Here is a 248,253-nt window from a genome sequence, read left to right as displayed (position 1 = left end):
GGATGTTTGACCTGCGTGATTAGAAAGAAGGGGGGCATATTTTTGTCTTCCCAGAAAAGACACCCAGCATGTGTCTGGCATTCATGGAAATTTCCCAGTTAGATGCTACATCTCCTAAAAGATCATTCCTAGTTAGGAAGCAAAATGCTGAAGGATTAGGTGTGGGGACTAGAAGCGGATGCAGAGCTAAATCTAGTTCAGATCACCATACACCGCATACTCGTAACAGCAAGTCAGTAACCCTTCCAAACATGTCGTCAGCTTCAGTTTGGTTCCCACTAACTCCCAAGTACCTCAGGTAATGGGTAACGAACAGGCTTCTCAGTGGCAGCTAACAGGTCACCCTGAAGACTTGCCTGTAGTCAAAATCCTTCTGATCTAGTCTTGATTAGGTTCTGTTGACATTTATCTAAAGAGCAATGATTAGGAAAATACCTTTTGATAAGATAATTACCAACGTCAACTATATCAACCATATAAAAAATGTTTCCTGGCTTTTGCCAGCAATGAGAAATTTGACTAAACAAGAAAATTATTGAGCATGTTTCCCGTACACTGGGATTACTGGAAAGTGAAAAAATCTCTACCTATTTTTCTCATGGATAGAAGTTCACAACAACTTTTTCAATAAAGTTTTGCTAATATTTTCATGAAAAAAATTACCTAAACCCCCAAATCAGAATAATTCCACTCCAGATCCAGACAGAAATAAGAACAACATTTCCTCAGACTACTTCAAAATAAAACCTGATCGATTCTAGGTTTGATATATTGTTCAACAGCAGAATGGTCTAACTGGCAGCTTGGTTAATACCATGCAAACTATATGGGACCATATGGCCTTTGAAGAGACAGGGAAGATGGCTGGACAAACATTGATGAAGACCAATAGCTAAATGCTCCCCGCCTAAAACTGATAACAATCATGATCACTTGGACAGTGTAAGACTACAGACATCTTGAAACAGTTTCAAGGCAGCACACTGAACTTCAAGTTAAAATACCTCCTACTCCATTTGCATGGAGTTAATCCCTTGTTTCCATGAGTCACTTTGACACATACATCAAGTACGAAATTAATTCAAAACCCAGAATCCAAGCAACAATTAAATTGGACCAGAATGTGTGCGCTGATATTGAAGAACAAATCTTAACTAAACACAGTCCAATATTATTTCATTACTAATTAATCGCTGTTTTGAGTAAAGAACTCACCATAAGACTTAGTAAACTACTTCAATAACTTTTTTGTTAAAAGTTATCTTTGTCTCGTTTCTGCTCTGGTCCTAACCTCATCTCTGGCTCAGGATCCATTTAAATGCTGGTGCTTAAGAGTTTGATAGCTGGTGTGAAAACGCCTGTAATTTAGTTTTTACAAAAGAAATCTCTGGTCAAATGGACGATTCCTTCCTTTGATCCGGAACTGATGTGAAGCAGATGATGCTGAAGTGCCTGGCATGTTCTGTTAAACCTAAATGATCTTGACTTTTAGGTTAGCTTCTGTCATCTCCAATCTCTATCCTTGAGGCTTTACAACGCTGTTCCTAAAGCTCCTTCCTGTGCAGGGATTTGAACACCTTCATGTATTCTTATGGGACTGGCTGAAGAGATGAAACTAAAATACACATGAAGCAAGTCTTCCTGTGATTCCGTCTAATGAATTAAGTATTCAAATTTTCCATTATAGGTAGGTTTCTAATACTTCATTCTTCCCTGTAATAAAAAGCTAAAACATTGCAGGCTAAAAATTAATACCCAGAATACCTGCTTAAAATCCCTTGCTTTGTGACTTGTGACTGTGAGCTAGGAATCAAAGCTGACATCAATTAGTTACTTATCTTTTATCCGTTTTGATGAATTTGGGGGTTGTATTTTTGAAATTTCTTAATGATTCATGCAGTACAAATCTAATGGTAGAAGGAAACAAAATGCATTCTATCAGTGAAATTACTTTTATAAGGGTGGCTGGTAATATTGACAGTTTTAAAGAACAGTATCAAATTAGGCCAGATAGACTTTCCTGTCTAAACTACACTGATTAGCATGTATCACCTTTCCTTAACTCTTTAAGAACAAGAAGTCCAATATTGGCTACTCCCTCCTTTTCTCCTCTTCCCGCACCTCTTGGGATCAATGTAAGATTGAGCTGCCTGAAATTATCTGGGTCAGCCTGGTGGTTTTTTTTTCTTTAAGCTATTGCATCACATCGTCTCCTCTAGGCTTTGGGAAGTTCCACAGTGTTCGGAAAATCATTATTAGTAATCCAAAGACCTTGCTCCCTTCCACCTTACCATTAATTTCTAGTATCTGCAATTATAACCTCTATCCTCTGTGAAAGTCTAATATATACATGTAATTGTTCTAGTTAGCATTGGTTACTTGCAAGCTATTACTATTAGTCATATGACAAATGACTACAGAATACATTTTTCAGGCTGAAGTCTTCCAAGACAACACAACTTTATTATCTATTCATATATATAGCCATGATGTTAGCTTCTTCTACTTCACAACACTGCACATGCTGCAGACTTCATATTTTATCCTCATTGCTTACCCACATGTTCAAATATAATTTGCATTTGGTCACCAGCAACATCAAAACATCTTGTGGGCAAAAGCCATGCACGGAGGAGCACAGGTCTAGTCCGTACTGGCAAAACAGCCTCTGCAGCACAATGACCAATGCTATTCCCAAAAAGAAGCAGTACCTTTGGGATGTCCTGACACTGAAATGCCAAATTAAAACAAAGCATGGAAAGAGAAGCACAAGCAATACACTTTAACACTAAAAGCAGGTCTGCATCTTTTAACTGGCGAAGATTACTGTCTCTTCTGACACCCAGTAATTATGGCCCTGATTCTTATGTTACATATGAAAACATACTGAAATAGTGTACTCACAGTACTGCTCTAAGGCTGACATTTATAACTAACTGGCATCACCAGTTTTTTTACCCAGAATAGCCTAGGCTGAGTCTGAGCAATCAAGAACAGATAACTCTTCAAGAGCTGTAAAATGGTGATTTGCAACTTTCTGTGAATTAAAGATTAGGACCCACAACAAGCTTGTATCTACTTCATCACAAATGTTATCCTAGACATGACTAAAAGGGAGCTAGTATAGAGAAGAAAATGTTGTAAAACAATTATTGAATTTGCTGCTAATAATTGCCTTAACATAGGCCCTCTCTCTCAAACACACAAATCGATGCACAATGGTCCAGCAAGCGTACTTTGTTTAGGTGAAAGGATTTCATAGGCAAACAAGGAGTTAATTATTGATCAGCAGTGAACACATGGTTCTGAAGTAGGTGAAAAACAGATAGGGCACTTACCAAACCTTATAGCCACTACCCGGAACAGAAGCCATCAGCTAAACATCTTCACTTCCGCAAGGCACCGAAGCCAAGAGAGGTTAATCTGTGAAATGGCTCATTTTAGAAGTTTAAAGTAAAGGTACTATGTTGAAAACTACACAAGCAGGCAAAAAGAACAGATGGCAGAGAAACTTAGGCTTTCTTTCAGACAACTTATTCAAAAGGAATACGTATACATGTTTTGTATTTGATGGCAGCTCATATAAAACCCCATTCTGCATAACTGTTAAAAGGCGGCAGGCTGTGTAACTCGTGTGTGTACACTACAAGGCAGTAAGAAGACAGAGCAGCATTTCAGATTGCTCTGGTGCTAAAGACTTCAGAAGATACAAAATCATGTTGATTTAAACCTAAATACATCCACATCTTTAAAACCTGTATTTTTCCTTAGGAGAAAAGCAAGTGTCCTTGATTACAATTGGGTGTTTCTCCAGCCAATATGTTTGCCAAACCCAGTTATTTAGCAGGACCAAAAACTTTGCACGGCAATGCTGAATCCAATAAACAGTTTCAGATAAAAAGAAATATCTGATTCTTGTAAATATTGTGAAGTCTAATTTAAGTGGTTTAACAAATTTGTTCAAGACCACTGGCTTTTGGTCGGAAAAAAAATCATTTCAAGGAACAAAAAGAGAGGATACACTAGCTTCCTCTCTTCAAATATCACGTCTGGCTCAAAATTTTTGACTGATCCCAAAGAAGCCTTTTTCCCCCCCTCTATTTAATTTTTGCCAGAAAAATTTCAGTTTGGCCGCACAAAGAATTTTGCTCCTGCTGTAATCCATGTTTGTGTTCTCTGTGTTCCAGTTTGTCTTCTTTACCAAGAGATTTCTTTATTTGCCCACGCTTACAACTGGTATGCTAAATCAGACCAGCTGCCCTCAGGCTAAGTCAGTCTAGCCGTTTATTCAATCAGCTTTCTTTCTGTAGAGAATAACGGTAAGAGTATCAGTGCCCACAACACAATGTTAACCAGCTGGTACATGATCGCAAGAGTTTGCATCTTTTTATCATAAATCCTTGTTGGAACCAAGACAGTCTCTTACCAAGTTGTATACATACCTACTTCAAACAATCGGTATGAGACTTCATATGTGTTAACTTTTTCTTCTTCCATATGGTTGCATTTTCTACATCAAGGTATGATTTTTTTTAAAAAAGTAGACTTGGAACAATTCTTACAAGTTATTAACAGAGAAGGTTATTTTCCAATAGGAAAACAGATAGGTATGTTTCAGGAAGAAACATGAAATCAGTAAGCTTATAGCATAATAAAACACTAAATTACATCTGTCCCTACAGACTTTACAACACCCAGACAAATTCAAGGCACTCTAGTTCTCTAGCAGAGGAGCGGGCTGTTTGATAGCAAGCTGGTTTAAAAGCTCCACTTTTCCACACCTAAAAATGCAGCCACAGAACGACAAAGTGGAAATTACCCTAATTCTTTAAACACTATTTCCACCCTTCATTATAGTTTAGACTTGGATTAGACTTTTAGAAGACTAAATACAGAAGTGTGCTTCCCATGTATTGCTTGGTTTTTCTTCTATATTTTTTATTGGAAACTTTTTTTTTTTGTATTTTAAAAGTATTTCATGTAAATTAAGGACTAGGTATATTAAGTTTGATGACAGAACTTGTGATGGTCATTATTTTAAATTTCTGTAAGGTTATTCCCTTTGCATCATAACCTGTTCCCTGTGCATAACTTTGATTCAGATTCAGTGGAATCAAAATTTCACCCATATCTTCACTGCATGCAGCACCTGTAAACTAGAACGTACTTAAAGTCCAAGAACAAGAGAGAGAGATCTAGAAGGCAAGTAAAGAGCCACAAGGACTCTAAGATGTGCAGTAGGAAAGGGACTCCCGAAAAGCAGAACTTCTCAGGAGCTATTTTGATGTAGAGGCAAAATTCAGGCAGTCAATGACCACGCTGGATTTGCCAGAAGCTGTAACTGAGGTTACTATCCTTGCCTATGTTTAGAGCAGTTCCTACAGCAGCAATCTTTACTTCTAACATGAATTTTTAATACCAGTCACAAAAGAAGAAAAGGATTAACACATACAGTATAACTGCTGCAAGCGTACCCAGGTCAAATTTGCTTGCTCAGGTACAACCACTTTGATATCCAGCCAAGCAAAGCACCACATTAGTTGCCAAGCATTGGGGTTTGTGATACTAGATATTTCTGTGCTACAAATGCCGTAAGACATTAAATATCAACGGTGCTGATGGAGCGAACTTGCCAATAGCTTCCAGTTCTGCTGCTCCTCTGTTTTCCTGCTAGGGTCAGAGCAAAAGGCCTTCATCAGTTTATACTTCTAAAAAAAATTAAATAAATAAAGTCATGCCACTTACTTCCATCAACAGCCTGACAAAGAAGAATGTGATATTAACTCAGCATACTGGAGAGCAGTGAAAGACTAATTCAATTTCCTAAAGGAGAAGAACAGACACCTTTTAGGGAGAGGGATGTTTCAAAAGATTCCGACAGAGCAAAGGAAAAAAAATATACATCCCTGCTGGTTATTTTAAGACATACTCCCTCTCTGCTCCCCCCCAAATCCCCTTATTTGTTGGGTGGAGGACAGCTACTTCCTTTGTTACCCAAAAGCTCAAAACATTTTTGAGATTGGTCTGATAGGGAAAATCCTATGGCATGACTCAGTGGGTGTGGTTAAAATTTAACAGGTTTCAGCTTGCAATACTCACTTATATAGACATTGCTTAAGATATTGTTCAAGAAAGAGGAAGTGAAGATAGATATCAAAAGAGGAAAGCCAATTTAAGAATAGTACACAGAACTTCATTACAGGCTGTCATGTACAAGCATGGTACTGAGGACAGCCAAGACAGAGACTAGTTGTGCCAGGAAAGGGACCAACCTTCCTACTCAACAGAAAATTCAGTCAGTTGCAGACATCCAACTTCAGATTACCTTGCAGAATGCAAGTGGGACATTTGGGAGACAAGGATGCTACCCTGAAAGCTGAACAGAGGTTAAACGAACCTAGTAAATATAAATATATCTATATGTATATACACACACACAAATACGATAGTCCTTTCCTCTCATTTTCATTAATAAAAATCTTAGTTTCTACAGGGCAGAAAGTGGATGCTAAAGCCTGGATGTGCCTACAATATTTGAATTCATAAACAACTCCATGTATGTTTACCCCGAAAAGGAAACCTTGCTATTAGACTACCAGCTAGTGTAGTTGAGGCAGACAAGTAGCCAAGATTGAACCTTGCTCTAGCATAGCAATCTTCTCCCTTTATGCTCAAGCTCTAATTCTGTCAATATAAGACTGTTCTTGCCTTCATTACAAGATGAACAGACTACATACTAATATTCCTCCTTTGTCTCCCAAAAAATTCCATCAAAACACTAGGCTTTCTCAAATATAAATCTAAATCACCTGGTTAGTTACAGCTATTTTAGTTTAAGATGGAGTCAAACTTCCCTAGTAAGATGATCAGTTATTTCCTTTCAGCTTTCAAAATCTTCCTCCAGCTAGAGGAAACAATCATTCATAAGTAGGGAAATACCCACATAACTCTCAAGTGAGTTTAAATGGGAGGAAAAAAATAGCCAAAAATTGACATTTTCAGGAATCAATAATGAAGCCAAAAGCATTAGGCTTCTACTAGAAAAGTAGATTATTGCTTCCAATATAGAAAAAAAAAAAAAAGTCTTCTGTTGAAAGGAAATCGAAGCAATTATGGAGAAAGAAATCCCACCTCTTAGTGCAGTGTCTGTATCAGAATGAAAGTGATTTATTTATATTACACAGAAAGATTTTTATTAAAAAGGCTGGTAATGGAACATTTTATTTTAATGCATCAACTTGATACAAGGTTAATTACAGAAATTGTGTATAATGTTGTATAAGTCACATGGATGGGTTATTTAAAAAAAGATTTGATAATTAGAGAAGGACATCTCTTATTTTAGTTACATTGTAAAGTGCCTCGTATAGTCATATTCTATCGTTGGAATGACCGCCTGTACAAATTTCAAGAAAATAAGAAGGTACCTGAGTTTTTCGTTAAGGAAAATGTCGAATAGCTAGAAATCCTGTAAAACTAATCAGAAGTCACATTCAACGGTCCACTCAATAGTATATCTTGCTAACAGGAAAATAACACCTAGCAATTATGCAATTGAGAGACTGGGAAATTAATACAGCAGAACTCTGGTAATGACAGCTGATGCTTGCCCAAACATACAGACCGTTCTGGTTTAAGTTCATGCAGGGAACCAGGGAATTTATTTTTCAATAAATCTTACAACTCCCTCTCTGCTTCCCCCGCCCTGCCCCCCGCCTCACTTTACAATCCCATTTACATACTTAATATTTGTTACTAACAAATGCCAAGTTAAATTGCACCTAGCAAGGCTAATCCCTAGCTACCTTCCTGTGGCTGCAGGGAAAGCAGGCTCCTCCTCAGTGTTTCAGTGGCTCAGAAGAAGAAACAGGTTCCTGTTCTGAACCATCCTTTGGAAGAGCTCCTTCCTGTTGGTGAGGGAAGTAGAGAGATTAGCTTTGCTAATGGGCCTGAATCTGCAGGCTGGAGTATATTGGACAATTATAAACTAAAGCGTCTGTCCACCTGGGACTGAGGCAGACAGCAAACTGAAAAATTAAAATAAATCACTGTTTTCAACTGACAATTAAGTTACATCGGTACTGGATATAAGTAAACCCAACTATTTTGACACGTCAGTCTCATGGATCATTTCTTGACAAACACAAACTACATAATGATAAGGGAAGAAAATGCCTGTTAAAAAAAAAATCTCAATTTGTTAAGTAATAGCAAAAAAAGTAACCAAAATCTTGAAAATAAGCTTCTTCTAACTATTGAAGAGTAGAAGACTTGAACTACCTTGCCAGAAAAGTTATTCTCCACTTTGGTTTCAGTTGCTTGCTGTACAAATTGAGCAATTCCCAACTCATACAGTGAATGAGAATTTTACTGATTCAGGGCCTACAGCTGCTCAGTAATCCCCCCTTGCTCGCCTTACAGCAGCAAAAGAACACCATTTTCAAAGGACGCACTTGCTTCTAAGATGGAGGTTACTTCAGTCAGAAAGCATACCATCAATTACTACAAAGCATAACTAAGATCAGTCACCTTGCAAAAAGAAAATTCTAATCGTGAGGCATTTGATATTGATGTTCAGAATAAGTTCAGTCACTTTCATTGCTTTTTTTGTTAGTTGCTCACATGCAGAGTAGAGAATAATGGGACCTCTATACCTTTCAAAATTAATCTCAGATTCAAATCTAATACAGAAACTGCTGTACCTAAAGGAGGGATTACACTCTGGAGAATCTACGAACCTCCAGCCTCATTCTCCTGCACTGGGATCTGTTTCACACAGTTACCTCCTTCACAGCCCTACAAACAAGGGCTCAAATCCTGTCCCTTCAATCCTGCTTCCCCCCCACCCCGCCCCCCCGTTGCTCTTGTCAGCCTCCCTCCTCTGCCCCTAACAACTGATTAACAAAGTTTGTTTGCACAAAGGAGCTCATCCTGGAACTGTAGTAAGTGCCACCACAAGCAGTTGTTTACTGCCTTCACACACAACTGCACTCCAGTTCAGGAACCTTGAGGTAACGGCTTCTTACACTGAAAGACATTTCTAATAATACCGTGTAGTAACAAAAAAGGATACATGTGAACTCCAAGTTCTCCACCACCTTCTGCAACAGTCTCAATTATTTTCTTCATGACTTCTGCATGCCTGAAAAATAGAGCAGAAACAGTGGAACTATTTTAAGCAAGAAGTAACTAAGTAACTCCCTGTCTATTAAATAGTTTTGGACAGTTCTCTTCAGAAATAAGAGGAAACTATCAGTTTATTGAGGAAAAATATCTCAACAATAACTGACGGCTTAATACTAACTTGATGAACGCAACATTATTTGCCAGCTCCTTACATTCACAAGGAAAGCAAAAACTGTTCTCGGCTACAACGTAGACTGAGTGCCCGAATGACAGTCAATACATGTTGCTTGTCACTAGTGCAATTTTTAATTGCTAAATGTCAAAGAAGCTACCAGGTAAGTCCCCAAAAGGTTATCCTCACCAGCAAGCCACCAGAAGTTCCCAGATGACCCCTGAAGAAGATGCCCAGAAACTGCTGCAACTTTTTTAGCTACCTCTGCTGCACTCTTCAATTTGCAGAACTTAAGAGGTATCTAACACTTAAAACAACTCATAGTTTCCTAGGAAAGGCAGGCCAAATCATCCCTGCATGAATTCAGAACTGTTGCTCTGGGACTGACTTAAGGTATGGAAACTTTTTCTGGCAATAACTTAGGTTCTATGGTAGATCAACAGCTTCTAAGCCAGTTTCTTCTCTCTCATGACTCTGTTATTGTAAAGCCCTACGGGGAGGACAAACATATCCTCAGGTCACTGTTTTTCGATATTAAGTCATCAGTGACATACCAGACCTACTACGAACCACAGAAACATTTATGTACAGAGCTGACTGTGGGAATAAAACATAGAATCACAGAATAACTAAGTCTGGAAGAGACTGGTTAACTTCAGTCCAACTCTGAGCAGTAAATTAGAACAGACTGCCCAGGACCTTGTCTGCTCTGGTTTTGAGTATCTCCAATGACGAAGACTTCAAATCTTGTGATGACCAGTTACAATTCAGAAGTAATGGTCTTGCGTTCAGGATAGTTCTTGTACCACATAAACCAGGGGATGAACTACATACTAAATCAGAGTGGATATCTACAGTGTGATCAATTGATGTTTTAGTTATATATTTTTAACACAAACTCATCTGTATAACTCAGCTTACTTTTATCTAGACTTTAGCTTTGTTTTAAAATCATGATTCTGTAGGCAATCAGTGACATCATACAGGGCAATGGACGTTCACCTACACAACACTGCAAGCTATTTAACAGCAGCACTTGAAAATACCTGCCCTGAAACAACCTATGTGCTACTGAGAACAAGGGAGAGTGGTAAGCAGAGTTTGCATGACTTTCTGACCATGCTTTGATACTATTATGCAAATCTAAATAGCTGACCAGTAACTGGCATTTAGTAGTTACCTCCGAAGTTAATCATGCTGCCAGTCACCGCAAAGGCAAGGAAGGAAGATGTTGCAAAGTTACCAAGACATACTGTAAACAGGAACACGCAAGTCTGGGGAAATACTAAAGGTCAGCATTTGTCATTTGCTGTGCTGTTGGTCTTTGCAAATCAGCTAACCCTCACAGATGATTCCAATTCTGGATCCTCACGATGCCCCTGCGGAACACATGCTGCATCGGCTGCCAAGGCCTGTTGCTTCTATATAGGAACCTGGCCACTGTTGAAACTTAAGCTTTGACCACATCCATAATGGTGGACTATTTTTTGTACGGGCACAGAGTACAGGTCACTCCTACAGCTACTAGAAGTCTTTTAACAGGATACTGGCTGAACTTCATACACCTTAGTGACATTTACTCTTTTCTGTTTTCTAAGGACTAGTTAGGTATCTGGAATTCACACAATGGCCATAGTAACGGTCATTCTTACTGTCATACAGTTACTCATGAAAAGCTTTGCAGGTGCTTTATAAACTTTCAAAAGTTTGTTTCCTGTTCTCAGTTTTCATGTGTAAGTAAATTTTGAGGAATTAATATGAAGTATGTATACCAAACAATGGAAAGAAAAAAGATAACTGGAAGAAATGTCATCTAAAATACCCTGCTATCTAGAAATCTCTTTTGTTTGTTTGGTTTTTTGTTTTTGTTTTGTTTTGTTTTTCTAATTTTACTTCTGAATAAAAGTCCTGCAGAAGTAACTCTCTAACTCCAGATGACTAAATACACTACATACTCACCAATGCTTTTTCCAGGAACTGTTTGTAGATCACTTGAGCTACCGAACAGATCAGACATTTAAAACATCTACTAAAGTCACCTAATTTACTTTTTGGTATATCAACTGACTCTTGAGGTGGTTCAAGTAATATAAATGAGTTATTCACATTCCAAACCAGAAATACTGCTTTTCCTATTGAAAATAAATTGAAATATACAGAGTTAAAACCATCCATTAAGGTATTTAAAATAAGTTGAAAGAAGTAGATTGCTTAGATGACCCTTTAAGCTCTCATTAGGAATGTTCACTTTCAAACTGAAGAACGCCTCTCCTGTTTTGCAATTAACCAAAGCAAGCTGTCAGTCAAAATATTTGTCATTAACTTCACATTGGAATTCAGCTGACATACTGACATTGTCTGAATTATCAGTGGGAAGGGAGGTATTATATAATCAGAAAGTAAAAGGAAAACATAAAAGCCTTCCTGACATATGGGGAAAAAAAAAATCCAACACCAGAAATTATTCATTCCCCGCCCCCTTGCAGTTACTAGACATAAAAGGCCTTCCACAGGACTTTCAGTGTAGCAGACAACAACTATAAGCTTCCATGAAAGACTGTAAAGTCCAAGACTTTTTGGAACAATGTACTTTAAAAAAAAACACAACCCAACCAACCAACAAAAACTTTGAATATGATTCAGTGTCTGTAAGTGCTCACACACAATGAAACAGGTGGGGAAAACCCCACAAATGTCATCAGTACAAGAAACGTTCAGAATCTGCAATAGTCAAGTTAACCTGAAGACCTACAATTCCCTGATCCTTGTAGTTGCCTCTAGTCAATTCCCTACAGACATTTAGAGTAGATAAGAAGAAAAAAAAGTACAGAAGGCCATCACCATTTCTTCTGAAACAGAGAAAAACAAGCCCTTGGAATTAGTGCAAGTAATTCAGATCTCACTGTAAATTTGTTTAGCATTAATTTGATAGTTCTTTCATAACACGCACATAAAAATGTTGAGAACTGCAATTAAATCAGTTTGCAGCAACTCATGAGGAAGTTGACTATGTTCCTCCCAGTAATATAAAAATGCTGACAAGAGATACAACTTACAGCACAGCTGCAAGATGAACAGTTTCAACTAAATACTAAAAATAGAAGCAATCTCCAGCAGCTGACAGAGGCACCCAACTGCCATTTCTTTCCTTTCTCTTGACGCATGACGTAAGGATATACACATCACAAGAAACAGCCAACTAAGTTCAGGACCATCCAAATACCTTATGTTACCCAATTTTTCTAACGTGTACAGAAGCAACAGCAGCAGAGCTAGCTGAACATTGGTACTGCCTAGCTAAAATACGAACAAACCAACATTTTTAGCTATTATCTTTCCCCTCAGAAGCCCAGACCTTCTTAACTGTTAGCCTCAACAATTCAAGAAAATAGAATAGCTCACCTTGTGGAGTAAGAGAACATACTTAAAACATCCATTTTTATGCTGTTAGCCTCTTTCCTCACAGTCTCAAGATGACCTTTTCAAACCTTCCTGTCGTTAAGCAGTTGCCAGTCAACTAGACTGCTTTTTAAGGAGGACCAGACGGTTTTCTCCACATTTAAGACTACTGACAAATCTGTCTCACTGCAGTATCAATCATCTCTTTCAAGCTTAAAAGACTAATTAGAACAAGTCTCATGATGCCCACAATTTCTTCAAGTGTAGATGTGGATTACATAATCCACATTCACTGGCTTCAGATGAAGAAGTGAAAACATGCAGAATTTGTTTTCATAAACTCTTGACTTTTCAGTTAAGAGCTGTTGCCCATGAAAACTCTCGATTCAAATTCACTGACTAGCACTAAATTGGTTCTTACTCTGCAAAGGTGTCTGCAAAATTAAGTAGATTACATTGCAGCCACAGCCCAGTATAAAACCCTGTGGTGGTGTGCCACCCCTCCTCCCCCACGCCACCCCTGCCTAAGCCATAACCACCAGTGGGGGTTGTAATGGCTGCACCCAACTTACTCTGGAGCTTGGGGGATGGATGGCAACATGGTAGCCACGGGCTGTCTGGAACAGTGACCCAGATGTCTTGCTGGTATGCAAATATAACTGTAAGACAATCATCTAACTTCATAAAAAGTGGACATCCCTGGGCCCATTGAACTCTCCGGCAGGGCAGTGAGCTGCCTGCCAGGCGAGATCTCCCCTTGAGTAGGGACAGCTCTCAGGGTTGCTCTTCCAGGTTGGGAGATTCCTTGCTGCAACAGATTCTCAGTAAGTGAATAATAGCATGCTAAACTTTGAAATCTTAACTAAGTGACGTAAAGGATAGATTGTGCATATATAATCCTTTAGACATAAACCATTGACCAAGTCTGGGACTAGGAATGGATCCAGCTGCACCTAGACTCCTCTCTGTAAAGGAGTTTAGAAAGTAAGCAATGTCTAGCTATGCATTCAATCCCCATTATCTCATTGTAGTCAACATAAAATGATTCACTTCTAGTGAAGTTAGGTTAGTGATGCATCTGTAACTGTATTAGTGACTGTGCCCTTGAAGGACAACTGCAAGCCTGATAAGGGGAACATTCTACTCCAGGAGGGGCCAAGAGCCAGTTAATTGTTACAAAGACAAGAAATCATCATAACAAGACTGTAGCTAGAGGAGATCACAACCACTGAACTCAGTTCAGGACTAAAAGACTCACTCCCCACCTCCCTCAGACATGTGCAGTAAATTAAAAATACACTGTAACTTTAAACCAAAATGAGAGATATATAGACCGATAGAAAGCTACTATGCATAACTAATTACTAGTACTATCTTTTAGGTAGAGTTTGGAAAATACATATGTATAACTAGAATGTATAAATATTATTCTTGTTCTTCTGAGTTTTGGGCTTGTTTTGTGGAATACTACCTAGCCCCCAGCTTTGCACAAATCTGTCATAAAGAAATACCTTGACTATGTGTGTCAATTGGCTCTTGCAGACTGGATGAACAATCCCACTTTTTGGATTACACAAGGAGGTCCTTTCTGAAGCTCATGACTTGACAGAAGGGTGTCCCTCACAGTTTTGGCTGACATTGTCCTCTATGCAGTAAATAATCCAGCGTACCTTGCCACTGACTCTTGTTAAACCAGTCACATTTACCATTTGTTATATCAATACAGTATATTGTTGCTTCTCTCAGAGTGAAGTGCATGATTCCATCCACAACACACCCACAGGACCACCTAGTCAACGAAGGCTGTCATGCCCAAATATCTGGTCATCATTGTTTCTCTTGAGAGTGCCCTCCCAGCCTGCATTCATCAACAGGAGCTTTTTCCCAAACAATTTATTAACAGAGCTAATAATAATCACTAAATTAAGCCTTGGCTTTAAGCTTTTTCCCCTCCTTTTCTTCTATTAATAATCTTCCTAGTCAGTCTGTTAAGCCTTTCTACATTAATTCCACCTGACACTCCTTCAAAAACACTAGTTGCAAAAAAAGGTACATCCACTTTTTTGTCCAAATCCCTGCAGACAGCAAAAAATAAGGCAGTCAAAGTCACTAACAGGTTGACCTATTAAGACTGATATGTTCATATAAAGGTACAAGAATACCTTATGGGATCAAACCAAAGGTCTGCCTCATCCTGTTTATTATCTTATAGTAGTACACGCTTAAGAAAGAGGCCAGAGCAAGCACCTAGTAATGCTTCCTCCAAAGTGCAACTAGTTTCCAGCAGTATGCAACCCAAGGACTTTCTAATTCTGAAGCATTCTAATAACTTCACTTTTGACAACTCTCTGACAATTTTTTTTTAACATCATATTGCTTAAATATTTAATTAGGTGCTGTGTGCAGAGTTTAATCCTTTTTCTTGCTTTGGACACACCAGCAGTGAGTAGCATTCAATGTCACCAGTTTTTCTATCAGAAAAAATGGAACACCTGTTACTTCACCTTTTGTGGCATTCATAATGAAGGTCACTGACATCATAAGTCCCTCCTCAGCTGCCTTTTCCAGACCTGAAGGGTCCCAGGTTATTCAATCATCTCTTATGGGAAAAAGCTTCATAACCTCAGTTATCCTGGCCATCTCCTCTGTATCTTTTCCAGTTTTAGTCATCTTTCATCTCACGGACTACAGAACAGATGACCAGAGCTGTACTGCAGTATTCGACATGTGTGTGGTCCCACAGATTAATAGAGGCCTTACGCTGTTTTCTGTTCTATTTTTTATTCTTTTCTTAAGTTGTAAGTTCTGCTTCCTGTACTAGTTGAGCACTGAGACTGACATTTCTATTGTGTTAGTGTAGACTTAAACCCAAGGATTTAAATACCAACAATCAAATTTAGCACTTTAAACTTTTCTACAAGACAGCTAAATTTGGGAAAACGCTATTTCCTGGTTCTACAGTGGGCTTCTCTGCTAAATATTGTCTAGATATAAGCCTGACTGCTTGGTGAAAGCAAAGACCCTTGTAAAGCAGTGGTTAAAGAACTATGAACTGGAAGAAGTGTGAGAGACAGATTTACAAAGCCCATGAATATACATCCTCATAGTAAGATCAAAAGTTGCCACAAACTACTTTGTGCAAAGCTTCCTTTCACCCTTCCCAAGATTATGATCTTATGATGAAATAATTCCTAAACCAGAAATGAAGAATGTTTTGAATAGGCAAAAACAAACTTACGGTAGTCAACAGCAAGCTGATTATCTGACACCTCAGCTAGTGACACAGATCCCAGAAGCGTTTCTTTAAGTCAAAAGAAATTGTAATATTTAAAGGGGCAATGTGGACTTTTGGTTTGTTTTTTTTTTTAAACATATGCAAGACTACAAAGGATGTCCCATTTTTAAAATGAGATAAAAGCCCAAATTCATATTTATGAACTTCATACTATCAAGAAGCTGAGGAATTACACTGTTTAAGATACTGGCTCTGTATCACTAAGACACCCTAAAGGATGTTAGGGTTTACATCTAAGATGAAAGGCACCTTTCAAAGGCTTAGAAAAAATATCTGTGCAGCTAGCCAAACTACAGACTCCCTATGTCTTGGGTGAACAACGTGGAAAATGCAACAGAAAAGACCCTTAAACCCACAAGTGTGTTTTGTACTTGTTTTCAACAAGTGGCTGTGGTTCATCCCGCAGTGCCAGTTCTGCTTACCGAAAGTGGCCCACTGAGCACTCACATTCCATGTCGAGGCTCCACACCAGCGAGCCGGCCCCCTTAACAACTGAAAGTTTGAGAACAGATTGAGATCGTTTCCGCCCCAATATTTCAGTGTGGCAATTAAAGGACCACTATTTATCAGTGGAAAGTTTCAAGGACTTCTGGAGGAGCAGAAGGGAGTAGTTATTACAAAATAGGAAAGAGTTATTTCATGTTCAAATGGTGCTTTCTGCTCTCAAAGTGTTTCTTTTATAAAGTTCTAGTAGTCTGCCATCTTCTGGAGTCCTTAGGAAAGTGGAGGAAAAGTAAACTAGAGCTAAGGCAGCTCTAACTGCAGAATACACTTGCGGCAGTAAGCACTGGAATGACTTCAGAGAATCACCAATGCCTTCCTTTCATTCTGCCTCAGAAGCTTACAGACCGTTACGGCAGTCAAGTGTGGAAATATGTCCAGAAAACCCAAACTAAATGCTTAACAAGACCAGTGAAGTGCCTTGTATCTGCATGCTGAGTCAGACCAGGAACACTTACCTGCATGGATGAACTGAGCACATAGGAGGTGGAGGAAGATGAGGATGGTTTTCAATGGTCACTGTTTTCTTGACGTGATCTTGACTAATATCTTCATACATATGCTCTACTGTTAAAGGCTGCCGTTGCTATATAGGAAAAAGGAACATGAGAACAAAAACATTACTGAAAGAATTTTTTGCTCCTTCTCAGCGATTTTAATACCATTAACAGATGAAACACCATAAATTACAAGCATCTCATTTACAACAGTTCTGAAGGCACACTGAAAGAACCAAGTGTGTTAAAATCCATATGGTGTATAAATTGTACTGCACAAATTTTTGTTTGTAATATACTGAAGGTGAATGCTAAAGTCAATATATTTGAGAACCATCTAGGTTCCCATCTAGGTATTTGAGCTGTAAGCCCTAACCAACTTTAGATCAAGAAATTTATTCGTTAAAGGAAAGAGTGATTTATCTAATCCTCTCCCTCTGATGATGATAAAACCACATACCTGCTTACTTGACTGAGTTTACTGGGGTTATTACTAGCTCTACAGAGCTAACAGAAAGTGAAATGACAGAGCATGATTCGCTTCCTTCTACATGTGCTCAGTTACCAAGTATCATTTTCAGTGAAATTGTTCCTATTTCCTGCAAGTACCTTAAGTCCTAGCTGCAACCCTGACTCTGTAACGGTTTTCTCACCATTTTTTCCTTTAAATTTCTACTGCAAATAAACAACAAAATAGCCTTGCTGTTTGACATGGTGAGTCTAATTTCAGAGAAGTGGGGGAAAAAAACCAACATAGCTATACCTCATCATATCCAAATAACCAGAGCCTTGGAGTTTGGTAGTATTTGTCGTAAGTGATGTAGAGGTCATAAGTTCTAGTCTGTAGAATAGCATCTTCCCCTCCAACATCAACTTTAGCTTTGTTAGCTTCTACAATCTGTCTTGTGTCAATCGTTGCCTGGTTCAAGGTAAGAATGACAATATTAGTATCTTGTTTGGGTTCCCTCCTTTCCCATTGTAAGTAGTTACATAAAGCTGTAAAACTTAACGTTCTTAAGTGCGCATTAAAAAAACATAGGCTTTTGTTTATATCTTTAAATTAGGAGTATCAGTTTCTCTCCCAACAAGTGGGCTTGGGTTTTATTTTTGGCGTTTTATTTTTCAAAAAAAGCTCTGGCTTCTTAAGGAAGCATGCAACTAAATTGTCACATCCCCCTCCCTTCTTTCACCAATAACTTTTGAACCCAACAGACAATTCAGAAGGCAGAGTCCTTAGTTTATGCAGGTTCATGAAGACCTTAGACAAAGAGGTCTTTGTCCAAAAAATCTAAAAAAAAAAGACAAATCACTTTTTCTCTCATGACAGTCTGGTGCATCAGTATAATCTATTGAACCTATAAGCCAGTCATCCTCCTCATGTAAGCCTCAAGAACAACCACTGCATTTTTTACCTCTTATGAATACAGCATTGTGTGTAAGCAGAGCAAAAAGGATCAGCAAAAACTAGGAAAATTACTGTGATCAAAATCTTTGAGGACCTAAGGTTACTGCAGTAGGTTGGCAGGACACAAATCCATAGGATACCAGGCTCAGTAATCCCACTGCTTATAATAAGCTTGTTATGTCATCCATTTGTTACCATTATTTTTACTTTGCATGTGCTCATATTGGTGATAAGCATTGTAACAGACAAGACAGAGAACTCTTCACTCACATCATCTGTCTCCAATAGCCCACTTTCTTCATACTCTGAAAAGAAGACCCATAAAATTCTATGTTCAGCTTGTAGCTAGTCATCATATTCCTCATCCATAAACAACTCCTTTAAAACAATCTAGATGTATCTAAAAATGTTTTATTCAAGTAGACTTCCCAATCCCCAAACCAGACTAAATGTTTTTAATACAGATTTGACCAAGACTCCAGTAACTACATGGTAAGCAATCCTTAAGTGGTTTTAAGCAGGCAGATTGAGTTTAAGCGTAGGTATAAAGCCGGAAGGAAGCTGTGCTAAATCCCTGATTTATACTTGCTCGGATCTGTTCTGCTACTCAAATTAATTTCCCAGTCACTAACATTCACACAAGTTTTGGCACAAAAGTTAGAGTAAACATGCATAAATAAGACCATACAAACGATGATAAAGAACATGTGCCTGCTGAATTTTTCAGCATCCATCCCATGAAACGAAAGAGTAGTGTTTTCTTAGGGTGTACTGCTTTAGTTAAAGACCTGAAATAAAGCACGTCCCACCCAATTTAAGGAAATACCTTCCATGTCTGCAGCCTCTCCTTCATCTTCCTCATCATCATCTTCACAAGATGCTGAGCATTCTGGTATTTTTATATTATCCTTTAGAAGTTAAATTGAAAACACTGCTTTAAAGACTGCTGCATCTACACAGCCTAACGGTCCAGTCAATACATACAGTGAACCAGAAAAGTAATTTCTGCAGTATTAAGAAGGACTATACTGAATTCAAATATTTGCTTATTAACCTGTTTCAATTAGTTTCAAAGTCCTAGTATGACAGTAAAAATTCTCCCTTGACTTTGTAATCTGGAATGATTTAATTCCTAAGCAAAGAAGAATAAACATGGTGTTAAACTTAAGCCTATAGCTTTTCTTCAGAAAGCCCACCTATCTCAAATGAAAGGCTATGACTAAACATGGAGGTCAAGATTTTGTATGTCCTAAGCCACAGCTAACTATGCAGCAGTTATTATAGAATCACAGAATATCTCAAGTTGGAAGGGACCCACAAGGACAATCGAATCCAGCTCCCTGCTTCTTGCGGGACTCCCTGAAACTAAATTGTATGACTGAAAGCATCATCCAGTTCCATGATTGTTTTTAAAATACAAGAGAGTCCCAAAAGTTTATCATATTTTGATATCGTTGTCTGAGGAAGCACAGTCCAACAGAAATGAATATGGCACAAGCCCTCAGCCAATTTTTTCTTTTGGGTGTTGTGGGCCCATGCGTAGCATCTGAAGCCAACAGACAACCCCAGTGAAATTCAGAAGGGGGAGGTCTCAATTTACACAGGTTTCATGAAAACTTTAGGGGAATACACCAAATAACGATTACAATTAGAAACTGCTCTAATTGTAAGCATCAGGTGGCTGATTTCCTCATTTGAAAAAAAAAGGAAAAAAAAAAAAAAGAAGACCAAAACCAGTAAGAAACTAATTTGTGAAGTGCTTTGGGAAACGGAATGTTAGCAGAGAAGGACTTGACCTTCTAGATTGGACTTGTTGTCCAAGAAATGAAGTACTGCAAAACTAGCAAATTTTTCTACATCTAATATATTAGAAGTGAAATCAAATTCATAACACACAACAGCAGTTACAAATCACATAACATTCTACAAGTATTGTGTTTTGCAGAAATAGTGATCACCTTTAGGTACTCCTCAGAGTGTTTCTTTCACCGTTATGTTACTGACCTGTACTGACTTGTGAAAAAGTAGTATTTTTACTACGTTCAGCACAGTCTGACTTGAAATACACGTACTCCACAGTTCGTCGTATCAACAGCATTTTGAGCTGTTTACAACTGTGCGGTACCATGTGGCAGCCCATTCTTTCCCCAAAATTTTTAGAATCCAAAGCTTTCTGCTTTGATGGTTTAAGAAACTCTTGTAGCATACAGACAGAACTCCACTTTAACAACCAACTCATCTTTAAAAGTATTCTGTGTCTCTGACTTTCTCTGCATTTCTTAAACATGTTAGCTAACATGATTCCAGTTCAAGTACTTCCAAATGTTCTGTTTCCTGAAGGCATAAGTTTCGGATTTGGCTCCTGCTGCAGAGTGACTTTTTGGAAATCTGCAGAAACTGATGACTCTGTAAGACAGATACACTTTTAGGACTTCTAAACTTGAGGGCACAAGCCAGTCATACAGGACCAAATGTGTTTAAACCCTGCCTGCAGTAGTTAAAGATTACAAAGAAATACTTTACATCCCTACATTATTTTTCCATATACAAATTTATTTACACTGGATCTCCGAACATTAGCTTCTTAAGACACAAAGGTGCAGTATCACTGTAAATAGAATTTCATTTTCAGTTTGTATGAGTTTGGCACAAGAGCACACTGGCTAAAACATTCTGAAGAGAACACTGCCTCAGTAAACACACAGTAATAAGGGGGGGCGGACTCTGAAGGTCGAGGTGTATATGCAACACACCTAGTGGTAAAGTATACTTTAATCTTTCACAGGCAGTACTAGATTACTGCAGGTAGGACTTCTGCTACCTTTAGGTCCTGTAATAAAGCAAAAGGAAAATTCAGGAACAAATACCTTATTATCTAGTGTGATCTCCTTAACTGCTTCTGTTGCACCCACTATACCTGTCAATCAAACAAGAAGTTTGCATTTAAAAAGATTTTCTTTGTTACAGAATAGTACAGAAAGAGGTTGCAAAGATTTCAGAAAGCAGCATGTGACCTTTCCAAGTTACATCTCACAATAATTTTGATATTTGAAGAACTGTTTATTTGCTATTGGTAGCATGCTTGGTGCTGGACATCCATAAATAAATCATACTAGTAACATGGAACAACAGCACAGCTCTTGCACGTCATTCAAATTTTGTTGATGGAACACCACAAAGTAATTTGGATTTTTATTTTCAGGAATTTTTGCATAAAAGTGAGTTCAGGATAGGCATTCACATCACAATAATGGAACCCCACTTCATAGGCAAGGCATGCATTTATGAATATTTCTGAGCATCTTGAAAGCAAGGTGTTCATGACAAAACATAATATAGCAGAACACTCAATGCTTTTAGTTGAGAGAAAGTGGGGGTAAAAACCATCCCTGTTAGCTTTCTAGTTTTACTGCAGCTCTCACCCAGTACTCTTTCCGATACATGACAAGATCCTGCTTTGACACAGTTCAGCTGAAAAGAAGTTAGATTATTATGGAGAATGAACCTGGAATCAAGTAACTGCTCATCTGAAATAACTATTCAAAGAAAAGGAATGCCAGTTGAATGCTGCTTGAAAACAACGCACTTCTAGTGGCTGTGATCATTTACATACATTTTTTCCTACCAGAAAAAGTGGTGTTATAAAGGACATCTATACAGATGGGGGGGAAACAGATGGGTTTTTAATCTCCTTTGACAGTGTTTGGGGAGCTGGCTAAGGTCTAGTCAGCGTTGCAGTTGTGCTACCACAGCCCAAACTAGTCAACCCTAAAAAGAAAAACTTGGCAGAGGAACCTGTCCACAGCAGGGAGGGAGAATGCATCCTTAACCTTAATTCAGGGATTAAGACAAAGCTATGTCAAATTATTTCTTTGGTGTGTGGTGTTCGATTATGAACTCTGATACACTGAAGAATTGTCAGTGATGAAAAACGTACATCTAAAGAAACCAAAGGCATCTTTTCCCACCCTTTTTCTCCCCAGCTTGGCTGAACTATTTAGGCAACTTCTTCCACATTACAGCAAAAAACTTACTGCACAGGAAGTAAAAACTGCACGGAGTACCTTCTAGGTTTGAAAATGTTGGAGAAAACATGATTGAAAGACAGAATTATATCAATTCATGATAGAACATCCAGAAACAGACTAGAACTAATAAAATTATTTTTTTGAAAAGAACAAAAAGATGTATAAGAGGTTGTGCTAGAAAAGCTAGAGACAGATTCATGTTAGCAGCAATTTTTAGACTTCTTTATAAACGCAAGCTCATCTGAGGACTTAGGGTAAAAAAGAATCATCACCCACACTCACCTCTGCATTTAACAGTATTTTCTTTCTTTGTTGTGCCTTTCTGCTTCCCCCAGTGATCTCAGATTCTAAGGTAATAGCTATTTTCTAATGATTCCCACACTTTTAGCTCAATCTAACAATCCAACAGAATGGGAAATACTAAAATAGAAGTCAGCTGAGGTCATCACTAAGAGAAAGATCTCAACCTGCTTCATAAGCAATCTACTAAAAAACCCAGAATTTTGCATAATCTTCAAACAAATAATGTAAACCCGCATTCTCTTCACAGGATCTCCCTACTAAGGAATGAGCCACTACACAGCTCATTTTTGAAATAGCTTCCTAGAACTTCAATACAAGAATACTGAAATAATTTATTGTCAACACCTCTAAAAAGTAGCTTGTTTCAGGCATATACAGCCATACAGTGAAACATCTGAGCAGTTATGCACCAATCAAGTGGTTAAGTGGCAACATAACCTATTTCTTTCATATCAGATACCAGTACACAGCCATATACAAGAAAGATTTTACCTTCTAAGAGTGGAAACCGAAAATCTTTCAGATTACCAAATGCAAAGACTGAAGCAAGACTTTGAATACCTGCATTGTGAAAAGTGTCTACCCATCCCCCATCACCATCATCTTCTTCTATAATTGCTTCCTGCTCATCTGAGTACTCCATCTGCTTACACCTTTTGTAGCACGGCACTGCAAAAAATTGCAAAACAAAATGAATGCAGTCATTCCTATACAAAACCAGACTGGAGCAAGAAATTATCCTACAAGACCTTCTGAAACGTGGTAGTCTCACTTCCTTATTTAAGGAATCCTAAAGCTGACAAGTGCAAAGGCATGAACTTAAAAAAAAACATTGATGTGATGTACCAGACTGTTTATTTCATATACAGTACACTACTCGCAGTGGCCTTAAAAACTCATTCTTCCATTATCCATTAAAGCACGCTCATCCAAACTCTTAAGGATTAGAAAAGAATTAACTTCTCATTTGCTAACAACTGGAGACAACCTATCAGTTTTCTTCACATTGCTCAACAACTTTTAGTTTAAGTCCAACTTTGCCTGGATTAGCATCTGTTTACTGAACTGATTTGTCTTTAGAATTCTGCTAAAAGTTTGCATCAGCCATTTATGCGATATATTAGGTATTTTGAATTATAAATTAACATCTAGAGGTTCAGAACAGGTTAGAATTAATATCCTATTCAGAATTATTTCAGTCATGTGCATTACAGAGCCGTTCAAGCAAAGATTTATACAAAGTTTTCAGAAAATAGTCAAAGAAAGAATGCAGATCTGATTAAGACAAAACAAACATTTTCCAACATTGTAAACAATGATTATGTAAAAAATGCTCCTTTTCTACTAGCGTGGAGGAAAGAAAACCTGCTGCATGAAGTGCAGAATTTTTAAATTGCTCTTAGACCTTTCACAAAGGGAGGAGAGTGGTGTGAAAGTGACGTTCTCCAAAGACTTCCACAATGAGGTTTGTAGGATGCTTCCTGGCCTCACCTGTAGCCCACAACTTTTTACTCAGGCGGTAGTGCCAATGCATGACTATCAGCAGAAAACACATTATTTTGAAACGTGATCTAGAAGGATCAGAGAAATGAGGGACCCTGGAAGTAGGGGGACAAGAGAAACAACATAGAACACTTGGCCATCCAGCCATCAGGACCATCTTAGGAAAGTCTGTCCAACACTACTGTAAGCATTTTCACATGATAGTGCACTGCATGACTCCAACAGCCAGCAAGTTAAATCCAAGTATAAAGTACAACCCACTGCAGCTAAAAATCTCCCCAGGCTGTTCTTAGTACTAAAGCTTCATCCGATGGCATTATCTTTGACACATTTTGATACAAGATCTTTTCAGAAAATTATTTCTCCATGGTTGTGTCAAGATGTTAGCCTTCTCATCCATTAAAAAGGTAGTCACCACAAGTATTATATATACACAACCATAAAGCTGATCAAAATTTTATTTAAAAATTTATTTCATATTATTGTTATTGACAGGGATAGTAACATTAATTACATATCTGAACTAGAAGTATCAGTGTCACCTTGCAAGACATTTCTGAAACACTTCAATAGCCTAGGTTTTCCAAAAGAAAGAGCAAAATAAATATATTTTCCTTTTTGACACTGAATATGAGTTGAAGGACAGGAGAAAGGCAAGACAGACAAGGAGGTTTATAATGTTTAAACTTCATTTCTACTTCATCAAGGCAAACTGTATTATGAGTATAAAGCCCTGCTAACAACTGGTCTAAGGAAAAGATTTTAGATATGCATGAAAAACTTTTTTAATATTGCAAAGCCAAAGCAACCAAAGTACAAGATATTTATTTCCCCTGTCACTACAGACAATCAGTAGAGTTAGCAGCACAGCCAACCATGCTATCAACACTAAGAACACGTATTTAAACTTCAGCCTTACCATTTTTAGTTACCAAAAACTGTTTGTCTGTTGGCAGATAAGCCTTGACTTTTAGTTCTTCTCCTGAAGCCCTGTAAAATGAAGAGAACCAATAAAGGGTTGAGAATTTGATGATCTGCAAACAAAAGAAACCTTCTATTTTCAGTGTATATCAGGAACATTTTATATACTTGACCTGTTCTCAGAATCCATTCGCTATGACTTTACTCCTCCCTATACAAAGACTTCGATATAGGTATGGGGTCAGAAAGGTGGGTCATCCCTAAACCATGGAGTCTGGGGTCAAAACTATTCCCTGCTTCAAAAACTACTTTCACTTTGAAATGGCCAAGCAAAGATGGGTTGACAGAAAAATCTAGTCTATATGAAACTTTGTAGGATCAGCAACAACATAGTCCCAAATGTCTGAAGAAAACAACTTCAGAAAAAGCAAGAAATAGACCTCTATAGATATAAAACCTGCCCATAGTCACTAGAACTCAAGTAATCTTTGACTCACATTACTCAAGCATTTGCTTTCACCTTCAGCAGTTTTTGGTTTGAAAAGAGAGTAACATTCTAAATAGCCTGTTCCAAACTGCTGGCACATAGACCAGACTCAACATGTTTTCTCTGAAGGAGACAGTAAAAGGGCAAGAAACAATGATTCAAGCATAATAACTCCTCCTTCAGCAATTCATGGCCCAGTATAGAGCCAAGAACCTTGATGACACCAGCTGCACAGGCAATGCCCATCTAGGCACTGATTAGTTTTATAATGCAAGACACCAGTAAAACATGAGGAAGCACCTTATTTGCATCCTTATTGTACATGAAAGATAAGGGATTTCCAAGGGCCAGCACTGCACAAAGTGATCTGATGTGGGCTAACTTGAACGTACTTAACAAATGCTTGTCTAAAATACACCAATTACAACTACTTCCTATCAATTCCAGCTGCACACAGCCTTTGGCCTTTGCTTTTTCAATCATCAGTCACCAAGGCAAGTGTAGGTACACATGCTGCTACTGCAGGTAAGCAATGAAAGCATTCACAGTATGCACCAGCTTATTTCCTTTAAAACCCTAGGAAAATGAACAAACAAAAAATCCCCAAACAAATTCTCATCTCAACTACTGCTACACAGAGTAATATATAAGTCCTGCCTGACTTAAAGATAGCTTCATCAGAAAAACAGCAGAAGTTCTACTGGAAGAGTCCATGGATTATTCTGAACACGACAACTGTACAGCTGCATCCAACAGAAACACATAAAAGCATAGCTAGGGATGCTAGCTTTCTACAGTTCTTTTGTTTTTACTTACCATTGCCAAGTAGGACAGTGGTGAACTAAGTGATCTCCAGCGGCAACAAACTGTTAAGACAGGAAAAAACCTACAGTTAAATATGGTATAAGGAAATAATTTCCATTTTTTATCAATATTAGTATTTCAGTTGCACATCCCTTTGAGAGATTAACTATGTAACTAACAACTGTTTATATGACTGATGCTTTAACTCCATTTCTCAGCTAACCATGAAAACCCAAAGACTAAATCAACTTCACCTGAAGGAAATGCATACTAAGCACAACAGCCAATTCAGATAAAAGTTTAAAAAGCTGTGGTGTTACTATCAGTCTTGTAACAAGCAAAAAAGTTTCTAGACCCAGTAACATTGTTTACTTTGTGATGAAGAAACTCTTTTTATTTGCCATCTTCAAAGTTTAAGAAAGTCAATGAAGATCTTAATGTAAAAAAATATGTCATTCTCTTTCAGTGTTCAAAACAATCTTGCAGCAAGAAGAAAAGTGTGACTGACACCAATTCATTGAATCGGAGAGAGAACTGCAACAGAGGAATAAACAGTATACCTTTTAAGTGATAACCAGTACTATAATAGTTCACCACTGATGTTAACTTAATATGGATAACCATGTACTTAGTACATTTAAAAACCCTATGTATAACTTTGTTCTGAAGAAATAGCTTTAAAAAATCTTCACTGTACTTGTTCTAAGTATGAGAGATAAAGGCTTTTATAAAATTACATCACTATTTCAAAGTGATATTGGAAAACGCATGCTAGACTTGTGTACAAACTCAAAACTCCACCCAGCAAAGTCTAACCCACTGAGCTTATTTTTTGTCCACATAAATTGAGGAAGGCAAGCCTGCACTTAAGAGAAGTGATCTGTGTGGTCTTTGCACCAGTTACTTTTGTAAATGAGGTGCACATCAATTGCTACAGCTGTTTTCTTGCCTTAAAATGCCAGTTTATAACAACATACCCCCAAGCTGACCAAAAGCTCCTGTAATGTGACACAACAGGCTTGCAGCGTGTCAGCCATTTTCTCACCATGTCCTCCAAAGCGAGGCGTATCAGCGTAGTGGAAAACTCCACAACATGCACTGCACATGGATTAACAGGTTTAATCTCTGCAAAGTGCTTGCTTTCACCCGTTTTCCAACAGAAGTCTCTAGCAAAAGTGAAGTCTTCACTTTAAGGAAAACAGTAATCCCTTCCAATACGTATGGAAATTTTAAAACTCATTAGCCTTTATGTAATAATAAATAACACATGAAACTCCAGAATTATTTAAAGTTTTCTGTTCAAGGAACTGGAACACTGTGGCACCACTGCTAAAATATATTATTAAAGATGAAAAAAATCTTTGTGTTTACTTTGTAGGTCTAACAGATGCAAAAATGTAAAACAATACTTGAAATTTTATTTGCATTTTCTTCCACCTAGGTAGCAAAATTATCTAGCTGGTTTCATTTTCTGTTTCACAAGCACTAATGCTATCTCACACCTGAATCAATATTGCAGAAGTGGCAAGAGAACAACTTCTATTTCTGGGAAGAATTATTTTCAATATATTACGCCTATGCTTTATATACATAAAATTAAACCCGTTGTTATCTTTCTGAGGTATTAACTATTAAGAACTCATGACAGGTGAGAATTTGTTGCAATTAAATCAAGTACACATATATGAAAAGAGGGAGTAGGTGTTGAGTTTGATTAATGAGTCATCTTTAGCCTTATTGCTAATTGATTCATCTTCGTAGGCACGCCACAGGAGCCCCACAATGTCTGTAAAACAGTCAGCGTCTCAGACTAAAATACAGTTGAATTGAGATTCATTACCCTAGAAATCCAAACTCATTCGAAGATAACATCCTAAAATCATTATCGATGACTTTCAACTCTTCTTTAGCAATCATGACTCTATAAAGATGAAAATCATCAGGAAAGAGGAAAGACTGTCAAAGGGACAATCAGCAGATCCACATTCCAGTCTCACCTAAACTTAACAAAAAACAAATCTTGCTGTTTTTCTAACTTTTCTAAGTTAGGAAACACTTTTCTAAGTGTTTCCCTTGACTACTGCTTTGAAGGATCCAATTTCTTCATCCTATCAGCATCTAACTTTATACAGAGAACACAGGCCATTCACATTCTTAACAGTGTTTAAATGGTGCAGACTTTAACACAACATACTGTGGTTCTTGCCATGTTCAACAGAAAGTACCTTTTCTTCCAGTACTACTGCAAAATTTTCTCCCATAGGTCAAGAAGGGATTAAGCATTAGTAGAACATTTGTCTAGACTTTCACTGTTATACGTGTTTTATATACAATATAATTACAAACATATTATATAATATATAAGCATTTCTATACACACACACATCTGTATGGTTATCAGAACAGCAGAACACACGTTGCTAAGCCTGTTTTTCTAGGCACTACTCTTCTGGATCATAGAAAGCACGAGTTCTTGCTTGCCATGCAACATAACAAAAAAATGCTAGGTACCAACGTTAGGAAAAAGTGCTTCTGTCCACCTTATCTACCTGCATCAGTCATCATTTGTTCCATCTTTTTCCATCTCATCTTCACATTTGTGCATTCAGTCTCATTTTTCTTTCATTCTACCTAACAGTCTTAATATTGTTTTCTCATACCTCTGTAAAGACAATGTATTTTCAGAACAGCAGCACTTTAATAAGAGAAAAAGCAGAACAGGGAAGTCAAAACAGCACTGCACAATCAGTGTTTTTACTATTCTAGAAAAAACATCTGTTTATTTCTCTTCCCATCAGACTCCTTAAAAAACTACAACTGCTTGGCTGCAATCCAAAATACAACCAGCCTGAAGCAGCCTATAGAGAAGAGGAGGGAAAAAATAATAATTACTAGATATGTGGTGTGGACAAGCACATGTAATAATTTAGCCAGAGCCTTGGAAGGGACCAAAAGAGAAGTAAGCAAAGACTATTCCCAAGATACAAGTTCCCCTTTGAGTTGGTTATGGAAGAGACTTCTGAAATTGATATATTCCTGTTCTAGTCCTGAACTTCCAAGACACAAAACAGAGCTATTGACCCAGCACGAGCTTCCTCACAAGCTTCTCACAGCATAATACAGGAAAAAAGCATCCCACATTCAGATGTCAAGTATCATCTCAAGAGGAATTCTGTTTATCTACTTCATCTATAGAGTAAAAAGGCCATTTAGAACTTCCACTTTGTGGAAACTGTGCCAAGAAGCAATAATTAGCTGGCAAAGACATGAACTGCTTGAGATTAACACAGTCATTTTGAGTAAATTTTATCATTACTTTCAAAATATATTTCAACGTTTCTAAATACTTACTTCTTCTGGTGTAATTACTCCAGTTTCTTTAAACTTGGACTCCTGCAATAAAGAAAGTTTAGAAATTTTGACAACTGCTGACAAATCAAAGTACCCCACTTTACTGGTAAGACAAACATCTGCTCTGGTTTTGACTTGAAACTAGCTCTGTCCACAGTGATCTGTGAATCTGCTTGGAGGCAACCACTAGCAGGGCTGAGAGGCAGCTTACTTCCATAACCTATAATGCAAGGCTCAGCAAAATTACTTGTAGCAGAATGTGGGATATGATGAAAAAAGATCACAAAGTATTTTATTTTTTTTTTTCTAGTCAATTATATCAGTAATGAAGAAAAGATCCCTGGCACTGAATATTACATTTGCCAGTAAGAGACAAATTGGAATTAGTGTTTCTCACAGTCAGGACTTTGGGACTAGTTTAGGCACTGAACAGCACTGCAATGCATCGGTATGATGCTTTGCAGTTAAGAAAGGCCATGAAATGAATGACCAAACTGACTTTTGTCTGTGGTAGGAAAAGTTATGTAGAAAGTCTTTAGTTTTAGCTTTTTTTTATATAGTAATTTCTGTGCTTTTATTATGCATCCCATGGAAACAGTTCTGATTGTCTTATATTGTCATGTTTTTTAATGGACGACAGAATTGATGGCAAGCAGCAACATGACTTATTTCTGCACGGAGAGATTAAGTACTTCTGCATTAAAGACAACAGTTATGAAGTTTAAGGATACAATATCTTTTAGCATATTTAAATACAGAATAAGTGTATTGTGTTTCAGACTTCTGTTTCTGTTTGGTTTTTCATTTCAGAAAAATCTCAAGCACCAAGGAAACCTACTGTTCCTCAGCATTAGAGCTACCTAAGAAGGGCTTTTGAAAAAGGATAAAATTTCAACCATGGCATAGCTGACTTTTCAAGTTTATGCATCATCAATTACTGAATAACTTCTTTCCCTAAAGAACTCATGATTTTTTTTCTATCAAGACTAAAAGCAGGAACTGTAAAGTACCTCACTTTTAGCTACAACTTCACCTTATTCAACCATTAAGAAACCATTAAAGAAAACCAGCCACTGCTTGACTTGGTTATTGATGCTTTGCCCTGGTGTATGCTATCACTCGTGCTATGTACAAGGAAATAAGCACACCTGTTTCATACTGATTACTTCCTTTCTCCCTCATTTCTAAAGATGACATTTAAGAACAAGATCAAGAAAAGCAAACCAGCAGTTGTATAAATACCATAACATCACTATACGCTATTTAACAGAAACCAAAGAAACTCAAACAACCCTAATTTTGCAATTTGAATTGCTGTAAAACTGAGAATTCTCAATAACACACTATGCAACACTACAGTGGAGACAACTTACTATTTAACTGCAAAATTAACTACAAGCTGTAGGCAACATGAACAAACTTGTGTTTCTGGAATTACACAAAGAAAAACATACAAAATATCCACTCTCTGTTCCCTGAGGGTAAATAATGCACTTTTTCATCTCTGTATATTCTGTAGTAGGTAAATCAGCGAGACACAGGTCTAGTTTCTTTCCTAAGTTACCAAATTGGAGAATTTATTTCAATCCCTTTAAAGGGAACACATACACATAATATTACCACCTCCCATTTGTGGAAGTTCTACTCTGCCTTCTCCCAGTAGAACACCTGGGCACAAGAATTCCTCCACTATTACACCAGCTGTGCAACAGCAACTGTACTATGGTAAACAGGTCACTTCACCTTTCCACCCCACAGCTTCACTGCATCCCATATATGTCACATTGGTGGGCAACTCTAGAAAGGTCACTATCCAGGTAAGGGCGTACTATATACCACAGAGGGACAAGTTCAATTAATAATTAAGTATCCCTGTCTTCTGCCCAAAGATCTAAAGCTGCAGAGTACAAGGTATATAGAAAGTCACACCATAAAACCACAGGCAGAGAGGCTACTGTTATAAACGATTACAGTAGAAGTATTTTTTCAAAAACATGGAAAAATGTGAAAATCAGTAGTGAAAGAACTGCTGACAAGTTAAGCATTCACACACAAAGGTGGGTTTTACATAAAAAAGCATTTGTAAATAGGAGGCGTAAGATGGGATGTAGTCTAACAACTGCAGGAAAACACTTAAGATTTGTTTCCACCTAAATAAGCAACAACAGGAATCATAACAGATATGCTGTCCACCTTTACAAGGAGGCTATTACAATTCACTCTCAAGAACTAAACAGCCCATTTCTACTATTCGCAATTACTTTAACGCAGAGGCTTGTATTAATATAGTAACACCGATACAGAAATAAGCTATGCTACATAATTTTAGACCTGCTCACATAATGAAAATTATCCCCTCAAGGGGAATCGATTTTGGGTGAAAACAGTCAATAAATCAAATTGTGTGATGCTAATTGCTATACAACACTGTACATTGTCACTTCTGTATGCACGCAGTGCCCGTCTGCCATTCCGGATTTGCAAACCTGAACCTGACTTCCTCCCAATTGCCACATTAACGAAGAATGAACTCTGATGAAACCAGACCAAGTGCAGCAGTGATAGAATCAGAACTGGTTTCAACATACAAGGCAACACCTAGCACCATCTTTCCTGCCTTGACAGACTGTTACGGAGCCCAACATTGGACTAAACGAACTCAATGGGACTTTTAGAGAGATAGTCCATAGCCTAAGGGAATAATAACCGTACGTTTCTATCAAAAGACTGGGAAAGTGATGGTGTGTTGGAAAGCGTAGCCTGACATAAATGGTATGGAATAAGGGGTGGATATCGTCCTGGTTTCAGATGGGATGGAGTTAATTTTCAGTTACTGGTACAATGTTGTGATTTGGATTTAGTATGAGAACGATGCTGATAACACACTGATGTTTTTAGTCGTTGTTAAGTAATGTTTATACTAAGTCAAGGACTTTTCAGTTTCTCAGGCCCTGGGTCTTATGTCAGCTGAAGAAGTTGCACTCTTACCCAAAATAACCATTGCAACGCATTCCTGAAACCAGGCTTAAGCCTATCAGTACACGAGCACCTTTGGATTTCCATTCCTGGTCACACAACCAGTTAAAGTTTAGCCCCTTTAACAGAAAACAGCAACAAATAAGTTATTCCTGGAGCAGCAGGACCAGCAACACCTGGTGTCCGAAGGCCTGCACGTCCCAGGTGAGTGCTCCCACCTCCGCTGGGCGGTGAGCTCCGAGTCACCCTCCCTCCACCCCGCACGCCCCGGCGCAGGACGAGGGCCGATGGCTCCGCCGCCACAGCCTCCCCCGGGGCCGGGAGTAAGCGCCGCACTCCCGGAGACCCCCCGCCGGCTGCGTAAAGCCGCCGCAACGGGAGCTCCTAGGGCCCAGACGAGGAACTAAGCCTCCGCCACCGGCCGCCTTCCGGCGAGGCGGAGCGAGCCCCGGGGAGGCCGGGCGCCCCTCACAGCCCACCGGTGCGGCAGGGCAATGCCGGCGCAGGCGGGAGCAGCCATAACAAGCCAGCGGCCGCACTGCGGGCGACACCCGGCGGGGGGTGGGGGGGTGGGGAACGGGACGCCGGGGCCGCTTCAACGTTACCCGCGACGCCGGCGGCTCAGTGCTTCGCGGCCGCCCCTCCGCAAGAGCGGGCGCGTCCTCCCCGTCCCTGTCGCCCCCCCGCCCTTAACAACTCCAGCGCCTCAGGGGGCGCGCGCCTCCCCTCACTTCACGCCGCCCCCCGCCAGGCACCTTGAGCACGGGGGTGAGGTACTCGGCCACCTCCAGGGCCTTCCCCTTCACCGTGTTGATGACGTTCTGCATGCTGCCGGCAGGCCCCACCAAGAGGACAGCCGCCTCCCCCGCCCCTCGGATAACGATCTCCGCGGCGGCGGCCGCCCCGGCAGCACAGCACCGCCCCCCTCCCCTCCCCTCCCCTCCCCAGCGGGTCACATGACAGCGCCCCCCCCCGCCCTTCCCTGGGCTTTTTCCGTCTCCGCCCACCCCATGTCGCGCACCGGTGACGGCGGCGATGCGCCTGCGCGGGGGCGGGCCCGGGCCAGCGGCGGCCCTAACGCCCCGGGGCGCGTGCGCGCGACGAGGCGGGAAGGTGCTGGGGGGGCTCTTCGTCCGCATGCGCGCCGCGCCGGCCGTGGGGAGCGGGGGGGTGGGTGGAGCCGTGGTCACGTGGGCGGGGCGGTGGCGGCGGCCGGTTGTCAAAGAGAATGAGGGGGCGCGCGGGGCCGCGCTGGGCGGCCAGCCAGGGGGCGCGCGCTGCCGGGCGGGAGGGCCCCGCCCCGCCAGGTGAGGCCGGTGGGGAGGAGGGGGCGCGGCCGCGGCGCCGGTTGCGGTGCGGCGGGGGAAGCGGAGGGGCTGGCGGAGGGGCCTGGTGGTGGGCGCTGGGGGCGTGCAGCGGCGGTGAGGGGGGAGCGCGGTGCCGCGGCCTCCCGGGACCCCCCTTGTGCCCGCTGTGCTTGGCCGTGGCGCTTGAGCCCCGGGCCGCTGCCGCCCGGCTCACCGTGCGCGGCCCCGCCTCCGCTCTCCGCCGCAACCTGAGGTAGCGACGTGGCAGCCGGCGCTCGGCAGCGCCGGGCGGGTGTTCCTGCAGCGCGGGGGGCGCTCGGTGGCGCTTACCGGCCGCGCTGCCGCCGCCAGGTGGGTGCTGGGCCTGTGGCCCCTCGGGGCCCGCGGAGCCGCCGCTCGGGGCCTGGCTCGAAGGGGGAACCGGGGGAACGGCGCGAGCTGCGGCAGCCGTTAACGCACGCCCCGCCGGCAGCCGCCCCAAGGGGCTCCCCAGCCCCCCCCGGCGCTGGCCGGCTGGTAGCTGGCTCTTCAGGCCTGGGAGCCCGTTAACGGGTCGGTGAGGCGTAACGGCAGCGCTGGAGGTAGCTCTGCCCCCGGCCATCCCTGCTCCTCCCCTGCCTCCTGGGCACGGGCCCGTGCTGAGTAACCGCCAGGTGACCTCCGAGATGCTGCGCTCGCTCTACAGCTGCAAAACTTTTCCTTGCTGCAATTGGGAACAAAGCCACTTATAAAACTATTACAGAAAAATAATATTGTATCTTGATTAATCCTTTAAACTAATCAGTGTTCCATAGGTGCAGTCTTCTGACAAACTGGCCTCTGTGCCGTCTTTTGGGTTGCTGTGTGTACGTTGTTTATCCCCCTTTACTGGTTCTCATAGTGTCCTTCTCTTTCTCTCCTAATTTTATTTAAACAGAAGCAACCCACGCACCCCCCAACCACTGCAGAATGAGATTATGGCTTGTAATCTAAGCATCTTTGTATAAAATAACACAAAGCAGGGAAATACACACATTTCACCTTGTTTAATCAGTTTTTGGAAGCACTGCTTACAATGTATTTTTTGATTTTGTCATCCAAAGGGCATTGACAGTAAGACAGCAGAATGAAGACCAAGTGCTGTAATCGATTTGTGTTTTGCTCCAAGACAACCATCTATACCTTTCTGCTCGGAGGGGTGTTTATTGTGTTGGGGTCAAGTCGAATCCTCCTGATGAAGTATTCCGCCAATGAAGGTGCTGTTGGGCAATAAACGTCATGTACCTTGAATAAGAAGGAGTTTGTGTGGAGTGAAATGGATACTCAAGAGCCTAGTTCTCCACCTGTGGAGCTCCCGGCATAAATATTCTATTATGTAAACAGCGATGTGTATTTTTATATTGGAAAAATTTCTGTATAGTCACTGGTCTAACATAAAGCTATGATCTGGGTTGCAAGGTGTATGATCCCTGTGGAGATTCACCCTTAAAAGATGTAGTGAATTATTTTATAGCTGATTTTCAAAAACTAAATTGTTGTGTAAGTACTATTGATGGTACATGTCTTGACCGAAATATTTGTCTTGCAACAGGCTTAGGAGGAAAGTGGTATCATAGTGGGTGTGCTGTAACTGGCTGGTATTACTGCTTCTCCTTTTGCCAAGTTTTAGCAAAGTATGCTAACAAAGATACAGTCCTGGAAGAAGGCTGCGTCATCTGGAAGCTGGTTTTTGTGAGGGGAAAAAATGGCATATTGCTGTTTGGGGAAAACATTCCCATTTTTTTAAATTTCTTTAAAACATAGATGTTCTTGAGTTATTCCAAAAAGTTCTGCGGTAAGCCAATGGTTTGGGACTGTGAAAGAGACCAAATAAGGAAAGACTTCAACCCGGAAAGGAGGCTGTTCAGGAAGCTGTATATCATAAAAATTGGAATATTTATAATGAAAGTGCTGGCATAACCTTTTGCATTTATGGAAAATGGCTAAAATTGGGACTGGGGGTGTGTGTTAAAATAATTTATTGCTCTAATTATGGATGCAGGAGACAGGATCTGATTGTGTGCTTTCTATGATTTGCTGAATCCCACAGATAATAAATACGATTACCTTCCTACAACAGTGAACATATGTTCTGAAGTAGTAAAACTGGTCCTGTGTGTGGTATTGGCACTATGGGTTAAGAAAAAGGGTGAGTACCTATGTTTAAAATAACTAAAATGTGTTGGCTTAAGATTTTCTTTACTTCAGATCTCTTTTTTTGGTGGGTTTTTTTTGGTGGGTAGGCGGGTGGGGGCATTTTGGGTTTTTTTAATGATGGATTTACATACATGTAGTAGTATGGAGTAGGTCCTGATAGTAAGTTTCACTGGAATTGTCCTCCATGCAGAGTTATAACTATACTTTTATAACTCTACTTTGCACTGTAAATTCAGGTGTTCTTGAGTTGCGTGTGTGCAGTAGCTGAAGTGGAGACAGGTAAGTTGAATTAGAAAGTGTAACAAAGTTTAACATTTTCAGAATTTTAATATGGTATCATGCAAGGATAATAGGAATCACCTTGCTGAAGTCATGACCGAACATAAGCTTATAAATTGCTCTAACTCAAGGATTGGCCGTTATTGGCCTCTGTTCTGACTGCTTTTATTTAAAAACACTGCCACCTTCTACTGAAGAGGCTTTGTGTGTGTTTAGTGGTATTTGAGTCAGAAGCAACAATGTTAGAATTCAATGTTAGAATTCAAGTTAGCTTTGTTGTGAAGACAAATCTTGGGGCTGTTGTTCAGAGAAAGCAGTGCCAGGCTTCACTAGCTACTGGTTTTGCATTGCAGGCCGTTTTTTCTTTCTTGGACTTTCTGTCCTGATGTAGAAAGGATGAGAGGTTTACTTCATAGTATTTTAAAATGGTAGAGAACAGACGCTGACATTGGAAGAGGGTGTAAGGCACTGGAGACTCATGTTAAATTGAACTGCTGGTTTTGTTGGCTTCTCCACATTGATGGCTGCAGCTCTGGCTAGCTGATGAAATTTTCACCTCTACCATTTAGTACAGACATACCTAAGACAGTAAATGTATTCAGTCAGTGTGTGCCATCCTTGGCTACTGCTGAGTACGTTTTCTGGTTTTCTTCTCTGCCCCCTCCCCAACTTTTTTCTTCCAGATGTCTGAGTTTCGCTGAACTCAGTGTGTCGGTGGTTCAGAAGACTATTAGATAACATTGTGTAGTCTTAAACCTGTGCTAACAAAGTACTTCTGTCACCAGCTGTAGAGTAGTCTAAGGTTTATCACAGCCTTCCTCGTCATGCGTGTGGCCTCAATACCTAAGTAAATATCGTTCTTTGTGCTTGTCCTTTCTTTCATCCTTCTTCCAATATGTTTTAGTTTTACCCAGGTTATGTGCTGTGTGCTGCAGATACTGAGTTCTGGATTATTTTGCGTTTCTGACATTACTGGCTGTCTTTGGGGTGCTATATACACAGATCTGCTTCTGTGTCGTTTTTTCAGTTTGAGATTTGACTGATAATCATCAGAAGATAATAGTAATGATGTTGCTATTGTGTGGGGACTTCAGGGTGCTTTTTGGTCCTCAAAGAATGGTTGGTAATTGATTGGTTTTTTGCTCCCAGCGGACGAATATTCTGATGGGGGTAATATGATGTTTTCTCTGCTGAAGCAAGGAGGTAAATGCCTGTACATGCAGGATTGCTGCTCTAGTTGTGTTTTCTGCCCTAGGTTTGTCCTCTATGGTGTCAGAGGACTGTGGTACCTTAGTTTTTTCAGTCCAGCGGTGTTCCTAAAAACAGAACAGTGGTACCTATTCTGTTACAAGGGAATGGGCTTTTGATACGACAAAAAATATCTTTCTTATTGATTTCTTTTCCTTGTAGAGGGTTGTTTGGATCATCCCTTTGAATGTCTTTCCTGGAAGAATTTTTGTAATTCCATGAAATGGTCAATTCCTGCCTTTCTTTACTTTTTGGATAACTTGATTGTCTTCTACGTACTGTCCTACCTCCAGCCAGTAAGTATACATACACTGAGTAAAGTATCTTCCGATATCTTAGTGGTTGGTAACATTGCCCTTAGACTATCTGCAGTTGTAACGCTGGCAAGGCAAGATTTACAGGTAAAAGAATGATCTGTTAACTGACCAGCCAGACTTTTCCATACTCTTGCCCACTAGTCAGTATTGTACAGCTCTCAGTAGAGGACATTGTCTGTGTATTTTCTCCATCTGAATTGACTTAGAAATAGGCTGAATTGCTTAAGTACTAGGCAGGTTTTTAGTGCTTTTCCCTCCTTTGGTTTCTTCAACTCTGTATTTGTCTTTTAATGCATTTGCTTATCTCGCTAGTATTTGACATGCACTTTTCTGTGCAGCTTCTACCACTCTGTGTGGCTTCACATAATGACTTGTTTTCCTCTCACACTGACTCCAAAGAAAAGTGAATAAATGTTACCCCACAAATGGAGGAAGTGTAACAGGAACTGTGGAGAGGAGGAAGAAAACTCTGACTCTTAATTTTTACATTTGTTTGTAGTTATGTTTAAGCACAAAATTTAATTGGTACTTTCTTCTAGGTACTTTCATCCTTTTGGATGAATCTGCATATGCTCAGTAAATAGTACAGTTCTTGTGCTTTCTTTTATTTTCATGCTAGGATAATTTTTGGTTCAGAATCTGTGTTTGAAGTTACATGGAAACAGATGGTTAGTGCTTGCTATAAAATACTGTGGCTGCCCCTGTTTGACATTAAAATTAAATATAAATGTTTCCGTTACTTCTCTTTTTTTAATTTGTCTTTGAAATATTGTCCTTTTAGGTGTACATTTCTGTCAGGGACAGATGAGTGTCTGGAATAGGACCTGTCTGGAAAAAATCTAATTAAATCAAGAGTCAGATATCTTAAAATAACATGCATGGGAGCTTGGTTCCGTGGTTTGCCATGTGTGGGTTTTTTGTTTGATTGGGTTTTTTTACTTCAGGAAGGAAATTCAGCTTAAACAATATTGCTTTCTTAAGCAACTTGATTTGGCTCAGTTAAAGTAATCTTTTGTAATATGCATAGGTTTTATATTTTACACACACACCCTGTCTCTCTCCCCTCAGGACCTATGTGCTCTGAGATTCTTCTTTTTTAGAACTCTTAGCACCTTACACCTTTTAACTGGATATATTTTATAAGGATTAGCTGAAATTCTAACATTATGGTAAACAAGTGCTAAAAGAGATAACTAAAATACCTGTAAGACAGAATACCTGGACAGTGTAGGAGACCATGTAAGTGTAAAGGCAGAGGGGCAAGATGCTTGAAAGAAGGCAGCCACACCTGACTGAACTGGCTTCATGTGACTTAAAAAACTAAGCTTGGGACTAAGTAGTACCTGGGTGAGCAGTTGCTTGAAGTGTGGAATTGCTTTGGTGAGACTTTTCTCTTGAAGCTTCAGCTATAACTATGGATACTTTTCAGTGGCTAACATTTTGTAGTGGTAAGATTTGACTTTGTAGAGACTTTGTGACATGTGAAATAGTGGCACAATGATCTTTGGTAAATTTTTGTCTTACTCCTCCTCATCTAAGGCAGAAGTCCCTTGAGGCTTTGGAGAACAAAACAGACTCAAAATTAGTTCCTTGTAACTGTCCTGCTATATATTTTGATTGTGTTATGTTACCAGAGATGTTGGATGGGGGGCTTTGACTGTAAAGCAAAACCAGAGTATACACAGAACACTTGTACATTTTGCACCAAGCCTCTTTTTTCTAGAGTGGTGTCTGCCAGATTCACTTGTTTGTTCAGTATTTTTCTCCTTCCACAGTGTTCACCTAACACAGATATTTATTGAGTTGTAAACTTGCAAGTTAGAAAATTAAGCTGTGTTTTCTTAGGCAGATGTCTCGTGTCAATTTTCAGCTTACCTGAGGCCTTGTGTTGTGTTTCATGAGATATATTAATCATGAGATAGTATGTTGGAATAGAGTGGAACTAAGATAATGGAAAAGAAAGAGCCTGTGCTTTTCCTCTGGTAAATGAAAACGGCTCTGCTGTGCAGAATTGGGAATGTGGAAGTACAGATGAAAAAGCTCAAGATAAAGTCTGTGTTTTACATTTCTGAGTCCATATGTGGTTTTGTGTAAAATTGTCTAAAAAAGTGACCTCACTCTAAGGCTGAGTTGGAGAAAAGACTAAAGATGCTTAGATTTTTTTGTATGTGTACCGACTACACAAGGCATCCCTGAATGACACACATTTTCAGAAACACCCCCACCTCCTCCCCAAAAGAACCTTTTTTCCCCAATGGTCCTGGTAGATTCTGATCTTTAATGGTAACTGCAGTGCCTAAAAGAGCCTTTTCTTGGTTCAGTGTCCCAGTATGGAGCGTCTAAAACAGAGACCAAAAGGACAGTCCTTGCCACAAGGAGTTTGCAGCTTGGCCGTGGCCATGGATTAGGGCACTGTCATTATTATACAGCTATTCCCAAATTAGACAGGAACTTCAGGGTTGTGTTCAGTTATACTTTAAAATAGTTTAATTTTTTTTGTATAGTTGCAGTCTTGAAAATTCAAGCTGAGTACCTGCTTACCTTTGATAAATGATGCAGAAAATGCATTTGGCATACAAGAAGTTTTATTATCTGCAAGTACCTTGTGCAAATCTGGAATTTCATGAATGCTGCAAGCTGGCACTGCAGCGAGAAGCAGCCTTGCCTTCTCCTATTCTTTTCTTTTTTCATTTTGAAGCAGCTTCCTCCTTTGTGCTGATGCAGCTCTTTTTGCAGCTGACTGGTCAACCTGGCTGGGGAACTGATCTGACAGAAAACTACACCGTTTTCTTTTTTGTTAAGTAAGTTTTCCGCTGGGTTGGTTTCTTCACATCTTTGTTTCAGTGCAGCTTTCCCCACTACAGTGGAACTTCGGCTCTGTGGTTTACCTGACATTCTGAAATGGACTTGAATGTTGTTTTAGGGGCGTGTTGTTCTACCGCTTGGGTAAGGAAGAAAGTTCAATATCAGGATGATGCTTTTCACTCTGGCACCTTGCTGAACGGTGAACTCTTCAAGTTGGTGGGCTTTTGACAGCCATACTATGTCTGGAGTATAACTTTGTTCCCCTCCTCCTCTTTCTAGGCAATGGCTGTACTCTTCTCAAATTTTGTCATTATAACAACGGCTCTTCTCTTCAGAATAGTGCTAAAGTAAGTAGTGTTTACTAAAGTAAATGAAATTTTATATCTTCCTAGCATTGATGAAGAAGTTAAGCTACATTCTTTCTCTTTGTTTGATGGGAACAGTAATTCTCTTTTCTTGTGGCTATACCAACTTGGAGAGACGGCTTTGTTTTCTACATCTGAAGATGCAGGAAATAATAGTTTATTGGGATTCCTTACGTATCTCCACATGTTTGGTCAGCTGTAATAGAACAACTGAAATCATGATTATATAGTTGTTGGATGGTCAGAATTAAGGTTTGGGTACTTTCCTTTGAACATTAAATCTCACATGTCATGATTAGCAGTATTTCTTTACAGTCTGCTGTAATTCTTAATTGAATGTGAATGTCATCTAACAAGAGGGGGTATTTAAGAGGGAAAGATAGTGGTGTCTTTGGTAATGTTGTGCTAGCCCTGATGTGTTTCTGGTCAACTGCACAGTAAGTTTTAAAAAGTGATTGTATGTCTGTTACTCATGTGACAAAAGCCAGACGCTCTGTCATATATGTTCAGCTTCACCTGATTTGTGCTCTGTGTGGTATGATTTAGATTCAGAAAAGACTGACAGGGGAATGATATGACTCAAAAAGTCACTTGTGTTGAACATGGAGCAAAGATGCCTTTCCTACAGGTGTTAATATACCAAAACAGTGTCTGATAGTCTGACTTGAAATGCTTTTTCTCATTTGTTTAGTTTTATGTTTCCTGTGATGTCACAGTTTACTTAATCATCCAAATTTTTGATTTTCCCCAAGTTAAAGAGGCTTGGATTGAGTGAAAAAATAGTATAAATCATTCTAACGGTCTTATAAATTATGTTCGTAGATTTATATAATTTACCATCATAAAATACTAGAAAAGGGCACGAAATCATGGGGGAAAAGTGAAATGTAGTGAGAGTTTACCCAAGACAGAGAGTACTTATTTGAATGTCTGTGATTTCTTTTTATCCATCAGACCTGTGTTCAGATGGAGACAACGCTTGCTTTTAAGTTGTTAGTATCTAGAATTAACACAATCTTGAAAGACTTCCCTTAAATTGTCTCTACAGATTACTCCATTTTGTATTTCTGTGATTTCTAGCCTGGCCCCCCTTTGCCATAGCAAAGCATGCTGCATTTTGGCATTTTAGTCTTGATTCTAAAAACACAAGATTTTTCTTTGCATCTGTTTCTTTACCCTGTGGCATGATGTCTTTCATGTGTTTTATAGAGCTTGTTCTCCTGTAATTTAATTTGTGCCACTGTGTTTCTGAAGTTGGTGGCTTTTTTTGTCTACTCCTAGGCGAAAACTCTCTTGGGTACAGTGGGCATCTCTGGTGATTTTATTCCTGTCCATCGTTGCCCTGACTCTAGGAACTGGAGGCCATCAGCAAAGCTTGGCTGTACACGGATTCCATCACAGTATGTTTTTTAGTCCATCTAACCACTGCCTTCTCTATACCGGACCCGAGGAAGCATGCTTGGAAAAGGGCAACTGTGTAGCACCAAGTTTCCTTCACAGCTTCCAGTGGAATGTCACCAGTACCATGGCAGGAGCATTGAAGCCTCTCCGCCTCAGCCTGGGCCATCTGCTTATTCTAGTGCAGTGCTTCATTTCTGCACTGGCTAACATCTACAATGAAAAGATCTTGAAAGATGGGGATCAGCATGCTGAAAGCATCTTCATGCAGAACAGCAAGCTCTATGCGTTTGGGGTGCTGTTCAATGGGCTTATGCTGGGGTTGCGGGACAAGGACCGGAGGCAGATAGGGAACTGCGGCTTCTTTTATGGGCACAACATCTTCTCGGTGGCTCTCATATTTGTCACAGCTTTCCTGGGGCTGTCTGTAGCCTTCATCTTGAAGTTCCGAGACAATATGTTCCATGTTATGACTGCTCAGATCACCACTGTTATCATCACCACCGTCTCTTTCATCATCTTTGACTTCAGGCCTTCTCTAGAGTTCTTTTTGGAAGCTCCTGTGGTGCTTCTCTCCATATTCATCTATAATGCCAGTAAACCAAGAGGCCTGGAATATGCCACTCTGCGGGAAAGGGGCAAACTCGTCAAAGGAGATGCATGGGAGAGGTCAAGTGGGGTAAGGCTTTTCAGTTCTTGCCACCTCTGGTTTCTCGTTTGTTTCACCTCCATTTACACCATGGAATGTTTGGAAGATTCATTTTACATGACCGGATTCATCCCTGAAACACAAAACCCCCTGGGTATTTCTCAAAATCTTTTACATTGATTGGGTGTTGCTTTGCATATTCCACTTTTTCAGCTCATGAAGCTTAAGTAAGCATTGCTTTCCTGCTGTGACTATAGACAGTTCCACAAGTGATGTTACGTTTGTACAAATCCTTCCTTGAAACCTTTATAACCAAAATACGCCACTGGGTATCCAGAAATTGAAGCCTGGGAAGTAATTGTACTTAAGTAGAATGGATAAATCTGTGTAGCCGAGCCTATATCATGAAGGAGTTGGTAGATTTGATGTTAAGTTCTTTCAGCCTTAACAGTCAAAGATACCTGAAGACCAAAAGGTAGTGTTTAAACATAGAGTTTTAACACGTTTTTTTCTTACAAAACGTTGCCCCCAGGCCTGTTAGTGTGTTTTGTTTTAATCTGAATAGTAATCTAGTTAACCAGAGCATGGCAGGCTTGCTCTTTGATATGTCATTCAGCTGAGCCCAGCAGTCAGTCTGTCGGGGAAGGGTTCATGTCTGTATTTTTAATATGCGTGTACAGCTGTTTTCTGTAATACGTGTCGCAACCAGAAGAGAGTGCTGTCTCCATGTATTGCCAAGAAACGTTAAACTTGGAAGAGATGTTTTCCAGAAATTGCACCTGGTGCCTTTTCAGGTTGTGTTTAATAAGAAGTAAATAACACAAAGTCATATATTTTTGGTGTACCAGGCGTTATCTATTTTAGCGCTTACATTGAGCAGCTGTAGTAAAAACAAATAACACTATGTGGGCAAGCTTCCTGATGAAGGAATAGGCTAGGGAGCGAGTCACTGGAAAATGGTAAAGATACAGGGGATGTTTTTTATAAGCATATATATCCTAGAGCAAGATTACAACACATTGATAAGAGATTTAAAATAAAATGTCTTGTTTTATGTAAATGATGCCTTCAACATTTTTTTTTTATTTTTTTGGTATTAATAACAATGCTCACATTGTTCTCTTTTGCTTCTGGTTCCTGTAGGATGGAGAAGAATTTGAGAGATTGAACAAACCAAGCAGTGACATCGATACAGATGAAGAGTCCCTCTAGCACAAGGCTGGCTCAGGGGAGTGCTTATTACTCTTAGTAAGAGAACGTTCATATTTTATTAACATAGAGAAGGGTTATTTTTCCCCACTTGTGGAGCAATTGAGACTATTTTGGTGCTGGATGTTAGAGGTGGATGAGGAAAACATTCAAGCTATATGTATGGAGAGTTGTATTCCCTCTTCCTATCCATGTAAATCAGGAGTTCAAAATCTGCTGAAAGAGATAATATTTGTAACTGATGAAAACAAGAACAGGCTTGGACCCTGGACTCGGTAGTCTGGATGATGTTCTACGTTGTGGAAGGCAGCCCTGGACTATAACCATATGTCTTTCACCACTTCGGTTGACTGTCTGATGTCACTGCAACTTTGTGTATGAATTCCTTGGTTAGCAAAGCAGAGATAATACAGTTCTCCACCTTGCAGAAGTGGTATGAGTGTTGATTAATGTTTCTGTTGCATCTTCCAATGTACAAATGGTCCAGTAAGTTTTCTTTTCAGGACTTATGATGTTACTAATAACCTCATAAATAATGGGGCATATTGACTGGTTTATTGTATTTTGGCAATTCAGATTGACATATCTGTGGCTGAGTAGAAGAGTCCTTCTGAACCAACCTCATCAAATTTTCACTTAAGAATGTATAAAAAATCAATAATTTGTGTTAAGGGTATGTTGATCTGTCGAGCAGATTTGAGTTTGAATGGTCTTAATTCTGTCTTCATTTGTGTTTGTACATCCGTGTAACTCTGTACTGACTCCTATGGAGTCCTTTCTTTCTGATTTTCTCTGATGTGACTGAGAGCAGAACAGATTTTACTGGCTTCAGCCACTAGATCTCCTCACATTTTCAGTGTGAGACTGTTGTGTGCCTGTCTTCCAGTGTGTGGGGAAATGGAAATTTGGCATGCCTTTGTAGCAAATAGTGAATTTTACATGCAATTTATGTGGCCTAAATTTGAAAGAGCTTGAATAAAACAAAAGTGTGTTACACAGCATGAATACATCATGGGGTCTTTTTTTGTGTTTAGAAAGGCAGTGTGTGAAGCCTTAGTTTGCACTGAGGCTGCTGTCTGAAAGCAAGTGTATTATGCAGCTACAGTGATGCCCTTCAACATCTGGAGGACTGAGTTTACAGGTGTTGCTCCACCCTGTCAGACTGGTAAGGTCTTGCATTCGTTTTGTAGAGAAATTGTTCTGCAGAGTGCCAGGCATAGTGATCTCAGAATCACTGCTGAGGCGTCTGCTGGATTGCATTTTGAGTGAGATGAAAAATAGGTTCCAAATAATTCAGAGAATTTTAAAAGGGGGAAGGGAAAGGGGATGCAGATAAGAGATTCTTGGTATGTGCCTAAAGCCTCTTCTCTCAGAACAGTGGAAAATATTTTGGTTTATAATTTCCTCCCTTCAAAAATGCATCTTTTATAGTTGAGAGATACTGTGAAGAGAATTCTTAAGAAGATAAGCAATGAGCTCAGTGTCAAAGCCTCATACCACAGTGTATAGTAATTGGTTAGTGATGCATTTCTTTGTGGACTGAAGACAGTCCTGCCTTTGTTCCCCTCTGCCATCCTGCTTCCAGGCACTGTGTATAACAGCTTACTTATGCATACTGTATTGATGACTCATTGCTATATTAATTAACATACCTCCTGTCATTGATCCATCAAGAGGAGCAGCCTGTTTCCATATGCAGTCAATGACTGTCAAGTTATAAACTATGAATCTAAAGTATCTCATTTCTTCCGTTTTCCAGGAGTATTAACTTTTTCTAGCATATATTAAGAATAACTGTACAACGTGAAATTACTGTTGGAATATGTTTTACAGCTAAACTCACTGTGCTTGTATAGTAGGCCATATTTCAACAAAAGGAATCCTAGTTTGCATCTATACAGAATGAATAAGAAAGCATATTTCAATGTAAATTCCAGAAACATGGTTTTCATTTGTTTATGGTGTCCCATTTTGGGAAATGAAACTTCAACACAAAAAAAAAAAAAAAAAAAAAAAAAAGAGCCCAAACTGTTAAAGACTTAGTTGCAGTAAGACATTTTCATTTCTTTTCCATTACATACAGCTTTGCAATAGATACCTGCCTGAGTTCATTGCCTTTTTCAATCACAGCTACCAACTTTAGCAGGTATTTCCAAGAAGAGGGAAAGTATTGTTAGCTTTAGATTGCTTTGCATTTACATGAGCAGTAGCTTTTTACATGAAATTTTCCAGAGAACTTTGCCTTGTGTGAAGTCAAAACATAGAAATCAGCCTCATACCTCTAACCACAGAGCAGCAAACTAAAGATTATTGTCTTAAAACCCATATGTTTCCCTTCCTGGCTGCAATATCTGCATTAAGACAAATGAAATATGGAAATGACTGCTCTGCAGTTCTATAAAGTGCACTTAGTTCTTGCTTTCAACTCTTGTCCTGCTTAATGGTTTTTCCTTCTATAAATTTCACCGATGCCATCATGCTTGACGTATTTGTCAAAGTCTTAGATTTCACAAAGATATCAGGTATATAATTTTTGATCCAATGTTAACTTGCACTGTGGAGTTGGTCCTGTCTAACATGTAGAAATCTTTCTGTTGTCGTCAGGTTGGAGGTCTCAGAGATTCTGTTGAATTGGCCAGGCAGGTTTCTTTTAATAATGGAAGAGAACTGTATATCCCCCTTTGCAGCAACAAGCATGTTAACTGCTGTCTAAAAGTACGGAAGGATTTGCATTGATGTGGCAATAAAAATAGTGTATAAAGTAACCTGAAAGTATAAACATGCAATTCTGTGTAGCTGTACTGTCTGTGGCGATAGTCAAATTTGGTGTGTATAAGAAATTTGTTAAAGGAAGTGACTGTAAACGATAGTTGGCTGGAGAGCAGCCCTGGTTAGCAAGGGGGAGCTATTCTATAGAGCTACACATTTCAAATAGATCATGTGAATCCCACTTGATTAAGTATTTCCACTGTATGTTTTTTGACCTACTCCATGTTGGAAGGCTTACTATTTTTCCTCTCAGATGACAATAGGGAAATTTATGGGGAGATTTGTGGAGAGCGGCATTCATTTGGCACATAGTCTTTAATGAATGCATTGGGCAGAGACCTTTCCTAAGCTGTAGTTTAGAGCCCAGATTCACAAACGTTTGAACTTAATTGCTGCTGGGGATGTTATGTTCCTCCCTCCAGGTTTCAGGAAATAGTTCACAAAACCTCCCAGTCAGAGAGAGGTGTTCCCTTGTTTATAACATGCCAATTAAAGCGCGCTTTTTTTTTTTTTTTTTTTTTTTTGTAATTTCAGCTACATTGTGAATGTAGCAACTGAGCCATGGTGCTTGAGGGACAGGCTGTGGGATGAAAACAGCCTTCTTGAAGCTGAATCAAATCACATAAATATAAGAATATTTTTTTTCTTTGTCATGTGGAATCTTCCCATTAAGGGCTGTAGAAATAAGACAATAATCTCAGTAAGTTTATCCTCAGAGTGATGCTGCAGGGATAGATCTAGTGCTTTAGATTTGATTTGTGTTTTGTAAAATGAAGTCTTTGGAGTATTGTAGCTCCCAAATGCTTATAGTCTTTAAGATGACTATATGTTGGTTTTGAAAGGATTTTTTGGCTTGATGTTCCTTCAGGCTTTACTTTTAGTTTTTAATAAGGAGAGGTAGGTTGCAAAATCAGGATTTTAAATCACTGCTGTAAATCAGTTTCTGGTAATTTTGAGCCAGTTTGTAATGAAGGCAGGAATCAGCACCACAAGGCAGAATAACGGAGTCTTCCTAAAATTCTGTGAACATTTGAATGTGTAGTTTAGGTTAAGAGCCCATCCCAACCTCTCTTATAAGTTGACAACTTCTCTGGAGTTGTCTTCTTAGTGCAACTTCCACTGAATGCCTAGGCTGGGTTTGGTACTTGCACAACTTAACTTTGAATTCCGTGGGGGGAAGCAATGTGGGTCGGGTGTTGCACTCTCTTTTGTAAGCTGTCTCCTCCTGCTCAGCACAGGACATTTAGTTCCCAGGGTTCGTAATGTGATTTAAAAAGGGCTTTCATTTAAAGACATTACATGAAAACAAGATTACAGAAAAGTTAAAATGAGTACCTGAAAGAGAACATCCCAGAGGTGTTTCTCTTTTTGTGTACAGGAGGTGGCTGTTGGACGTCTGGTACACTTTGCTTTTGCTTTAGGCAAAGAAAGTTAGGCAGCTGACCTTACTACTGATGCAATAAGCACTTGTTTTCTAAAACTGAGCTACGGGACCTCCCATTTCCTTCTAGAAACCTTTCAGTTCTGTGATCTTTTTTCAGAGCTCCTATTCATTTTTTAAATTTCTCTGCTGCTTTCAGCTGTGGAAGTGCTGTAGTTAATGAGAGCTTGGAAGCTCTCTGCAGACAGCAGGTCCTTTCAGAATGGTTCTGTCAAATGCCTGCCTGCCTTCACTTAGCTCCAGTCACCTGAGACAGGTAAGTCAGGAGCTGTACCCTGTGCTGACTAGACCTTGTGATATGGAGGGCAGCCTGCTCCAGGGGCTGACCAGGGTTGGAAAGCTAAGGAAGAACTGACCCTGCGACCTCTCCACGTTGGTCTGCCTTTCTGACACTCAGAAGGGTAAGCAAGGTCTGACTTTTGTGACTAGCTTTCTGACGAAAGCATCTGGTTTTGAGTGAACTTGTTTTGCCCGGTTCTGTTTTCATCTGGGCAAAAAAAAAAAAACCCAAAAGAAAATCAGGAAAATGCTAAGACTCAAACTGTGGGATGTGCTCTGGTGGTCTGTAGCTTCTCTCTATTCCTGTGCTACTGCTGTGACGGCAAAACCTAGTAAGAGTGCCCTGTCACATGTATCTATACATGTGCACCCCTGTCATGGATTATAAAAAGAAATGTGACTGGTCAGGCATGCCTTCATCATTAGAAGTGGCCACTGTGCCACTAAGAATACTTGCACGATACCTTCCCTTCCGGATATTCCTGAATCTTTCTGCTGGGTCTTTAGTGTTCAGAAATCTAATCCAAATGGTGTTGAAAGCATGGCTGTGCATGCAGTTCCTGGCGCTGGTTTCAGAGGAGTAGGGTGGTGCAACAGATCCAAAGCCCAAAGACACCGATGAGAAGGGAGAAGAAAACCATTTCAGAAAGTGTGGCAGAAATAGAGCTGGTTTAGTAGCAGATCAAATTATTCCCAAACAATTTTACAGACATTTAGTCTAGATTATTTTTTTCATGGGGAGGGTATGAGAAGAAGAGGTAGAAGGAAATTTGAAATTTAGAGCAATAGTTTAATTAAAGACATTATTATAGAGAGCTAGTTACAACTCATTTAAAATATATGCGAATGAGATTTTTTTCCTCGTTTTTTTTCTGATGAAAATAACGCTTTTCAGTTTTCTGTGTTTCAGACAGTGCTAACTATGATTGGTGTTTCCACTTAGCTCTCATTAACTTGGCTTTAACTGTTAGGTGGGCAGGATGTAAGAGAACATGGACCCCATTAAGAGAATAAATGGCTATGCAGCAGCTTTGTAGTTAAGAACTTTACGTCGTATTGTATAGGAGCAAATCTTGCCATAGCCATAAATTCGTATTTTCATTAATGAAGTCAGCTAATTACAATGTTAATGCACTGTAGAAGGGATGCTATCTTTTTAGACAAGGTACTTCAAAAGGATTTTATTATTATTGTTATAATTATTAAAGAGCCTGCCCCACGCTTCTTTAATTTTCCTTTTCTGGGAAAGTCCTGAAGTGTGATTCTTTGCTTCTCTTCATGAGCACAATGCAATCTCACTTTCCAATAAATATACTTATTTTTTCCTCCTTAGAAAACAATAGTAAAAAGAGCATTGCAATATTTGTTGGACAGTTCATGTCCTGCCCTACAGTAGTGTCCATGGACTTGGGGCTGTGGGTTTTTTTGTTTGGTTTTAATACAAACAGCACCTGCTGATGCCCTTTGTTTATAAAGGTTTAAAAATATAAAGGAGTCTTTATTGTTTAAAGCTTCAATACTACTGGTTTGAATTGCTTCACTGTAAAGGCTTCTGTGTTTTTGAGAAGGTAAATGAGCGAAGTCCTTTGATTGAACAGTGGAAGAACAAGGCATGGATACCTAGGTGGCCTGGGAAGACTTTCTGCAAGCGGCCACCTATTGCTTGGATAGCTATTAGAAGACAGACACGAGGCAGCTGGAGGCTAAGTTGCTCTTTTCAGTATGGATATCCATGGTGGTAACTTCCGTGGTGACGGTAGTCATCTTGGTAACCTTCCTGGTATCCCTGGTGATAGCTATGGTAACCATACCCACCATACTCATCATCTGGGCACTGCATGCCGAGGGATTGTTGAATTGTCATTTCCTGTCGCCGAAGCTGCATGGAATCAATCAGATCATACACGATCGCCATAGACCACATTGGAGAAGGATACCAGGATTTGACGTTTCCGTCTTTCCCAACTAGAAGCATGGAGAAATATTCTGGGCTAATTTGGAAATAATTTCGAATGTCTTTCACCAAATTAGCTGGGATATCTTCTCGGTCTACAGTAGAGCTTCCTAGAAAGTGATCACATGAAAACAGCATTGGTATTTTGTTTAGGCAATGATCATGGTTTGTAGGTAAGCGAGTTAGCAACGTGACATAGGATACAACCCAACAGTTGGCAACATTAAGATTCTTGCCATTTACAAGTTCAGGATTTCCTGGTTCCGAAATGAAACTGCTCCACTGTGAACTAAAGATGTATTTTCAACAGTTTGATTAGGTTTGGTAAACGTGTCTTAGGCTGAAGCTACTAGGGTGGCACACCTTTTTGTCACCCAACACACATGCACTTCTTTGGCTTGTATGCAGCTTGGCTCACTGGTTCACGTAATGCAGAAGGCATATGTGAGAAACAGTCACAGTGAAAGAAATCACAAGAATTGAAGTGTGATAGTGTGAAGAACTGCAGGATGAATTTGCTGGGTCATTTATGGCAGTACAGAGCCTCACTCTTGAACTGTCATGTGAGACATGGGATGTGGTAGGTAGTATGTCTACTATAAAAATACATGTTCTAGCACACATCTGGTGAACTGCAGGCTTATAAATGAGAAGTCAGTGCTGGGTAAATGAGTGGAAACTGTAAGGCAGCTAGGATCAGTGGACACCTATACACGCACACACAGGTATACACACATGCATATGCACAGTCGGCTTGGCAGCTGGACTCTTACAAAGTGGCGTCCTGCCTTGCAAACTTGTTGAGGTTCTCTGAAGGAGGTCAGCAAGCAGGTGGCCAAGGGTGGTTTGGCTGGTACAAGCTGCGCGGATTTCCAGAAGGCTTCAAAAGGACCTTTGATAGCTTGGTTGAAAGGTGGGAGTGAATGATGGGTTCCTTGAGTGGAGGGAGGTCGCCAGTGAAGTTTGTGATTGGTAGTGCTGCGACTGGTGCTGTTCAGTGTATTTGTAAATGACGGACATAAGGAATGAGCAGGGAGATGAGGAAGTGTTCTGAGAGTGTGGGGATACTCAGACTAGTAAGGGCAGGGGATGATTGTGAAGCATTGCAGAAAGCCCTTGTAAGACTGTGTGACTGGTTAATAAAATGATGGAAGAAATTATCTTCAGATTGAAGTAAAATGATGCACATGGTGAAAATTTTGCTAACTCCACATAAGAAAGATGGAGTCTGACCGTTATCACTTGGCAGTAAGATCTTAGGGCTATGAAAGAGAGTTTCATGAAAGGCTAGTTCAGTGCTCACTAATGGTCAAAAGCCAAAACAGATGTTATAAACCATGAGGAAAATAATAAAACCCAAAGCAGAGTATTATTACGCCACTATGGAAACCTATTGTTTGTGTGCATCTTGACCACTGCATGGAAGTCTGGTTCTCTCATCTCAAAAGAATATGGCAGCACTGGGGGAAAGAGTCAGAAAGGCAACAAGGTTGGTCACAGGTTTGGAATAAACTCTGTGAGAAATGACCAAGTGAGCAGAGGCTGCAGTCTGTAAAATAAATGGGTTGGGGGGAGGTCTGCAGGATTGTGACTGTCACTGCAGGGATGGATAGGGATTAAGACTTTACCTTTTTCCCCACACAAGAGATAAGTGGAATCAAACAAAGCTATAGGGGCCATGTTTGGGACAAATCAAAGGTACCTTGCGGATCTGTAGAGGTTCTCACAGGAGGACACATGCTAGAAGTTTACTTGTCTGATCTCCCATATTGAATTCACATTAATTGAAAAGAGGTCTGTTGATCGTAACAAATAGGAACTGTAGCCAAGGTCGTGAAGTCCTTCAGTGAAAAGTAAGCAGAGGCTGTAAGAGTTTTGATGGAAGAAGTACGATACCTGTTTCCTCTGTTGTTATTCTTCCTTAGGCATGGACTTAATGTTTATCTGCGGTAGAAGGATAGGATACTTTCACGTACAGAGCAGTCAGAGTGGCGATGGGACAGATAAGCTCCTTCCTGCCTTTGTGCCTCCACTGATGGAGGCGGTTGTTGGGATTAGGTAGCCGAGGAACTTGTAGCATTTGAAATGTACCCTGACAGGGAGATCTCACAAGAGTAGCTACCTGAAAGTAGCCTGCTGGGATGCAAGTGGAATACTTAAAGGGGGCTTATAAGAAAGATGGAGAAAGCCTTTTTACCAGGGCCCATAGAGACAGGCCAAGGGGTAATGATTTTAAATTGAAAGAGGGTGAATTTAGATTAGATATAAGGATGAGTTTTTTTAGGATGAGGGTGATGCGACACAGGAACAGGTCATGCAGAGAAGTTGTGGATGCCCCATCCCTGGAAGTGTTCAAGTCCAGGCTGCACTGAGCAGCCTGATCAAGTGAAAGATGTCTCTGGCCCATGGAAGGGGAGCTGGACTTGATGAACTTCAAAAGGTCCTTTCCAGCTCAAACCATTCCATGAACATGAATCAGGGACCCATATAAGAGAACCTGCTGAGTCTGTGTTCCGTTAGCCCTGCAGATGCAGACTCCTGAGCGTGTAAAAGGCTCAGACATCCCTTTGTCCTTGACAGCATGGCAGGCAGAGGAGTGTACCTGGGACTGTGGGAGATAAAGACACGAGATGACTTCCAGATGATATTCGGGCTTTTCTGTCCGGAAGAAGCTATATAATATTTAGCATAGGAACATCAAGAAAGCTTTTTGCATCCTGTTTCTTAAAAGAAACAGAACCAAAGAGAAAAACACAGTTATACTCAGCCCTCTAAAGAAATTACAGCAAAGAAACAGCACTATGTAATGCCCTTCATGCGAAGTACTGAAGAAACTGGGAACAGTCACTCACCATTAATTGGATACAACTCTAAGACGCCTCCAATATCTTCTCCAAGTCCTAGCAATTTGAGGATAGTTATATGTCGCAGACCTGTGGAGGAAATGAAGGAGAGTTTGAGTCAGACCAGACCTTTCTGCTTGTTCTTGGGCAGATTTTAATCAGCCAGGTCTATGCATGCTAAATTAGGGCCCAGTCTCAGCCAGCCCTCTAGGAGGAAGAGTCACTGGTTTCTGTGGAGGCTTACATCACCTGTCCCAAACATGGGGATAAGCTAGTGTGTCAAGTAAACGTGGCATCAGTTGCATAAAAGCTGTTGCTAGTGTCCCAGGGATGACAGCACTTGGTGTGGTTCTGTAGCACAGGGATACAAGCGTCAGACACAGCAGTAAATTGCAGAGGCCATTCCCCAAATGCAGAATGTTTCTGCACTGCTTTGTTCACCAGTAAAGTTTTTACTTGTCATACACAGAGCAAAGAAGTATTTAGAGGTCATATAACCTATCACAGTTAAACTCCAAATGACTGTGGGGAATAGCTTGTGACAGGTGTTTGCTTCTTTCATTCGTTCTGGGCAGGGGCTTGAACTGTTGCCTCTGCTTTGGAGGCTGTCAAACCTTAGGGGCTGTCAAAACTGTTTGTGTAACATGAGTTCATGTTATCTACAAAATCTTTGATGTAACTCTTTTTACAACTTGGGGGTAAGATGCCTGGAAACATATCACTTAGTTAAAACACTCATTGAGGACAGATGCTTTAGGAACTCACTGGATCTCCTTCAAGCTGTCCCTAACCAAGGGTGGAGACAATGAACTGTTTTGGTTACATTCAGTTCTTCAGAAAGCAATTTACAGTGGTCCGTGTCAGCTTACTTTGGTAGTTACCAAAGGAGATGACGCTGATGCTTGGAATGAAAGTCAAGTGATTATGAATAAACAGTGATACTGTGCAAATCTCCCTTCAGGCATAACTGAAATGTATTGAAATAGCAGCTTTCGAATGGGACCTGTTTCATTCTGTTGCAGGAGTCTAGTCCCTGTATGGTATTTGCATTGCTCAGAAGCTAAGTTAAGGAGTAAGTCTCTCTGGGCTTTGTAATGGAAAGAGCAAAGTGTTTCTGGATCTTGCTCTTAATTGCCTCCTGGACGAGCCCATCTCTCTCCACTGACTATGTAGCTGGATCTTAAGTACCTAGTGAGGGGGATGGGAGGGCCCTTATTGGATTAAAGCAGCTTCCATTAATATTTTTACAGGTATTGGCAATGAAGCAAGAAGGAAAAGAAAAAAATACCAATGCCCCATGCATCTCCTTGATACCTGGCCCATTTCTGAGCTGGGTCTTAGAGGACCTGCCCTTCCCAAAGCACTGTACTGGTGTCATTAATTTGTGCAGTAAGAAAAAAAACCCCGATTTATATCCTGAAGTACAAGCCCGAAGAGAAGCTTTAGAGGCTTCTCTGCCTTACAGAAATGATTGCAGGGAACACATTGTTTAGCTGTCTTAGCTGTCAGGGTGTGCTGTACTACCTGCTTAGCACAATCTTTTCCATTTGGGTTTGGAGTAGCTACAGCAAACTTTTCAGTTGTCAGACTTCTCAGACTGTCTGGGTTCAGACTTGAGCAAAGGAATCTATCGCATCACCAGGAAGGATGTGGGTTTGAGGAGCAAGAGTATAATTTCTTTTGGCTCACCAAAATTGCAGGCTTGTCCACTGAGAGCAGCAAGCTGCTGGGAATAAGCCCAGTCCTCATCACTGGGAGCAGATATCACCACCAGCCGCCTTCTCCATCGGAACCTGAAAAGAGAAGAGAGTGCGACAGGGCATGGTCGTGACACATAACTCGAGCCGTCTCAGCGCTTTTGTTTTCTGTAGGCTGAGATATGTCATACCTCTCACAACCTCTAAGTAACAGCTTGATGGGAGATCTTCCCAGTTCTATCCATCACTGGGAGAGGATAAAGCTTGTTTTGAATTTTACGACTCCAAAATGCTCAAAGAAACGTCTGCAGTTTTGCTGCTTCACCTAACCAACACTGCAAAGCTTGTGATCTTTGCTGAAAGCCTCCTTCAGTAGTTACAGCAACACTGAGAAGTGTATGTTCAAGAGAAGAAAGATTCCTGTAGAATTCCTCACTAGACATTTAGCTTTTACGTCATTCACCGCTGTTGGAACTACACAGTTATTTTGCAGTCCAAGGGCTGTCTGAGAATTAGGGTGTATCTTCATTTCAGACATAACTCATATTTCTGTGTAAATACTCACTGACCTCTTTTTCTTCTGTACCACACTTGCTCGAAATACCTTTAACACGGTTTTAAATCTGAGCTTGTTTGTTAAGTACGTGGCTGTGTGAGCCTGTGCCTATTTAAGGCACGCGTGGGGCAATAAGATAAACCGTGGATATTTCTTTAATATGGGATGCCCCATCTAACCAGACTTTTGCACAAGGAGCACCTTCCATTGTTCTTTCAAGGAAAGGCAATGCCATAAACTTTTAAAAACTCTGACTATAGAGGGGTTTAATACTCTCCAAACAACCTCTTTTTTTGAATAGATACTTCTTCACTAAACCTAAATAAATCAGATTTATAGGAATTTGCAAAGCTGCAGGGATATTTTTATAGCAGGAAATGATCTTTTAAATGGATGCAGATGTTACTCCGTTATAATAATAGCCTTCCTTTCTGCAGCACCATGTGAAGATCTCAAAATAAAGGCTAATGCAATGGGTCAGTTCTGTTCCACGTGAGGGAAGCAGAAAATATGGCGGGACTTGCTCAAAGTCATAGAAGAAGTTGCTGGAAGAGCAGGGGATGCTGATGTCTTTGTCTTGTTGACTGACTGATACTGTGTGGGTTTTTATCATTCAAAAAGTGAATCCTTGAAAAGCAAGGATTTGGAGGACTCTAATTTTAATCTGGGCCAGGAGAAACAGCAAAGAGTCCTGGGCATGTATATACAGTTATGTGAATAGGAATGCGAAGCGTTAAGCATCACATACATGATGTGAAGAAAAAGAGGGAAATCTTGTGGTGTTATACTGCAAAATGGGGAAAAAATAATCTTTGTGATATTTTGCACAGCAAAAGCCCCTGGCTACCTGTAAACAGTGACTGAAAATGTCATTTGGGTGAATTGGATCATACTTTGTCTAGGGCATAAATCAGGATGGAATCTTATCTGTGAGCTGCTTTAAGCTACTTTTAATTGCTTTCTGGGTTGTTTTTTTTTTTTTTAGCATCTCCTTTAGAGATGCACAGAGCTGAAAAGGGTTGAAAGCCACTCAAGCTGTTTATCCCCCTGCCCCAGGCAATCCCTGTACTTGGTGTCCTTGTCTGGGGCTATGTCTTACTGAGAAATTAATTCACTCTTTCACAGCTGTTCGTTCACCATCACTAATGTACAGATTTATGCCTTATTTCTGACACCAGAAGCCACAGGCCAATACTTCTGTCCTGGCAAACCTGCCAGACCCTTCCCCCTGTGTGCATCCTTTCTTCCTCTTCTACCTATTTTGCATCCCATTTTTGTTTGTGAGCCCAGGGAGCAGCACAGCCAGTGTCTTAGTGTTACAGGGAGACTCCCCACCCCACCCCCCGCCCCCCCCGCCCCAAAACTCAAGGATACTCCCGATACATACGGCTTTTAAGCATCACCCAAGCCAGCTCTGGCTCTCATGGTCCTCTTTCATTCAGCCATGCTTGTTAAGAACAATATTTGCCTTATTATTATTGACCTCCCCAATGAGCAAAACACCAGGAAGATGATGCCAGGACTCTTGTTCAGCTGGGAAGGTAATCTTGGACAAAGCTGGAATGAATTTTGCTGGGAATCTGCTCTGTTAATGTGGCTAGTGTAGCCCACCCAACATTTAAAGCCTGATGCTTCTTTCACAGACAGCAAATGCGTTCTGTGCAGTGGCAGTTCTGTTTATAGATGCAACATTCTGCATTTTTCCTGCCTGTTTTTCTAAAGTATGTTTGTTACTAGGGCTGTTCTTAAGCAAAGAAGGATCTGGGGCCTGTCATTTCCCAGCATACAAGCTCTTTCTTGTGTTGGTCAGCAGTTTCCAAACTGTGGTTGTTCTTGGTGGTCTTGAGGATGAATCAGTGAGACCTAAACAGGAGGTGCTGGGGTGGGTGGGGTGGATCTTGTTAAAGGTTCTCTTTCTGTTGAAGTGGCCATCGAATTTTAAAATGTTTATGAATCAACAACCTATTCATTCACCTGTTGCTCCTTTCCTCCTCAAGTCATAATCCATCATGCCACCTCCATTATTTTTATAGCCATCAGGCATTAACAATGTGTTCCCATGGATTCTGGCAGTAGGTGAGGAGGATGCGGTAGTAACAGGTAAAGCCTAGAGTAATGGGGTAGCCTTAATTTCATGTAGATTATCCTGTGACAGAGAGGGCTCTAGCTGCACAGCTCTTCTTTGGATCTGAATTCCCACAATCCAGACATGTTTATTGCCTGGAATTTAGGTCTTGCAGGTAAAGCAGTAATGTGGCATATAGAGACTGTATAAACAGACCTGTGTTTCTGCGGAAGGTCTCCCAAACATTTTGCAAGAGACATCTGCAAGACCTTTAATAATATGCATGACTAATACTGGCAAAGATCAACTGTTATCTCAAGCAGGATAAGAAGGAAGTTACAGAGAATTAATTACTGATTCGATCTATGTGGAAGGGATTAGAATGGGATTAATGAGATTGTGATGGTTGATGATTGAAACACATAAACACTGTGCTTCGTGCATTCAAAACACTGAGCTAACATCTGTGAATTAATCCTTATTTGTTCTTCTAATGCAAATTAGCATTATTATCTCCATGGTCATGGGGGGGGGGAACTGAGGTACAGAAAGTCAGTGTCCAAAGAATGTGCAGTCAGGAAACACAACATGCGTCCTGACTTCCAGTGCTCTGTACAAGGGTGCATTCAGCTAGGGCTACATCTCTGTATTTGCTTAACACTGTAAATAAAAAAATCACAGAAATAGTAGGATGGGTATTTTTCCAGTAAGAATAATTATTAGAACTAGCAGCAGAGAGGAACAGAAGGTAATACCTGGATAAGAAGCTCTCAAGGGATTGCTTCTTATCTTCTTTGCAGACAATGCCCTCTTTTTTCTGCCTTTCCATGTCTTTAATTCGTGACTGGAAGGTGTCAATCAAATCAAACACAGACTTCATTGCTATGGGTACTTCATAGTATTGCTGTTAAGAAAAAAGAACAGATGGATAAAAGGTTGCACGTGCTAGCAGTCTTCCTGCATGTATCACAGCACTGTAGGTTATACAGAGATTCAAGTATTCCTGTTTTCACACAGGTTACAAGGTCTAGAACAGATTAGAAAGCGTGGGAAATATAACTGTTTTTGCAGTCAAACTGCTTTTTGGAAGTGGCATGTTTTCATTATTTGCCTAATGTGACAAGGCCAGGCCATTGCAGGCAACAAATTGTCATTATATTCTTTTGTAAGGCCATTCAGGTTGAGTATTGTCCATAGCAATGTGCTCCCATCCCACTGAGCAGCCAAACTGTGTGTTTTAGAATGCCAGGCACTACAATAAACCCCCAACAAGTGGGGAGTCCTGTTCCTATGGTGTCAGCTCACCATTCCAGCAGAAACCACAATTCCTGAAATCTCCTAACTGCAGAAAATTAAGGTAGCTACCTAATTCCTGAAAATTGCCCTTACTATCCTTTTCTTGTCCTCCAGCAATGACCAAGTCCTGCATCAGTCTCTTACGTGCTTCACATGCAAGCCTGTAGTGTAATTTCCTAAAGTTTTTCTCTTTTTTCATATTTTCCCAATGCCTTTTCTTTCAGAGAGTCGAAACCCTCACCTTGACTTTCATGTCAGTGTCCGTCAGCACCATGAAGAAGTCATTGTAGGTCATTCCGTACTCTTTCCTCAACTCACTGATGAGCTGCTGGTCCACAAGATCTTCATCCTCTATCACTTTCATGGGCTTTTCGTTATCTTAATGTGAGACAAAGGAATAGTCATGGAATCACACAGCACTCTGCCTTTAATTTCACCTTGAAAGAAAGGGGGAAATTAATTTCCCAGAAGCCCTTTTCCTGCTGCATAGGCAAGATATTAAAAAGCATCAGTATGGCACTATGGCTTCTAACTGTCCAGTTTTCAATCCCAGTATTTTCTGAAAATCAGCCTATCCTAGGGCACGCGTCCTTTAGTATTCAACATTTCTACTTGCTTTTGAAAAATCTTGGTTGCCTTGCTCTTTCCTGGAAAGATCTGTTAGATTTTTCCAATATGCTTATACATGTACATGCATGTACTAATCATTTCACCAGCTCCTGAAATGCAGCCACTTCAGGAATAGAAAATAGAAACTGTTAAACAATTTAGGACAGGAGCTGGAAAGCACCATATCCAAATAAAACAGCATGGAGAATTTGGGTCAGTACAGCATAGCTAGAACAGCTTGAGGTTGGCCAGGACACTACCGTTAACATTGCCAGTCTTAAAAAATTACATGGGAGGTTTAGTGACTACAAGAAACCAGGAACTGTGTCATGAGTACTGCAGTCCTAGCTCTTCAGCTCTCTCTGTAGCCTGCTGTGGCACTTCTCTTCCATCTGCTTGTTGATGCTCTTTTCCCATTCTAGCACACTGACAGGAAAATAATTAATTTTGAGAAGGATTTGTACCTGCTCTCTGCTGTACCCTAAGAAAACATTCAGAAACAGTTGAGGAGAAAAAGACCTCTAAAGACAGAGATTTGAAGCATGTACAAGCCAAGCCTGTGGAGATGCTGAGGTTCCTTACTTCCCCTGGATCCAGGGTGTGTTAGGGCCAAATCCTGAAAGCATCCATGTCATCAGCTCAGCCTCAGCTGTAGCATCCAGCACTGCGCTCTACAGCTGCAACGATGCTGGAACAGGCATCCGTATGCATGCGAGCCTGGAAAGCTAAAGACAGGCTGAATCACACAGAAAGTGAAATGTCACCTGGGCACCAAAGAGCTCTCTGCAAATGTTACTTGCTTATGCCCTATGACACCACTATAAATATTTATATCCTCACTTAGAAATCCCAGCCACGGCCCAAGTGACCTGCCTGCAATCAAACAGACACGGCAGCTGATCAAGAGCTAGAATCCAGAGGTACAGCTTTCCAGTCCCCTGCTCCACCGTTATTCCTCAGCAAATAGAGATGAGTTTAATTGATCCAAGTTGAGCACACAGCAACAGAAAAGATTTGATTCATTATGCTATAAGACATTTTAAATAATTTTCTAAATATCCATACTATTTAAGGACCAGACTGATCTGATTCAAATTTTGCAGTAGATCCAATCTGTATAATAGATTGTATGAAACTTCTGAGTTAAAACTTTGGGAAGATGTCTGAATCAGAAGCTGAGCGTTACGTTTCAAACCCTGGATCCACTTCTTACAGAAAACAACCAACCAACCAACCAACCAGAAAATGTTATAATTTAGTCAAGCTATAGAGGTAATTTACATGATTTTACATGGTTATGTGTACCACAGTTGAAAGTCTTGTAAAGAATTATAGGCAATGTTATAAATTCTCCGTTGGTTGGGTTGCTGGAGGGGCTAATTGGTTATTCACTTCATAAAACATATGTAAATCATGTATCAGTGCTTCATAAGTGAGATTTCTATGTCACTAATGGCAAGCGTGACCATTAAAACACAGACCAAAAATTCATACTTCTGCCTGCAAACAATACCCTACAAAAGGAAAGACTATCTCATTGGCCTATACGGAGGTAGAATAATGCAAAAGATGCTACTGTGAAATGTGATGGAAAACAGCTGTATGGTGCGGTACCTCAGACCAACCGACCCATGGCTCTCCTGCTTTCAAAACATGTAAAGAAGAAAGTTAAATTACAAGAATGATACAGAAAAATGTTTCAGGGGAGGAAAAAAAAAAAAAAAGCCACAAAGGCCAACCTGCCTTTCAAACTTGGAAGTGATTTCTAGGGAGAAAAAAAAAAAGAAGCTAATCTAATCACCTCTTTCCAATTCAGTACTCATCCCTGACCTCCACCTCATAAAGGACATCTGGGATCAGCACGAAGAACGATGGGAGCTGAGACTGTCTGCTGCTACCTGCAAAGTCCTCGCTCTCTTTGCTCTTTCTAAAAAGGTCACTGAAAGAGTGTGGAAGCTTTTCTCCATGCATCTTTAGCAGCTAGACAGGCTGGGGAGGTGAGTTACTCTTTAGAAATAATTCAAATCAGGTTGCAAAGAAGTTCAGCATCTTCTTGTAGCAGTCCAGTGGCCTACTAGCCTAGGTGTTGGCTGTGATTGTAAGGCAGGCGGCGTGGGGCTGGTGTTCCGCTGACTAAAGCCCTGTTCCCATGAGCTGGGGAAAACGGACCCCATGGCTAACTCAGGGTGAAGAGAAGACCTCTGCAGTGACACTTGGCTTTTGTGTCGTTTCACTGGGAAACTGGGAAATGCTTCTTGGTTTCGGTATGATCTTGACCAAACGGTGTTAATGAGCTCTCTTTCACTCCCTACTTCTAAATGTGTGAAATTTCAAGAGAAAAGTCTTTTCTGTGGACTTTTCTGTTGTTGTCATTTGTATTTCAGTCCCGGGATGCAGCACTACAAGGGGACCTCATCATGCTGAGTGCTAAGGCTTCTTGGTACAGCATAAATAATGTGAACAAAATGTTTCTTAGGAGCTTTTGCTGCCTCTGCTGCTGAGTGAGAATGAGCCGTGAAGAGGCCCTGCGAGCAGGAAGGGTTGGAGAGAAGGGGAGGTAGAATAGAAGGATGTCTGTATTATTCAAAGTTTTTAAAAAAGCTCAGGATTTGGTGTTTTTGGCAAAAATGTAAGGTGAACTTAATGTAAAGCTTAACTAACACCCTTCAAAGTCTCCTGCTTTTCTTCAACAAGTTAATTCCTGCTGTGAGAATTCAGCTGTTACATACACTTGTGTGGTTTGGGGAAAGTTTGGGTGTAAATTAAGTTTGGAACAGGCTGAAAGAGTATGGTCTATGTCAGAGTCAATGCCTGTTTATTAGCCAGACCGGAGCTAAATATAGTCCTAAACTGTCCACTGACAGGCAGATAGATCTAGGTACACAAAAAGTGACCTTGAGTAACCTTGGCATGATGTGGAAAATCCTGCACCACTCCAGATTTGTCAGGGAGGTGCACAAATGGACAGTCTGGCAGGGTTTGTGACTCACTGTCATTCGGGGACACGAGGCTCCTGGTCCCCCCTAGGTGCTGTCCCTCTGAGCGTAGCACAACTGGAAGCCAGACAGAAAGCTGTGATGTTCTGGCCTGTTGTATGCCAGACCTGAAATACCCTGGAGGTGGTGGGATCCTCAGCTTTCTGTTCCATCACACATCTCTTCTCAAGGTCTGGTAAAGCCAGATAAACTTCCAGAGGAAAGATGCCGTGGACTTACAAGCAAAACTAGCAGCTTTTATACTATTTCTTTGCCTTTGTCCAGCACAGCGTTGGCTGTGCTGTTCACCTGTAGACACAGCCAGCAGTGAGTTTGTTTACGTGATTCAAAAGTGCTTTGCTGGACTGGGACCTGAAGTCTTTGTCCAAACCCTACCGTGACAAAAGGAAAGCTTCTCACTGGCTTTGCTGGGTGCTTCCCCAGGACCTGAACAGTGATACCAGTTGTTTCAAAGCTGCCTAAGAGAGATGGATGCCCAGTGTCACCCGTCTACATGGGAACGCTGTATGTAAAGAAGGTGGTACTAAATATGGGTGAACGCGCTACTTTGCAAGTCCTGCGTAATCTGCTTTATAGTGCCTCCAAAATCTCTGTCTTCAATAAGATAAACCTCTTTACAGGAGTCAGCAATAAGCAGTCGCACTGACGGGCATCTTGCTTTACAAGTACTGAGAGGGGATAAGACTTCAAATGGTAAACCTCTTAATATATCGGGTACGCTGGTGTAAATTTGTAAGGTTGTCTGTAGCTAGAGGCTATTGTTGAAATCTTCTGAATTAATATGTTTACCATTACGGAGGGAAAAATAGGTCTGGACCTCCCCTTACTAGTGGAGGAGAATATTCACTACGTGAACATACCAAAATCAGCTCTTAAAGCTTAGGAAAGTAGATCCTGGGAAGGAAAGGAACTCACAGCAAGGGGCCTAACTAGCATGCTTCTCTCTGTCCTGGGTTTAGCCATTGAATCCCCTGAAAGATGAAGATTTTTCCATGACCTTATGAGGAGTGCGAAGGCTTGAGGAAATGTTATATGGCAGAGTGGGGAGATAATGGTGTTGAACTTCAAAGTAGGATTAACTTGGGCCAAGTTTTGAATATAATCTCATACAGTTCCCTTCAGAGTTTCCAGCCCCCTGTCTCCTCCCCTCCATGACAACAGCCGGTTTCTTTAAACAGTGTTTAAATTGTGCTAGCCAATATCTAGCCATCCATGGCTGATGCCTTGCAAAAACCAAGGGGGGGGGGGGGGCACTGTGTTAGGGCAGCCATTTAGTTAGACAGCCAAGTTGGTATTCAAAATATTGGTAGAGCTGAGCCTAATTTCCTTTTTCTGCCCCATGCCCTCATCGCATTTTTTCTGCCTTTTCACTGTTTCACTGTTTTGCTGGATTTAAGAATTCCCACAAAGAAAGCTGAAGGTGCTCAAGTTACAGCACTGGAAACCTAAACATGGAAAATAACAGAGACACTTCTGTAAATACAAAAGTTAGTAGCATGGAAGGAGGAGGAATGGGTTCAAAAGTGCAACTGGACCACTACAAATAATCTCGCTTAGATCTTGACCCAAGTTGGGGAGATTTCTCCCTTTGCTGTTTGTATTGTGCCCATGAGATGGAAAAAGATTATTAAAAAAAAAAAAAAAAAAAAAAGAACCTAGCTGGAAGTGGTCAATTTTCATGCTGCTGTTGTTCATGGTGCCAAAAATTGTAATGACTGATATCTTCCTCGTTGCCATCTTGCAGAAGCTCTCCAGATATTCGTCTCGCTGCTGTACATACATGGTGTTGTCCGCCTTGGGGGTTGTGATCAGCTGGTTGGTGGCAGAGACAAAAGAGCTTGTTTAGTGTAAAGAATGAAGCAGATGAGTATTTTACTGAAGGAGAACTAGTCACTGCCTGCGAACTGGGCTTTCTTTTCCATAGAGCTGTTGACAGCTCTGTAGCCTTATTCTATTAATCTGTGTTTGGAGTGTACCTTTAGGCCCAGGTCTGACCCAAAGGTATCCAACCAGCCACAGGAAAACCTTTGGAAGCACAGCCAGCTGGTGGCACCGGCTCCTCCGCTGCCTCTCCATAGTGCTGGTAGAAGAAATGGCACTAGGTTTTACGGAAAACCATGTACTTTCCTATTATCCCTTGCCCTGCCAGTCCCACCAGATCTCCCTCACAGCCTCCAGCGGTGCTATGAATCTAGGAATCCCCCTACTCACTCATGGTGGAAGCACTGGGAACATAGCAGCAGCTCTGGCCTCATCCCATGGTCCAGGCAGGGCTCCCGGTGGCTTTTTAACTGTCATGGGGTGAGTACAGCCGGGGCTACCTGAATACTTATGTAACTGATGGGCATATTGCTATGAATTGCTAAGGCCACTGTGACCCCATCTGAAAGCTGCTGATTTAGCTTCTCTTTGTTCTAAGCCCCTTTGATGTCTTATGGGACTTCTGTTTGCTGGGAAGGCACGGCTATGGGGGAAGAGCAGGAGGAGGAACAATTACATCAACAAAAGTATAAAAACCTCTACAGAGTACTTATTTCAAAGCCTCCTAACAATTGTTAAAAAGTTTAAGGCACACAGCTTAGGTCCTCCATTTGCAAATATTCCAGGCAAGGTGTGTGTGTAACCACATGCAGTGGTCCCATGCAGCAGTTCCCAGCAGAAGGTGGAGAAGAATGCCGCAGCTCTAGTGATGTAATCATTCTAACTGGCAGCACTGAACTGCAATCAAGCAGCTGCCACCGATCCCCCAAACACAAAAGATTTGTAAACTGGATCCAAATTTTATGGCTTAAGGTCATAAACAATCACCGGAATCCTTTAGTTGCAAACTTATGCTTTATTCTGGAACAAGTGTGATCATCTAGCTGCCGCCTTATGTTTGTATGACCCGGAGGCTAATTTTTATGATATACCCCTTATAAATCCCGTTCATCAATGTACTGAAATGTAAGAGGCATTTCTGGGCTTGTGAGATCTGACTCTCATTTATGCAGAGGCCCCCTGGCATGACTACAGTGGTGGGACATGCAGGTGAATGAGAGTCGGACACAAAGAGGATTTGATTTCTGGGCCGTAACATGTAACACATTGCTTTTAAATTGCATAGAAATGCTTCAAATGAAAAAAGGATCATGACAAGGATTTGAGGACTGAGATCAAAACCAGACCATTGGTTTGTATTGTCCTCCTAGTTTCGGAGGCCATAAACAGGAACGCACAGTCGAGTCTGAATTTGATCCACTTCATCAAACCTTATAGAACATTTAAGAGGCAAAGCAAGCTTCAGAGCTCTGTGCCAGGACTGTTTTAATCCAGGCAGTATAGACATTGTATCTGTCTGTATTCGCATGCACGTGTGTGTATGTACACGTGCATATATGTGCACGTGGGTTATATATGAACTGTCAATCAGCATTTCATCACCACGGAGAAATGAACAAAAAACTCAGACTCACTAAACTAAGATTCCTCACCATTAGTGAGACAGCAATAAAATCCCCCTATACAGAGGTGAGGCTGAAAGCCCATGCATATTTTTTTTTGGTTTCTGGAGTTAGTTCCTCCATTTCTCATTAATTGAATTTAACCCAGAACAGCCTTCAGAATTCTGGATGATTCACACTGAAATCAGCAATCTGAAATCCTGAATGATATGTAGGACTTAGAAACCCCATGTCCCTCTCAAAAGACTTTTGGGAGAGGACTGGAACCATGTCCTTGGGAACCAGTCTATTAAAGCGGCTGAAGGACGAAGAATAGCAAAGCTGTGTGGAGTAACTAGGGTCGCGCCGCTTCTGCAGCAGCGTGGGCTAATTCTCTAGGGTGGGAGTTTGAAGACTCATGGATGACCGAGTTCGTCTAGCTGGAAGGACTGACCCTAAGGGAACTGAACAGTTTGATAGGAAGGGATGCAAATAGGCACATGTGTGGATATAAAGAAGCTTGAGAAGTTCTTTGTTTTCCACATGTACCATGCGGGGCAAAGAGTAGAGTTCAGCCACCACTTTTACTGATGAGCAAATCAAATCTATTCTCCAAGAAACTTCAGAGCAAGCAGGCTGATGATAGTATTAGATACTGGAAAAGCGCAGCATGGCATAATCATTTGCCTTCAGTGAGTTTTGGCCTGAAAACCTGGGATTGTGTAACTCTTTTTTTTCTTGGAGATCCAGCTGAGAAGTGGCCTAGTATCAGAAGGTTCAAATTTCAGGCCATCCTTAAAGTTGCCACGACTGTGTTGGTGTAACGAATTAGCAGCCTGACATCTGTGAGCTTTGCTTTGGACACTTTTTGTAGCTTTATTTTTATTTGTCCTGATGCTACACATATGCTTGGAAGCCACAACGTTGAGATGTATGACCGAATTTCAAAGATCCCAAATTTCTGTACAGTTTCTCTCTCAGACCTTTGATTTGTCTAAGTATTAGTTAACAAGTAACTAATAGGTGTTATTTGCAAAATTCAGTCAAGTTCAGATTTTTCAAATATCTGGCTTTTCTCCACTTCAACATGTTGGCGAACACAAGTCTGCTAGCTCTGCAAAGCCCCTACAGCTGGAAGAATGGGGAGGGGGAGAAGAAAGGTGCCTTCTGCTCAGGTCTGTGAATCGTCAGCAGAGTGATTAATTAAATTCTAATGATTAAAATCTTAGCTTGGCATCTTAGCTATCCGATTTGGAATATGGGGCATGAAAGTCAAAGCTATGTTTGTGACACTGACTGTTGGACAATAACTGTGAAACAAGCCAGCTTGCAGTGGAATAATTGCAAGAAACCAGCTCCCACAATTATATTTTTAAAGAACTGTTTTTCAAAGTGTACCTTTCAGGGTATGTGCCATCTGCCAGAAAAAACATTTGTACTACAGCTAAAACTGTTTCCTGTCCCAGGTGAAGTGGTTTTTTTAGATAAGTAGTTGGAAAAACATACAACGCTATTAAACCCTGAGACAAGTAACTCCAGACCATGCTGAGTTTCTCAGGCTTGAAAACTTACCATAGTGTAATAGTTTAATAAAAACAGCAGGAGAAAAAAACAAACCAAAATAAAAGTTTGCACAGGATCTCTGAAGATGCCTAGGAGATTTGAATGCCAAATTCCCATCAGAAAGGATAGCAAATGTAACAACCCTACCTCAGGGCATCTGGTCTTATGCGCCTTTGTGCACATCCTCAGTCGGACATGCCCTCGTACTGCCAAGCCACCTGGCTTGCTCCCAGTTTGAGGACACCAGCACCAATATAAAACAGGTGTGCCAGCTGGCAGGACGTGCTGGGCATCGACATGTGGTAACATTGGCAAGTACCCCAAAGCGATGAATGGATGTAAGCCACATTGGAACCTCATTTTGCCAATCATTACTATACAGATCCTGGCATCTACATATCCCCTGGCAAAAAAAAAATAATCTGACGGCTATATGGTGGCTCGTGGAAGTGACTGGGAAGAGGTTGTAGCCTAATTTCTGGCTGATTGATGTGCATACTGAATGTAAGATTTCCAACACAAGGCTGCAAAACCTTCCCTGTTGTAAGTGATTGTTTGGGTCTAGAATTTTTACCTCTTAAACAGAAGCACCAAAAAAGAATAACACAAAGCCACCGTAAACTTTCTGTTCCGCATATTCCTACTAGGAGGGAGATATGACTTCATTTAGGTAATAAGATTCAGATGAATGAGTTACTTACGATGAGCCGCCTTTTGCCTTCAAAATATTCCAGGAGGTCAGTCACCAATTTCCTCGGAGGCTGTAGGAAAGGCTTCTTGTTGGGCTTGGGGAAATCCTCATTCTCAGTCCTACTCCCCTTCTTGTTCTTCTTGCTACGGTCTTTGTCCTGCTTGCCCTTTTTCTCAGCTTTGTCCTTCTTGGACTGCTTCTCACTCTTCTGAAGCTTTTCAGGTCTGTCCTTCTTCTTCTTCTTCTCAGGTTTATCCATTCGCTCATGCTTCTTTGATTCTTTTCCTTTCTTTGGGGGAATATTTACTGCTGCAAACTCTTCCTCTAAATGGGAGCTAGCAGGCTTGCTTGGGTCGTATTTATCTTCATATTCATTGCTCAGTATCTTTTCTTGGGCCTTCTTTTTTGGTGGTTTATTCTTAGTTGGTTTGTGTTGCCCTGGTGTGACATTCAGGTCCCTATGGTTATAGTCCTTCCTGTCTGTTCGGTTATCTTTAAATCTACCCACATTTGCCTTTGTGTAGTGCACTGAGGGAGCTGTCGGGACTTCTGTGAAGCTGTCATAGCGGGCAGCTTTGCTTGGTTTCCGTGTGGCCGCCGGGTGTTTCTCTGAGTGGCTGCGCTGCCGGTCCCTGCGGTTTGCCTTCCACACAGGAGAATAGAAGTCCTCAGAGGCTGTGACTCGTGGCGTGGTGGCATCGGGGGCTACTGGCAGCCTGTGGTACTCTGTGGTGGAATGTGACTTGGTGGTCCAGGTCCTCTGCGTGGTGGGGAGGGGTGTAGTTGTCGTCATAGAACGGCTTGCTGTGGTCACCGCGCGGGTTGTGGCACGCGTGGTTGTGGTGGTGGGAGGGAGGGTAGTGGTCCTTACTGTAGGCAGGGGAGTAGCCACGGTGGTTGTCATTGGTTTTCTCACTGTTTTGGTCCTCGTTGGCTGATTATTGTTCTTCCTTGGCTCATCTTTCCTTGCTGACACCTGGACGTGGCCACCACCACCAGGGGTAGGCTGGATGCTGCCCCCGTTGTTGCCTTCCTCAACCACTTGTCCCTCCACCCCAGCTGCTTTGCAAGTCTGGATGAAGCCCTTCTGCCTCATCTTCTCAATTTTTCTGATGGGGCTCTGATCAATGACTTCATACATGGCTTCTAGCCTGACTGGGTAAGGGTACCTTTCCTCCACCTGCAGAGTTTTCTTCAACAGCACCATGCCAAATTTCCCCTTCTCCAGTTTCAGAAAGCTCATGAGCTTAGGGATGAGAGCAGGATCTAATGGCTGCTCCAGGATTTTTCCTTCATTGGTTATCCTTCTGACTTTTCCCCCTTCCTCCCCTTCTTCATGGAACAACACGATCTGCTGGATGTGCCTCTCAGCCAGTTCGCAGTAAACATCATTTTTCAGCAGGCTCATCATGAGCCGGTAGTAGCCCTCAGAGGCGTGGGGTGCAGAAATGACCCACACCCGATTTTTCCCAGCAAAGCTGGCCAGGACATTGGGGGAACTTGACCCTGAAGGGAAACGTACCGCTCGTGACTGCGAGGCAGAGGATATCCCTTCATCCTTAATCATCTCGGACTTGGTGTATTTGGCTGCAGCTGTGAGTCTCTGTACCCATCTCGTTCTGGTCCCCATGCCCCTGGCCTGGGAACGCGCTTCCCCTTGCAGGAGATTGGCAGGTGTCTTTGGAGGTGCTGAAGAATACCTCTTGGTGACAGGGTGTTGGGGATTTGGGCTCGAACTCCTCAGGGATGCTCCCGACCTTCTCAGGAGGCTGCTTGGAGTCCTGTAAGCCGGGGGCACTTTCCTAACTCCGTGGCTCCCTCTCCCTGCTAGCCTCCCTGTCGTCTCAGAGCCACACACTAGCCACGCTGCCCACAGCAGGGCTAAGCTGAGAGCTGGCCTCCAGTTCATTGTGCAATCCGCTTGAGGGAAAGAGGAGGAAAAGTAGGATGTTAACAGTATAATAATACCTTGCACAAGCGATAATAAAAGGCAAAGCACAGGCTGGCTAGTGTTTGTGATTTAAAAGTGCTGATTACACCTGATTCCTGCCCTGGTGGCTTGGTATGGTTTACAGTTATTTTTGGAAAGGCACAAAATGGATCATTTAATGCAAAAATGAGATCATCCATCTGTAACATGGCTCTGTCTATCCAAAAGGACACAGTGATCTGCATCCTTCTCTCTCTGTCTCTCTCACGCTCTCACATACACACATGCAAACATGCACAGGGAAAGGGTCCAGTATGCAGAACAGAAAGCCAAGAACTGGACTTGAGACTTACACTCTCAGGGAAGTTCTCCTTCCAGAGATGAGGTTTCACGTCTTTTTCCTTTAAAAGGAGACCAATGCCATACAGCTTTGCTGCTGCCCGGTGATTTATCTTTACGCAGCCCAACAGGTCCCAGAGCCTGTCCGTCTGCCCGTGTAACTTTTAACTTTCTTTTTTCTTCACCTTCTTGACAAGCGTGATGAGGTTAGCGGAAATTTCCTTTGGGATCTCTGCTTCTCCATTTACCTGCAGGTCTGGCTTTTTACTGTACTGGTTACCCACACAGGCACGGATTTCATTTAAGAAAAGGGAACTCCCAGCTGCTCCAAGTCTCTCTTTTTTAAACTTCCCAAGCCTCCTTTTCACTCCTTGCTTCCTCCGTCCCGTTTAGCTCCTTTGTTTCCAGGGACGAAAGCATTAATATATTTTCCAGGCTGAAGAAAAACACAGGAATGTGATGCTGGGGGAGAAAAAAAAAAAAAAAAAAGAAGGACGTTTCCCTTTCCCCTTTCACCACACTTCAACAAAAGCAAATTGTAGAAGATTCGTCTTTTCTTCTTTCCTTTCGTGGCTGGCCACGGCCCCAGAAGTGTCAGGGTAACCCCAGCCCTGCTCCGAACCAGCCTCAGACAACGGTGGCCACTGGAAATGGGGGAAACTTCGCTCAGGATTTAACAGCTCAGCAGAACCCGCCTCCTCCCCACTCAACAGGACAGGGGAGGGAGGAGGAGGAGGAAGGCTCTGGGGGCTGAAACGCTGCACAGCATCACAGAGCACTTCAGAGAGGGTGACTCCAGCCTTAACTCTTTCCTTCACACGTCCCAGCTCCCTGGCGCTCCCCAAGCTCCTCGTTCTCTTTCCTCCCGTTGAACAGACGCCGCCTGGCTGAAAAGCAGTCCTGTGCAAAGTGGGTTTCCCCATCGGTGTCAGTAACAGCTCCAGTATTTCAGAGTTATTGGGTTTTAACCCCATTATTTCTGCCTCCCGTTTGCCCTTTCCTTGTTTGTTTTTCTTTCTGGGAGTTCTCCAGAGAAATCCAATTTCTCTTCACTTTCCAACCAATTTCTTTGGCAGGTCTTCATGTATGTCGGTATAGTGTTTTCTGCAAACATCATATGGGCATGGCTGTTTGTTAATTTGCACTTTTTAAAGAGATCACAATGTTTACATTGTTATTGTACTAAAATTAGAGTCGTATGTATTTCCCTTGAATGTGCACTAGCAGTGAAAAAAAAAAGAAAAAAGGTGCAAAAATCCCTACGGAGACATAGGTAAGGACAAGGTCACGTCCTTTGCTCTCCCTTCATGGTGTAAATGACACCATTCTATTGAGCTGATGTAAACGGGCACAGCTATGCTGCCAGCACCTGGTCTTTAGCCAATTCACACCGCCTTCAGTGTGTCATGCGCCTTCAGTGTAAAACACCACTTCATTGTAGGTGATGGATAACACTCATAAACATCCAAGACCTTAATATTACTCTTACTATTTTCCAATATTTCACTTATTTACAAAGATGCTGTTACGTTTCTGTGATAACACACTGGATTTGACCTCAGTTGTCTTGGGGGGGAGGGGAGGTTTACTTTCTATTTCCCTTGAAGTTAATGTTTCAAGGATAAAAAGCTTTCTTTTCTTTCTCTCTTTCCTCATTTGCTTCATTTTTACTTTAAGTTGTCCAATGCACTGATAAACATTAATAGTGGTTTTGTTAATATGTGTCCGCAGTTTGCAATTCTGTGGCTGGTGGTTTGCCCTGGAGGTAGGGGAGGATGCTGAATGCCTGTGCTCACATGAACGTGAGTGCAAAAATGCTCAGCTTCTCCCAGAATATCACATCCTGCATCCGCTGGGAGGTAGGAGGACTGTACCTCACAAGGATCACAAAACTGGAGTTCTGCGGAGCAAGGGTGGGTAACATTTTCCACTTAAATTAGTGGCCGGTCTGCTAGTTTATTAATCTTGAGAAGAAAAAAAAAGTCTCTAAACATTACACTGTTTCACTGTGACATTTTAAAGAAACTATAATTCAAATTGAGGTTTTCATTTCAATGTTTCCTCCAGCTTTATTACAAAGTTCAAAAAAGAAGTGAGCCTACAAAGCTGAAGCCAAGTATTTAATTTGGGGTAAATTACTTAAAAAAAACCCAAAACCCCAAAAAACCCACAACCAACAAACAACCAACAAAAAGCTAAATTACCTCCATTTTCTTGGGTTTTGTGATAATTTGAAACCACAGAGGCAAAACATCACTTATCTGCATGAATGAAGCCAAGGAAAACACACTCAGCACATGACAGCAAAGGAACAGATTTCCGTATTTGTTCTCCTGCCTATCCCATCCAATTACAGATAAGCTAAAGAATTTCTGTGAGGACTTTGCTTTGCTCTCCCAACCTGATTAAAAAACTAGCATGCTACAGAATCCGTCTTAAACATATCAAAGGGTGGCAGATCAGTGAAGATGATGGATTGTAAGGCAGCTGTACGGAGGGTCTAGCGTGCAAGGGAGCCGCAGGGGTTATTCTCAAGGCTGATGTTTGTTAGTATCTTTATTTGAGGTGAGGAATAAGCTTGAAATGAGTGCTGGAAATATTTGGCATCAGAATTTCTTGGAAAGTAAATAATTTATACGGGCCAACATGGGACTCCTGGTAAAGTGAACATATATTTTAAAGGGCCATACAGCAAGAAGCAAAAAAAAAATAATAAATGCATGAAACATGCATAAGGGAAAGACCAATATCCTAGGAGGCAGCTGTTCTATAGGGAACTTACTGGTCACAGTATATAAATCACTAGAAATAAGTTTTTAATGTGATATTGCAGCAAGGAGAAGGTCTGACAGCATCCCAGTAAGAAGTTGGGAAACCATGTGTAATGTCAGTAAGGTGGTTACTGCCATGCACACGAAGCTTTTCAAAAGGACTGCAAAGGGTTCAAAAAGTGACCAGGTGTCTGGATGGGATCCTGTTGAAACGGAGGTGAGGAAAGAACTATGTGGAAGGCACAGCCACATGTTGGCCATGATCTTCTCATGCATACACAGGAAACACTTCCGAAAATAAATTGCTTTTTAATCCGGTAGAGGAAGGCAGAAGGATAACGAATGATTAGGAATTAAAACTTGACAAATGGAGACTTGAAGTAATTGCAATTGCTTGAAATTTTTAATAGTGGTCTCAGTCAACCCCTGGGATAATTTCCTCAAGAATGTGGTGGTTTTCTGTTGCTTAGTCTTCAAATCAAGGCTCTAAGAGACCTTCTTGGCTGGACTGGAAGTCATGGCAAAAGGATGGAATGAGATCCCTATGGACACATCTACATGGGAAATTTGAGACCAAAACAGCACCCACCCCTGAGGAGTGCCTCTGTGGAGGCTTATGGAAATGAATTCTTTAGCCCACTGAACTGACATGAGCGATTTGAGGAAGGTGGAATGCAATGTACAAACCCTGTAGCCCTCAGAACGCTTTTAATAAGGAACTGAAAGTTAATGCTATGCCCACAAAGGGAAAATATATAACTGTTTCAGGATGACAGTACTCTTAAGTCTTTCTATATTCTGCTTTAGGTATCAGACTTAAATGTATACATACACCAAGCGTGTCCAGGGGTGAGCATACAACTACACTATTTCAGCTGCTAAGGAATTAGTGGGAAAGCCAACTACCTCCTGAACTGGGATCCTTTCTCAGTCCTGCAAAGCCTGTAGAAATAAGATAGCAGGAAGGAGGCAGCCAGAGAAGTGAGTGGGAAGAGCTTTCCTTTTACACAGACTTCCAGGCAATCCTCCAGAGAATGTGGGAGAAACGGCTTACAAGGAAGGTGAAAGGAGTCAAGGGGCTTGGGAAAACTGGCATCAGCTGCTTTGTCCAGTGCTGGGGAGCTGGGAGCCAGATAAGCAGGTGTAGGTTCCCCTGCTGATGCTGGTGGGGGGTTATTAGAGCCGAGAGCATCAGAGCCTGAATCCTGTGAAGCCAGACATGGTTGATGCTCTAAGAAGGGACAGGTTCCTTGAACCCCGCTGGCTCCTGGCTTTCCTGAGAGGGGAGGAGGCTATTATTAGTGATCTGACTGGGGTCACAACCCAGCCAGCAGCTGGAGAAATAACAACTAATAGTGTAAACAGGGGAACTGCGCTGCAGCCCCCTGTATGTAAGCAGGAAAAGGAGTCAGTACAGGGAGGCTTGCAAAAGCAGTGACCCGTAATAAAAAGAGCAGTGCCTGGTTAGTCAGATCAAGCTCCCAAAATAGAAAAGCGCTTTTGATAAATAGGTTGGCCTCATTTGGGTCTTCACTTTTTAAAAATCCATTTTTCTGTAGAGTCCCCAGCAACGTTGCTTAGAAACTGGTGACGCAAAGTGACACTTCAGGCTTTAAAAATAAAGATTAAAAATGTTAAAATTAAATGTTTTAACCTGAGGCTAAGCTTGCTAGGTACTGACAGGGTTGCAGCCCCAAAGGTTCAGGCTATATTTGAGATGCAGTGGAATTCTGATGTCTGGGTGCTATCATTGGCCCGTGCTTGCGCTGACCTTGAGTTTAGCACCTCACCTTGTCTGGTTTACAGAGCTTCCTGGTGAGAAGAAGGCTTTCGCATCGACCCATTCCGTGTTCAACATCTGGTTGACATCTGGGATGGAAACATCGGCCAGAGAGAACAAAACATCATCTGGCCAGGACTGACACAAGTTCTACCCCAAACTGACTGATGCAACCGATGTTATGTACACTAAGGCGAAAGTGTTATCCCTGAGAGCGAGTGAATACAGGGATGGCCATCTGCCGGCCTTGCAAACGCTGCTCCCGAGTCACAAGCTGGTGGGAGTGAGAAAGCCATTGCCATGCACTGCAAATGGTTTCTCGATGATACAGCTGCTGAGGTGTAGCATGCAGAAAACTACAGAAATAATCTTGGGGTAGTTACAGGCAGGCAGCCACAGAAATAGTTCTTGAGATGATTAGGAAAAGGAGACTTCGTTAGCTCCAGTCATCAATGAGTGGGGCCAACATCCCTCTCCTCACATCAGCATAACCCCAGAGGGAAGCTGTACTCCTGGCATCTCACGATGCTAATGTTCAAGATGTCCCATGAAGCGCTGTCAGTTACCCCTCCCAAATCACATGCCTGCACGGCTAAATGAGTTTGGCCACGGCAATGAACTCACCAGCTGCAAGGGCTTGGATTCTCATCTCGCTTTTGCACCTCTGCACCAGAAGGCTTTATGCTGGCATGGGTCTGAACAGTGATCCACACCACCTCCTTTCTCCGATGCACTTTCCTTGTCCTTCTCCCTTCCTTTGTCTGGGGCACTGCCAGCCCACGTTGAGCCCTTCTGAACACAGTGGGAATTCTCTCCTGGCCCTGGTGGCCCCAGTCTGTGGTACAAAGCAGATTTAAGCAGGATGGAAGCTGGTGCTTATGCAATTTTGCTCTTTGCACAAATACTAGGACTTGGATTCTTAGTGTTCTCTGATCTCAGACCCAGGTCTGATCTCTTCGACAACTGTTTTGTCCAAATGCAACCACTTACGGCTCTGCACACTTGGAAGAAGATCAAGTAGAAATTGTCCTGCAGTACAATCACCTCATTCACTTACCGGGAAAGACTCATTTCTCCTCTGCACCGGTAGAGGAACTTCAATGAGATTCTGCCAGAAAATAGAGCCCACTGATTCAGAGGGGGTTGTTCCTTACATATTTGTGGGTCTCATTATCTGTCCTAAAATATTCTGGCTTACAAATCCTTTTCTTGCACCCTGTAATATAAATGAAAGAATTGTTTGGTTTGGTTTTGGTTTGTGTTTGTTGTTGTTTTTTTTTATTTGTTCTTTTTTGTTTTTAAAGACTTGTTTTGATTATGAAATTGGAGGGGTAGGCATGGAGGAGGGTCATCTTTAAAAAACATACTGTGCTACAGTTCAGCAATAGAAAAGCCTTCCAAAACAGGGCTGTGCTCAGTGATTACTCTCAGTGGTTACGTGTCAGAATGCTTTGGAGTTTGATATAGTTACACGGCTGCGCACATTCTTGTCCTAATGTTCATTACTCGTCAATGGAGGAGGTTCAAATCCTCTGATGGTTCGAAGTCAGAAAAGCACTTCAGTGTATATTGAAGTTCCACCTCCCTTTGTGCTTGTACGGCTCTAGGGAGGCAAGGCAAGGCAAGGTGGGCACGGGAGAAGACTGAAGTAGAATGAGAATGTCATGTTTATGTCCCTTTGCTTCAGGTCAGGCTGAAGACTGTTTGAGCCTGAAAGTGACAGCTGGGAATATTATCATGTGCAGATAACTTACCGCTCCTTGTCAGGCTGTTTGTGCTCACTTGCAGACATTCCTGGCTCTGGTCTTTATTTATATGCTATCAAATGCATTACGGTGTTTAATGTTCAGTGGAGCCACACTCTTCTCTTTCCTTCATGTGAATCAGCACTCCCGTGTCTCGCTCAGTGGCAGCCTGTGGCTCTCCCTCATCTCCTTTGGGCTGAACTAGATCTTCTCTGCAGGCGTTTTTGGAATCTTTCCTTGGTGGGTGGCAGAGGAGGGGGCACCCATTGCGGTGGGTGTTCTGGCTGTCAAGTGCTCCACAGGCCAGGGGTCTGCAGGTGGGGTCATAAAAATAGGGGAAAGGAGTACAAGTATTTGGAAGTCCAGGGCTCCGAAGTTCTTTCCGTGAACTAGTTTTCAGCACCAGCATCTATTACCCAAACCTTGCAGAAGCACACTGGGAGACAGGGGGGAAATGGGCAAGTATCTCTTTAAACTTGAGTATTTAGAAAATCGAGTCAGAAGCTATGGAATCATTTAGAGTGGGGTGAAGATCCACAGCCTCCTTTAAGGGGTTTCTTTTGCTTTGCTGACCTTCTGAATATGCTGTTTGGCTGGCAAATACGCTTCTTCCTATTGCCTTGCAGGATTCTGTTTCCCTTCTGTGGCTGTGTTGGGGCAGAACCTGCTGAGCTGCTTCTGGAAGCAGAAGTATGCACAGAACCATGTAGGCAGCTACTTCTCAAACCATAATTCATGAGATGATGGCGAGGGGTCAGCAGCTGCCAATGGAACGATGCTGACTACTCTGGTGATTTCAACTAAAAGCATATGAAGAGGGTGCAGAATGGTATGAGAAGTCTTGAGCCATGACGTTGGTCCAAAAGGTTTGGGAACTGGGTGGGGTTTTTTTGTTTTGTTTATTTTTTAAGGGCTGTGATCTAATCTCAGCTCAGGTTGGAACCAAACCCCAAGTATCCCCCCAGGTGGATAGGTTTCCACCAGGCCAAAAACTAACAATGCAGTTGCATCCTAATAGTTTCCCTAGCAGAAAAAGCAAAGAATAAAAAAAGATCCTGGTCCCTGATACAGTGTCTCGGGTTGAGGAAATGTATGTATGCGTTTCTTTCCTGTTCAGTAATACTGGTACTAATTTTAATCAAACAGAAATAGAAAATCTGGGGGTTTGAGGTTGCTAAGGTAGTCTACTTCACAGGCAATAAATTCACATAAACAAAATTGGTGCAGAAGGGATTAGGATATACAGCAGAGGTAGGGAGTGGTCTCTGCCATGCACAATCAGTGTCAGTATTTTCATTCAGGATAAAAAATACTTTTTAAGGACGGAAGAACTTATGCACATAAATTCCACTGCTCAGTTTTGCACTGCAGGGTGAGAGACATTTTTCACAGTTATTGACAAAGGACATTCCAGCAACTAGCGAGATCTGGATTTCATTATATATTTTGGGCTACAGTGCAAAAATACTATCTGCCAGAAAAAATGTGGTCGAAGCATGTTTTATTAATATATTGCTGCTGTTCTTGGATTATACCCCTGTAGAGGCTCACATCTGAAATGACACATCTGATATTATATATTAGATAGCATTTCAAGGTTTATTTTTTTGGATGTGCTTCCCTTACAATATACAGAGACCATGTATATTCCTGTTTTTAAGCATTCAGAGACAGTCACTGCCCTTTTCTAATAGATCATTGCTGCAGGCTACTTATGGAGCACTTCAGTGCCCATGTACTAGAAGCACTAGTATTACTATAGTGCAGTAAGTTCTTGCCATTGAGTTTGGTACTTCTCTACATACTGTACGACTAGAGAACGACTTCCCAGTCCAGGCAGCTTCTGTCTAAATACATGGGATAAAGCGGTCCAATGTCCTCAACATTTCTGTCCAATAAATGGACTGAGTCACAAGAGAAGCAGTGGCAGGAGGTGTGCACTGAGCAGACCTGGAAGACCAAAATAAGTGCATTTATTTCTCTGTCACCTCACCTTAGAGAATTATATCAGTGATAAATTCTCCCTGACAATTCATGATCTCCAAAACCAACAAAAAATGGAGGGAAATCTGTGTAACAGATTGCTTCAGAGAAATACACAGTAAGGACTGATGTTTCCATTGCTGGTTTTGCTTTCTTATTTTCATGTTAAAGGCGGCCTTGTACGTAAATCCACATGTGTTCCTGATATATGAACCCAGCTGCCTTGAAATCAATGGCAAAGTTCCTGACTTCAGTGAAGACTCCTGCATTTTACTCATATTTATAGGATACAATTAAGCTGAAAACTTAAGGGAGATCACAGCCTTCCAAAACTTAAAGAGGAGAGAGAAAGAAATGAGAAAGCAAATATGTTGTGAAAGAGATCCCAGGTGAAATAATTGGTCCAAGTTTTCATGTCTGGATGTTGTTATTTTTTCCATAATTACTATAGCAAGCTCCTGCTTCCACTGAGGGGAGATGGCCTGGGATTTTTTCCAGTAGCAATGGAAATTTAACACACAAATGACCAGAAATGTTATTAAAGCCGCTTTACTCATATGTGTCAGTGCTGGGAGAATCAAGATACAGAAGACATCATCTAGTCAAATACAAAATTTTGTGGGTGTATATGTGTGTCCATGCACTCAAAACAGAGAGCAAGGAACTGAAATCTGCTATCTACCAAGAAGAGATTGTCGTCTTAAGTACTATGTACAGTGACGTAGGCATGGGTAAAACAGGATTTAAATATCTTATTTCTTGCAGATATCTTAAAAATCCGCATTTTTGGAGTAAAGAAGTCTAATTTATGCTGATGCCACCTCCAGCTGTGACAGTATAGGGCACAACACATCTTCTGCTGCTGGAAATGACACCGTATTTGGATCTCTAGTTCTCTTTAGTGACCTTTCTACAGAGGCAGCTGATGTTAAATGGCCATGTGACACAGATGCTTACAAAGCAGCCATTCACTTCACCTCCTATAGCGAGTGGTTTTCTAATCTCTAGAAGCAGGAGGCCACATATCCATGTGCTCTGAAGCCATTTGGGATCCATTACATCTGTGCAGGATACAAAGATGATCAGATACCCATTCCATTTCGTTCTTTTTCCACAGACTCTATTCTCTGATTTTCATTTGTGTTACTAGTATTATAGCTGCTACCCCTTCCAGAGGGAAAAAAAAACCCAAAAACAAACAGAGAAAGCAACCCAGTTCTGTTATTGACTAACAACACCATTTCTCAAAAACTCTCTACGGAAACATACTGGTTTCACACCTCCAGTAATGCCCCCCCCCCCCCCCCCCCCCTTGAAAACTACCCGCAAATATCTATTGGTAATAGTTGTTTGGTGCTAAAACTGTGACCAACACTCTGAGACTATTTGTCCTTAATCTCAGCCTTGGAAATACACTATTACATCTGATAAAACCTTCTTCTTATTAACTGCTAAGAATTCATTTAAGGGGTAGGGGTTTATGATTTCATCCATGGTGGCCGTTAGTAGTGTGGCTGTGGCCAGGATGCTATTGTACCTGCAATTGAAAATCTGGGACGGCAAGAAAATCTCTTCTTCAGGGGGGTTGTAATCTCTGTGGGAGACAATAGGTGCGCGGATGGATGCAAGAGCTGAAGGGACAACAAAAGAATGGAGGCAAGAGCACCAGGCCATTGTGGTAGCCCACCAGTGGTGGCCAAAGTTCTGTCATTTAAATCAGTGGCAGCGGTATGGGGCACATTAGCAAAGAGGTGGTTTTAGGGATTTATAAGGAACATTGTGAAGGAGGAGAATGAGCATTTCCCCCCTGAATGTGAGTGGCAAAATGTGATTTTATTCATCAACAGCAAGAAGCAAAGGGGACTCAGTACAGAACTAACCTTTCATTACTTAGTTCATTTAAGGCAAGATCTCAAGTTTTTGTGTTAGAGAAATATTTCTTTAGTGCTGTACTGGTAGCCAAAAATGTCTGACATCTGTATGACTAACATCTGCATGCCATCATGCACAGCAGACGGTGGGCTATAAAATTTCAAGAAGTTTTGGTAATGGAAAGATCAGCAGCAGACTGGAACACCAACCAGAACTATTTATAGAGGGAGAGATTTAATTCTCTTTGAGAAGAACAACACAAGTGATTGAGGGACTGAGAGACTGACTGATGAGGGGACAGTGAAAGGAGTAGATATGTTAAGCTTGGGAAAATGACAAGCCACTGGGCTGTGATATAGAGAATCAGAAAGAAGGCGATTTTTTACCGAGAAGTCTAGGGTGATGGGATCACTGGACAAAGGCAACTTTAGGGTGAGGCTTTTGAGGCTGAGGAGGAGATGTATTAAAACTTTGCAAGTAACTTCCCAAGGGAGATAGCAAGAGCTCATGGTGCATGAGTCACTTAAGTCTGAGCTGGGCAGAGCACTGGAGGATATCTCGTTGGCAGGGGAATAAGTCCTAAAGGACTGTATTAGCCTTTTGCATCGGCTCCGTCTCGTTCTGCTATTCCAGTCCTGGATACACACACACATCCCGCGCAGAAAGAAGAAGGAAAACAGGCGGTGCCCACTCAAGCTTCAGGTGTGACTTACCCTGTGTAAACATGAGCCTGCTGGCCCGGCAGAACAGGTGCAGCGCTTGCAGGGGAGCTGGGCTCTTCTGGGCTCACACATCATCAGCAAACTTGTTAGTTAAACTGTAAAGGCACGGCCGATCACTCTCGCCTCTCGTATCCACCAGCTGTAGCCACACAACCATCAGTGAGGGCAGACTGGGGGGGCAAGCCGAGCGGAGCTGAGATTCAGAGCGAAACTCAGCTGACAGCCCTGGTCCAGGTGAAGTGGGTGACAGGAGACCAGCTTGATTCCCAGAGCTCCCAGCAGCACGGCAAGCTAGCTCCTAGCTTTTATTTTTTAAACTGTTAAGGTTAAATATTAATAGACATAGCACCTCCCTGTATCATTTTTAGAAAATCAGCTCCATCCCAGGCTTTAAGGGAAGGCAGCAAACGAGACGTCTGCTTGACATGAGAAACGTGCCTGACAGATTTTCCAAGTTAGGGCCGTATCCAGTATGGAAACAGCTCGTCCCCGGTTTCAGTGGATTAGCTACGCTCGCAGGAGCAGCGTGGAGGGCTGTTGTAGGGAAAGCAAGCTGACGATTTCCACGAGTTGATTCTTTCAGCCTATTCACACGTGAGTTAAGCAAGCTTGAAAGGGCTGGGAGCTGGTACCCAAGGCGGCTTTACTGACCGCTCTCGGGGGCATCCCACGGTAACACAGCAGCCTATTGTCCAACCTGCGCAGCCTGGTGGCTTGCCCCCAGTCTATACCATAACTGTTTCGCAACGCCATCTAGTGACATGTATGGATGCCTCAAACGCACTCAAACCTCCTGCTTTTGCCTGATTTTATTCCACTGAATTGAACATCCCATGGTTTTGCAAGGAAAAGAGACGTTTGCATTTCTCAGCAGTGACGATCAGACCAACAGCTAAGAGAGGAGCATTGACCCATAGGATCTGAGCTGTTGGTTTATTCTACATGAAAAATAAAATTGTCCACTGAAGCAGTAACCTGTTCCCAGTCAGTACTGAAGTTGGATGGTCACTCGCAGCCCTACCTCAGCTTCAGGTCTTGGTGTGATCCTTCATGATATACAAACATCCCTCTGCTTTTCATATCGACAAAAAACTACTTCCATTTACGTTTCATGGGAAAATAGCCCGCAAATAAACATAGTATGTAAATGATACTGGTGGTGTTATTTTAGAGCACATTAAATTATCCTTCCCTTAATCAGAGGCCTATTAAAATGGAAGACTTACTGAGAAGTTACTGATGACTTCCCCATTTGATGAGCCTGCTATATAGCAAGCTTCCAAGATTTATAAATCTGTGAGGAATGAGAGGGGAAGAGAGTGATACAGAGTCATAGAAAAGCCAGTAACCTCCTTCCTTAATCTTTAGCTGTCTAGAAAGCCACAAATCATATTTTCCTCATACTTTTTCAGAGTTTAATATTTTGGAAAGTGTTGAATTATGCGGGATTTTTTTACTTTGGAACTGATACTTTTTTTCTCTACTTAAAAAAAGATTAATGAAAACCTTATGTTTGAAAAATGTAATAATTCTGAGGAATGGTGAAGCCTTTATTATCCTGTGGCAAGCTTGTAACTTAATTCTCACCCTCTCTAATGGCCATTCATAGGTTCTCCATTTGCCATCCTTGAACAGGTCATAGCAAGAAGTTCCTTTCATCTGCTCTATTCTTCCCATCCTGTCCCTTTTGAAAGGTTCTGGCCATTTCACGGTGCAAACATTTGGTGTTTTGTTTTTTGCATCGAACAGAAAGTTTTGGAACAATCCCTTAATCCGAAACAGACCTCTCTTCCCTCATCCCCCTCTCTAGCTGACTCTACAGCCGGAGGATTGTGTGATTAAGGGATACGCAGCACCCAGCACATGCTAAACTCACTTGTAGGGGGGGAAATGGTAATTAAAACCTTCCCATTCCATGTGTATGTGGGGAAAAAATGAATGCATTCAGACCCGGGGAATTCTCCATCACCTGTGCTAAATACTGGGTGCCTCTAGAAGGCAGCCTGTGGTTTGAACAGAAGCTGTGAGGTGTGATGCAGCGATAACTAGAAGCCCTGTTTATGTGATAAGCCTACTTTAATCATAATATCTCTGGCCACAGATTCATTTCTGTAGAAGGTAAGTTCCCTTTCTGTTATTCCAGGAAGCAAGTGCAATAACACACTACCTAGCAGGTCAGAAATACATGTGGCTAGGCATTGCTAAGTGTTTTTATTAGAATCAAGTGGGACAATGCAGGACAATGCCATGGTGCCTTCATTTAGTACATTCACTGACCCATCCCAGCCCAGTGTTTATACGTGGATCTGTACAGACTCATATAAACACAAGCCTCAGTCCCTGTCGCGCCATTCACAAAGGAGCTGTTATGGCAATGCTGGTTTTTTTTCCTGTTTCACACATTGTGGCCTATCTTAGAGGATAATGTTGTCTATATCTATTATTTCCTATTTGAGATCCTAGAACTGAAAGCTGACATTTAGCAATACACAGGCATCTGCAAGGCACTTCTGAAATGGTGCCTATGCCTCGTGACAGTCTTTATCTTAGGCACAGTTTGCAAATAGGGAAACAAAGGTGTAGGAAGCTTCAGTGGCTTAATCTGTGACTATTGGGAATAGGCTTCAAGAATGTCAGCTCCCCTTCCCCTTCTGTCTGCCCAGGGCATGGAGTCAGACCTGCTGTTCTTGAAAGTGGGGTTATCTCTTATCAGCTCTTCTAGTCAATGAAGCAACAGATTATGCAGAAGAGGGGGAAAGTACATAAACATTTGGATGATCCTGCATTCCTGTGTATTACCTTGGAAAACTTCATAAGGATACCACACAAGTTCTATCATTGTAATTCTAAAATGCATGGCCTATAAATGTCTCTAATGCCCTGTTAAAAGCAACCAGTCTTAAGACACTGCATATTTTGAACCCTGGAATGTATGATTCATTTTTAAAAATGCATTTTTTTTCTGTTGCTGCTACTAGCGGGCCTCTCATCACCTCATCTGTGTATTTCTGCCTTTCCTGTCCTTAGCCACAAAAGATAGGATTCCCGTTCATGCAGTTTTTCCATTCCATAGAATGCTACGGCATTGGCTGTGGGTTTGTCTGTTGAAAAATCCAAAAGCTTATGCAACATGCTCCCATTTACTGAGCACGTTGCATGGGTAGCAGTGACTATGCACCCTGATGTCAGGGGAAGTTTTGAGTTTAGCAAGCCTGGCGGGCAGCTGTGCATAGAAAAGGAAAACCCAAAAGAATGAAGATCCAAGATCACACTAGGAAAGCAGTGGGGAGAGCAGAGGCCCGGCTTCAAAGCCAGGCGGCAACTTCTAGGCTCACCCAGGCAAAGTGGACAGGGAGAGCACGGCCCTGCCGACCACAGCACCGACACGCGGCCGACGGACTGGCAGTTGATGGCAAGATAAAGGATACAAAGTGCAAGTCACTGCTAAACCTTCCCTTCTCAGCACCTTCCCTTCTACCCTGGCCATAGCTGGGAAGCTTTTCCTCTTCCTCCGGTTTTAAAAGTAGCTTTATATGCACTACTGTTCTAACTCTCCATGCACACCACTGTTTCTGAATGCGTTTCATTTCTCCCTTTCTTCCATTGGATATGACCCCCTTCTCCCCACCCCCCACCCCCCACCCCCACCCCCCACCCCAGGAGATTGGAGTTTAAACTTGCTTGTGAATGACTGCATTGCTGCTTCTTGCCCATTTCAGTTCCACTTCTGCTATGGCCACATCGTAAATCACTGCCTGCAGCACCCACTGTCAGCATGACACGTCTGAGATGGCGATGACAGTCCCGGTTGTGAGAAGCCTGACCCTCCCAGTCCAGAGTTTGAGTCCCAGCTCTTCGGAGATTAGAAGTTCTGATGAGGGAGAGGAGAAGCAGCATGCTGGAGTGCTGACCTAAGCAATTGACTTCAGAAAGAGCTCACATTTGTTTGGACCAGGTCTGCAAACCGCAGAAATGCCTTGGGTATGTTTGCTTCATTCATTTACTGTACAGGAAATGTTGTCAAAGATGTTTGACTGGTAAAACTGGGAATCTAGTACATTTTGGAAAGCCAGGTCCCTTGTGATGGCATCTCTAGTCAGGTACCCAAAGCTGCTAGTAATTCACGGTATTCTTCATTACGTAAAACTCATTCCTGCTTCTTCAGTCAAATGCAGACTCTCAAAAATCACACTGGGAACACAGAATCACATTTAGGGGTAAAAGCATCCACACTGAATCACACCTTGGACTCTGCATTGATGCTTATGGAGATTATATCGGTCAAGAGAAGGATTAGAGGCAGGGTGAGGACAAGGACTGTGTACTACACTATGTGAATTCCAGATATAAGCAGAGACCCAGTGCCCACAGCCTTCCTCTTGAGCTCAAACATGCCAGGTGTCTCCCTACAGAGCAGGCATAGCATGCTGCGTTGCTGATGTCCTCTGTACAGCAACAGCTCGTTATATTTCTCCTAGTTTCTGAACTGTGCAGACAGCTGTGCAAGGGGACTCTCCCCCAGGGAATGTTGTGATATAGGTAAGATACTGGGATGGATGCTGGCAATGTCTGTGGAGCTCTGTGGTCTCAGATGATTTGAGAGAGGAGACAGTTTTGGTTTGTACCCAAAACCAGAACAGGAGGAAGGAATTTGTAGGTGCATTGTATTAGAATATGCAGCCGTGGTGGCCACCGATAGCATTTCAGACATCATGATTCTCTAATTAAAGGCAGGGTGGTTTGAGGAACGTGTGATTCCAGCTTATTTGAAAGACTGTGAGAGAAAAAAGCTAACCATAAAAGAAAACCCCCAAAATATCAGCGTAAGCAGAACTGTTCAGGGGAGGGAGCAAAAATGTAGTAGCTACTTGTGATCAGCCACTGCACACGTTCAAGCTGAAGGACGCAGGTGTTGAAGGAGATGGAAAGCCTGCAGGCGATAGCCCTGCACCTCTTGGAACTGCCAGAGTTCAACAGCGGACTGCAGGCAGTGAGGTAAACTGAGGATCAACACTGAATCTGTGGCATAATCCATTGCTGATGACAGAAGACACGGCTACTTGATTGACCAGGAGCAGAAAAGTGAACCGCCCCCGTGGTGTTTTCCCTGGGCTCAGACTGCCTTCAGCAGACTATTTGCAGATGCCAGTGAAAGCAAATGCCTACAGACATCACGCTCTTCCTGCATCAATCGAGCCAGGTGCTAGAGGGATTGATTCCCAAGCATTCGTAAGGTTTAGTTTACAAAGAGGTTGCAAACGAGAGAGCAAACGGGAAGACTGCAGAATGCCTGTAACTAATAATCCAATAAGATTCTGTGGCTCCTTTTTGGATGAACATTTTAAGAGCTTCTCCTCTTTGGAGCAGCCACTGAAGGTACATATTCAAAGCCCGAATCTCCTCATGTGGGATGCCAGTATCAATTAACATCTTGAGCGATGCAAGGAAGAGAGTAGCTTCCCATTTGCTTTGTGCACCGTCCAATTGAACTGGCTAGTTGAAATAACTCAGATGTATCTGAGAACCTCTGACATTTTACTTGTTCTTTTTCAGGACAAGGGTGAGTAGCGGAGGAAATGGAACCATCTGTTAAACCATGATATCTGATAGAAAATCCAGCCTTTCCCTTGGTTTACTACCTGGGTAAAAGGTTTATTTATATGAGATGCTGGATTGCTTTGTGAACTACTTCAGCAGGCCAAGCCAAGCTGGTCTTCCAGCACCACGAATTTATGTCCTTGCTGTGGCTTTCTGCCAGCATCCTCTCCATTGAACTGTATTTACATTAGCACTGTAAAACATTACTTCATTCAAGTGTCTGAAGTGAAGCACTCACTCACTCCATGCACTTAGTTCTTGATTGCTGCCAGCTGGTGAGAAGTTAGCTGATTACCTTTCCCAGCTGGGCCCCACCGTTCTGAATATAATGAGAATTAAAGGCACTAATTCACTGGGGCTGCTTGGGTTCCAGTGTGGGTTTTAGTTGTCTGTAGCTGGTATAAATGCAAAATGTTGAACGGCTAATTTCTTTGACTAAGATTGAGTGATGCTGGGAAGAGATGTGCCTTCAGCAGGCGTTGCTCTTGGCATCGGATCTCGGCATCTTTGCACCTCTGTACTGGTAAGTGATCTGAATGATGGTTCACCGCATTTCAGTTTGTTTGGTCACCTGTAACTTTCAAAGCTGTTTACAAAGAAGTATTTCATTTTATGGAAGGCAGAGGGGAAAAGGAAGTGGATCATATTGTCTAACCTGGCGTAGATCCTCTTGTGAAGCTTCTCTAGTCTGTTGAATATGTGGGATGGTCCCAAGGACTCTCACTGACAGATCTATGAAAACTTCTACAGGAATGAAAGGTAAAGGATGTTTGATTCTCCTTAGTGTGCTCAGGCTGTGTTACCTCTGACTAAAGACTTCAGATGGAGTCAAAGTTATATATTCTTCTACGTGTTCTAAAAGGGCTCACTGAAGTGCAGGCTTTGCTCTCTTTATTTCAAGAGGAGGTTTGCATAAAGATTTTTCATTCTTGATTTTTGTTGAATACATTTAAATTACCGTTACTTCCCTGTGTCACACCATATTCCCAAAAGGCACAGGGACTTTGCTAGCTCACAAGAACCAGAAAGCAAAACCATCTGGTTTTATGACCAAAAACGGATGAATGATAACAGCTGACAAATGGAATGTGTGTTTTAACTCGTATTTAAGAATAAAGTACCTCGCCCTACCTGGAAGTTAAAAAAAAATCCAAACAAACAACTTTATTCTTTTAACAGTAAGAAATACATAAGAACTGATTTAAGGAGAGTAACTGTTAAATAGTTTGGAAATAATTAAGAGTTCATGAGAAATCTTATTTCAGATGTGCAGACTGTGGTATGGCGAAACTTTTCCCACAACAATCTGTTTCTGGTTTAAAACACAGATCTGGGTGTCAGGAGTTTGCATTTCACTTTCTGGCTTAGTGGCCCTGGCTCTGGAAAGGGCAATGGCACTTACTGTACGACACTGGGGCTGTGTGAAGTGCCTTAAGATGCTTGAAGACAAGGTTTGAAGGAGCTAATAAGTACTGCTGTCTTTCTTAGTATTCTTGTTTCAATTTTATTCTTTCTGTATTCTTGATTTGCTCAGATTTTATCTTCAGTCTGTGGAAAACACAAGCAGAGAATAAGGAAATATTTTCAGGGCTTGGTGGTGGGCAAGCAAAGGAGATGTGTTGAGGGGCTGCAAAAATGGCCAGTCGTGACAGTGACTGGCACTACCTTCTTCCCTAGGAACAACAAAAAAAACCAACCAAAAACCCCAAACATAAAAGTTTCTCCTTTACAGCTGTGATCCCTACCAGCGGAGCAGTGGCATTCATCAGGGTTTCTGCGCAACACCTCTAGGGTTTGAAAGAACAATTAAGAGACGTTAATGGTAACTTGCTATTTTAAATTTGCTATATGGGTGTTTGCACCTTCATGGAAAGATACTGTTTCCACAAACCAAACCCACCGGACAACCGCAGCTTCTCCTGGAGGTACCTCAGCAGAGATGAAGCTGTGCTCTCTCCTGTTCAAGCAGCTTCCCAGTGCTGTAAGCCTGGCTGAAGGTGACGCTGCCTCATGGAAGCAGGGCGCTCTCTCTGAATTTTGAATGTACCAGCTCTGACTCCTTCCTACACCTTGGCAGAAAATAAATCCTGCCTTCTACATTACCTGATGCAGCAGTAGAGCAATTCTCCTGGAGAAAGTGCAGGTGAAACCAGTGGACACGCATTTCAATTTGCTTGGGAACTTGGCCTTGTTTCTAATGGAGAACATATTGACTTCTTTTGTCTGCTGGGTCATGGCTGGTCAGCAATGAAGGAACATTAAAGCCCCTGGAAGTCCATTTTGGATCTATTAAAGAATGTGAGCAGTTCTATTTATTTATTCTCCCCTCCTTGGTGTAGATTAGAGGTAAAAAAAAATCTCCAGCGAGCAGATTCTTCATTAAGATTTCTGATACCTCCTGGTATGTGGAGGCTGGGATTACCACATAAAGGGCATCCTGCTATTTTTGCCTCTGGTCCAGTCCCTTTGAAGGGACCCTGGAACACTTTACAATCATGCAGATTTATGAGCACTCCGAAGCCCGCCAGAGCCTTTCTGACATACTCCTGTAAACTAATTATGGGAAACTGCCCCAGGCCTCTGTCATTAAGAGTACATTCTTCGCATTTCATGAACAAAGCTTAGTTTCCTCCTTCTGTTCCTATAGGATATGATCTGCTTCCTGACAGATGTTTATCCTAAAACATCAGGTGATTGTTTCTGAGGAAAGTGAAGAAAAGCATAGCATGTTGTCACAGCACTCTCCAAACTAGCCGGCTACAACAAGGTCTTTTACTATCTCATACCAGCATACTCTTCATGCTAGTCCCTCCTCATCCAGGACACACATGCTTTCTCTCTGCTTCTTCATCCTCTCTCTTCTTCGGCTGCCCAGCCCCTTAACAGAACCAGCCACAGCTGCACCTTGTCTACATCAGCCCACAGCTGTATATATCAATGATAATTAACTGCCTTCTTTCCTCCACCGCGTGTCAGCTAGGGTGCTTCACGGTGTGAAGCCTGAACTCCCAGCGTGATCTGAACTTCTCTGATGCCCAAGGAAATTGCTTTTTAAAGACTTTTTAGTTAGTTTAAATTTGTGATTAGTGACTGGGCACTTTAAGTTCTGTAGTTTGTCTTCAAGCCTTCCTTTTCAATGCTGTCTTAGCATGGCTTTTGACCAAAAGCTGTTACCCACCCACTGGCTCCTTGGGCACCTGAACAAAATGAGTTGATCCATCCAACTGCTTGTGCCTCGCTGGCTCTCAGATGCTACAACACAGGGTGCCAGGAAAGACAGACAGATATAAAATAAACAAGAATGGCTGTTGGCAGGAGCAGAGCGCTGGCTCACGTAGGCAGATAAACACAACACATTTTGGCTGATTGAGCTGCCTGTGTGACCCCAGGCCCCCGGGGAGCAGGGGGGGCTGTGCATGTGTGAGGCTGGCTTGGAGGTTGTGAACGCAGAACGTCAAGAACATCTACGTTGTAAACAATGCCCTTGGAAACACTTGTTCCCTGCTAGGCAAGGAGTATAGGGACTAGGTGGAATAGGGAGGCCAGATTCAAAGCATGGTATGATCCGTCCCTGTGGAGTGAGACTGAGGCACCTTCTGGCTCAGACAGGTGGTGAGGTTATTGCCATTTACCTCATTATCCGAGGGCAGCTGAGCTGCCAGTGGGTGCTTCAGGCTGCCTAACCTGTTCGTTACTGTGTTGTAGGTCCAGCATCAGTGAAAGGCCTGACATACGTCAAGTCATTAACCTGAGCTGCAACTCAGACTTGTTTGGTCAGTGACCAGGATGCACGTAGGAGCTGCAGCTTCTCACTGCTGTGGTATGTGGATGGTATCAACTGGGATCCTAATTCCTGTTGGGATCTCAACTCCTGTGTGCATTTTACGTGCACAGTGCTCACACAAATCTTGATTTTTTTTTTAAAGGATCTTAAAATCCTAGAGTGGTGCTCTTCCCAAGGCTTTTGGTTTGTGTGCAGGTCAAACACCAGATGATCTGCTACAGCACAAGGCTTTGAACTGATCCCTGAAATTCTACAGCCACCTTCCTGCTATAAGGTTTTGAGCTGCCAAGTGAAATGCACTGGGAAAAATAATATGCAGAAGGAGGTCCATATTTTCCATCTGTAAATGCTTAAGACCAAAGATTCCAGAAGAATAGACATATCTATTTTGTGATAGTATTATTACTTAAGTTCTGATTTAAATTAATTCCCACACACACACCCCGTGTGGGTGTGGCTTTTTTTTTTTTTTTTGTTTGAGCTTATTTTCTGTTTTCTATGTTTTGTTGGTGGTGGTTTGGTTTTTTTTAATCTCTTACAAGGGATCTAGGTTAGCAGTGGAGACTGGGCCGCAACAGGGTGCTTATTAAGCTATCTTCTGCTGCACAGAGATTGCTTTTTTTCTTTTTTTTTTTAGTTAATTTTTATTTCTTCTGGAAATGATAGGTCTGATCCTCTTACAGAGTGAGATCAAAGCAGGGGGAGAACCTGCAGAACACCTTCTTCCCCCTGCCACACATAGAGAGAAGAGGAAACATTGAGAAGGAGCCTTCTGTGGGGTGAAGATGTGAGGGGGCAGAAGGCCCTTACAAATGTTGCTGGAGATGGCAGGAGCTGCAGAGAGGAGCCCATGAGAAAAAAGGGTATTGAGGGATAAAGTGAAGGGACACTTGGGAAAGTGCTGGTACATGTCTAGTCAAACTGAGGTGTGTTTGAAGAAGAATTGCAGGGCGCTCTTCCCTGTAGCTCCCCCCATGAAGTGCTGCACAGTAGGGGAGAGCCCCTAGCTGACATGGATGGTGGGTATCTGAGTTCCATTAGCAGAAGCTCTAGCACTTGACCTGATAGTTTTCTACTCACGCTCGGCATTGGTGTAAATGATTAAAGAAACGGGAGCAGAAAATCAGGCTGTGAGCCCATGGGAGTGGCAGAGAAGCAGCACAGCATAATCCCTAATTTGAAGTGGGTGAGGCAGTAATTGAGGTGTACAGGGTGGGGAGTGATGTGGTCAAGTAAAGAATTGGCGGAATTAGCTGTCTGTTTGTGCATGTGGCTATTCTGGCTATTTTTTTCTTTTCCTAGCAGCATAGTTTGGATCTGAGCCTATTCCAGACAATCCTAGCTTTCCCCTTCCTTATTTCCCATAGCAAAGGTTGAATAAAGTCAAAAGATAAACAAATTGTAGGCTGAGACTTTCCTTTAGGACTGAGAAGAAAAACACCCTCCTCCTCCCTGCTCTCCCCCGCCTGCCACTTCCCCAATTTCTCACACTTTCCCCAGCTTGTTCTGTGAAAGATTTTCAGGCTTTGTTCCTGAAAGCTGATGCTGATGGATGGGTCCCAGCAAGCTACCCAGTGAACTCCCTCTGCAGAACGGGGCAGAGCTGGGTGCCTCCCTGTGAGTTTTCTGGAAGGGGAAAACGAAGGAGAGGAGTAGACTGCTTCTGCAGCAGGGGTCCACCACTCTGAGACAGTGCCAAACAAAAAACTCTGCTCCAAGACCGGGGCGGGGGGGGGAGGGGGGGGAAGGGATTTTGATGGGTTTTGGATTACCACAGGGGCTCAATTCTGCAAGAAGCCTTTCTGATTCACCCTACCTTCTGAACCCATTACCTGCAAACAATATAAACCAGGCTTACACTAGATGAGGCTGAAAAGCTGCACAAGGAGCATCCTCTGTGGACCTGAAAGATGGCATGACAGAGGAGGGGGGTTTGTTTGGGGTTGGCTGTGGGGGTTTTTTGGCACAAAATTGTGTGATACAACAGTACTGCCTCCTGTTCCAGAGCCAGCACAGCAGAAACCAGCTTGGAGAGCTTCACCATGTTCCTTTGCACAGGATGAGCCTGCTTTTTTGCTGTACCCTTGCTTTGCAGGGTTTGCATGTGCCTGTGATCTGATATCATCATGCTGCTGCTTCATCAGCATCAGACAAAAGCATTTTAGTGCCACTAAAGCTTGAGCCACAGGCTCCTTCACTCCAGCTTTTCCACTGATAGGGCACTGACTGCTTTCCAGAGAGAAGAGCAGAGCTGTCTTATTAATGACTTCTTTGTGAAAGCATGAGTTGATGGAAACAGTCAGGGCTACAGCCTCTTCTATCTCTACTTCCACTCCAGAAGAAACCAATATATTTGGTCTCACCTAATCAGTCCCTGGCAACATGGAATAACTCCTACTGCTCTACTGCTGATAATTAATTTGTTGTATTTCTTACAGTACAAATGCTCTCCCTTCTTTCGAAGTCCATTCCACACCCTAAGAGACCCCTCTATTGGAGAGGGTAAGATGTGGATGAACATGTAGGAGTGGCTATTGGAGCAACAAGAGTGATAAGAGGTTTAGCAAACATGAACTGTGAGTAATGGCTGAGAGAATCGGTTTTGTTTAGTCTAGGAAAGAGAACATGGCAGGAGTAGAAGTGGGAAATATGATAGTCTTCAGACATTTCTAAGGGTGTTACAGATAGCGCAATAATCAAATCTACAGGTCAAGATGGGATAAGGGAAGAAGAAATTGGCCTAAGTTCAGTAAAGAATGCTTGCGTTATATCTTTAAGAAAGGAAGAAAAATAAACCCAAACCCAACGCTCCTTCTAGCTGTAAGGATAGTTAAGCAGTGGTGGTCTAGGAACTTGTAGAATTATTGCTCTTGGGAGGTTTGTGAGGAGGCTGGATAGGTTAAAAACAGGAGAAAGGGGATCCCAAACTTTCACTGCATTTCCACAGTCGCTTTTGTGTATTGCTGCCAATACAAATTCTATCTAATCTTGACTAGTTTCAGCTGCTTGTCGTCATCTGTCTTGCCAGCTTCTCCCCCTGGACACCCCCTGGCATTTAGGTGTTTTCCTGTATCATCTTCTTGAGCTGTTTCATATTGCCATATCAAAATGCTAGGTGGCTGTAGACTCAAAAGGTCCTGTTTCTAAAACTGTACTACACTAAATTCAAATGTGGGTGTGGTGGTTTTTTGTTTGTGCTTTGCTCCTTTTAAAAAAAAAAACAAAAAACAAACAACCAGTGTTTAGCTCTGGTTTTGCATGGCATCTAGCATAGCAAGGTTCTTTTCTGTCACTGGAACCCCAAAGGATGCTACAGGAGAAAATGTACATCTAATAATAGTTACACTCAGTCTTCCACAGATGACTCTGTTCTATCTGTGGCTGTAGTTAAGTGTTAAAGCAAGACTGGGATGTTTGGTGTGTTGAGCTGGATGAAATATTACCTCTAATCTATTGCAGGATGACTGTAATAGGGAAGGTACGGTGTGTTTCAGCTGAAGGGGTCATGGCTGATTGTCTAATGCTGCATGAGGAGCATACCTGATGTCAGCAGTAGGATCCCATACTTTGGAAGAATACAGTGTGCTACATACTAATTTTTCCATCTTTGAACTAGTGTAACTGTTTTGAAAGGAACTGACAGAAGACACATGATGCAACCAGACCATGTCAGCTAACCTATGTTAGCAGCCCCGTGAGGCAGGACCATCAGCCCTCGACCCCGAATGAAGCAGATTGGAGGCAAAAGGGAGCAGAAGTGAGGGTTGTATCATGTGTCCTGCTTAACTACTCAGTGTCTTTGAGCAAGCTACAATCGTCCTGTGCTTGACTTTCCAGAGGCTATTACTGTCCCTAATGAAGAGGAAAAGTTCAAGTCCCCCCTCGGTCTGTATAGGAGCACATGCTCCTCCTGCATTAACAGCCAGATTTACAGCCCACATATCATCATGTAGCACAGCAGAAAACGCAGCCAAGGTTTCCTGTGGGGAAGCTGGCAGCCTTCAGGAGCCCCTTCCAGCACCTCCTTGCTCCCTGCCTGCAGCCAGGCAGCCAGCCCATGGCCACGCTGGCAGCCCCTTAGCCTGGGGCTGTGACGGTGCTGGTGTCCTGGGCGCTGAGTGTCCTGGGGCTGCAGCCCAGCAGGCACTGGGACCATCCCTTCAGGGGAGGGCTGGCTGGCTGGGGGTGGTGGGTGCGCTGAGCTCTTGAAACTCCTCCTGTGTCCAAAAGCCAATATCCTCCAGCTGAGGCAATTCAGAAGTCAAGGGTTGTTTCTGAAGGTTGAACTGTAACATTTTAAAGACCACTGAGCCTCAGCCAGTGCATGCTCTGGTGGTGTGTCCAGCCTGTTACAACCATGTTGTGCCATCCCCGGGAGGCTGTGGGCAACCACAGCAGCTCAGCTCTGCTCCAGACTCTGCCAGCCACCACCCAGCCCTCCCTGCTGTGTAAGGGGCGGTGGAGAGGACCTCCAGGCATCACCTGGGCTTCATCCCTAGCATAGGCTACAGTTAGTATAAGCCTTAATCTCACTCAACTTCTGGCAGAGCTAGCGGCAGAAGATGTAAAGAAGACGAAGAAAACATCAGGCCCCCTATCTCAACATGCGTAGGCAGTTTTTGGAGGTATAGGAGAGCTGGGAGCAGTGACCTACATGGAGGTTTCCATGGCAGAGTATCTGGCACCTAGTGATGGCTGCTCCACTTGGCTTGAACCGCCTCTGCCCGAGTTTGGTTTGGTAAGAACAATGGGCAAGATCTGGCGTAGTTTTTGGTTTTGAGGCTGATGTGTAAAGAAATGTGGGGAACGTGCTTTCTAGTAATTAAGCCTTTTTAAAACATTTCAACCTGAATTTATGGCCTCTCTGCCCTTTCTGTTTTCCGGAGTCCCCTGGGGGTATAAGCCCTTCTACAGTGCTTCCTCCTCCACTTGCAGTTTCCCCCACCACTGTGGTACTTACCAGCTGCCATGCAAGTATGCTGGTTGTCAGGCTTTTCAGTTGGTGAGGCAATAAGAAGAAACTGGGATTTAAATTAGCCCATAAGAAGTTGATGACATTTTCCCCTACTGTGTTTTAGACCATGCTGGTTCAAGCCACCTTGCATCTATCCAAAGTTATTGCAGACAGGGCAAGCTTTGATCTTTCTGAAAGGGCAGAAACATACATCTGCCATAATGCGATGTCTCTCCTATATATTGCTGACCCTGGAACACAATAACATCTTATAGAGGGCTTTGGAGTTTAAACTACAGCCCATTTATTTCTTTTGCTAGAGCACTGTCCCATAAGGAAAATCCTAGTCTGGGTTTAAAAAGCCAGACAACGGAGCAGCCGTCACATTTAGATGTTGCTTTTGAAACAATACCCTAATGCTACATCACTTTGCTCTGCTGGGTTCTGCTTCTACTTGTCAATGGCAGAAATCACAAGATCAGAATTAGTGAAAGGGCTTTGGTGATGTTTAGTGCAAAGCATGTTGAAAATGAAAACACCGACTCAACTCTGCTGAAAAAGCAGCTCTCTGGTTCCTAGGTTTCTTCTTGACCAGTGGATAGAGGCATTACGTCACGCTCAGTATGGAGGTGGGCAATGGATTGTGTGTCTCAGAGTAAATATCAGTAGTGCCAAACGTATGTCAAAAATTTAGACCATCTATTACCACTGAATTGGGGCTTGAGACTTCCAGCATTTACAGAAAAGAGAGAGATGCGTCTAGTCTTACTGTCTGTGAAAGTAGCCTTAAAATATTTTTGGAGTCTGCAGATAGTCCAAAATAACAGCTTCAGAATGCATGACTTGCTGTATTTACACCTGATAGATTTTCAATGATAAAATGAAAAGAATGGTGTTTTTTACAAATATATTTTGTTGAAAAAGTTGTTTTTGAAAAACAGGGCTTACTGAAAAACTTTGATACTGTTTTTCTTGATCTATTTGCCAAGATCCTCCCTCCTCCTCTTGCTCCCAGTTTTTAAAAATGCAAAAATTGTAAATATAAACAGGTAAATCCAGCTGTGCATTGAAAAGGGGTTGCACAAATAACCTTTTCATTTATTAAAAAAACATGGAAATCATGATTGAAATTGGCAAAAAACCCACCCCAGCTAACCCAATAAAAAAAAAAACAAACAGTGAAAAAGCAGGCACTTGAAATTTATTCTCTAAAGTGACTTTTCATTTCTTATTAGCCTGATTAAAGCAATTTAGGTAACAGTTTTATTGATCATTTCCCTATGATGTCATGCACCTCTTAGGGATTGCTTAAGATCTGAGACATCTTAAAGGACTTAGATGGCACTTAAGTATCTCTGTTAAAATTCTCAAAGCTCACTTGCTCTCTGAAAATCAGTGACTTTCGTAATGCAATTATGTGCAAGGATTTTGAAAACTGGAGTTGTGTGTGCATATATCTGTATATCTATTCAAGATAACGTGCTAAGATACTACAGCAAAGGGGATTCTGCATTATTTATTAATTTCCTGATGAATCCATTGACAAGGTTAGTACTTTTTGGTATTTGCAAGCTACTCGAGATCTCTCTGTCACATCAGATCGCTGCAAAACCTGGGAATCTTGCCATGAAAATTAGGGCTAGTTTGACATGGATTACATGCGTTTTTGCTAGTAATTACAGGAACAGCACATTTGGTGAGCTGGCATTTGACGTGCATACAAGTATGACAGGTCAAGCAGGGTAACGGGAAGTACTGGGAGCAGCTCTTTCAGCCAAGTTTGCTTTTTAAAGGACCAAGTCAGCACTAACAGACCAAACTAGAAGTTTGTTCTAAGTTTAAACCAGAACAGCCAAGACTGCATGTAATACCCCCGTCTAATTGCTTAGATCTTTCCTACTGATCATCATTTAAGTCCTGTGTTTTTTATGAGTGTATGTGAAGCACTACTTAGTGCAGCTGCTAAGATCCTTTTAAAATTTAGAATTTTCCTGCGCGCAAGGTTTTGGATAAACTGAGACATATCAGGTAATGGCAACTAAAAACTTAACACATGTGCTTAGAGAAAAACCAAAGGCTGGGGATCCAGCTGAAGGGCTGAAATGACTCACTTCTGGATGATTAACTGTGTGGCCTTTGAAGAGCCCATACTGCAGGAACCTCATATCTCCAAGATTTCTGTGAGATACCAAGAGCGGAGGTCTATGTGGTCTTTTTATAGAATAATTCAAAGCGTGGAAACCTTACCTTGCGGGGAAAAATATAAGAGACTTAATCTATTAATTTTAGCAAAGAGAAGGTGAAGAGGTGGCTTGGTCAGAGCCCACAAGACTTTAGTGTGGTAGAAGGTTTCTGGGAACAAAGAACTCTTTTATGCAGCAGAGAGAGGCATAACAAACCCTGTGTCTGGAAGCTGCAACTCGGTTTATACAGATGGGAACTGAGGTGCAAAATCATGGGCTTGAGGCAGGGATCACTGGCAGAAATTCTATGCCTGGTCTTACACTGCAGATCAGACTAGGTCATCACAACCAGCACTTTTGGCTTCCAAATCTGTGTGCCTATGATTAACGTGATTCCCACATTATATGCACACATCAGCATTACATTTAGTCACTGAAGAAGAGAGAGAATGCATCCAATTAGCTCCGGGCTTTCTGCCTAAAAGGAGAAAATGAAGTGAGAATTTTTTTGTTGAAGGACAACCCGATAACTCTGAAAAACGCCATGGGATTGTTAGCATTTGAGCAGAGTGGACAGGATTTCAAGGTCCAGCACAAAAGACCCTGCAGAAAGAACTCCGTTCAGCCAGTTGCACAGAAGGAAGGCCTGTGCCCGCCCTGCTGGCGCTTAGTTGTGGTCCTAGAAAGCATGGGACGTGCTTAGATAAGCAAATCCGAGGTAGGTAGGGCTGGACTGCTTTAGAAACAGCTGGGAATAGAACCTAGTTTGATAGGATCTTGCATAAACAGAAAGAAGAATATCCTCTTCTCGGAGGATGGTGGTGTTAAAAGAGGTGGTATGGATGATGGTTGTGGAAGAGAACAGCATCCTCTCCAGAGCAGGCCTGGTCTGAATATTTTGGTTTGCCAGAAAACCCCCAAGCTCTTGTAAGAACGTGGAAAGAATCACTTTCAAGTGGTCCTGACTCACATTGCAGGAAAAACTGCATCAAAATGCAATTTTCAAAGCTAAAAAAAAATATATGATTTTCAAATGCAAAATTACTTGTCTTTGAAAAAGTAAGCAGATACTGGTTTTTGTGAAACTGCACTCTCAAGATTGCATTAAAGTCCTTAAAGGGTATAAAAATGTTTTGGTGATCCAGATAGAAAATGTTTTAATAGTAATTATGATGCATGAATAGTGTTTGGTCCTTTGACAGTTTATTCAGATTGGAAATCCTTCAAGAATTTTTATGGGACAAGAAAATAACTTCCTATACAGTCTTAATTCCTGCTGTCACGGGGTGCTAAGGCACCTGCGGTTGTCACCCGTGTGTATAGATAAGTCCTTTCAATACAGCTGTTTTGTTTTGCTCTTCCATTCTTTCCAGCAGAGTGCTCGGTTATCCCAGCCCAACACTTGTAGCTGTTGAATGTTTCTTGCCACCTGCCTCCAGGGTCCTCAATTTAAGCAGAGCGCTGAAGGCATGGATAATTGGACTTGCTCATTTAAGAGTTCAGGTTGTTGTTGACTTCCCTTTCTCTTCTCTTGCATCCAAACTGCGTGACAAAATGGGCTGTTTCAGGTTGTCATTTTAAAAGATCACACTTGTCCTTGTCAAGTTGTGTAACTCGGTCTTGGCTTTTCTCATTCTGGTTTCCAGCCACCTTGAGGAGGAAGTATCGTGTGGAGTCATGCTTTTGATCTCATCTAGGGTGGTGGGTCCGCACTATGCAAATCCAAAATAACTGTTTTAAAGAGCCCTTGCGTTTTCATCTTGTTGCTACTGGCAGGAAAAAAAGTTTTCAAAAGTAAGAGAATTTGTTCCCGGATGATTTGAAAACTGAATGGCTCCTTGTTTTTTTGGGGGGTGGTTTTTGTTTTGCTTTTCTAAAGACCTTTACGTGGGACTGGTTTTTGAGGGCTTGTGATCATGTATGTAGTTTGCTTTCTGTCTAGCCACAGCAGTTTACCTCATTTACAAAAGAGTCTTTCAGCACCTGACCCTATATTCAGGGCAAATTCTGCAACCTTTAATTGTTTAATTATCTGGTGCTAGCTTAAAAACATTTAACAGTGCTCTTTTAGGTAAATAAGTTATTTCAGGAAGCATCCCCACCAAATATTTTCATTCCAGATTAACTTCCTTTTTCTTTGCTGCTTTATCCAGCAGAAGGAAGCAAAGGCAATGGTCTTTGAGGGTGATCAGCCCATCTTCAAATATTTGCAAGTAGCCCTCATCTTCACAACTAATGAAATAAACACCTCTACCTGAACACTCTTATACTGAGGCTGTTTGTGCCTGATGTGCTTTCTGCTGGGGAGGGGTATGTGTGGTGGTGGCAAAAAGAAAAAAAAACGCCTTGTAGCTTTTCATTGCTGCTTAGTTTGTTTAGTGGTGAGCGGGCAATCCTTTCATCTGAAAAAGCCTTGTGTGTTCTCTTTTTCTTCAGAAAACTGTGGAGTCAAATAAAACTCTGCTGTGGGTATGATGGTGCTTTATATACAGTAACAAACAGCACACAGAATGAAGGCTGTTTTTCCTGACTGCCTCTGTTGTTTTGTGGTTTTTTTTTTTTAAAAAAAGGAGTATAAGGGAAAGGCAGTACTTCTAAAGCAGATTAAAAGATATCCTTTTAGTTAACTGGTGAGGGTGGCACTGACAGAATTTGAGGGTTTGTGTGTTTGCAGATTTTGATATGATGAGGAGAAAATTCAGCCACTGAGACATTTTTCTTCTTTTAGTGACATCCAGCCACTCCTGCTGCAAGAAGATGAGTTAGTCCTTGTTTGCTGCCTCCCTCAGGCTGTCAACTGATCTCTCCTAGTTTATTTCTGGTAGAATTTCCAATATTTTTAATACCAGAACACTGGCAGCTAAAAAATTAAGAATAAACTGCCTCTACCCTTATCTCTTCTGCATGGGATAAACAAGAGTGAACATAAAGTACCCCGCTATCATTTTCACCAAGCCACTTCTTAGACTGTAGCCTGCTTTTAAAGTCAGCATTGCACTTGGCTCAAATGAGACACTGACGTTAAATGCTACTCAATCAGAGCCAGTGTTAATATTTTCAATGCCTTAGAAAAAAGGAAAGAATGTAAATTAATTCTACTTCTGTTATGATGAAGTTCCTTCACAAGATGTGAGCAAAATCAAAGCTGTTTGAGGACTTAGGCAAAGTATAATTTTTCTGCTGTTTATTTGGGGTGGGTTTTTTAAAAATGCTCACTGAAAGTCAACTTCCTTTCCTCATTCCTGTTTTAAAGTTTCCAAAAAAGGAGCATAAAGAAATCAGATTGACTCCCATGGTCAACAGCAGACAATGCCAATGAATACATGTACTGTTGGTTAGTGAAATTCATTACCCCTGTGTGCCAGAACTGAGACAATGGAGACAAAAGCCGCAGCCTTTCAACTCCAAATATATCACTGGGATAAAGTTGACTAAGAGAATGATTGACCTAAGGAAATTACTATGCAAGGAAAAAAAAATCTTCCTTGTCTAGCACCAATCTCTTGTCCTCTCCAGCAGCTGGCACTGGCTAGTGAGTCAGTCTACAGGGCACTTAACTCTGTGCTATTATTTAGCTACATAAAAGGCGTAATTTCTGCAGCAGCTGAGCACTGAAGAACATTAAGGCATTAATTCTGCTAATCCCACTGCAAAGTACTGATGTGTCCTATCCATTTTACAGATGGTAGAAAAGTGCAATGGCTAGTGTGGCACCTTCACTTCAGCATTAATTTGGTCTGCCTTGAGTCATACCCATGTCTGTATAGTAGATTGACATATTTCAATTCTAGCAGGCTCATCTGTCACATGCCTGCTCTGAATGTACCCTGAGCTGATCAAAATCCTCCATTCTGTGTTGCTAAACCAGTACCCTGTGCAGTTCACACATTAGTTCACAATGTGGTCACCCTCTATTCTAGCTTCTAACCACAGCAAACTGGGGGCTCTCAATCATTAGGGACATTGTACTTCATCTGAAAAAGGGTCATCTTGTGAAAATCTGGAAATGAAGACTTCTGACTGGGAAGCGAAAAACAGACTGAAAACTAAACTTTCCAATGAACTTTGTTTTATCAGCCTGTTGGGATAAAGCAGGATAAACCGGTGTCATTCCATCACCATAGCTTGTAGTCTAGAGTCCCTCTATAGCTTACAGTGACTAATCTTATGAATGACAGCTCCTTTCCAAATATTCCATGAAAAAATATATTTGCCCCAGCTGGTGATAAATAACATCAGTAAGTGAAAGCAATGTTAAGCAGTTCAACGCTTTGCATTCTATAGAAGTTAATAAATCTTTCTTGCAGTTCTTTTTACTGTTTGGATGACAGTGTCTTCCTGGAGGGTGGATAAGAGTATCAAGTCTGGGAAGGTAAAGTGGTAATTCTTGCTGTCACTGGTAGGAGAGACAGAAAGTGAAAAAGATTGTGAACTAGAACCAGTGGGATACCTGGAGATTGCATGCATCTTGTCAAAGTATGCTGGCTGAACATCTCTGTATCACGACACCTGGGGTTTTGTCTGGTACCAGCTTAGCTCCAACTCAGCCAGGTCAACCACTGAAGAAGGGTGGACTTAGAAGAATTTATCCTATTCGGTTTCCCAGTGCTGGGAAAAACCTGGTGCTGCTGCAGCTGAGAAAATGGTAAAACAGATACATTAAACAGAGATGGAAATCAAAAAAGCACTGTGTACTCGTAGCGAATAAGTGAGGCATTAAGAAGATATTTCTATTGGAAGAAACATACTGGTAGTCTTCACTACTCCTCTCCCCAGTTAACTAGGATCTCTGTTAAGTAAAGAAGTTGTACTGAAAAATGCCTTTGTGTTCTGAACTCCTTCAACAGGTGTCTAACTAGGTCCAAAGAGTCACCAAATCTGGCTCTGCAGAGGGACAAAAGCAGTAAAGATGTGAGGAGATAACTTCATTTCAGTAGTTTTTAAGCTTTTCATATTCAATGTACTCTACTCAATTTCTTTGTTACAGTGGGAAAGGGGCATCTCATTTCCCCACCCTGGACATCACAGTTTAATCTTTTTATTTAACTGCTCTCTTAGTGCAATAACCAATTGCATATTCACTAAGTGCTCATTTAAAAATCTTTCTTAGGCTCTGGGCGTTTTTGCTGCCAGTCTCAAGAATCCATCTACTTGGCTTTGCTACAGGCTTCTGCCAGCTTTGGACAAGTTGCACTTGGCTGGACTGCAGTGCCCTTGCCCGTGGTGAGCAGCGCTTTGCTACACAAACAAGGCTGCTGTCATAGGCGGTGCTGCTCAGCTAGCTGCAGGAAAAGCTGTTGTCTTGATATATAAATCTTTTCCGTGCTAAGAAAGTTCTTCATCTGGATGACGAAAATCTTTTCCTTTGCTGAGCATGTTGAACACTACAGATGATAACCTGTCCGTACATGCTAAAAGCATCTGAGTATTTATAGGCATTCTGTGGTACCCTGAGTCAACACTGTTGTGAAAGAACCTGTTGGGAGATAAAGAAATTATCTCTGAGAAGCTGGAGATTTTTTTTTTAATAGCCAAAAGGCATGACAATACTAAATTTTTTGCCTGGGAACAAGTCTTTAAAATATTTGATCCAATGATTTGCTAGTTCCTAGACATATTTGTTGAAATCTGTGTTAAAAATTACTACAGTGTGCTTAAGTGAATATTTATAGAAAAGCCAAGCTCTTCTACAGCTTGTCTCTGCTTTTCTTTTCTTAAATCTTGATATTTATAGCATCTAACCACGGGATAGTTTTGGTTGCAAAACTGTGGCTGACCGTATCCTTGAGGGACTGCCACAAGAAAGATGACTTCTCCACCGGTCAAAAACCATCAAAAACAAGTTTTCCACTGGATGTGCTGGGAAGCATCTTACTGAATAAAGCAACTTTTCTAAAGAGGGGACAGCTTTGTGGCATAATTATGCTGACTACACTGAACTTCTGCCTCAGAAAGATTCTGACCCTCGCCTCTTGCTTTGCTATTATAAAATCATCTGGATAATTGAGTCTTGATGAGTTTATTCTGAGTGATTTTACTCAGAGACAAGACTACAGCAGAATTTTTTTATGTGGCAGCAAATTGCAAAGAATACATCACTAAAGTATTTTTCATACAAGCAAAGAAAAGGAACCAATCATTATGCTCTCTGCTGTTTGAAAAGCCTGGTAAGGTGAATGTACAAAACAGACTATAAGACTATGTAGCTCCCATTGCAGATCATCAGAAATGTGAGATCCTCAAACTCCTTTTGACAAGCTCCACCACTTCAGCAGCAAAAATTAGCATTGCTTAAGATAAAAGGCCATTGCTAGTTTCGTCTGTGTTTTATAAACAGAAATTATCTAAAATTGGAATTTTACCATCTTACCCATCCGACCACTGAGATTTAGTTATAAAGGAACACTGGTATGAGCCATCCCATATATGAACTAACGGAAAAAAACCCAAAACTGGTGAGGTTTTGTGACACCAAATTAAACCTACCTCTCATAGCAGAGATGAGAATAAACTGAAACCTTTCATCTGAGTCCCAAATGTGGTGGTTTGGATGAATACGGCCCAGAGGTCAGGCTGCCCACAGCACGTGGAGTGCAAACCACCCAGGTCAGAGTCTTGTCCCAGCAGCAGAGGCAGATTTCTTGTAGTTTCTGAGAAGAGAACTGGAGTATCTCATGACCAGAAGGCTGGCGTTCTGTTCAGAGGAGCCCTGAGTGTTGACATCATGATACTAAGCTGCCACCACCACATCTGCAGAACAAGCTCTCTCCTCTGCCAGTCACAGCAGGGCACTGTAGCTGGCTGGTTTTGGAAGCAATAACCTCATCTGTAATTAGTGGCTGAGTGGCTACACATACAAAATACTCTTGTGATATTCTCCCCTTGCATTAATTCTCTTGGTGCAGAGATGAGGATAAGTGACCTTCAGGTTTCACTTGGATTTATTCATTTCATGACCACCTGTGGCCTCGGAATGATGCTGGGTGCATCTCACCTGGCCAATTGACGGTGTCACTGTGTTCTCAGTTTGTCCTGTGTGATTCATCTCCATGTGCCAGGTGAGTTTGCTTGGCCTCCATTAATCTTCCATTAAAAATGTTGCTTCTGTGCAGGGTTTAAATAACCTTTCCCACCATGCTTCAGCTCTTTCTCTGCTAATCCTTCAGCTACCTGGAACATCCCCATCCCCAGTACATATACGGTTATTTTAAAGCTGAAATGTGAAAATGCCTCTGTGAAGAAGGTATACCTAAGACAAACAAGGTTGGTTGGGTAACCCAAGTTGTCATTTAGTTTAGGGTCTCATACCCAACCGATCTATCTACCATACTTGAGGATGTGAACAAATAGACGACTAAAAGCACGTGTATTCTTGCAGAAATGAAACTGTAGGAAAAAAATGGCAAGTAAGGACAACCCTTATTTTCATATTTGGTCAGATAACTTGTGGGTAGATGTTCATAAAATTAATGGGCTCCGATCAGATCTTCTAAGTAGCTTATTTTTAAGGCTGGGGCAAACAAAGTGTTATCTATATCACAGGACTTATTTAAATAAAATGCTCACTCTGACTCCATAAAAATGATGAAACTTGCATTTGTGGTGTATATGCAAGACAAGAGTTTTTAACTGGCCTTTGTCCAAGGCACCTTGAAACGCTTTGTCAGCTGCCTCTCCTCTAGCAGTAATCTCTGTCATTTTCTAATTAAATCTGTGCAACTGTTCACACTGGAATTAGAACTCAGCAGAAGAGATCTCAAAGGTTGCAGGGGGCTGTGTCTTAATTATATATTTTTCTCATCTTGTGGCTCATGCTGAGTTGGATTACACTTAAATAAAGCAATATGGTTCTTACTGCTGGGAGCACAGGACTGCAAATGACATGCTAGTCCATGACTGTTGTTTCATGCAGTACCAGCTGTTTTTTATTGAGGAAACTGAATTATGTAGTTGAATAATTTTGGTCTCCACAGGCTGTATTGTTCTGTTTTGGATGGGGTGAATAAGAGAGTACCAAATCCTTTGAAGAGTTAGGAAATGACAGTAACTGATAGAGTATGTAGTCCACAGCTAATGAAGACCCAGATGGTATTTCTCTCTCTCTTTTTTTTTTTTTTTTTTGTTACTGAAAGCACAAATTGGCCTATCATGGGTTTACTTGGGGAAATAAAAACAAAAGGAACTTTCTTCTGTTATCCTTCTTCTAGTTTCAAAACGATTAGAACATAATCCTGTTCTTCCAGAGATTTGCTAGCCACTCAGAACTGTCCCGCTCTATTGCTGCCTAAATTGCTCATCTTGTTTGCATTATCTCAGTGTGCATCAGTTGCCCTCTCTGTAACATACCTTGATCTCTTAAAAAGACTTTCCCTTCTTATTGTAAGTTGCTTTGAGATCTGAAGGTGAAAAAATTAAGATCACACCAATACTCAATAGACTGGTCACTGGGCTACACTGATGCTTCAGTTATGACACTAATGTTGATAGGTGTCAAATAAGACATTTTCTTTCTTTTGCATGCACATGCATTCTCTGAGCTCTACACTGGGGCCTCTCAATTTTTGCTGTTAGGTGATGAATTTACCACCAAAAAAAAAGCTCTTTTGCACATGCTAGTGGAGAGTTTGCTTGGTGCACTCAGCGAAACTCATTGCTATGCTGCTATCTACCCGTAGGTAGAGCTTGCAGGTTGCAAATAGTATCAAGCATATTCCATGACATCTTTTGACAGCAGCCATGAGTTGAATGGAGCTTGAGCTGTACTTCCCTGCATGGGGAGTCCTTCTGGGAGTCAGGTCAGCAGGAGAGAATCCGCCTGGGAAGCGGCAGAGGTACAAAATGTCTCCTCCCTCTCTGCCAAGTCATTTTTTTGGGAACACAGGACAGCTGTCTTGAATATCTGAAAGCAACAAACTATCTGAGATTAGAATGCAGCTCTAGACTTCATCACCCAGTTTTCTAGTGTGATTGTGCCAAAGCAGAAGGTTTGGCTTGCTTGTAAGGACATCCTTGTGGAATGGGGACACTTCTTTGAAATGAACGTGGCTGGATGGCGAAGAGTTGGGAGGACTGAGAGCACAATTTATACTGTTGCACGTTTCACATGATGAAATTTCCCTTGCTAAAGCAAACCAAGCCAAAAGGGAGGGTGAAAAAAGAAAAAAAAAAAAAAAAAAGGAACAGAGAGAACTGAGTTTTTCTGTGGCAGAGCTGTGCTTCACGTGCTGTTCTGAATTACGAAATGAATCCAACTTTATTCAGCAGACTTTAATTAACTTTTTATTAGAAGGAAAAAATTAGCTCTACAATATAGAAGACTATTTTAAAAAAATAAATATCTTGGCTATTTTTAATCCCAAATGCACAAAAGAACCAGACTACAATACATTCCAGTGGCTTGAAATATTTCATTTGGAATAAAAAAGTGAAGCTAGTTTTGAGCCGTGCAAGAAGATATCGCCACATTCTTAGGTTTCATTGCCTTTATTTGCACTGAGATAAATAGAAATAATTATGTTTTGAAATCATGGAGAAATTACAGCACCGAGGATGAGACCTTCACTGTGAATTTTGGCCTTTAAAAAAGTCTTCAGCTGAGTGAGACAAGTCTGTGAAGGAGAATGTTGATTTTGGGCTTAATATCAGCAGCACATCTGTCTGTGTCAGAAACTGTAGAAAATACAGCAAGGAGCGTGGACTTGGAGGGCCTCATTATCTTGTTCCCTGTGCTTAAAAAATGGCTGTTACTTGTGAGCTGTGGTTAATCTTCCAACCTACCCTCACTCACTCTAATTTCCTCAGACAAATTCTCTCAGGTATAGTGTTTCTTAATATGAAGTAAAAGGAGGTTGGGTGGGTGGGGTTTTTTTCAGCTGAGTTAGTAGGCTATCTTTCCTAACCCTGTTTTTCAGTTTCACCTAGTAAAACTTTGCACTTAATGGAAGTCTCAAAGATAATTATTTTCCTACAAGTTTTATACAGCTGAGAGGAGAAAACAGGTCCAAAGTAATGCCTTTACGAAGGAGTCAGAAAGCAATCAGGCCCTATTTGTTTCATCAGCAGTGCCATCTCTTAGGCAGGGGTGGGCACAGAAGACCTTTCACAGAGTGGAAATTAGCTTTACTGAAGTGGGGAAGCAGGGGAGAAGAGTCTTACAAAGGCATTATGCCAAGTAATTATATTTTTACAATTTTTGGGCAAAGTGAATCAAACCATTTTGGAAAAATGCGAACACCTTTCTCTGCCCCCAAGAAACACTATAGCATTCACCTAGTCCTTGTCTCGAGAGTTATGTGCTGCTCTCTCAGAACTGACAGACTAAATTTGGTTCAAACTTGGCTTTTTTCCAGATGTATGGAAAGAACAAGGAATAAATCAGATGAGAAACATCTGAAAGGATCTTTAAAGGTGTAAATTGGACCAAACTTCTTTCAGCTGTCAAGGAGTCATGGCAAATAATTTGACATCCATGATGCTGAGAACAAAAATACATAAACCAGTGCAAGAATGTCTTCTCTCAAATTCAATTATTCCTGAAGCTGAAGTATATTATATGATAGAAAATCTGTCTTTTTGAAGTCTGCTACTCCTGTGTATGGTTGATTATTAAATAACAAATTCTGAGAGACATCTTAACTTTTTCTTAATGAAGCCTAGAGGAAGACTGTGGGAGCAATTGCTTAAGCAGCTAAGCATTTGGCCCAATATTCATGATTTGTCACCATATCATAATTTTTAAGGATTGTTGTTCAGAATGAATCATAAATTTATGAAGTGCAGAACGGAATCCAAAAGCATTTCTGTTCTATGGAACAACCATATTGCCAAGGGGAATATTTTAAATCCCTCTCCATTAACAACTTCATTGCTTTTAAAACCCAGAATTCAGTGCTTCCTGACCAAAAAAAGTAAACAAACATTTTGTGTCAGTGTTAGAAGACCCATTGCATAAATAAATTACTTCTACATATTCTTTCTTAATCCTCCATGATCTAGTGTAGATATAAGGATCTAATTTTTTTACAGTAAAATGGTACACCAGAAATAGAGGGAGATTTTAGGCTACAAAGACAGAAAAAAGCATGTAACTAAAGGCCTATAGCCAAGGTATTAAAAAATCCTCATCTTGTTTTCAGTCTAAAAGGTTAATACTTTAAATTCTGACACTCATCCTTGATGGGGAGTACATTAACATTTAGCACAAGGCAGGAGAGCACACGACAGGGGAGAGCAGCAATGCTCAGTAGCTGCACGCTGTGGAAGGCCAGTTGCATCGCAGGGCATGTGCCCAAAGCAAGACGTAGCCTCTGGTGTGAAGAGCACACAGTCTGAGACAAGGATCCCCAGGGCCTCTGGCACGGCTGGCTGACAAAAAGAGCCATGCACAACTTGCCTGCAGATCATAACTTCCTCAGTATCATTGCCTGTGTGTCAACAAAGGCTGGGGGCCGTCACTGTAAGTAGACAAACTGAACTGGGAAAAAGGGAAACTGGAAACTCCTGGCTCCCAGCCCAGGCTTCAAACCACACAACCATCCTATGTATTTCTCTGTGTATCTGAACTGGGGTTCTGTTTGTGGTCATCTTTAAGATCTGTGTATTCACCCAAGGACCGGTTCTATATATAGCACGCTTGCTTATGTTGCCCTGCTGTGCCAGAAGCCTTCTCTCCAGGAGATCTGCCTTGTTGACTCATTTCGTCATTGTTCTTTCCCATCTCATGCTGGTAAAGAACTTACTTGTTTCCAGCTGGTACTCTACTGAATTTGCAATTCATTATATATCAAATAACTTTGAAAACAAATCTCAGTTTGATCTTTCCCGTTACACACAGTCTCCAGCTTTGTGCTCCTGTTTCATTCTCATCGTAAAATAAAGTTGACCCAAAGAGGTCAGATTTCTTAAAAGAAAAGCTGTTTGTGTAGGAAAGAAATACCCCAGTAGTAGTTAACTGAGAGATATGTCTGGGACTAAGCCATTCAGATTTAATATCTTGCTTTATTTCCAGAACTTTCAGCCCTTACAACTCCTATGACCTTTTGTTTGCATCAATGTAAAACTCTAGGTTTTCTGGTGACCTCACAGTGGTGGCCCACTAGTTACTGCAGCATCTTCTGTCACACAGAAGGCACAGGTCTGAGCAAATAAGGAATATAAAGATAATTCTGTTTTGGGACATCTATATGGATTCCACCCTGTGGTTTACTGTGGTCCTCTAGTTTTCGGACTCTCTTCGTTGTCAGAAGTCTATATGGGTGGATGAAGGTAAGGCCAGGAAGGTATGTGGCAACACTGGGGAAGCTCTGGACCTCAGGATGAGGACGACTCAGTATATGGCAAAATAGTATGATGTTCACAGAGATGTTGCCTGGCACTGACGTTATCAGGAGCTTTCGGTGAGCAGTTGCAGTGAGGATGGCTTTACATTCTCAGCCTCAAGATAGGGAAGAATTTGTTGATTTGCTTCTCTGCTAGGGCTGCGGTACTACTTACATTTCTGGCACTACTGTATGACTGTTTGTCTTTACGTTCTTAAATCTGCCTTGTTGAGCAGGAAAATTGGAGTAAAGCTGCAGCATAACAGTGGGTGGTTGCAGTATTTTAGCCGGGAAGGGAAAATCAGGCTCACCAGTAGCAAAGAACTAGAGGCTTCTTTGCCTTCCGTGATTAACCTGTCTGTCATCTCTAAGCATGTGGAGGAAAAGAAGGCCATCAGGAGTAGTCAACATGGATTCACCAAGGGGAAATCACGCTTGACCAACCTGATAGCTGTCTACAATGAACTGACCAGGTAGACAAGTGGAGAGCAGTGGCTGTTGTCTACCTTGACCTCAGCGAGGCTTCTGACACTGTCTCCCGTAACACCCCCACAGGTAAGCGCAGGCAGCGTGGGGTAGATGGGCAGACAGTGAGGTGGGCTGAGAACTGGCTGAATGGCAGAGCTCAGAGGGTTGTGATCAACAGCGCAGTCTGGCTGGGGGCCTGTAGCTACTGGTGTTCCCCAGGGGTCAGTACTGGGTCCAGTCCTGTTCAACTTCTTCATCAGTGTCCTGGATGAAGGGACTGGGCGCACCCTCAGCAAGTTTGCAGATGATGCCAAGCTGGGAGGAGTGGCTGACACACCAGGAGGCTGCGCTGCCTTCAGTGAGACCTGGGCAGGCTGGAGGGCTGGGCACAGAGGAACCTGATGAAGCTCAACAGAGGTCCTGCCCCTGGGGGGGAACAACCCCACGCACCAGGACAGGCTGGGGCTGGCCTGCTGGGGGGCGGCTCTGCAGAGAAGGACCTGGGAGTCCTGGTGGGCAGCAAGTTGCCCATGGCCCAGCAGTGTGTGCTGGTGGCCAGGGAGGGCAATGGGATCCCAGGGTGTGTTAGGAGGAACGTGGCCAGCAGGTCAGGGCAGGTGATCCTGCCCCTCTGCTCTGCCCTGGTGAGGCTGCATCTGGAGTGCCGTGTCCAGCGCTGGGCTCCCCAGTTCGAGAGAGACAGGGAACTACTGGAGAGGGTCCAGCGGAGGGCTACAAAGCTGACTTAGGGGACTGGAACATCTCCCTTGGGAGGAAAGGCTGAGAGAGCTGGGCCTGTTCAGCCTGGCAAAGAGATGACAGAGGGGATCTTCCCAATGTCTACAAATACTTGGACCTGCAGGTGAGTGTCAAGAGGATGGGGCCAGGCCACTTTCAGTAGTGCCTAGTGACAGAAGGAGCAACGGGCACAAACTAAACCACAAGAAGTTCCATCTGCATATGAGGAAGAACTTTACTTTGAGGGTGACAGAGCACGGAACAGGCTGCTCAGAGAGGCTGTGGAGTCTCCTTCTCTGGAGACATTCAAAACCTGCCTGGATGTGATTCTGTGCAACCTGCTGTAGGTGACCTTGCTTTAGCAGGGGGCTGGACTAGGTGTCTCCAGTTGTCCCTTCCAGCCCTGACCATTCTGTCATTCTGTGTGATTCTGCACAGCACATGAACATACACACATGCATCTGGGATCTAAGCTGCACTCAGGGGTGTATCCAGGTGCTTGGGTTGGAAGGAGCAGACACAGAGGTGTCTCAGCAGTCTCACGGGACATTTCACACAGAGGAACAAAAAAATCCGCAAGCTTCTCTGGCAAGGAGCATCAATTTAGGCAGGTGAAAAAGTTGCTGTGATGAACAGCCTGCTGTGAAGATTTGCAGAGCAAAGCAGCATCACAGTGAATATTTGGACACGTCATGTGTCCTGGGACAGATGGGAAAGCTGATGAACAGCTAATGTTGTGAGGTTCATACCCTGCTAGAAACACGCTGTTCCCCTGCAGGAAGGTCCCTGGTGAAGACGTCAAATCCTGTTCTGTTATTCTGAACCAGAAAAATCAATGTTTGCTCATCCTGGCTCAGCTTCAGCAAAATGTTCGTAATAATGGTTCCTGTGTGGTCTGAGATAAAAAAATATCAGCTCAAAAGGGTTTTCTGTTCAGATTCAGTCAAGCACCTTCTCCAAAATGGACTTAATCTCCGCAGGAACTGCCCATTCTCCGAGTGTACCAGTGTGCCTGGATGGCAAGAGGAGGAGTTCTAATTACTCAGCTAATTTTTACTTCAATTTTGCCTGTGCTTGATTGCACCTGCCATGGTCTAAATCAGTGTGTTGCTGCTCCCGAGTCACTCAGCAGCCTCACTGGGATGAGCAGGTGGGCCACAGCTTAATTCTTAGCAGGTAAAGACCCCTCTTTACAAAACCACTGCTGTGCTTGTGCCTTCACAGCAGTAAAGAGGTCAGTGGCTGACTAGGCTATGGAAATGGGCTTCTTGCCCTTAAAAAGGAGCCTGGAGATTAGGGTTGCGACACATCAGCATGTGCTGTGTTGGCAGCAGCCACTGCTATAGCTAATCTTTGAACACGTGGGAGATATCAGGCTCCAGGATCATCAATCATACATTCATTTATTTTAATGAAAGGAAGGAACGAAGGCTCAAGTTTGCTTGGACAAGGATGAAGAAACGCTTGACCTAATGCCAGCTTTAGAATGATTAAAGGGAAACTGTCCCTTTCCCCACCTCTATAGACGTGTGGTGCCAGCTCCTGGGCCCCAGTCACTCCAGTCGCTGGAGCAGAAATGCTGTCTTCTGTGCTCTTCTCTGTGCACCAAATGTAACGTTTAGACTGAGGTCAGGCTGGAATTTGTGATTTTTCCCCTGAGGGACAACATCACTGTATTATGCCAGAACCAGCCTGCACTGGGTGAAGTTCCTTTGCTGGCTTATCCCTTCCCATCCAGCCTGCCTCCTCATCTTGTGACCCCCTCAGCCCACCCTCCACAGTGTCCTTCAGTGCTGGGATCCAGCTGGCAGCTTACCCAGAGCTGCTCTGGTAAAGGTTTCGGTGGGCTATTCCACTCTCCCTCACTCCCATCCTAAGCCATCCGCTTTCTTACTTTATGTATACACAGGCACATATGTACTTGTACAACAATCTGCTTTATCAGCCTGGACCTTTTCATACAGTGGATATTTACACTCACAGCTGCCATGGTTACAGCCTGACTTCACTGGCGAGGAATTAGACTACTGTATGGTCTCCTAAGCTGTGCAGGCATTTGAAAGGCAGCTGCTTTGCAGTGAGCAAATTTGTTTTGTGCAAAGAAGGCAAAGTGCTCAAGTCATCAGTTTTATCTTATTTTGGGCCAAATCTCCCCAACTTAAAGCCCCCAGAATCATGGCACACACATAACATTTAAACGAGAGAATTTGGATCACAATATTCAGGGCTGTTGCTGTAGATAGGGTTAGATGGGCTGTCTTGCAGTGATGCAGTGTGCTATGTAGCAGTTCCTTTCAGCTGCATTTGGGTGGTAGAACACTGTTTATTTTGTAATAAGGCTTCCCATTTGAACTACAGCTGAATTTGTTCCTCTGCTATGAACTGGTGAGCTGTTCCAAAGGAGACTTTATTTTCCTTTGTAAAATGCATCCTGCAGTGACTCTACCTTTTTCTTTTGCTAGTAAAATTTGTAAAACATTTACTGAGAAATGCGACAAGACGCAAGTTTTTCTGGATGGGTCTATTTTCTGTTCAGTCATACCTGTACCACAGGACAAAGCAACGAGAACAATAAAATAACTGGTGCAACTGAGCAAAGAATTTGATTTATCTCATTTCCACAATTATCATGTCTTAAATTTTAGCTTATTTTAATTCTTGCAAAATAACCTGTGAAATCATAGGCAGTCCACTTGATAAATGCATTTCTCTTGTCATTTGTTGTACTTCATTTGGTCTTCTGTAAGCTATCTTGTATTTCCAGAAGTGTAAGTATTGCCACATGGGATTAGTTAAAGCTATTCTGATGTTTTAAATCCATATATTACCACTATTATTTGCTTCAGGAAAGCTACTACAGTCTCAGTAGTCAATACTAAATAACTGGCTATTGATTGAAACTATGTCCTTCCACCTTTCCCTGCACTGGTGAGAAACTGGTTAAGCCCAGCACAAAATATTGCATAGCAGTTTCTGTCAGTCACACCCTCTGCCCCTTTGTGGGTTTTTTCCCTTATGACATTTCCAATTCCTTCCTGTATGCCACCAAATTCCTGGCCTCAGTGACTTCCTGGTTCTTCTTTTCTTCTCTCTGAGATGTGAACTGGACTTTACCTCCTTAGAATCCTTTTTACGTTTTCAGTTTTATGTTAACCTGGGCCAAATTTTCCCCCACTTCAACGTTCCTCAAAATCACTGCACATAACGTGATAGTAATAGGATTAGGTCCATGGTACTCAAAGCCAATGCTACAGATTTACACAGCCTTTGTGGCAGTCATCCAGTATTCAGTAATGGTGCAATGTTTTTGGATCATTTCCTGATTTTTCTTAAGCATCTTCATTCTGACCTCAGTAGCCTCAGTCTCCCTCTGTACAGAAACTTTTTGCCCCTAGTCACGTGTTACTTAACTCTGGAATGTCCTCTGTGGCTCTTTTGGAGGTGAACAGAGTATTACATGCAAGTGTGTGCCATTGCTCATACGTTTCTATAATGTTCAATGTGCTATTTCTCATTCTGTAATAATAAGCACTTTTTTAAGTCTTGGGAAATGAGCAGGTGATGCAACACTTACTATCTTCCAGTCATCACAAAAATTGTCAGGCATAAGAGAAGCCCATTTTTTCACTTGCTGTTCATCCATTCTGTTCTTTGGTCCCATCAGGACTTTTACTGTGTCTGTTATCCAGACTCAGTGGCTTTGCTTCTCATTTCTTTGTTCATTCAGAGCTTCTAGTTTCTGACAGTATAATATCTTTACTGTCTGAACAGACTAACTCCAGAGTAGACTTCTCAGCACTGGTCACTTTGCCAAAGGCAGAGGTGGTGATGGTGTTCTGCACAAATATCCCTTAATCATGCTGCATTCTATACACGTGGGGTCCATCCAGCTGATTTTGGAAACACCATGAAATAAAGGTTACTGAAGCATTTAGTCTAAGGAGAGGAGTGATGAGAGGGATTAGAACTAACATATGGAGCCTTTCACCTTTAAGTCAGTAGTTCAAATCTATGATAAACAAAACTTGGTTAGTCCTTGGTCTCTTTGGTTGTTTTGTGCTCCCTCCCATTCTAGCAGGCAGCGGTATAATAACAGGCACTAAAGCTCCAACTGCAGCGTATTCTGCAGCAAGGCAGACTGTGTAACTTATGGACAACTGAACCCTAAATCTGGCTTTAAAATTAGCATTGAAATGGATTTACACTGCACCTGCACAGCTTTCATAATGGGGAAGAAGCATATGGAAAACTGTCAAACTGGCGCTAAACAAAACTATAAAGGAATGCGCTTACTGACGACTTAGTTATTCAGGTGTGAATTCTTGCCCTTATGTAAACACTGGAAAAACTCCCCCTGAATTCTTCTGGATTTAGCCACAGGCCCCTGGAACATTCATGTGAATAAACATGGGATCTGTTACAGAAGGCCCCAGGCCAAGGTGATATGGGCCCCAGCCTTACAAAGTGGCTGTTTTTCAGCTTACAAAGTGACAGGGTGTTCAGCTAAAGTTTTGACTTTTGGTATAATATTTTTAAATTGCTTGGGAGGGGAAACTCAGGAAGAAGTAGATGGGGTTTCACCTTATCTGTATTATCATCTAGACCTGACTGCTGTTCCACAGCTCTGATCAGCACCACCGATTTACCATGATTTAACAAGGAGATGCTGCAGCAGACTCAGTAACGTTGCCCTGACCTCAGCCACAAGCTCTCCCTGCGTATAAGCTCACATATGTCTGTATGGTGCCTGGTCTACTTGCAGCAGGAACAGCAGTCTGAACCGCTCTGAGGCCGAAAGGGAGAGCCAAGGTGCATTACATCATATATTAGTAATTCAGCCCAGAGGCAGTTCTACCAGCACTCACTGAATTTGTCTTTTTCTCCCTCTTCTCCTGGGAAGAAAGCTCATTTCTATTATAACAGGTGCTAATCACATATTATGGCTTTCCTGGAGTGCCCAAATGGCCTGTTGGTCTAAGCAAGAGGGAATAAAATATCATTAAACAGGTAAAAATTAATCACAGCACTATAGTCAGAAGGATGTTGTTTGATGAAATTTTCCCCCAGTCCCCTGCACACAAATGCTTCATGAATAGCTGTCTCACCGTTACAATATTTTTTGGGGAATATCTGGATTTGTGTGGACCTTTTTAGACAGAGTCTCTTAGGGTTCTGCACAAACAGTGAGTTGCTATATAGGTAAATAGATGATATGCAGAGAAAAAGCCATGATCATTATTTGTCTTCCATGCTGTGTGGCCTAAGATTTCACAATAATGTCTTCTTCAAATCCTTAACTCTCCCAGCTAGCGCTTAACCTTCAAGAAAAACTTCCTGACTCAAAGTCTTCAAGCAAAGGAGAACCTATTATACATCCAGTCACTATTCAAAAGGTTGATATCCCTCATACTCATTTGTTGCATATTGTGTTTAACCTAAATTTGCCTCAAGCTTGATTTCTAGTAATGAGATCTCATGAAGCTGCTGGGCTAGGATTATGCACATGTTATTTTGGGCAGAAGCACATTGTTATATGCAGGCCATAAATCTTGAATCTTCCTGGTATCTGCCTACAAAGTCTTTGTGATGCAGTGCTTAGATGCTGAAAATGTTGCGAGGAATTCTGAAGGTACTAGGTTGGGAAGACTGAATAAACTAAGCGTTTGTTTTACCACAGCAGTGCTGTTAGGGGAGGTTTCCTGGAGCATTACAGGCAGCACACGTTAATGGAGGAGGTAGACACTTGCTCAAACATCTGGCTGGTATCCAGTCATTTGTTTTGTGCAATGTAAGGTCTGGTCCTTTTCCCTTTTTTAATCACCGGATATTATAAGTTAATCCTGCTTTAGTGCTTGAGCTATAGTGTATTGTGGAATTAGCACATCATTCCCTAGGAGACTAACTCTACTTCTGACTCAGCCAATCTTATTTCCATTTGTGCAGGAGTGTCTTTGAGGGCAAGACATTTTAAGATATTCAGAGATGGGGAACAAGGGGAGGTAAAGCTCGTGCCTGAATACCCCACAGGCTGGAGAGGAACCGGGGGTGTTTGTAATTAGATCCTATCTGACTCCCACATCTATGGTATTGCATTTACACTTCATGCTTGATCAAAGCACTATTACATTTGTATGTAGAAGGTTCAAAATCTGAATCTGGGTCCAAACTGTGTAAGTCCCACTCGGCATCAGTGGAGATCTGCTTTTATCAAAGCTGATGGCTTACCCAGGTTGGGATTAAGTACCTTGTGTCTCAATTCATGTCCCTACAATGGCTCACAATCGGCTTTAACATAACAGGCAATCAATATAGTGAAAAAAAGAAAAAAATTGTTTTCTTCTGCTTTTTGAATCTTCCACTTGATGACAATACACCTACGCTGCCAGATGCACCTTTCCCAGACCAGGTGGTATAGCATGGCTTATAGCTGTACTCCTCAAGGCTAACCTGCTCTAGAAAAGGCTGGCAATGTGCATGCTGAGTACCGTTTCACCTCTCCTAGACCTCATGTATTTAGCCCTAGATATAGTCAGTACTTGAAAACATCATTTCTTTCCATTTGAAATGCCTGCACAACAAGGACTGTATTGCGACTCACAGAAATGATGTTTTCATCAGATGAGTTCAGTGGTATAAGTTATGCGCAGTGCATGTAGCGTAAGGGTTTGTCAGAATGCTTGAGAGTGCTGAAATCGTGCTGTAAAGGTGGACTGGGGTCTGGTGTGGTTTGTACCTACAGTTTATGTCTGTATCAGCTGTCTGGAGTGGACCAAGAATGTACTGTCCTGTTAATAGCGCCTGGGTTTCCTCTTGCAGACACCCATTTGGCTCACACCTGAAAGAACATGAGGGGTAACTGGACCCATATGCACCATGGGTGGACAGGTATTCCCAGGCTGGCTGGGAAGGAAGTTACTTGACAGTGAAGGCACATTCTTGGGAAACCTGTGTGTTAGTTCCAGCTCAGCCATAGACCTTGTGTATGACCTGAAAAAAATTACTTAAAACCCTCTTCACACCTTGTTTTTCCATCTATAAAACTTCTAACACTTGTCTTATCCAGGTAATGTTAGAACCACTAACGAGCACTCTTCTTTCTTGGTCTGTGTAGAGAATTTAGCAAGGTAAGACAGCTTAGTTGCAGCCTGCAGGCTCTGCTATAATAGAACTGATAACTGTTGTAAGAAAAGAAGACACTTCACACTGCTTTTGTACATTATAACCATCTAAAAAGACTTAATGATACAAAGAGTATCCTTTTTTGTTGTGTGTGTATTTGTTTGTTTGTTTGTTTGTTGTGGTTTAACCCCAGTGGGTAAATAAGCACCACACAGCTGCTCACTCCCCCACCCCCGCCTCCCACCCACAGGGAAGGAATGTTAAAACTCAAGGGCTGAGATGAGAACAATTTGATAGTTGGAATAAAATAAAATAAAACAAAACCATGATGGTGAAGATGATGATGAAGAAGAAGAAGAAGAAAAGGAGAGAGAAGGGGAGAGGAATGAAATCCAAAGGGAAGGGAGAAAAGAAAACAAGTGATGCATAATACAATTGCTCACCACCCGCTGACTTATGTGCAGCCAGTCCCCGAGCAGCGATCCACTCCTGCTGGCCAGCTCCCCCCAGTTTATATACTGAGTGTGATGCTCTATGCTATGGAATATCCCTTTGGCCAGTTTGGGTCAGCTGTCCTGGCTGGGTCCCCTCCCAATTTCTTGTGCCCCTCCAGCCTTTGCGCTGGCAGGGCCTGAGAAACTGAAAAGTCCTTGACTCAGCGTAAACATCCCTTAGCAACCACGAAAAACATCAGGGTGCTATCAACATTGTTCTCACTCCAGATCCAAATCACAGCACTGCACCAGCTACTAAGAAGAAAATTAACTCTTTCCCAGCTGAAACCAGGACAGTTTTTAATGTTCTGGCCTTTTAGGAATATTTTTGGCTGGTACAATCTCTCAATTTTCTTCTTTCCCAAATGAGCACATGCATAAACCATATGGAAAGAGGAAGCATCTTTTTCACATGCAGGCCTTCATATAAGCATCCTGTGCATTCCATGCATGCCAGGTGAAGGAGTCAGACCCACTGAAACTGTCTGCCAAGGCAGAGGCTTGCTTTGGTTGGTTGCCCGCATAAAATGATTCACATCTTTTTCAGAGAACTTTTGAAATCTCTTACAGAGCATCAGCTCTGGCAGCTGATTCAGAATTGCTGGGAGGTAGCAGTAACACCTGAACTGCTGATACAGAACTGAGTCACTGACGTGTAAACCAAATGAGCGTAGAGGAAAAGAGGACCACAGGGCTGGGTAACATTTGCCGACTCTCTAGATCTAGCCTTTTGATGTTATCTCTTAGTTTTTCTAACACTGTTTATTTACTCATCAAATCGATCTTACAACAGTCGTTTAGGGTTTTCTGTCATCGTCAAAAGTGATTCGCTACAACCTACTTTATCAACTTCTGTATATCACAACAATGAAAAGAACTTGGAATCAATCCTCTCTTCTAAGTTTGGGGTCCTGTAACTCACCTGGGCACTCTTTAAAGATGTACCTGAATTGAAGAGAGTGCATTAATCAGTGAGCCCAACAGTGTTCTTCAAGATATGAATGTACTCAGTACTGCATTGCATTTATGTCTTTACTTAGCCATGCAGGCTCCCTTGTAACTCGTCCTGCAGGGTTTTTCAGAACATGAGTAGCACTAAGGATCCGAAGAGGTAGCAGAGAAGTTCTTTTGAGGTGACAGAAAAGGAGTGGAAATCCTTTACAGTGTATGAGATGATTTTGCACGTTGAACAGCAGGCTGAATTGCCCATTCTGCGTGATTATGTAATGAAAGACCCTATTGTGACAATGTGATACACACAGGGGAGAGGGGTTAGGGCTGCCCTGGGAACTTTCAGTCTGAACTTCCTGACCTTTATGCAATTAAATTTTCAGACAGCCTTGCATGTGTGCATTCTTTTGACACTGCATTCCCTGAGAGGGCGGCTGTTTTGATTTTGGGCAAGAGGCTTGAAAACACTGTTGGATAAATAAATGTAAATCAGCTGCAGATGCCATTGTGTGACTATCACTCCTCCTTAAAACTGTTGCAAATACTAAACGTCTGTGTAATGCAATGAGTGGTTTATGTTAATAAGGTAATTTGAAAGGTGTTAGGATGAGGTAAGGGAAAACAAAGCCAAAGATCAGTGAAGTGCTTATGAACGTGAGTCTGTTTTTCCTTTCACTGGCAGTGCAGCCAAGTGCTGCACAAAACAGTCATTGCCCTCTTCTTTAACTAGTTTTTCTCTACAAATTCCAAGCAGGCCTAACACTTTTGAGTGTTAAGCACATCTTCAGGCTGTCCAGCAGCTGCCTTTCCAGTTACAGCTCTGAGTTTCCTGTAAGTTGTTAATTACATGCTGCGTATCTGAATACGCTGGATGACTGTGTGAACTTTCTATAACTTAGTATTTAGAGCGTATTAGCTCCCTCGTGCCCCATCTGAGTTTGGACTGGGTAACGCAATATAATTTCTGCCACATAATGTACATGCATACCTTAAGGGTAGTATGTTGGAGAGAGATGCGAGCCAGCTGTAAGTAACCTCAGTTCTGTGTACAAAGGGGTCTCACCTTCTCAGAGAGGTCAATTAGCCCAAGTGGATTTCCATGTTAAACTGTTTCTGAACTGGTTTTGGTATCTGGACAGTGCAAACACAACTCTCCAGAGACAAGGCCTGAACGTGGTCTCTGGAATTCTTTGCCACCCTTCATCCACACACTTGCAAAAACTGTAAGCCTCATTGTTATTAATGCTAAGACACTTCGAAGCTCTTGACAAAGTAAGAGTGCATGAATATGAGAGCAGGAGACAGTATAATTTTCTGCCTGAGCGGTGCTAACAGCTGTAGTGTAAATGGTGATTAAGCTCTTTATTCTGGATAATACAACATAATCAGCAACACTAGGTCCTTGGAATTCATGGAGGTTTTCTTTTTTTTCCCCTGAAATGAGAATGACCACCCTTGCAGGTCATGGGCTTCTGAAAGGGGAATATTTCCAGATGGAAAATGGACTAAGCTCTGCTCAGAGGGAGGCCTCTCTGGTATGGAAAGAATGAATAAACTATGATGCATGTCCTCCAGTATACTGTAACTTTAGTAAATTCCATGTGAGCTAAAAGCTTTATTCTCTGCAGCACAAGGCAATGTATTCATTCACTGGGGTTCACCTTCATATGTTCTTCTCCCCAGCCTCTGTATGAGGATAAGAAGATTTTTAGAAAATATTCTGGTTATGAGTCATCCAAGTGTCATAATCAAGGCCTAAGAACACCACAGAATATCAGTCTCATGCAAGCTAGAACTCCCACTGGGATGCTGAGACATGCAATGTTTCAGTTATACACTTTCCTGTCTAAATACATTTTTGCAGCCCAGCTCAGGTCTAGACTAGTGTAAGTCACAATCCAGAAAATCTACTTAATATTGCTAATGTGAGGGGGTGTAGGGGTATGCGGGGTAGAGAGAAAAATCAAACCTTACATGAGCACTGGCACAAAACAGAGCTGTTGCCTGGCTGAGGAAGTTGTGCCTTTGAAGATGGTGCTCTTGAAGGCTGAATTACTTGGAACCTGCCTGTTGTGCTCCTTTAAAGCAAAGTAGGTATTTTGCAAGTACCTAGAGCACCAGCTCCTTACTGAACTGCACAGGTAGAGTAGGCCAGGGAACTGGACTGCCACCAGGATTCCCGCATCCTCCTTCTAGCCCTGGTTTGGATTCTCTGTATGGCATCTTAGCCTTCTTACAGAAGAAGAAACCAGCACCTCCCTGGACTGGGGAAGTTTAATTAGTATTTTGGGATCCTGTGGGAGAAAGACAAGTAGTGAAAACACAATCTACTAACAGTAAAAGAAAGGTGACATTGTGATTAGAACATGGTTTTCAAAAGAAAGATTGCTTCACATCATATTTCCCCTCAGGTAAATCCATGTGATCAGGTAATTACAGCATCAGCAAGGATGTGTCACATCAGGGGGTCAGGCAAGTTGGGTTTTTTACCTCCGTTCCAGTTCAGGTTTATCTGGAACCGAAACTGTTCCCGCTTAGTTTCAGTTCATGCCACTAATGGTTTATTAACAACGTTGGTAACTTGGAACTGACTCACAACAATCAGTTGCTGGAAAAGATCCAGCAGAACAGAGCTTCAGGCACAGAAAATATTACCTTCCCTTGCTAATTAACTGAAGTAAATTTTGAGAGGGTCTAGTTCCAGTTGAAGTTCCACGAATCTCCAAAACAACACTCCAGTTCTGGTTCAAAAGGGAAATGGTATTTCTAAGGAGCTTTTGACTGGTTTCATTTCTCTGGTTGCATTGCCAGCAAGCATACTTTTCTCAGGTGTCTTAGTGTCTTACCTGCTGTGAGATGTGATGGGTGCTACAAACAGAAGAGCCTTACTAACTCATTTACTCAGTGTCTCTGGTGAGATAGGTCTATTTTATTCCCTGCATTTGAGATTCCTTAGTCCAGTTAATTGTATTTGAAACAGTCAATAAAGCTTCTGTTACTTGAGAGACTACTGTTCCGATTAACAGATTTTCTCGTCAGGAAGGTCTCTTAATTGTCTTACTACTTATTCTAGCATCACTGTAGATAATTTTTCTTCCAAGGAGGCCAGACCAATTAAAATTTGTGGTAGCTTTTTATCCCTCTGTGTAACTCCATACGGAGGGCCAGATTTGCTCCCCCTGTCCCCATTGATAACTTACTCACATGAGTAGTCCCACAGAAAGGAACACACTTGTATGACTAATCTGCTCAGCAGCATACAAAGTTCACCGTCTGGACTAGAATTAAATGACTTTTCTATAGAGTGCTTCAGAGGTTGCAGAGGAGGTGGATTAAAACTCAGGAGTCTTTTGTGGCAAATGTCATACTTTGACAACTAGACTGTTCTTCCCATCTAGCTAAACTGAGCCCGGACACCAAATTTTTTTTCTCAGATTTTTTTTCTTTCCCCCTTAAAAGTAAATAAAATGCAAAGTTTTTAATGTTTTCCTAAACCATATATAAATCGGGAGTTTTGTAAGCATTCCTTCAGTCGTGCAACTCTGTCTTAGCTGGATTAAATGCCTGACAGTGTTGATGGTCTTGTTTCTCCCAGACATTTGCTTCCCAGATTTGTTGAGCCAGCAGACATATTGCTGTATGCTGGCACATACATTACCTCAGCTTAAACTAATTTATGGGATGTGGCACCTCTGACACAGTTCCCCTGTTCCAAACAACAGTCTTAATCAGTCCCACTCAGAAACATGTATAATGCCGAGGAGCTGTAACTACTAGTAGCTTTTCTCTTGATTAGAACTTTGGCACTGGTCCATTATTCAGCCCTCCGTGAACAAACGCGTAAAGCAGCTCACTGAAGCAGAGATGGCATTGACAGATGGGTCAGTGATTTTCTTCTGTCAGGAAGAAAAAAAAATGTGGTGAGACAACAGGCGGACAGGGAAAGTCATACAAGAGAACCAAGGCTATTTTCTTCTTAAATAAAGATGTCTGGTGTGAGCCTGCACTAGTCCATCATAGCATTTGTTTGTTTTTTCTTGGGATGCTAAGTAGGATAGAGCTTACTGAGGTAGTGGAATATCTCTACAGTGACTTTGGAAGATAGGGATGCTGGGACTGGCTCATTGCTGTGCCTCCTAGAAAGCTGCAAAGGAGCAGCCTGATAGAAGGGATAAAACCTGAATTAGTGCTATGTGTGCTATGATTCCTCTATCATCAACCTAAGTCCCTCAAAGTTTATGTGGCCCTCAATATAAGGATACCCAAGGGGCTGCTCCAGATTGTAGCAAGGTTACCTATCTGTTCATGGACTACTCTGGAGTTCGGGAGGACTAGCATCTGTGCTATATCTCTCTTCTAGCCGTAATCTACTTTGTCTTGCCCAGCCTCTTTTATGCTAAGAACTGCACAGGAGAGCTGCTGGTGATGCACCATTCTTGTTGCTGCATAGGCTGTGGTCACTGTCTCAGCAGAATCCTGAATTTAGCCTGACGTCCCCTTCAGCGTCATTTTAACTGAGGAAAAGGAAGGAGAAGCAGGATCAGAGGGTTAAGAATTTACAGAGAGATTGTAGATACAGTCAAGTATAATCCTCAGTCCATCTGTTTCTGCAGCTTGTCTCATAACTCAGGAAAAGAACTAAGGAAATTAGCTAAAGGAATTCACTTTAAAGAGTGGTCAACATTTGGAAGTGTTTTCCTTAAAATTTGCCAAAAATATTTTTTCCATTTAACTCAAAATTTCTCACTGCCTCTTGCTTTATTTTCCAACTAATTAAGCTGTTGTTTTTAAAAATACTTGCCTGTCCTTTAAAGGAAACAAGAGGAAAATAAGGAGGAAGCTAAAAAAGCAGTCGATAAACCCGAACAAAACCCTGCAAGTTTTTGCTTTTTCACTGAAGAACTTGAAACAGTGAAAAAACAAATCTTGGTGAAGTTTGGTTTGGCGCTTTTTTTTCATCCTAAAAGGTGTTGATGCTCAGTAAGATGGATGGCTCCTGAGGCAGAGGGCTGGATGCACCGGAGAGGAGGCACCAAGGGGCAGCCGAGCATGGCCCTGCAGCCCACCCTGAGGAATGGTGGTGGGTGTAGGTGAGCTTCTGGCTAAGCCGGCACAACTCACCCTCAGGGTTAGCAATTGTCCCTTACTTTGTCCTGCAAAGGACACCCTGAGATACCAGGTGTTTCACCCTGAGACAAAAAGCAGTTAAACATGACTCTGTCCTTGGTTATTTTCGTCAGGCAGGGTAGGGCGGTGTTGCTAGCACTATACCAGAGCTGGCAGTGCACTGCACTGAGGGGGGCAGTGAAGAAAACAGCTGTTTTCAAGCACTCTTGAGATTCTGTTACAAAACCACCGCTTCACGTTGCACTACACCCTGCCTTGACCCTCCTGCCCTGCAGAAGAGGCCGTTCTGCCCTACCCCAGGGCAATGACGCCACTGCCCACGGCCTAGGAGCTGTGGGTGCCTCCCTGGAGGGCTGCAGAAGGCACCCGAGCATGGCAGCCCTGCTGCTGGGGGCTGCCTCCTGCCTGCCGGGGCCAGGGCCCGCCTGGGGCTGAGGGAGGGGAAGGCTGGAAAAGGCCGGGCGGAGAGGTGCTGCAGTGGGGAGCTGAGGGGCTGGTGGTTGTTGGCAGCTGGCCATGGAACATTCCAGCAGCGCAGGTGTGAGGGGAGGGTCCCCCCTTGGGCAGGGCAGGGGAGCAGCTGTGGGAGGGGAGGCACCGGCAGGGCTTAGGGGAGCTGCTCCTGAGGAGCAACAGGGGGGACTGGACTCTATGCGAGCCCCTGCTGAGGTAAAAGCTGGTGGCCATGGATGCCTCGAGTTCCTCTAAAAGTGGAAGAGACCTTGTGCTCCCTGTTTGTCTGGTCTTTTTCTTCAGCTGCTGCAGCGCAGCTCCCTTGCACTCATTTTTATATTCCCTGCTATGGGCTCCTTCCTCCTCTCTGCCTCCACCCCACGGCTCCCCCTTGCTTTTACTCACAAATTCCTCTACGGACTCCCATCCTCTGCCACCAAGCAAACCAGCAGGATGGGGCCCAAGGGCTGTGACACAGCCAGGGTCCCATTTGCTTTTGCTGGTTCGCACAGTCATGGCAGGTCCAAACTAATGCATGGTGGTCAAGCTGCCCTGCAGCCAAGCTGTGTGGGCACCTCATGTAGGATTTAGGTGAGGCTTGGGATATTTGAGTGAGGAGGGAATTCTTGGTTCATCCTGCTCCTGTTTTCAAGCCCCGTGTGCCTTGGTAGTGTTTTTAGGTGCCTGAAAAATATCCAACCCTTGTGTCATGGCCACCAATGACTAATGGTATGTATAAGTCTCTGGAGCACCTGTTGCCCATGTATGTGTCCTGTGCTTTATTTCACCAGTCTAGAATGAGGTAGAAGGAACAGTGGAAAATGTGATTTTTGATAATGGAAATAGGCACAGATGAGTCTGTTTTTCTCAGTGAATAGTGTCTTGTCACCTAAAAACTCAAAAAGAATAAGGAAAAAATGCAAGAAATATGGTGCCCAGAGAAGAAACTGGAAATAGATCTGGTGTTCTACCTGTGCCCTTTTAGAATTACACCCCCTTAAAAACCTGCAGCCACTCTTCCCATCCCTCTGATGTAATGGGTTTAAGGCAAATACATTTGATTGCATATTAGGGACTGAAGAAAACAAAAGACAAAAAGATTGTCAAAAGCCCAAACCCAAAAGTTGTAAGTCAAACTTTCCCTCAGGTTTTCCTTCGTATGCTTAACTCTGTGTGTTAACTACCTGGAGCTCTCTTCTCACTGGTAACTCTGAGGAGGACTAAGGACTCAGGACTTGAATCTCTAGGTTTGTTCCTTTCAGTACACTGTGCTCTCTGACTGATGGCATCCCACGAGAAGCAAATTGCCATGACTAATAAGTTCCATCTCACACTTCACATGAAGAGGTTTGGTGGCTTTTTCCAGACCCTTAAATTGAATCAGGGATAAGCCAACAAAGAGATTACAGACGTATCAAGAGTTTACTTTGCGTGATTGCCACATATTTGCTGCCAGATACAGTATCCTGTTTTCCCTCTACACTTCACTTGGAGATCACATCAAATAAATCTCAACTTCTCAGTTATGTAGAAATAAAGCAAGCTGCCATCCAGTTTTGAAATTCTTTTAATTTATCAAGAAATGAAAAAAAAAAAAAAAGGCATTATGCTGAGAGAATTCACTGTGATTTGAGAAGAGATCATGGTGAAAGGTTTTTTCAAGTCTTTTTGGGGAGATCACCTGTGAGCCCAAGTCATGACAAACATGATTGCAGGAGGGGGAGAGAAAAACAGCTCACTGTGGGCTTTTTCACTTAAAAATTCTTTGGTTATTTACTGAGAACTTTTCCTCTGAGCCCTGACCTATTTCCACCTGCTGCATGGCATTTGATGAAGCAAATTACTATAATGAATCCATCGTTACAGTTGGAAATAAATTTCCTCACTGGCAGAGTTTAGATTTTAGGATGCTTTTTACAGCCTTAGACCTTTACAGTCAGCACATCGTTGTGTGGATGCTCAGGTTTCTGGAGTAGGTCCTGGTAGTTGTCTCCTCTTAGGTCTCTTCATGTGACTGAGAACAAGTGACCTTTCCTTCCTCTTTGATCTACAGAGACCACTGCTAGGCTCTGTAGCAAAGTCTTTGCTTGTTACCCAGCAATGGTGAGTCCGTAAAAAATGCTTCAATCTTTTATCTGTCACAATGAAGGCCATTGTGTTGAAGTTGAATTGCCATTATAAAACCAAATTCAGGCTAATTATGCTGCAAGCATTGGTATATTTGGAAAGTTTAGCTGTCATTAGTTGCAGTCAGTAAATAGGACTAAAATGATCCTACTGCTGAACACTCTTGCAATAGACAGGTGCTGATGAATGCAATCAGCTCTGGCAAATAAGCATGTCTGAATCTGTGGGAAAGAAAATAGAGTATCTCCAGTACCTACGTGAACCTAACTTGGAGAAAAATTCCTTCCTCTGTCTCCCAGTCAATTTATCTTTGAGCGTGTGAGCCATGACTGTACAACTGCATACCCACCAGGCTTACATGGTCTCTTTTGTACTATACATGCACTGTTTTGCTTACAATTTGGGCTGGGTCAGAACCTGGCTTCACTGGAAGACAGATGAATCTATTAGAAACCTATCATTCAAACAGGCTGTTGTGAATGAGATAAATCCCTTCTAGGTGCTAGTAGAAAAAATCAGCTGATCCTATGAAATGCAAATTCAGGCACTCCAAATGATCTTACTAGGTAAGCAGGAGTTGTGAACACTGTGATGTGGAGGATGAAGGGAGGTGTGAGGAAGTTCAGCTTATTGTCTTCGATGGGTGTGGAATGTTTGTATGCATTTTGCTATGGAAATTTCATGCAGGAACTCTGCAGACACTATAACTTCATTTATCCATCTTCTGTGAAATTCAGTCCTTAGCAGATTCTGAAAGTTTTATTGTCACAGTAAGTAAAACACATCTGTAGATGTATAGATATGCTCTGTACTTTACAGAATAAAATAAGTCAAATTCTTACTCCACAACCTCATAGATTAACTCCCAAATGCCCATGTTGAATTCCAGCTTTCAGAATTTTAAGTACCCGGCAGGCTTTCCATGTGCCTTGAACTTGAGTTTGCTGGGGCCTCAACTCTTGCTTTTTTTTACTGTCTCTCTGGGTTGGCTTAAGAGGCTGTTGCACTGTGAGCTGTGAGAGAAACAAATGATTACCCAGCCTAGTAATTCCAAGATTTGTAGGGCTCTCAAACAGGTACCGAACTGGGAAATGAATTTGAAATTTTATCCCCTGGCACCTTCCCTGTAACCAGTTGAGCCTAATAGGTGTGAGCTGGGCACTCCTATTGAAACGCAGCACCCAAGCGCCTTCTCTAGTAAAACCAGCAGTGGGTTGGGGCCACCACACACTCAGGCAGAGGGGATGAGAGTGAGGCAGCTGTCCTCACTGCCTTTGGTAGCTGCACTGCAGAAATCTCTTCTCTGTCAGGATACTGGGTGCTTTCCTGATGATCCCCAAGGCCTGGCTTTCTTGTTGCTGATAAGAAACATATGTGACCCGTGTCTTCACATAGCAGTGTTTAAAGTAAAAGCTTGAAATTCAGTGGTAATCTGAATTGTTTGGCTCTGACCCAACTGCATAGGAATAAAAGCCTTAATGTATATAATGTATATCAAACCTGCAGGAGAGGAGCTTGACAGGTGGGATGGAGATCACTGTGGCACACTAAAGAAGATTTCACTTGCTCTGACCTACCATTTTTGAGACATGCTGCTTTTTCACTTATAACCAGAGAATTTGACCATTCTCTTCAGTGATTTATTTTCACTTTACTGAGGCTAAATCTTCGTGTTCTACATGTCCTGATATCACTGGGAGAGGGAGTCTCGTTACATGACCTTAAACTCTGTTCAGCTTTGTTTATCCTTACCAACATCGTGCATGTATTGTTACCAGGGATCTGTTGATGGCAGGGAGTGATCTCAATGAGCTATCTAGAGAACAGTTGTCATACTAAAGAAATCACCGCAGCAACAGACTCCAGTTAATGTTTGCCAGCAGAGGTCTGTGGACTCAATTGCTGTCTCTTAATATCTTATTCCCTTACTAAAATTTCTCTGCATCAGTCAGGTGCTGATGAAGAGGACATAATGAGAGAAAGAAACCTGTATTTATCCTAACAGGATCTTCATTTTTAGAACTCTGAAGCAAGCATTAACTTCATAAGAATATTGACGTTATCTTATAAATTCTTTTATCTATCTCCAGGCCAGAAAGCTGATTTTCTAGACATTAAACTGTAGACCTTAACAGTTAATGGCTCGACTTGATAGTCCTTTCCAACCTTCATGATTCTATGATTCTATGTAGACTTTGTGAGCCTGTACTGTGTGGAGTGGAGAACAAGCTTGCCAGTGAAAGTAATAGGAATTTGCAGTTTATAAGTATGTAGCGCTTGCAATAACATCATAAATATTTCATTTCACATCACACTTGCAGTTCCCAGCACTGTTAATATAGATGTATTGTCAATCCCCTGCCACTGAGGAAGGCGAGCTTGCCTGGAAACGGGTTCATTCCTTTACTGTAAAGCCTGTTCCCTCTGAAAGTCTAGCGAGCTGGTTGTAAAATGTGGGCCCCCGGTTTCCCTTCTAAGCACAAGGAGATTATTTTTGTTATTTGATCCCTAGCAAAGACTCTGGGGTTTCCCATCTGACTTCCTGACATGTTTTGTTTACCCTAGGCTTGAATAAGTCCTCCACCTTTACAAGCTATAAACAGAACCATGTCTCAGTGTAACAACTCAGTTTCCTTAAATCTGTTACTGGGATAGATGGTGGAATCATCTGTGCTGCCAATTTGCTCAGTGTGAACAGAACTGTAGCAGCAGTAAAACACCATTGAAAATTACAAATATTTTTCCTTTCCAATGTAATGTCTATATATACACATTAGAATCCCAGCATGCTTCCTTAATCCTTTAGTGCCTGTGTATATCTTAAAATTTTTAGAAGTGGTTAGCTATGAAATAATCTGAAAAATAAACCGAAATGTTTCTCTGGGAAATGAGAACAATTTCACATCTTGTTTTTTTTAATGTAACTATGATAATACAAAATAAAAAATAAAAAATCCACTTTGCATTGAATCTGAGCAAAGAGTGAGTATGAATAAGAAGCTGGTTTTGCTCTTTAAAAGTTTTGGTGTGCCAGTATGATGGTATGTCAGAGGCAGATGGCAAGATCTGTGAGAATCCAGGTGCAGACATCAAGCTCTTTCTGCATATTTAGAGAGATGTGTGTCCCTGGAACTCTTGCATCATCATCTCCAACAGCTGACTTGACACTCAAAGCTGAGAATCCAGTAATGAAGATTTTTACTGTGTTAGGTTGTACTCTGTGTCAGATAGTGGCCCGGAAATTTTAACTGTCGTGGTCCAGCCCAGCAACAGCCATGAGACCGTGTCTGGTGGGGCTCAGCTTGAGCTGTGTTTGCATTGGCAAAACTCCATGGAAATGAAAGGCAGAGGTGCTGACGATGAGATGAGTTTTGCCTAAGAGCTGAGGACATGGCTTTAGGTTAATATTATACAAGCCCAGTAATTCCAATATCTTTGAATAAACTCGAATGCAGACTTTGGAGCCTGCTGGACCTGTTTTTTCAAGTGTGTCATTGAAGGAGCCCATTGCCTTTGCACCTGTAATCTTACAGAATTTCCATGTTTCATAGGGTGGAGCCCTGCAGAGCCACAGCTGTCATTGAGTACCCAAACTCTACCAAGGACTACAAGCTTTAATGCACCAGTTTTTTGAATCCTGCAGGAGCAAAATCTTCAGTAAAACCCTGCAAAGGAGCTATCAGAACATCCAGCTTTCTGCATGGAACTTAGATGCGTAAGATTTGTCATAGAACTTCTCTGTCTCTGAAGAGGGCATCATCCTGTCTAATGACACAAAATGGATTAGGTATCTTTGATGTCATCTTGTGTATTTACAAAGTAGGCAAATACAGGGACATATTCCCCCAAACGACAGTAGGAATGAAGGTGTCTGTTTTCAGTTCTTAACATTTTAGTAACAGCATGGTAAAAGCTGCCTTTCTACACTTTCTCTCAGTTACCAGTGCTTCTACTGATAGGTTGAGTTTTGATTCTTTTTTTTCTTTGCTGTTGCTTGCATATCTCCTGCCCCACACTCTAATCCATTGAAGCTCATGCTTGCCCCTGTGGTATAACTGAGTGCCTAATGAAGCTGTTCTCCTGATGTGTTTGAGGTTTCCAAATGCTTTTCATTTGACCATGCTTTGGGTGGTTGATATATCTGTGGTTTGAGGTTACTATCCGCTGCTATTATTACACTTATCAGACTTTGATAATTTGTTCTTTAATGACTTTGTGTTTAGTGACTTTGTCCAGAGGACCCAGTTGAGCTTTAAACCAGATTTTAAGAGCTCCATTATTTTTATTCTTTTTCAAATGCAGATACGCAAAATCAATGATGCAAATGCTGATCTCTGAAAATCCAGCTGGACTTTTTATATCCCTTCCTATGCATTACCACTAGGAAAGTGAGACAATATTTATTTTAGCAGAGGCTGTTGCAGACTATACCCCACCTCATGATGGTGGGACGCTTAGAAGTGTAATCTTGCTCCCCAGGAAACAGAGCAGAGAACCATCTAGTCACACATGGAGTGAAAACCGTTCTTGCGGTAAGTCCAGGAGAGAGCTGATGTGGCACGTCAGACTTTTTCTTCACAGAGGGAAGCCCATGTCAGTTTGTTGCTTCTCTACGAATAACCAGGTTTTGAGGGAGATTTTATTTCCTCTTCCAGAGTTTGTATATTCAGAGTAGTGTTTCCTAACACAGACTCTGTTCTCATCCTGTGTTCTTTGTCCTTTCATCTCCAGCATTCCAACATTAATATTTTGGTTCTGCGGTTTCCTGACTGTACTGTAGTATTACACATGGATGCCTCCAGTTTAGCTAACAGCATGTGCTTTGAACTATTATTATTATTATTAATATTGCTATTATTATTTCTCTCAGAAATACAGAGCCCCTAGACAGAATCAGAGCCCTACAGTAACAGGTGTTTCATAGACAAATGCACTGTCTCTATAACACATTTAGTTTTCTGTTTCAATAGATTTCTAATTTACTAGCAAACCAGAAATCTTCCATATTTCTTTAAGCAAACATTTTGTACATTTTTATCATGAACCAGAACTTTTCACTGTGTATTTGCTTTGTAGTGGCTTGTCACTGAGTTTTGCTTTTATACGTTGTCATCCTCATCTGCTTAAGCCTCATTGCTTTTCTGTAGATATATCCTGTCTGTATGGTCTTTAAACTTGTTTATGGAGAAGATCAAATGGGAGGAAACAAAAGTGTTTTCTGCATAACACCAAATATATTTGTCTCTGAGACTTTGCACTGGCTTTTGGGCGTATGGCCGCTGGTCTTTGCAGCCAGCCAAGTCCTTATATTTCATTGTCTAATGCACAAACAAGCACCAGCTACATAAAATACTGTAATGAAATACAATGTGGTTTTGCCTTGTGTAAATCAAGTTAAGCTTAAAGCAAATCTTTAGTTCCTGTGAACCTAATCACTGGTGAAATTTTGGATCTGGGTGTGAATTCTTTAGCTAAAGCTGACCTGCAATATTTTAATTACTGGATGTTGCTAGGACCTGATTAGTACCTGATGGTTCAAATGCTAACAGTGACTCATTTCCTGCTTACTGCCAAATGAAATGTGCTTCAACATAAGGAAACAGGGAGGAAGAAAGGACAGGAAAAAGTTAGCCCTTCAATGCCATTTAATAAATGGCATTGGACTAAAATCTTTTGTCCTGGGAATTGTTTATAAGAATGCATGGTCTATGAAAACTAAGCTGGAGAATCTTCATGTTGAATCTCTCCAGACCAAAGCAGACTGTGAAAGCCAACAACAAATAAACCACAAAGCCAGTGTTAGCAAAAAAAAAAAAAAAAAAAAGTCCACTCTGAGGCTTGTAATTTGCACAGAAAGATTGCCTTTAAAAAATAAAAAAGGCATATTCTAACTGGTTGCAGTCAACCATGAATTCCGTCACCCGTCTATTCTTCCAGTGAAGCAGGATAGATTTGTATGTGGTTTTAGAAGGGGGGAAAGGGCAGATTCTCTCTCAGATCAGTTTGGTTCAGAGAATAGTCTCATGTAGCTATACTTTCTGTCATCAGTGGATGAAACAGTATTTTTTCTTCAAACACAAAAATAAGTACTGATAAATGATGTTACTTTCTCTTTTGCTGGTTTTCACTTGCTCTTTATGTTCTTCTAGAATTCACTGTTTTTCCTGAAAGAGCATCCTGAAAGTGCTTATGCAGATCACAGGCAGATCTTTATATCTTATGCTGGTAATAATAACAAAATATCCTCGGTACATGATAGCTCATTTGCCCCTTGAAGTCAGCCAAAAAGGCTCCAATTTACTTTAGTGATCTTTGGCTCAGGCTCTGAATGTTGATTTACTAAAGTCACACTAACAAACATTGCTTGAGTTTTGTGAAAAACAGCTGAAGGCTGTATATTTATGATCCTTAACTTACTTTTAAAAGTAGACACACACTTCCTTAAGTCAAGATAAGAATAATGTGGTTTAAAAGCAGCTGTATTAAAGGAAGGCATTTTTCAGCTATCACAGCCCATTTTACAGGACAAAATATACTATTTTGACTGAAGCATACTAAAAAGCTCCATTGATTAGCACTGTCCCCTTTAGACTGGCACTGCTAACTGCTTCAATGCTTTTCTTCACTTCTATATATGTTTTCTGGTACTTCCTCTTCACATTACCAGGCAGCTGCCTTAAGATACAACCACCCATAATCCTTTCGAGCACCTTTAATGATGGCAACTTAGAGCAGACAGCAATTTTTAAGAATATTTAGTCTAAGACATAATAGGTGAGTGACAATGTGCATATTGCTGTCAAGGGCACTGAGCCGGCTGTTTGGCAGGAAATAATTGGGGTATGCTACAGGAGCTCCCTGTAGCAGTTTTGATGTTGCTGCCTCACCTGAAAATGACTGTGTTTCACTGCCTGTACAGGAGCAAATTTAGTGACAGGTTTCAGCACTAATGTAGGAATCAGGTCTTTTCCATCCTAACTTAAAACCAGGACTTTGTATGCTAATCTACTGAATGAAAATCGTGCAGTTTTGTCCATCCACAGATGGAAGGAAATGAAAGGCAATCAAAATATATTCAAAAGCCATTAATTTTCACTTTTATAACATAACTCCTACAACAGTCTCTTCTAAACCATGAGGAAATACTTGCTGAGACCTAATTCCAGTTCAGAAATGCGCTTGAGGCTATATCAAAGGTAAGCACATTAAACTATTCCTAAATTAGGGTGTAAACATAAGGGGGTTTGTGTAAATCAGGCTCACAGTTTTGTGATAAGATTTCCTATTATGACTTTGTTACTTTTATGAAGTAATGCTTACTGTAAATTCAGGGTATTATAATAACTTAGCAATGATTGCCAACGTTCTTTTTGTAAGGACCAAACTTGGTTTATGTTCTTCTGTATTTTTTATGTAGTCAGTACTTTTTTTTAATCACTCTTTTCACCTTTACCTTCCTGTCAATGTGAATATATCATGTGGACATGCCAATGTGCTATCATGGGGATTGTTGTGTAGGTTGTCATGGAGCTTCTGTTACAGGTATAAATTTAACAATTTGCCTCTAAGTGATACCCAACAAGGGGTTTTACTCGTGTTACTTATATTTCTTCCTCAAGAAGAACTTTTTTTGGTAGTTAGTGGCTTTAACAGAACGTGTCAGGTACAGATGACATACACAGCTGTCATCCCCAATGAAACTGAGTTCTACAGCAGTGTCAGGCATTTGGGTTTTATTCACTTTGTTAAGCAGTTTCTATAAAGAGTCTATATCCTGAATCTGACAAAACAAAATACTAAAAGGAGAAGCATAAAGGTTTGTGAAGTGTTGGAATGATGTTTCTGCTGCCTTGAGCTGAACCAAGTTCCTAACAGATGAAAAACGTTTTTGTTCACTTGAGATAACTGCAAGGCAGCCAAATTATTACATTCAAACTTTCCAAAGCTTGCAGAGATTTGCTTCTGAGTCAAAGCCAAACATCAGTAACTGCTGCCCAGAAGGGATATTGTTGTTTGGAGAGAGACAGCTATAGCTGATCGCAATGCTGAGCCTGGAAATTCCATCTCAACCTTATCTTCAGCATCATGCTTTTGCTGCGCTCTCACGAGCTGCACCACTGCTGAAGCAGCAATCCAGGAGCAGCAGACCTACCTTTATGACACATCTAAGTGCCTCAACAAAAATATGTGTTGAATCCCTACATCACAAAACGTTTAGTCTAGTAATCAGGTAACCTGGTGAATAGAAAGCAGTCATCGGTGTTCCTTCCAAAAATTATACATACACTGCATGAAACTCAGCAACTAAACTTCTTTTGGTTTGAAACACTGTGTGGCCAAACAGGATGTGCCAGAATTAAATACAGGTTAGCCTTTATCAAATGACTGTGAATAGCTGGCTATTAACAGAGAATTTGGGCCTTTAGATCTTGGCCTACAGCAATTTATTCTTGTGTGTTATTTTGTTAATGATATTTCATCTGTTCTTTTAAAAAAAGTTGCTCTTGGAGTCAGAACTAAGTGTACCAAGGAGCTGTCATAAATTAAAAAGAAACAGGTAGGATCCCTGCAGAAGCAAGTCAGCATAGAAAATGCCTTCAGCACAGTTTAGTATTGGACTGAGAGGAGATACTGGTTCCAGGGTGCTTGCGGAGAATCGAAAATGACAGACGCACAATGTTTGGTTCCTAACCTTACTTAAAAGCACCAACATGTCTCGATGCAGTCTTCCCTAGGAAGGCTTTCTTGAAGACCATAATATAATCTTCTCTTTTCAACCATCCTGCCATTTTTAATGTGAGAAGGAATTAACATTAGAAAACAGACTGGAAAATCACTCCCACCCTGAAAACAGTGCTTTTTCTGTGGTGCTTCTAGTACATACATAGATTTCACTTACCACCAACCAGAATGTTCCTGTCCTAAAAGGAGGATGACTGACTCTTGTAAAGGACTAAGAAGATTCTGGGCATCTGGAGTCTCTCCTTGCTGCCAGCTCTTCAGTTAAATACAGTTGCAGGCTCTCTGCTGTGCGTAGGGGGATCAAAAGCAGATGTCTTTCAAATCCCATGTAAAGTTTCTGTAACTGTCATTTAAAGAAAATACCTTTGACTTGGGCGCCAAGTAAGTCTGAACTGAAACCGCAGGGAGAGAGTAAATATGATCCTCCTGGTGTCATTTTTAGAGCCTCTTTTCTGTCCATAACTGCTCTTTTAGTGTAAATAAACACTGTTCTCTTAATATGCGAATTTCTGCCCTAAGAACACTATTAGGGATTGCACAAATATTACCTCAGTGTATATTCAGACATTATTAAAACAAATTACTCTATTGCAGTACAGCTAAGGCCCATTCATTCATTCATAATGGTGGAGGACTGTGCAATGTCCCTGAGGTATGCCAGAAACAACCACTCTGTTGTAAGCTTACACAATGAGTTATTTTAAATTGATTTATTTTGTTAATATCATATAATGGCTCCCAGGAGGAGATGAAAACAAACAGGTCAGAGCTCATTATGCCTCCAGGTTATTCCCTGAGACAAGGCAGTAACTCTTGGGTCTAGAACTCGCAGCTACAGAAAGATACTGCTTTGTGCTTTGTGTGCTTTTTTCTCCCTGCATCCCTTTGAACCTCACAGTATTCATGTGCCTCAGGTCTTAAACCACCACAGGCCTGCATTGTGCAGCTTGGCCCATGGTCTCCAGCTTGCCTCAACTGTACCTGGCAGCAGTCCAAAGGGGTCTTGCAGACACAGCTATAGTTAGTTTTACACCACCCATGCGACTCCCCTGTTCTTGGGTTCCTCTGGTCTTGGGCCACCCATTGGCATGGGATAAAACTGGATAAAGAAAAAAACCTCCAATAGCTGGTGATTCCCAGTGGACAGAGACAACCACTTTGTTCCCCCTTTTATAATCTGTGTATTGAATACACAAAAGGCGTGACCTAGAACAGAAAGGTCTGTGTTGGCTTTGGCTCGGCCTAGAGATCCAAGCCAGCTAGGAAATTTGGAGCCAATTTGGCTCCCCAGGGGAGTTTTAAGATCTAGATATGTCTCTCTTCCTCTTAAAGCTATTGTTCACGTGTTGCATATTCCTGACCTTCCATTTGTTTCCATTTTCCTGTCAGATGCAGGTTTCTGTAGACTTTAACCTACAGGTCAATGGTATGACTATACAGGAGCTTTCTCTTGCCATGGAAGAAGTTATTCCCAATCTTGCTGCTGTGAGGCAGGGAGCAAACAGCCCCAGAATTATTTTTGCAAGAACACAGCAAAATGTTGGAAACAGTATGGGACCAATGTACTGTGTCCTATGCCCACACACACTCTGAAGTCCTGTGAATGCTCTCAAATCAGATGCTATTAAGTCAGGTGAGTATGGCCCACTAGGGACAGTTGCTAAGAATGTCATTTACTGAGTATGGCTGTTATGCTGGCTGCTATCACTATCGCCATAGTGCCTTCTGGCTGCAGTCACAGATAAAGAACCTACTATAGTGGGTGCTGCTTTGCTCATGTATAAGTGCACCACAAAGTGGTATGTATCATACATACTGTTCCCCATCCCAGCAAAGCTGTAGATGGACTGTCAAATCTTTGCTCTAAACCTAAAAATCACATCTCAGAGCTACTTCGCTGAGGATAATGCAGTCCTAAAACAGTAAATCCTTGGGATTTTATTGCCTGGCTGTGCTTTCCTCTTTCCTCTGCAAGCCGTTTTTTAACTAGTCCCTGAGTAGCAGAAGCTGCCTGGCCTGAAGGATGATAGGTTGTTAAAAGCAAAGTAGTCCCCTATCTATGAGAGAATCACAAGATTTTGCTTATATTCCTGGACCCCTGAGACTCCAGTGGATAACAAGACCTTATTTAAATCCCTTGGCAACAATCTAGGGATCTGTCCAATAAAAATGTTATATTACTTCCAAATAAGATGAGGCCAGGACAAGGATACATTTCTGCTTTCTTAATGCCTAGTTTAACTGTTGCTACCTTAATGCTATGTTTGGACTTCAGATTTAGGCCTGATTCAAATCTCTGAGGGCTGAGCTTTCAAGATATGGTTATCCATACATCTCTTGGGTAGCTGTATCAAGGTTATGTACATTAGACTGGCTAAAGCTAACACGGCTTTCACCCTGGAATGTACTTACACCTGTGGCTGGATATTTCTCTGGGAGCTGGTAAAAAGTCCTTTTTTTTGACAGTTCTAATGGCACTGGAGATCATAGTTTTATTACAGAGAGCACAAATAAAACATTCTGCAGTGCTATCTCTTCAGAAAAGGAGCAAGTTCTAGAAGTGACTACGCTCTTCTGTGAGTGTACTGCCTACTGTGTGTATCTAAACTGTTGCCTCCATGGCAAGATTAACATATCACATTATCACTCCAATTGTTACCAGTAGTGATGGCAGTTTGCAGACCTGATTCTGTGCCATCGGTTTCCAGCTTCCAGTCAACCAAGGATGAGTGTCATGGTGTGCTCCTCATTAGACTACAGAATCCCCCAAGCTTCCCATTTTTGTGAGTTTTCATCTACCTTCTGTGACAGTCCCATTTCTATACTATGGCCAGACACTAGTATCTCCACTTGATTCAGGAGAATCCTCCAGCAAAAGAATCAGGTTCTCAGTGCATGAACTGATAACTTGTAAAGAGGGGCAAAACATGTTGGATGTAATCAGAACTTACTTGCTTCTGCATCTGAATCTATCCATGCTCCAAACTTAAGGTCAGCTCCCTTTGGCCTGACAGAAATGTGTTTCAAATAATTTCTTTTAAGTCTGCTTCTGCTTTGGAAATGGCAAGCAGTAAACTGTGATAGGAGCCTGACTGTTAACGAGAGCTGAAGACAGAGTGGACGCTTCTGAAAGAGGCTTATTCAGAGAAGGCCCAGACAGCATCTGCACACTTAAAAGCTGTGGGGAATCTCTGCATAGTCTGAGGTCTGCCCAGACCTAGTTAGAGCTTTACAGTTTGTTTTAATTATGATCTTCCTTGCATGGGTGCAGAGGCCCTGATGCACTAACGCTATTGCAAGTTCCTAATGCAGATGTGGCATGCTGTGCTGACAATGGCTTCATTCTTTGGCCTTGCCTATTACAAGGTGGCTTTTTTTTTTTCGCGATGAGTATAAAACTGTGTTATTTAATTTTTAAGTTCCATGAAAGGAATGAGGTAAAAAGGACAGAAAATATACATCTGTCATGAAGACATTAAGTTATTTTCTTCTATACTGTACCTATTTTGACTATTCAGAGGTTTTTATCCCTGGTTCTCACTAGGATCTCTAAATTTGCCTGTAATGCAGTTAAATAATAATAATATTACATACATACATTTATATAAAAACATACAGTATTTATACAGCACAAATCTGTTTTGTAAATACCACCTTAGGATTCTGCTTTTTTTATTCAGCGCTTTTTATCAAGGCAATTCTTTGGTAAAATTTAAAAGCACATGAAATTTCCAATAAAACTCAAACACCAGAAAAATAATTGAGCAGGGATATGGACAGAAAGGATGAGCAAATAATGAAGTTTATATGTAGAGTACAGGTCAGATGTCAAAAGCACATGGAATAAAATTAAGCAAAAGTATTCCAAATTGGAATCAGCTATAATATTATGAGAAATCTGTGTACCTCCTATTGTAAATATTTGTACTTCTGAATTTCCTTAGTAAACTGCCAGATATGATTCCCTAAAGAACATTATTTACTTGTTTTAGGGTTTAGCTAATCTGTCCTTCAATTCTCCTGTGAGATTAAATTCTCACATTACTGACACATGGAGTTTTTTGTATTGCAGATCAAGGGGGGATACAATTTGTACGTGCATTACAGCATCATCTATTAATGCCTAGCAGACTATAGTGACTACATTTTGACTTCATAGGGTATTAAAATCTGAATATGATGCCAGAAAAAGTGCCATAAACCTCCCTGGAACTGAAATCCACTGCTTATCTTCACATAAGTAACTTTTGCGCAGTCTTCCCTATCCTAAATCGCTGCCTGTGCCTCAACACAACTTCAAATGAAGAACTTTATGCACCCAAAGACTGGGGAATTATTACTGCAGGAATTATTCTACTCAAATTTACATATAACTTTGTGTTCTGTCTCAATGTACCTGCAATTGTGAGATTTCTGATGATATGCAGTCTATTGACCTGTCTTGCTCAAGGTGATGGGACAAATTCTGTCCTACCCATCTAATCTTGAGTTACTGTGTATCTGTAGTTGATTCCTGTCCCATTTTTCATGCCTTAAATTCCATCTGCTGTCTGCTTTCCCCAGTCCACAATAGGAATGAATGCAGCGAGGCTTACATACCTTGGATTTAAGTGCCTTTATGTCTGCCCAAGAAAAGTCCTCATAACAACTTAGGTTGTTATTTTTGCTTTGAGCTTTGAAATGGAAAATGCACTATTAACTTCAATGGCATAAGATTTAGCATTTGTTTCTACAGGATGTTGCGACAGAAATGGAAACTAGCAGTGAAAAACATATCAGCTTGCAGAGTTAGTAATTTAAGGTGAGCTTTTTCAATGCATTTGTGTATCTCGCACCCTTTTTGAAAATCTTAACTTTGATCCAGGAAGATGTAACTGGGCCTTAAAGTATTTAACATGCCGCCACGATTGCATGTGTTTTCCAACATCACTGGTAACATCATGTTTGGTGTGTCTGTTTAAACTGCAAGTTCTTCAGGTCAAGGGCTGTGTACAGCTCCCTGTTTGTATAGCAATTTCTAAATCTTTGTCCATCTTGATTAGTCCCTATGTATTACAATAATAAACAAGGGTAATAACAAAGCAGTTAGGAACCTTCAGTCACCTCAGATGTGAGCCAGCAGCATAAAGGCAAAGCCTCATTATCCTTTGTACCATTGATTCAGTCTTTTGAAAGCAAGCTCTTGAACAGCACAAATGATTTCCCCACTCCTCTTTCCCAGAAATCCCCACCCCCTTTTCCTTTATGGAGCTAAAAAGCAGGTAAGAGAATAACCTTAAAAACTCTTGGAAAAATTTGTCTTCTGACACCCTCCAGGTCTTGACAACAACAGAAAAACAGAAAAGCAGGAAAAAATAAAAAGGAGTTTATAGTTTGGCAAACAGTTTTGATCAAAACAGCTGCAATTTGCAAGGATTAGATTTGGTCTACTGTCTCACAGAAGTAAAAACCGGACAGTGGCTCTTTATGATTTCGCAGCCCCCTCCGTAGGCTGCCAAAGTAAGCATGTTTTGGATGAAAGTCTGAAAAGGGGGGGAAAAATAGCTGGCATCAAAAAAAGCTTTGGTGTCCACCTCCAGCCCTCACAGTTTTCTTTTAATCTTTAGCCAGGGCATGGAAAATACAATCCTCCTACATTAAAAGCAATCAAGTGATCACATGTTGGACTGTATGTGACTTGAGATTTGCCCTCTTTATGGGATGAATAAGGTTCATGGAATCTGGTTATAAGCTGAAAAGTTGCCATGGAAATTTTTACAAATTTTCTCTCTTCTTTACCCCTCCAAAAGTAACTTGTTTCTTTCTAGAAATTTTTTTCTTCTTTTGGTGGTATGTGAGGAGTAAAGTAAGGATGGCATATATTTACCTGGAATAATATCTAAGAATTTTTCCAAGTTACCCTACTTTATTTCAGTTCCTAGAGCTCTCTTTCACTTCATCTAAGTGATTTTATATATGGTTACAGATATAAATTATAAAAAAGGAAAAAAAATGTTTACTTTCAGCTGGTGCAATAGAGCTTGAAACGGTAAATGAAAGCAGATGATGGGCAACTAAAGTCTCAATACTATACATTGTTTTTGCAGATTTTTTCCTATTTTTTTTTTTAAATCCACTCTCCCACCCCCGCATACACGTGGCAGTGTTTGTAGATTTTCAGCCTTGGGAGTGTTAGCAGCTGAGTCTTGTGTAACCTTTCCACTTTAGGGCATGAGCTCATCAGCTTGTACAGCTAAACCACTGCTGGGCACTGGTCAGTGTGAAGTGAGGAGACCACGAGAAAACCAGCAAGCAATCAAAAGCCAGTGTCCTGCAGAAAGCATTACCTAATAAATAGATAAAAAACAGTGATTTGTTTGCTGCTAGGTGACATCTTAAGTCAAATACTGAAAGATTTTGATTTTTTTCCCCTTAAAATCTCAGTATTATTCTCTGTAAGGACGTTATACACTCTGTGACATGGTGCAAATATGAGGGGTGAAGGACAGCTTGCCCATCTAAACTCAGTTTGGCAATTTCAGTTTGATGTTACTATTTTCACTTTCTATTCTGTAACTCTTAAATAACTTTTCAATTTTCACAGCTTTCTGTATTCAGGCTCAGAAGTGGCTAATGATGATGATAAAAGTAATACTAGTTTTTACACAGGATCTATTGTAAGTAGAAGACCATGCACTTCACAAAGTTGGTATTACCACCCTATTTTATCTAAGGAAAAATTGAGCATCCTAAAAGTGAAGAAATCTGCCTATGTTTATTAAATTATTGCTAGGTTTTATTTAAGGATGATTAGAGGATGTTAAATTTGATAATGACTTTTCCTTGCTCTTGGTGATTGCATGCAAATCAGTGAATCCTTCTTTCCCTTCATACTCTTGTCTATTTAATATATGGATGATATTTTGATTTTAATTTTGAAATATTGAAAATAATTCAGAATGGATTAATAATGTTAGATTTAGAAGTAATGGTGAAGTGCTGTAAGATCTTTGGCTAGGAAGTGTTTACTGACAGGCAAAACAATATTATTATTCTGCTACAGTATTCTGGACTGCTCTTGAATACTGTACTTGAATACTAAGCCCAGAGAGCCATGATTGCCTAGTTACATCAACCTCATTGGATCAATGAGGTAAAGAGAACTATTAAAAAAACCTCACTTTTTTATCACTTCCCATGGCATCTCCTACATTTGTGGCATCCTCTTGATTTGGATATTCCCTACATCAGATTCACCTTGATAGCAGATTTGTAATGTGCTGAGTTGCCTTCCTGCATTGAGAGTCCTGGAGCTAGAAAGAGGCAGCTGCACTGCACTGCAGCCAGTGGTAAACACTCCTAAAAAGCGTGTTCTTGGAATCATAGAATCACAGAATGGTTTGCGTTGGAAAGGGCCTTTAAAGATTGTCTAGATCCAGCTCCCCTGCCATAGGCAGAGACACCTTCCACTAGACCAGGTTGCTCAAAGCCCCGTCCAACCTGGCCTTGAACACTTCCAGGGATGGGGCATCCACAGCTTCTCTGCATGACTTGTTCCAGTGCCTCACCACCCTCACAGTAAAGATTTTTTTTTCTAATATCTAATCTAAATCTGCCCTCTTTAGTTTAAAACCATTACCCCTTGTCCTATTGCTACAGACCTTACTAAAAAGCCTGTCCCCATCTTTCTTGTAAGCCGCCTTTAAGTATTGAAAGGCCACTATAAGGTCTCCCTGAAGCTTTCTCTTCTCCAGGCTGAACAACCCCAACTCTTTCAGCCCGTCTTCGTAGGAGAGGTGCTCCAGCCCTCTGATCATCTTCATGGCTTCCTCTGGACTTGCTCCAATGGGTCCATGCCCTTCTTATGCTGGGGCCTCCAGAGCTGAACACAGTACTCCAGGTGGGGTCTCGCAAGAGCTGAATAGAGGGGAAGAATCACCTCTTTCAGCCTGCTGGCCATGCTTCTTGTGATGCAGCCCAGGATTCAGTTGGCTTTCTGGGCCACAAGCATACATTGTCAGGCCATGTTGAGCTTTTCATCCACCAGCACCAAGTCCTTCTCAAGGCTGCTCTCAGTCCATTCTCCACCCAGTCTGTATTGATACCAGGGGTTGTCCTGACCTAGGTGCAGGACTTTGCGCTTGGCCTTGCTGAACTTCATGAGGTTTACACGGGCCCGCTTCTCAAGCCTGCCAAAGTCCCCCTGGACAGTATCCCTTCCCTCCAGCGTGGCGACCACACCACACAGCTTGGTGTTGTCAGCATGTTCCTACAGTCATTCATCTATAAGCCACCATCATATAACCACTCCTAAGGTTCCTACTGCAGATCTGTGCTGATCCTAGCAGGACTAGCTAGCCCAGATGCCCCTGTTCTTTGCTGGGACCTCACACCAGGGCCACTCACTCCCTTTCTTGAAACAGCACACCAAGGAGCATGATGGATCACACAAGTCCATGACCAGACATCTGTTTGTTTTGTGTTTGGATGAACAGCATTTCACATGATATAGCCTAGTGTGCGCATCTTCAGACCCTTGCAATGTGTCTGTGATGTGACTAGATACAGGAGCCTTATTTTGGCAATGTTCAACATTTTCATTAGCTTTTCAGTAACACGAGGTCTGAGTGTCTACAGAGAACTGGAAAGGGAGAAAAAAGCATATATGGGTAGATTGAACTGAGGGTGGGAAGTGGTTACTCACCAGGATGCGAAGGGGATTAAGGTGTGTAACTGTGATGGGATGCGCCTTTAAAAAGTATTTTGTCCCTGGTTCTCACTGTGGGAGTGCCATAAAGGTACAGGGGAAGGGGCAAAGTGCTGGTGAAATGTATGTTTGTGACAGGTGTATATGCCTGTGTTTTCCTGTGATCAGAAATTCCTGGTCACGTTTCACAGGATTTTCTTAAGACAGAAAGGCCCCACATAGCAGAGTGGTGATACATATGTCCTACAGTTAAAAGGAGGGCCGGCATCCACTCTCCATAGTTTAGGAGTCTCTCCCCAGTTCAGTCCTTCATGGAAGCAGAAAGTGTGGCCGTGGCATGCTTTCTCTGTTATGTTTTCCATCAGGTTTTGATCACTCTTACCCACTGCAGTGATCTCTCACCCATTTCCTTTTCCTCTCCTCAAGCTGAAACGTGGAGATTTAAGTTTGATATCAACTCTCATGTGATGACAATGCCTGCCTTGTCAAGAGCTGTGTAATTTTCTGGGTTGCAGGTGAGTGGCATACAAGGGAGAAGAGTGGGAAATTTGGACAAAGCTGACTTCAGATGTTTATTTTTTTTCTGGAATATAAGGTCCAATTTTCTGAATAGAACAACCGCTGGAGCAGATGGTATTCTGCTCTGCTGCTATCCGTACTGAGGCCAGGGGTCTGTGGAAGAGAGGAGATGGCTTTTACTGAAGGCATAGGACTTCTCCTAAGGTTTCTACTGCAAATCTGTGGTTTTGGTCCTATCAGCAGCCAGACTAATTAGCCCAGACATGCCTGTCCTTTGCTGGCTTTCTGCTGGGACCTCACACGCACCTACCTCCTGTGTTGAAACAGCAACCCAGGAAGTATGGAAACAGTGGGGGCTGCAAGAGGGAATTAGCTGCTCTGTGGACCCCAGGGTGGTAGATAGATTTTGATTCCTATAATAAAGAGGAGAAGAATGAGCCTTCCCACTGAGTGGGTGGAGAGCTGAAAAAGGAGAGGAACTCCTGTTACTAACTGCAGTCCTTTGAATTCTCATTAATCGCACCCTCATCTTCCCAATTTGCCTTTTACTACCCCAGTGCTAGAAATCCCCCTGGCTTTTCCCTGTTCTTTTCTCCATACACTCAGAACCCACCTACCATTGCATATTTGAGTGTTGCACATACCATGGAGATATCTCCAATCATTTCTGAATGAGCTTCTTGGTGCATAGTACGTTATTTTTGCTGATTTTCCTTAAAATTGCCATATTGCTCAATGGTGTCATGCATGGGAAAATGCCTTTTTTTTTGGTGTGAGAACATCCTGTCACAAATGAAGCTCCACATGTAAGAAAATGAGTCACCAGAATCCCAGATCTAATAAGAGAGTATATGGAGTGCTAATGTTTCTCCAGCGGCAGTGCTTTTCACAGGGTGAGGTGAAACTGTCATCTAGTGGTCATAATAGGTGTTCCTGAATCACCATTTACATTTGGATATAGCCAGAATGTTTCTTATTCCCAGGATGCATCATCTGAAAATACCAAGCTAAAAAAAAAAAGTATTTAAAAATTTTAAAAATATACATATATATATATATATATATATGTCTGGGAAGCTTTGAGGTGAAGGGAAAAACCCTAGAATCTTTGATAAAGAATAAACACATTTGTAACTTTGAACAGCAGGGTTGTGAACTCCCTTTTTCTTCTCTCCCACAATTTACCACAGTGACATATTGCCTTCTGCCTTACTCAACAGCTGTGGGAGGCTGAAGATCAAGATAACTGAAGCTAAAATAGGGCATCAAAAGAACTTGTTAGGTATCCTACTACAATCATTTTACAAGTCAGCCTCAGTTTCAAATTTCCCCTTAAAAATAGTAGCAACACTTCACCCTAACTCATCCTAGAAGGTCAAATTTTGTTACAGCATCAGTGCAATGCCAGTGTTTTCAGCTGGATAAGCACAGGTTGTAAGGGAGAATAGCCTTCAGCCTAAAGATGGAGGTCTTCTGTTGTGCATTGACTTAGCAAGTTGTAGTAAACCTGCAGGGTTATCAAGAAACAACAGACAGCATGAGTGGGCATAGCCTCAGGCTTCTAGGTCTTTGAGTATAGACCTCTTTATACATAAACCACTCTGCAGCAAGTATATTGATACTGTCAGAAGAGAGCTGACTATGTGCATCTCCTTACTACGGGCTTGGTAATGTATTAGTGTTTTGCAGCTGTCTGATTGGTAAAGCTAATACTAACACCTAGACAATAATGACTGGAACTCAGCAAATAAATGTGAAAAACAGTGGGGCTGGTACACTAGCGGAGCCTAGTAAGAATAGCCTCTTACAAAGAGGAAAACAGGCAAAGTGCAGTGTTGTGAGTTTGATGAGTCAGGCTAGAATATTGCTGCATAGCATTAGCACCTGCATCTAGGATCTGTGTGATAACTGTGGACTGAAACAAGCGTAATTCTCAGATTTTTATATGGAGAGATTCACGCGTACTGATTAGGGAGGAAGCTATGCAAGCAATATCCCCTGGAGCAAATTGTCTAATGTAAATCATAATACATAGCAAACAGTCTTCCCATTTAGCTCAGTTTGCAGATTCTGTGTATTGTATTTTCATAAGGTGTTGGAGACCCAGTTGTGGATTAGGATTCTTTCTTTAGTCAAGGTTTGCAAACTCAGAACCTCGAGATCACATCTCCTTGTAATGCCTACAGTTTAAAGTATATATTGAGGGGAAATGCTGACAGAGGCAGATGATGGAGACTGTAAGGGAATTACAAGACAATCTGACCTGTGTAATTAACAGCAATTCCAGCATGTCCCCCACACTAAAAAAAGTAATTTTTATTCAACAGGTGTCATCGCAGAAGTGAAGCAAAGACATTGAAGAAAAATAATGAGATACATTTCTGGATGTTTATGCAGTTTCCTAACTGAGGAGTGTCCCATCTGAGGTAAATGACAAAAAGCACAAGGTGAATTATTTGTAAAATGAACATGTGGCCAAAGATACCTGGCATCTTTAGTCCATCAGAGATAAATGATTTCTCAATAGTGAATGGAAGGGAGAGCAGGTTAGGCTATGGAAGCCTTTCTGACTTTTTCACTAGTGAAATATATTCAGTAGTGAAAATTCTTTGCTTAGCATTTTCAGTGAAAAGGTTTTGGTCTGACTGCATAGCTTCTTTCTGTGCAAATGTATTTTTTGAGCTTGCTTTCTAGTTATGACTAAATGCATTGCTTACTTTTCTTTTACTACCAGTTACATATGAATCAGCTTTTGTTCTGCTTGTAAAGATTTTTGATCTTTTTTATTTCTTTTAAGGAATGTTTTTGAAAAACTTTTCTGTAGTGTTTGTTTGCCAACAAACACTAGAGAACACTCATTCTCTAGATTTGTAAAAGGAAACACACTAATTCTTTAGATTTGTATGAGGAAGTCCCTGCCATGTCTAGAGGCAGGTGCCTATGTCAGTGCTCATGTGAAAGTCATCCAGCTCTAATGAAAAAACTTACATTTCTGTTGCCAGTCGGATGAAAACAGAGGATACTGAAGTAATTTTAATTCATAACTGGAAGTTAGCTGGGCAGAACTACAGAGCAGTCACACACTGAACCAGAAGGTCTATGATGGAAGCAGGATTGCAAACTAGGCTGTAAGTAGTAAACCACAAAGATGAGTAGATGATACTGGCAGGAGACTGTAGTTGTAAGTCCTGAAACCTGTTGGGCTGCAAAGACAGGATAATATCTGAAACACCACTTTCTGTTGTTAAGGAAGCTGTTTGAAGCAGGTAAGTGATGATATAATGACCTTTCTGCCCAAATTTGCGATTTAATGCAATCTTACACGGTGCTTTAAACGGGTGATGACAGGCTTGATTTTGTTCTTTATTATTTGGGAAATTATTTCTTGTTAGAGAGGCCCAAGAACTGATGTAGGTACAGAAGCTATGTTCAGTCTCAGGACTTGTAGTGTATCCATTTTTTAGTACTGCCAGTGCCATCTTAAAGATTATGCCCTTAGTCTGAAGGAAGCCTGCTGCTGTTGGGTGAGCAGCTGCTCTGTGGATGCACAACAGTACTGAATCTGCGGACTTGCTGTGCATGTGAGCTCAGTAAGAGAACCATGTTTATTAACACCCTGATTAGAGCGGGAATGGCACTTGTAAACTGTCAAGAGACTGGAATGTGTGTGTGAAGATAAAATATAGCAGTAAAACCGGGCGATACAAATTTAGCAAAATGAAATGTTGCAGCAAGAGATAGCATTGGTAAATGTGGTTAAAGCCAAAACCTTTCTTCATGGGGAGAGCTGAAAAGTTGCTGACTTTCTTCCTGTGACTTCGCAACATTCTGGGGAGTTTAGAGGGCAGGCTTGCCTGACTGCTGAGAGACAGTCAACACAGCACTTTTGCATGGAGGATGACTGCAGCACAACAGCAGCACATTGCAAAGAGAAGTAGCAAGTACCCTGATGGAGGAAGAGGAGTGCAGGAAGGACTTTCCTCTAGACCTTCTGTGCTACTATGGAAAAAGAGCATATTTGTATGTGTGTGTGTACGCAAGACTCTTAGCTCATATTATTTATTACAGTCACAAATTAAAATCCTGCTTTCCAAATATAGCAGACCTGAATGTGAAACAAAGTAGAGGATGAAGGATACAATCAACCAGTTAGCAACTTAGCAACATCCAGGTCTGGAACATACATGATTTAATCCAGTGTAATAGGCCTGTAAAGGATCATAAACCCCTACAGACAGCAGGTCAGCAGGTATTATACTTCCGTAACTATAATATGTTACATGTAAACTGGCAAGAGTCTACCTTCAAGAGCTGCTGTCTCATAGGATCAACTTTGTGGATGTTGAACAACATAAATGACTTTCTAGTCCACAGAAAAAAAGTGTAAGAAGTGATGGCACTGTTTTTGCGTGGGAAGAAATCATTGGACAGTATTACACCTATTTTAAGTGGGGAATTTCAGAGGAATGACTGAGTTGACTGGCTCTCTTTGGTAAGTCACTGGAAACTGAGGTTCCTTTAAAACTTGTTTGTAGCTGATTCATACTGACTTTTGTTGCCTTCCATTCTAAAATAACATACAGAAATGGAGAACAATTCTTGCATGCAGAGAGCACCTGGACAAAAGTGGCTGTTTCATAGCTGCTAGATGAGAATAAATAACCAATTGTATCAGTTTACATGACTAATACATTTAGGAACTGCAATCAATTTGGAAATCTGTTTTCCAGCCATGGGGTCATAGCCCTCAGGAGGCTATCACAAAAGAAATCTCTAGCAATGTGTGTCAAAGACTTTTCATAGAATTGTAGAATCACAGAATCATTTAGGTTGGAAAAGACCTTTAAGGTCATCAGTTTAAACCGTTAACCCAGGACTGCCAAGTCCACCATTAAGCCGTGTCTCTAAGCACTGCATCTGCATGTTTTTTGAACACTTCCAGGGATGCTGATCTCACCATGTCTCAGGTCAGCCTGTTCCAATGCTTGACCACCCTTTCCATGAAGAAACATTTCCTAATAGCCAATCTAAACCTCCCCTGGTGTAATCTGAGGCCATTTCCTCTTGTCAGATTGTTTGTTATCTGGGAGAAGAGGCCGGCCCCACCTTTCTACAACCTCCTTTCATGTAGTTGTAGAGAGCAACAGGGTCCTCCCTGAACCTCCTTTTCTCCAAACTAAACAACCCCAGATCCCTTAGCCGCTCCTCATAAGACTTGTGCTCCAGACCCTTCACCAGCTTCGTTGCCCTTCTCTGGACACGCTCCAGCACCTTAAGGTCTTTCTTGTAGTGAGGGGCCCAAAACTGAACACAGGATTCAAGTTGTGGCCTCACCAGTGCTGAGTACAGGGGGATGATCACAGCCCTAGTCCTGCTGGTCACACTACTTCTGATACAAGCCAGGATGCTGTTGACCTTTTTTGGCCACGTGGGCCACACTGCTGGCTCATGTTCAGTTGGCTGTCAACCAGCACCCCAGGTCCTTCTCCCCAGGCATCTTTCCAGCCACTCTGCCCCAAGCCTGTAGCATTGCATGGGGTTGTTGTGACCCAATTGCAGGACCCAGAACTTTTTCTTGTTGAACTTCCCACAGCTGGCCTCAAACCACTGGTCCAGCTTGTCCAGACCCCTCTGCAGAGTCTTCCTACCTTCAAGCAGATTAACATTCCCCCCCTCAACTTGGTGTTGTGTGCAAACTTACTGAGGGTGCGCTTGATCCCCTCATCCAGATTGTCGATAAAGATATTAAGCAGGACTGGCCCCAGTACCGAGCCCTGGGGAGCAGCACCTGTGACCGGCCACTAGCTGGATGTAGCTCCATTCTCCACCACTCTTTGGGGTCAGCCAGCCAGCTTTTTATGCAGTGTAGAGTTCACCTATCAAAGCCATGAGCAGCCAGTGTCTCCAGGAGATGCTGTGGGAGATGGTGTCAAAGGCTTTACCAAGGCCCAGGCACATCCACAACATCCACAGCTTTTCCCTCACCCACTAGGTGGGTCCTCATGTCATAGAAGGAGATCAGGTTCACCAAGCAGGACCTGCCTTTCATAAACCCCTGCTGGCTGGGCCTGATGGCCCCATTGTCCTGCATGTGCCACGTGATGGCACTCAGGATGATCTTGCTCCATAACCTGCCCCGGCACGAGGTCAGGCTGACAGAGCTGTAGTTCCCCGGATGCTCCTTCCTGCCCTTCTTGTAGATGGGTGCCACACTGGCTGACCTCCAGTCTGCTGGGACCTCCCTGGTTAGCCAGGACTGCTGATAAATGGTGGAGAGCAGCTTGGCGAGCTCCTTCGCCAGCTCCCTCAGTGCCCTCGGGTGGATCCCATTCGGCCCTATAGACTTGTGCACGTCTAAGTGGAGCAGCAGGTCACTGTTTCCTCCTGGACTGTGGGGACTTCATTCTGCTCCTTGTCACAGACTTCCAGCTAGAGGACTGAGTACCCTGAAGGTAACTGGTCTGACTATTAAAGACAAGCAAAGAAAGCATTAAGTACCTCAGCGTTTTCCTCATCTTTTGTGGCAATGTTCCCTGCCACATCCAATAAAGGATGGAGATTATCCTTGGCCCTCCTTTTGTTTCTAATAGATTTGTAAAAACATTTTTTGTTATCCTTTATGTCAGTGACCATCTTAAGTTCTAGCTGGGCTTTCTCCTTTCTAATTTTCTCCCTGCATAACCTAACAACATCCTTACAGTTCTCCTGAGTTGCCTGCCCCTTCTTCCAAAAGTGATAAATTCTCTTCTTTTACCTGAGTTCCAGAAAAAGCTCTTTATTCAGCCAGGCCGGGCTTCTCCTCCAACACTTGCCTTTCGGCACACGGGGATGGCCTGCTTCTGCACCTTTAAGACTGTCTTCTTGAAGATCTATGATCTATGATTCTGTGATCTAAAGGAAAAATCTAGTTCTTCTGATTCCACCATCAAACCAAGTATCTAGTCAGTCTTTAAAAATACTGGAATAAGAGGTAGTAAACAGAGGTTTACTTTAAACAGAGGATTTCTTTACTCTTACTGTAAAGCCAGTTCCTATTTTAGCTAGTAAGGTATCAATCCAAAAAGTTTGAGAACTGCTAGTATATAGAGGACAGTTTATTTGACTTATTCCCAAAGGATATTTTGGGAAGGTGAGAAGTTACCTCAACATGAGACAAATTAAGAAATATAAGCTAACTTACACATTAAAAAGTGGGCTTGCAAATATATTTAAAGGAATATCAATAAAATATCTAGGCATATGAATGAAAAAATCTTCAGTTGTGGTAGTTAAAATAAATATGATTAGAATTAGCAAGCATTTTATCCTTTTTGTACATTATTGCACAGTTATAGAAGGTATATTTGAACTTGTTTCGTTTTGTGAAATATTGGATTTCTTTTCTGTTAAAAGTAGCTTACTGGATTTGAGTAACCTAATTCTTTTACAGTTTCTTGATGACAATACTCTTAAGAAAGAATACCCTATTTTCAGAAAATGTTATGGAAAAATAATCATAACAATGATCTGAAATACAGAACAAACATTTAGTGGAAATACTGAATGTGAATCTAACAAGTAATTAACCACGCAGTGAAGTGTCTTTCTTAGTGGATGACCTTTAAATTCATCACTCGTTTCCATTTTCAGGGCTAGGGTATTAAAGGTCTTCCCTACCAATACCTTCTGCCAATTGAGTTATTCTGTGATGATCAGTACTCAGGCCACTACGTTAGTAATTTGTAAATTAGAAAAAGTGGCTATTGATTGAAGAGTGTTTCAGTTTAGTTCAGACATAACACTCCTCCCATCTCCCGAATGTGTGCAATATAGTGTCAAGTGCATCAAAGTAATGCCTAGAAGTGACTGACAAAACTAGGATCTCCAAGGCAAGAACAGCAAAAGGAAGACTGATCACAACAGCTTTTCCAGGAAAAGCTATGGCATGGGGTCAGTCACATTTTCCCAAGGAATAACAGGAAACCTCTTTCCCAAGGAAGAAGGCAAAACAGGGGAAAAAAGAACTATACAGACTCATCAGCAAGCACAGGTGTTTGAACAGACGTAGTGAGCTCTGTTGCCCCAAAATCTGAAGAAATCCTCTGAGAAATTTCTTTCTCTAACCGGTGTTTTATAAAGTGTCTCTCTCCCTTTCCAGTGATGTTGAATCATTCATGTTGCTGGTGACAGTCCTTGTGGAAGATTCTGCCCCGCTGTCAGATCAGATACTGAGTTGTAAATTACATTTTCCTTCTGCACATAAATAGTATAAGGTTCCACTTCCATTGTGTCTTCCTAGCAAAACAAAACCAAAAACTGTAAATACAAGGGGCAATTTAGTTTGGCACGACTCTGCAAGCATTTCGTCTGGACTGAAGAATGTAACTGGGAAATAGTGCTCCCATATTTATTCTTCTTGGACTCAAGATAAAAACAACTATTGTTTTTTCTAGCAAAGAACTTGTTTTGCTGTTTCTGTTAAAGATTTGAATGGTAAAGCTGGGGTATTTGTTCACCTGCTTCTTTTTCCTCTCCTACTCCACTTACTTCGGACTGAAAAAAATTGTATTAGGGTCTAATTCTCTAGAAAGAGCAAATAACATGGTAGAGTCTTGACCGTGATAGATTCTTCCATCAGTCTACAATTTCAGTCTACAGACACGCTAATGAAAGTTGCATGATGTGACAGACTGGTACTTCAGTCATTATTTTACATTAAATGCAGCTGCATCTGTCATCAACAACTGGGAGGTAGGACAGCAATAACAGTAACTAGAATTAACTAAGTCTTTTCAGAAATTGAAACTGAAACACTTTTTTAATTGATGACAGAATTTGAACCTAGTGTTTACTGTAGGTGCACAGATATTCATAATATAGGTGTAACATGTCTTGCCTGCATAGAAATGCTGTTATTTATGTTTGGTAGCAGAGAACAGAGACACAGAGCTGTTGGGTGAATTGCTCAGCTACACAGAGCAATTGAAACAGCATGGGGAATTCAAAAATACCCCCCAGCTTGCAGCTCAGCACTCCTTCCATTGTTTTATAAATGTTTTGTCTTCAGTATCGTTGGTTCTTTGATTGTGGATTGACCATACAAGATAAAGAGTGGCCTTCAAAACTTGCACAATATCGCAAGAGGGATATTCTTGTTCTCCCCTGTGTCTGTTAATTTGGTTGTTTGATCCTCTTGTTTACTAATAGCTTTGTTAATATTCCTATGATACTGCCTCACCTCCTCAGTACTGTTGCTGTTTGTACAGCAGTTGTGGTCAGCGTATCCGATATGACCAGGGAGATGTAGTGGAACTCACTCTTATACTCAGGTAAAGATGGCAGTTGCTGAGCCTTTGCTGTTGAAACATGCCTCTATTATTTGCTCTAAGTCAAAATGACGGTGATGCTAGGCTTTGTTTTGTCCTCAGATACAGTTAAGAGCAAACAGACAAGACACAGTAGCACCTGCTGAAAGCAGAGAGTAAAAATTTCATGGTTTCCCTTTACTGACCATGTTTTCAGGGCTACCAGAAGATCACTGATTTGGTGATGGTTGAATTTGCATCATTCTCCTTACCTGTGGGGAATCTGTGGGAGCAGTTTCAGGAGTTTTGGTTTTGTGGCACAGTCTGTGGAAAAGAAAACGGGTATTAAAACACAATCCTTCCTCAGTCCTAGGTTTGGCTGGATCACAGCTCGGTTTCTTTGCTCGCAAGCTTATGAAACATTTATTTTTTTTTTTCATCAAGAGTAAAGCCAAAAATCCTTCTCATGCCTCTCTCTCTTGACTTTTGATCCTGAAAATATGGCATCCTGACTTTCTTTAGAGGTCTTTTCTCATGTTTGTGGGTGCTTAAGCACAAAGTGGAAGCAGATTAAAATCAAAGTCCTCTGAAAGGTTGTACAATTTGAAGTTAGTGAAATTGTATTGAACTAATTCTTCACCTCTGAGGGAGAAGGTTTGAGAGAAAAGCAGTTTTGGAATAGGGGAAGGAGGGAACATAGCTGAGGTACTCGGTACAGATGCTAATTCAGCCTTTCTCTGCACAAATGATTTACTGCTTTTTTCTCCATAGCAAATCCTAAAGGGGCTAGAGTCCAGCTTCACCCAGGATGCTTTTTCCTAAATACAGATACAATCTACTGTCCCCTCTGTGGATATGGCAGGATAGCACTGGCTAAGTCTTCTGGTACTTGATAGAACTTATTAGGCATCAGGAGCAACCCCTGATCTAAACAAGAGAGACACTGACAGACTATCACAGTATCTGAAGAACAGCCTTACTCTCCCAGTTTCCTTTAGAATGAAGAGCTCCCCTTTAGCATAACAGTCAATGCAATGAGGTTCCTCTGCAAATGCTACCTATTTTTATTTTACTCAGGTGCATTATTCAGTGAAGATGTGTGCAATGTACAGTGTCTGCAGTATAGAAATATCTGATGTAGTTCATTCAGTTATTCATAAACAGCACAGACTGACAGAATTATATGATTTCAAGACAGAAACAGTACTTAAAGATTTCTTCTAGCACTAGAAGATCTTTCCTTAGCACCCTATCATACATACCTGTCAATGTGGAGCTTAAAATAGTACATGACAGCCACGAAGGGGATAATGCTCAGGAAACAAAGAATGATGGAGACATACAACCAGGTAAGGTTCATGTTCTCTAAACACAAAGAGTTAGTATCAGTTGTATCTTCTCACTGCTCCATTTCTCTATTATTTCAGTACAGATTAAAGCTGCTTTAGCACATACACACATTCTCAGCATGCTCATATAATAAACATAATCCGCTTCAGCAGAAGGGAAAGTCAGTAACGAAATTTGTCTGAGAAACACAAATGGAGTCTGTATCAGAGACAAAAGCAGATCCCACAAATCCCACAGTGAACACTCACAATATTTTTTCACTAAGCCATACCTCAGATCCTGTCAAGGACTCAGCATATCTCAGTACTGCAACTCACATAGTTCTCAAAAGCAACAAAAAAAAGCAAAACCCAGAAACCAAATGTCGTACAGTCTCAGACATTCACAACTTGCAATGATATGTTTTCTTTCTTTCTGCTGGCCACAGAAGAGTTGGTTCTCTTTCTCTCCCTTGCCATGATTTCAGCAAGAGACTTTACATTTGCATATAAAAAAAAAAAAAATTTGCTTATGTTCTGCTTCAAAGAGATTATTTTAACACTATAAAGTCATGAATGCTTTTTCTCTGTACCCAACAACATTTCCAATACCAAAAGAATACTATCACACTTATGTATATCCTTCTTAGAGAAGAACCCATTCGAAAATAGTGTCTAGAACACAAACAAGCTGGTGATGTTTCGGGGCAAAGGCAGCTGGGGATGGTGCTCTTGTCTATATAGGACTTCACTGAAGGTTTCTATAGTTTTTATGGATTTTTGTCCCTAGAAGGAACAGAAATGCACTGGAAGCCGACCAGGATTTTAAACATCCAACAAACAAAGAGAAGCTTACCTGGGGGAGGACAGCCTACGTCCATGCTCTGGTTCCACACTGGGTGGGACATGAAGCAGGTTGCATTAGTCACGTTGGTGCTATATGCTGCGAACTTGCTGAGAACAGTCACTGTCCCGTTGTCATGGGCTTCTTCCCTGGGGGGGGAGTTGCTCTCTGGGACCCACCAGATCTGAGCAGCCGGCCTCCCTGCCCCTGCCTCGCACACCGGCCTCCCATCGTCATCATCACAGCGCACGGTCAGCCTGGGGGGGACTGCAAAGTGTCAGGGGGGGGAGATGCATGGAGTTAGTTTGCTGCAGTTGGGATATGATGTTCTTGTTCTCTACCTAAAATGTACAGTGCAAAGAGCAGAAGAAGGTTGGAGGCGCCACCCCGTTACAGCGACATGGGCCAAAGTCACAAGAGACCAAGATCGTGCCTCCTTTTTCCCTTTTGGACAACTCTCCCCCATTCAGGTGAGTCACCGCAGCCATGTGCCATTAGAGGAGGTTTTCTTGGACATTGCAGGGGGGCTTATCCCAAATGCGGGGCTGAAGTAGACTTTTGTGCTAAGCAGCCATAGTACACGTGGTTTAAGATGTATCTGAATGCCAGCATGAGAGGAAATGGGTCCCCTCCTACGGTCTGGGTAACAACATCCCGCCTTTGACAGAGTATCTCAGCACTTGGAAGTGTTACTGTCAGCTGCTTTAGTTCTCTTAAATTAGTCTATTAATGATTGAATCTATGGGATAAGTGGATGCGTGTGCAGGGTCCTCTTTTAGTATACTGGAAATTGCTTCACACCTCTTGCTTCTAACTAGACAGTGGAAAAGGGGGTAGCAGAAGGGAGAAGAGGTTTGGGAAGTAAGAAGGGAGACACACAGCTACTACCAATGAAATGCATGACACTTTCTCCCAGCAAGAAAGGTCCTTTTCCTACTGCACACTTCCCCTGGTGCATGGAGAGAGGAGCTTTGTATGTCCAGGCACAGACATGGTCCTTTGCAGAACTGTAAAATGAGGAAGGAGCCCCTTACCCAGCACGGTCAGGTGGTACATCTCATGGAAATTCCCTTCTGTTGCTACTACTTCGCAGGTGTAGTTTCCCTCATGGGCTATTCCCACTTGCCGTATCTCAAGGTCAGGATCCCAATCTGGTCTGGATCTCCAGTTTATGCTGTCACTGCAGTTTGTTCTGTCTATCTTGTGGTGATCAGCCCTGTATCCCAAAGTGCAGGGGCCTCCAACTTTGGGGTTCATTTTCCATATTATCATAGTTGTATTTGGTCTGGGAGTGCAGGTGAGCACAGAGGTGCTACCTACCATTGCTGACACTTCGAGGTTCCCTGCAGGAGAGAAAGGAGAAGGACATGTGAGAATGTGCCAGGCACATCACCCATAGCCTTGGAGTTCTGCTCTGTGCTTCACAGAGAAAGGTGTGCGTGGTCACACACCAGCGTGAGGCCCTGTCCGTGCTCATCTGCGAATTGTCTGTCATCTCCTATTACAGCTGTGGATTATGGAGCCAGTGGACTATTATAGTTTACCCTGTCAATACTATCAACAACACTGTGGGCTAAGGCCTTGTATATACCTCTTAGAGGTGTAACAAATAACCATGGTGGAGCTTTGTGCAGGAGTAAAGGTTTTTTCCTAACTTCTCAGAGGTGTCTTTTCATTTTCTGAATCTTTGTGAACATATAAATTCACACTGGGAGTGTACACAATGTGTACATATGCATTCACACCGTGTCTGTTCTGGTTTTACTGCAGTGGTCCCTGTAGGACACAAATGTAAGACCTACCCATTTTTGTGCCAGGCACACAGCTACGAAGGTGTTAAATATGCCCATATCCCTATGCCTCTTGCTTGCAAGGCTAAAATTTCAGAGAAACTTTATTCAGTTAATGTATCAACTGTGTTGACTCTCTAATAGTAAGTATGTCTCGTTCTTGAATTCTGCTTTGCCTTTGCTTGGAAACATGCTGATTTTATTTTATTTTTTCTATGACACTGACTCTTCTGGGTTTTAAAACATGACTCTTGCTTGGAGTCAGGCACAATACCTCCTGTCTTTATCTTTTCATGATCCATGAACTATGTACTTGAAGCCAGATTATCTGTATAGAAAATCTTGGACTTAATTCTCCCTTCCTGTTTTTTGGAAGTTACCACAGAAGGACAGAGAGCCAGATCACTATTATGGCTCCTCTGTGTGCAGTGTTTGTTCAATACAAGATTCACCCTCAGGATTGCCTTTAATATTTTTATATATATTTTTTTATATATATATATATATATATATATTTTTACTATGGGTCCCTGAATTTCTTCTTAGCCAAGAAAGTAATTTGCCTTGGTTTTCTTCCTCTACGAGCTTTCAGGACTAATTCTTTTTTGCACATATTTAACATGAGTCATGCTTGCTGTCTTTATATTGACCAGATTTGGGACCCCTCATCTGCCTGTGTCTTCAGCTGACACATCCAAGGGGTCAAGTTTCTAGCCCCAAATTAATTTAACTATTTCTTTGATCATTGAAGCCTCTCAACATGATGCCACCTTTGGGACTGTTGGTTATTTTGGTTTATTTCAACTAGTCACATTGGGACCTTTTCCTAAATAAAGTATTCCATGGTGGGTTTTATTTGCAGTACACGTGTACATGTGAGCGAGCAGCTAGAGACAAAAGAAAGGTTACCTGTAACTCTTCTTCAAGATGAGTTGCTTATATGTGCATTAGTGCTGCCTACACTTACATTGGCAGCTGACCCTCCTTTGTGAGGCACTTTTGAGATTGAGAGAAAACAAGAGTCTCAGCCACAGGTTGTAAACTAGTGTGAAGAGTACATGAAAGAATGGGACTTTTGTGCCCTTTAGATCCTGCTGAAATTAAAAGCAAACAACCCCAAAAATCCACAATGTGTGTATATAAATAATCGCCTGAAAAGACCTGTCACAGGTAAATAACTTTCTTATTCATAATCTCCTAAATGCGATACTTGATGAGTTAAAAGGAATAATATCCATAGCTGTAGCCCAAGCCAGCCTCCATTTCCCACCTCACTCATTCCCTCTTTTAATAGGTGACCATTTAAGTTTGAGACTAAACCACTGATCTGAGTGCTCTGTGTCTCTGATGGAACCCTGAGTTGCTCTTTACTTGGGCTGAGTAATGGTTTTTAGTGGCATTCGGAGATCTGAGTGTCAGGAGAAATCAGAGTACTACCTTCAAACCATGCATTAATCTGGAAGGACAACAAGAGTTAACCAACCTGATTTGTACTGACAAATGAGTTTTTCACAAATTATTCCAAAAATGTTAACCCCCTCCCCAAACTTTTCAAGCAGATATACTAAAGCAGCAATTGAAAGTTCAGCTGGAATATGCAAAGAACTAGAAGACCCTAGTTTTGCATGATTAATCAAACCTTTGTCAAAGTCTTCCTCAGAAACACCAGACCTGACTTTGTTGTGTTTCACTATCCCCTACCCAGAGTTGGAATTTCATGACCTCTGCTGGCTGGCACAATGGGAAGCCCAGTTCCTGAACATTCACAGTGCTGTAAGAAATGGTCTTAATGAGCATCAACTTCAAATTATTAGTCAAATCACTACTATTATCCTCTCTGAGAAAACTACAGTTGGTTTTACCTTAAAAACATTGTCTGAAATCTCATTACCTTCTGAGCCATTTGAGCTCAGTCACTTTTCCTTCTGTTTCAACTGTGTTCCTGGGAAATGATTTCTGGCTTGCGAAATGAACACAGTTCACTGCATTTAAACTACTTACAGATTCCTTTAAAGGTTTTTGCCTTTTCATTTTGAGGGCTAAATATCCCTTGTGTGAAGACATTTCCAAACCTAGACCTCGCTAATGCAGATTGATGTAGGTGTAGCTGTAATATTGCCCCACACTGTACAATGCTGTAATGTATCAGTTCCTCCAGCTTTATAATTTGGAAGTCAAAGTGTAATTCTGAGAAGTTGTTTGTTTGGTTTTTTTTTTTGGGGGGGGGGGTTGTTGCTGGTAGAAGAGGAAAATCAGGTGGGAATAATATTTCACTGAAGCCATCTGCTTCCCATTTTTATTACATAAAGGCAACAGTATTTAGCTTCCCGCTGCTCAATACTGCCAGGATTCATTGATTAATGTTTCCAAGCATGGCTTAAGAAGAAAAGTTCTATCTATTCACACCATTTTCTGATACACAAATTACCCACCAGCCCCACAAATGCTTGTTTCCTTGATTCAATTGTCAGCAGTGTCCTGTGATGTACTATTACATTGGAAGTGGTTTTAAATGACAAGATTTTTCTGCTTGATGACATTTCAAGAAAATGTGAGGTGTGTGTTTTAAACTGAGATGATTTTACCAGGAAAGGAACTGAAAGAAGCTCTTTGTCTCATGATGGTTTCTGGATGTGAGTTCTGTGAATGTCTCTGAAAATTGGAGAACAAAGTGTTTCCTCTCCCAGTTTAACATTGCCAAGAGCCTCAGACCTCCGACTCATGTCATCAGTATGGCTGACTTCATCTAAAAATGACTAAGCAAACCTAAGCATTCAAACAGCCTGTGTGTCGGGGCTGGGGGGTTTTTGGATATTTGCAAATGTTGGGCAGGAATGACACTGTTGTGCATATTTAATTGTGTACGCTTTTATTTACATATTAAAGCAGGATCATTTTACTAGACTTTCAACTCTACATCTCCTAAGCAGCCTATTGCAATATACGAGTTCCTCAACATAACCACTTGCGTGCTTCGAGACTGTAAAGGAAAACGGAGTGAAAGCAGTGCTTTCTTCTATGCCTTTCTGTCATATTCTCCCCTGAATGAATCAGGTACCACTCACTTCAAATTATAAGCCACACCAGTCATCTTAAAATCTACTGAATCATGTTTAAATACATTTTTAGGTTTACAACAAATTTGTGGAAGGATTCTGAATTCTCCTGTATCTTTTTACTAATTTAGAAGGCTTTTAGCAAGGCAAGAGCTTTTCCCCAGACAGTAGATTAATTAGTAAAAAATCTTCTTGTTTATTCTATCCTTCCATACAGCTTCCTACTTTTGTAAAGAGCCCTTATAAACATAATAAATTTAAATTGCTTTCACTTTACTACCCTCTTTCATTGGTAGAGTGCAGATAAGTGGCATTAGTGTAAATATGACTTGTGTACTTTCCTCCTTGCTTTGCCTCTTCTCTCATGCATGCTGCTAGAAACATGATCTTTAGATCATATTCTTTTACAGAATATGCATATGCCAAAAATCCTGAAGGGTTTGGCTAATTTGTATTTCTGAAAGGACTTTGAAGACCTCCTCCTAAGGTGGAACAAGGAATGTGTTTTTATCTCTGTAGAACAGAAATATATTATTAAGAGAGGGTTTTATCCTATATTATGATCCTGTTAGCCTGTTCACATTCTCCCAAGAACTGTCTAAAACTGCCTTTGTGTTGAAGTCAGAGAAACAACAACAAAAAAAAAACCAACCAAAAAAACCCCAACAACCCCCCCACACACACACAACGGTAAGGGAGCAAGGTTTAACTGCAAAGCCTGTACCTATTTTGATCGTCTTCTGGTTCAATGTGGCATGGAAGCATGCTGTGATGGCAGAGTGCAGTGGATACCTGCTAGACTGAGTCCCAAACCCAGTGTAGCCAGGCTGATACTGCTGGGCATTTGCTCATTAGCCCTGCTTGTCAGCCATGTGGACAGTTACAGTGCTTCCATTTCCATAGATACTCACATTATCACATGGTGCAGAAATCTTCCACCATGCTTCCTCTTCTTCCAAGAAAGCATATGCAAAAAAATACCTCTGCTTCATTTTACCACAGAGCATAGTATCAAGTTCAGATAATTTAGGGTTTTGAACTGTGTGAGCTAAAGTCTTGTAACTCACCAGCAAAATGGGCGTGGGATCGGGTAATACTTGATGAGAAACTTCCAAATGATGAAGAATAGTTTCAGCCATTTTCATAAAATTTTCTGATGAAAAGAAGATTTTCTTTTCTGTCCATTTCAAGCTAAAATATAGTCTATCAGATGTCAAGACCTGCTGGTTTTTATTACAGAGTTAGATTTTTTTAAAAGCAGTCCAAAATATATACTGTCAGGAATCAATCTGTAAATAGGTACGGGATCCACTAGCACAAAGGCAATCCTTTAAATAAAAATTATCTTCATCTTTATCCTGTCCTTCCTAGTCAGCCATAGCATTTCCTTCAATTTGTAGATGTTGACAGGACCTCATTTTGGGCTGAGGTTGGACATGCTCTGCTTTCTGTTTCTGGTGAGCATATCAAAATCCACCTAGTCTCTAAAAATGTGTTTCATTAGAACATAAAACAATATGCTAGAAAGCGAAAGCTCTTCAGTGAACACAGAATTGGTAGCTATACTCATGAAAAAAAAAAAAAAAGGCCTGAAAATAACTCTCCCCTGCTCTCTGTGCACCTACAGAACAGGTTCTTTACCCCAGCCCTCTCTTCTGCTCTACCAACTTTCAGTGACTTGTCAGGCTGCACACATTCCACATGATCTCTTCTGAGCTCCTTTTTCCATCACTTCCATGACTTCTTGTGGGTCTGCTCCAGCCAAGCCCTTTGCCAACGTCTCCCCATCTGCTTTCTTTGCCATCCTCATGCTGCCTGTGCCTGCCTGCACTCTGGATACGTACTCAGCAGCTCTGAGGGAAGCCACAATCTCTCCTTCCCTCTGGGAATTTCACTAAATCTGAAGGGTGTATGCCTGCTGTGCAGGCAAACTAAACAAACAGAAATATTTGTCATTTAACAAGAGCTGGCAGCTAAGAACAACCAGCTGATCACTCACTCCCCCCACCCCGGTGGGATGGGGGAGAGATCAGAAGAGTAAAAGTGAGAAAACTCATGGGTTGAGATAAAGACAGTTTAATAAGTAAAGTAAAAGCTGCTCACGCAAGCAAAGCAAAATAAGGGATTCATTCGTTACTTCCCATCGGCAGGCAGGTGCTCAGCCACCTCCAGGAAAGCAGGGCTCCATCACACATAACGGTTACTTGGGAAGACAAATGCCGTAACTACGAACGTCTTCCCCTTCCTTCTTCTCCCCCCAGTTTTATATGCTGAGCCTCGTATGGTGTGGGAGATCCCTTTGGGCAGTTGGGGTCAGCTGTCCCAGCCGTGTCCCCTCCCAGCTTCTAGTGCCCCCCCAGCCTGCTCGCTGCTGGGGTGGGTGGGAAGCAGAAGAGGCCTCAGCTCTGGGCAAGCACGGCTCTGCAGCAATGCAAACATCCCTGTTATCAACGCTGTTGTCAGCACAGATCCAAAACACAGCCCCATGCTGGCTGCTGTGAAGAAAATTAACTATCCCCCAGCCCAAACCATCACAGTGTTCTACTCTGTTAAAGAGGACAGATTCAGTGCTGCAAGTGTTTTCATTCAACCCTGTCACTGCACCACTATTTTCTGGAATGGTGATTTCATGCTTTAAAATGACTTAAAGTCAGTTGCTAAAGTTTCCTCTGTGATAGCTGTTTAGTTTATGCCCGATGCATTAGGGTGTATGTGGCATACACGTCAGCATTCATCTATTCAAACAAAGGACCAGAAACAAGTACACTGCATTGCTACTTCTCTCAAGGTGAAAACCCATGTTGTAGCTGAGCTGAACTGACAGATTGGTGTAGCTGAAGAAGGGGATAACCAGTGCAGCAAGGACCTTACTGCCTGTGGGGCTGCAGAGAACAAGAAATTTGAAGAGGTGTGAGCTATCAGGTTCATCCCTGTGCAGTGATAACCATAGGACAACAATTAAATGTCAGTACTGTTAACTATGTCATTGCACACGGGAGTGAAGAGTGAAATGAAGCATTGTGTATCTACACATTTACTGTAAATAACTTCTCATTTTCAGTCTTATTATTCATAAATGAGTGCACTCTGGAAAATGACAATAACTTTTTTCTGTTAGCTGGAACGAGCAGAGGCCAGGAGCCCAGGAGTATGTGCTATCTGTCACGCTGATGTAGAAAAATAGGGAAGTCAGGTTCTGGGAGTTCTGTACAGTTCTGGGCTACAGAATCCTAGTTTGGTGGTGGGTGCAAATCCATCATGAGCAGTTTTCATCTTGGAGACTCATCTGACTGGTGGGTAGGGTAGGAGGCCTTTAGACTGAGGTCCTCCAATTTGACTTCTAACTATAATACCAATAGTATTATGCTATCCCTCATTGTTTCTCCTTGACTGTTAAAGATTTTAAGCCATGTCTGAGAAGGTTCTCAAGCTCTTTTCCAGTGCATTGAGTGCACATTCCAATGCACTGACAGATCCCACTTTTACATTTGAAAACGGACATATCTTCTTAGGAAAAAACAAACTCAGCTGAGGAGTTTGCATTTGTGTTTCAAAAATGTTCTGGTTACTGTTGTCATGCTAAAACTACTGTAATTGAAAAAGATTGGGGGAAAGACTTTGTTCTGCTTTTTTTTAACATGGTGTGTTATTTTTTAAACATAGTGTGTTGGACAGCTTTCATGGACAACTAGTTGCACCAGTTCCTTTGTGGTGTCACTTACTCAGTCATTTCTCCTGTTTCTCAGTCTTTCTCACAGTAAAAGGAGAAAGAAAGATTTTAAAAACAGGAACATTTGATTGTGAAGCCACTAAAATTTTCAGGGGAATCATCAGAAAATCAGAGACAGCTATACAGCTTGAAAGTGCTTCTGATTGCTTTCAAATAGAAAAGATTTCCAGCCTCTGTTATTCTTTATATCAGGTTTTAACACACAGTAGAACATATTTTTCCCCTCAAAATGGCTCAAGTCCATCACAGACTGTTCAGAAATGTAGCTGTTAAAGATCTTTTCACACTGTAAAGAGACTGTGTTACTTCCTCAGACAACATTCTATCGTGTCTTTATCTCTTACAGTAACAATCTACCACGGTGTTTTGGTGCATCTCACCACCCCCACCCCGCAGATTGTAATGTATTCAACTTGGAGGTATAATGAACTGAAACAATGATCATACCACAAGAAAATGACTAACTATATCTTGGAAGGAACATATTCTATGAGTCATAGTAAGTCATAATCAAAAATGCCCTACCGGACGCTTGGAAGAGGCCAGATACAACAGGCTGAGCTCTGCATCTGTTCGCCCCTACTACTGCCACAGGCTGCCTGTGGCACTTGGCAAGGCTTGTCTGGAATGAGGTGAGAGACAGACAAATAGAAGTGCTTCATATTAGCACAGGGATTGCTAAGGTACTGACAGGCTTTCATATACGGCAGCTTTGTGGCTCCAAAAATGTAGCCACAACAGCACTGGACAGAGTGTAGGCTGAAAACCAGCCCTGTGTGTCTGATGAGCAGTAAGTAGTTAGGCTACTCTAACCTTCACGATAGAAATACGGCCTGAGCTCATATGACTGTTTTTTGAAGTGCGATCACAGCTTTTTCGTATCCTTAAAAGGACACAATAAGAGATTTATACCTTTATTGTTAGTTTCCTACTGACACTCTTTTATCCATATTCATCCTTATTCCTTGAAAATACCTCCTATTCCCATTTAATTCTATTTAGGCTTTTTCCTGTCTTCAGAAATTCCTTTCTTCCTTGTACTCAAAATCTTCTTTTGGTCTCCTTTTAACACATTTCTTTTCTGCCACCATTACTGTGTCACTTGCAATATAAATATCCTTCTGTCTCATACAAGCTGAAATAGCAACCCTAAAACACAGTCAGAAAAATATACTTTGTCATTGTAAACTCTGGTTTACATGCCTGCAGCACGGCTGGATTTTTTTTAGATTGCAAACTTTAATATGACTGTAGATGTTGCAGGGAGGTGGGCACACTGACAGAACTTAATAATGATCCCAAGGTTTCAGTCTTCCCATTCAAGATAGAATATACCTTTGCAGTTGCCCATTTCTAGTTTCTAATTTTTCTATGATCTTTTAATTCTCTTTAGCTTTCTCCAGCATCCTTTCAAGCAGTCATTCAAGACGGCTGATTTTGAGGGCAAAGGAAAGATGTTAAAGCTCACCTAGTTAGAGATGCAGTTTGATACAGTGTCCTCTTGAAAATCATAAATTAAGCTGAAGAACAGAGGGACAAGTGGAGGGAAACATGATGGATAAAGAACTGGATTAAGGAGAGAAAGCAAAAGGCAGTGTTAAAAGGTGTCAGGTTAAAAGTAGCTTGCTAATAAAGTTTCTCAGCAGAAGATATTTATGGTAATTCTGTTTATCGATTTTACTGATGGCATTGGCATTTGCATCAGGAGTGTGTGAGGAAATCTGCTGAAAGCAAGAATATAGCATTATTAAGATAAAGAATGGAAATGTCACACAAAAAGGACCTTGATGAGTAGAATGATAGATGTGTGCTGAAATTCAGCAGCTCAAAATGTAATAACAATAAAAATAAGTAGGACAACAAATTCAGGCTGGAAATTAGAATAGAGAATCTTGCTTCAATCAGGAAGAAAAACAGCCTTTCAATAAGGTGGGTGCTTTTTTTGATGCTTAGATTGCTCATGAAAAGTGTTTAATGATACAATGCCTGCAAAAAAAGGCAATTTGATGCAGTGATGTAGGGGTCCTTTCTGAAGTTTTGTTTCCACCCTCACATATGATGGGCTATGTCTCAATATAAATATAACTCTAGAAAAAAGGATGGCTACACTTCTTTAATGGAGGAATTGGTGTTTAAATGATGTGTTAGTGTCATCCAGCTTACAGAACAAACACCATTGGCCAAATCCCCAGCTGACAATAAGTCATCACTGAATTTAACAAGCTGTTGTCTGGCTGTAGACTTTAAACTTGGCACAGCAACTTCTGTGTGCAAAGTAAGTAGATCTTCATCCTTGCAGAATGTGAGCTGGAATGGATGAGGGGAAAAGGGATTTACGCTGGATGCCAAAGTGCCTTGGGTAGTATATCTTCCAGAGTAGCACTGTGACACCATGTGTAACGCAGTGCAAAGGGCCCTTCTACTTGTCAGTACAGAAAAAAATACAGCATGTTTTATATTCTGTTCTGCATCCTGAACTTGGCCTTTTACTCTCTTCCTCATGAGAAGAAAAATAAAATAATTTGTACTGTTTATTTATGCTTAAGTGGCATTGTCCTGCTATTCTAAACAAAAATAGATCATTGACTGCAAACAATAGGTTGTATGCTCTCTTTTTCATACTTTGCAGAGAACAGATAAAGGACTGCTGTGAAAACACATTTATGACCTCATTTTTATATGGTTAAAATCTCAGTCATACCTGTTCAGTGCTTAGCTTTAGCATAGTACTTTTCTTCCTACATTTTCTTACTCAGCACAAAGGTAAGGCAGCGTAAGAAGATTCCCTACATTTTTTTCTTACAAATGATTGTACCTCTAAATACAAAATACGTCAACTGTGAGTTTTAAGTAGCATGTACTTCTACAAGCGCATACACAATTACAGAAATTTGCTTTGTAGTCATGGAGTACGTGGTCAGCTTGCAAGACTGAACTTCCCTGTTTCCATGGTTTTGAAACTAGACACGTTCAGACAATGCATTTGGACCACAGCAAAATAAAACATTAATGTCAGAAGGACACGCTTTGGAGATTGTATTAGGGCAATTTAGATGTCTTCTGAGGAAATTTTTGCTTAATTTAATAGTACAGAATTCTGTTTTAAGTATTTGAGTAAGAGAAACAGGTTGCTTGGACTCAGCTGTGTTTAGGACAAAAGAAATCAGAAAGATTCCAGCACATAAACCCAAAGGAGCAGCAAAGAAATACTGAAATGGAGACAAATGTAAATTTACCAGAATCAGGTTTTAGAGTATGATTTTATTTTTTTTTATCTGCACCAAGATTCCATGGTAAACTAGAATAGGAAGCAGCAGAGATAGGAGCACTAAACACACGAGGACAGAAAAAGTCAGAAGGTAATAAAACACTAGTACACTAGTGAAAGAGAATTAACAAGTTATATTGAGAAAGAAACTAAATGAAAGCAATAGCATTCAAGAAAGTTGCGTATGCAGGTAAACTTGAACTCTAGCCAGGCTGCTCAGTAAACTACTTCACTTTTATACGCCTCACATACTCTAATTCCAGCACTGATGCAATGCCATTTGATTTTTCACTGTTGGTAAAACTGAACAACCACAGAGAATCACGTCTCATTATTGACAATGGATTTCTTTCAGCTTCCTCTGAAGCACTTGGTCATATCCATCGTCACAGGATACAGCTACAGGTGCAAGACTTACACAGTCCACCACTGCAAATCTCAATCCGATAAAAAGAAATTTATTGCATGAGCCTTTCATTGACGATCTCACCCTCCATTATAACCTTTCCTCTGGAGCATGTACAGAACCACCTGTGGTGTCCTGTCTGCTTAGTTCAATTAGAGAAGTCTTCAAAGTGTTACTGAAAAGATTTTGAGTCTTTTCCACTGCTGCTGCTACGAGGATTGTCACAGAAGGACTGTTAGTACAGATCAAGCACCAGCAGCTTCAGCAGCATATTATCCAGCTCTACCCGGGGGCAGATCTAGATAGGACAATCATGAAGTGACCTCAGCCTTGCTTCCAAGCTGCCTCTTCTGCTCTTGTAACAACTAACCAAACCACAAAACCCAAGGAAATGTTAAGGAAAATGCTACTGTAGATAAAGCCTGGTTACACACAACAGTTTTTTCATGACCTTACTTCATTAAAAGTAGCTTTCTCTAGTCTTCAGAAGGGGGGACATAGTTTGGTGGTTTGGTTTTTTTTTGGGGGGGGAGGGGGGCGCAGCATTCAAACATGAAATTAGATTTTAACTGAACAACTTTTTGTATGTTCTTTGAAGGGGAATATCATTGATTCTCCAAGACACTAAGAAGTTAAAATCCTATTACCTTTGGGTGAAAAAAACCCCACTTTTTGGCACTGGATTTTTTTTGTAATATTTCCAGCAAAGTCAATTATTAAAAAGAATTTTTGCTGGTAGGATTTTCCTTTGTCTTCCCCATTTTCTTCAACATTTTGTGACATGTCCATACTCCTTTACTTTTTGAGCAGCTGTATTTTAAAATGTTAACTGTCTCTGACATTACCATAACCTGCCTGTACGACCCTGAGCAGGTTCCTCAGTATTCTTCTGAGATAGTTCTTTACCTGCAGAATAGGGGCAGGATTTTTACCTCCAGTGTGCCTGTTGTGAGGTTTTTTTTAATAATGTTTGTGAAGTATTTAAATTTTTTAAATTTTAAATTTAAATTTTTTGCAAACTTTAATAATGTTTGTGAAGTATTTAAATTTTTTCCAATGGGTAGCACTGAGGTAACCATTTTGGACACCTTATTTGATCAGCCAAACACATTACAGGCAGGTGTTCCCTCACTGCCAATGATGACTGCATCCATTTTGCTTTAAAACAGCACCAAGGAGCCATTTTTATTTTCTGGCCAAATGGAACAGAACAACTATTGTTCATGTAGTTTAGTTCTACCTGTGCATAATGGGAATGGACTAATAGGAATGGACACATGCTTATGTGTTACATATTATTCATAGATATCCATGTTTTAATTTGTATCTCACAGACCTATCTGCCTTTTCCCTCTATCCACAGACAGTTTAAGTTTCTGGAACTGCTGCTCAAATCCCTAGTTTTGTTGCCAAGTCCCTGGACTGCCGTGTGCTGTCTGCAAGAGCACAAGCTCCAGAAATGCAAATGTGGGAGACATTAACTGTATTAAAACCAAGTCAACTACACTAGAAGGCAAGGTTAGAAAGGCTTAGAAATGCCACTGTCTTTGCCACAAAAGCCTTTCCTGCTATTGATGCTGATTTTGCCCGTTAGCTTCAGAACAAAATTCCAGAAACTGCTCCCTACTGTCAGCACATCAGTGATCTTCCACCACTCCTCAGAAAGACACAAGAGATCCCTGCCCTTTTTCAGAGCACCCACAGCCTCTCTTCAGCAGAAACCACATGGCCAGAACCTTCAAGTTCACAAATACTTTCCCAGGAATATTTTTAATATGTCAAACGGATCAGTTTCTCAGATGATGTGGATTCAGTGGTCTGAGTAAAAAGTCTATCTGTGACAAATGATACATTCCCGGCTAAGGGTCGCTAAATAACTGCCTACATGGAAGTCATAGGGATAACTCCCGGCAGCCTTGTAGCCCCTGAAGAAAGAAAAGTAGGATTGGATTTTGGGGAAGCACATTTAACTTGTGCTCCATAACTTTTAGTAATTAAGGAAAGTCACAGCATGGTGAATAGCTTTTATGTAAAGAAAATAGCTGTGCATATTTCCCTTCCTTCCATCCCTGTGGCTGACTGGTCCCAGTTAGACTCACCTACTGTACTCATGACCTTGATGGTGAACAGCACAAAAACACACACAGCCTTCCCAGCGATCTTCATGTCGCCTCCTGCTTTCATGACTCGGGCAGCTCCGTCACTCCATCCATCCCACCGCCAACCTAGCTGTGGTCATGGGGAGTATTTCTCGCCTGCCAGCGCATCCTTAGCAGCCAGTGTCAGTGTTTTCTCTCCCCCTTTCCCACTCCTCTCCTCCAGCTGTGCGTGCTCCTGGTCGACTGGCTCCTCAAAGCTGGAGAGGTTCCTCCTTCTGTCTTTTCAGAGCGCTAGGCTTCCTGTGCCGAGAGCCTGGGCGAACACTGAGGAAACAGATTGAACAGCTCTGCCTTCCGTTCATTGGCTCTGCTCGGGAGGCTGATGAGTGGAGATAAACTCTGCAGCAGAGCTCAAGGGGGTAAAAGTCGAGGAGATTATTCAAGGCTGAGTTTAATATCAAAAAGGAAATCTTAATCTTGGAAAGCTAGAGAAAAACTTACTCTTCATATTTGTCACTGCCACTACTACTACTGCTGCTGCTCCTTCTTTATCACTTCTTTGTCACCACCTCCAAGAAAATTCCTCCTCATGTCTCCCTCAAAAGAATCAGCAGTCTCAAGTCTTCTCTGTAAGTGATATTTTTAATGATTTCTCCCTTCAGTAGCTATTTAGCTACTGGCAGCATAGTTCTCATCTTGAACAAGGTTTTCCAGACCCTGGAAATAAGAGAAACCGAGTTTTGAGGGAAAAGAAAACCCTATTTTACATACTTTTCAACAGAAATAATACAGTAGTTGAAGCTGACCCACATAATTCACTGAAAAACTGTTTGGTTTTTTCAGAATACTTGTGTGGTTTTTTAAAAAATACTATATCTGTTTCCCCACATCCTCACTGATGTAGTAAGTTCAGATTCAGGGTTTCTTTTCCTTTCTTAAGCCACAGCACTCCCCCAGAACAGTTCCGTGGGTCAGCAGTAAAGAAAAGGCCTCAGCTATTGAAAGCTACAGCTCCGAATAATTACCGCTGAGGACAGAGGAGTAAGAGGTTAAGAGGAAACAGATCAAAGTTGGCAGGAAATTGAACTGCTCAGAGGCTAGGACTGCACACCGTGTCTGAACATCAGCAAGCTGTGCTGATGACTGTAGTATGATGTTTTGGTAATTTTGTTTGATCAGACCGGTGTTCAAAAATGGTCTGCATTGATGGTCACTGAGTGTGAATTAAGGTCCTATGTAAAAAAAAAATTAAAAAGACTGATTATGATCATATAAAGAAAATCAGATATGACAGAAATCCAGCTGGATCATCTTGGTCCCAGGATTATTTTATTGTCTACAGTTTTGTGAGGGAGAGTGTTCTGTGTATTTCTCCTCACTTGCTTTTTTTAAATTCAATTTAACATTTTGACACTCCTCCACATTGTTCTGAGGTTTTCGATATGTCATTCACATTAACATTCTGGGTTATTTTCCGAGTATTTACCATTGATCTAGGAATTAGTAATGTTTGTGAATAAATATCATGGCTATATTTTAGACAAGGGCATGGAGAGGAAGAAAAGGTGTTTATGTAAGTAGAGATTAAGATACAAGTTGGAGAGAGAAGTAGGCAACATGCAAGCAGTATGAAGCCTTGTGTAAAAGAAATAGTGCTCAAATTTCATGACAATGAAATGACAAGAGGAAACTAAGGTGGTGTAAATGTGCAGACTTGTGGCATATTGTGTAATGACTGCTGCATAAACATGAAAAAATACAATGGGCTAGAGAAGACTTTGGAAGACAGCAATCTTCTAAATAAGAAAAGTCCTACTTTAAGTTGTCATAATGAAAGATCTATGCCATTCCTATAGGAATTCATTTGGAACCAGAAGTTACACAGCTGGATTCTTTTGCTAGGCCAATGCTATTCAAGATGTCATTAAGATGCTTTGTGAGCAACTTTCTGGTTGAAGCCTGGGTTTCTAGCCACAAGTGAGGAGCTCACATGAGAAGGTCTGGTGGATTGACCTTGGCTGGCTGCCAGGTACCCACCAAGCCTTTCTGTTACTCCACCTCGTCAACAGGACACAGGGGAGAAAAATGCAATGGAAGGCTCATGGATCAGGATAAAGACAGGGAGATCACTGAACAGTTACTGTCACAGGCAAAACAAGATGGTCTTTTGGGCAATGCCACGCACAGGGTATGTTTCTAGCCAAATGGTAGCTGCTTTCACCACAGTGAGTATGTAGCCCTTGCCTTGGCGTGTCCATGGTGGTGGTCTAATATGGTCAATTTGCCAGGCCTTGCCATATTGAGAACCCAGCCACCACCCTCTGTTCCAGGGACATTTTGCTTATGTAGCTTGCTTGATGCTGGCATGTTTCACATTCACAAGTGGCCTGTGTGTTGGCCTCCATGGTCAGGTCCATGCCTTGATCAGGAGCCCATCTGTATTTTGCCTCTCTCCTTAGATGTCCCCATAGTTTGTAGGTCCATCAAGCTACAAATAACTCACCCTTACACTCCCAGTCCAGGTCCACCTGAGCTACTTCAATTTTGACAGCCTTGTCTACCTGTTCATTGTTTCAATGTTCTTCAGTGACACGGCTTTTGGGCATGTAAGCAACCACATGACATACATTTAGAGTGATGTTTTCTACCCAGGCAGCGATGTCTTGCCACAGTGCAGCAGCCCAGATGGATTTACCTCTGCACTACCAGTTGGCCTTCCTCTGCTGCAGCCACCTCCATAGGGCATTAGCCACCATCCATGAGTCAGTACAGAGTACTGGCCACTTCTGTTAATCAGCAGTCCCTAGGGCTTGTTGGGTGGCTTTCAATTCTGCAAACTGTTGACTCACCTTCTCCTTCAGTGGCTTCAATGACTTGCTGTGTGGGACTCCACACAGCAGCTTCCACTTCCAACAGTTCCCTACAAGACAACAGGATCCATCAGTAAACAGAACATAATGCCTTTCATCTGCTGATAACTCGTTATATGGTTGTGTCTCCTGGGCATGAGCCACCTTACCAGGCAATACTTAAAAATCTCTGCTTCCTGGCCAGTCCATGATCTCTTCCAGGATTCCTGGGTGGCTGGGTTTCACCAGTCGAGCCCACTGCACGATCAACACTACCCACTTACTTCATGTAGTGCTGGCTGGGTGATGTGCAGAGGGGATGTTTCCTTTGAACATACAGGCAATCATGGTGCCAAGAGGAGATATGCTTCTGTACCAACAACTTCTGAAGTGACTTGAACCCCCTCACATGCTGCTAGTATCTCTTTTTCAGTCAGGGCATAGTGGGCTTCTGATCCTCAATACCCTGGCTCCAAAACACTAGTGGTCAGCCTTGGGTTTCTCCTGATGTTTTCTGCCAAAGGCTTCAGGTGAGACCATGCTCCTCAGCTGCAGTGTAGAGTACATTTTGCACAGCTGGTCCTGTCCAGAGAGGCCCAAGAGCTACAACATGAGTCACCTCCTGTCTGATCTGCTCAAAGGTTTGTTGTGTCTCAAGGCCCCAGCCAAAATAGTTCTTCTTTCAATTACTCAATAGAGAGGGCTCACAAACTGACTATAATCTGGAATATGCATTCTCCAGAATCCCACAAGGCCTAGGAAAGCTTGTGTTTCTTTCTTGTTAGCTGGTGGAGACACAGTTGCTATCTTGATGATCACATCCATAGGGATATGATGATGTCTAGAAATCTGAGGAGGACTGAATCTGGGAAGTACTGAAACAGTTCCTTCTAAAATTCTGCTACAGGCAACAGAACTTGGCAAGTCAGATATGAGAAGTCTGTGGCAGAACATGACTGAAAACATAAATTCACCACAAGAAGTGACGAGTATTTCATTTGTTATTCACTGGAGCCTGTCCTCTCAGTGACACATTGAGAGACAGGATCCCATGACAGGAATGACCCTGAGAAAGGCCAGTGGGGGACAGAGGTTGGCCTAGATGGAGCAATAATGCATGTAGAGGAGGGAAAGCTGTCAGGGTTTGCTGGCTGCATCAGTCAGAAATGTAGCATGCATTTGATGGAAAGGAAGAGGAGAGGGATAAACTGTGATAGCTGAAGCCTGAGATGTAGCTGGGGATGAAGATGTTCCCAACAAGGTGCAATTAAAGATACGCTTTCGGTAAGTGCGCCTTTCTGCACAGCAGCGAAGAAAACTCAAGCATAGTTTGTTATAAGGTGCCACGCAGAGCCATCACAGCTTTTGTGGAGACTGAACTTTCCCTGTCTTCTGTGTTCTGAGAGCACAGATCTGGGCTCTGCCTGTGGTTTTCAGTGTGGGTTATTGCAGACCCATTTTATGTTAATCATCATAATGTCATCAGATATTATTTGACAAAGGCAGAGTCTGTGATCTGCTCTGTTTGAAGTGGTTTTGCTCTGCCTAAAGTCCTTGCTGACAGCAGATTCCATGCTAGTAACTCATTCAACAAGTAGTGCAGGAGCTGTAAAGCTGGATTTTAATTAACAAGGTGCAGACAGAAATTACATTCTTTCCAAGGACTTAATTTCCAACAATGACATGCATATCAGAGCGCTGGAACCTCAGCTGTTATAAACTTTTAAGATGGCCTAGTTCTGTTGACTTATGGAGCTACTTTCTCCATGTAAGAATTCTCCCTGCTGTCTCTTTCCGTGTCAGCTGAGGATCCTAAATCTTGGAACCATACAGATAACTCAACAGGCTGTACATAGTGAATCCAATTATCTCTGAAGCTGCGAATGGTTCTGGAAAAGCATCGTGATTCTTTGTGTAATGACAGATCTGTTTTACTCACTCAGTACTCACCCCAGCAATGAAGTACAATGGTTTTGTCTAGAAATTTGGCAAGGAAGTGAAATTAAGGCTGGATTACACTACACAGTGGCCTTGTCTGATGTATAGGGCATTAAACCCACTGTAATTCTTTCAGAGGTAGCAGTGTGTGTCACACTTAGTGAATTTCCGGCCTTTTGATGACCCATCTTAGAGCCTAGAACCTGTTACATTTATAATAAAGGAAAAGTAATTTCATAAGTATTATTTGCATATTCCGTAACAAAATACATTATTTTTGCATATCAGTGTATGTGAAAGAGAAAGCAAAATTATTGGATAGCATCACCTCTTGTGTGGGCAGATGTAAGATTTCTCCTGTATCTACCTTGCTGATACACTTTACTCTGGCTGTTCGTCCAACTATTCCAGTTCTTAACTCTAACAGAGTTCATCCAGTCTACCTGGAACGTGATTGACAGGTCTGCCCAGGATTTGGTTGTCTGAATGTCTGCAATTGCAGACTGTAACTCCAGCTCTTGCTTTCAGCATACCATGGGTCCCACCACATGGCAGGTCCCCTTGTAGAATGGCATAATGTGGTAGGCTGGCTATGGAGATAAAATGCATAAACTTTGTGCCCGCAAAGCAACATAATATGCTTATAAAGCTGCTTCCTGGTTGTTCTGTGGTTGGGTGTTGTTTATTCCTGGAAACACCCACACACCTGAAAGTCCTAATGAGAATATGGTTTCTTTTACACAACTCCTACTGGAGGGTAGGTAAGACTGAGGTGAAGCCCATATTCCCGGAGTCCCTCTCCCTTCAGGGAAGCTTGTGTTTAATAGCAAGACTGAAATTGGAAAGCCTGACTTTGAATTCAGAGCTGCTGCGCACCTTTTATACACATGTATAGGTAAATAAAATATTACTCGTGTTTCAAAGTACTTCTGGGGGTGCTGGGTGCAGGGGCAAAACGTACGAACCACCACCGTCCAGCCTAGTTTGAAATATTGCTTCCCATCACTCCTTGGATTCCTGTTTCAATAGCCTCTGCGGGCCGCGTCCATGCTGTGCAGTTGCTGACAGTGCAGAGCTCCCCTGAGCTGCCTTCGAGCTGCTTCAGAAATAGAAGCGGTACAGTCGAGTCAGCACAGCGCTGCACGTAGCCGGGGCACGGCAACTTGTTCATGCAACAAACTGCTACCTGGTGGGGACGAATGATTCCAGCCAGTGCAATGCAATGACATACCAGCTTGCTTGGAGCTGGTTCTGGGATCACTGACACACACCAGGTCCTGCTGGTATGACATGTTGTGGCTCTTTTGAAGTCAGCATTAAGATCACTAATATGCGTGATGTTTACCTGCCCCAAACTCCTGCACAGACGACAGTTCGTAGGAGCTTGGCATTGTGATAATGTTGTGGTTATGTTCTAGCCTACCTCCCAGCAGGGCTTCCCTTGAACCCTGCTCCAGAGTGGGCCAAGACAACTGGCTTACTTGGAGAAGTGCTCTGAGAGCAGATGAGTGAAAAGTCAGGAGGAAGTGACTCAGAGGACCGGATGAAGTGAGAGAGGTTTGGTGAGAGGAAAGGAGCAGGAGCCTCCAGTTGAATCTTAGCTGCCCTCTGTGCCAGAGGTCCAAAGCATTGGAGTCAACCCCTCTTTTCTTTGGTCAGGAGGTTGCCCAGAAATAAGTAATTGTTAAGGCTCTTCTTGAGCAATAGGAAGAAGATGTTTTACTTCTCTGATTCCTTAAAACGCTGAAATCCTTGGCTGGAGGAATGAACCGGTTATCTTCACTTGACAGCAAAGCCTGAGGCTATCATTTTTTTTTCTTCCAGTGGAGATGCTTCCTAGCAGTCTCCCAGTTGAGGGTGGGCAAACTATGGATATGAAGGAGGAAGTTCTGCATTTGAACGCCATTTGCAGCACTTCTAATGATGTGGCCTGGAAATCCACTAGCTCAGTTAGGCTGGGACTGACCTCTGCACTACCCTGCACGCCGTGCTGTGTCTATTATCCCCAGTGTGGCTGCACAGAACACTAAGGCTCTATGTGATTTGTCCTCTATTATTTCAAGTAGCTGGAGTAAGGAAACATGAGAAATCTGTGGGAAATTCTTCCCTGACATAAATCAATGGAGGTTAGTGGAAAGAAGCTGGTGTATGGAAACATTTGCAGGGTGTAGAGGCACTTATTTCATTTTCTGCAACATGTAAGCAGAAGCAGGAAATTCTTCTGCCTGGTTTGGTGTTTGGACAGTTATTTCTGTCTTATTTTGCTTCATAAACGCCAGTAAGGCTGAGAGAAGATGAATCTAATAGAATGGACATTTCTAGTGAAGGAAAGTTCAGCATCAAATCGTTCACAGAAAGGTGCAAGACACTTGCTAATCTTCAGGAGATAGGTATTGGTTTAAGTGACAGTACATGAAGCTTAATATCCCTTTCAGTACTGCACCTGCATTGTTCTGATTTCTAATGTTTCCTCAATTCATGATTATCTGATAATTTATGGAGTTTTGCTTGTTTTCTTATTTCAGCAATATGTAGTGAGAAGAACATACACAGCCCATTTATGCAGCGAATGAAAAGTTACTTCCTTTTCTTGCCTTGAAGTTGGTACGAGATGAGGTAAGGCATCCTGCTGTTCCTGCATGGTGGTGATCAAGGGAAACAGAAACTAATTTCTAGTCATAATAATACCAAGTCTGAATCCTAATCTCTCTGCCTTTTTCTAAAAACTGGTTTCTCTCCCTTTCAATTCTGACTGCATTTAACATCACCTGAAGAAATAAAGAAGGAAGTAAAGAGAAACGTGATTCAAATTTGAAATATCTCATGGCGGAGGGATTTGCTAATATGTGACCAGGTTTTTAATGCTACTCTGAAATGATAGACTGCAGTTTAGGAGGATTTTCTGTGCAAAATACATTCCCCACTACACTTGGAGAAAGATATAGAACTCAAAGTGTTGCCAGGTCTGAATGTTCCCTGTAACTTTCAAAATCTACAGTCTTTCTGAGGTGTGGACCAGGCATACAGTAATGAACTTTCTATGTGTGGGTGTGTGTATTGCTCTTGTTACTGTCTATAGATAATTTCAGTCAATCATGGCCCACATGTGCAGGAAGGTTACAACAGTGATTAACAATATATGCTAAGTTCATTGTTGTTTTATGCATCTGCATCAGAAGGGCTTCCCAAAGACAGCTATACTTCCACAGAAAATGAGGGTACTTGATAAGCAATCACCTTGTTTTCATGTTGATCTATGACTTTCCTCATTCCTGTTCTTCCTATTTTCTCCTTCTCTACTGCTGAGGGTGTGAGTAGTAAGTGAGCAGCTAGGTGGGCATTTGGTTGTTAGCCAAGTCTAGTCCATCTCAGTTATGTTAGGTATAAAATAGTTCAGTTACAATTAGTTTAAGATGTGAAAATCTAAAAAAATCTCATAACTCCAGAAAGGTTAGTTTGTTCATCAAGCCTTGATTTTTCCTAATAGTATCAATGTTCTTAATGTGTAGGATGGAATTTCCTGATTTCATGGTGCTATCCTTGCCACTTTCTCAGGAAAGCAGGAGACTTGATCTGGGTGATCCAGGACAGGCTGGAGGTAAAGATCTCTCTTCCAGTTTTGCTACTGGCTCATTCTGTCACTTATACTTTTTATAAGTTAATTATAAAAACTGTTTCTGTCAGAGTTCAAATCCCAAGGCTACATATATTCTACACATACAATCCTTATGTTATGATGTTATATTTTCTCTCCCCTGTCTGGTTGAGGAGGGGAGTGACAGAGTGGCTTTGGTGGACACCTGGCACTCAGTCAGGGTCAAACCACCACAGGAATGCAGGTATTGGGAACTGAGAATACATGGGCTTCTCCCGTGTAAGCAGACTTGCTAACCTGAACAGTTAATCTTTTTAATACTAATATATGACTAGGAATCAGCCTGGCTTGCTACACCAGAACAAACAAAACCTGTCTGGCACAGGGAAATACCAGCCTATGGTTGGTAGCGATGTACACTAAGAACAGCATGGGATGTGGCGGGGTATAGCATCTCTGTGATCTGGAAAATAGAGTCTTGCCAGCCCTGGAGATTGAAAAATAATTTCTCAACTTGCTGGCCACAAATCATATGACTTCAAAAGAAATGCATTTGCTTGGGTGGTTTTGTTCTGTAACGTCATCTAAAATATGAGAACTCAGAGGCATATGACTCCAGCTGGGGCAGAAGAACTCTAAATATCATTTAATCTGGGAACTTGGCAATACCAGGAACACTTCAGGTGAAGAGAAGAACATGATGGTAAAATTCTAGTAGTTACAATAAATTTGGCTTTGTAATGTTTTAATCAGGTCAGAATTTCTAAACTAGCTGTTGGTGAATACAAATGCTGACATTTAGAATTTGCATCTCTCCGGTGCTTGGCAAGCTCGTCTGAACAGTATTAAGAAAGAAGCAGTGAGTCAGAAGCTCAAAAATTGTAATTTGGGGACTAGCAATGACGTGTTGCCTCACATTGCTCTGTTCTTTCTTTAGAAACTGCTGTAACCGCTCTTTGGGATGAAAATGCTGAAAGTAGAATGAAACAGCACTAAAATCCAGGAAATACTGCAACTTGAATTTTGATGAGACTGAAGGGTGGTATTGAGCTGAGCTTTCTAAGCTTCCCACTCCGGGATGGCTTTCTGAACCCTGTGCCCTTTGATTGTGACAGCAACTTACAACATGAGCTCTGTAAAGAGCAACTCTTTACCGTGATAAGCTATAAATACCAACAGCAGCTTACAAATGTTGTCAGTGAGTGTGCAGCAGGAGTATGGCAGCTTTTCTTCTCCCAAAATCACTTTATCAATAGATTGTTGTGATCCAAATCACTGCCTAAACTGAATTCAACATCAGATTAAATCTTCTGTGATTAAACATTCTGCTTTCTTTCAAGGTGGATTGGGATATATACATTGTTTATATCGTCATCTGCAACAGCTGCCTGCCGAGACTTGGTACATGCTATCTAGAAGATAGCACGGCTGTATATGAAATGTCATATAGAGTTAATGCCTTGAAATCACAGAGGCTTTTTGGTACATATTAATGTTCGATTTCTGTGAGAATCAAAGTTTTAAATCTAAGTCCAGAAGGATCAGAACCAACAGAAAATGGATAACACTTTGCAACATGGAGTTCAGCCCAGGCTCTGCACCCTACAGATACTCCAAATCTTTCCACAGGTGCTGTCTTGATGGGTAACAATAATTATCTGAGAACTCAAATCATGTGACTGCCTTAAAAACAACTGTCCTTCAGACAGCTGAAGTAACTAAGATTTCTTGCATTGCTTTCCCCATTCAGCATGGACTTTCTACCATCCGTACCATCTGTGAGAAAAATTCTGCAAAGTGACCAGCCACCTTTTCTCCCTGGTTGGGTTTCTCTGCTGATAAACATGTCACCAGGTACCGTTTCACCAGAAACACCGAAAGACCAGAAATTACTTTACAAGGAACATCTCATCTGTGTTGCATCATTCTCCCATTGCATCTACTTATATTCTACTCTACTTTTCAGCTGTTTTAGCAGTAGGATCTAAGAGGTGGGTGTTACGCTTCTTCTAAAGGTGAAAACTATCCCTTTTTCTCCATTCTATCCCACAGGTTTTGCTAGAATTCACAGTGAATTGAAATGTTTTTTTTAATCTCTTTCCCAGCTGTTTCAAAACATGGTGTCTGATAGTCATTGGTTTTGTCACCGTCCAGTGCATAAGAGTAGGCAGTTGGGATAATAAGCATTTCACTTGTGCGTGATTTTCAGTAGATTAAAAAAAACCCACCCTAGTTGCCCTTTCATCTCCACCTTGTGGTCAAGCCAGACAATGCTGCCCTCTTTCTGAAATACATTGTAGAGTGGAATGAAATATTTTGTTCTACCCAACGAAAAAAAATGTTATTTGTTCGAAGGAGTGGGATTGGGGGGGGGGGGAAGGGGGGGGGTTAAAGTATTTTTGAAGGTTTACTTTCTGGGGAGCTTCATGATTTTTAGCTAAGGTAACTGCTGGAATAGGTAAGGCATAGTGATTGTTCATCATTATATGTAGGTTTATTTTAAAATATTAAAATTGGAAGATGTTGTGATAATTTTTTTACCCATCCTGACATTCACCTGTATGTATACCGCTGTGAAGATTCATCCTTGTCTAATGAAAGGAAGTTCATTCTTCTGTACATTTGATCATAAGAAAAAATAGTAAAAAACAATATAGTGAGATTTTTCTCACTAAATCTAAAGATTTAAGAATTTAAGCATCGTAAGTATTGCTGCTTGAACCCCATGGCAGAACACCCAGAATAAGCAGAACTTAATTCGCTGTGAGGAACATTGCTTCTCATGTACTTGATAGATGTGATTTAACTCATTGTTTTTAAATACAAGATTGAATTTGTAGTCGCTTTTCAACATGGTGTATATGAATGGGCCAGTTCTACAGAATGCAGGCACAATTTTTACTGTGCCATATAATCAAAGGAATCTCATAATTAAATATTTTTCCAAATATTCCAAAAATTTTGGAATGGTCTACCCACCTGCAAAAGCTGAGACTCACTGGTTCAGAGGGATGTTTGTGCTTGCCCTGCCTCATAACATGTTGCATTTTGATGACACTATCAGGCAACATGTGAAATGAATAAACTGTTTGATGCACTGTAAGATAACCTCCTGATGTATAGATGTTAAACAAATTACTTCACAGGAAAAAGTATGATATGCATGAGTGGAAATACCACGTGCAGTAAGAATAAACTAGGGCCAACCAGCCTACTGATGGAAAGACAGATATCAATAAGCAAAAAATCAGGCAGGCACTACTTATTTTTGCATAGTTACGCTAGCTGCATTGTGAATATTTGTAGTCTTATCCTGAAGATTTGGCACTGGACAGTCCCCCATCACCCCAGCTAGGAGGTCCTTTTGCCCTGTTGGCCAGATTAGAACTTGTAGATTTTTTAATTCCTTTTGTACTGAGACAAGCATGGCTTTCTCCAGGCTGATTATTACCCAAGGAATGAAAAAAACCTGAAGCAAGAAACAATTCTGGTTGTGAATAAAAGCCTGGAGGGTGACAAAGCCTATATGAAGCCCTAGCAGTATGTCCAGTTTAAGCCCAGCCCTCCAGCCCAAGGCTCTCCTGCTCGGTGGTAGCTATGAGTGACACACAGCCTATTTTACAGCCCCACGAGAAGCAACCCATTTTGTGGCTACCCTACTGATGCAGAACTCAGAGCAGCTAGTCTCTCCCCTCTTTCCATATTTACATTTCAGCCCTCAAGAGTGACTATGCTCTGTGTAGCTCTAGATGCAGCTGCAAAAGCACCTAGTGACAATAACTGTTTCTGGGTAAATTTATAAAGCTCATCTCGGTACAGCTAGTTTGCCCTTTATGTTCCTAGTTGTCAGGGTGCACTAACAAGCCTTAATGGCCCTGACTGGCCTCACCTGGGCACCCACCCCAGCTCTCTGCCCACGGGGCCAGGAGTGCTATTTAAGCCTGGATGTGGGTCCTTGGTTCTGGTTTGAGCTGCCCCGTAGAGATGCTGATGTCCAAGTTAGCCCTGCCTGTGTCTTGCTCTGAACGGTTTTTACAGCTTGATTCCCAGATATGTCTTGTGGCTGTGAAGGTGATGGCCTGTGTCTGACCCTTGTTACTTTTACCAGACCTGACCTTGACTTATGGATTAACTTCCTGGCATGACCTTGGAGCAGCCTTACCACCATGAACTGGTCTAATGATCTGGACTGGGCTGCTGTCCCCTGGACTGGCCTACAGAAAGAAGAAGCCTTCTGACCCTGCTTTTCTCTGACAGGAGAGTGGTGAGAGAGTAACTTTATTCCTACCCCTGATAGTTACCCCACCTGATGTGGGTATTTCTCAGCCCTAGACTGCTGCTGTTCTATCTATGGCCAGTGGAGTTTCCACTTTGTACTAGATGAGAGAACAGTAAGGCAGAGCCCTTGCTTTAGTTCAGCTGAAGTCTTAGACTGGCACAGGTGGGTAAGGATTATTTTTATGTATTAGAATGTTATTAGATATGTTAATGTTCTCCTGAATTATGCTGGCAAGAATACTCTATTTGTTATTAACTTCTTGTTAATGCACATATTCCTGTAGTAGAAATTCTGCCTTTTAACTCTTGTAAATAGGAACTAACTCTGGCTCCAGTAGTGTTACTAGGTTTGCAATCTCATCACTGAGAGAAACCTGGATGAAGGCATGTCTGCAAACCCTAATAGTTACCTCGTAGTTTTATTTCTGGCTTGCTAAGCTGGGCGCTATAAACATCCTTTTTAATGGTGCTAAAATCATTACCAATGATAGGATAAGAGGCAGTGATCTCAACTGCATTATTATATTGTGCTCTTTTTAGCATATATTTTTAATTCTAATGAGAAAAAGTGTCTAAATCGCTGGGAATAATAACGAGAAAAGTTTCAGTCAGCTCTTAGAATTACATGTCTGAATGAAATGTTAAAACTCCCATACAATGTTGCTGTGAGTAGAAATCATCAATGAATGGTGACACTATTTGCTTTTAAATGTCATGTTGAGAAAAATGTCAGGATTGAGCAGAAGAGGCATTACAAAGGGATGTAGTCCCTTCTTTCAAGCACTTGCAGAAAAACTGTGTGTATATTCTGGGTCCTCAATGATATTTGCTATTTACTTTTTGTAAGTTTAATGTTTAGCTTATAAGATAAGTTGTAAGTTTGATACTCAGTTCTCATAAGTTGTTTGTTTGGTTTTTTTTTTCTCCTCCCTAATGTCAGTATGAGGCTTGCTAAATTCCAGAGAACTTGGTCTCTGGCCAGCTCTTTCTGTCATATTATCCTGGAGCATGTTTATCTTTGGAAGAGTGGTTCTGCATTGTGACTGCTTCTGATATGTTGGGTTAATGCAGCACTTAGTCCCCGGTCAGTTGTGATAAACACTTGGCCTACATGCCATTTCAGGAAGCAATGTGACCCTTCCTCAACTGACCTCCACAACTTCTGTTTCCCATGCCTCATATGAACACCTGGTGTTCTGACCTGGTCTCTGATGTGATCTCAGTGTCTGGCTAAGACCGTGACAAAGTTAGAAAGAAACAGCCTGGGCACAGAGCCCTGGCCCTGGTGTTTAATGGTGCCGTGTTCTAAAGGACAGTCTGACACACACACACCCCCCATTGCATTTGTGGTCTTCTCACGCAAGGCACAAGTGATTATTGCACTCCACATTCAAGTCTGCTCATGTCTGTCTCCGATAGGTCTTCCGAACGGTCTGGCTTGTGCCAGATTCCTGTTGTACCAGTACATCTTCAGCAGCCAGAGGCACTGCTCTCAGCTGTGCTGTGGCTCCCCCTTGGTCCGGCACATTGCGTCCTGGAAGCTGGAGAGCTTCTATCACCTGCCTTTTTGCAGAGCTGGGCTTCCTGTGCCTTCTTTGCCTTGCCTCTCTTCACAGGGCTGATTTGTAGCTGATAAACCCCACAGCAGAGCTCAAATGAGGCAGGAGTCTCTTCTTGTCTGTGTTTCATATCAGAGATAGTTTTCTTATTCTGAGCTAGAGGAAGAAACATTCTTTCTTTAGCACTGAAAATGCTAAAAATTATACCGTCCTTCCCCAAGATTTCTGCAAAGTGGTAGCAATGTATGTCTTTTTATATTTGTGCTGTTGATGCTTTTTCTGGTGAAGAGGTGCTCAGCCATTAGCAGGAGTGGAGTTCTGAGCCCATGTCCAAAGAGGCCTCCCAGGTACTTGGAAAGAACATGAGGAATAGGGCAGACATGATGGACCCCTGGCATGTCCTTCTCAGGCTCGGGAACTGGTACCAACCCTGTTCTGTATGCCTGGTTTAGTGCATATTGTCCACCCCTCTCTGGAAAATTTAGCATAATCAGAAGCAAAACCACATAACCTGGGGGAGCTTTGAGAATGTATCAGGCATATCTGTCCATTGGATCCTTGCCTAAGTAAGAAGTTGTGCTGGAAAGAGCCCTGCGGGGTTTTTAAGTTGCTACTGCCCCTTCTGTGGCCTGACAATTATTCCCAGACCTCACAGGATATCCTATACTTCTGCCCTTTGCTCCCCAGCTCCAAAATACTAATGAAATCACCTGCTTACCTCAGTGGTAGAGGGTCACTTGCTTAGATACCAGATTAAACATAACTTCTGACCTATAAAGGCCTTGATCAGCAGAAAGTTTGTGTCTCTGAGGGCATCCAGTTTAAGATGATGGGGATGGGCTTCTGTGTAATTCTCTGGGAGAAACTGGTGAGCAATAATGGATTAGAGTAGTAATAAAGCATTGGAGTCTGTAGTTGGACCTTTGCTATTTCCTAGGTTGTGTTCACTTCAGTCCTGAAGCTTGTTGACTGGACGTCTTTGGTAGGGGAAAACTGAAGGCAATTTCTAGACCTCTGGGGAAAATTTGCTATTTATTTCTCTTACAGTTTATCTAGACAGCATCTAACCAATTGGAAAGAACCATTAACAGAATGATTATAAAAGGTAAAACAAGGCTACTGGTGGAAATCAAATACAACAGGTACTGAGAGGTTGTTGCTGACAAAGTATTTCTCTGGTAGTATCAGAAATCATGACAAGGCCCATAGTCTCATGAGTCAGGACACTGAAGAATGATATCCACAAAATCTACAGTATACCCTTTGCCCAGAGTACTCTTGGGCAGTAACGTCTTGGAGAGATCTACATAGATCTTGGATGTATAAACTTCTCTTGTGACCAGGGAATGGCTCCTCTTGTGTCTGAGCAATACCGGCTGTGCATCCTCTGTGTGACTGGATGTGAACTTACAGGTTGTTCTGCTGCTGCTGTAAAAAAGGATTTATAAAAATCAAGCACCTTTCAGCTGCAGCAGGACCACTTTCACTGTGTGAACCTGATCTTCATATTCATTTAAAATATATATTCCAAGCAGTGTAGCTTTCTGTTACTGAATCCTTTGTGGCTTTCAATCTTGCAGTTACATTACCACAAAGAACTAATAGCAACCCCAATTTAGTCCTGTGAAGTTCTTGTTGTGCTGTTTCTCAGTGCAAAAGGAAAATGTTATCTTTGTTCTGATGGCTGGTTTATACACCACACTTTGTATGGTTTAGGCTGCTTAGAAACTGTACTGCCTACACAGGCACACGGAAACCTGTATGCCTAGGTGGTACCTCTTAGTAGATTAACTTTTCTTCACAATACTTCATAAAACACAGACGTGGCTGTGCAGAAGCCTTTTTTAACTGTCAAAGTATTGACTGTATCGGGTGGAGAGCTGGCTCGTGCCTGTCTTCTCCAGCTATACTGCTGACAAGAGTTGCTGTGAGGGAAAGAGTATGAGCAATGTGGGGACAGGGAATATCAAGACCTTCAAAATCAGGTTTGTCTCAGCCTCTGCCTCTTGCTGTATCTAGTCATCTCCATGGTCATTCTGCTCATAAGAGAAGAGTTTGGTATGTCGGGACATGTGACCATGCTGTGCAAAAAAAAAAAAAACACCAAACCAAAAATGAGGTTTTTATCTCACACAGCCATATTATGGCTTCTGTGGACATCCCCAACACTAGTTGCAATGTCATGTGTCTCAGTGATACAGGACAGAATAAAAATGGAAAGAAACCTCTCCCTAGCATCTAGACGCATTTAAAATGTAGTTGAATTATTGATCTAATCTAAAATGTAAAGGGAAAAAAATCAAATACCAGGCTGAGACAGACATCTACCACAGATAATTCCAGCCCATACTCATAACATTTGGTAATATCATGAACTGTAGAAAACAGACTCTTATAGTGGGAACTGTCCCACACTCTTGAGAGCTGACTGTATCATCCCACCTACAAACATCCACCCATGCTTCTGCACAGTACTTGCATAAAGCCTACTTGTGAAAAAACACAGTATAGTTTGGTCAGACTAAAAGGCTCTTCCTCCTACTCATGTTTCAGGGGCTTCTTTCTAGACTAAATCTTTTTAACCTCCCCTTTTTATCTAATCCCTTTCTGAAGTGACATGTTCCACTTAGCAGAAGGTCCTGAAGACACTCCTATGACTTCCATTCATCATACTGCATAAAAGAAAAGCGCCTATGGATTAAGGTGCCATGCTGTCTGTAGCATAACCTGAAACCAGCCTTGTTCCAAATCTCAGACGTCCTGTTTGCTGCGGAGCTAGTAGTTGCATGTAGTTTTTTAACTACAATCACATGAATATTAGAAATGCTATGAGTAAACATACCGGAGATTAAGAGGTGCTTACCTAGCAAGGTATTGCTAGTTTGAGATAGGTAGAACAGAGGTCACTGGGGAGCTCACATGCTGAGAAGGTGTGGGTGGATTTTTCATACTCCTCTCATGTTGGACAGATACACTGAGTAAAAAAAAAAGAACCTGTGGTCACAGATTTGCTGTCTTGCAAGTAAGCATGCGTGGTATAGGAGGACTTGAAACTTACTGATCTCAGTTTGTTTTGGTAATGGAAAGTTAGAACTAATGGCTGGTTTTCTCCCTGGAGGTTCCACCTACTACTTGCTCACCTTTTACCATTAGGATAAACATATTGCATCAAAACGATGATGGGGTAAAAAAGGCAAGGAAAAGCATATGTAAAATGCACATTAGAGGCTTGAAAATGAAGTCAGAGGAAGTAAGGAAACAACCAAACATTGCATAGCATTTTTGCATTATTTTACAGTCTGTAATTAGTTGCAATGTACACAGACCACAGGGAAAGACTATCCAGAAAGAATTAAAAAGGGTCTTCATTATTTTGCCTAGCTGCGACTGGGCATTTTGTGGAGTGGCCTGCAGCTGAGGCAAACTGAGCCTGTAGGAGAAAAGAAACCACAAGGGAAATGGCTTTGTTAGAAGTACTGTTGATGGCTTAATAGGGTTGCTTTTCACTTGCTTGACACAGATACCGTGCTGGAACTCAGAGTAGTGTCTTCTGCTGCTCTGGGTTCTGCTCTCTTCACTCCTTCAGGGGGGTTCAGGAATGGATTATCTGCAAATTGTGGAGAAGCTCCAGTTTGCCTGTGATCCTATGGTGTCTAATGGTATGATGCTGAGGCTTCTTGTCCCTGAGGGAAGAGAAACCTGTGGCTGTGTGTGTTGAAAGGAGTCTTTAAAGATGCTCACTCTTTCTTTTCTCTCATGCTGTGGCTGGATACCCCCAATAAGGTTACTGCTTCAATCTGAGCCTGATAGGCATGAATGGGGAATGACCAGCGCAACTTTTCTGTGTCACTTGTGAAATATTGACCCAACCTAGTGGTGGCACCTGGCTGTAGCATGTTGTTTGCACTCAAAGTTGAATAAAATGTAGGTATGCTCATTGGTGAAGTGTGTCCTAACGTGCAAAGTGTGCAAAACTCAACTGACTCAAATCGGTTGCGTGTCTTCCATTGTGGTAGGTTTGGTTTACTGTGGAAACTCACTCAGCAGTGTAAGCAGGAATGTGATCTGGGTCAGTGTGGTTTGTGGAGCCTAGAATTCATATGGCTTTCGATAACACAGATTGCTTATTGTGTTTGGTTTGTGTGGCAAGGGTTTGGTAGGCAGGGAGGCTACAGGGGTGGCTTCTGTGAGAAGCTGCTAGATGCTTCACCTATGTCGATAGAGCCAGTGCCAGCCGGCTCCAAGATGGACCCACTGCTGGCTCGGGCTGAGCCCATCAGCGGTGGTGGTAGCATCTCTGGGGTAACATATTTAAGAAGCAGGGGGGAAGCTGCACAGCAGCAGCTTGGAGAGAAGATTGAGAATATGAGAGAAACAGCTCTGTAGACACCAAGGGCAGTGAAGAAGGAGGGGGGACAGGTGCTACAGGCACCAGAATGGGCATTTCCATGAAGCCTGTGGTGAGGCAGGTTGTGCCCCTGCAGTTTATGGAGGTCCACAGTGGAGCAGATCCCCACCTGCAGCCCCTAGAGGACCCCATGCTGGAGCAGGGCGATGCTGAAGGAGGCTGTGACCCAGTGGGCAGCCCAGGCTGGAGAAGGTTCCTAGCAGGATCTGTGGTCCTGTGGGGAGAGGACCACAGGCTGGAGCAGGTTTGCTGGCAGGGTCTGTGCCCCCGTGGGGGACCCACCCTGGAGCAGCCTGTGCCTGCAGGGCTGTGCCCTGTGAAAAAGACCCACGCTGGAGCAGTTTGTGGAGAACTGTAGCCTGTGGGAAGGACTCATGTTGGAGAAGTTCATGGAGGACTGTTTCCCATGGCAGAAACCCCACACTGGAGCAATGGAAGAGAGCAAGGAGTCGTCCCCTGAGGAGGGAGTGGCAGAAATGTGTGATGAACCGGCCACAAATCCCATTCCTTGTCCCTCTATGCTGCTGGAGGGGAAGGGGGTAGAGAAATTGGGAGTAAAGTTAAACCTGGAAAGAAGGGAGGGGTAGGGGGGAAGGTGTTTTATGATTTGTTTTACTTATTATCCTACTCTGATTTGATTATTAATAAATTCATTTTCCCCCAAGTCAGGTCTGGTTTGCCTGTGACAGTAATTGGCGAGTGATCTCACCTTGCCCTTATCTCAACCCACGAGCCTTTCCTTGTATTTTTCTCTCCCTTGTCCATCTTGGGGGGAGTGACAGAGCAGCTTTGGTGGGCACCTGGTGTCATAAAGCAATAACAGCAGCCATAAAAGTGGTATTTGCAATTAAGTCTTTTCTCATGCCTATGATTTACTTGCATATCATCCCTGCTCTGTAGGATTGAAATGATATAGTGACTTCACTAACTGTGGACGAATATCATTGCACAGAAATCCATGCTTGTAGTCAGTCTTAAGCTGTAGGAGTTAAAAAAGATATTTTCTGGTAGTATAGATGGCAATCTTTTGTGGAGACCAATAGACTTATGGGATATAGAATTTTCTTCCCCTGATGACTGCTTTCAGCTCAACCCATCTCGGAAACTTTCCGCAGATGTGAATGCGAGAATGTGTTCACCCCAATGGAAGGTTGACTTGTAGAAAAACTTTGGTCCAGAAATCTTGAAGGTCCCTTATGAATAAAAGGTGCCTGTCTTTTCCAGTCTTCTAGGGAACAAAATTTTGCCTCCCACTAACTTTCATCATGTCTGGGCCCTAGTTTATTTCCTTAGGTCTGTTGAAAAACTCTTGTTTAATAACTAATTCTTTTGGCAAATAACCTATGGAGGCTACTCAAGAAGAACCGTTAGATGTTAAAGGATCCTGTTTTCCATGTGAGAAGTATACTGCCTGTTAATGGCTGGAAGGCATACCCAAACAAATTCAAACAGGAAAGCAGGCACGCATTGATTTTTCTATTTCTACAGTAAGGCTAAAGCTAGTTCTAATATTAGTATTTTCCAACAGTCCTGCTCTGATGGTGAGGACTGTTCCCACAGAACCTCTGAAAAGGACAGGTTTGGTCTTTTCTGTGATGAAGGATAATATCTACTATCCCTGCTCCAGGGGGATCAGTGGAAAAATCTATACCTTTCTTGCAGGAAAATGTTTCTGAAAGACATGCTAACAAAGAATTGTAGTTAAATTATATTGAACTAGGGGAAATTTACTTACTTTGTAGTATGTGAACCATTGTTCCTTTGATTTCTGCAGATTAGGGTGAGATAAAACCTGGGTTCATGTTTGAAGAAGAAACAAAAGCAAAGATCCAATTAAAATAAACTCTCAGATTCTAGAGTTATGTGGCAATTTCACTTGCCTCGAGTCTCAGGCTGCACTGTCCTTCAGAGCAGTAGTGGGAATGACATGGAGCCGTAATTCACGCAGGACTGCATTCACCAGCATAATGCCAAATGCTACGTTCATACAATATATTGCTGTTACATCATGAGCAGACACGCAGAAAAATCAAGCACCTAGGTGAACGTGGGGGCAGAACCACTGTTATCTTCATCTCCAGCTTCTTCTCTGATTCAAATGTGGACTGAAAATGCTATTTCTCATATATTCCCCTAGGAATACATTTATTTATATGCCTACAGGTTTTTTATTATCTAGTTATTCACGTCTTTGTGCATGTGACTGCATAGATGTGCTGGTGTTCTTTCTGCTGCATTTGTTGTGTGTAAAACCAAGGGAACAAATCTAAAATGTACTATCTGCTTTTTAATCTCCATTTTGTGTCAAGCAAGTAATAACACTTACCTTTTAGGGTGGAATGAGAGTTTTAACTGAGCCAAAACAGCACTTGATTCATTGTGGGGATTTTTAGTGCATTTTCCATTATTGTTAGGCTTCAGGGAAGGCTTAAAGGTTTCTAGATGGTGAATCTGAATGTTTAATTCTAAGGGGGTCTGGGTTTTTTCTGTGGAAAATTGAGACATTCAGAAATACAGCATCAGTCATAAATACACTCCGAGCTTTGCCTTTGGTACAGAATTCTTGTCTGGTCTCCTCTGCACTGTATTTTCAGTTGTCACCCTGAAGGGGTTTGAAGTGGCTGATTATCTGCTTTACCTGGTGCCCTGAGTTTCTGTGCAAGGATGGAGCACCATGACAGACAGAAGCATCACTGCGGAAACCATGGTGCACGCAGCTTCTTTTTAAGCAGTCTCCTCAACACACAGGGACAATCCAGCTCCTGAATATGTGGGGTTTGTTTTGTTGTTGTTTGGAAATCATGCCAACAAATAGTATTTTAAGTGCTTCAAGGAAGATAATGAGATTCTTATCTGTATCTTTGTGGTTAGCTGCTCCAGTGGGTGAAGGGGAATTACGGCAGATGGCATACATTTGGTTACTGTGAGAGGCGGCGGTCATTGGTACCCTCAGCTGATTAAAGGTAAAAGGCAGTTTGTTTGCAGTGAGCCAGGGAAGTGCTTACAGAGATGAGCCGGAAAGGCCTTTCTGACACATGGTCCTTTTCCTAAATACTCTGACCAGTGCTTTTAGGGGAGCTGTTCTTATTCTGAAAACATGGAATGCTACTGTGCATCCTGTTAGTAACGTTACAAAAAATATCAGGTGGAATTTCTTCTCCTCCCTTTCCAGTTAAGCATAATGCTTAGATTTAGGCTTCTCTGCACGCACAGCTTAAGGTGCTCATTTCAGTAGTATTGACAGTCTGACATCTGCTGTGTCAGACTTGACAAGACAAGGAAAACTGTTTTCTTGATCTGCTCTTTCTGGCTTTTCTGCCTCCTTTTTCTAACTTGGGATGGGGTCATTGACCTTGTACCCACCAAGCCTTCTCTTCTCCAGGCTGAACAGTCCCAGCTCTTTCAGCCTCTCATCATAAGAAAGTTGCTCCAGTCCCTAATTCATCTTTGTAACCCTCTGCTAGACTCTCTCCCGTAAGTCCATATCTTCCTTTAACTGGGGAGCCCAACGCTGGACACAGCACTGCAGATGTGGCCTCACCAGGGCTCAGTAAAGAGGAAGGGTACCTCTCTTGAACTTTTGGCAATGCTCTTCCTAATGCAGCCCAGGATGCTGTTGGCTGCCTTTGTCCTGTGGATGCGTTGCTGGTTCATAGTCAGCTTGGTGACCCCCAGGATCCCAAGCTCTTCTGTAGAGGTGCTTTCCAGCTGGTGAGCTCCTGCCCGTACTGGTACCTGGGTAGGAATAACTTCCTACCCAGATGCAGGACTTGATATTTTCCCTTACTGAACTTCATGAGATTCCCTTCATTTTAATTCTCCAGCCTGTCCAGTCCCCCTGCATGGCAGCATGATCCTCTAGTGTATCAGCCACTTCTCCCAGTTCTGCGTTACCTGTGAATTTGCTGAGGATGCACGCTGTCCCAGTGCTAAGGCCATTAATGAAGAGGTAACTTCATGAACAAATAACAAAACACTGGGGCACACCGCTAGAGACTTGCCTTTAACCGGCCTTTCTGCCACTGATCACCCCCCCAACCCCACCCCACCCCCCAGGACTGGCTGTTCAGGCAGTTTTAAATCCAATGTCACTGTGCACTTACCTAGCCCATCCTTTTACAGCTTGTTGTTAAGAATGTTGTAGGAGACTGTGCCAAAAGTCTGGGAGTTGAAGTGTCCACAGGTCTTCCCCCTGCAGAGCCAGCCAAGTCACTGCCCTGGTTACACGGTCACTGCTGAAGCCCATGTTAACGCTATGATCGTGCTGCAGTGACAGCTTGAAAAACCAAAAAGTGTGGATGGAAATAAACTCAGTTCAACTGCCGGAGCGTGCAATTGTCCTCACTTAAAATGTGCTCCTTGTCTTCCCCAGAAAATGCTTTTGTTCTTCTGGACGATGTCAGACTCTGGCATGCCTTGTGGAGGCTGTGCCTGGGCCCGTGTCTCAATGGGCAGAGGCCCCAGGCGGCCGCTTGGATCTGCAGTCTGCTCCAAAGCAACCTCCTGCCCTCAGTCTTACATGCCAGTAAGAAGCACAGTTTGATGCATGTTCCTGTGAGCTTTTCATAAGAAGAATTTTTCCCTAAAATCTTTTAATTTAAAATATTTTGACGAGTGCCTGAACACAGAGAAAATAGCAGTTTACGTCAAATGTTAAAAAGCTCTGTAAAAGCAACTGGCACATGGATACATGGTTGGAAACCTCTAGTTTGGGGCTTGTCGTATTCCTAACAGAAACCAAGCATTTTCCTAAGCTGTTCCCTACCACCTCCTTCCAAGAAACAACCCCCTCCCCCCCCAACATTTACTTCTTTTTTTCCTCTTTCCATCCAGCAGAGGACCAGGAAAGGTCATTCTGATGCTTTTTCTGCTCTGAGTTTGCTATGTGTCCTCATGACAAGGAAATCTGGGGAGCAACCACCTGCCTGGTCCTGTTCTCTTGGAAGACTTCTGATTCTTGGCAAACACAGGCTGATGTAATTACATTGCAGCTCCTGCAGTGAATTTTCTTCCTTCATTTTTCCATCCAGGTGCTGATTAGCATCCAATTCCAGATATGACCGTGCTACCTAGCCATGTGTATAACAAAGCTAAAAAGCAATTGACCTGTGTTGCCCTGACCTCCAGCTTCAACAGCTACTCTTCCTAAGCAGTAGACCTTGCCTGTGGCTCCAACAGCAAGCAGCATGAAGGTTCATGCAATCCTTCCAACAACCCCCTTGCCAGCAACACTTGTTTTTACCGCTCAAGCGACTGTGACGCTCAGCTGAGTAGGAGGACCTTCTTGCTGTGCTCTCAGCATTGCTGTTTGCTGTGCCAGTTTGCCCTGACCTGCCTGCCTCTGAATGATTAGCTGCTCGAAGCTGGAGATCCCTCTCCCCAGCACCAAGCTTCCTGTGGTGTCAGTCTGGGAAAGCATGTGGGAAGAGATACAGTGACTATGCCTTCTAGTTTTCACTTCTCACACAGCTGGGTGAAGACAATTTTTACATTGGTTGTTCAGGGAACCGGAGGAAGTATGTTTTACCTTCAGTACTTACAAAGGTGTTAGCACTGTTCTGGCATGACCCCAGCTTTCCCCAAAAGAACTAACAACCTGAGATCTTTTCTGTGAAGGCCAGTGCCTGAACAAGTCCCAGGACAGAAAAGTAACAACAGGGGCTCTAAACCTGCTTTTACTGAAAGTTGCTGTGCTGGCATGGGTGAAACTGAATAAGCAAGTTTAGGTAGAAAAATCTGTTGTTTATTAATTTTTAGGTACAAGAGGAACCGTTAAAATTGAGTATCTCTGTTCTTCCCTTGCAAGTCTGGTCTGCAGTTTCTCTCCTACCATAAAGAGATACTGCCTCTAGCTATAACAGCCCCACTCTTGCACTGGACCACCATCAGCACTGGAGAGGACTAAGCAGGCGCTGCTGTTTAAGCTGCTGTGCTCACCTGCCCTGTCCCTGGCTGGTCCTTTCCACCCCTGTGGTCCCCTCACCTTACGGCAGACTGTGGCATTGACTGGTTCTTGCCTGCTGAGCTCCCTAACTCCATTTGGTGAGCAGCTGCATAAACTTGTGCCAATGTCAGCGATAGGGACGTCGGGGAGGTGGGAATAAGCTGCCAGCTGTGGAGTGGGTAGGAGGGACTTTGAGGCCAGTTTCTAATGGCACAAAATGCCTAAGAAGCAACAGCATTTTGCTATGTACAAATCCTGCCAATACAACAAACTGTATCATGGGGGAGGGTGGGATTTCTCTTGTTTTCATCTCTAGCTCTGGCCGCTGCAGTACCTTTCCTCTTTTGAACCCTTACCTTAAAGCCAGGATGTTTGCCAGCTACCCTGAAAACACCTGGCAGGACAGGCCTATGTTTGCCAGTGCTCTGCCAGTTTGGGCACCTCAGCACACATTACTACTTCAGGGACATCAGGGGATGTAGAAGCAAAAAGATGCAAAGCCTTCCTAACGGGTTCTGAAGTAATCCAGTCTTATTCTACCTAGCACGGGTGGATTTAGGGAAACAAATATATGCCACTATCTGCACCTTTGTCCGTGTGTTTATATACACAAAACAAGAAGTCACTGTGAGCAACACATTTCCCTGATCATTTTCTCTTGCTGTTTCTACTTGTATGAATCACAGCATGCAGAAGAAAAGCAGGATGCTCTACAGATTGGTATGATAGTTTGTCAGTGGGATAATGCGGGTTTGAATCTTTGTACCAAGCTTCAGAAATACTCTGAAGTGAGAGCATCTTTTGGTCTCGCAGTGTGCCCGTTCACCATACTCGGAGGTAGAAGAGATGTGAAGAGACTTGTACTAGCAACTTGTAACACTGAAATAGTGGTAACGTGGAAGAGACACAGCTGGTAATACTGGAGCAGTCTCTCTGAGATCATTCTGCAAATGAACAGGATGTGAAAGGGGTTTTATGTAATCCTTTGGGGCAGGCTCACCAAGTGACAGAAAAGTGAGTCTGTAGTAAAACTGGTATATGCATAAAACCCCCACCAATAAACAAACAAAAAACTCCCATAGAAAGGCAAGCAATCTTTTCCTGCTGACATGTTTTAACCCTGGCCAGCAAGTAAGCCCATCTCCTAGCTCCTTGCTCACTTGGTTCCCCCCAGTGGGATGGGGGAGAGACTCAGAAGAGTAAAAGTGAGAAAACTCATGGGTTGAGATAAAGACAGTTTAATAGGTAAAGCAAAAGTTAGGCACGCAACAAAGCAAAACGAGGAATTCACTCACTGCTTCCCATCGGCAGGCAGGTGCTCAGCCATCTCCAGGAAAGCAGGGCTCCATCACACATAACGGTTACTTGGGAAGACAAATGCCGTAACTATGAACGTCTTCCCCTTCCTTCTTCTCCCCCCAGCTTTATATGCTGAGCCTCGTATGGTGTGGGAGATCCCTTTGGGCAGTTGGGGTCAGCTGTCCCAGCCGTGTCCCCTCCCAGCTTCTAGTGCCCCCCCAGCCTGCTCGCTGCTGGGGTGGGTGGGAAGCAGAAGAGGCCTCAGCTCTGGGCAAGCACGGCTCTGCAGCAATGCAAACATCCCTGTTATCAACGCTGTTGTCAGCACAGATCCAAAACACAGCCCCATGCTGGCTGCTGTGAAGAAAATTGACTCTACCCCAGCCAAAACCAGCACATTCTCCACCCCTTATTGCCTACTGTTTACGTCCTGCTTAGGCCACACACTATCCAATACATCCTCATTAACTACCACCCCTCTTCCCATACTTTGATATATACTCATAGATATCATTCTCTTAGTTTGTTGACCACCCCCCTGTGAAGTGTCCACAAAATGTTCAGTGAGTTCACTCAGTCTGTTTGGGTTCCATCTTTTATGGTGGTCACTCAGGACAGGAGAGGTGGTGTCTTCTGTGGAGTTATTGGGCACCAAAGCCAGATCAGGTTTGGTGATCTGGCAAAGCATGGAGCACGGGCAACTTGGACACAGTAGTTAGTTCTGCCTCTGCGGTGTTTGCGCTGTCGTTTTGGGCAGCAGTGGCACTTTGTGACAGAGAGGCTAGCTCCGATGATGGGCCACACTGCCAGACTGCTGCCAAAGCTCCTGAGCAGTTACAACAGCAGTCCTGTTCTGCTGTCCTGCAATACTTGCTGCATTTCTGCACTGGACCTGCCTTCCCTGGCTTCCTTTAAGCAGGACAAAATGGACCAAAAGTCTGGTTCCAAGCTCAGAAAAATATCTTGCTGCTTCTTTAATCTTCATAGCTTGGTAAATCTTTGTTCAGATCCCTCAATTGGGTGGAAATAAAAAGGAACCATTATGGCAGCAGGGAGAAGGTCCCTAACGCTCAGCTATGGACTCCCTTCCCCGCTGCCCCAGCTGCGGTGTTACAGACCTCAGACAAACCTCCACGGACATGTGCTGAACTGGCGTGTTTGTGACAGACTAAGGTGACTGTACATGACACGAATTAGTGCCAGAAGCCCTGCCAAACTTCCCCAGGGCTGGCCAAAGGGGATTGTGTGTATCATGCACCATACATACCTTCTATCACAGAAGCCATAGAGGTGAAGAACAGCGAGCAGGAGGAGGAGGCCCAGGAGACTAGCAAGGCTGGTGACACAGCAAAGAAACCATGTAGCCTTTACAAAGACTAAAGAGAAACAGTTGTTCTTTGAGGTACATCTCAGACGGTTCGCTTACCCCGTGCCCCTGTCAGGATGGTATCATGTAGGCAATGCTCTCTTTGTGCTGTACTTCAGAGGGTGACCTAAGGCAGCTGGAACACAGTGCCAGGCAGAACTGGGAATAAATAACGCCCTCCCATGCACTCGATGGAGGACCCTAGTCTTTTGCTGTAGGGGCACTAACTAGGTCCTCCACGTCACCACTTCCCATAACCCAGCCGCAGGCCTTGCATGTGCATCCCAGCAAATTTCAGCTCTGATTCTCTTCCAACCGAGTACTTCGGTGAAGTACATATTGTTGCACACAACTTCCCAGCAATGCCTTCCACTTCACCACCTAAAGTGTTCACCTACCAGCCAGTACTTGGAAGCTGAAAGCTGGTTTTCAGTCTCCCTGTCACAACCTACGTGTAACCCAACAATGAGCAAGATGTAATGGTACCGCTGGGTTACAATGCATAGATCTGGGTGACCATACCATTTACATCTCTGTGTGTCATGAACTTCTGAATAATCCTGCCTTTCCATTCAGCCCTGTCGGTGGAAGGGGAGACCGCTACATCCATCTTTCCTAGAATTTCACAAAGGACTTTGCAGTTCTGACAGCACTGCTATTTATCCTTCCCCCTCCCAACAAATTTCTCACTGGAAATTTCAGCTCAGCTGCAGAGTTCCTGCTGCAATCCTGCCAGTGCCACTGATGTTTTCATTAGTGCATGAACCAGGGTTTTAAACATAAACGAACAAAGAGAAGCTTACCTGGGGGAGGACAGCCTACGTCCACGCTCTGGTTCCACACTGGGTGGGACATGAAGCAGGTTGCATTAGTCACGTTGGTGCTATATGCTGCGAACTTGCTGAGAACAGTCACTGTCCCATTGTCATGGGCTTCTTCCCTGGGGGGGGAGTTGCTCTCTGGGACCCACCAGATCTGAGCAGCCGGCCTCCCTGCCCCTGCCTCGCACACCGGCCTCCCATCGTCATCATCACAGCGCACGGTCAGCCTGGGGGGGACTGCAAAGTGTCGGGGGGGGAGATGCATGGAGTTAGTTTGCTGCAGTTGGGATATGATGTTCTTGTTCTCTACCTAAAATGTACAGTGCAAAGAGCAGAAGAAGGTTGGAGGCGCCACCCCGTTACAGCGACATGGGCCAAAGTCACAAGAGACCAAGATCGTGCCTCCTTTTTCCCTTTTGGACAACTCTCCCCCATTCAGGTGAGTCACCGCAGCCATGTGCCATTAGAGGAGGTTTTCTTGGACATTGCAGGGGGGCTTATCCCAAATGCGGGGCTGAAGTAGACTTTTGTGCTAAGCAGCCATAGTACACGTGGTTTAAGATGTATCTGAATGCCAGCATGAGAGGAAATGGGTCCCCTCCTATGGTCTGAGTAAGAACAACCCAGGAGAAAGAATGCAACAGAAGAAAGAAAGGGGCAGCGGGCACAAACTGAAACACAGGAGGTTCCATCTGAATATGAGGAAAAACTTCTTTACCTTGACGGTGACAGAGCACAGAACCGGCTGCCCAGAGAGGCTGTGGGGTCTCCTGCTCAAGACATTCAAAACCCACCTGGACCTGATTCTGTGCAGCCTGCTCTAGGAGAACCTGCTTTAGAGGGAGTTGGTCTAGATGATCTCTAGAGTTCCCTTCCAGCCCTGACCATCCTGTGATCCTATATTTGACAGAGTATCTCAGCACTTGGAAGTGTTACTGTCAGCTGCTTTAGTTCTCTTAAATTAGTCTATGGGATAAGTGGATGCATGTGCAGGGTCCTCTTTTAGTATACTGGAAATTGCTTCACACCTCTTGCTTCTAACTAGACAGTGGAAAAGGGGGTAGCAGAAGGGAGAAGAGGTTTGGGAAGTAAGAAGGGAGACACACAGCTACTACCAATGAAATGCATGACACTTTCTCCCAGCAAGAAAGGTCCTTTTCCTACTGCACACTTCCCCCGGTGCATGGAGAGAGGAGCTTTGTATGTCCAGGCACAGACAGGGTCCTTTGCAGAACTGTAAAATGAGGAAGGAGCCCCTTACCCAGCACGGTCAGGTGGTACATCTCATGGAAATTCCCTTCTGTTGCTACTACTTCGCAGGTGTAGTTTCCCTCATGGGCTATTCCCACTTGCCGTATCTCAAGGTCAGGATCCCAATCTGGTCTGGATCTCCAGTTTATGCTGTCACTGCAGTTTGTTCTGTCTATCTTGTGGTGATCAGCCCTGTATCCCAAGGTGCAGGGGCCTCCAACTTTGGGGTTCATTTTCCATATTATAAAAGTTGTATTTGGCCTGGGAGTGCAGGTGAGCACAGAGGTGCTACCTACCATTGCTGACACTTCGAGGTTCCCTGCAGGAGAGAAAGGAGAAGGACATGTGAGAATGTGCCAGGCACATCACCCATAGCCTTGGAGTTCTGCTCTGTGCCTCACAGAGAAAGGTGTGCGTGGTCACACACCAGCGTGAGGCCCTGTCCGTGCCACCCCAAAGCTGCATCTCTTTTCTTAGGCTGCAGCAGGTCTCCAAACTCATGGCTGTGTCCACGTACATTGGTCCTTGTTTTCACTGCCTCCCTTTGTAAGCTCCCTTCCCTAGGACAGTGGATAAATAACCTGGCTGGGAGGCAGTGTCTGAATGAGCCGCAGAGCCCATCTGTACAGGGAGATCTCTCAGGTTGCTTTTCCCTCAGCCACACTGCCCAGTACAGCAGAAAAACGCACGTTTGAAGATATTCACCCCACTTTTGTGCTGGATATAAGCAGCCCTCTTAATCAGGTCAAGCACAGGTGGCAATTTCTGCCCTGCCACTCCAAAGCTTCTATGAACCAAATTCCCTGATTACAGTGGTGACAGATGAAATAGAAGAGCATAACATGTAACTGGAAAGAAAACACATTTGTGTTTGCTGTTAGATGCAGAGATCCCCGATAGACTCAAGGTCACTGCCTTGTGACCTGCCTCACCTGTCCTAACAAAAACAAACAAGAAAAACAAGCAAGAATTTGCATGATTAATGTAGAGTAGGGAGAAGAAGGATTATTAAAGCTGCATCTTCAGATCCCACATTTTTTTAATTAGCTTTTCTGTGTATTTAACTGAATTTGCAAGGGGCAAAGAACCTTCCCATTAAGTCTTACTAAAATTTTCATCTGAATCTAGTGTTGTAAAATCCCAGTATACTTCATTTGCCAGGACAACTCACTGATACCTAAAAGTAAAGCTTGATAAGGTGCTCAGACTGATCAGAAAACCTCCTATCAAACATGTCTTTAGTAAATGTGTTAATTATCATGAAAAATACCATTCTCCAAGAAAATCATTACCGGTTTTCATCAAATCAATGAAAAGCCCCAGTTCAGCATTTTATTGGCTGACAAGTGAAAAAGATCTAGTTGCAGCTAGAAATGTTTTGATTTGCAGGTTACTGGTTTTCCATCAAAAAGTCCCTTAAGAAATTTGTAAAGATCCCTTGCCCGAGATTTTTTCGTTCCCAAAGAAGAACTCAGTAAACATCACTCTGACACATTGCCTTTTCCTCCTCTGCCCTCACCGGTACCATCAGAAGTACCTGTAGCTCCTGTGACCACAGCGATGGTGAGCAGAGCAATGGTGTACACGTTCTCCCCGACAACTTTCAAAGGAGCTCTTGTGTTTGTGAGCAATGTGGGTTTCTTGCACCATCCCACTTGCTGTGAGCTCCCCATCATCCCCTGCCAGCGATCCTCAGCAGCCAGAGTCACTGCTCTTCCTGCGCTCCTGACAGCCCCGCAGCGCGGAAACAAAGATGTGGCTCATCTTCCTACTATAGAGCTTCTTGTGCTTCGGTGAACAGAGAGGAAATGGTTTGGTATTTGCTTTCTGACCACTGGCCTTCTGTCTTGTGTTACCGTGAGAAGACAAACTCTATTGCAGAACTTGCACAAAGTCTAAGCAGTGTGATTTTTCATGCCTGGCTCTGATTTCACAGCGAGAATTTGATCACTGGGAATTGGGGGAAGGATATTCTTAGCCTACCACTCAAAGGATGCTCAACATACTCCAAGAAATCTCTTAAAACAAATCCCTCTTCCTCCCCAGTTTATTCTTGCCCACATACCTAACAGGCTATGACCTTTTCTCTAAAAGTCACTGGTGATTGCTTCTCCCCTGCAGGGAGGGAGGGCAGATAGGTGCATGGTAAATTTATATAAGAGCTCTGTTTCTCTGGTGATAGTAAATCTACAGATAGACTGAAGTTACTTTTTTTGCACCACTGTTTTGTTTGGTTTTCAAACTGTTTGGTATTATATTGCCCCCATACATACACATGTGAACACTGAAGGTCATTCCAGTGGTCAGCTGCAGGATTTTGTTTAGAGCCAAAAAAGTCCCTTAGTTTTTACAAGGTCCTTGAGCTTTCCCCAAGCTACTACTGTCGATCTTCCCGTGTGATTAAGACTGTTGTCTTATACCAGCAGAGACAGCTTCCCTAGATATAAGATGAACCTCCCTGGAAATGAATGCACTGAACTTAATTTTATCAGAAAAATGTTAGCTTCCCCAAAGTTTGAAGCCACCAAGCTGAAATGAGTTGGTGACTATCTGCTTGTTCCAAGAAGAGAACTCTGCCTCCGTAAGTTAGAGCAGATTTATGCATTTCCATTGCTGTGCTGAAATGTGCCTGGAAGGGCTTCAGTTCTGTGGTCAGAGAGATGCAAGACATCCAAGAATGGAGGGGATCACTGGCCAGCAGGCAACCGCGTCTCTTCCCCCAGCCGAACAGCGGGTGCCATTTAACTGAGAAGAGGCACAGCACCCATTAATGACTCAAAAGAAAATCTAGGTAAGGTCAAAGAGAAAGTTAGGTAACCTGTGTTTACAGTTCTTATATTCAGAAAAGCCAACAACAGCAATACAATGAAATCTTCATCTCTGCTGGCTGTGGTTGCTGCAGTTACACTTTCCGAAAGTCACTTTGTCAGACAATTTTAGGCAGCTATCAGCATCTTGGTCAATGCAGGTTCTGCTCCAGTGCTGTGCGGATTGGTGGTTAAGTGCAGAAACCATTTCTCATGTTTAGAGGTAGATGCAAAGATCACATTTAGATCCCTGCAGTGCAAGACATACCATAGTTTCAGCCACAGATGTGGGTGGTGTAGCTCAGCACTAATTGGCGGAGGTAGCAAGAAATAATGGTCCAAGTCATGAAAATCAGAAGCTTTCAGGGTCCTAATCACTTGGGATTTAATTGGGAGCAATGCACCCAGGCACCTGGAAGAATCTAGGGTCATTTTAGAAACGAAGACAGGAAAACTGATGAAATGAAAGGGAGAATTCCCTACAGTACATGGTGCAGCCTAGCCCAATTATCTTTGGGGTAAGGTCTAATACTTTGGGGTTTGGGGTTTGGTTTTTTTGCTAAAGATTCTGCTTGCTCTCTGATAACAAAGCTGATGGCTGAAAAAATCATGTTTGTATTTTTTTAATTAGCCTTTTGGGTTTTGAGTCTTCAGATTACAGTCTGGCCACAGCACAGCAACTTACTGCATGACTATGAAGAGTGGAAAGGTTTTATATGGGCAAATTGGCAGAGGGAGGATTGATGGGGTTGGTTTGATTTTTGGAAGCCCAGACCCTTGGTCTGACACTCAGGCTGGAGCCAGACAGCATGGCAGTATTGTGGCAAGAGCACCACTGTTGTGCCCCAGGCAGCAGATCCAGGGAACTGATCTGCTGGACCTGGGTGTTCTCCATCCACCTCCAGCACAGCCCTGGAGCTGGTTGTAAGTGTCGTTCAGTGTTAGTTTCCTCCTCAGCTCAGAAGACTTCTGTGTTTGAGAGCCTGTTTTAGTTGAGGTCATAGAGTACCATGAATGACTGGCCTGATAACCTGTTTCCTTTTTGTCGTTTCTCACTTGCTACCTTGGGTTTTTTGAGCCATTCTGCAAGAGCAAAGGCCTGGCAAAGGGCTCTACCCGTACATCATCCCCTTAGGAGAAGGACTCAGCCTCCCCCGCCTCTCCCCCAGTTGCTGATGTACCACATCCAACCACCCTCCTGGGTCTTTCAGAACATGCTGCTATGTGGTTGCTCCATGGTTATTAGCGGCTCATCCCCTGGAGAGAGCACAGTTTTGCAAACGCTGGCTTCATGCTGCTGCTGCTGTGCAGTCCATCTGTGAGGGCTTTTGTGGGAGCACAGGCTCTAGCTGCGCTTTCCTCTCATCTCCTGGCCAAAGCAAGCAACAGCACTCACCTTGAAAAGTTGTTTTTGGTGTTGTTTTTTTTTTATGAACAAAAACCCCAGAACAGTTCACTTTCCAGGATCTTCATTGTTGCTTTCTAGTATTGATGTGGTAAGTTTGGGTTAACTTCTAATGGAGCATTTGTAATTCCTGAAGTAGGACATTTCCTTTTGGGAATGAAAAGGCAGGCATTTGCTGAAGCTATTACTGGATTTATAAATTATCAAATAAACACTTTGCTTGCATCAGAAATGTTTTTGGGCCAGATCATTAGAGAATGTTGTAATCTGAGCAAACACGCCATAGATCTGCAAAGGACAGAACAAGACCATCCCCACCAGCTCTTACAACATAAAACTCAGAACGGTGGGGCTATGTGAGCCGTCAGTAACCCTGAATTGCATCACATGGCAGCCTGTGGATGCTACGTCCACAACAATTTCAGTATGCTAAAAAGGGCAATCTCAAGCTGATGAGGCAGTAAGATTACATTTCTAGATGATTATCATAAACAAACCAGCGGTAGGTTGTGGGATCTCAGCCATGCAACACTAGGTTCTTGCATAAGCTGGTACTTTGCTTGGAAATTTGTAGTAGGAATTCTATTGTTTGAACCCTTTTTTCCCCATGCCACTGCACTGTTTTAGCACAGATACGGATCATATGAAGGCAGGAGCTCTGCTGATAAACCTGGTTAAAGATGTGGAGTACAGAAGTGTCCTCACATAGCTTTGTCTGATAGTCTGAATGTCTCTGCAATAAAATCACTGTATGATATGAGTTACAGCAAGTATGGGGAGGAAACACATGTCACTGTCTTCTTTCTTTACCAATTCCTTTATTTTGAGAATTACCTGCTGCTACCATGGTCCTGGTCACAGCCATAGAAACCGGCATTAAGGAAATGAAATGTTTTCCCCAAATCATTTCTTGATGTAATGGTTATACGATTCTCCATCCCACCTGCACCGGTCATGGGAGGTTCTCCCTTTTCAATGTCCTCACCAGTCCATGTTATTGGCCCTTCTATTTTTTCAGCCCAAACTCATGGGGTTTCTAATGGATTTAGTGGCCTTAAGATGCAGAATTTCCTCCTCTTGTGTATCACTGTGCTAGTGACCACGGCTAACTGAGCAAATGGATGGAGCAGTTCTGTCTTCTGCTCTTTGTCTCTCCTCAAAGGCCAAAGTGCAAAAACAAATGCTGCAGCAGGGGTCAGACCAGGTACAAATGGAAGAGATTAGTTGAATTTAGATGAATATCATAAAGAAAATTTCAGTTCTGTCAAGCCAGTGGTAACTACATTTCAGCTAGGACTAGCAGTGTTGGCTGCTGCACGAACAATAATGCCTCTCTCTTCCATTACTTTCCTTGAGAATTTTTTAAAAACTTTCCCACTGAGTACTTGAATTTTATTTTTACTTTATAATTTTTTTTCTGTCTCAAAATATCCAGTCCTTGAGAGGTTTCTGGTTTTGAATTCCTTCTTGAGGAAAGAGAGACACTCACCCCCCCACCCCTCGCCCTTAAAATAATTTGCCTAGAGAAAATGCAGAGCTGTTTAGTATTTTATACAAGTAATTTATCCTTTAAAACTGTCTATCCTAGTAACTTTAATTGCTAAACCACCTTCCAAGTGGAAGTGGAATTCCAGTTGGAATACATAGGCTGTATTTTAGGGGAAAGCACAGATTTGGACACAGTTAGTAGTGTTCTTAATGTCACAGAAAAGCAGAAAGGTTCCTGCATGTCCTTTCTGGTATGCGTCCTGGTGACAGTATTTGGTCTCTGTTCCTCTTCTTGGAAAAGGTGCTCAAAAGCCCGGTTGCCTTTGGCTCACAATACTCGAGCTGACTGCCCCAAACGCACAAGGAGCCCCCATGCTCTCCCAGAACTCCATCTCCAGCTGGTCTCACAGCTCTGCTTCTCCAAGAGGCATCTGAGGTGAATGGCAGTTTGACCTGTCACACGATGCTGGGATAGACAAGATCAGATCACAACAGACAACCGATGTTTCTATTTCCTTCCAGCTTCATGCTTCAGACCATTTCTTTGGGATTATTTTGACCAGTTCTTTGGGATTTAAGGTCGGTGTCAATGGTTATAGATCCCTCTTTCATACTCCAGAGGAATGACTGCTAGAGTTTTTCATGTGGACTGAATTATTTTTGTAGTCATTCCCTAACATCTGAACTACATAACCCACAACTGAAAAGAGACATCTGCTGCCACAGACATGAGCCATAGGCAATTTTAGTCTGAATGCCTAATTTTTGGCAATAATACACAGAATAGAAACTAGTCTTTCATGGGAGATATGAAGTAGGCTTCAATGATGTTTTACCAGTTCTGTCCACAGTAACCTGCCATTTCCAGTCTCCATACCATCTGCTTCCAGAGAACCTACACTGCAGTTTGGTCCAGGAAAAAAAAAAACCACCACCCTCTGTTGAAATGCACTGTTCTGATCTTCAGGTTTGAGATGTGGGTCTACTGGATGCTCTTATTTATCCAGCCTTTTGCTAAAATTAGATACATTCAGAAAGTTCTATGCCATTTTAATCTGTTCCCGTCGCCTATGTAGGTACTGTCACATTAAAAAGGGAGACTTAATTAGTGGCTAGGGCACTGTGAACTGAGCGCTGCTCACATCACCATGCCTGCACATGTGCTGTTACACGGGCCCATCAGTTTCTCTGCTGCCTTCCCTCGTGCCTCTGGCCAGCTGGTCTGGGGGTACTGTGCTGGAGAACACGGGCACTAAGGGCAACCACTGCAGGGTCACTTCAAGCAGGCAAGCCTGCTGCCAGTGGCGGTGAGCTGCACGGGATGCTGAGGCAAAAATACCTAAGAGCACTTGCTCTGTTTCACGTGCCATGGTTTGGTATAGAAATGTGGAAATCTGCCTGCTGGAGTCGTTATGAACATCATCTCTGGCCAGTGTTGGGGTTTTTTTCTGTTACTAGATTCACCACAGATTTTAATTGAATTAGGTGGCTGCATTACCACAAAAGAAAAAAAAAAATAGCAGTGTTGCTGAAGTGATCCTTGAACAGTTTATTTTTCTGCTTTTTTTTCTCTACATTTACCTACAGTTACTTCCACCACTGGGGAGAGGCCAGATCTGTAAGTTTCAGACTGGCTGGGAATCAAAGCTCATCTGTAGATTTATTTGGGAGCACTTTTCTAAGCATGCACGTAGCAGCCAGCGATTGCGGGTTGTCCTGAGCTACGCACGTCTGAGCTCCACCTTGCTGTGAAGCGAAAATCTAAGAGGACTTAATTTACAGGAATAAAGTAGGATACAGGGGTTTTTCCCTTAGTTTTACACTGTTAGCCTGTCACCAGTAACTGCTTCCACTGACCATGGAAGCGTATGCATTTCAGTAGAAGCTTGTCTTCGTAGGAAAGAGTTGAAGAAACTGCTCATGAGAAACATGTAGGTCGGTGGCTGGACTTTTCTTAGGGGCCAGAAGTTCCTTCCGTAGAGCCTTGTAGCAGGGATCAACTGGTCTCAAAGGAAAGCCGGTTACAGACCGTGTTATCTCCTAACGGTCCTTCCTGGCCTTACATCTTTTCACTGTAATAAAGAAACCAGCCAGGTTTACAGGGCTTTACGCAGAGGACGGTGGCTGCAGAGGAAGGATGGGTCTCGGAGCAATGGCAGCGTCCCCCAGGACCCTCGGGGGGGCGAGGTCGCACATCGGAGCCGCTCCCGGAGAAGCGACCCGGGCAGCAGACGGGGCCGGCCGCAGGGCGCTGCTGCTCCGCCCGTTCCGCGGCCACCGCGGCTCCCCGCGCAGCGCCCGCGGCAGCGCAGCGCCGTCCGGTGCCCGGCTCGGGTCTGCCCAGGGCCGGCATGAGCCAGAGCAAAGCGCCGTCCGGTGCCCGGCTCGGGTCTGCCCAGGGCCGGCATGAGCCAGAGCAAAGCGCCGTCCGGTGCCCGGCTCGGGTCTGCCCAGGGCCGGCATGAGCCAGAGCGAAGCGCCGTCCGGTGCCCGGCTCGGGTCTGCCCAGGGCCGGCATGAGCCAGAGCAAAGCGCCGTCCGGTGCCCGGCTCGGGTCTGCCCAGGGCCGGCATGAGCCAGAGCAAAGCGCCGTCCGGTGCCCGGCTCGGGTCTGCCCAGGGCCGGCATGAGCCAGAGCAAAGCGCGGAGCCCAGCCCGGGGAGCCCGGCTGCTCGCGGGGGCGGTGCGGGGGCTCCCGGGCAGGGCGCAGCCACCCGCACCAGGCCCAGGCTCGGCCGCACCCGGGCCCCGCTCCGCCCCGTTCACCGCCCTCCGGGGCCGCCCCGCGCCCCGCTCCGCCCCGCTGCCCGCCGCCTTCCGGGGCCGGGCCGGGCCCCGCCGCCTTCCGGGCCGCGCCGCGCCGGGATGCTGCTGCCGGGCGGGGTGGCGGCGCGGGGCCCGCCGGCGCTGGCCGCCCTGTCGCAGGTGCTGCGGCTGGAGCCGAGCCGCCGCGCCGGCGTCGTGTTCCCGCTGCAGAAGCTGGAGCGGTACCTGGCGCCCGGCGCCGACACGGAGCGGTTCCGCCTCTTCCAGCCCGGCCTGGCCGCCCTGCAGCGCGCCGAGCTGCTCTTCAGGCCCGGCCACGGCCACGCCATCGAGTACGTGAGCTCGGCCGTCCGCATGGGCCATGCCCCGCCGCCCGGGCCGCCCGAGGTGAGGGACCCGCGGGGCCGCACGGCGCTGTCCCCCGGCGCCGTCCCCAAAGGCTGACCAAGGTCCAGGTGCCCCTGCCCGGCGTGGGTGCGGGGCGCTGGGCAGGTGTGGAAATGCTCTGTGCCTCCCCGCTGCAGGTGTGCTTCATCGGCCGCAGCAACGTGGGCAAGTCGTCTTTAATCCGAGCCTTGTTCTCTCTGGCCCCTGAGGTGGAGGTCAGAGTGTCAAAAACTCCGGTAAGCCCCGTTCTCAGCCCCGTTCTCAGCCCCGTTCGCAGCCCACCTCCTGCACGGTCAGAGGCCAGTGCCAACCGCAGAGCAGGGCTGAGGACAGGGGGGATCAATTTCTCAGTAACTTGAAGAGTCCGTCAGAAGGTGCCAGCCACAGCGGCCAGCAGCTCGGAGCTGGCGCAGGCCGTGCACCAGCGAAGGAAAGGTGGCAGGAGCCCCAGCTGCTCCTTGCCCAGGGCCAGCACGGGCACCAGACAGAAGGGCTGCACCTGGGCAGATGTGCCATAAAGCCCTTTGGGGAAGAGCCGAGCGCAGTGACCCATGAAGGTTTTTAGTCTGTTTTAAGGCTAGAGCCGCACAGGATCGCTCCAAGGATGAGAGACTGGGCAGCTTAAAGCAACAGAGACATTTCTGCAGCCTTCCCTGCGCAGGTGGGGTACAGTACAGAGCTGTTTTGCAGGGCAGCCCCTAGTCCACTCCTCAAACCACCTTTTTAAAAGCACCCCCTTCCTTCATCTTACCTAAATCCTCTCCCTAGGGCCATACCAAGAAGATGAATTTCTTCAAAGTAGGGAAGTACTTTACTGTGGTGGATATGCCAGGATACGGCTACCGTGCCCCGCAAGACTTTGTGGAGATGGTGGAGGCCTATCTGCAGGAGCGGCACAAGTAAGGGACTTACCTGTACCTTCACAGAGCAATGGAAGCCAGATGCCTGTATACAACGTCATGTAATTCGGTGAAAAAATGCAGAAGGGGTAGCTACTTCCAGTGGTAGTATCGATTAGTTCACATGTCATTTCACTGGGAACCTCGTTCGTGCCTAGAGAGATCAAACCAGCAGCAAACATCGAGGTGCTGCTCCATGCTGACCCTCCGTTTCCTTGCATGGCTTTTCTTGGCTCTTCCCCTCCCCGGATCCCATGTTACTTGTTCCATGCTGACCCTCAGCTCGCATGCATGGCTCTTCTTGGCTCTTCCTATCCCTGGATCCCATGTGACTTATTCTTGGTTATGAATTTGGAAGTAGCAGAGCAGGCATGAAAAAAAAGGTGGTTATTACTGTTGCTTGTATTTCTGGCAGCCTGAAGAGGACTTTTCTATTAGTTGATGGTGTAGTAGGACTCCAGAAAAAAGATCATATTGCTGTAGAGATGCTGGAAGAGTTTGGGATTCCTTATGTGGTAGGTAATGCTTTGTTCTCGTGTTGGTTATAAACTACAGATAATCTGTAAAGGTGTGTACCCGCTACCAGAGCTTATGCAAGGTGTCCTACCTAAGTAAAAAAACCACACACACACCCCTTACTGCTAATAAAACAGGGCTAAAATATGTTGAGGGCGGCAAGTGGGATTTAAAGGATTTTTTGCTTGATTTATTAAGTGGACAATTTTTTTTTTCTCAGTGCTCAGCTTAAGCTTGAGAAGGTCCACTCCTTATGCAGACTATAGAACTGTTCCAGGGAACTGCATTATACCATTTTTTCCCCCCTAGATACAACCCAGAGCTTTCAGCTTGCCTTGCAAGATGGCTCAGACTCTTAGAGATGTTCCAGACTAGCAACCAAATAATCTCCTTTTCCTCTTTTAATCCTCCCTTTCTGGATCCATGCAGATGGTGTTAACAAAAATTGACCGTGCTTCCAGAGGACTGTTGTTAAAGAATGTACTGGAAATCCAGGAGTTTGTAAAGGAGAAAACTCAGGGATGCTTTCCTCAGCTATTCCTGGTCAGGTAAAGCTCTTCTCTGTTGCCGTTGCCTTTCAGGTGATGATTTTGATAGGGCAAACTACCTGAAACGGGTCTGTCTGCTCTAGAGGTGGCACTTCTCTGTGTCCCGAGGATGGACGGTGGGCTGCTGATGGGGAAGCACCCCTTTCCTTTTTCCCCCTCCTCTACAAGCGAGTGGGAGTTCCAGTTTCAAAGCTGCTTCTTCCTTTGGCCTTTCTCCGAGGGGGCAGCAGTCCCTACGCTGCGTGCTAGTGGGCTTTGCCATCCTGTTTGGACTCGCGTTGACAGTAGCAAGCTGTCGTTTGATTTACACAGCTGTGGTGCTTGCTCTTGCCAAGGTCGTACTGCACTGCGGGAAATGTAATTTCATACAGCCGGTAGCTGGGTTTGCTTGCATTACTCCAAGACACAGCAGTATCTGGCACTGCACACCCATGCCTTTGTTTCCACAGTTCTCTGGAGTTTTCGGGGGTTCACTTGCTAAGATGCTTTGTAGCCCATGTTACTGGAAACCTGCGTGCTGTAGAGGCCAGCTGAAAAGACAGGCTCCTGATCTGCTCAGCTCATCCAGAACAAAAGGTACCAAAACCAGAGGTCTGGGGTTTTGTTGTAAAAAGCCCGAGGTACTAGAATTCATTTTTAGATAAACTTGTATAAATTTCTGGATAAACTAGTATTTGTAACACTAAGCTTTTTGTGTAATAAATCCATCAATTCAGGAAGTTTGCACTGTGAATGAATCCAGGTTGTTATAAAACTGTTTTATAAAACCTACATGATTGTGCTGAGGACAAAAAAGCAAAGAGAACCTCCAAAGAGAAGCTCAGTTTTAATACAGCATTTCCTCTCCCTCCACCAAAATGTTCAAAAAGCTACCACTGCATGCCTAAGCTCTGCTCTATGTAGGATACGAGAATAGTCTAGTAATCTCATTACTAAAGACACATTTAGTTTAGGGAATAAAAACTGTAGCCCTAACATTAGGCAAACTGTACTTGCCCAGTTTAATTGAATGATACGCAGAGGTTTACTTCTCTCAGCTTACATAGCGCGGGCCAAAAACTAGTGCCTGTGCAACCTGCCTGCTCTAAGGCAATCTGGAGTGGAAATAGCCAGTTGTCTGTGAAGGTGTGTGTAGCACTTCTTATGTATTTTACTTTGTAACTTTTTGCACATTCGATAGGTGCGGCATGACAGCACAGGTTGCCTGCACACGTCAAGCTGTTCCTGTTCCCGGTGTGTGAAGGAAAGGACATATCTTTAATGGGGTCTGCTTTTTGATTACTGTTGGCTTGAAACAAAATGGAATAAAAGACTGACATCTAGGGGAATGCCCTCCTTCTGCACTTTATCATGAGTCAGTGCTACATCTGTCTTCTAATCCAGCTGCACTCAGGTGAATTGTCAGAGATGAGACATCCTGTCCATTATCTGCATCTGTTCTACCCTGGCAGCTGAAGCAAAATACTGATGTCCCGTACTCTGTGAGCTGCTACTGTGCACCTGAAGAACTGTCCCCCACAGCAACTGGGTCTGCTTCAAAGCAGCTGAAGCTGTCCAGTTACAAGGTACAGAATCGGACAAAAGGGCTGCCATCAACAGCAGTAGTTGTACAGGAGAATTCAGAGCAAAGCTGTTACGCGCCTCCATCAAACTAGAACTCAGTCTTGTCACGTCAGCATTGATGAATGTGGGTATGCACTTCTCAAAGTTACTTATATTAAGTGTTAAACCTCAAGAAAGGGCAGTTCTTTTTTGTAAACCACTCTGAGGGCGAGAAGGTGGTATTTCTAGTGTTTTCTTTCATTATGGGATTTCTTGTAACTCATACTAGACACGAGGTGAATCTGTTTTCAACATACACGTAAGAAGTGGGGGGCATAAGGAATGCAGCAGAAAGATGTAGATCTCTAGCTTCCACATCTTAGCAGAGATCAAACCCGTAACTGATTTAATATTTTACCTCTAATTGCAAACCAGCCTGTGGGATGCTTGATCCTAGGGGGAAGTGCAGTAGTATCTAGACAGATGGAACAGGTGCAGGTAAACACTTCAGGAACAATACTTTCTCAGTATCTTAAAAAAGGGTTCTTCCAAAAGCATCAATCTTGTCAATGCCTTAACCTTGACTGAAGAGCTTCTGAAAATAAGCCTGTATATGTCAAAAAGTGCAATTCGTGTTTTAGTCTCTCTTCAGAACAAAACCCCTTACAGTGCTCGGAAGGCTTTTATTAACTGCTTAAATACAAATGGATTTATCGGGCCTATTTTATGTATTAGAAGTGCTTTCAAATGGCACTAGACTGTGAATTGGACTGCACAATCCTTGAGTGTGTGTGTACTGTTGCCTTGAGGTGTCCTTAGCAGAAGCCATGAGGCGCTAGGTCATACATACATGTTTTCTAACAGCTGTACTAGAAACAGCAGGTATCGTTTTATCCTGAAGAACCACCTTTACCTCTGGACTGGACACATGTTTTCTGCTGTGTTGGTCAAGAGATCTTCATTCGCAAGTGCTTCAAACACTGGAATAACTCTTGCATTTTTGCTCAGCCATCTGCAGGGAAGAACACCACAGTTTGTTACGCTCAAGAATCCGTGCCCCTGTGACAGGTAAGATAGTAAATAAAATCAAGTCCTCTCCTTCACCTAAACATTAAAACTTAAATGTCAGTGCCTTCGTGGGAACATGCTTTGGGTAAACGGGTGTCTGACAGCAGCAGACTTTCTTGCCAAGTTCTTAAGGAACATGCTGTGTTGCGGAGTGAGGAACTGCACTTTCTCAGGCCAGGGACACAAAAGCTCTCCCTTTCTTTTTCCCCACTCATTGATCAGCGGTGGGCCTACAGCATACTGAAGCAGTAGAGATCATTTCAGTTTTAAATGCTTTTGATGTCTTAAATCATTTGTAGTGCATACACTGTACTGCAGGCACTCAGCATTACCTTGTAAAACTTTGCCTCTTCTGCACCTGTTACGTACAGAAATGGTGTAGAGTACTAGCTTCTATGGAAGTGTTTCACCTTGTGCAATCTTCTCTGGCCTTTCAGCAGTACTTTCTGCTTTGTCTTCCTCTGCTGTGTCTGGTCTAGTCTGTCACAGTAACCCTGGCACTATAAAGCCAGTCTTTTTCCAACAGTCCCCTAGAGCCACTATAGCATAGAATGCATTTTAGTAGGGACCTTGACCAGATACTACGTCAATAATTCTATTTAATGTTAATGAAGTAACCTGAAAAAGTTTCTTAAGTTATTTGAAAAGCAGAGGGTTGGATTTTTAGCAGGTAGGCATTTCAGATTCAGCCTCTCTAGAGGCATTTAGACAGAGAGGCAACATGCTATAAGGCAGAAGGAGCTCCGTTTACTGTCACTTGAAAGGTTGTTTCAGTGTTGCCTTCTTTCACTCTTTGTCACAAGTCTTGCTCCTTGGGCTCAGCATTATTTTCATACTGTGCTCGGAACTAGGATGTAGTAGTACAGTATGAAACAAATTTTGGATGCTGAACAGAAAGTGCCAAGTGTTAAATACAGACAATTCATTTTGCATTAAGTGGGGTGGCTGCCCATGAGAAGCAAGATACCTCCCTCAACTATCAAAGTTTCTGGCTAGGGAGGAAAGAGAATTTTAGCAGCAGCTAAGTTTCCAGTCTGTATCACTGGCTAATCCTGCTCCTGCTGGAGAGTGCTTTAGTACCTGCTTATCCCAGCTATAACATGATACTGTATATTACGGAGAAACTAGCTTTTTCTGTGCAAGCAGGGACAAACCCCAGAAGACATACAGCTTCTTAATTCACTCTCCTGCTTAAATGTTTTGGAAACAGAATAAAAGACCAGAACCCATTTACAGAAGAGGCAAAGGAGGGAGGAATAAGTTGTGGGATTTGTGCCGTGCAATGAGGAAAGGAACAGAAGAAAAGGCAAACTGATCTTACATGACATCCCAAAATAAAAATGACTAGTTAACAAATTGAGAGGTGTGACTTACCTCTACAGCCCTCTATATGAGAAGCCAGCCTCTCCACAATATGCTGTCACCAGTCCTGTAACTTCCTTTTGTTTTCATCTGATGCATTTACAGCCAGTGGGTATCTAAAGGCACCACCAATAAACAGTAAATTAAGCATCCCTCCCTTATCTGCACAAGTGATTTTAATATTTGGTTTAGTAACTGCAATTTGATCTGCTCCTAAGAACCGGCCACAGCATTGAGGCAGTATGCACAGCTGTATTTTAACACTAACGCTGTCCAAGCACCTGTGAAATGCTTGACCTCCATCTACTTCAGATACAATTAGTCTGCTTTTAAGCATCTTTTATATAAGCACAGCAAACTGTTCTGCTCAATAAGGTCATTATTGAGCAGCCATCAACTGTTTAGTTAAACATACAGCAGATTTTTTCAGGGAAGGTAGTTCATATTTTTATATTCTAATAATCTGCAATGCCATTTGTGCACCTTGTGGCACATTTACCAAATTTATACAAGACAATAAATCCACCACTTCCACAGACATAGCTACTTAAACCAGTATTTTCTTGGAAAACCAGTGAGAATGATGAAAAACATACGATGCCAAGAAGTAGTAGGGGGAGTGAGGGGCAGGGAATAAATCTCATTGCTTTTCTTGCTAATGCTGCTTCCCAAGAAGTTATTCTCCACTGGCTGGTGTGTGACAAATACAGCACTGCTGGTCTGTTGCCCTCGCCCCTGATGCAGGCACAGAATGGGGTGTCTAGCCCTAACTCCACCAGGGAAGGCTATTTAGACTCAGACACTGAAAGGTGCCGTACTCACTCCTTTTGAATTCATTCCTTGGGATCCATCTGTGCTTCATCAAGACTCTCTCTGGCTGTACTCTCCAGCATGTTTTTGTTTCTCCGGTGTCTGCCCCTCAGCTGCACCTTTCCCTTCCTCTTCAGCTCCCTAGAGAAAAGCCTTTGTTCAAACTGAACTTGGCAAGGCAGTTACTACACTGGGAGAGCGAGCCTCCTGCTGGAGACATGATGGATTTTTCTTGATAAGGAAAAATTTCTTCTAAGACAAATTTTTTTCTTAAACCAAAACCTGGCAAAGGCACAAGAAACTTGTATTTCTCAGGCATCAACAAAACTAGCTTAACTGCTCACAACAATTTATGAAGGATATAAGCTATTGCACAATTCAGAAGTATTATTGAACAGGGCAAAACAAAATCAAAGCCCACATAGATTCTGTAGGACTTCAGAACAACAGCTGCCTTTCTGCTAAACATGATAAAAAACATTGCACTGATATTTAGAGATTCTTTTTCTTCAAAAAAAAATCGGCTTGGGAAACCTGGTACTCGGCCCTCAATTCCAAGAGACATTTCAGAAATTCTACAAACTGATGATGGAAAAAATGAAATAACGAACAATACTCACAAACCTCGGGGAAGGTTTGGCAGGTAGATCTGTAAAATAAGCCACACTCGATGGCAGTTTGCACACTGTCAGAAGGTACTGCTGGCAGCTTTGGCCCATAGCAGCCAGGGTTCAGGTGGCCAAAGTATTTATAAATTTGGGATAAATAGTTTTGGACAACTTTTAAAGACCATTCTAATAGAAAAATATTTCTTTTCTTCCGTCCTTAGTGGTTCCCCAGCATGACTTCTGAGGCATAACGAAGACATTTGTTCTAGACCTGGTACTCTAAAGAACTTCACCAACAATATTAAGAGTATTGTAAGCAACTTAAAAATAATGCAGTAAAAATAAGAAGAAACTTTTTTTACAGTATAAAATATATCAATGTTAAAGTTTCTTTAAGATGTTAAGAAACACTAACAGGTGTCCAAGCTGATGAGGCTAAATCTTGTTCAAGCCTTAGATGTTAAATTACAAAGAAACACAGTTCTCTTTGCAGCTCCAGGTGGGAACTTAAGCACAAATTCAAGTTACATGGCATGGTGCAGAGGCTGTTTTTTTATAACCTAGCTGAAAAGGGCATTACTTAAGCAACCAATCTGTGTCCATTTCCCTTTGTTTGCCACTCCTCTGGTTTGGGGTTTTTTTAAACCTAGTTTACGCTAACAGTATGAAACATACCTCACAAAAAAAAAAAAAAAAAAGTTTATTTAGATGTTGATAGGACTCAAGTATTATATAGAAGGAAAAGAGAATTTATGAGTCACATTGTACTTGTTTGGCTTAGGGGAAGTCATCCTGCGCTGTGTTTAGCCCCAACAGTGAGGGACTGTCACAGCAAGGGCTTCTAGATTCCAGTGCAGACTCCTCCACTGAACACTGGGTTACAGCAGGAAGCAAGCAGCATACACAGAAGTTACCACCACACACATTGATTTCAGTCCTACTTTTGATGCAAGAGTGAACTCTAGCCTCGCAATTGAAGTTAGTTTCCAGGTTTTGGCCATGGGAAACTGCCACGCCTGTGGGGATTACCTGCAGTTTCCAAGTTGTTTGGTCATAGTCAATTGTGCTTCAATGTGTGAAGTACTGAGAACTAGGAAAAGGAGAAACTTAAGTGAAAAGGCTACACATCCATTCACGTTTCCTTAAATCCAGAGTTCATGAAGAACATATTTTCTTTTTGGATTTCCACCCTCACTATCAAGCATAGCAAAAGCATCTCATTCCATCTCTTTACACCTGCCAGCAGTTTCACTCACCAGCTCTTTGCCCTTAGCATACTTCAGTTCTCAGAGCCATCAGTTACTTCACCAAAAAAAAAAAAGACTAAGTCCATTCCCTTTCCTGTAGGTTATTATTAAAAGCATAATCTCAAATTTATTGATCTAAAATAATGTATCATGTTAGAAAGCAAACGCTCTTCTTTCACAGTGCTCAAATTCAAATCACTTGCCAAGCATGGATGCATGTTCCGTGTTCACTATATAAAGCGAGGAGGAAGAACTTACCCCAAACCATGCTAAAAATCAGAAACACGAATAAAACCCAGTGTTTTGACTTGGCTAAGCCAAATCAGTTCCACACGCAAGCAGTAAAACAAGCTGTCCTTTTCTCCCTTTCTACCTATATTTACTTAGCCCATAGTTAAAACCTTAGCATGTTGTAAGAACATGTACCAATGCCATCAGAAAAGAAAAAAAACCCCCACAAGTTTATTATCACCTTTTTTTTTCTTTTTGAATGGCCTAAAAGCTATAAAGTCTTAAGTGTTTAGAATTCATAGATTACAAGGACATTTACTTCTAGGAAGCCTTTTCCTGACAGGACAAGCAACTCCGTACTGTAACTGCACCAGTATCGTACCTTATATTGTGAAGTTTCATCTTCAGTTTATCCTGAACAGACCTGGGCAGCAGCAAACACATGTTCTCTCCCAAGTCACAGATGATCTGAAAGGGAAATTCCAGAGTTCATTTGAGATCCTCTTTCCATAAAACCCTGTCACAAAGTGGTGTGCAATCTTTCAACTTCTTAGTACCAGCAAAAAAAACCTAGACCCACTGACTTCCATGTCACACCCTAGCCACTATTTTTCATAAAATGAAAGTCAGAAATTGGTTTTGAGCTTTGATACAGCTCATTCGCTGTTTTTCATATTTGCAGAATACAAATAATACTCAGTGTATTACAAGTACACAGGAACTGTCAGCTTCAAGTCACAAACTCGCAGCCAAAGTCCAAGAGGAAGTTGCTCTCACATTAGCTGTTCCAGAATTACCTGTTACAAGGATAAATGTGCCTCCTTCAAAAACTTTGGGATGAGAGGAGAGGCCAGTAGGCATGACAGCATGGTGGGAGCACGCTACAGACCACCCAACCAGGGCAGGAAAGCGGATGGACACTTCCCCCCCTCTTTAAGCAACTCTGGGAAGTCTCTGTATCAGACTCAGGTTCTCACGGGCGACTTGAACCTCCCTGACATTTGCTGGAAGGGCAACAGGATGAGACACAAGCAGTCGAGATTTCTGTAGGGTGTCAGGAATAGCTTTGTGATACAGGTATTAGATGGGCCACCCAGGGTGACACACAGCTGCATCTGCTACTCACTAACAAAGGAACAACTTGCTGAGGACATGGTAATCAACTTGGCTGCAGCAGCAATGCAATAGTGGACTTGAGGATCCTGAGGAGAGCGATGAAAGAGAGTAGCAGATCCTGGACCTCAGCTCATTCAGGGAACAACCACATGGGATCCCATGGGATGCAGCTCTGAAGGACAAGAGAGCTTGACAGTTGGCAGTCTTCAATGAGAGCATCTTCCAAGCACAAGAACGAGCCATCCTCATACTCAGACAAGCAGGCATACCAGGAGATAACTGGCTGCACTGGGAACCCATGATGGAGCTCCAACATAAAAAGGCAGCATGTAAGAGGTGAAAACAAGGACAGGCTACAAAAGAGGACTTTAGAAGCTTTCCCCAGGTGTGCAGAGATGGTGTGAGGCAAGCCAGAACTCAGCTGCAGCTGTGACTTGTGAAGGACATGAAAAGCAACCAGAACTTCCGCAGTTACACTGGTAGTAAAAAGCCGAACAAGGGAAATACAGTCCTGTTGCTAAAGCAGGTGGGTCATATGTCCTAATCCTCTGCTTGTCTTTACCAAAAAGGTCTCCCAGGCCTTTGGAAAATCTAAAAGGATTCAAGAGCAGAGCTGCCAGTGGACAAGGATCAGGCTAGGGATTACTTGAGCAAGCTGGACCCGTACAAGTTCATGTGAACTGACAGGGTACATCTGAGGGTGCCGAGAGAGCTGGGCGACGTCCTTGCAAGGCGGAGATCCCTGATGACTGGAAGAAAGCAAATGTTGCACCCATCTTCAAAGATGTCAAAAGAACAATTCAGGGAACTGCAGATTCAGCCAGCCTCACCTCTGTCCCTGGGATATCATGGAGTGAGTTACCTTGGAACATATTTCTGGGCACACGAAGGAGAATGGATTTGGAGACTGCATGAATTTATCAAGGGTAAATCATGCCTGACCAACCCAACTGCTTTCTATGACAAAATGACCAGATTTTTGTATGAGGAGAGAATAGCAGATGTCATATACCCCAGATTTATCAAGTCTTTCTACATTATCTCCTGCAATATTTTATTCAGATTAGGACATTGTAGTCTGGACATGTGCACAACTAGATCAGTAAAAACTAGTTGGATAATTGGGCTCAGAGGGCAGAAGTCAGTGGGTCATATTCCATCTGCATGGCAGTTAGAAGTGGGACACTATAAGGGTCTACCTTGGGATGTGTCCAGTTTAACATTTTTACAAGTCATCTGGAGGAGGTGCATTCCTACCAAACGGTCATATGGCACCAAGCTGGGGAAAGCAGCTGACACACTCGAGGGCAGGGCTGCCGTTGAGAGGGACTTGGGAGAGCTGGGGCAAGGGCTGACAGCAACCTTACGAAATTCAACAAGGGCAAGTGCAAGTCTTGCTGAAGGGATGGAAGAGCCCCTGGCAACCGCACAGGCCAGAGACTTGACTGTTTGGGAGAAGACAACCTTTCTGACTTCATGGCTGATCCTCTTTTCCAGCAGGGGAACAGAGTAGACACCTCCCGAGGTCCCTTTTCAAACCTCATTATCCTGATCTGACAACCTAATAAAGAGCATCATATACAGATTCGGGGAGGGTCACCAAATCCATCTCAGAGTAACTCCTTTGCAGCACAGCTTCAATGTGAAGAATTACAACGTTTGGTTTTGGAAAATTAAAAAAGAAATTACAGGGAGAAAAGGCTCGTAGCATCCCTGCTTCCACAGTAACAGAATTTTACAGGCTAGAGCACACCCATCTGCAAAGCTATTTGCTTTACAGTTATTTATACAGTTACGAGCAACAGTGAACGATGCAAGGTAAACAATCCATACGCTGCCTTCTTCTTGCGGTCCCTGAACTGCCCCTTTCCTACCTGCTTCTGGGCCAAGGCAGGTGCCTGTATAACCCAGCCCCAAGCCGTGGGGTTGGGCCAGCTTCCCCCGGCGCCCCGACACCGGCAGGGGCTGGGCGGACGGGGGCAGCCCCCCAGCCTGGCAGCGGGGCACTCGCCAGCCCTCCGCCGTGTTCCTTCCGTGCACCCACCCCCCTCCGCCCAGGGCAGCACCAACCCGCCCCCCCGGCGAGGGCAGCGAGCGCTCGTCCGGGCTGCAGGCGGTCACACGGGCAGCTACCGCAGGCAGGGAGCTGAAGCAAAACCCAAGGTCTGCACCTACAAAGCGTTGCACTGCCCAATTTTTTATTTTGCCCCTGAAGAAAACGCGCTGTATTAAAATGCTCCAGATACCAAAGCAGCTAGAAAGAACGCGGCCTCCCACGTAACAATTGCGGCCGGTTCGGTCCCCCAACGGCCGCGCTCCCGGGGCCCGCAGCACCTTCTCGCCGGCGGAGCAGCCGCCTCCCCAGAGAAACCCGGCCGCTCCGGCACCCTCGGAGAGCGAGCGGTACCGGCGGGCGGCAGCGCCTCAGCCGGCGCCCACAGCCCGCCCGGCGCGCAGCCACCGGCGCAGCCGATGACGCAGCCGCAGCCGGGCAAGGCCGACAGCACGGGCCCCGGCACCGCCCCGGCCCCGCCCGAGCCCCGCCAGGCGCAGCCCCCGCCGGCTGCGGGCAGCGGAAGCGGAAGCGCCGCCCCGGCAGCAGGTGTGGCCATGGCGGACGAGGAGGAGGACGCGCCGGTGAGTGGGGGGCGGGGGGGCAGCGCTTCCCGCTGGGGTCGGGGTCGGGGTCCCCCCGCCGCCCTGGGCGCTGACGCGGCCTCTCCTCCGCTGTGCCCCGTCTAGTTCGAAGAAGACGCGGAGGAGGCCGGCGGGGGCCTGGACGGCGGGCAAGGCAAGAGGAAGAGGCTGTTCTCCAAAGAACGTGAGTGGAGCCGGGCCAGGACGCCCTGCCCTGGCGGTCACCCGCCGCGGCTTTTAGGGACCATGTCCCTTCCCCAAACACGGCTGAAACCGTCGTGGTGGCTACGGAGTGCCCGAACTCCGGTTTCCATAGCCAAACGGCAGCTTGCACCCTGCGCTCTGGCTGAAAGCACAGCAAGCTGTTGCGTAGATCCCCCTAAAAAATATCGCTAATGCATCCTCTGAACCTAACTGTGCCAACGGTGAGTTGCACGGTCAGTCGGCGGTAGGCTAAATATGTATTTAAAGAGTCTGTCATCAGGCACGCTCTTCTGTACGCACAGCACTGGGCTTCTGTTGGCTTCTGTCTGCCTGCTTATTTCCTGCATGTTTGCTCAAGAATTGTCCAGCCCAGCAAAAAAAAAAAAACCAAACGTGCCATCCCGGTGCATGGATGTGCTGCTGGTGAGCTCTATCTAGATGTGTGCTGCTGATGGCGCTGAATGGATGAAAGAAGCCTCACGTTGTTTCTTTCTGCAGTAAGATGCATGATGTATGGATTCGGGGATGACCAGAACCCTTACACAGAATCAGTGGATATTCTTGAGGACCTGGTGATAGAGTTTATCACAGAAATGGTAAGTCGGCTGTAGACAGCATGGTCAACACATCCTCACCAAAACTTTAATCTTAGAAGGTTAATACTTCCAGCTCAAATACTGCGTTATTCCAGGCCCAAAACTCTGATGCTAGTCAGAAAAAGCCACACGTAAACTTTGCTCTTCCAAGATTAAGGCAAAATTCATCCATCTTGCTCCGTGTGCATTTAGAAGTGTCTGAAGTCCTTAAGGAGCAGCTAGATCAGTACTGTAAGGGGAGGAACACACAGCTGACGTTGGGGTGCACTGCAGCATCGCTCTGAGTGCAGCTGACAAAAGACGAGGCTCAGCTCTGAGTCTGGCAGCTTTCTGTATTCTCCCGGTGTCTTTACATGGATGGGAATGTAGCTGTGCACTATAAAAGAAATGCCTGAAGCCATCACTCTTCCAGATATTTGGATACTGTGTGAAAGTTTGTTTTGGTTTTTTTTTAAAAAAAAAAAGTTATTCCTACTCTTCGTGGATCCCTTTTCTTTGAAAGGCTGGCCTTGCCTTTCCTCATCAAAATGCCCTCAACTGTCCTGTGATATAGTTACCTCACATTGCTTCCAAGTTCTGCCTGATGCTGTTTGTCTCCGAGCGCTCTGCAGGCTGGGTGTCCTACATGTGATCTGGCTTTAGTTGTGATGCCATTATGGTTACGTGTGTATAGTGGTGTGTGCTGGGTGTGACAGGTAGCTGGGGACAGCAGAGCGGCCGCAAGTCCATGGTTTACTGGGGAGCTCTCCTGTGAGTAGGATAATGGTGCCCAGATCCTGCAGTTGCTTACTTTTTGATTATAAAATGACTGAAAATGAAGTGGTACGGAGAGCTTAAAAAAAATTTAAGGGGCAAAGGGACCCTGCTGACTTTCCTCTTTTCCTCCCACAGACACACAAGGCCATGTCAATTGGGCGGCAGGGTCGTGTACAGGTTGAGGACATTGTCTTTCTAATACGCAAGGATCCACGGAAGTTTGCCAGAGTTAAAGACCTCCTAACTATGAACGAAGAACTGAAACGAGCCAGAAAGGCCTTTGATGAAGCGAACTATGGATCTTGATTCTGTGCACGAGCTGCACTGGGGCATTACTTGAGCACCTGCTGCCCAAAAGGAACATTGTATGTTGTTTATTGTTTGGAGGGGTTGTTCAGGATGGAGGTCACTGCTGGGATGGCTGCCCTCACTTTGAGTCTTTTCTGAGAAGTCTTCAAGCAGCTGAATGCTGTTGATTTTATGTGGTATACTTAGGTAATTTTATACCATTTTATGGAATGGGAAAAGACCTCTAAGTAAATTCTTGTAAGATGTTACAAAACAGTCTGAAGTAAGACTGTGTTGGGTCGGGTATCTAGAGGGCTACTGGCTAGTGATTCTCTATAGCTGTTTTGAGTTACCACTAGGTGTTCCTGTGACAGGAAACCTAGAAAATGGATCTTGGTTAATGGGGCATAGTTCAGGCTTGAAGACTATTATAGAAGTTCTTCTCTTTGTGTATGTGTTCTTTGAATAAAACATTTTAAGTTTGTGCCTATTCCTCCTAACTAAACCTACAATGGTAATTCACACAATGTGCATAATACAGGGGGTTTGGCACTTAATGGGTTAGGAAGGTTATATTTTTCCTTCTGGCCTAGGGGGCAAAAGTGTTTTGTTTTCTACCACTGTTAAGCCTAGTAAATTGAAGGTAACCTATTCCAGGTTTACTTGAACTTACAGCCTTTCCTTAGTCCTGTAAGGCAGGTGCTCTACAATAAAGCAGACTCACATTGTCTCAGCATGAAGAATTTTTTTCTTATCTGGTGATCTTAGGACTTACTTAGAGCCTGGTGTAAAGCAGCAACCCCATGGCTTGTTTTAACATTATTTCATTAATACATGTTGGAGCAGCTGTGCCTTGCATTACCAAGCAGGCAGAACTGCACTTAATATTTCAGGACAGCGAGAAACATGTTCACCAGTCAGGAGTTTACTGTTGCAGGTCACAGCTGTGCTTTCCCCTATTTCTGGAGCAGCTCAGAGGCAGCAGGTTCAGTTAAATCCTCATTTCAGGAAAATAAACGCCGAACAGTGCTAATATTGCAAGTCAACGCTGTCCCCTATACAAGCAGCACAGAAGGAAGGGTGTAAGACTGCTTCCTTGGAAAAGTGGCAGGAAGTCTTTTGTCCTAAGCAGCAGTAAGTGAACAGCTGCAGCCATCTGCCACAGGACAGTAACTATTTGCATGGTGGATCTGACAGCTTAACATGGTTAAGCAACAGAGAAGGAACACTAAGTAAGGGTAACTCAATGTCACAGCTCCTCGACAAGGCTAGCCAAAAGGATGAAGACTACACAGCTCTTTGAAACACCCCTTCCATTAAAAAAAATAAAAAGCTGTTTTACAAAAAAAACCATAAAATAAGTTTCTACTTTCTTAGCAGAACTCGGGATGCAAGTTACCAAGACACCATTAGGGTTCTGAGGGTTTTATTTTAAAAAAAAATATAAAAAAATGGAATTACTTGACCCCTCTCTTCCTTGCAAGTCCAGGGTCAGACACCCATCGCTGCAAAAATAGAATCAATATCCATGTTCTCAGTAGCTTCTTTCCACACAGGGCCTAGGCTTCTTTCCAGAAGCAGCTGCTTAGGGGTCCCTGCTGTGCTTAGTTTGACGGAGCCTGTATCAGCATTGGAACAGCCTTCCCGAGTCAGAGGTCCATCCTGGTAAGCTGGGAGGATGGGTGATGCACTGCTCTTACAGACTCCAGAAAACTCAGAAGGTTTTTGCCGAACAGTTTTCAAAGTCCTCTTCAGGCACACAGATGATTTGAGCCTCCTTCGACAGAACCATGCCCTGCGGTACTGCTTTGGCCAGCGTGCGTTTTGTGACCCATATAGGAGACATTTACGGACAGATGTCTTGACACAGCACAGTTTTTTCTTCAAGCTTAAGGGGAGGAAGGTGCACAAAACAATTATCAGCTGCTAATGTGTTAATTTCATTTGGGGTTTGGAGAGATTTGGTTATTAGCCTTCTCAACCATTTCCCTTGTCATACCAGTGAGATAACAGCACCTTGAACCACAGTAGCCAGGGCATTCTGAAGACAGACAACACCCCTTGCATCATATCATGCACCATCACCACGATTAAACATGCACATGATTTAAATTGCATTTTCATCCTCCCTCTTCAGTATCTGCACATTTGTTAGCCTTTTAAATCCTTCCACAAATGACCAAAGTTAAACAGAATGTCCATGTCAGAGCATCTAGTAACCTAAACTAGTGATCCTGTTAGAGTTTAAAACGAATGGGTTATACCACTGCATTTCTCTACACTGTAGCAAAGTACACAGTATTAAAACATAAAGTGTCAGACCATAAACACCACACGCATGCAAAATTACCTGTATCCTTGAGCCTCCACGTGGTGCAGCCGGTTGCTTTTCAACAACTTGTTACGCAGAAAGTAAGTTTCTGGTTTGAATTTGTTGCCTTTGCACCACTGAATAGCTTTTCTGAGTGCCTCTGACAGCTCCCCAAACGACGCAGCTGCTTGGACCATTTGTACAAGAGATCCAGTGTGCTGCAATTTTGCTATACGAGAGGAAAGTGATGCCGACTTTGCTTTAAAAGGTGTCGATGCAATGTTTATACCCTGAAACAAAGAGTAACAGAAATAATTAGTCTTTTAAAACCATGGCATGCCTGATCCTCTCTGCTGGAGAGGAGCAGAGCACCAAGGTTTTTATGAGAACATTCCTTATTCCCTAAGAAGAAAGTGGAAGAGCAGTCTTGTTTTATGGAATACAAAAACGAGGCACATAGCAAGTCAGTAGGAGACAGGAACACAAATTCTGTCTGGTGATTTTACTTGACATACCACAAATTCCAGAAATTAGTAGTGATTTTCAGTACAAAGCTTCCACACTAACTTGGGTTGTTAAGACAAGCAAAAAATAAGGCATGGAAAGGGGACATTTTCAATCAGGAGTATCATGTTTTGAGTGAGAGTCTTTGAAGTTAAAAAACCCCCATGTGTAAAGCAGTACCATAGAAACCTCTTGCACTGGAGGTCTGGATGGTCTAAGTAAGCTCTTCACATCAAACCCCAGGTGCTTCCCTATAAAGAGAGAGGAGAGTTCCCATTAAGAAGTAAAAGCAGTTTCAAGTCTTTGCACAGAGACACCACAGTGATTTGCCCTGCTGAGCTCTCAGCAGGCTCACACCTGTACTCAGCGTTTCCAGGCAAACTCAAGGGGACTACACTCATCTCACATGGCAGCTGGCGAGGGATGAAGGGGATGCAAAGATTTACAGATGGCTCCAAAGGAAAACTTCACGGGCAAAAGCTTCACACAAACACCTGGATGCCTGCAGTCACTGGCCATAGCCCTGACTGCAGGGGAAAACTTGGACATGGCCCAGAACAAGCAAGCACAGGATACTCACATCCTGTACTTACACCCTTATCTACTCTTGTATGGGCTGCAGACAGCGCACTTAGCTTCTCTCACTATCCTTGGGCCCCGTCTATCCAGAAGCAGGAAAACAGAAATAACTGTTTACAGGACCTGCATACTGCATTTAGCATCTGCTTCTCTCCAGGCTGTATCATGTTTAAAAAAAAACCATAAACCCCAAAATGTCACAATACTGGCATTATCCACAGCTTTATAAAGCGTACACGCAACAGTCTCTCCCTCTTCCAAGGACAGAAGAGGGGAGTTTGTACTAGAACCGCACTCTGTAGGTAGTAGAAGTGCTGGGCTCTGTTGGACAGAAGTTGCAGTTGGTCTCTGAGATGTCAGAAACCAGTAGCACTGTGGCACAAGGCTTTACCTCTGCTGGCTCTGGTCACCAGAACTGGCTCTCCGATGTCCGCAGGGCATGGGATGGTAGAGTTTCTCACGGTACTCGTGCAGGTCGCAAAATTTCTCTTTTTCCCAACCTCTGCCACTGGCATTGTTGGGAAGAGCTTCTTCACCCAGCTGGTAGGTTTTTTTGTTGTAAGCATTCTAACCTTTTGCTTTTTCACCTCAGAAGAAATGTTAACTCCAAGGAAGTTACTGATATCAGAAGGGAAGGTAAAGCCCTTGATATAAGGCATCTGTTGGGTCTCAGATACCAGATGAAGCGATGTCGACAATATGCTGTACAAGGACATGAGACTCTGCAATACACACCTGTACTGAATCCTGAAGAGACAAAACAGAAAGGTGTGGAGTCTCCTCTAGCAAAACCTTGCGCTCTCTAAACAGCTACCTTCAAACAGAAGAGATTCCAAGCTGCCCTTTCTCTATTCCTTCTCAATACAAGATTGTCTTCTTATACTCCACCACCATGCCTTCCTTAATATTAGTTTGAGCTTTAAAGAACTGTTCAAGATCAGAACGTAGCAGTGACTTGGCTAGTAAATCCCTGGTCAGCAGCCCCTCTGCTTCCCTAGAGCTTTGCTCAGTGCCACACCTGGGACTCATCAGGTTCTCAGGTCACATCCAAATCATTTGACATGAGGTCTTCCCCTAAAACCACCCTGCACCAACTCAGGATAATGGCACTATCATACATCATACAATCTTAAGTATTAAGCTCTACGCTTACCGGGGAGAAAAATTTCTTGTGCCAAAGAATATTTTACTAAGTTCTTCCATGCAACGCTGTTACTCCCTCAACTGCAGACAGTGGTTACTTTCTCGTACTGTGAGACAAGACACTGATTTCCCTGGTAAACTCAGCAGTATTATAAAACAACTTTATCACAGCCTTCTCATTTCAGCGTGAGGCAGGACTTGCTGCAAAAAGTACCAGATGTTAAGTGTTTGTGGCACGCTGGCATTAACACGGCAATTTTATTAGTGCTAAAGTTAGCTATGAACCAAGAAGAAAGCCTTCCATAACAGTACATAAGAAGTCTCTCTCCACTTTCACATCTCTTCAGGTGCTAGAATCAAGTCCAAAAGGATGGAGGGATCCCCCTCCTCCTCCCAAATGAATAAAGCTCACTCAGCAGCAAGGCCTAATTATAAGCCCTTCTCCCTGACAGGCACATTGAAACAGACAACAAACAAGACAAGACTTTAAAATACACAAACCATAGCCGGCTCAACAACCCCGAAGCCACAGTGTTCAAAAGTATGAATTCTTCTGAGCAGAGATGTTTAACGGACAAGCTGAAGATTACACCAGTTAAGGACAAAAAATAAACAGCATGTAATGAGACTTGCTGAACATACCAACTAAAGGCAATTCACAAGGCAACATCCTGGATAATTTGGGAGATGAGTATCCAGACTTTGGATTGCTCAGGGCCAGAACAGCAGCCTGCCAACAGCCTGAGGTTCCTACGTAATAACTTGAAAATAAGATGTCTGGCTATCAAAGAAACTTCAAGTTGCACATTGAATTACACAGTTGAGTCTGTCAGCAATACAGGGCCTACAGCAAACCTGGTTATGGTCTCACGCGGTGCTGCTGGTGAACTGTAAGAATGTTTCCTTGGTGAAAAAAGGATACAGAAAAGCTTTACAGCAACAGTCCAGTAGACGTAGTACGAGCTTGCAACCTCCCAATACCTTCAGAGCCACAGTTTCCAGCATAGGCTGACTAGGAACTAAGCAGTCCGCCTGGGCTTGGGATTTATTTTTCCTGTGTTGATACAGGGATGAGGAGATGGTTATGATCTAGCATTCCCCCTCTGTAGCTCTGCAGGCTGAGTAAATGGATAGTATAACATACAGGATTACAACACTTACTTGGGAATCAGTTCTGCCAGAGTTTCAATGCAGCCCACCAAGCTCATTTTCCACAGCCGCTTCAAGCATTGATCAACCTAGAAAAAAAGAAAAGTTCTTTGACAGGTATTTTTGAGAGATGGGAACGTCCTGCTCCAAGAACTGTCGCTATACTAAATGACACCTTCCTCTTAGTTTAACAGCATAAATTGCAGGTTTGCATGCTGGAATGTTCTGATACATTCCTATATCAGCACTATGATGAAAAGGTCCCTTTAACACACTACAGTGAATATGGAATTAAATGATGGGCTGGAGTAGGCCATTGTTAAATGGTGCTGCATGGTTTCCCCTGCTGTATACAACAGCTTTTGGTGTTGGCTTTCAGGAATGAAATTTACATAAACAAATGAAGAAAGCAAGAACAATTCCTGTCCTATTTCAAAACAGTTATTTGAAGATACTAACAATCCCTTTACTGGAAAACTGGTAAGGACTTCACTTTTCATCTTAAAACAGAAAGTGCCTAAGATTATTCTTCCCTCTCCCATTATTACAATTAATTGAAAATTAAATCCCTGTATTCCTTGTGTATTCAAAAGTGTATAACTGTACCTACTTCAGGTCTCAGCGTCAGTATAAAAGACATGAGTATCGGTTCCACAGGGCCGGGAAGCAGCAGTTGCACTGGGGGGGATGGGGGGGGGGGGGGGTGGGCACAGAGCCAAGGAACCTTCTAAACTCAATCGTGAGGAGACTTGCAGACGACACAAATTCCCCTGCTCCAAAACGCTTTTTGCACGACGCTCCAGGCAGCCCGCGCTACCCCAAAGGCCCTTCAGGGGCCAGTGGCTGGCCGGGACCGCTCCTCACCTGCTTCAGGGCCAGGAAGGGCCGGTGCCGCAGCAGCCTGCTGTGGTACACGTAGAGCACGGCCCGCAGGACGCGTCCCTCGGCGGCCAGGCCGGTCCCCGACAGCCGCTTACCGGCGATGCAGCACCGCCGCCGCAGCACCGGCAGCCACCGCACTGCGGGAGGGAGCCAGGAGCGCCTCAGCGCCCGCCGCCGCCCCCCCACTCACCCCCGCCCCGACCGCCGGGACGTCCCGCTCGGCGCCCGGCAGCGCCTTACAACGCCCCCCAGCCCCCCCGGGCCGGGCCCGGCCCCCCGCGGGGACCTGCAGGGTGCGTGGCCGCCAGGGCCACCGTCGCGCTGCTCGCGGGCCACGGCACATCCAGCCGGTTCCACGCCGCCTCGGGCGCCGCCATCTTCCCCGCTGCGGGGGCGGCGCTGCGCAGGGCAGGAGGGAGGCCCCGCGCGGGCGGGACCACGTTACCGGGCCGGGGAGGGGGGGCAGCGGAGCGGACCGAGCCACCCCCGCGGGGGCGGGGGGGCCCGGGCTGCTGCGGGGCTCGGCCTGCGGGCAGCGAGCCCGGGGGAGGCGGCGGGGGCGTGCAGCTGTGTGCCGGGCACCCCGGGGCTGCCGGGGGGAGCTCCCGGCCTTCCCCAGCCGCCTGTGGCCGCGGGGAGCTGCAGGCCCCCACCCGGCAGGGCCGAGCCTGCGAGCAGAGCCCGGCAGGGCCCCAGCGCTGCGGGCGGGAGCGGGAAAGCCCCGCTCGGGGGCCCGGCCGATGCCTGGGGCAGGGGAAGGGCCGCGGGGCCGCCCAGAAGGCACCGCCCGGCCGGGGGGGCACGGTGCCAGTGAGCACCCCCCACACGGGCCCGTGATGCCAAGGCCCAGACATCTCGCCAAGGCCCGGAGCCTGACTCTGACATGCTGCATTCCCAAAATATTATAAATGAGAAAGCAAAGAAATATGAATTATTAGCGTTAATCACACTTTTGACAGCTCACAGTTCCTCAGTGCCTGCCTCCGGAGTTTGGGTTGTTCAGAGCCAGCGCAGCAGCAGCTGCGATGCCCCGCCATGCATCGCAGCACTGCAGCAGCAACACTGCTGCAGGGATCACACACACCCCAAACCATGTGATTGCCCCCCAACCCCGGACACTGACACACACAGAGTCCAAAGTGTGTGTGTGTGGGGGGGGAAACCAACCCCCAAAAAAACACCCAAAAAACTGGGTAATTTACTTCACACCAGTAGCAATGTGTATCAGCATTTTCAACCAGGCATGGCCGCGCTGCCCCTGCCCTGCCGGCCCACCCAGCCTGCCTGCTCCCTGCACACGTTGGGTCCCAGCCCCATGCTGTGGCAGGGCCAAAGGGTCAAGGCCAGGCAGGAGTGGGACCTGTGGTGGATGCAGGTTGTTTGCTGTAATGTATTTGTGTTCCCAGAACAGTTTCCCATTAAATGGATTGAATCCTTGTCATCTTCTCTGAGCTCTTCTCCCGAGTATATTTCCTGCCTCCTTCGCTTTCTGCCTGAAGTTGAATGCACTCTTTTCTCACCTGCCAACATTGGTATTCCAATTAATGTATTTGTTAGAAACAACAGTTAAATTGAGCATTATTTTTGCTCAGTCTTCTATTTAGACTCCATTTTGTTGCATACCTCCTGTTTTCTTTCAAGAAATCTCATATAAATGCAAACTAAAGTGGTGTCCCTTTAAAAATGTAGAGTAAAATTGTCTTTAGTAATTGCACCTGTAGGGAAGAGAGGTGAGAGCAAACTAGAGGCAGAACTGATAAAAGGCTGCTATGAGCACTTGCCTCTCCCAGAAAGTGGGGTGTTAAGCTTTCTAGGCTAAGAATAGAGATGAGAGATAAAGGGGAAAATGGAACATCCACAGTGTGAGCAGAGGATTATGAAGGTCTCTATAGCTGAGATTCTGAGGTGTTTTGAACATCCTATAAGCGAGGAGCAAGCCTGGGCTATCTGTTTTCAGTGTTGCTATAAAATGCAGCAGCTGGCTCAGGGGCTGTGCCCACCACTCCATTCTGTATTCATAAAAGGTCCTGGAAGTATTTTTATCCATGCTGATGGCACTGCTTCCTTCAAGGTGTACCACAAGTCTGGTAAGAGCACAGGTAGCTGTGGATGTCAAGGGCTGTTCCTGTAACAAGCTGAAATGTGGGGAGGTAATTTTTTTCCACTCTGTTTCACACACGCACCCACTCCTCTTCTCTCTGTGTTGTTATGAAGCTATTCTGCTGCCTACACTTCATTTCAAATGACTGTATGTGAGTGGTAATATGGAAGTACAGCCTACTTGTTTTTCTGATGGTGCTCTTGCCAGTCATTTGGTTCTAAGCAGTAGTTGGGATGAAAGATTGTTACTGCTTATGTTATCTGAAATAAAGAGTTTGAAGCTTTATTAGTTGTCCTGCTCTGTTCATCTTCCAATGTATGGTTCCTTTGTTATAGTAACTCTCATGAGGGATCTATGATTGATGGTTTACCCTTTTTGTCACTATGTGGAGCCAGCAAACGGTAACAGGCTTGTCTGTGCACCACTTGGTTGCACTGCTGCGGAAGTCAATGCTAAGCTAACTCTTCAGGGACAAGAGTGGGTAATAAAAGAGTGAAGACAAAGATCCGGTGCCTTCCTTATGGTTAGATATCTGTTGGCAAACAAACAAAAAAAAAATGCCCAGCAGCAGCTGGTTTGGGGCTAAGGCTCAGAATAAGAAGGGTAGCCTGTGTTGCCTTCCAAGAGTACCCAAATACAGGCCTCCTTTCCCCAGTCAGGGGGGGTTGTTTCTTTATTGCCAAGAATTCTTCTAGTTTCTCTCTCTTGACAGGCATTCTAAAAGCTGTTTATCAATGCTCATGCAGTTACCTTTCTCCCCCTCCCATCTTTTTTTCCTTTTCAGATGTTGGCAGCATTCAGCAGTCAGAGGACAAGGTAAGCCTGTGTCTTCACCTTCGTTACGTGGTGGGTGTACTACTACCCTGCTGTAGTAGAAGGCCCTCTCAGGAGATGCAGGTGTCTTTGGAAACTGTCAAGGGCTTAAATTTGCTGTGTCCTGTGAGAGTGACTCTGTCCCCTGAAGTTTGAAGAATAGAACAAAGTGCTAGGACTGAACTCAGGTAAGACAATGGGACTGGCAAACAACGCGCACAGATGGTGCCTACTGTGGAGCAGCCCACAAGTCTTTTTGTTTTAATAACAGGTAACTTAGAGATGCTAGATAAGGCCATTGAAAAATCTTAAACTAGCTTATTTAGGGAGTCTCTTGGGCTACCTGATGAGCATCTAGCAGCATCTTGGGCCCTTCTCATCCTGAGAGATGCCCTCAGCCCTGAGGGGATGCACAAGGCTGGGATGAGAGAGCTGTGAAGTTCTCAGCAATGCTTTGTGCTGTACTAGTTCCTTGGTCTCTGTCTGCAGCTGTTGGAGTACTTAGGAGTGGTGATCTATGAAGCCCTGGACTGGGGAATTGACAGCCAAGTGGAGCGAGAACTGAGTGATCCTTTGGAGAAGCTGCTGTGCCTCATGTTGAAACTAGATGATGAGGCAATGAAACCAGCAGTCACCCTGCAGGATGTTATCAAGGTTTCCTTCTTCCCACTTAGTAAATATAGCAGTTTTAGAGGGGTTGGTGGGGCAATGCTGTTAACCAAGGGGCAAGACTATTTCTGGGAAAAAGCTGGGTAGCTTATTGGAGGACATAGAGGGAGCACGTGGCTTTCCCATCAGAGGGAAAAGGCAAAAGCCATCTTAGGTGTGTGCAAGTGCCTGTGGAAAAGAATTAAGAAGGAAGCTGAGCATGGCTCTAACGCAGCTGTGCCTGTGAACTCCTTCTGCACACAGTCACTGAATTTGATACCTAGGAGACAATGCATATTGAAAAATGTTACTGCAAGAACTGGGATTTCAGTGTCTCAACTCAAGTATTTTCCTCCTAACTAGAATTTAAAGGTACAAGAAACTTCCCATCCCTCAGTCTGATCAGGGCAGGGGAAAAGAAAAGGGCAAGTGTCTCCACCTGCTGTATTTTTTTTGTGCTGTGGCCACAGTGGAGGCTTCCCCTTCCAGGTACTTAATTTATTTCAAAGCACACCTTATACAGAACAAGTTATATAAATTGCACAGCTACTTACATTATTGTACATATAAAATTGGACATCTTGCTTCTTTGTTCCTTTGCAGCTGCAATAAAAAAGCAAAAGTTACAAAGGGTCTGTGGAGAAGATGTTTTTTAATCATGGAATGAGAAAACTGAATCTCGCTTTATTCCATCCTACCATGTTTTTTTCATTTTAAGATTTCTTTTAAATAGCTGCACTTCTTTCAGGCCTGTGAGGAGCACTTGTCCAGGCCTTGTGAGGCTACCAGCCATTACGAAATTACCTGTAGGAGTCTGTTTACTGAATATATGGAACTTCAAAGGCTTGTGACCATCATCCAGACCTCCAAAGAGGTACATTTGGGGTTACCCCTTAGATGCTATTCCCTCTACCCTCACACACTCACCTAGTTCTTAAAGTAACCTTCCCATTGCACTAGAAATGAAGTACCTAGCTGAAGGTCTATTTTCACAATACAAAAGGCTACTGTCTCTGCGCCTTATTAGTAGTTTATTGTATCTTTTGAAAGTTTGGATGTTTGGGGTTTCTAGGCTTTTCAGATTAACATTAGTAATTTATACTGGATGGATAGATAGGGAATCACTGAACAGTGCAAGGTAACAATCTGACGTACTTGCTTCTCAGAGTCTGAGAAAAATGGATGTGGAAGATTCAGTGGAAAATCCCCTTCAGAAGAAGGAAAAACACTGGGTAAGGGATTTAATTCCTTCATTATGGGGATTGGCGTTTTTTGTCTACCTTGGTTCTCTGAGGCTTTCTATTGACTCCTCTAGTTAAAAGTAGAGCTTGAACGCAAACAAAACTTCTCAGGTTGTTCCAGAGTTTAAGCTGTTAAAGACTTGTCTGCAAAACAAGCTGGGGAGTGAACTTGAAATTAAACTATTTGATGTGTTAACCTCACGTGGACACTTATTCTACACAAAGATTGTCTTTGTGGTTCAACTTAAACCATCTCCAAAAATTAAATTGGAGGCAGTCTTTGGAGTAAGTGTCCACAAGTAGTTACTCAGGCTGTTCTGCAAATGAGCCCCAAACCCCAGCTCTTGGCAGGAGCTGACATGTGCTAAAAGCAATCTGTTCCTTTCTTGTAGCTGAACTGAAAACTCCCAGAAAACTGTTCTGTTGGTGGTAGTACTGGGGTGGACTAGTTCACCCTTATTATGTGGGGTCTGTGCTGGTTCAGGGCTGGAGGGCGATGAAGTCCAGTAGCTCTGTCCATCTTCGTGGCTCTGCAGTTCCAGCAGCAAAAAGGGGCGAAGGAGGCTGCAGTTAGAGATGTGGCTCCTACCTTCTGCTCACTGCCTTTTTTTCCTTTTCATTCTGTCCTTCCACAGATTTTGGACTGTGTGTTTGGGGCAGAGAAAGCAACTTACTTTGCTCTTTTCAAGGCCCTACGCAGTCAGGGCTCAACCAGAAACAAACAGCTCTTCTGGCTGGAACTCTGCCCAGCATAAACAAATGCACTGTAGTCTGGAGACTGTGGAGACAAATGGCAAGCCCCGAGAGACTTGTGGACTTGCTCCCTTTGTCTAAATAGCACTTGCTTTGAAGCGTGCTCAAACTATTCGTATGAAAATGTTTGTGAAATGTGTGTTTGGGCATATTCTCAATTTTGTGATCTATTAAAATAAACTGGCAGGCTATCTCAAACCACAAACTCATCAACTGCTATAGCTCTTTTCTGCGGGGAATACATGAATAAATACACGGGCTTTGCCGTGTGGCCTGAAGGCCAGTGTATTTGGCCTCTGCTCCTTCAGGAGACATGAATTCCAAAAGCAGGATGTCTGTTGCAAATCCTCTGCCTCCAGTTTCCAAGTCCTTAAGTCCCTAAGCACCAGCTGATTGCATCGCTCTGACAAACTCTTGAGTTTAAAATAACCAGGATGCCAGCTTCACTGGGATCCCACAGATGAGAGCTGATGCCTTGAGTGGTGCTGAGCAGCTAATGCTCTCTATGGACCAGACTTTTTCATGCCGACTGCTACAAAACAAGCCTTCTGAAACACAGACCACAGCCTGATTGCATGTAGTGTTGCAAAGTTTCAGCAGACCTTATCCATACATGTCACAAGCCCATCTTCACCTTGAAATCTAAGCAGTGAGACCTCTTAAGAACACAGCTGTGTTACCACTCATCTGTTGAGCTGAACGCAATGGGTTTGGAGTGTTGTAGTATTTGTTTTGTATTGCACAGATGTGGGAAGTTTATGTAGAGTTTGACAATACATGGGATGGCCCAAGTAGTGTAACTGCAGTGTTCCAGTCAGTAGGGGAAGGAAAGTGTGAGTGATAATGATGTTGCCTACATCTGAGAAATGTTTTGGGTGTACAAGTTCCTCTGAAGTGGCCAGCTGAAGGCAATTCTTGTCCCAGAACTAAGGCAGCAATATTACATTTACAGAAGTTTCTCTTCAGGTCATATCTTTTAGTAAAGTTCTGTCACCACATGAAATAGAACTCTAGAAAGTGCAAATGGCTCGGGATAAGTCATTTCAAAGGTATCTAATACTGATCAGTTTGCACAGAGGCTTTTGTGTGTTCTGCACAATAATAAATATAGCCTAGGTGATACGGCTAGTATGTGGTCAGTCTTTGATGGTTCTGGTTCTCTGGAGTTGAGGTATGATTGCACCAAAGTCGGGATAAAACAATGCAACAACAACAAAATCTGTCTCCTTGAAGGCAGCCATCAGTCAGAGCTTGCATAAGACTCTTCTGATATTTTACCAAGATATCCGAAGGGATAAGTTGAGAGAGGATGCTTCATGTTGTAAGTGGAAAAGGGAAAGGAATCTAGGTCAGAAACTTTGTTTTAAGCCAGTTTTCTAAAATGTTTTGCTTCCTTTTCACTGTTTATAATACAATCACTTGTTCTTACTTAATTTGCCAGTTGGGATCCAGATAAGCTGTTGACTTAGCACTTCCATTACAATGTTGTCTAAACATGCTATTGAGTTGATTATTTTTTTTTCCTGTCTTAACTTTTGTTAAGTTACACTGCATGCCTAAGCATCCTCAGATATTAGCACAGGAACAGGATGAGCAGATGTCAGAGTTATCAGCTTGTGTCTCCAGGCTGAAACTGCTAACACATGCTGCTGTGAAGGTTAAAGCATGAGAACTCTTTCCCCTTGCCTTCCTCTTTTGTCTGTGGGCCCTTAAACCCTTGGTTTCTGAAAGTTCAGAGGATTTTAATGGATTTTATTCCCAGTGTTTTCTAGGATCCAGTAACACAAAAAAACGCTGGCACCTGGAGCACTTGCAGGAAGTAGATATTTAGGAAAATGAGTCTAGCTACCTGGCAGCAGAAGCTGTGTATTGCTGAAGTATGTTCATAAAGTTAATGACAAAATTTGGGAATGAGCCTGGTGAGACATCTCCCAGATACCTTGTTGTAAATTAACTTCTGCAAAGAGAAGCAATTCTCTACTCTGGTACTGTGCCCTGATTTGGAAGTGAGTTGATGGGGGTATTAAGGACACACTTCCATGTTTCTGAATGAATTTGGTTGCTAAGCATGCCCTGTTACATGGAGGGAGGGGATGCTGCTCTGTGCATTCTAGCCAGTTGTTGACCCTCGCTGTTTTCCCCGAGGCATCCCTGTGGCCCAATGTCATCTGTGAACTGCAGAATGGTGTGAGGCTACACAAGGCCACTGAGCGACCACAGCGTCACACACCTCCAAAAAAATTTGTCCGCTCTCCCTATGAAGTAATTTTGGATGATATTCAGCATAAGAGGTACACCCTGCGGAAGGTGAGTGACTAGAGTCAATGGGCAGCTTTGAAACCACCTGCTCTATCTCATTTCTAAGCAGTATTTGTTGAGACCTTTTCTTCAAAAGCCTACCTTTCTCAAAGGTACTTCCAAGTCTGGAAGTGTCTGAGTCTCCCTCTCACCTGCAGCTCAACATTAAGATCACCTTGTTTGTCCACCCAGGTGCTTCATTCCCAGTAACTTTTTAGGTCAGGGTAGCCATGCTTTCATGAATCTGGAAGGTAAACGTTTTCTCCTTCCAGTGGTCAGCCACTCCCTTTCCTGGAGCAATTATGCTTTTCATGAAACGAACGCTTTTCTGCTTATGCTTTCCACCTTGGACACTTCTGTCCTCCCCAGGCTCCTTGAGCTGAGCTGTACCTGATATCTCTTAGTTTCCTTGCCTTCCTGGATGTTGTGGGATGTGTGCAAGTGCAAAAGCACTTTTGAGCAAGTCCTTTGCCTTAGGTGGAGGCCTCTAGGCAGCGCACGCCAGCTACTGCAGGAGTTTAGTCAGGGTGAACAAAATGCTGAGCCCTTTCGGGGACAGTGCTGTGCTGACTCAAGTGGCTGGGGCTTCCAGCAACATGGATGATTGAAGGTGACCAGACACAAAAATGTCTGGGGTGTCTCTAAAGGCTTGTGATGCTCTTCGTTTGCTGCAGCTTGAGCTGGGAATGAGCAGATCTAAAACATTGGCATAAGGCTTTGTGGCATTGGCATGCTTTGCAAACAGACGTCTTGGCAGAAGATTAGACAGAACTCTGCTTGTAATAAAGACTGATATTTTTAAAAGTGAAAACTTTGCATACCACACTAGACATCAACTTTTTTTCCCCTTGTTGGTGCTGCTGGAGTACAGGGGGGTTAAAAGCCTCAACTAAACCATGCACCTCTATAAAACCCCATCTCTTGCTTGTCTTGACTGTGGCTCCAGTTTTCACATAAGGCTATGCCATTTCTCTGGAGATATCCTCTTGATTGATATCTAAATGACTAGTAGTGGAAAGGAGACAATGCATACTTGTGTTCTTTTTTCTTTGCAGTGTACTATATCAATGCAGTACAGAATAGTAACTCAAGGTGGCAGGATGAACTGGGTCTTGATTTTATTTTTTTCTCTCTTTTTTTATCCCCCCCCCCCCTCACCCCCGTGGTTGAGAAGCACAAACACTACTAGTCAGAAATGCTAGAAGAAAGCATGCAGTGCTACTGCTCAGGTCTTTGTGATGGCTCTTAAATGAGGTTTTCCCCATCTGCAAAGCTATTTTAAAGCTTCTCTAGCAAACAGTGGTCTAATTTGCAAATGAATGAAAGCACAGCTAGTGTGGGAAGCCTTAATGTTGTTCTACCTGCACTCTCTTGTGTTCTGAAGTTGTACTCGGAGGGAAAGTAAATGGCATAGCCTCAAAGTAAGAGTGGGTGAACAAGGCAGCTAAAGACATGCATGTGCAGCTTGACTTTTTTGTCAGTTCTCCCCTATGCAGGGAGCATGGGGGTTGATAAGTGAGACAATCTGTCCCACATGAATACCTGCCCTGCAATTCTGTCTTGCTATTATTCATAGTTTATGGAACTGTAAGCCAGTCTCTAGGACTGTAGCTTATGCATACAGCTGTCTACTGCTTCAGGTTTTGTTGCAGTCTTGTTAACCCATTCAATTGCTCTTTTCCCTGGAGCTGAGTTCTCATTGCTGAATGTGATGTGACCGTGGTGCTTGTCAGGATCACTCCTGACATTAACATCTGAGTACAACCCTTTCCAGTGGCTTCTCAGAGCAGTTCATGAGCTGCTGGGGGTAGAAGGCTTTATGCTTCCTGTGCAAGCCTCCAAGGGCTGTGCAGCACTTCTGACTGCCCCTAGCTTGCCACAGGCAAATTGGTCTCTACTAAAAATCCATGTAAGTAAACCTCATCATTGTGCACTTCCCGGCTCAGCTTTGTTATGCCTTCCCCACCTCTCCCATTCCCAAATCCTGATGTGAGTCATCCACTGTGCCACTGAATGGGAGGCTGTTCCAGTAGAGGAAGACCTATTGCTTAAGCATAATTTCTGCCCTTTCAGGTGATCATCGAGCAAAAACAGAGGACTCCCAGAGTTGATGTAGCTGCTCCCAAGCCTCATCTAAAGCCTGTACGTGACCTGGTGCTGCATCTAATGATAGCAAAATAAGATGATTCTGGAGCTGATAGGACAGTTTCTTGGAATAGAAAGCTAATGTCTTAGCTACTGGTTCGGATTTGGAAGCTGGGGGTGTATTAACCATACTTAAATTTTGGGCAGACCCTCCTGCCAAAACACGGGGTTAGGAAAATGGGAAGTGATATCTTCATAGGAAAAAGATAATTGTCTCCCTACTTCCTCCACTGCTTCTTCCATTTGGAACGCTTTTTGCTCTTGAAAGTACGCCTGGAGTTCTTGGTTTCAAATCTGAAAGTTGCTGAAGTATTCTACTATTCATCTAAAGGTGTTCTCATGTGTATCTCATGTGCAGGGCCCAGGGCCCTCTTGAGTGAGAGGCACTTGTAAAATAGTGCCACTGCTGAAGGAGCAGTTCTGTCACCACTGGTCTCCTTGCTCTGTCGACTGGTTTTTTCTGGTGCCATGCTTTGCCTGCAGGTGCTGGAGAGGAAGCTGAAAGAGCGTGTGCCATTGGAGTCCAGCTGGCATGAACAGCTGATGGCAGAAATAAAACGACCACAGAAGCTTTGGTCAGCAGCATCAAGGGAAAATGGGAGCAGGCCCAAAGGTACTTGCTGCAAAGTGACCTATCAAGCATGCAAGTGAACTCAGCATTGACTAAAAATAATGAATGGCCTTTGAAATGAAAGCTCACTTATCTTTCCCATAGCATGTATAATGCGATAGAGGTGGTATGGCATAAGAATAGTTCTTTCTAGAAAATCTGTTTATGGCTTATTAAGACTCAAAAGATGTTTCAACTTACCCTTTATTTATGGATGTTCAAACTTGTCTGTCCACTAAGTGAGAGAACAGGATTTTGACCATCAACTAAAACTAAAAGATTATGTAACTATCAGGATAAAGTCTAGCCAAATCTCAAATTCTGATGTGTAGGTATCAAATTTGTAATTTTCTTGTCACAGCACAGTATCTTACCTTGTTGGTGTGTATGGGTTTTTTTGTTCCCCCTCTCCCCTGCAGAAATGCTTGTGACACCAAACATTGCCTTGAAATCTCCAAGAGAGAGTTTCTTAACTCTCCAAGATGCCAGCACTGAGGTTAAAATCGTCAGCACTACAGCACAGCAGCTGGGACCAGGAGTTCAGGTAAAGCTTTAAATGAAAGGACTCTGGAGAGGCACAAGTACTTCAGGCGTTAGAACTGCACACACACATAGCCTGAAACATCGGGTTCAAATCCTAGCGTGAGCAATCTTGTCTCTCAAAAGTGAATGAATGTGGTACTATGAGGTTCACAGAAGTCTTCCTCTACAGAAGCTCATACTGTATTTAAACACTGCTTTTTGTGGCATGACTGCAGCCTACGGAACCAAGGTCTACTCTGGTCTCTTAAAACTAGACCCTGCAGAAGTTTTAATATGCATAGGAGTTTGGCCCACATGGGCCACAACTATTGCCACTCTTACCTCACAGTGAGGCATTTGGTGCTAGACGTATTGATATATTTGCATTTCATGTGGTGTGTGAGCTTGTGGAAGGAAAGCTTCATGATTTATTTTCAGGAAGCAAGTTCACTGGTGAATTCCCACTCTTTTGTGTGTGGAGGAATTTTGGGAGCACCATTCTTCAGTAAACTATGATACATAGTCTTGAGTTCTTTAACTCCTGGCTTGATCATGGAAAGCTTGGCTACTGGGTTCTGGGATTCAGTCTGAGCATATTCAGAAATTCTGTGGAACAGAACTTAAGCCCTAACATATCATGTCTAGCACAGATGCACTGGCACACAAACAGGAATCTGTTTTCTGTAAACATTTCTGTCTGAAATGCAGTTGTTTAACGGAGGAAAACGGATATGAATTAATAAAAGCAGAAAATCTTAGCTCTATTTGCACAAGCCTGTGCTACTTGAAGGGATGTTCAGCATTTGAGAACCCTGTGGTTGATGTATTACTGCTAAACTAGAAGGACCTTCATACGGGAACTAATACAAACAAATCTATTTTCTGCTTTTCTAGAGAAGCTAGAAACAACGTTGTTGAGATACAGCATTGGGTTTGAGTTGGGTTAGTGGGGCCCAGTCTCTTAAAGTGTTTCTATATGTGAGCTGGAGCCAGGAAAATGGTTCCAAGGTACTCAGAGTTGTACAGGGTGGAATTTGTGAAGCTGGTTCCTGAACAGATGAAGCTTTGCGGCTAGTATTTGCATTGAATTTGGGTGAGAGAGAACAGATTAATTTGACTAGCTTGGCTGGACCTTCATAATTGCAGGGGGAATTAACTTGCTATTCTTTTGGAATATAAAGTTGCTAAATGTATCACATTGATTTGTCTCTCCACTCCATTTTTGGCTGAGCCTTGAACTTTTCTGGTCAGTTCTGGGTAATTCTGGGTTTTGTTTAGCAGCAGCACTCCTGAGGAAGTGGGCCTGGTGTCTTTTGTATGCAGGTGAAGAACATCTTGTCCTCTGTTCTGCAGGAAACCAGTCCCAAGCTGCCTTTCAGGACCTGGCTTGCCTCAGCCAGCTCATCAGTAGTGCCCTGCAACAGCACAGGTCAGTGTACTTCTAGCCATACAGCTAAACCAGGTGACAAACTACAGTCAGTGGCCTGCTGGGTTCCCAAAGCCTTAGGCTGGGTTCACTGTACACTTTCCCTCTGATCACCTGAAGACACTTTACCGAAGAAGCTGCAACACCAAGTAATGAGTCTTGGTAGGTAGCCTTAGAAAACAGTTCCTTTGCAGTTGACTGAAGCTTGTATAGCTCCTGCAGCTTCAAAACAAAGATAGCATGTCCCCAAAGGGCTAACTGGAATTCACAGTAAAAGCTAAATGAGTGTTTTGAATGTTAAGTAGAAAGTGCACCACTTGATTTTATTAAAGTAAATGGTGCTAATGAAGCCTCATCACTGCTTACTGACAAGCATAATTACTGTAACGTCTGTTTTTTGTGATCTGAGCTGATGGGGACTGAGGGGGAGAGATGTAAGCCTTGCTACCTTCAGAAGGCAGTGTAGTGCTTTTGAGCATTCAGCTTTTGGGGTGAATACTTAGAAGCTGCCAGTTGGTTTGCTGCACCCTAAAACTCTTTCCTCCTATCCAGGTCTTGCAGCAAATTGCACGTGTCCTCCCATGAGTGCACCCACACTAGAAGACGTTAAACCTTGTGGTTTCCTGAATGCTGGCCAACAGCAGCTGCGTCCATGCAGAGGAAGGTCCATATCTTTGGAGAGAGGCCTGCAAAGCAGGGAACTTGTAAGTCCAGCATGTCAGCTAGCAAGCTTGGTCTGATACATCTGGTAATGACCAGAGCTTGCACCTTGATCCTGATCACAGAACAGTAAGCATGTTCTGTGGTTTTTGTCTTAAGCCATGTTGTATACTGATCTTAAGTTGGGATATTATTCTCTCCTTGGAGACTGCTTAAGAGAAGACGGGATGCTGTAGTGTTCTTGTGGAGGCTTCCCAGTTTGAATGACATGAAATAAAGTTGTTCCTCATACAAGAAGAGGAAAAATAGCACTGCATTACTTGAAAGTGTCCATCAAGGCTTCCTCCAGCAGACTCCCAGTTGGTAGTTCTGATTTCTCAGTCTCCCCTCACTCTTTCTAGATTCCGTTATGTTCACAAACATCCTTTAAGCTGCAGTAAAGGGAATAAATGGTTGTCAAAATATAGATAGCACAGCATCAGTGACTTTTAAATGTATTTGGTACTGAAGTCATCAGGCTCTGAACGACTGTTGTGGGAGCAATACTGGGGTTTGTGTGCTTCTGTGCAACCTTCTGAATCCTGGACTCTCCCTGTTGTGCCCTGACAAGGTGTGCTGTGCCCTTGCTTCCTTCTACATCCTTCCCTGCCCCACCACTGGCAAGTTTCCAAACTGGCCATAACTGTGTGACCTCTTTATTCAGCAGGGGGCGTGTGTGTGCGTGCAGGTGGGCTGGGCTTTCCATCTGGGGATAAAAGCACCGTTGTCTCCTGGTCAGCCACCAGACCACAGCTGCCATTTGTGTGGGGCCACTGGGTCTTGGGAGAGAGAAGGCAAGAGTGTGCTATGCTGGTGGAAAGGGATCCTGTACCTAGGAAGGTCCAGAGTTCCATCTGTGCTGGGCTCCATGCCAAAGGGTAAAAATTCCCAGAGACTGGCTCTGGAGGTGATATTAACTACTGTGGTGACAGAGGGACCTGCTTTCCTAATGAGGTGTCAGAAAGCTGCTTGAAAACTATAACAACCACTGAAACCTCTGTAGTAGTTTCTCTGCTAGTATTGTCACTCAACTGATACTCCCCAACACCAGAAAAGCTGAGTTTTGGGGAGAAATGCTCCTGAGCCTTTTGGGACCCAGTTTTGAGGATAAACTCCCCAAATACCTGCTTCCTTCAGCTTAACTTCTGTCTTTCAATAGGACTGTCCCTTTCCTACCAAGTGGTCATCAACAACCATTGCTGACCTGATTGGAACCAGATATGCAGTGGTGGTGCTGGAAGGGCAAGGCTTCCTCCAAGGAGGTAGTGATGGTGTCTTTCCAAGAGCAAAGGTATGTTTCTTCTCCTTCTCTTTGTGCTGTTCCCGCCTTTTCAACAGCTGGCTGGCTTCACAGCCCCCAGTGCTGAGGTGCTCTCTGTCTCAACTTATCCTGTTCATGCAGCTGACCTGAGTTTGGCCCTAGGCTGTAAAAATCTTTTAATACTGGTACATACGGTGATGGCTTCTAATCGGGCTTAAGCTGTGTAAGTTGCCTAGAAAGTAATTCAGCCTTTACTTGATACTTCTTGTCTGTTATTTCCACACTAGGAGAGCTGACTGTTGGCCAGATCTGAAATCACAAAGTAATTAATTAGGTTTTGGTACTGCTAAACAGTGAAACAAAGGCTCTTAACTCAGGCTCTCACACCTGAGTTGTGCTGACTCAAACCACCTTGCTGAGTGGATGCAAAGGCTGGGGAGATGAGGGGGACAGGGAATGACCTGCAGCACAGGACTGTTGGCTGCCCATTCTGCTTAACTGCTGGCTTATTTAGAATCCCCTTCAGAGGGGGTGTTGCAACCAGCCCCTCTAGAGAAGATGATGTGAGTACAAGCCCTTTGCATCGCAGATGTGAGGAAGTCCCTGCTACTTGGCTTAGGGGTCAGCTTCTTGCCCTCACTGTTTAGCCGTACAGACAGAGTCGAAGGGGTTTTACTAGCAGACCTGTGCTACTTCTATACTACATACTTATATAATTGTCTGTTCCTGAGACTGAATCCTTGTTTTCTTCTCACCTTACTTACCAACCCTGCTTTAACTTGCTGCTCTCTGCCTATTCTAAAATGGCTCTCTTACTCTCTTTGTGTTCTTGCTGCTGAAGTTTTTTTAGCTTTCTCAGGCTTTGCTTCTCAAGATAATATCACTTCTGACTGCCAGCTGTGTATGAATGTGTTCTTTTTTGTAAAGTTCAAGCAACTCATCAGCTTCCTTATGACTCATTTTTTGCTTCAGGATTGGATTCAAATTTGCCCTGACTTAATCTCTTTGGGATTGCTGCAGTCTACCTCAAAGAATGTCTCTCTTCTTCCCTCTTTCTTAACTAGCTACTGTTACACTCTTGCACAATACAGCTATTGTTTGCTCAAGAGCCTTTTTTTAAACTCCTGTTGTCTGGCAGCTGCCCCAAACCTCTGCATCATAAAAACACTGGCCTACAAGTAAGACTTTTTTTGCCTTTTTAGCTTTTAATTCCTGGGTCTTTGCTATCCTTTATTGGACCTCTGTTATTGTATGTGGATCTAAAGCCTTTCGAAGGTTGGTTTATGTGTGTGCTCTTTGGCAGGCAGTGGATACTGTTGGCACAAAGGTATTTCCTATTTGCATTCACAAGTAACTTTCTTTTCCACAGATCTGTTTCAGCTGCCATAAGCAGATGTTTCTTAAGTGGCCTTACAGCTGTTACCTCTGCAGCAGGTGAGCTGGTACAAAAGGACTGAATGAGGAGGGTGAAGAGTGAAAAAGCAGTGCTGAAAACACTCAGTATTCAAACAGCTGTAGTAGTGGATAGGAACAGGTTGCTGAGACCTTCAGTTTTGCCTTACTGCACAAGCCAGGCTGAAGTGTCTACAGCTGTAGAGGATGTGGAAAAATTTGCCTCTGAAGTGGTATCTCGATTTTAACTTTTATTATCAAGCTAGTAATAACCAAATTTATTGTGCAAGTATTAGATTCAATTTCTCTGAGATCACTGTCTCTGCATTTTGCCCTGAAGGTTGAATTTAATTTCAGTCAAGGGCTTGAGGAGGTTCTGGAAGAGGCTTTTTACCAGAATCTTCTGTTGAGGACTGAAAAAGTGAACTCCAGACTCTGTGACTGGGAAAGAAGTTGGACCTACTTGTATCCACTTAACGTCAGGGGTTTTCTGTTCATGGGAGAGGAAAAGAGGACCTTCAGGCTCATTAAGACTCACTTAAATCTATTTGAAGCAGTGGTAAAGCACTGAATTGATTATAAGCAACAAGTAAACAACCACTGGGAATTGAGTAACTGTCTGGTGGTAGTGCTAGGGTGAAAAGGAATGGGCATTTGCAGATAAAGCCTTCAAGCTATGGATGCTGACACACTTCAGATGATTTAAACTAGGATAAATATGAGGACTGGCAAACTGAATAGGGGAGTTTTAAACTTGCTCGCTTTGCCATCAAGTGATTGTGCCACAGTCACAAATTAAGACTTACTTGGGAAAGTCACCCTTAGCTACAATATTGGTGTCTGCTGAGCTTTACTCAAATGATCATGCTGGGAACTTTTTTCTTTTTAGTGTTGTCTGCTGTGACTGCTGCATCAAGGCAAGTTGAGTCTTTACAACAGGCTTTACATTTTCTGTTTTCCCTGCAGCTCACCCAGCCATAGGAAGCTTTCCTTCATCCCACTGATACCTCAAATCTACCCTCTAATTTATTTCAAAGAAAATAGAAGAGAGAATATTACAAGGTGCAAAAGCAGCCAGGGTGTCACAGACATCTCTTGTCATACTCTGCTAAAACAACTCAGGTTCTTCTTTCTTTCATCCTGTGTAAATTGGCTGGGATTACTCTGTGCTCTATTTATACAAAGGTCAGAAAGTTCACTGTGTTAATATCTGTCTTCTAAGTGCACTAGTAAATCAATTGCATGCCATGCAAATTTTCCTGATGTGTTTTCCTGAGAA

General features: G+C 42.9%; 9 protein-coding genes and 3 long non-coding RNA genes across 19 annotated transcripts; 5 read left to right on the top strand and 7 right to left on the bottom strand.

The window, feature by feature from the left end:
• Positions 1 to 7,145: 7,145 nt before the first annotated feature.
• On the bottom strand, positions 7,146 to 33,682 carry ATG3 (autophagy related 3). 3 transcript variants are annotated; one of them, XR_008732381.1, is made up of 13 exons: positions 33,524 to 33,681; positions 29,793 to 29,834; positions 26,454 to 26,503; positions 25,149 to 25,219; positions 23,288 to 23,395; positions 21,263 to 21,312; positions 19,222 to 19,303; positions 18,666 to 18,700; positions 17,754 to 17,909; positions 16,952 to 17,079; positions 12,701 to 16,484; positions 9,074 to 9,142; positions 7,376 to 7,427 (listed from the first exon to the last, which is right to left on the bottom strand). XR_008732381.1 is itself a non-coding variant. In XM_055711312.1 (12 exons), the coding sequence occupies exons 1-12, from the start codon at positions 33,593 to 33,595 to the stop codon at positions 7,346 to 7,348; spliced, it is 945 nt and encodes a 314-aa protein (XP_055567287.1). In that variant the 5' UTR covers positions 33,596 to 33,681; the 3' UTR covers positions 7,146 to 7,345. The 3 variants fall into 3 exon arrangements, 2 of the variants coding, with proteins under 2 accessions (XP_055567287.1, XP_055567289.1); XM_055711312.1 differs by lacking the exon at positions 12,701 to 16,484 and having other exon boundaries at positions 7,146 to 7,427; XM_055711314.1 differs by lacking the exons at positions 12,701 to 16,484; positions 18,666 to 18,700; positions 19,222 to 19,303 and having other exon boundaries at positions 7,146 to 7,427; positions 33,524 to 33,682.
• Positions 32,950 to 45,521, top strand: SLC35A5 (solute carrier family 35 member A5). 4 transcript variants are annotated; one of them, XM_005433352.4, is made up of 7 exons: positions 32,950 to 32,972; positions 35,158 to 35,310; positions 36,144 to 36,242; positions 37,940 to 38,073; positions 41,179 to 41,246; positions 42,546 to 43,341; positions 44,455 to 45,521. In XM_005433352.4, exons 2-7 carry the CDS (start codon positions 35,181 to 35,183, stop codon positions 44,521 to 44,523), a joined length of 1,296 nt encoding a protein of 431 aa, XP_005433409.1. In that variant the 5' UTR covers positions 32,950 to 32,972; positions 35,158 to 35,180; the 3' UTR covers positions 44,524 to 45,521. The 4 variants fall into 4 exon arrangements, with proteins under 4 accessions (XP_005433409.1, XP_055567284.1, XP_055567285.1 ...); XM_055711309.1 differs by lacking the exon at positions 32,950 to 32,972 and adding an exon at positions 33,930 to 34,075; XM_055711310.1 differs by lacking the exon at positions 32,950 to 32,972 and adding an exon at positions 34,231 to 34,426.
• A 1,038-nt stretch (positions 45,522 to 46,559) lies between these two features.
• Positions 46,560 to 71,718, bottom strand: CCDC80 (coiled-coil domain containing 80). The gene is made up of 8 exons (XM_055711308.1): positions 70,985 to 71,718; positions 68,712 to 70,621; positions 64,681 to 64,837; positions 59,662 to 59,798; positions 58,880 to 59,028; positions 55,496 to 55,599; positions 53,816 to 53,896; positions 46,560 to 51,073 (listed from the first exon to the last, which is right to left on the bottom strand). The coding sequence occupies exons 2-8, from the start codon at positions 70,608 to 70,610 to the stop codon at positions 50,727 to 50,729; spliced, it is 2,874 nt and encodes a 957-aa protein (XP_055567283.1). The 5' UTR covers positions 70,611 to 70,621; positions 70,985 to 71,718; the 3' UTR covers positions 46,560 to 50,726.
• On the top strand, positions 48,897 to 181,754 carry LOC129736154 (uncharacterized). The gene is made up of 5 exons (XR_008732382.1): positions 48,897 to 48,986; positions 148,431 to 148,529; positions 179,221 to 179,311; positions 180,205 to 180,293; positions 181,228 to 181,754. It is a non-coding gene; the product is annotated as an uncharacterized LOC129736154 (long non-coding RNA).
• Positions 150,147 to 172,220, bottom strand: LOC102047561 (cell surface glycoprotein CD200 receptor 1-A-like). Of its 2 annotated transcripts, XM_005433394.4 has the most exons (6): positions 171,909 to 172,215; positions 158,594 to 158,902; positions 157,572 to 157,826; positions 156,650 to 156,752; positions 155,660 to 155,711; positions 150,147 to 154,377 (listed from the first exon to the last, which is right to left on the bottom strand). In XM_005433394.4, the coding sequence occupies exons 1-6, from the start codon at positions 171,991 to 171,993 to the stop codon at positions 154,255 to 154,257; spliced, it is 927 nt and encodes a 308-aa protein (XP_005433451.2). In that variant the 5' UTR covers positions 171,994 to 172,215; the 3' UTR covers positions 150,147 to 154,254. The 2 variants fall into 2 exon arrangements, with proteins under 2 accessions (XP_005433451.2, XP_014142264.1); XM_014286789.3 differs by lacking the exon at positions 156,650 to 156,752 and having other exon boundaries at positions 171,909 to 172,220.
• A 5,665-nt stretch (positions 181,755 to 187,419) lies between the features above and the next one.
• LOC129736155 (uncharacterized) lies at positions 187,420 to 195,272 on the bottom strand. The gene is made up of 3 exons (XR_008732383.1): positions 194,639 to 195,272; positions 188,991 to 189,101; positions 187,420 to 187,555 (listed from the first exon to the last, which is right to left on the bottom strand). It is a non-coding gene; the product is annotated as an uncharacterized LOC129736155 (long non-coding RNA).
• A 3,317-nt stretch (positions 195,273 to 198,589) lies between these two features.
• LOC102047389 (cell surface glycoprotein CD200 receptor 1-B-like) lies at positions 198,590 to 209,282 on the bottom strand. The gene is made up of 3 exons (XM_055712798.1): positions 202,754 to 209,282; positions 201,227 to 201,535; positions 198,590 to 200,202 (listed from the first exon to the last, which is right to left on the bottom strand). The coding sequence occupies exons 1-3, from the start codon at positions 202,890 to 202,892 to the stop codon at positions 199,898 to 199,900; spliced, it is 753 nt and encodes a 250-aa protein (XP_055568773.1). The 5' UTR covers positions 202,893 to 209,282; the 3' UTR covers positions 198,590 to 199,897.
• Positions 209,283 to 209,746: 464 nt separating this feature from the next.
• GTPBP8 (GTP binding protein 8 (putative)) lies at positions 209,747 to 213,380 on the top strand. Its single transcript, XM_027816985.2, has 7 exons — positions 209,747 to 210,069; positions 210,207 to 210,305; positions 210,838 to 210,968; positions 211,384 to 211,483; positions 211,914 to 212,032; positions 212,482 to 212,608; positions 213,213 to 213,380. Exons 1-6 carry the CDS (start codon positions 209,782 to 209,784, stop codon positions 212,564 to 212,566), a joined length of 822 nt encoding a protein of 273 aa, XP_027672786.2. The 5' UTR covers positions 209,747 to 209,781; the 3' UTR covers positions 212,567 to 212,608; positions 213,213 to 213,380.
• Positions 213,381 to 214,886: 1,506 nt separating this feature from the next.
• LOC129736161 (uncharacterized) lies at positions 214,887 to 222,482 on the bottom strand. Of its 2 annotated transcripts, none has more exons than XR_008732414.1 (3): positions 222,263 to 222,482; positions 219,283 to 219,368; positions 214,887 to 217,021 (listed from the first exon to the last, which is right to left on the bottom strand). It is a non-coding gene; the product is annotated as an uncharacterized LOC129736161 (long non-coding RNA). The 2 variants fall into 2 exon arrangements; XR_008732415.1 differs by having other exon boundaries at positions 214,887 to 216,955.
• A 35-nt stretch (positions 222,483 to 222,517) lies between these two features.
• TAF13 (TATA-box binding protein associated factor 13) lies at positions 222,518 to 224,981 on the top strand. The gene is made up of 4 exons (XM_055711608.1): positions 222,518 to 222,653; positions 222,759 to 222,837; positions 223,356 to 223,453; positions 224,345 to 224,981. The coding sequence occupies exons 1-4, from the start codon at positions 222,627 to 222,629 to the stop codon at positions 224,513 to 224,515; spliced, it is 375 nt and encodes a 124-aa protein (XP_055567583.1). The 5' UTR covers positions 222,518 to 222,626; the 3' UTR covers positions 224,516 to 224,981.
• Positions 224,982 to 225,906: 925 nt separating this feature from the next.
• On the bottom strand, positions 225,907 to 231,539 carry NEPRO (nucleolus and neural progenitor protein). Its single transcript, XM_055711607.1, has 9 exons — positions 231,352 to 231,539; positions 231,048 to 231,202; positions 230,196 to 230,272; positions 229,957 to 230,088; positions 229,536 to 229,613; positions 228,283 to 228,638; positions 227,493 to 227,563; positions 226,848 to 227,098; positions 225,907 to 226,385 (listed from the first exon to the last, which is right to left on the bottom strand). Exons 1-9 carry the CDS (start codon positions 231,440 to 231,442, stop codon positions 225,989 to 225,991), a joined length of 1,608 nt encoding a protein of 535 aa, XP_055567582.1. The 5' UTR covers positions 231,443 to 231,539; the 3' UTR covers positions 225,907 to 225,988.
• Positions 231,540 to 232,911: 1,372 nt separating this feature from the next.
• Positions 232,912 to 247,900, top strand: LOC102046865 (protein spire homolog 1-like). The gene is made up of 14 exons (XM_027817012.2): positions 232,912 to 233,152; positions 233,951 to 233,982; positions 234,469 to 234,633; positions 235,376 to 235,501; positions 235,794 to 235,859; positions 238,767 to 238,928; positions 240,993 to 241,061; positions 241,548 to 241,677; positions 242,094 to 242,218; positions 243,550 to 243,625; positions 244,175 to 244,326; positions 245,481 to 245,612; positions 246,952 to 247,016; positions 247,864 to 247,900. The coding sequence occupies exons 1-14, from the start codon at positions 232,912 to 232,914 to the stop codon at positions 247,898 to 247,900; spliced, it is 1,578 nt and encodes a 525-aa protein (XP_027672813.2).
• The last annotated feature ends 353 nt before the right edge of the window (positions 247,901 to 248,253 follow it).

This window comes from Falco cherrug, chromosome 5 (genome assembly GCF_023634085.1).
Source record: "Falco cherrug isolate bFalChe1 chromosome 5, bFalChe1.pri, whole genome shotgun sequence".
NCBI classification, from domain to species: Eukaryota; Metazoa; Chordata; class Aves; order Falconiformes; family Falconidae; genus Falco; species Falco cherrug.
This window is presented reverse-complemented; position numbering and strand designations above follow the sequence as displayed.

Coding starts and splice junctions, on each gene's coding strand:
- ATG3 (XM_055711312.1), bottom strand. CDS start 33,595: ATGCAGAACGTCATCAACACGGTGAAGGGGAAGGCCCTGGAGGTGGCC. Junction 26,504..29,792: donor GAGTAATTACACCAGAAGAA/GTAAGTATTTAG, acceptor CTGTCTTAACAG/TTTGTTGCCGCTGGAGATCA. Junction 21,313..23,287: donor AGACACTTTTCACAATGCAG/GTATTCAAAGTC, acceptor TTTGATTGACAG/GTATAGTGGGTGCAACAGAA.
- SLC35A5 (XM_005433352.4), top strand. CDS start 35,181: ATGAAGACCAAGTGCTGTAATCGATTTGTGTTTTGCTCCAAGACAACC. Junction 35,311..36,143: donor GAAGTATTCCGCCAATGAAG/GTGCTGTTGGGC, acceptor TGAATCCCACAG/ATAATAAATACGATTACCTT. Junction 38,074..41,178: donor TACTGTCCTACCTCCAGCCA/GTAAGTATACAT, acceptor TCCTCTTTCTAG/GCAATGGCTGTACTCTTCTC.
- CCDC80 (XM_055711308.1), bottom strand. CDS start 70,610: ATGAACTGGAGGCCAGCTCTCAGCTTAGCCCTGCTGTGGGCAGCGTGG. Junction 55,600..58,879: donor CTTGAGAGCTTCTTATCCAG/GTATTACCTTCT, acceptor TTCTCTTTTCAG/GTTCCGATGGAGAAGGCGGC. Junction 51,074..53,815: donor AGAGTTGTATCCAATTAATG/GTGAGTGACTGT, acceptor ATCACTTTCTAG/GAAGCTCTACTGTAGACCGA.
- LOC102047561 (XM_005433394.4), bottom strand. CDS start 171,993: ATGAAAGCAGGAGGCGACATGAAGATCGCTGGGAAGGCTGTGTGTGTT. Junction 155,712..156,649: donor TTTAAGCTCCACATTGACAG/GTATGTATGATA, acceptor TCTTTTCCACAG/ACTGTGCCACAAAACCAAAA. Junction 154,378..155,659: donor CTCCCACAGATTCCCCACAG/GTAAGGAGAATG, acceptor TTGTTTTGCTAG/GAAGACACAATGGAAGTGGA.
- LOC102047389 (XM_055712798.1), bottom strand. CDS start 202,892: ATGATGGGGAGCTCACAGCAAGTGGGATGGTGCAAGAAACCCACATTG. Junction 201,536..202,753: donor TGTGGTCACAGGAGCTACAG/GTACTTCTGATG, acceptor TCTCTCCTGCAG/GGAACCTCGAAGTGTCAGCA. Junction 200,203..201,226: donor GTACCACCTGACCGTGCTGG/GTAAGGGGCTCC, acceptor GACACTTTGCAG/TCCCCCCCAGGCTGACCGTG.
- GTPBP8 (XM_027816985.2), top strand. CDS start 209,782: ATGCTGCTGCCGGGCGGGGTGGCGGCGCGGGGCCCGCCGGCGCTGGCC. Junction 210,969..211,383: donor TATCTGCAGGAGCGGCACAA/GTAAGGGACTTA, acceptor TATTTCTGGCAG/CCTGAAGAGGACTTTTCTAT. Junction 211,484..211,913: donor AGTTTGGGATTCCTTATGTG/GTAGGTAATGCT, acceptor GGATCCATGCAG/ATGGTGTTAACAAAAATTGA.
- TAF13 (XM_055711608.1), top strand. CDS start 222,627: ATGGCGGACGAGGAGGAGGACGCGCCG. Junction 222,654..222,758: donor ACGAGGAGGAGGACGCGCCG/GTGAGTGGGGGG, acceptor TGCCCCGTCTAG/TTCGAAGAAGACGCGGAGGA. Junction 223,454..224,344: donor TAGAGTTTATCACAGAAATG/GTAAGTCGGCTG, acceptor TTCCTCCCACAG/ACACACAAGGCCATGTCAAT.
- NEPRO (XM_055711607.1), bottom strand. CDS start 231,442: ATGGCGGCGCCCGAGGCGGCGTGGAACCGGCTGGATGTGCCGTGGCCC. Junction 227,099..227,492: donor CAGTGCAAGAGGTTTCTATG/GTACTGCTTTAC, acceptor TCTTTGTTTCAG/GGTATAAACATTGCATCGAC. Junction 226,386..226,847: donor GTGGAGGCTCAAGGATACAG/GTAATTTTGCAT, acceptor CCTCCCCTTAAG/CTTGAAGAAAAAACTGTGCT.
- LOC102046865 (XM_027817012.2), top strand. CDS start 232,912: ATGGAACATCCACAGTGTGAGCAGAGGATTATGAAGGTCTCTATAGCT. Junction 233,983..234,468: donor TTCAGCAGTCAGAGGACAAG/GTAAGCCTGTGT, acceptor CTCTGTCTGCAG/CTGTTGGAGTACTTAGGAGT. Junction 245,613..246,951: donor GTGTCTTTCCAAGAGCAAAG/GTATGTTTCTTC, acceptor TCTTTTCCACAG/ATCTGTTTCAGCTGCCATAA.